The sequence below is a fragment of the Amblyomma mixtum genome, chromosome 4, assembly GCF_055824585.1.
Source record: "Amblyomma mixtum isolate Tamu chromosome 4, ASM5582458v1, whole genome shotgun sequence".
Taxonomy (NCBI): Eukaryota; Metazoa; Arthropoda; class Arachnida; order Ixodida; family Ixodidae; genus Amblyomma; species Amblyomma mixtum.
The window spans coordinates 135,413,197-135,679,616 of NC_143015.1; the positions used below are offsets into that span (position 1 = coordinate 135,413,197).

Sequence of the window (266,420 nt, forward strand, 5' to 3'; positions counted from 1 at the left end):
TAGGAGCATGTGCGGTGTTCTCTGCAAGCGTCTCCTTCGCGAAGCAGCCTCGCAGACTCCAAAGCACTGCTGCTCTTCGTCGAAAGCAAGTTCTACTCTGGTTTCAAAACGGCTGAAAAGCAAAGAACGCGACGGCCCGCATTGGCGGACGTCTCGGATGACGGACGAGTCCACTATAACGAGGGGAGTTTAGCTAAACAGCTAGGAGCGGGTTGCGGCTATCAGGGAGGTAAAAACTATAGAGGGCACTTAAGCATATCTTTTATTTTATTTACTTTTTGTTTCTACTATTTATTTATTTATTTATTCCTTCCTAATGACGCGCCTATTCATTAGCTTACAGTCGTTAAGCAATGCATATTTATTTATTTATTTTATTTTATTTTATTTATAAATACTGCGGTCTTGAACTACAAGACCATCGAGGGTGGGTACATGATTTGTGTAACACCCAAGGACAAAGAAAAGGAAATACAGCAGACAAGGCGTCACAGCAACGAAATTAGTACATCACACTGTACTGTATCAATTCACAACCTCAGAATATATATACTGCAGTCATAGAGCCAAGCATATAATTCAGTAAATCTAAACAAATTACTCATCAACCGAACATTCAAAATTTCTTCACTTGTTGCAGCATCTCCTCAAAATGGGACAAATTATTCTCTTAGACTATATGACCAGCAAGGTTGTTCCATTCGGTAATGGTTCTCGGAAAATAGGAATATTTGTAGCAGTTCGTTCTTGTGGATAAAGGTTTTACGGAAAGAGAATGTCTCAGGCGTGTTGCATAACCACTAGAGTAACTAACAATTTTCGAGATGTCAATGTTGTATTGCCCATGAATTAACTGGAAAATGAATTTCAAACGACAGATACGGTTTCTATCAGTAACGGATGGTAAGCCACTCTTTTTAATAAGATTAGTGATAGAGGTGCGGCCATAGGAATTATAAATAAATCTTACTGCTTTCTTTTGAATCCTTTCTAATTTGTTAATGTTAATCTTGGTATATGGGTCCCAGATCATTACGGCATATTCTAAGATTGGCCGCACAATAGTGTTATACGCAAGGAAACGTGTTTCAGGAGTAGCGAACCGTAGTGCACGCCTCAAGAAGAATATTTTGCGCAGAGCATTTGCCGAGATGATATCAATATGTTTGTTCCAGGAAAGATTATTGGAAATCCATAGGCCGAGATATTTGTAGCATATTACCTCTGAGAGTGCACTATCGGAAGTACCATACTGGTAGAGAAGAGGATTCCTTTTAAGCGTTATTCTCATATATACTGTTTTATCAAAATTTATCACCATTTGCCACCTATCACACCAGCGCATTACTTTCTGAAAGTCATTATTTAGCCTTATTTGATCTTCACTTGAGTTAATTCGTTCATACAGGACACAATCCTAGTTAAGCACATCCTAGTAGAAATCAAGAGGAAGAAATGGGCTTGGGCAGGGCATGCGGTGCGAAGTCAAGACAATCGATGGTCGTTAAGGGTAACGGAGTGGATTCCAAATGACGGCAAGCGTAGCAGGGAGCGGCAGAAGGTTAGGTGGGTGGATGAAAGGACAGGGTTAATTGGAGAGACATGGGAGAGGTCTTTGCCCTGCAGTGGGCGTAGTGAGGCTGATGGTGATGATGATGATCCTATATGTTCACCATTGTTCCTTAAGATGCAACACTGTGTTCCGTCCTCTCTTGTCCTGTCTTTCGCGCTGTAACTATGAAAGGGGGGGGGGGGGGGGGGTGCTCGCCTCGCAACCTTGAAAGTAGTGGATTGAATTCCCCGCTCTATAGGAAGACATCCGACCAAGGATTTTGCCACCCTATGTACTATCTTGTGCCGTTGCCTAGCAACGCGAGTTGCTACCCCAGCTTACCCGAGTTACTCTGGTAAGCTCCGGTAGCAACTCTGCCGCAGTGGCTCATCGGTTATGGCGCTTGGCTGCTGGCCCGAAATACGCGGGTTCGATCCCAGCCGCGGCGGTCGAATTTCGATGGAGACGAAATTCTAGAGGCCCGTGTACTGTGCGATGCACGTTAAAGAACCCCAGGTTGTCGAAATTTCCGGAGCCCTCCACTACGGCGTCCCTCATAGCCTGAGTCGCTTTGGGACGTTAAACCCCAATAAACCAATAAACCTAAACCGGTAGCAACTCGGTTAAGTTCGGATGAGCGGCACGCCGGCTGCGCGAGAGCTTGTTCGGGAATAGCTATGTGGGCCGCGCAATTCTTAATGGTGGGCTGTGATGGAAACAGCCAAGCTGCCAGTGCAGCGGCGCATCTCTTAACCGCTGCGCCACTGCGCTGGTAGTGGTATATGAGGACTAGCCGCCATCTATGAATGTTTAGTAGAGAATAACCCAATTCATTCATTCATTCATTCATAAAATTTTTATTCCTATCAAAACGCTGATTGAACCCATAGCCAGAGGCTAGTGTGGGGTTCAGAAACAAAATACATCATGGCAATGACACAGCACTTGCGCAAAAAGAAAAGCACAGAATCACGGCGAAAGACCAAAATACAGCATACAATGAGGAGGAAATAAAATAATGTGCGTTTTACAGCAGAATGAATACAAATCTGTCATGAACAACACGGTACAACAAACACAAACCGAAAACGACTGTCACATAGGTCAAATAAGGCTCATAAAGTATGTTCTTAGTGTTTTATTTCTTTCATGGGACTGTTTTATTTCTGGAGGTAAAGCGTTCCAAACCTTGGCTGCTGAAAACTGCACCAATCTTTCGCTGTAGATGTTATTATTCGGTGGCAGATTAAAGTTACTCTGTGTGAGGTTTCTGTGCATATATGTACATTAACTCACTAAAGATATCGCATCACACCCTTAAGGTGGAGCTTAAAACAGAAAAATGAACACCTGCCTTCGCACGCCTACTCGGTTTAATTAGACCTCTACCTATTATTTTCTTCGATCCACGGTGACGTCATCTGAGATTTTTTGGGGACCACTTTTGCGGTCAACAAATACACCGCGAGCGTTCCGTTACTGATGGGCCTTATAATGCGTTCGCATTAAAACGCGGGAAGAAAAAATTGCGTCCAACCTCTGCACCGCCATCAAGGTACTGGCAACAATGTTTGCACTGAAGTGGGTTTAAAGTTCGTGTCCCGTTTTCTGGAGCTAAAATATATTCGGAGAATTAGCGCAGACTGGGGCCGCCATATTCCCCCCGTCGATGTCGTTCCGGACGTTGCAAATATGCTGTATTTTCCAACGTTAGTTGTTCTTGTATTATTAATCTACCGTTCCCGCGCAGTTTACCTATTAGTACAGGGAGCTTGCATATAAAGTTTGATATCAACATGTTCTCGGTAGCTAGCACTTTCCGATAAAAATATCTGGCGCCGCTGTTGGGAAGCCCCGGGGAAGGAAAAGGAGTGGATGGACTATGGGGGTTTAACGTCCCAAAGCAACTCACGCTACGAGAGACGCCGTAGTGGAGGGCTCCGGAAATTTCGACCACCTGGGGTTCTTTAACGTGCACTGACATCGCACAGTACACGGCCCTCTAGAATTTCGCCCCCATCGAAATTCGACCGCCGCGGCCGGGATCAAACCCGCGTCTTTCGGGTCAGCAGCCGATCGCCATAACCACTGAGCCACCGCTCAGTGAAGTAAAAAGAAGGAAAGGGGGGTTGGGAATACACGACTTCCAGGCAGCGTCCAACAACTTATCGACTGCCATTTTGTGCCGTGTTGCGGAAAAAATAAGAAGGCAATTTTTTCATAAAACATTTTTCGATGTCCCTGGTGCTGTCCCTGGTGCTTCCAGTTCGTTCGAGGCTTTCGAGTTGGTCTTTATGAAATTCGAGCTAGGTATACAAAATGGACCAAATGCTATTTTGCTGATTGGCGACATACGTATTTCTCAAATTTCAGGAGCGTTAACAAATTTTTGATATAGGATTTTAAATGTTGGCACAGCATCTCGCATAATGTCGAGGTAACTATTTTTTTCTTACATTCCTTCAAAATTTGAGCAATCAATGGTGAATAATTAAGCCCATAGTGCTACTTCGATGTGCCAAAATCAATCAGTAATTTATAAGTCCACGGAGTCGACCCAAGCGTACCCCATGTTTCATTTTTCGTCCACTCTTCAAACCCGCACCACACCACAAAAAAAAATGACCGTGACGTCATAAGCCGCAGTGAAGCAATGGAGAATATCTTCAATAACACGAAACAAAACCAGGCGCCGATTATTGCTTCGTACAGCTAGTCCTTTTTGCTTGTTTGCCTTGTTTAGTTTTGACTTCAGAAGAGTGACTGAGTGTCTACGCGTTACTTGAAGGACTGTCGTGGTAATGTCTCCCACCGGACTTCTCCAATCCGCGGTGGTGTCGTGACTTTTTCTTCTCTACGGGAACTCCCGACGCGCCCTCCTGGACTATTTCCTTCGGTTTTCTCATTGACAACACCGCCGATAAATGACCAGCAGTCATTACTGGCATGATTAATGGAAACGGCGTTGTTCTGGGAATAACGCCGCCGGAGGTCTGCGGTGGTAAGGCGCATAAATAAAGATCACGACCCCTGCCATCCGAGAGTGCATAGAGTCTCGGCGTCGCCGTTCAAGGATGTTGTCTCGCGCAATTTCCGTTTCCCAGAGAGCCTTTCGCGGAAACCCAGACGAAAGTGGTTTTGGAAGTCTGTGCAGGATGGTTTTCATCGTATCCTCCGCGCTGTTCATTCGTCGTTGTCCGCAACTAAATCTGCTGTGTACAGGTGTATACACTAAGCTAGAAAAAAAAAACAAAGACGCTACAAGGGTTATATTCGTTTTACATGCGTGAACGACAAGAATACTTTCCAGACGAATTATAAGGACTAAAGGTGATACAAAGGTTATACCCCACATACATATGTGAAGGCCAAAAAATTCAGGGGGGCACTTTGTTGACCTAAAGTGCGGTGAGGCGGAAGCCTTTAGCGCGGTGTTGCTACTTGTGTCGCTGATGTGTGGTTAAGATGTTCATTAAGTGCACAATTGTTTGCGAATCTTAAAAGCTGGAGACGCTGGAGGGCGTTTGGGAGGCATCCGTCTAATCCGACGCCTTTCTGCAAACACTCTCAAGCGTCTTAGACAAGGAAAACTAGATATGCGTTGGCAGGAAGCAGAGTAGCCATTAGCCAGCTCGGCTGCGGAACGGAAGTATGGTGGTTCGAGTCCCATCGTACACAAAGATTTTTTTTTTTCTGATTTGACTAGAAAAAGCGTGACACCTCTGTCGACAACCTTCTGCCGACAACGATGAGGCATTACAGGCTTTCGTCTTTAAAGTGCTTTCCGCTCAAGTTAGAAAGGACTAAAGGTGGTAAAAGGGTTATGCCCCTCTTACATGTGTGAAGGGCAAAAATGTTTTCCGCTCAAGCTAGAAAGGACCAAATGTACAGGAAGGGTTATACCCCATATTACATGCATGAAAGGCAAAATGTTTTTCGCTCAAGCTAGGAAGGATTAAAGGTATTTGCTCCACAAGTTTTTCCATAGCACTCTGAATCAAACACCTTACATTTCTCATCCGACCCGCATATCTCACCGCACTGCACACCCGTTTGAGATCGACCGGCCTCTATCGCGCTCTGCAACTTTTTCAGGTCCCTTTTTTCCCCGCACCATTGTTGACTGGAATGCCCTCCCCGCCGATGTTGCCGCCATCATGTGCCCATCTTCATTCTTATCCGCTGTAACCACTTGTATCATACTGCAATGACATGTATTTATTATTGTTGAATATAATAACCCACCCCTTATGTAATACCGCCTGAAGGGGGTCTTTAAGGTGAATAAAGTGAAGTGAAGAAGTGAAATGTTACAAGGGTTATACCCCTCTCACATGTGTGAACGGCAGAATTCCTTCTGCGCACATATTCGAACGGTATAATTCCTTGTAGCACTTTATGTAGCTTCTATGTCATACTAGTCTCAGTGGGCAACCCCGAAGGAACAGCGCAGAGGATCTGATCGAAACCATTCCGCACCAACAAGATTTGCGCGAAGGGTGATGGTAAGCAGACACCACGCGGTACAAAATTCCTTAAATGCGACGCCGAAATCCTCTTGCATGTGTGCGGCAAGGATTATTCCCGCACACATGCTAGTCGGTTTTACTTGTCAATATTGCTGCATGTTTCCGCTTTGATGATTTTTTTTTGTAGTTCCGTTTTCGTCTTCAAAAGCTATGCTCAAAACCTATTTCCATTCGCAAGACAGCGCCAGTCCCATCCGCTTCTTTCTTTTTGTTCCATCTTACTTGCGTTGCTGTAACCAGTATAAACACCACCGAGCCAGTATGGAGAATATAAAGCTGAACTCAACTTGTAAACAAATTTAGATTCCCTACTATCAATACAAAAAAGAGCAATACGCGCTATCGGTAACTTGGAGCTGTCCTCTAGTTGTGCGCCCTACTATAAATCGTATGGAATACTCCAAATGCCTCAGTTCTACAAATACAGACTAAGCCTGGAAGTTTACCGCCAATACCGGTTGGATAAATCTACCCTTGAAACAAAATACAGGCAAAAAAGAAGTGTGTACGATTTAAGGAAGAACATCATAGTCCATCCCCGAGCTCGAACAAACTATGCACATCAAAAATTAAGCTGTCAGATAGCAGATTTATTAAACAGCTATCCCGTCATTCATGACCTATTAACCGAAAATCTTTCATTAAACAGGTTTAAGAAAACACTGAAGGGATTATTCTTAAAGGAACACTAGTGTGTCCTGTTTTCATGTTTTTCTTCTTGTTTTCAATTTTTTCATGTGCTTCAAGTTCGATAGTCTACATGTATTTCATATGTGGAAGTGTTTTGTTAACATGCATTGCTAGTAGAAGTTCTGCACTTATTCTTGTATTCCGTTCCTGTACATATTCTTGCACTGTAAAAAAAATATAATAAGGGGGTGGGGGGATACAGTTTCATCTAAGATGTTTCTCTGCATGTAAACACTGTTGTAAACTCTGCATGAGTGTCAAACCGCTGCTTGCCGCAGGGTGGCGTGACCTCGTCAGGCACTTTTTCGCCTTTTGTCACGTCCTTCAAGACAATAGTTTTGTATTGTTGTCTTGAATAAAATTGACTGATTGAAAAAAAAAACAGCAGCGCACTCAAGGCGCGCAATGGAAAGGACAGATGAAGGCATCCGTAAGACTAGGCTAACAACTATGCTTTTGATAAGCATTACATATATACCCTTGCTACAGCCCTTATAAAAACGGTCTATAGACAGCCGATAGACTTCTTATTGACTCTGTTGCCTACCTGTAGATATTGCTTTATGTCTATTCATAGTCTACAGAGTGTCTACAGACAAAAGTCTACTAAATGTGTATGGCCATAAATCAATAGATTGTCTATAGACTGTTTATGGTATTTGTATTGCCTATAGACTTTTGTCTATAGAGAGTCTACAGAGTTTATAGACAGAAGTCTATAGACACTCTATAGACTGTCTAAAACTTTTTTTGTAAGGCATTCTTCCCCGGTTACTCTATGCACGCTAAGATCTGAGCGAGAACAAGGGCTATTCTTCGCTCAAGTAAATAGAAGGCACGCTCCCGCACTCGTCTCCGACATTTGACATTTCACACGCTTCTTGTGTTTCTTTTGTCATTTCTTTCCCTGGAGTCGCGCAAAACAGTCGTCTGCTCTTCAAACACGGGACTGCATCCGTAGTTCCTTTTAGCCCGCCGAGACAATTCTTTCGTGCCAGAAAAGAAATAGCAGAAGCATGAGAAATCCAATGCTCAGAGATAATTGCGAGAGCTTGCCTTCTATTTACCTGAGAGATGAGGAGCTGAGATTGTCGCACGTGTCACGGGTTGCTAGGGTATTAAAAGGGTGGACAGCTAGGCTAGTCGGTCAACTTTTTTTTTTCTTTTTACACTGTAGCGGAGCTAAAGCAAGGAAAATGAAGAGAATTTGTTAATGCGGTATCGCTAAGGGTCCCGGAAAAATCCTGATGGAAGTAAGGAATCATTAAAATTCACGAACAAGTCAAAGAATGTCGGGATTGACGCCAAATTTCTCAGGGAGCTTCCTGAAAACAAAAGAAAATAATTGAGCTGAAACAAAAAAAAAACGGGGTAAGTTTAGATTTTGGTGGGAACCGAATCCAGGACCTTCGGATTGCGAGACGGGCACGCTACCTGGTTGGTTCAAGAGCATTATATAGCTCTGACGCTTCAGCAAAAAGCGTCCGCAAATTTTGTCCGCACGACTACGTCGTTCTCTGAAGATAAGCGTGTGAAAGTATCATTATTACAAGTAGTGTGTGATAAAATGTTACCGTGGGAAAAATTTGGTTGGTGAGGTTTAATTATTTAATTAAATAAACGCGAAAAAAACGCAAAAAATGCACTTAGACGCCAAAATAGCCATGCACGTCGATATAGTACATGGACGTCAGAACAGCTACGGACGTCGATATAGTATGTGGACGTTTTGCTTCCGCATTGCTCCAGTGCGGGTCACTGCAGTAACCTCAAATTTTTTTTTTCAGTGAAGTAAAAGTATAAATCAAATGAAACAGCAAAAAAAAGTCAAACGACGCGAGATATCTTTGGTGGCGGAAGTCACTAACAACATAATGCTGGTGGCCATCTCTTTAAGGGGACCCTTTTATTGACCGACCAAAGAGCAACTTGTTGGGACTAATCATCTAGTTTGGATTCGAATTCAAGGGGCGAATCAGAGTCCGTTGTTCGTTAGCCGTGTGTACAGGAGGTAATGGTGTAAAGCGCTGCTGAAGGCTTGCGCGGTCTTGAGGCGACATGTGCTGCTGTTCACCAAGGCGGAAATACTAAGGTACTCCCGGCGGCCGCAAACACCCACGAGAGGAAAAGCAATGCGTCGCGCACCCGGTCCCTCCTTTGAAGCTAATTGGAAGCACCAGAACGGCCGCAGCGGGGCAGACCACAAAGCTAAGCTGACGACGACAAACCCAGCTCATCAGTGCGGCGTTTCTTTAATGAACCGCAGACGACAGCCGGGGACAAAAAAGGCTTTTCGCGCCCCTTGGGTCAGCGCACACTGCATTACTCCATCTTGCTCTCCTTGCATGAATCGGAGGTAGTCTTGGCCGTTCGTTTAGAAAAGAGCAACCTTACGCTACGCAGCAAAATACGAGAGCCCGCTTCGCGACACTGGACAGAAAACAAGCGCTGTTTTTTCTTTCTCACAATTTGCCCGCCTAGGCACTTTCTGCTTTCGAGCTAGAACTCCGGCTCCTTGAAGCGTCGTATTTTAATGCGACAGCGCTAGAGGTCACTTCAGGAGCGAAGTCCGCCGTCCGAAGTCGCGCAATTCGATTGGTCGAGAGATGTCACGCGACCTTGTGACGTCACCATAACCTGCCCTCACGAGCCACCCTCATTGCTCGAGAGAGGTCACTTGACCTTGTGACGTCATCACAACCTGCCAACAGTGGCAGGTGGCAACCTGGCCTCCGGATTGTGAGCAACCTGTCCACTGTGGCATGTGGCAATTCAGTTGAGGGCAGGTGACATGGATGAAGATACAGAAGAAGACTTCTCGAAAGGAATGGGTGTATATTAAGTGCTTAAGTTCAACAAAGAAAGTAAAAAAAGTCGAAATTAAAAATTTTATAAAATGTGATATATGAAAATGTCACCACCGTCACAGCCTAGCGGATACCAGCAGCTGCAACTAGCAGTCCTAGCATGGTGGTTGATGGACCGAAAATCGCAAAGAAACTGGCAAAAACACAGAAAAGTTACAGAAGAAGCAACCCCTTCAATAAATTGCTAAATTGGTAAATTGGGTTTTTGAGGAAAGGAAATGGCGCAGTATCTGTCTCACATATCTCGGCGGACACCTGAACCGCGCCGTAAGGGAAGGGACGAAGGTGGGAGTGAAAGAAGAAAGAGAGAAAGAGGTGCCGTAGTGGAGGTCTCCGGAATAATTTCTACCACCTGGGGATCTTTAACGTGCACTGACATCGCAGTAACACGAATGGGTGAGGTGAGCGTCAGAGAAAAAGAAATACGTACTACATAAGCGCTGCACAAAAAGCAAATACATATGTCGCGCAGTTCTTCTCCATGTCCTTGTCCCCCTGTATTCCAGAAGGGCGGTGAAGGGTGAAGTGACCGTCTCGGGGTGTCCGTCGTAGCGCAGGCTTGCCCGAGGCCACGGAGCACGTGACGGGACTGGCTCCGCCCCGCGCCTGCTACTCGACCAGCTGCAGCGGAGCCGAGACCCCCGTCGACTACGCCCACACCCCGGCCGGGCTGGGGTCCCCGAGGCACGACCCCAAGCCCATCACGCGCACGCTCAGCTACCTGGACCTGGCCGCGCCGGGAGCGGCGCCGCAGGCCCCCGCTGCCGCCGCTGTCCAGGGTAATGAGAATAATAATAGTATTGCCTCTATTTCTCATCACAAGGATGATCTTAATGCTGCCGCCCCCGCGCGGTAACTACGCAGATGCAGAAGCCGCCGTCTTGGCCTAGTTGCTTGCACTGCTCTGGTAACAGAGTTAGTTTTGTGTTAATTTTGTCCCTGAAAACATAATTACTAATAATAACGTCACACGTTTTTCTTTGTCGAACAATTTATTGTTGCCAAAAGTACGAACTAATTATGGAAAGCAAACTACATCGTTCTTTGCCATCACCACTTGGAATAATTTGCTCCCTTCACTGAAATCCCCCAATGTCATTGTACAAATTCAAAAAAAATGTTAAAACACCACTTGTTTGAATCTTGAGGTGTTTAATAACGTTGTTCTGTTTGCTATCACTATGTAACATTCTTTTGCTGTATACTTCTTTCCTTTTTGTCTGTTTATTTGCCTTTCTTTTTTTTCTTTCTTTTTACCTCCGATTGTTGTGCATGCGCCGATTTATGTACTCTGTTCATGTAGCCATAGGAGGCCCTATTTGCAGTTTCGACTTTTGGGCCTCCTGATGTAGTAGTAGTAGTAGTAAAAGGCTTTTAATCGACCATAATTTATAGGCCGAGCATGTCGACCGCTTGGGTGAGAAGAAGCCGCTGTTCTTCTTCCCCTTCAGCGCCCAGCCAGTCGAGCCAGGTGGTGATGGATAGAGAGGGTGGGGGGAAGGAACCCGACTGCTGGGCAGCCGGGCAATAGAAGAGGCAATGGGCCAGGTCCGCATAGATACAGGGGCAGTTGGGACAGGAAGGGTCCGATCGATAGCGATAGAGGAAGAGGCGGGACGGGGTGATAACTGCATTCATCTGAATGTGCTGAAGAAGGCGAGACTCCGGCACCAATATATATATATATATGTGGGGTATATGTATATATACCCCACAACCATGCACTGTAGTGAAACTATGAAATAAACTTGATTTTAAACTTTATTCGAAACAGGTTCATTTGAATTTGAGTTTATACGTGCAGTGTGCAAGGTAAAGATTCAGGAGGCGTGACAAAAATTGGAGGGGACACTTCAGTTCCGTCTTAAGGGTATGACAAGATAGCGCAATGGCTTAATTCCCGTGTATGCAGAAGTTAACTCTCTACTTAACATTCATAGATCCCTAGGGGTCCTCATACCCCTCCTGGCACAGTGGTGCAGCGTTTAAGCGATGCGCCACTGCCCTGCGATGGCAGGTGCTCCCAGCGATAGGCCTCGTGCTGCCCAGGTCGCTCTTCCCGAGCGACCAATCATTAACTTAACTGCCACCTACCACGATAGGCAGCTTGCGCACTATCCGATGGGCAGGTTGCAATGACGCCACAAGGTCACGTGACCAAGGTTGCCCACCTGCCTCCTAGGTTACTTCTATGGGCCCCACCTGCCAGAGTCACGCTCGTGATTCTTCGCTCATAACGCCGACACCGACAACGCCGACAACAGACTTTCTGGGGAACGGGGACTTTACACGCTATCGCGTTAGAGCCTTCACAAGGTCAGCTTGACGGAGTCGCGCACGACCGGTATGGCGCCTGTGCAACACGAGCAGACTTGAGTGTCTATGCAACGTGACGTCATGCCGAAGATGAAGCGGGGAATGGACAGAAGCAGTGAAGGTCTGCGCTGCATAGGCTTGAAATTTTGTCATCGGCGTCAGCCGGGTGTCACGCTCCGTCCCGTTGTTTGCGATTGTGCCGCACATACAACAAGAGCAAACGTCTAGTGCTGCTTCCGCCGCATACCCTTAGAAAAATGTCCTATAGGCTTCTTATAGACTCCATTGCCTTCCTATAGATATTTCTTTTTGTCTATTCGCAGTCTACAGACAAAAGCCTACCAAAAGTGTATGGCCATAAATCTATAGATTATCTATAGAGTGTCTAAAGCATTTCCCTGCCGAAAAAAGTGGTATGATGCAATAAACTCATAGAGTTGGTCATACAAATATCATAGAGTTATACAAATCATAGAAAATTATCATACAAATGACATACATTTCTGTAAAGTCATTTAGTCATCATAGAGATGTCGTAGAATATCATACAAATTGTATGATATTTTATAATGAAGCCTCTATGAGGTTATTAGATTACAGAACTTTTTTTCAGCAGGGTTGTATTGCCTATAGACTGTTGTCTAGGATTTGTATATAAAGAGTCTATAGATTTCATAGACAGAAGTCTACAGAGAGTCTACAGACTGTTCTCTAAGATTTATATATAAAGAGTCTATAGACTGTCTAAAAAACTTTTGTAAGGAATAGAGCCGTGCGGTCGATGCGCAGGCAGACCCGAGCTTCCGGCAAGCACGGGCAGCAGCGTGTTGACCTTGGCGAGGACGTGGGCGCACGACTTGTCTTCCAAGAAGAAGGCGGCGGACGCCGTGGAGTCCGGCGCCTCCTCCTCCGCCTCGACCTCGTCGCCGTCTCCGGTCTGCACGCCGGCCAAGGTCTCCATCGTGGTGGAGCTCGAGCTGATGAGCGACAAGCCTCTGCTCTTGAGACCCGTGAGTGGCACGGCCCTGCATGGTTACGTTAGCTTTGGTTACGAAGAAAGGAAAACCCCAGCAACTGCCTCACTTCGGACTGAGGCGAAATGCAAGAACGCTCCTGAGCTACGCGATGTAAGAGGACGTTAAAGAAAACAACGTGGTCGAAATTAATCCGGGGCCCTCCACTATGCAGTTCCTCGTAATGCGCCACGTTACTTTGGCAACAGACAAAGAATCATCGTTCCTTGTCTCTCTTAACGCGATATCGTTAGAAGCCTCATCGTTATGAAACTGTGTCGTCGGAAGCTAAATTCTTTGATTGGCGGGAGTGAATTGTTACGCCACCAGACCGAAGCATTCCTATTGGCTAACTGGCTAAAGGGAAGTGATGTCACAAGACCAGATTATTCCCATTGGCTGAAGAGAAGTGACGCCACCAAATGGAGCACGACGTCATCAGACCGGAAATGACGTCACTTTTCGTAAAGGTATCAGCTGCATTGCCGACGCTTAATGCAATTAGCTGCCCCTGTGAATTTTAAGACGAAAGCCTTTAGTGCCTCATCGTTGTCGACAGGAGGTTGTCAGCAGAGATGTCACGCTTTTCGGTTGGTCGAAATGGTTATGACGTCAGAGCGCGCGGATTCGAAGCAATGAGGTCCCCCACGGATGCTTGACGCCCCCTTCTGGAGCAGACGACAACTAATAAAAAATAGTTGTCGTCCGCTCCGACAGGGGGCGCAAGGCGTCCGTGGGTGACCGCATTACATACCTCATTACTGCGAACACAAGCAGCGCGCCAGGAAAGGCTTTCGCCATGCAGCACTTTAGAGAGCCAAAGTGCCCCCTGTATTTTTTTTCGTGTTCTCTCTTTTGTGCCAACATTTCTTAGCTATTCCGAACCAACACGCTCAGCAGCATGCCTTACTGAAAATCTCCTTAGCCATCCCAGTAACCAATCTGACCCTTAGAGACCCTGAGGCGCTGGAGAAACACAGGAGCTCGTTTCACCAACCAACGATACAGCGAAGCGCTTTTCAGCGACAGGCTATTCACACAGTGGCCGGTGTCAGGCCTTTCGCGTCCGGAGATGATTGCCGATGCGCAGCGTGACGTGCGCGCATCGACCGGACCCTTCCGGCGTGCGTCCTGGCGGGCTGAAAAGAGCCTGTCCGATACATTGTCGCGCGGGTCAAAGGCGCCGACGCGTGGTCGGTCGAAACGCGGATCTATAAGAGCTCCCGGCGGAGCCCCGCGATGACAGGAAGTAAAGTGGAAAGGGTGAGAGAAAGGGCAGCTGACACAACGGCAGGTGCACGAAGATGCGGCGACGCGCTCTCTTCATCCGCGTGTCACGTCAATGCCGGAGGCGAAACTTGCATCAGGCGCCGTCCTAACGGCGCGGCGATAGAGTGGCGCCCTTCGGGATGCTCTCCAGAAATACGTGAGGACGTAATTAATCAGTCTATCAATCAAGTTTATTGCATCGATACGCGGTAGAGGATACAAGGTGGAAAAGCTGTGATGAGCTTTACAAAAGCTTCTGGGCCGCATGTGAAAAAAAAAGACGTAAAAGCTTTTGCCACTTTGATCGTTTATTGTTCACCACCTGTGATGAACGTCAACTGATCAGAAAGAACAATGAAATATCCCTTAAGAAAAACAATGGACAATAAAAAATTGTAGGGGACACACAAGCTCCGCCTCAAGGGTATGATGCCATAGCGTCAATGTGTTAACGCCCATACATGCAGAATTGGTCAATCTCTGATTTACAGATCCCTTGGACTACTCATACCACTCCTGGCATCATCATCATCATCTGCCTGACTACGCCCACTGCAGGGCAAAGGTCTCTCCCATGTCTCTCCAATTAACCCTGTCCTTTGCCATTTGCCCCCCCGTATCCCCGCAAACTTCTTAATCTCATCCGCCCACCTAACTTTCTGCCGCCCCCTGCTACGTTTGCCTTCTCTTGGAATCCACTCCGTTACCCTTAAGGACCAGCGGTTATCTTGCCTTCGTATTACATGCCCTGCCCAAGCCCATTTCATTCTCTTCATTTCAACTAGGATATCATTAACGCGCGTTTTTTCCCTCACCCACTGCGCCCGCTTCCGATCTCTTAACGTTACACCTATCATTTTTCTCTCCATAGCTCGCTGTGTTGTCCTTAACTTAAGCTGAACCCTCTTTGTAAGCCTCTACGTTTCTGCCCCATAGGTGAGTACCGGTAGGATACAGCTGTTGTTGCAATGGTTCAGCGATGCGCCACTGCCCTGCGGTGGCAGATGCTGCCACCGGTGGGGATTGCAGGAACTAAGTTGTTCTTACCGGGCAACCTCTCGCAACCAATCAATAGTTTAACCGCCACCTGCAACTGTGGGCAGTTTGCTCACTATCCGGTGGGCAGGCTGTGATGACGTCACAAGGTCACGTGACCTAGGTGACCCACCTGCCTCCTAGGTTGCTTCTCTGGGGATTTGTTAGTGGGTTTTGTGCTCACGGACAACGACGTCGACGACGACGCCAGATTTTCTGCGACGCGAGCTCCTTAACGTTATCGCGAAGCATACACACGACATTTAAGTATACAGCAAACTTGTACACATAGTAAACATATTACTATGATCTTTTGAACTTACTATTGGAATTCGATAACAGTCACAAGGCTTCGTTTTTGGGGTTGAATTATGAGGCCAAGCCAATTTCTGCAAGAATATTTGTAACTACTAACTACTTAACATATGTCAATAGATTCCACTGAATTCCTCGCATTTGGTAACACGCAGACGCCGCAAAAATCGATCAAAATGTTGGTATGGGCGAGTCGGTGCCTCATTTTGAATAAAAGTATACGCAGCGCAAAAAACATGGACAGAATAGAAGACACAAACAACAGGACTGGCGCTGAACCTGTCCGCGCCAGTACTGTTGTTTGTGTCTTCTACTCTGTCCTTGTTTTGCGCTGCGTATACTTAAGATGAGCCGCAGAAATGTCTGCGTGGGTTCAAAGATCAAAAGAATTCCTCACATAGTATTCTGAACTGAACTCACACAGCAGCGATGTCATTAAAATTCACTGAATACCACTACTAAAGATCAATACTTGCACCGAAAATCGGACCTCCAAAGATGGTGCAAAGTTAAGAGCGTAAGCAGGCAGAGCGCAAGTCCACTTACGCACGATAGGTCCGCGTCCCCAACTAGCGGCAGTTGAGTAGCGTGCCCTGCTTTTGTCGGTCACGCAACGTGTTCCAGCGGCACGCTAGCTCCTGTTGAGGGCGCAGAGTTCAGCTGACCGGAAGTGGAGCAACCGGAAGCTGGCGAGTAATATAGAGCATGGCGGAGTTGGACAGCAGAGGAAGGCGCTTTATCAGGTGCCAGCAACACGCGATAAAAAGCTCGGAGCCGAATACTGCCACCTCTGAAGGCGTCCTTCTATATACGAGTTTCACCGACCAAGAAAGAGGTACGGTTGCAGTACAGCCGTAAATAACTGTTTCTTAACTTGCCGTTAACTTTCACCTTAAACTGCAGTCGTCAAGATAAATAGATGGCATTGGAAAGCGTGCTCGACATCAGGCCACATTCCCAGCAGATATAGTCCAGAGTTTGACGGAATACCGTCTAGCGAGGAGCGAACATAGTGGAAATAACAAACATACACTCGCCAACAAATTCTTCAAAAGGAAACACAACGTTTCAGGGCCCGTACGGGTCCCTTGATCACATGGAGCGCTGCATGGAACGACAGTGGCTTATATACGGTTAAAATTTCCTAGTGAGCGATTGTAGATTTTTGGCAGATTACCACGTGCTCTGTTAAGAGCATGTTTTGTGCTATGTACAGGGTCGTCCACTCTTAGTTAGAATGCGCTAGCGCATGGCCGCACTCTTCATAGGGCCACCGCGTGCGACCCAGTCGCTCATCGCAGCAAAGTGGCGCAGGGGAAGGTGTACCTGGACGCGGTGCTTTGCGTCATCTGCCACTTCGCTTCGATGCGCAGCCGTTTCGGACGCAGTGACCCTCCAGAGAGCACGGCCGTGCGCTAGCGCATTCTAACTAAGAGTGGACGACCCTGTACATGGAATGATTCCAAAAGGAGGCGCGATGATAAGTTGTTCTCTGTGGTAATGATAGATGCTTCTTCCCAATCAATGGGGTGTACTGTTGATGCGTTGTGTTCCACCAAAGCATTAGATGTAGAGCGGCCGTTCATGACGCCATTCTGATGCACTTTGAGCCTTCGTCTGAAATTTCCAGTTTCGCCAATGTAGGTAGCGTCACAGCTTCGTATCTTGTACACCACACCAGGGTATCTTGAGCGATCTAGGTGGTCCTTAACTCGGACCAGCTGCTTGCCGTTTCAACGTCGTGTTTCCTTTTGAAGAATTTGTTGGAGAGTGCATGTTTGTTATTTCCATCACAGCAGATATTAGCCGCAAAGAAATTCGCAGAATAAAACCAACTCTTTTCTATAGCTCTCATAGACAACAAAAAGGCATTTGATTTAGTCGACGCGTCAGCCGTTATGCAGGCATTGCGTAATCAGGGGGTAGAAGAGCCGTGTGCAAAAGTACTGGAAGACATTTTTAGGGACTGGCACATGTAAGACAATATTTTTCCGCAAGAAAAGTGGTAGAACATCAACCAGGAATCACGTCAGATAAGTGTCACAATCTCTAGGCTCCTACTAACCATGAGTTTACGAGAGGTATTTATGAGGTTGCATTGGGAACAGCTAGGGGTGAAAGTTCATGCAGAACAGCTTTGGAACCTCCGATTTGCTGATGACGTCGCCACACAGAGTAACACAGGTGTAGAATCGCAGCAAGGTGCAGTGACGTCAAGACAGTTTTATATTCGCGGGTATTTGAGGCTAGGCTATACTACATTGACAGCAGTCACATCGAGACGGTGTCACGGCATACTCTTCGGTCTTGACGCCATGATTTCAATATGGCGGCAAAAAAAATGAGTTCCATATTCGTATACAATGTCCTCAGCGTAAATTGACATTTTCCTATTTCAAAAGAACAATAACATTGCCACAAAGAGCAGAGCAATCCATTTTTGCAAAAAAAACAAAACAATTTCTATGGAGTTGTCGTCAGTGTATCAACAAGACTGAAGTGATGCTCGATCTGACGCGTATAATCGAGTGAAGCATTATAACGTTGGCTTTATTTACAGCTTTGATTTACTGGCGTAATAAAAGGTTATGTGGACCTTTATGGTCCTTACGTGCTTTGAATTCGAAAGCATCCTTTAGCTTAAGGACCTTTACACTAAAAGCCGTGACCATTAAGACCTTTGGCCTAAGGGCATTTTCCCGGATGGCATTTATCCTGAAGGCCTTCAGCTTAAAGGCTTTTACCGCAAAGGCCATTGACCTAAACACCTTGAACCCAAAGGCATTTGCCTTGAAGGCATTTACAGTGAAGACCTTCACCCTAAAGGTCATTGACTTAAAGGCCTTTACATTACCAATCTTATTAATGACCATCATCATAATTTAGTAATGTCCTTTATCATTCCAAAATTATCACTATCTTTACTACTGTCTCGTCTAATGTCTTAGCTTCATTGCCTGTGATCAACCAGTAAACTATCTTATGGACTACAGCTGACAGCATGCAAGACCATGGTGACGTCATGAGGTTTTGGTACCACTTTTGTTACTCAACGCCGCCGGATTTTGTTACAGATGAGCCATATGTTTTCGCATAAATACAGTAAGCATCCTGCGGGCCATGAACTGTTGTTGCCAACTTTTTTTTTTAAGCTGTATCCTGCTGCACTACTTTTTCTTTGGCAGGAAAAGTTGACTTGTGCTGGCAACATTTCCCTTCCAAGGTCTGGGCGTGAGGTCCATATGGGCGGGCCTGGGGTTCGGTTCAGCAATTACCTCCACTTCACCATCCGGGATAAATAGTATGTGTGCCAAGGGGGGGGGGGGGGGGGGGGGGGCAAAGTCTGGTTATCTCTTCAATGGCCGCAACTTCAGAGGCTTCTACTGGGAACCACTTCCCTTAGAGATATGCACCAAGACGTATTCTTTATCGGATTAAACTCCGCAGTGCTTCCGAAAGTGTGCCGGTTTCTCACTGCTAAACAGGGAGGATTCGAAGTCCAAAGTCACGCCTTCATTAAACTCTTCCTTTCTGCATTCATTCCCAACTCCGAGCGATACCCTCGACCCCTTTTGCATGCAAACGAAGCGCCTGCGGTCCAGCGATAAACATCTGTTCGCTCCGAAAGTCGAAGACATCAAGTAATTATCCCAGGCAGTCGCAGAACACTCTCACCAGGCGGCGTTGCTGGGGCGCTCTCTGGCGGCCACGTTCGACGGCGGACTGTTATCGGTCAGCATTAATGGGCGAGCGCGAACTCTGTATGTTAATAAACAAAGCCGTTTTCGTTAAGCCTTTTTTTTTCTTTTCCGAGAGAAAGTCGTGCTGAATACATTGCGTCCTGCAAGTGCAACAGGCAGAAATTCAAAGAAAAGTGAATAACTATACTGTACAATGAAGTTAAACTAGGGGTGTGCGAATATCAAATTCTTCGAATACGAATCGAATACGAATACTTGGCTCCGAATATCGAATCGAATATCGAATAATCAAGGATAGACGCATTTAACCACTACAAAACCTTTTTTTGAGCACCCAAGAACATTACAGGTCAACTATCAGTGATGAAATGAGCACAAAAGGTGTGTGTGGCTGCACGAAAAGTATCAAAGTCTCGAACATTGTTTTTAGAAGAGTGGAAATATCATAGAAGATGGCTGGTACACGGCATTGATCAAAGCTAGCTTGCCATAGGCACAAAAACGCGTTGCTGGGATGAACATAAAGGGTTGTCGTGGAAAACCGGCTGCTCCACATGGTCAGGCAGAAGTAGTTTCCTTCTAGCTGAAACGACTTCTCCAGCCACAGAAAATGCGCTCTCAATTGGCACTGAACTGGCTCGCATTGCGAGGTATTTCGTGCACAGCTCTGACTATACCAGCTTCGCAGGTATAGCCACAAAGAAGCTCACCAGCGCAGTCAGCTACGGCATGGCCCTTGGAGGAAGGAATGCGCATTGCTCTGGGCGCCGCCTTGTTGTTATGTCTGTCAATAGGGCTTGCGGACCGAAATGAACGCCGGTGCTCACAATGAATATTCGGCTTGATACGAATATTCGCGTCGGGTCGAATATTCGAGACAACACGAATACTTGGATTTCGAATCGAATTCGAATACTAAAAATGTAATATTCGAATTATATTCGAAAATTTCGAATATTCGCACACCCCTAAGTTAAACATATCGCGACACTGCTTAAATGCTGTCTGAGCGCCTATGCATGTGTGTTTTAATTAAGAAGGCTTTTCCCTGCAAAAAAAAATGCCCAGGCTTAGCTTGGTTAAGCCAAGAATGCGTTGCATATTGCGCGGTTTTTTTGCGCGAGGTATTGCTTGGCGGCACTCGATTTTCTCAGCAGCTTTTCCTCCGTGACGTATGGATGGATGGATGGATGGATAGGAGCGCCCCCTTTGAAACGGGGCGGTGGCAACCGCCACCATCAGCCGTCCTTTTTTGTTTTTTTTTTCCTTTTTTTAAGTGGTTTGGTGACGACACAAAACCACGTGACGTCACGTCACGTGGTTTGGTGGCTGCCCGGCCGCGCCCAAGGGCTGAACTGAGTGATTGCAATATGCTACGCATAAAAGAAAATGTTTTACAGTAGCCTCCGCTTTAGTTAAGACCTTAGCTGTGTTTTTCAAAAATGTCATTCTGAGTTCAAGGCGGCGTTAAAATGCAGTTGTATACCATCTATAGGCGAACGTTTCCTGCAGAGTACAAGCCAATACTACTACTAATAATAATAATAATAATAATAATAATAATAATAATAATAATCTCAAACAGCATTTCCTAACTATTCTTTGCCGGGTCATCGCCTCATTTGCAAACGTCGCCAAGCTTTAAAAAAAACGCAGTAGATAACACTGGGTCATGGTCAGCGGAGTCCTGTATTTCTGCGCTGGCCAATCACAACAGTAAACGAAATCAGCTTCTTTATGTTTGACTATGTTTGACTATGTAATGTTTAACAGACAGGGAGACACGGTCTCGCCAATGCTATTCCCCGCCTGTTTACAGGCGGTATTTGGAGGCCTTGATTGAGAACAAGGGGGAATGAAAGATAGTGGAGAATACCTTAGTAAGCTGCGATTCGCTGATATTGCTTTGCTAAGTCACTCAGGAGATTACCTGCAGAACATGATCAATGAGTTAGACAGGCAGAGCAGTACTGTGGGTCTAAAAATTAATATGCCGAAAACCGAAGTAATATTCAACAGTATTGGAAGGGAACAGCAGTTTACACTAGGTAGCGAGGTGCTGAAGGTAGTAAGGGAATACGTCTACTTAAGGCAGATATAGTGACCACAGATCCGAATCACGAGAGCGCAGTAACTAGAAGAACAAGATATTGTTCACAGCGCAACAAGAACGGGAAAAAACGAAAGACGAAAGAGTAACACAAACAAGCGCTGACTATCAACTAGTTTTTATTGAAGAACACAAGGGGTATATATATAAACACTTATCAAGCACAGATACGTTTTCTGGAAGGCACGTGGGAGTTCAGATACCTCAACTCCCTCTCTGATAAGGCAATCGAAGGGCTGCTGATACATAGACTGCCTTTCTGGTGAATATAAAAGGCCTCCATTACCTCTCGTGTGACCTTATCGCCGTGTCGGAACAGGATGCGCGTGTTCTTATAATCCGGTACGCATTTGCATTCCTTGCACAGAAACGTAGACTGCCCAAGGGGGTCAACTCTTGCCCTCCTTTCAGCATGAGCTTTCGTATGCTCGCATTGGCAGTTCCTGCAATGGGCGCCTGTGTGGGAAAGGGGTTCATTTTTTCTCGTATTTTCATGCTCCTTTCACGTGCCTTCCAGAAAACGTATCTGTGCTTGATAAGTGTTTCTATATATACCCCTTGTGTTCTTCAATAAAAACTAGTTGATAGTCAGCTCTTGTTTGTGTTACTCTTTCGTCTTTCGTTTTTTCCCGTTTTTGTTGCGTTGTGAACAATATCATGAATACGTACCAACTCGCCCAAATTTCTGCCTTGCAGAAGAACAAGAATAGGGTGGAGCGAATTTGGCAGGTTCTCTCAGATCATGAATGGCAGTTTACCAATATCCTTCAAGGGAAAAGTATATAACAGCTGTATCTCACCTTTTTTTATTTATTGCGTTCGACGTACAAAAGCTACTCAGGCTATGAGGGATGCCGTAGTGGAGGGCTCCGGAAATTTTGACCACCTGGGGTTCTTTAACGCGCACTGACATCGCACAGCACACGGGCTTCTAGATTTTCGCCTCCATCGAAATTCGGCCGCCGCGGCCGGGATCGAATCCGCGACTTTCGGGCGAGCAGCCGAGCGCCGTAAGCACTGTGCCACTGCGACGGGGTATCTCACTTATGGGGCAGAAACGTGGAGGTTGACAAAAAGGGTTCAACTAAAGACAGCGCAGCGAGCTACAGAAAGAAAAACGATAGGTTTACGTAACGTTAAGAGACTAGAAAAGGGCATAGTGGGTCAGGGATGAAACACGGGTTAATGACATTAGTCGAAATCAAGAGGAAGTAAGGGTAACGGTCCGGGTTCAAAAGGAAAGCAAGCGTAGCAGGGGGTGGCAGATAGTTAGGTGGGCGGATGCGATTAAGAAGTTTGCGGGGATAGGGTGGCCACAGCTGGCTCAGGACAGGGTTAACTGGAGAGATACATGGAGAGGCCATTTTCTGCAGTAGTCAGACTCATGATGATGGCGCTAAATCGTCCGCCATTTTGTTTTTTCAACCGCAGCTGCCCACTGGCGCCGACAACCCGGCTACGGGGCTTGAGCCCTCGACATCCGAGGGTGCCGCCGCCCTCAAGCGGAGTAGTCCCCTCCACCGCAGCGACCTCCAGCCGCCCTGCGTCGAGACGCACAGTACTGCTTCCACCGCAGTCGGGTACGCCGCAGGTTGCCTTAGCCTACTGTTCTTTTAGCGTAATGGGTTGGTTCCCATATATGCAGGTCATCCTCTGCTTCACAATCATAGATCCCTGGGAGCCCTCGTACCATACCACATCTGGCGCAGTGCGTGGTTTGGTTCTTGAGGAAAGGAAATGGCGCAGTATCTGCCTCACATATCTCGGGGGACACCTGAACCGCGCCGTAAGAGAAGGGAGGAAGGTGGGAGTGAAAGAAGAAAGAGGTGCCGTAGCGGAGGTCTCCGGAATAATTTCGACCACCTGGGGACCTTTTACGTGCACTGACATCGCACAGCACACGGGCGCCCTTTGCGTTTCGCCTCCATCGAAACGCAGTGGTGCAGCGGTTAAGCGATGCGCCACTGCCATGCAATGACAGGTGCTGCCACCAGTGGCAGGTTGCGATTACGGCGCAAGGTCGCGTGACTTATGCGGCCCACCTGACCCTTAGGTTGCTTCTCTAGGGACATTGTGGATTTTTCGCTCACAATCAATGACGCCAACGCCTACACCGGATCTGCTGCGACAAGACGCACTTTGGTTTGGGGCTAGTCGATTCATAGCTGTAGTTGATGACAGGACGGCGCGAAAGGAACAAGCACGAGATAGGCACAAGAACACCTGTCCTGTTGTGTTCTTGTGCCTTTCTCGTGCTTGTTCCTTTCGCGACGTCCTGACATCAATTACTGCGACACGGGCTCCTTAACTCTGTCGCGTTATAAATGCCTTCGCGAAGCGCTTTGGGCTACTTCGCAGTGCGTCTTGGAGAAAGGTCGATCCGCTACCCTGCCGGTGGCCCGGAATCGTTCAGAAGATGCCGGCTGCCTTCGAAGAGACTCGAAAAGCAGCGAACCTCCTCGGCAACGGCGAAAACGCACCCTGTCGATACTCCGAGCTGGATGGAGCAGTCAGCTCTGTCCGAACTATAATCAGATTAATGGACATATTTTCACACAAAGCCGTAGCTTACATCTACACAGTCTAATGTCGATGCTGCGGAATCGTGGGAACATCGCCGTTGTTGAGCGGGGTCGGCGCAAAACGAACGCGCCACCTTGGCTCCATGCTCGCGCCACGTCGGCAGGTTTCGCGGGAAAATTAAAAATACTCTCTTGCAAGGGCGACGAAAAAAACCGAATCCGAGATTAAGAAACTTTTTTTTTTCGAAAAAACTGGATAGCGTTACTTGTCCAGAGGCGGTCCGGATCGCGCAGAATGGCCATTTCGCGTCATTGTCCAAATGGAGCGATTTCAATAGGCGCAGCCCTTATACAAATGATCTATACACAGTCCAGACTTTTTTATATTCTCTACTGCCTTCATATAGATTTCTTTTTGTCTATTCATAGTCTATTGCCTGTCTATAGACGAAAGTCTACTAAAAGAGTATGGCCATAAATCTATAGACTGTCTAGAGCATTTATATTGCCTGTAGACTGTTCTCTAGAATTTATCTACAGAGTTTATAGACTTTATCCACAGATGTCTACATGTCTAAAAAAATTTTGTAAGGGAGGGTAGAGTTAAGAGCATTGCAAGTCAGCGCTTTGTGTGCTGTCTTTGTTTATCATCTACCGTCCTGGTTTTCTTGTGCAGTTTTACGAGGTTTACAGACATGCAACGATCGTTCTTCCAGAAAGTACCGCAAGTTCCGATACAATGTATGCCTGCAGGCTATACATGTTTAGAAGTTAAAATTTTGGGCTTTGCGGGCAATGTATAGTCCCTGACTGCACAGCATTTTCTTCTCCAATATCTCCCATAATAGCAAGAAACGCCCGACGGGATTCTAAGCACAGGACGCAAATAATCTAGTCACAAAAAATGAGCCAAAATTGAGCCCTGCGGACTACGTAGTGAGTGCAAAATGTATACCAAAAATCTCGGTACTTTCTATAAGCAGCCATGAGCATTTCTTTCTGTAGTCATATTTAGGGAAACCCCCAAGGTCGAGCAGATCCTGTCCTCCATTTTAACAATTCGTACTCGTTTCACTATGTTAGCCATCTGGGTCAGCTTGGTCAATACAGCAACCGCTCAGGACTGGTGGTGTTCCCATGTTCGATCCCTGGCCTAGAACAGATTTTCAACTGCGAAGCTTCTGAATAATCTGCATTGCTTTCCACTACAGCCATGTAGCTGTGCTCCAGTGTGTTCTAATGAGCAATTATTCCCTATTTGAATCTTTCTCCAACCATGAACGCCTTCCAAACTCTTAACTTGTGCTGCTATGTAATCTCGCAGGTGCCTGTCCCAAACAACCGCTCCTGCTGGGAGAAGTGCCTCAGCAGTCAAAGGCAGCATGCCAACTGAAGAGGAGAAGGCAGCCAAATGAGAACACCTTCCAGCAGGCCAGCAATGCTACTATGCCGTGTGCAACCTGTAAGGACCCCTCCAAGGCAGCACCTCCTTCACCACGGGATCCTGACTTGCGAAAGGGTCGCACATCATTCCATTTTGCTGAATATGGTAGCACCTGAAGTGAATGTTGAATATGGTAGCACTTCAAGTGAATTCATGTGTAACCCACTTATGGATCATTAAGGGTAATCAAGCATGTGCAGTCAGAGTATTAAGATCTGCCACCTGCCATCATGGACGAACAGACTATATTGAAGAAAAACGGGCACACAAAATGGGACAAAAAAAAAAAAGCGACACACAAAGTACTCTCTGTGTCGCTCTTTTCTTCATCCCGTTTTGTGTACTGGTTTTTCTTCAATATGAGTCTATACAGACTAGCCTAGCTCACCACTGTTCTACAACACATAGACGAGGTGCGCACTGATGCCATTAGTTCGAGAAAGCCTTGGGGGAAAAAAAGCAACAAAGAATTTCAGTAATACTGGCACAAACCTCTTTTTGCTCTACAGTACAGCTAATGATTAAATTTAAAGCCACAGGGACAGCTTTGGCCAAACAGCGCCGTGACACAAAGTATTTTTGTTACACAAGGTGGGGTCAGAGACCCATTTCCCAAGCATTCCACTCCAGATAATCTGAACATCAGGCCAAAGGAAAGCTTGTACCCACTGTATCACCAGTGATCATCTAGCGGCACTGAATTTTCCACCATAAAAGCTACACTCGCATTACGAAGCAACTGTAGTGTATGGTGCTGGATTAATTTTCACCACAGAGCTTTAACGAGTAGTAGTTTCTTAACTAAGGGGTGTTCTTGCACTATAGTTGAAATCTAACAGCTACAGCTGATAAACCATTGCTTGGCAGCAAACACTGCAGCCACTAGGAAACTTTAGTACAAGGTAGCTGGGCTCAGAAGTGTGCCTCATTAGTCAGATCTTGAAACAGCAAATGATGCATTCTATAACCAAGTCGCACAAGGTCATACCGAGCAAAAAAAAAAAACGCTGCCCAACTGGTTTGACACAGGGTTAGGCACATCACAGCTGACGTGTCTACAACTGTAGTTTGGGTCTCACGACCACACCACGTTTAGTTAACTGACATTTTCTTTGTCCCTATTTCTCAAAATCAACAAAGAAACATCAGTCTGAAGCGTTATTTTGTGCCTCTCCATTCATTGCAGCATGCTAAATCCTTAGCCTGTAAGCAAACCTAAGTAAACCTACAGCACCTCTTTCTTCTTTCACTCCTACCTTCCTCCCTTCCCTTACGGGCCACGATATGTGAGACAGATACTGCGCCATTTCCTTTCCTCAAAAACCAATTTACCAATTTTTAACCAACTGAGTGTACTCTTTATATGCAGACACAGGTGACAACTGTCAGTGAACAGTGTGGCGAGTTTGGGCATAACAATACTACAAGCATGCTACCTACAACACTCAGGAACACGTGAAGCTTTCAGTGTCACATGAACCTTGAAAAAAAAAAAAACGCTTCCGATACTAAACAATTCACTAATAAATTGAAAAAGATAACAGCACAGATCTTGAACAATGTGCGAGTAGAATCGGCACCCATCATAAAATATTTAGGTTTGCATTTAGCAGCAGACCTCTCATGGAACAGGCACATCGATAGTTATTAACAAAGCTTCCAAAACACTCGGCTTCCTCAGACGTAACCTGCGTTTAGCTAATCCAGGCACAAAGCTATTAGCATACACTACATTAGTTCGCTCGAAATTGGATTACACCTCTTTGATCTGGAACCCCCATCAAGCATACCTAGTAACAAAATTGGAGTCCCTGCAAAATAAAGCCGCCCGGTTCATATCGAAGAACTACTCTCGATCAGCGAGTGTAACTGAAATAAAAAAAGCTCTAAATTTACCTCTTCTCGAAAAACGGAGAATGGTTTCCATACTGTCATTTTTCTACAAATTATATCACAGTCATTCTTCCTTTGCTTCGTACCATATCAAGCCGGCTCGTCGGATATTCCCACGCATTGATCACCAACTGAAAGTAGAACCCATTTTTGCTAGAACTAATCTCTTCTTTCATTCGCCTCTCCTCATCGCCATCCGTCAATGGAATCTACTCCCTGGCACCATTGAGTCTGCCAATGATTACGAAGCGTTTGTAACCGCTCTAAAACGCCACTTCGAGCTGTAACCTTCATATTTTTGCATTCTTGTTGAAGCACTGCTTTGGAAGGAAACCTGAGTGTTCTTTGTCATGTGCCTTTATATTTTGAGTGTTTGATGCTTTTCGACAATGTGTTCCCGGCCAACGAATTTTGTACTCATCGGAAATTTTTTCTGTTGTTCCCCCCTATGTAATGCCCGCTCGGGCCTTTAGGGTATTTGAATAAATAAATAACGAAACTTTCCCCTTTACTGTTACACAGCTGTTAAAGCAATTAGTTTCATTGTGCTTCACATGCTTCGTGAAGTTCATGACATATTTTTGAGCCAGCAATTTCAACCTTTAGGCAGTAGCCAATACTAGCAACCCCACAGCCTCAACAGGTGTCAAGGGTTCTTGTGACAAATGCTAGCCTGATGATAACAGCAAAGCAGTAACCGAATGTTGCTGGTGGATACAACTGTGTTTCTTTAACTAGCACAGGAACGATCCATAACTATATCACTGACAAACCTCCAGTACTGGAGAGAGCGCAGCAAGATGATTTGGTGAGATGGGGCCAACTTCTGCAGACACCTGTTGTGTAGAAATTACTTTTAAACCAGTTTCTCAATCAATCTGCTTTGGTAGGAAAAGGAATACAGTCACTATAAAATTAACTTCAAGGGACTAGGGATTTTTCTCCGAATTTTCAGAACTATATCTTAACATTACTCAAGACAAATTATGCCTTGCTTCACGAATACCTATATATAGCTCTGTGAAAATATCCAGTCTTCTGGAACCCCTCCTCTGTGCAAACGTAGCAATTCACATTAGGACAAAATAAAATGTGGATGAAACGCATCAAGTCGTTAATCCTACCAGCAGTCTCCAGCTGCTTGTACGGTTGAAAAAAAAGATCAGTGCACTGGTTTCCCAATACAGTAAAACCTCACTAATTCAGACATCAACGGACTGGAAGAAATATTCCAGTTATCAAAAAATCAAATCAAACTATCAAATAGACCATTGCAATCCACAGGAAAAAAAAAAGCATAATATTCTAGCATAATAGTAAATACATTTGGCAAAAAAAACCAGCAATGGTTGTCTGCTTCAAAGTAAAAACTGTGCAGCAATGGCGAATGTTCACTGGAATCTTGCTCTACTGCATATGCGTTGTTGGGAATGTCAAAGAAGAATTGGCTCTAATAGTAAGGCCTTCAGAGGCCCCTTTCTTGGTGCAATGCTGCAACACTGGAGCTGCTATACAAGTGGCGGCATCCATGCAAGGAGGCTTTGCCGCGCTAACTATGAACAGCTCGTGACGACTGCGCACTTGAAGCGTACAGCAAGAACCACGCAGTCAAAAGCAAGAGGGACACACTATGAGATCGGAACAGCAAGACACCCTCTGAATAGTACAAGACAAGCAATCCGCAAACCAGCGCCCTAAACAGCATGTGTCCGGGCTTTTCTCGCTGATGTACAGCCAACAGCCGCCATCACCGCGGGCTGACAGCTAAGCTCAGAAAACTAAACTTTGTGGTGCCTGGAGCTCTCCAATCACAGTCACGTCTGCTGTTCTAAGCATGATCGCTTGCCGCACCGGTCAGGACATGCCACGGCTCCCTTTCGGGACTGCGTACGAGATGACCGGATGGAGAGACCAAATTTCCAACCGACGCAACACCACCAACCTGACATGTCCAATCTCTACCACAGCTGTTTCTTGTGCTGAGAACGTTGGCACAAGACAATAAGTTTGAATGAAGTGAAACTGCAGTACAAATTAAATAGCCGGCAACCAAAATTTTGAGTTTGTTTGAATTAACCAAAGTGTGAATTACAAGAGTTTGAAATATAGCAAGTGTATAGTAACAAACTCAAGTTATAAAGATAATAAAAGCCATTACAGCTATAAGCACACCCAAACAACCCCTCATCTCCTTTCCGCTGACACGTCATTATTACAGCAAAATATTACAAAATTGTTCCCATTTTGACACACCATGTGTCCATTCAACCCCACAAGAACATTCTTATTTCAATATCACTACACTTGACTTCATGCTAAAGTCATATATGCAGTCATGCAGTCATATATGACTGCACTAATGCCAGCTGCCAGAACCTTCAAACAGGGTGTTAGTCAACATACAGTCATGAGGAAGGAGCGATTTCATTCATTTCTTCCACTTCTGGCCCTGCCTTGTTTTGCACCTGCACCTCAGATAAACTGAAAAATTAAAATGGCAATACTGGCATGTCGAACACTACAAGCTGCAACCTAAAATAACTTGCTGCTCAGTCAGTTTGCTCTGTTCCACAACTTGTGAAGTGCTACAGACCTTATATGATCATCACCATCATCAGCCCGACTACGGCCACTGCAGGGCAAAAACCCCTCCCATATCTCGCCAATTAACCCTGTCCTGTGGCAGCCATGGCCACCTTATCCTCGTTAACTTCTTAACCTCATCCCACATAACTTTCTGCCGCCCCCTGCTACGTTTGCCTTCTCCTGAAATCCAGTCAGTTGTCCCTAACAACCACCTTTCCTTCAATGCCATGTGCAAGCCCATTTCTCTTGAAGTCGACTAGGGTGCCACAAAATAGTGCTTGTTCCCAGACCTACTCAACTCTCTTGCTGTCTCTTAACATTAAACCTATCGTTTTTCTTCCCATAGCTCTCTCCGTTGTCCTCAGTTTAAGCTGAACCTTTTTTTTGTTGGCCTCCGCGTTTCTGACCCATAGGCGAGTGCCAGTAAGATACAGCTGCTATATACTTTTCTCTTGAGGGATATTAATTATTTGCCATTCGTAATTCGATTGAATTGGTGTATTCATACCAGAGGTACACAGATATTGATAACAAATACACATGCACACAGGACCTTCACTACAAGGGAGTCATTTTCCAAACAGAAAAATCAGGAGAAGGATCCAAGGGCTTTGTTTTGCCTCCTGGCAAAACTTTCCCACAGTTTTAGCACTTAACCAATAAAAAGACTTTTGAGACACTTTACTGCACATTACAACGAAGGAAAACAGCAACAGTTGCCCTAGCCCGTGTTCTTCAATTTTTTTTTTAAATGCCAACAAAGGTAATGTCCAGACATGTTGCATGCATGCAAAGCTTAGCATTCCTCTCAAGCCACAGCTTCATAGCAGAGAGGTAGTTCAACTGCAGCATCATCAGTGTACCATAACTAGAAGTAGCAACAGTCTTCTGAGTTCTACAGTGTCCACTCTTTTACGCTGGTGCAATGTTTTGTAACAGTGTAATTTGAAACTGCTCATGCTATTGGTACCATACAAGTAAAAAAAAACAAATTCATGTACCAGTCTTGTTCCTGTGTTCCCTACAGAGAAAGCAGTAGTTGCTTTCATGTGTGCACTTCTGAAGAGTCATCCACAACGTGGCGCAAACTCTCAGCTTACAATGTGTACATGCTTCAAAACAGCAACATCACGCATAAACAATGTGCCAAGACCACTGCCTCATGACTAACTTCTCATGACTAAGGTGATGCCTTAGCTCTCTTAGCACAGTCGACTCTCACCCAAGAAGTATATATCCAAGGAACTGAAAGGTCCCGCGAAAAAAACAGCAAATTTCGATTCCCAGCCAGAGTGACACTTTTGCTTTTTTTTTTCTGAGCATAACTAGTCATGTTGGACAAACCCAACCAACAAACATCACAAATCCCCCCCCCCCCCCCCCCTGTCGTTTCTCATACAGCAATTGCTGTAATAATTAGGTCCCGGAAATTTAGGCATTTGCCTAAACATGCCTATAAATGCCTAAACGGGGGATTTTTGCACTTGCCTGCCTTTTTGTCATTTTTTAGGAAATACTACCTATTTAACCGCACTTTTTGCCTATAAATGCTTAAAGCCGGCACTTCTGTCCTCTGTGCCGTTTTTCAATTTTGAGACATCTGTCTAAGTGCGGTGAAAGGCGCGTGCCGATGCACGCACAAAAGGCGCGGATCTCGCCGAACGTGTTTCTCGAATTGTAGCTTGATCGTAGTGTTTATCTCGAAGTGTAGCAAAAGACGAGTTTGGAAGGAGACCTGACATACATTAGTGCAAACTTCTCAACATTGACGGAAAGGATGACAAAGTTGGAAAAGGCTGGACTCGCAATAGATGAATCGTTGAAGGCAGTGGCAGAAGTACCAGCAGCACTTCGGGGACTGGAAGGAGAGGGCGCTACTGCTTCTACGAAGATGCAACAATTGGTAGAAAAAAATAGATGCCGAGAAACAATTTCCCAAATCAGAGACTTTCTTCGCGGAGACGATACGGGCACATCACCTGAAGGCCTAAGCCTTTTAGGTTCGCGCCACTAAGTTCATGCGATGTCCAAAGAAGCCTTTTAAGGTACAAAACTATGCTTAGCGAAAATGAAGGAGCTTGACGCTCGAAAACCTGAGAATGCGCTTTATTGCTTAAGTTGAGGACTCCGTACGCTCCATGCTTGCCTTATAAATCTTGTACTTCTGAATAAAGAGTATTATTCAAAGCGCCTATTTTTGCTTTATAGAGCCTATTTCAATATTTTTTAGAGCCTAGATGCCTGCCTATTTCGGGGTTATTTAGTGCCTAAGTTTCCGGGCCCTAGTAATAATAAACGCACACAGCTGAGCCGAGGAGGACACCAAGGCAGATGGTCCACCTGAACTGTATTCTTGTAATTTAGTCCTACATGAAGGAGACACCACTTCAAATCTTGCCAGCAAAGCAGCCGTTTGCTACCTGCTCATCCCACTTGTCGATCTGCAGGGAGAAGAGAAGCAAGAATTAACTTCTGGTCTCCTTTCCAAACCAAGATCAAGACAGATGGATACGCTGCGCTCGGCAAAACAATACAACATTATTCGGCAGTGCGTTTCAAGCACATACACAACGCATTCATCGCCGCTCTCACTAGCACACACAAACACTAATGCTCGCACTACGTACTACCACCGTCACCACTTCTACTTACTGCTTAACCCTTTCAGGCACTATGTATACACTTGAGCACAGCCTTTGTCAAAAGTATAGAGCCCAAAGCATTTGCTTTCAGACATTGTTGCTGTGTGGCTCATTACACAATGCCAGCATTTCAAATCTCTCGAAGGCAGGAGTAACTCTTGCCCTAGCCCCTCCCAAAGTTGCGGCTTAAAGCCTTTCCCTTTTCTTTACTTTCGAAAAGGGTTGTATATGGTGGATTCACAACTTTTTCTGCGTGTGTACCACAACTAGGAGTGTTTTCATCATAACACGAATTCAGCACTGTTCATTATCACCGGCCCCGCCGCAGTGGCACAGCGGTTATGATGCTCGGCTGCTGACCCGAAAGACGCGGGTTCGATCCCGGCCGCGGCGGTTGAATTTCTTTGGAGGAGAAATTCTAGAGGCCCGTGTACTGTGCGATGTCAGTGCACGTTAAAGAACCCCAGGTGGTCGAAATTTCCGGAGCCCTCCACTACGGCGTCTCTCATAGCCTGAGTCACTTTGGGACGTTAAACCGCAATAAACCAATAAACCATGTTCATTATCACCAATGGCAGGCATCTTTTTATGCCAACTGGCAACCACACTAACATTTTTCAGAACAGTGAGCTTCGAATGTTTTTTTGACATAACTTTGTAGACAGATTTTCACTTTTTTTTTTGCACTTCTAGCGTTAAGTGCATCGTCAAAAAAAAAAAGTGACCCCCCCCCCACCCCGATTTTTAAAGTACCTATCTACCTGGCCAATCCTGATGTTCTAGTGTTATGATTTCCAACCACTGTGACACTTTGACATGTAATATATGCATTTAAAAACTTTGTAGAACTAAGCTTACCAGCCTAGCACACTGATCAACGGAAGCTGTTATACCATTGATTTAGCCCTGTAGTCCTGCATTTGGCCGTGGAATCTAGTCATACCTCAAAAATAACGAACATGGATATGACAAATTATTGCCCATATCGAACTCCCCCTAAATTTTTTAGACAAACACATGTAATTTCCTTATATATTGAAAGCAGTTGGCTGTCAAACGAATATACCGAACTCCATAGTGTCCGGGGTGGTCACTGGATGGCAGGCTTCGCCGCAGTACTCAAGTGTGTGGCAGTGGTGCGGCAAACGCTCGCGCATTTATTTCACCCTAGTGTGCTAAACCACGGCGTCAAAAGCACCACAGCGAATACAGAGGGTTGGTAGCCTCGCATTTGGAAGGCATTCACATCTCTCACGCCCATCGACGGCGCCCCGAAATCAGTGGCGCGGACGGCTGCAGCCTTGCAATAACCATCCTACACTCATGTCGGCTGTCATGCAGGTGGCGAAAACATCGATAGCTGCCGCTCTAACGTACTGCTTTGCACACGACACAGCTGTGATGCAGGAAAGCCACCCCAACTGGCACTTCACTCCCGGCTGTTGCAAGTTTTCTCCTTTTTTCGTGGTGCTATGCAGGAAAACCAACTTAACTGACACTCGGCTTTTAGCCGACCCTGGAATCTATATGAGCGCCTTCGAAGCAGCGAGTTGCCGCCCCTTGAGTGTTTGTGAAGAAATTTTATATTATGAATTTCGGCTATACCAAACTATTTTATGATTTGTTACCTGTGCACCATAACAGGGTTTGACTCTCGCACCTTCCCTTTCCCTCCTTTACCCTCTAAGCATGAAGATTGGTACTACCACTCTTAGAAGATTAGAAGCAAATAAAGGTGTAATTCAATGAAAAAAGTCACACCCTTTATTTCAGCTGATTTTATACACTCCAGCCAGCCAGAATCCATGAACATCAACTAGACAAATTTATTCTAGCCAGTGCAAAAGGCACTGCCATCATTGCTATAGAAAGGCTTATTAATCTAGCAGGTGAAGACTGGTGCAGTAACGATAAATGGCCCCAACCTGAAGTCAAATCCACAATTCAATAAATAAGCTGAAGCTAGAAGAGCACGCAAGTACATCGTGCGCCAAACACAAGCCAAACAAAGTGCACGCAGGATATAAGGCTTGAAAGATAAACAAGCCAGGTTATCTCCAATATAAGTGCATGCCTTACTGCTGACAGCACTCTCTGGCCAGTCACTTAAAAGTGACAATCGACAATGTAGTCACACACACAAAGTGTAACAAACAACCTGCAGTGCGTAAGTGGGAAAGAATGAAACAAAGGGGGAAGGTCACATCCAAGCCCCCAGCCTCGGATCATCTTGTAAGTCACAAATACATTTATGTGGCATGGCCATGCAAGAAAAAAGCGGAGTCAATTTAGGTTTGACTTTAGGTCACACGGTAACAGGCTTAAAACAGCCCACTTTTTTCATTCGACCCTGGCATTACAGATTCCGCTTGTCACTTTAAGCTTGTGGCCAGTGTTTCACTCAGACACCACACCCAGCAGCTTGGCAGGGTCGTATTGGAAATTCCCACATTTCCGACCTGAATGTAACACGAGTAAAATTTTTCCACTTGCATTGCAACTAAATTGATATTATTGAATCGCTAAATAAATCTTCTTTTTCTGTTCAACGTCAACAAAAGTGACCTTAGCATTTGCAATCGTGGTCATTCTACACAGTGGGTTAAACTCGCATCCAAACACACATATACAAGGGTGAATTCAACATCACACTTGCCTAAAACCTACACGAGTGCCACTTCGCCCCACGAAGCACAATAAGCACAACTTACTGCAACAAATCTTGTAAAATCAACTGAACTAGTACGGGAGTTTGGAAATGTTAGCATGCAAACCCTGTATGCTGGGGGTGGTATAATGAGACGTTTTCAACAGAAATGCCACAGCCTACTTCTAGCCCAAGGGCAAAGGTAGTTCAAACCAAGGGCAGTTGCCCATGTGGATACGTCTAAAAGACTGTGAGTACCAAAATCTTTGAAGAAAGAAAATTTACTCGCCATATATTGGCCTCCCCACCCTTGTGAAAGTATCACTGGCTCTCTCTCAGCATCTCTCTAAATTCGACCGACACTGAAACATGACAACTCTGGTCGCAGCACTTCCTAAACCCAAAAAAATGAAGGTCAGCACCCATTTTTGCAATGAACTTATTTTCTTTTGTTCACAGGTCACCTTCAAAAGCTGCTCCATAACCACAGCAAAGTGGCCACATATACTCTCTGAAGTCAGCTTTTTCACAAAAACCCACAATACCATTAACGATGGCTGCTCTGCCCCCTAAAACAATCGATCCTGAGTGCTACTAGTAAAGATCGGCATCAGTTGTGCTTAGTATGTCCTGAATAAAAACCTTCTATGACGAATTTTTATGGCACAGGGGCAGCTTTGGAAAAAGAGCACCATGCCACAAGGTATTTTGCTCTACCCCAGTCGGGGTCAAAGACCCATTTTTCAAGCATTTTAGCATACAGAAGAATGCGACCGCCACAGCTGGGATCAAGCCAGCACCTTTTGGGTCAACAGCCGAGTACCATAACCAGTGAGCCACTGCGACGGCTAGTAAAGATATAGTGTGTGTGTCAGTATATTAACTTTATGCCTCGTGCTATGATCCACTGCAGTGGTTTCAAATACGAACTCAGTTACCACAACTTCCTTCATAGTATACTCAGTGGCTTAGTGCTGAATGTATTGAGGCTACTGTGTTTTCCCCCCAGCAGCGGTTCCCTAGTGGTTTGCACATCCGCCTCATTTGTGGGAGGTGCGGGTCTTGATCCCAAGTGCCGCTAGGTAATCAACGATTTTCAAATGCTTGGACCCCCCCTTGCATAGACAAATATGTCTTGTGCCATGGCACTATTCCATCAAGCTGCCCTTACACCAATAAAATTATATTATACTGTGCTTTCCAATCAAGCAGAACATGTCTCACCCAGGCATTTGGGCAGAGTGCCTTGTAGATCCGTTTGAAGTACTGGCACGGCTCGTAGCCTTGCCCTTTGACCTTTTCGCAGCGGTGGAAGTCGACGTAGTTCTGCCAGCAGTTCCTGACGCACAAGACCACAGAATGGCATTGCAAAAACAAACTCAACAGAACAAAACAGCACGTTCCAAGCACAACAACAAAATGTTAACTGCTAACCGCTAATGATTACCGATAACCGCGAAGCGCTATCGATTAACCGCTAACCAAAATGGCAGCGAAAAAAAATCGAAGCCAATAACCAGCAAGACACTAAAGAACTTATACGAAGTTAAGTTAGTCATATTTGCAACTAATTTAAACCGATTTCTCATGTAACTATGAATGAATAAACGCTGCCAAGTTTTCACATTATAAATATGAGACCTGCAGCGTCACAGACCTTCACAGCCGCAAATTATGAAGAGCACGCAGAATTCCTCCCAAAACACCTTCGTTTCGGAATTCCTCTTGCAGTCAGCGACAATCCACAATGCTGATATGCGATGGTCGCCTCGCTTCAGCGGTTAATTGAAAACAGACGGCCAACAGCAAAACTAACGCGAATCAGAGCGCAAAGATAATGCAGCAGAATCCAGCAGCGCAGTTCGGCGTTTCACATCAACAAGGAACTACAGTGAAGCCATCCAGAACACGAAGTCGTTGCACGGTCTTCACAGCGATTATCATTGTGCGATCTGAATTTCACGGCGATCAAAGTAGAAATGCAACGGTCACTACAAGAACGCTCAATCGACAAACTAACCTCGTCTGGTTGGTGTTCGGGAACCTGGGGTCAAACGGAACGGTCTTGAGCTCAAATTTTTCAGCCATGCCGACACCGGGCGTCCTGCAAAAGGGCAGACGTCGCTTGAGTCACATTCTTGACCTTCACAGCGCACGACTCATTCACATTAAAACAGTAAAATGAAGACATTCTCGCTGCAATGTTACGCTTATATTAATCGCGTCTAGAAATGCAGCAAGCACAACTGCGACCCACGACGAAACTCCCCTCGACTTGCTGAAGCCTAACCCGGCGCCAGTCGCCTTCGAAATTTCTTAGGACGACGATGCGCAAATAAATCGAAATACTCGCTTATAAATATAGGCACCAGTTATGATTATAGGTCTCCAAAAGACGAACAAATTGCAGTAGAACCGCTTACCCTTGAAAGGTCGAACGAGAGGCAACAACTCTACAAACTCCTCCTCGAGTCAGTTACGGATTGGATAGGCTCCGGTCTCCGGCTGCTTCGAACGGCTTCGGCTTTCGCACGCGAGCAAATCAGCAGATATCGCTGAATTTGGCGCAAAATGGCAAACTTTACAAAAAGTGTAGTCGTAAATGTGCAAAATTCAATTAGAGAAATTAAAATTCAAATCATTTTAAATATTTTTGTGCACATTATGGCTTTAAAGAGATGAATAGTAATTTTTTCCAAAACTGCTGTTACCGCGGAGTGGCCAGCCAAGCGCGGGCAAGGTTCAAAAGCGAAACAGTAACCACTGCGTCAAACGGCGTCGCAGAGATAGCCGCGCGGCGCGATAAAGCTCCTCGCAGGCGCCAGTCGGCTAGCAAACCTAGGCGCGATTTCATAAAGCGCTCGAGTTTTATCGTCCAAGTCACGCATCGCAGTAACCCGCAGGACGGAGCTACGATGCGATCCGTGCTCCTAACCACCACACTGGCGTGCGCCTTTGGCGCACTCTGTGAGTACACATTTTCTCTCTCTCACGGAGCTGTGTCGTTTTAGTTTTCGCACGTTGTTAATTGGTTCGTCAAGCGGTTCGTTAAGCTAATGGACCTAGAATGGAGGCGTTGCTATGCGGTCACGTAGTTGTACGATTTCCTGTGCCGAGCTCGCAGGTGCAAGAAATGTGAAACTTGCAAGGTGTACCCGATACTTTAGAAAATTGTACATAGATCGCAGTTTTCTGAGTTTGTCTGTTTAGTAAAAAAAGGCCTTAATATCAGTCGCTTCTTTCCAGGTTCGGTACAAACCTGGATTTTCAAGACATAGTTCCATAATTCAAGTTTTTCTCTCTCTCTCTCTTTTTTTCTCGGCCTATTCTTGAGAGTGAAAACAATGTGCCGTTAGCTTTCATTTTGGTGCAGGACGTAAAATGTTCTGATATTTGCTTCATATTTTTAAAGAGTGTATAAATGCCGGGAAGCAAGAACTTGCTTACATATTTTACTTATTATTTTACTTACTGATTATACAAACGTTTATCATCTACATCAAAGTTGCTATTTCAAACGAATAACATTATTCTGGCAGCACGTCGTTAGCGTGGGTAGCGCTTAATACACTTACCCTGAAGTGAGGCCATGTCATGCATCGAAAATAAGCAAGTTAGAATGGTTTAAAAGTCACCGTCATTACTTAAAAACATCACTTAGAACAGGCTCGAGATATCCGTTAGTTTCGAAGTGGCACATTCAACTTTTTTCGTTGTTTTGCATGGCACATCTGACTGAAGTCGCCTTTTTTAATGCTAATCTGGCTTGTCCGTATGAGTGTGAAACCTGCTTGGGGCATGAAAAATTAAAACTCAACTGTCAACATCCGCAAAAAAAAAAGGCCCAGTTTATACCATTCTCACCAGTTTTTGCAGTCGACCATCTACATTACGTACGAAACAAGTCAAGTCACTCAAACCAAGGAAATCATAAGAGAATTACGCTGTTTTGTGGTTATGACGAGGAGAATGATAAATTAGTAACACAATCCTATTAGGTGATATTTCGAAGGAAACTACAACTTTTCACTTTTTGTAAAATTACATCTTATCTAACGTAAAACTCACTTGATATGCTTCGTTAATGAGCACAATCATAAAAGAAAACAGCAGCATTCCTTAATGATTTGCTCTCAATGAGCCCCACACATCCTCTATTATAATTGATACGGTAAAAAAAAAAATTAAACGGACATTAAGTGAAACGTCAGATTAGATGGCAGGGTCACGAGCCAAAGCAGTGACAATATTTTGCGCTTTGGAAGTCTGCATTTTCTAACGCAATCAACCTACATCATTGCATTCCAATATACAGTATATGTATGACGCAATCCAACACTCATCGAAACCAAGGAGCATAAAGGATGTTTTTTTTAGTTGTATTTTTCATGAATTAAAGATTAATTGAGTGATTATTTTAACGATAATTGATTAGAAAGCAGTAGAAAACAGAGGACCTCAGAATTTCGCGTTCGGTGCTCTAGCAACTCAGTTGCGGCGACGGCAGTCCAATCTTCTGCTTTCGGGGCTAGTTGTGTGTACTGCCACCTAACCTTGAGAGTGTTCACCAGCGCCACCCTCGTCCATAGCGGCGGACGTGGTAAGTCCTGTATTACCGCCTCTGTTACCCTGTATTACCAAAATATGAGTCACAAAATTACGAGAAAGCAAGTAACGTGCTGTAGGAAGTCAAAATCCAAAGGAGGCGGTGTCAAATAAAACATTAAAGTACAATCAGTGAGTGAGAAAAGTGCACACTGATACAGAATCTCTCATGAATCATCGCATTATACACTCAGTGCCTTCGAACACATATACATGGCAGATAAGTCTAGCGCCAGGTCGAAACAAAGCTATCGTGATGTCTGCACGTCTGTGCAAGGCATTCAAGGAAAGATCTGTAGATGCGGAACAATAAAAAAAAGTTGTTGTTCTGCGAACAGAAGCACGCCGTCTAGGACGACAACAGATATCCTGTGTAGTCTTTCAATGAGAAGTCAGGTGGTACTTTTGTTTCAACACCTGCTGGGCTATTGTGCCGTGAAACACGTGAAAGGCGAAGAGCATACGATGGGAACACTGTGAAAGGGAAATGCGCAATTATCGCCGTTTAAAGACAATAACCCCACTTAACAATGAGTCACAAGCACGTACACTTTTCTGTTCTGCCGCCGCGGTGGCTCAGTGGTTATGGTGCTCGGCTGCTGACCCAAAAGACGCGGGTTCGATCCCGGTCGCGGCGGCTAGAATTTCTTTGGAGGAGAAATTCTCAGAGGCCCGTGTACTGTGCGATGTCAGTGCACGTTAAAGAACCAGGCAGTCGAAATTTCCGGAGCCCTTCACTACGGCGTCTCTCATAGCCTAAGTCGCTTTGGGACGTTAAACCCCATAAACAAACAAACACAAACAAACTTTTCTGTTCTGTTTTTTTTTCTAAGCAACTTTCTATATCTAGGTATATGATCGCGCTAATATATTTTCAAATTTGATACAGTGTGAGCTAAGCGTTGCTTTTTATATTGCACGAACCAACCTGTACAACATGAAGGCAGTTAGCGCAATACCCGTCCCGTCTCGTAAGCAAAGGTGAATTCTTGTTCGGAATTGCGCATGTCGTGTGAGCATGCCGTGCGGGAACTCTCTGCTCCGGGATTTTCAAAAGAATGTTTAGATAGCCGAGTTACCAGAATATCTTATCTCTGTCAGTGAAGAAAACAGAACGTGCCATCAGATAAGTACTGCTTGCATCTGATAAATCGAGTAAACATCATCATGAGCGCTTGTGTGAACATTGTACGAGGTTAACTAAGAGAACAAAACTGAAGTACAAAAGAATAGAAATTGGTCGTTTTTAAGATAAGATAAGATAAGATAAGAATTTATTGAGTACAAATCGGTTACATAAATTCAGTATACAGGCGAGGGTCCCAAACGGGACCCCCGGTAGATTAATACTAACTTGATTAAAAAACAAGCAGCATTACAGACAGGTACAATTAGCAGTAAGAACAATGGTATTTTAAATAAGTAACATTTATATAATGAGAATGAAATAGATTAGCAGGGCAAAAACAAACAAACAAGCAAAACCAGAATAACAACCCACTATAAATAATATTGAACAAAAATACAGCGTTGTGAAAAGACATATAAAGAAACAATTGAGAATACAAGGATACAGTTGTCAAGAAACAAAAAAAAACACAAAGTAGAAATTTCTAGCAAATAATTAAGTACAAGAATTTTCTAAAGGGAATAGAAGCAGTTCACCCCACATTTTGCTGCAAAAGAAAACTTTTTAAATACGATTCAAAAGAAAAACTATCAGCTATTTCATGTAATCGTTGAAGCGCAGTAACCGAAGACAATCAGGCAAACTTCTTTCCTTACAAAAGCTTGCACTGGAGTTTCACAGATTCCAGAAAGACAGCCAAGAGAGGAAATTCAATCAGCCCCCGGGCGTCCTAAGTACGTAGGCGCTGGATCGGGGGTGGATCGATTTTTCAGCAATGTTTGTTTTTGATTAATTGTTGTTAAAGTGGGTGGATGTTCTGTTTGGCTCTCCACTAGCACGTGTATCGCCGTCTCTATGCAGATCATCTCCGTTCGGATACACTTAAGCCTTGATAAGCCTCCCAGTGCAGCTGCATCCCTTTCAAGTGGATAGCAGCGACTCGGGGGTCTATCAGATTTTATGTAAATTAAATTTTGCTTGCTTGTGTGAAGTGGCCCGGAATCGTCAACTGGGCGATAATAACTATAATAACAATATTAATAACAATACACTAATACTGTTATTGTTGCTACCACCAATACTAGTAGCTACAGCCAATACTAGTACTGATACTACTAATACTGCCACTATTAATTACACTAGTGCCACTAATACCACACAGAAACTGTTCACTAATACCACAACGATTGTAACATAATCGATACCCTGTCGCAAATAATGTCGGAAAGGACAGGCGAAATTGCGCACGAACAGATAGCGAGGCAGGTGTCTTCATTTTACTCATTTCCCGTACTTTACGGTTGCTCCATGCACTACGGTAAACGAACAGCGGCTTTTCCCCTGTGTCTGCTCACACGTATGTGTCCTTGTTCCGCAGTGTCATCCAGCCAGCATGGATACCAGGCGGAGGCGGCCTCCGAGATCCGGGAGGCATGGAGCTACGTCAAGGTGCGCGAGAACGCGTACATGTTCTGGTGGCTCATGTTCGCCGACCTCCCCGAAACCCAGTACAAGTCCGCACCGCTCATCGTCTGGCTGCAGGTATGGCTGGCGCGCTCTTTCTCCTTCACGACAACTAGTCAGTGCGAAGTTAGTTAAGTTCGCTTTTATTCCTTAAAGGCTCCGATTCAAACGGGTGTTCATAAGTGGTGGAAATAGAGCTGAATATAGGAAAACAAACGGCGATGATTATTTAGCATTGCAGATGATCAGTTACGCAATCTTTAAAAGCAGACGATGAAGCGATGGCGACATTGTCATAGGGTCCCTTACAAAAATGGATGTCGAGTTTCTTTTGAACATGTATGGAGAGCCTAATGATTCTAAAGGATCTCTATAGAAACTCGCTGTCTATCGAGTCAGCTCATTAAGTAGTCTATTTACTTTTTAACGAGACCTAACTATAAAATTTTGCTCTGTACGCAGTCAACAGAGATTCTTTAGAATTGGTTCTATAAGAGTTCATAATGAGTCAAATTTTATAGAATTTCTTTCGTGCCTTCACTATATGAACTCGCTCCGTTCGCAGTCAAAACAAATTCAATAGAATTTCCTCCGTAAGACTTTATAATGAGTCGAATTTTATAGATCGTGTTTTGTGCCTTCGCTATATGAACTCGCTCCGTTCACAGTCAAAACAAATTCAATAGAATTTCCTCAGTAAGACATCATAATGAGCCAAATTTTATAGAACTTCTTTCGTGCCTTCACTATATGAAGTCGCACCGTTCGCGTTCAAAACAAATTCAATAGAATTTCCTCCGTAAGACTTTATAATGAGTCGAATTTTATAGATCTTGTTTTGTGCCTTCGCTATATGAACTCGCTCCTTTCGCAGTCAAAACAAATTAAATAGAATTTCCTCCGTAAGACTTTATAATGAGTCGAATTTTATAGATCTTGTTTTGTGCCTTCGCTATATGAACTCGATCCTTTCGTAGTCAAAACAAATTAAATAGAATTTCCTCCGTAAGACTTTATAATGAGTCCAATTTTACAGAGCTTGTTTTGTGCCTTCGCTATACGAACTCGCTTCGTTGGCAGTCAAAATAACTTCTATAGAAATGGCTCGGTATCGCTTCAAAATGAGTGAAATTTTTTAGAGCTTGTTTCGTGCCTTCGCTAAATGAATTCGTTCCTTTCGCAGTCAAAACAGAATCTGTTGCATTCTCTTCGTAAGACTTCTTAAGCCAAATTTTATAGATATTGTTCGCAGTTTTCACTATATCAATTCGCTCTAAAAGGCGGTAAAACTTTAAATCAAACTGCACATCAGCAAGCTAGAAATAATTCAACGCAAGCATATAACATTAAATTTTAGAAAGGCACCTCTGAATCGACGACCGATCTCAAGAAAAATTTGGCAGAACACAGCGGCAATGTATTCGTTTGCTTTCTTGAGTAAAAAAACAACCTCACCGCCGTTACGATCACTTGAAATCTCCAGACACTGGATCAACAAAGCGTACAAATACCTGTAACGAATATTTTCTTCCTCATTGAAAGACAAAATACGATCAGCTCTCACTACTGACTAATGAGCATGAATAGGAGTAGCCTTGTACATCGTTGTCATTGCATTCGCCTTTTTTCGAGTTCTTGTTGATTTGTGTCTGCACCAGTTGTTTCCTTTTTTTTTGGCGAAAAAATGGGCCTTCTTCCCGTAGCGTCCTGTCTATAGCATAAACGCTGCGCACGTACTCTACCACGAGCAATGTTTGCCGACCAAGCACACGACGCACTGTGCGACAGTAATTCGGTGCAGTATTAGCAGAACCTCTCCAAAACTTCGTAAGTCACCTTTCCAGCATCGCAAAAACACTTTTACCGTGGCGTTGCGGCTCGCGAGGGTCGGGAGTTGGGTGCAGCACTGAGGCCTGGCAAAGCTGCGTTTCACCGTTCCGTCGCGACTGCAGCGTGGTGACGGTTCATTTGACGGCTTGACAGAGTTGCGCCTAATTCCTTTATCGCCGCAACAACACAAGGCAGAAGCGTGCACAAGAGGCACGCGACATTTTTCGGACAATATATTTCTCCAGCGCTGCACCCGATTTCTGCCACCCCCCCCCCCCCTCTTAAAAAAAAAATGACCTCAATGGTAAAGACCCCTTCCGCTGTAAAGAGAGGCTGACTTCGCGAGTTTTGCAAAAGAGTAAACCTGTAGTTGAGACGGGCAGCCGCTACAGTAAACAGGCCCATTATTAAGATTATGTTCCTAACGTGCTTTTTTTTATCTTCGCTAGTATCTGTAGACATAAATTAATAAATATTGTTTGTTTTAAGCGCTTCCCACATTTTGCAACAGACCAGCTATCAGGCCTACAATTCAACTTCACTGTGTGACGAAAATTCCTTTACCATGCTGGAATGGCCCCACCTTGAGTATTTAGTCGTTAGGTGCGTATTAACTCTATGTTAGGGTGCAATGCTGGCTTTTCTAGTCCGAGCAGATGTGCGCGCGCTTCATGCGGACGCCTACCGCGCAGTCTGATAGTCGATCCTCGCCTCAAGGACGCTGAACCAGGCGTTGCCTTCTCAAGGGAGGGAGATGCGTCTAGAACCACGTTGGTAGAAATGCCAGCACTTCTAATTATAAGTCCTGCCACACACAATGAATTTCGCACCACAGAGTTACCGGCTCCCAAGGAAACAGAAACCGAAACTCCGACCACGAGCAGCGGCAAAAAATAAAAAAAAAAGTCACACCGAAGCCAATCCAGTCCAATCCCAAAGTCGTCAGCAGCGGCGCCATGTTCCTTTTGTTGCCGGCCGGCCGGGTGGCGTTTCGGGCGTAGTTTTTTTTTGTTGCTGTTGCGCCTTGTGTGGTGTTTTCGTGCTGTGGTTTTCGAATGTGCTACAAAACTGGTGCGTGACCTGCGCGCTTCGAAAGACCTTCTGAAGCACCTGAAGTTCTTCTCAAGATATTGGACGTCGTATTGCGCGCTGCACCACGCCGTGACAATGCCGGCATCAACGTGGAAGAACGAACGACCTTGTGTGATTGCTTACGAATGTGAGTACAGTTCTTGAAATTATCTGCCAAAATGTTGTACTGGGGTGCGTGAAGTGCTGTAAATGCTGCTGGGTGTTGTCTGACAACTTCTTCGGAGTGCAGTAGAAGTTTGAGTTCGATGCAACGGCTTCCGCAAGTGCGCTGTTTGCACGTGACCGCGAACCTGTCACACAGCCACGGAAACCGTCGCTTCGCGCCTATAACTTCCTCTCCGCAGCGACGAAGTTGTGACATGGAGTACAGTTGCATGTTTTTACTCTCATGATATCGTTGTGCTCATTATTGCGATGATTGGGACCAACGAGCGGAAAGCACTGTGTTGGAACGACGTATGCTTCTCAGTGGCAGTAGTTCCCGGCGTTTAGTTTTTTCGTGCTTGTATGTGTGCGTGTGTACAGGGTATAATTCCAAGCTGAACAAAACATGGTCTGCCGAGTCCACGTTACAAATGCTCACAGTACTCAGGCCGTTCAGTGCCTAGAAGTGGAATGACGATGTAGCTACAACCGACTAGAGTTGCGCACGTCAAATGCAAGAGGAATGTTGCGGATGAGTTTCGCCGCGAAAATAACTTTTGGTAATCTCTTTCCGGCGTTATTCGCTCATAGAGAGTGTTTGTGGGCACTGGCTTTGGTTTTTTTTTCTTTTTTGGCATTTCAAGCATACTTCGACTGGTGCAAAAATGAATTGCACACTTACGGCTGTACCATCGCAAACTGCCCATGATGTTTTCGACTATGCTTTGAAATAATTTTATTTCGAAGGAATTTATGGTGACGCATGCGGTTTCTCCAGAGTTTATCAAAGAGAGAAGTACTGAGACTTGGATTTGGCCGAGATGTTCCCACTTGCACCGTAGTGTCATGCCGTAAAAAGCTTATTATTTTATATTGTGTTTTGTTATGTCTGTGGTATTGGTGCTGATTCATTTGCCTGGCTGTAATCTCACTGCTTTTCTGCAGCAACTGGAATATAGCTTTATTGATCTCGCTACCAGAGTGCTAGAGATATCGTGTTTTTAATTTATGTAACTGAATGGAGTCATTTATATGGATGCAATGGATTATACTGGCTAGCAGTTTAAAATAGTTATGTGACATTGTTAACGCACTTAATATCTTTCTACAGCTATTTCAGCAGTGTCAATCCAGCATTAGTGGAGCAGGGAAGTGAAAAGTTTTCTAAATGCAGCAGGATCAGAATCCATCCCTTTGCTTAACGAGGGGGTCGTCGGCATCACCATCTTGTCAGATGTTTAGTGAGTGCAATTACTGTGAGTAGCCATTCCCAGAGACTCAGATGTAGACGCTTTGTGCTGCCTATGAGCTACTGAGGTTGAGTTACAGCTGTTCTCAGTTTTCACTGCACCTAATTTACTTACTGCAATTAATCAGTCACTTGTAAAACACAGAAGACAGGTGAATTAGTTCTCTAAAAAAAGTGATTGTGATTGTCACTGCATTATAGTGGCAATAAATATGTATTAGATGAATACTGTTACAGGCTAATGTAATAGTTATTCATTCTTATGAAATGTTCTAGTCTGGCAGCAGTATCAGTCACAGCTGGGTGGTGTTTATAGTTCTTTTCGAAGTGTACATGCCATTTATTTTGAAATCATACTTTCTGTATTGTGCTGTTAGTACTCTTCAAAGCTAGATCACTAGAGTACTACTGCTTGTAGATTCTGATCTGATTGATGCTTTTGTTTGCATTAGTGTGAAAGCAGTTGTGTGCTAGGTCTCACTGACTGATTTTTTTTCTTTGGCCTATACGCAGACATCTGGGTACTTCAGACTGGCAAGCATGGGTGGTGCCTACCTGACACCTCCTCGTCTCTACACAGACAACAATGATGCACCTAATAATCTACCGGCCATGTCACATCATTGGCTTACTGCAAGTGATCAGCACAGTTTATGAATGGACATGCTGGTATCTATGCAATTGAATTATTGTACTGTGGGATATGCACAATGAAGATCACATCCAAAGAATAGATGGAAGTGCCGATATGAACCAACAGTGCCTCCTTTTGACCAATTTTTATTTTCAGAATAATGCACTCAATTAAAAGATATGAATTCTAAACTAAATATGTCTATACCAGCATAGTTAGGAAGTCAGATCTTGTATCAAGCATTTGCATATTTTAAATGTGTGCTTTGAGTTGGTTGTTAATATCCCAGCACATTTATCCTCCTTACTATTTACTACAAAGGAATGAAATAGATTGGTTTTCGAAATATTTGTTTTGTTTCTCCTCTAAACCGAATACAGCTTTTCTTCTCATTTTTCTTTTTGTTCAGTTCACTTGATTACTGCAGCATATCATAGCTTTCTTTAGCAGTGAATTTTGCAGCCTGCTTATGATGGTCTCTTAGATTGTTGGGCAAGCTGACCATTGTGAATCCAGGCAACACTTAAACTCAGCTCAGGAAAGCATATGCATAAGTATAGCAGCAGTTGAGTGAAGGGGGCTGTAACAGATGACATTCACAGCTTATGTTGTCACCTAACAAGGATTATTGAGCAGCCAACTGTCAAGCATCCTATTCTGGCCGCCCTGTATTCCCTATGGTTGTATCAATTTGTAGATGTGAAGCAATGTAGGAAAACACAAGTTACATATATGTAATGAAAAAAAACAGTTCTTTTGTTGGCACAGTCAGAGATTTGATGTACAGCTTTTTTGTGGTTAATAGCGAGTAGTGCAAACCAGTCTGAATTAAAATGCCAACAAAGGCGCGTCCTTGTAGCAAACGGTAATATGCAGGATGGCTATCTGGTTCATTATTGCTCAGTATCAGACATAAAGTACTCCTTGAAAGTTGCATCCTCATGGGACGATTTTTAGTCATGTAGAGTAGAAATGAATAATGTACTTTGTTTTGTCATTCTTGTACTTTGCGTCTTGCTTGAATTAAGAATTTATTCCTGCTCAAAGGAGTACAGACACCTAACTTTTGGGTGCATGTTTTCTGCTTTGTAATGATTCGTAAGGCATGGATTATTATGTGGTATTCTAGTATGCCCGCTAAATAATTTACAGTTCAATTTCTTTCTCATGCTGTTTCGGTTTCAAGAGCCGAACGATCACTGTGACATCAAAGTGTGCTTACAGGTCTAGGAGACATGAAGAAACTGATATAATCACTGCTTTGTCCTTTTAATTTGCTACAGTGCTAAAGCCAAGCAGCCTCAACAGCCGGAATGACAACAAATGAAGAAGCAGCAATTTGCTGTTTTTTCATGCCTCATGTGACCTATAAGGGCACGTTAACGTTACATTCGTTGTTCGGATGTTGAAACCGTAACAGCATGAGAGAAAAATTCAATTATAAATTATTTATAGTTTGCAGCTGAATACCACCCGGTGATCCATGCGTAGTAGTGTCTTCCACATTACTGTGGAGAAGAAAGCATGCCACCAAAATTAGGTGCGTGTACTGTTTTAACAAGAGGCAGTTTAATTCTGGAAAGTAGATCTCACGTGTCCTCTTCAAAACAATTGTGACTCCATCATGTTCACTCTGCTGTGCACGCAATCCTTGGGACAGCTGTAAATGATATCCTTTCAGAATACTACATAAGGTATACAGTGCTTTCTAACTTTTAATTCTCACAGAATGAACATGCAGCTAGCCTTTTGCTGTGGCTCCGACTAGCATTGTGTACCTTATGTAGGGCATAAGTGAATAAAATTAAGGCAGGCATATACTCAGAGCTGTTGAAGGCAGAAGGCTAGGCAGTATTTGTTTGAGTAGCTACTCCACTGTTTTTTCGTGAAAACATACTCTCTTTGAGGTGTGATCTTCGTTGCACATGTGGCGCAGAAAATGAATCTAAAATTACTTGATTGTCTCAAAATAAAATGTGCTCGTACTGTTCGTGTGCCATGTCTCCTATCAGTTTCATCATAAATGCTGCTAATTACTAAGGCTCGCCAGGAGCTGCAAACGTTCAATTCCATAAGCTGCTGTAAAAGTTGCTAAGTGAAATAAAGTTAGTTGATTGTATGTCGTGTGCTGTTGCTCTGTATGTTTTTTTGCATGCTTACAGCAATCAGTGGTTACATCATGTATGTTACATTGTACATGCTGGGCTTCTATAGGAATGTGGTGGCCAATTAGTTATTGGAACTCATTACTCAGATCTTATACAGTGTCAAAAGCATCACATTGCAATGAAATAAATGCATTCCAATGGATTTACGTAAAATTCATATAACTAGTTTCAAAAGAAAGTTGTTACAGTATTTCTTTTAAAGGATGTTAGCCGTGTTCCTATAACAATGCGGTGGCCAATTAGTTATTGAAACACTGTACCCAAATTCTATACAAATTCAAAAGCAGCACATTACAATGAAATGAGTACACTCAAAAGAATTTCTAAACAATTTCTCAAGGAGTTTCTAAAGCAAGTCATTACAGAATTTCTTTTAAAGGACATTAGCCACATTTCTATAGCAATGCGGTGGCCAATTAGTTATTGAAACACTGTAGCCAAATTCTATACAGATTCAAAAGCAGCACATTACAATGAAATGAGTGCGCTCAAAAGGGTTTCTAAAGAGACTCCTCAAGGAGTTTCTAAAGCAACTCATTACAGTTTTTCTTTTAAAGGACGTTAGCCGTGTTCCTATAACAATGCGGTGGCCAATTAGTTATTGAAACTCTGGACAAAAATTCCATACAGATCTAAAAGAAACTCATTACATTTTAATGAGTAAATTTGAAAGACTTTCTAAAGAATCACAAAAGCAATTTTTGTAAGGGGTAGGCCGTTCCATTCTGCATCGTCTCGAAAAAAGAAAGAAGCAGAAAACATAGTAGTATGTAATGGCGGGAGCGCAACTTGAAGTGGATGACTGGCGAGTGAGATATGCACGCTAAGAGTGTGATACACGGTGCATGATTCAGAGGACTAAAAAAAAAAACTTGAGATAATGGACGAGGCTTGCAATGCGGCGACGAAAGGAGAGGGGTGGAAGTCCATATTTTTATTTCGAGGATGAAGCACTCACGTGGTACGAATATGCGGAATGTATTGATCGGGCGGCACGATTTTGAACAACTTCCAATGCAGTGATTCGATGCGCTTGATATGTGGGCTCCAGACGGCAGATGCATATTCCTATTTGGGCTTTATAAGTGATTTTTCCGCGAGCAATTTTACATGTGATAGAGCGAGTAGGAGGTGGCGCTTAAGAAAACCTAGAGTTTTGTTCGATGCTGAAATTATGTTAGTTATAAGAGCACACCATGATAAATTGGAAGACAGGTAGATATTTAGTGGTAGATATTTATTGGTAGACACTGGTAGATATTTATATGATTGTATACGAGCACATCTGGTCCGCTGCAAATGCTATGTCACATGCGACTGTGTGATACAACGCAACGGAGAGACGCGACATACCCAGCAATTCTGGAAAAAAGTTCTGAACGGAAAACCGTTAATGAACTCAATTTTTTCATACAATGTAATATTTCACTATAACAATCAATATATCCGCAGAACACCCGACAGCAGTGTTGTATTTTTTTGTCTATTAACATTTTTGCTATCGACAAGAGCGTTCACCCTTGGTTTCCAACGGCAGTCTTAACTGTTCGATGCGATCGATAGAAACAGATTAAAATAAATATTTTGCTGCACATCAGAAGAATGGTTAAGGCGCTCGTCTACTGAGCCGCTGTACCCTGGTTCGAACCGTACCGCGGTAACCCCGTTTCTATGGAGGCGAAACAAAAAGCGCTCGTGTGCTGTGCGATGTCAGTGCCCGTTAAAGATCCCCAGGTGGCCGAAATTATCCCGGAGCCCTCCACTACGGCGCCTCTTTCTCTCTTTCTTCTTTTACTCCCACCTTCTTCCCTTCCCTTACGGCGCGGTTCAGGTGTCCACCGAGATATGTGAGGCAGTTACTGCGCCATTTTCTTTACTCAAAAATCAATTTTCAATTCTTTTTTCAGAAGTGTGGACCTTCAATATTTTCATAACAGTGTGTGAAAATTTTTCAATTTTCACAATTTCTGTCTGAGCTGCTGCGGTGGTTCAGTGGTTACGGCGCTCGGCTGCTGACCCAAAACACGCGGGTTCGATCCCGGCCGCGCCGGCCGAATTTCGATGGAGGCGAAATTCTAGAGGCCGGTGTACTGTGCGATGTCAGTGCACGTTAAAGAACCCCCAGGTGGTCGAAATTTCCGGAGCCCTTCACTACGGCGTCCCTCATAGCCTGAGTCGCTTTGGGACGTTAAAACCCATAAACCTAAACCAAACCGCAACTTTTGTCCGAAAACGTTGAACAAAGATGCGTGCGATACAAGCCGTGAGACCAAACAAGTGCCTTTGCCTATCTTCACGTCATGTTGTTATCAAGAAGCGTGAAGGTTCTTGGCTGGTCGTTTCTCCGATATCGATGAGCTGCGGCATTCTTGCGTGCGCGTTGCTTTTCGTTTACACAGTCATCCTTGTATTGTATTAAGTCCATTCACTTAGATTCGCAGTGTACTAAACGCATGACTCATGATGTTCCTCGCGTCCTCGATATACCAACCACCTCTTGCGTGAGCATATTGCTGCGCGCATGTGAAATTTCCCGTCTCTCGCAGAAGTTCGTGTGGTTTTGAGCTTTATCGCTTGGTCTGACGCAAGCAGATCGTCATCACGTACAATGAACAGGCCGCTTTACGGGGTGCCTCACCTAAGACTTTACACAATTTTTAAAAATCTGCTTATTGAGCTGGAAGAGCGCCTTTTCGGCATATTATTGTCAGCGGTAGTATTTGAAAGTGAGAATTTTCTGACCGCAATTGGCAATGCAATAATCTGATTATGCTGTTCTCAGTGTTGGTTCTGCGTCTCGTGTGTAATCAGAATGCTGTTGTCTTTATGGGAAGTTCTGAACATTTTTCTGTGACTTTTTTTTCTTCTTCTGTTTTGTTCTATTTTGCTGTATTTAATTTTGTTGTTAATGCACTTACCCGCCCCCCCCCCTCCCCCTACAATTATGCCTCTCAGAGCGCTGCAGGTACCTTGAATAAATATATAAATAAATAAATACATCGGAATACAGCTAATATGGGCTAACTAGCAGGCCGGGTAACTAACATTGAATAGCCACCTTTTAACTATTACAGTTAGGCTCCTTAATTAGTGATAGAATAATTAAAGAGCCTAATGGTGATAGTTAAAAAATTAACTATTCAGTATTAGTTGACCGGCCTGTTAGCAAGCACTTCTCAGCTATATTCCGACGTATTACACCGCTGACAATGCTATGCCGAAAAAAGCGCTTTTCTAACTGAAAAATCGTGTTTTTAAAAAATAGTACAAAGTCTTAGATTAGCCACCCTTATATACACGACCATTTAGTGATCTGTTCTTGATGGGAATATTGTTTACAATGTTAGTGGCGATGCAGAATTACAGACATACAGTTAAAGATTCCTATGCTGCTGCTATTAAAGAAAAACTTAGAAAGACACTTAAGACCCGCCTTAAGGTTATGACGCAGTAGTGTTGCTGGGTCCTTTCAGCAGCCTGGGATCTTCTTTGCGTATCACTTCGCACGTATAGTGGAATACATCGATAATGGCAAGGTTCCACAACAAGACGTCCCGTCAGCTTGTTGTGTGCGATTTTCAATGACGAACTGAAATTACAAATCCTCGTTTCCTTAATATTGGGGTACTGAACTTGTATAATAGTAGACAAGATCTTTTCGCGACGCGTTTCGTTCAGTTGGCGGTCCGTTTCTCTGTCGTTTGTGTTCACATGTTCTCCGCTCTGCATGTTTGGAGGAGTCCTAAGCAGCTCATTGAAGTGTAGCAAGGGGTGTGAAGTGCACCGGCCTACAGAACTTTTAACCACGTGACCGTGATATACGACAGCGAGGACCACTTAAGACGGCCCTGGGTCCGGTTAAATGGGTCAGCTATATATACGCACTGCAGCTACTCAGCTAAGACGTCCGTGTGATGTGCGAAGTCATCATCATCATCATCAGCCTGACTACACCCACTGCAGGGCAAAGGCCTCGCCCATGTCTCTCCAATTAACCCTGTCCTTTGTCAGTTGCCGCCACTGTATCCCCGCAAACTTCTTAATCTCATCCGCCCACCTAACTTTCTGCCGTCCCCTGCTACGTTTGCTTTCTCTTGGAAGTCAGCATGTCAAAGAACCCCAGGTGGTCTAAATTAATCCGGGGTCCTCTTTCTCTCTTCCTTCTTTTGCTCCAACCTTCCCCCCTTCCCTCATGGGGTGGTTGAGGTGTCCACTGAGATATGTGAGACATTTATTGCCCGATTTTCTTTCCTCAAAAATAAAAAAAAACAATTTTGAATGACAAAGCACTGCACGCGGATTCTTCTGTATTTCTCGGGCGTCGTAATGCGGTCGCCACAAACGGCATTCGAACCCGCGACCTCGTGCTCAGCTGCCCACCGCCACAGCTGCTGAGCCAACGCGGCGGTTTCTGTGCAGTATACAGAGCACATCTTCGTTTGTATAAGATGTCCCTTATTTTTCTTCAGTGATGAGAAAATCGCTCGCCAAAAATTACGGCCTGGTTGCTCGCGTTGCTATGCTAAATTCGCTTCTTTCTTTTCGCTCTCTTATCGCAACGGCCTCTGTCGACTCCGCAGCGACGCACGCCGGAGCCCCGATATCACTCGGTGAGGGATATCGTGTTTCCTCCGAGGCTTCGGCCTTATCGCGCTTTCAGCAGGGTTAGCCTAGAGATACGTCTGTTTGTTTACGTAAAACACGACCGCAAACGCACAAGCACACCCCCATTATGACGCACCTCGTTTCGAACCATCCTTAGGACGCCAGAGAATGGTTAACCTCTTCCTATGAGTGGCGGGCCGGTTTCCAAATAGTAAAACAGAAATAGTCGCGCGGTATGCGAGACTGCCAAACGGTGACTATATCCACAAAAGCCTTTTGTAGTTCGGGCTGGTAGCAACTGACGTTGGTGTGCACATACAAAAACGGTATAACAGGCTTGAAAGAAAGGCACATGCGTTAGCATTGAAACTTAAGCCGCCATTGCCGGGTCCAGCACTACTCATTCCACTGAAGTTTAGGTTTGGTTTACGGGGTTTAACGTCCCAAAGCGACTCAGGCTATGAGAGACGCCGTAGTGGAGGGCTCCGGAAATTTCGACCGCCTGGGGTTCTTTAACGTGCACTGACATCGCACAGTATACACGGGCCTCTGGAATTTCGCCTCCATCGAAATTCGACCTCCGCGGCCGGGTTCGAACCCGCGTCTTTCGGGCCAGCAGCCGAGCACCATAACTACTGAGCCACCGCGGCAGCTCCACTGAAGTTTAGGGTACACTCTAAGCAGAAGCGAGTAAAAAGGAGGGAGTAAGGTATCCTCTCGCATACTCCCTTTTAAAAAAAACGAGCGCTCTAGAAGACAGCTTGCACCTTTTTACTCCCATAAAGGCGCATTAGGGGTTAGATTGTACACGTAGCATAAAACGCTTTCGAAAGTAAACACGTGACAGCCGCCAGCCGCCGTAGCTGAGTGGAAGATGAGTGTATACGCGACATTCGGAGACCGTGGGTGGTGGGTTTGAATCCTACAGCCGGGTATTTTCTACCGCTTCCAGCCAAATTACCTCGTATCTCAAATAATCACACAATTTCCTCCCGGCGCGCAAGCTTAGTGGCTTTATCGCTCGGCTGCTGAGCTTAAGGTCAATTAATGAATCAAATCCGACTCACGGCCGCCCGAAATGTCTTACTTTGTGACGTCAAATCGCGTTAGAGAACTCCAGGTGGTGCACTCTAAAAAAAAAGGTAGTTGAGGTTACTACATTTTGGGGTAGTAACGACTGTCACATATATGACTACCTAGGTAGTAACTGTACGTAGTAACTGCAAGGTAGTAACATTTACTACCTCTCAGTAACTGTACGTAGTAACTGCGGGGTAGTAACATTTACTACCTCTCGAGAGAAAACACCTTAAGAAATAATCTAATGACTTTTGACATTAGAATCTTATGCATATAAGATAGTAATAGTGCAAAATAAGAGCCAAAATATAAAAAAAAAACTAGAGCAAAAAAAAAATTTGCCTGCTTTCAGGATGATTCGAACCGCCGACCTTTGACTTTCCATCCTCAAGTTGTTCCTAACCTGTTTCTATCCTACCACGCTAACCACTACGCCACGCCACCATTTTTTTTTCTTTCATGGTATTTATTTACATGGTTTTGTATACAAAGCATATATATACATATGTGTGTGTGTATATACACATACAAAAACAACTATTTACAGAGCACCTAGGTAGGCGCTACGTGGCAGAAACATAATAGTAACATATTATAACTAAAAGGCCGGTAAAGATATACAGCGCATCAGGAGAGGAAACCAATCCGGTACAAAGTCCAAGTTTTTGTAAATGTCCGTTACCTGCAGCAACATTCGGCTAAAGTGAATTCGGGGCGAAACAACAGGTTCAACGTTGCGATCTTGCATGCGCGTTTTCCAGAGACTATGAAGTCCAATCAGAAGAATCATATCATAAGGATTCGAGTCAGGTTGGGAAACAACAAGGTAGCGCACACTGTAGGAATTTAGGAGAAAATCTTTCTGTAGCGTCCTTTGCAACACATCCCAAAACAAAATCGCGTCTTTGCAGTCTATAAAACAATGTTCAATTGTTTCAGGCACATTGCACAAGCGACAGTTGACAGAAGACACAAAAATGTTTTTCCTATCGAGCCACGTCTTGACAGGTAGAGTTTCAGTGTGTAATTTATAGAAAAAATGTTTTGGTGCAAGGAGAAATTGGCATTTTACGAACTCGCTTTAAAACATCATGACCCATGAGCCCAACGTATACGGAACGATACAGTGGGGGCGGGAAGAGCATGGATATCAAATCCCTGTACAGATTTTTGCGCGAAACAGAATATAAGTACTCATTTGAAAACCGAACTGTCAAAAAACGCACGGAGGCATAAACTTCCTGCATAAAGCCTAGTAAACGGGGTCGTTCAGTAAAATTGGAAGAAACTACTAAGTTCGGAAGTAGAGTCATGAAGTTAACCTGCAAGAATGCTCTAATAATCGGAAAGGAACAAGCACGAAAAAAGAAGAAACGGGCAACCAACTGCCTCACATACAGGTGCTCTAGGCCCAGGCCTCCTGCACAAACAGGCCTGAAAAGGTTATCACGCCGCATGGGCTCAAATTTGGAGGACCAAATAAACGTCGCAAATATACGATGGAAACGCTGTATGTAATGTCTGGCGCAGTGAAGGACCTGGAGTACGTAATAAATCCTTGTTGCCAGAAAGGTGAGGGCTCGACCAAAAATTGAGAGGCGATGCGGTACAAACGTCTGAGCATAACGCTCAACAGCCGGAACTCGCTCTCTCCAGTAATGGGCACTGGATTTGTAGGCATGAAGTGTTTTGCGTAACAGTAATATCCATGGGTTCCCTATTTTGGGTAATGAAGTCAAATTGCTGGCATATGCTGACGACCTTGCATTTTTCTGCATTGACAAGCCCAGCATTGATGATGTGTTGTCCACAATAGATCAATTCGGCATCGTTTCTGGTGCTCAAATGATACGCCACGCCACCATACATTAAGTAGACAACTTATGTGCCGTGATATGTGCAGCCACAGTTGTTTCTTGTTCTTTTCATTGCGTGTAAATGTAGCAGCAGCATCTACATTCTCGCACGGGACAACAATGTTGTTGAGAAGGACCTTTCAGTGGCTGATGGCCAATGACATAAGGAAATCTTCTGTGTTAACGAAAAAGAGTCTCTGCTGAGTTTTTATTGTCGAAAGACATGAATACCCGACTTCGTGGTGACTTTCTAATGTGTCACAAGGAGTGCATGAACATGACATCAGAAACTCAACGCCCATTTTTGTGCATCTTGTAGTAAACCAGAAGGAAAAATGAGCACAAGTCAGGCACAATAGCTTGGGGTTGGTGAAAAAGTGCAATTAAGAAATCAAACTAAAGAATGGAACACATACGCGCTGCGTATATTGTATTGAAAACAAATAACAGCACTGGCAATTTTGTTAGATTTGCTGCCAATTAGGGAACCCTTTTCATTATATAAAAACATGGGGCATTGAGTAGCAATGTCACCGGGAATGTTAGTATACCTACATGTGCATATTCCGATCATCCATTTCCAGATCAAGGTAGTAATGAATACTACCAGGGTTATAATGAGGTAGTACAAGTGTAGTAACTGCCAAAAAACGTAGTAACAGCAGAAGTTACTACCTTGTTATACTTAATTTTCTTTCGAGGTAGTAACAAGGTCGTAGAAACATAGTACATAGGTAGTAAGGGTTAAAAAAAGGTTGTAACAGCAGCCGTTACTACGTTTTCACTACCTTTTTTTCTAAGAGTGTGGGAATTAATCCGGTGTCCCCCACTGCGGTGTGGCTCACAACCAATGTGCGGCTTCCGGATGCTAAATGCCACATGTCATACCATACCATGCTCATAGCTCCCGGGCACACAACAGCCCATACCCAACTCATGACGTGACCGGCCTTTCTGGGATGAAATGCTTGGAGGAGGGATGGGGGAGGGAGTGGGTCGTGCAGACCATGGAGGAAGGAAAGAACTCAGAAGAGGCGGTTACGTCACAACCCGCCGCGGTGGCTCAGTGGTAAGGCGCTCGTCTACCGAGCCGGAGTACCCGGGTTCGAACCCGACCGCGGCGGCCGCGTTTCGATGGAGGCGAAACGCAAGAGGCGCCCGTGTGCTGTGCGATGTCAGTGCACGTTAAAGATCCCCAGGTGGTCGAAATTATTCCGGAGACCTCCACTACGGCACCTCTTTCTCTCTTTCTTCTTTCACTCCCACCTTCCTCCCTTCCCTTACGGCGCGGTTCAGGTGTCCGCCGAGATATGTGAGACAGTTACTGCGCCATTTCCTTTCCTCAAAAACCAATTTACATATTTTACATTTTTTTTACGTCACATTTTTGAAGCCGCTCCCCCCCGCTCTCTCCCCCCCCACCCCACCTTGGCCGCCGCCTAGGCGCCCTTGCGCATGCGCAGCAGAAGACAACATAGCAGACGACACCGCTGCACGCAGCGTTACCATTGCCTGCGCCGTCGGCCAAAGACTCCCAGCACTCCTTGCGAAAGCACGTGACTTCTGGCACACTTTTTGGCGTGCAGCTCGGATAGAGAGGGGCTCTCCTGAGCTTTCATTCCTCCATGGTGCAAACCAAACACGGTCAGACCATGTGGCTGCTCCACCAAGCTTCATTTCGTCATTAAAGTTGAATCATCATCATCATCGTCATATTACTACAGCGCCGCCATCTACCTATACAGGGTGTTTCACCTAAGACTTTCTGCAATTTTTAAAAATAAGCTATTTGAATTAGATGCGCGCTCTTTCTGGCATAGCATTGTCAGTGGTGTAGTACATCATAATGCAGCTAAGACGTGCTAACTAGCAGGCTTGTTAACCAATATTTAATAGTTAACTTTTAAACTATTACCGTTGGGCTCCTTATTTATTGAGAGGCATGTAGCCCAACGTAAGTAATGTCCATATCCGTTTTTAGAATTTCGAGAACGCGATTATCCTCGGCGCTGTGGCCCAACAAATTTTGGCTATTTCGACGAGTTAGGTTCACTGGAGAGGTTGCTTTGCCTGCAAGCTTCTCAAACCGCATGTATTTTGGCGCGATGAAGGCGAAATTGGTCGGGCCACAGCGCCGAGGATAATCGCGTTCTGGAAATTATAAAAACGGATATGGACATTACTTACGGTGGGCTGCATGCCTCGCAATAATTAAGGAGCCCAACGGTAATAGTTTAAAAGTTAACTATTAAATATTGGTTAACAAGCCTGCTAGTTAGCACGTCTTAGCTGCATTATGATGTACTACACCACTGACAATGCTATGCCAGAAAAAGCGCGCATCTAATTCAAATAGCTTATTTTTTAAAATTGCAGAAAGTCTTAGGTGAAACACCCTGTATAGCAAGTCATATGCAGTACATCTATGGCTGTGCAAGAACAGAAATGCAAAAACAATGGACTTCCACGATATTACACGCTAGTGTGCTAGAAATTAACGTTAACGCTGAGGCTTGTCGTTCCAGACATGCCTGTGGTGATGGGGAAGACACGATGGTATCATTTTTTTCTTCCTTCCTTCGGCACTGTGTAAATAGGACCCTTCCCCTCCCTCCTTTCAATAATAGCCAACAAATATGACCGTGTGTTGATCAGCGGCTCAGTACCCGACCTCCGGCAGTACTCCACGCGTGAAATCACCACTGAGAAAAACAAAACTCGTTAACTACGCAAACGCTAACCAAACAGGTTCGCCCATGAATATAAGCAATCTTATTTGCGCCAAGCACGTAGTTAGGCGACGAAAACTGCACGCACTGTAGCGCTTAATACGGCTTGAAAAGTTTCCGAAGTAAACCAACTACGGTTTTCGCTTTACGGTAATTGAATACGCCTTCGTGCTAGATCACCCAGCTTGCGCGAACATTCCGCGGACTTTGTTCTTTGCATCGTCGGCTACCTCCATCAATTTCCAGCACCGCTCTACAGCTCATACTGAGCGCTATAGTACTTTTTTTTTCTTTCAGTACTGCAAACCTTGCACAAGTCCAAGCAGGGTAGGCAAAAGATAAACAAAGCAATACAAACGAAGTTAATAAAATATCTAACTATCAAAGCGCAGCGAGAGGCAATAAATAATCATTCCAGTCGGGTAGAGTGCGAGGAGAAAGTGAAAATTTCAATAAATCTGTTCGTGCAAAATACGGCGTCAGCGAATTTGAATGATGGCCGCGAGCGTGTCTCGACGTTAAAGGAGACAGACAGGGAAATGGGTTAATTGCTAGATACCGATTCTAAAACAAGAAAAGAAACTGGTTTGGTTTGGTTTATTGCGGGTTTAACGTCCCAAAGCGACTAAGGCTATGAGAGACGCCGTAGTGGAGGGCTCCGGAAATTTCGACCACCTGGGGTTCTTTAACGTGCACTGACAGCGCACAGTGCACGGACCTCTAGAATTTCTCCTCTAAAGAAATTCAACCGCCGCGGCTAGGATCGAACCCGGCCACTGCAAACGTAATTTTTTCCTTCGATGTTCGAGACATTGAATGTCATTAGCCTGCATTATTTCAGAGGCTGAGCCATACGATGAAAATTTTGAGCAAACAAACCTTACAGCTTTCCTTTGTACCTTTTCGAGATGCGTAATATAGGGGATGTTTAGGGGAATGCCCGAAGGTTGAGTAGATTTCTAATAAGCGAGTTTGGTTTATTAGGGTTTAACGTCCCAAAGCGGCTCAGGCTACGAGGGACGCCGTAGTGAAGGGCTCCGGAAATTTCGACCACCTGGGGTTCTTTAACGTGCACTGACATCGCACAGCATACGGGCCTCTAGAATTTCGCCTCCATAGAAATTCAGCAGCGGCGGCCGGGATCGAACCTGCGTCTTTCGGGCCAGCAGCCGAGCGCCATAACCACTGAGCCACCGCGGCGGGGTCTGTAATAAGCGAGTAATTACTCGTTGGAATCCACCCAAGCTCAGCCACACGATCACAAAGGAAAGCTATTTTGCAACTGCGCCCAAAGTGCGACGGAATGGAGCTGCCTCCACGTGCATGATACCTCCCACCTCAGCTGTCCGATCACAATGGTGGGAGTGGTGGGACTCGAGTCTCGCCACAGCTGTTATGCCTTTGGTTTATTTTTTTTTTTCCTTTTTCCTGGCTCTGATAGCGGGCGTTCAATGAAATTGCACCGTGCACGGTCAAGGGTGAGGGCGATATTGTTGCCTCATCCCACCGCTTATCTGTCAGAGCACTGTCACCCGCCATTGTTCGGGAATCTAACACGGAGGAGTGGCGTAGAGCGCATTTAGCGGACGCGACGGAGATTAAGACGACAGTCTTGCCGGTGATTTCGGAGGCCTTTGACATCGTTTATCGGTCAAGAGAGTTGTCGCCTCCTTGCTAGTGAGTGTGTAAATCCTCCTACTAACTCCTTCCTGGTTTCTTTGGAGGAGAAATTCTAGAGGCCCGTGTACTGTGCGATATCAGTGCACGTTAAGAACCCCGGGTGGTCGAAATTTCCGGAGCCCTTCACTACGGCGTCTCTCATAGCCTGAGTCGCTTTGGGACGTTAAACCCCATAAACCAAACCAAACCATCTATGCTGCTCTGACTTTTCCCTCAGACTGATATACCTCACATATACTATACATAGCAACCCTTATCCCCACACCCCGAGTATCGACACTGGACATGACCTTCCGATATCCGCCGCGGTGACTCAGTGGCTTTGGCGTTCGGCTGCTGATCCCAAGGTCACGGAGTCGAATCCCGGCCGCGGCGGCCGCATTTCAGTGGAGGTGATATGCAAAAACGGTCATGAGCTGGGCAATGTCGGCGTACGTTAAAGAGCTCCATGTGGTCTGAAGTAATCCGGAGCCCTCCACTACGGCGTCTTTGTTAACCCTTCGGAGCGTTAAAAACACGTCAGAAAACAACGTCCTGCATCTGCACCTTGCAAGCAGGCCAACAGAACAGGTTCTCACTCCTAACCTGGTTGCACATAGATCCCAGCTAGCAGAAAGAATTTGAGTGGACTTAAACAAGTCCCACATATTTATGTGTTCCCGATATATTGATGGAGAAAACATGTGGGACAACGTTCCAGATAAATTTTAGAAAGTTGATCGAAATATATCCTATAACTGGCATATACAGAACACTGTTGGTGACATTTTTTTTATTCATTCGACGTCCTGACATATGGCACATCTTGGGTTTCACACACGTATATCGGGAACACCGTTCTGTCTATAATTCTGAGGATTACTATGTGGAACTGCATCCTACTCTCTGACAGAACTGCGTTCGTCTCAGTTGGGATGGTCTGGACGTTGCGTGCCAGTCTGCAACAACAGTGGGAATGCCTTCGGGAATAAGGCTGAAAGCCGTTTTGTTTTCACTGCTTATGATCATTTTTGCTCGCATTTCGTGTACAATCTCCAAAAAATCACAGGACATTTATGAGTGCGTAACGCAAATGCTTGTGCGTTACACTTGTAATATACCGAAATAACCTCAGCGATGACGCGAGAGCAAGCGCAGCTATAGGCTGCGTTGCACACTTGATTTCCAGTAAAGCGCTCTTTTTCATTCAAATGCTCTTGCATTCGTCATTCCATAACTTGGGGATATCAAAGAAAGGAACATGCGGGGACACAACATAGCGCTGCTATGTCCCGTTCGTCGCGCAGTAGTTATGGAGTACCGTCACCAACTCGCCCAGCAACTAGACTGATCCAGGAAATAAGCATATGTGCACGCAAGCGTGAGAGAAATCAGACGGAGCCTTTCACTCCGTTCTCTTTCAAAATCCGTAGCGTTGCAAAAAAAAGAAAGCAGCAGACGGGACCAAGAAGAGAAGACACAGACACAGCGCCTGTGTTTGTGTCTTCTCTTCTTGGTCCCGTCTGCTGCTCTCTTTTTACACAGAGAATGTACCAACTAGCCCGGCTTATTCCTATCTTGGATTTACCTTGTCGAGCTTTCGTCATCCTGCCTCTGAACCTGTTTGTTTTCTTATACATTATGCGAACACTCTTAGGTATGTTCATTGTGGGTGGTAAAGCGATGTGTCGCACCAAGACCTTTCTCCAGGCTGCCACCCATGACCATATGTCACGCTTGAAATTATTTATTTATTTATATTTATATAGAATACCCCTAAAGGCCCTCGAGAGGGTATTACATAGGGGGGGGGGGGGCACAGGCAATTGAACAGAATAAAACAAAACCACGAATATAAAACAAACAACAAAAACACAAATAAGACACTTTGCATGACATAAGTAAGCAAAAGAATCAAAACAAAAGCACAAATAAGACACTTTGCATGACATAAGTAAGCAAAAGAATGGCAGCGCGGCAAAGAACGAAGATTACTGCAGTATTTAAATTATGCAAACAGAACACTAATGCAATGAATCTTTTTAGTAACAAACCCTGCAAAAAAGGAAGCCATGAAATAAAATAACAATGTATGCGAAGAGAAGAGTTAAGCAGTAGTTATTGAAGATGCGTTTAAAATATTTATCAGGATCAGTGGTGGTTGCGGTGGTTATCATTGTACTGCTAGCACTGCTTCATCACTAAAGCCGAACACATTTCTATTTCACAGCCTCCTCTGTAGAAATCACAAAACATGGTCTCTAAAGCATTGCAGATGTAATTCAATCTCTGCCGTGACTGTTCTTTTGCTGTGTCGTCACATTCTATAAGCCGCCGACGTTATGCAGTAGCCCACGGCAACACGCACGGGTATATTCTAACTAATGCTAACCAACAAATGCTTCCTCTAACGCGACGCTCATCACTCAGCGCCGTGTCATACTCCCTGCGTCGCCACCGCCTCGTGTTGCAGGGAAGTTCGTCGTCAGGCACCACTTTGGTCTACACAGAGGCGCCTGTTGTTGGTTATGCTTCGAGCACTTTTCACAGAAGCACCAGATCTCCCCGCCCCCCACTGCAGAAGCCTTTGTATAGAATATTTATAGACATATAAGACCCTTTCGACACGGCGAATGGCCTCCAAAACAGGAAGCGCTCATATCCAATGGCCCCAGCCAGCTCGCCGTCGGCATGAATTATTGATCGGGACACACGATAGGACGCTGAGGTTGTCGGTTGACCTAACTCCCTTCGGCCGGGAACTGGATCCCTGTAAATGCGGGGACGAACAAAACCCCAAAAGCGGTTTCAGGCTGGACTGCGGATCATGTTTGCCGCATTTTATGCGGCATGTTAAGTAGCATTTTCGACGTAAAGTCGCTTTCAGTAAAATGGCATAGCGGCACAGCGATTATTAAGTTACGTGTTTGAAGCAGATAAATTTTCGTCTCCCTATCCAGGCGTACGCAGAGTTTAAATAAAGGCCGTTAGTATAAGCTGTCATTCAAAAACCGAGAGTAATAGATCGTTAATCGAATCCCCGTCTACACGAGCGTCATCGTATCGTCAGCCAAACTGAGTTCACCACACGGCAAACGCCTCACCCCTTGTTTTGCCATCACGCGTATACCAGTCCCGAGAATTCCCTAATCGCTCGAATCCTTAATCCTTAAACCTGCTATATCCACATCTCTAAACCTGCGTACTTATGGTGGTAAATGCACAGTATGGCAGGTTGTTCTCTTCATTTTCTCCGTTTTCCGTACCTTATATTGGCCACTTATCCACCGGGCCATGGGGATCCGTGGGTCCGACAACACACACACACAAAACGCATAGGCGTAGCTGTTACAGCTTGAAGATAGAGAACTGACTGCATAGCGACAAGCAAATAAGGTGGTCTTTTATAACCAAAACATCAGCTGCTGGTCAGCGCCTCTGCCGTCTGCTCGTAGTGTCAGTCTGTTGCCCTTAGAAAGTTGCCCTCTTAGGGCCCAGCCTTGAATAAGAAATGAATATGTCTCTTTTAAAGCTTAAGGAAACTGCAGCACTCACTTTTAAAATGCTGCGGTTTGTTCGAACTATCTACTTTTTTTTAGCGATTTAAGGGCGTGCAATTTCAATTTGCAAGTGCACTTCCTCCAGTAAGTAAGCATGAGGTGAAAAGGTAAGCGTTCATCAAATCGCTTTAAACGAACTCTTTCTTGTAATGCTTAAAGAAAGATGTCGCTACACGCTTACACCTACGAATACAAGGAACCCAGATTCGGCAGGCATGTCACGCGAGGTCTCTGAGCATCATCCTTGACTCACGCGACATTGTTTCCGGGAGTCGCCTGCAAGTTTATACTGATGGCTCTGTGAGCAGGCATGGGCAGACGGATTTGTAGAGCATGACTTGATATACCTTCGGCTGGGCGTATTTAAAGAGTAGTGCCATCAACTACGTCTGAATAGTTGGCCATTGCAAAGTTGCTTGAACGCCTGTCTTTTTGGACACCACAGTGTGTCGCCATTCTGTCTAACTCTACAGTAGAGCGCCTGCAATGAGGGGCTCATGGTGCATTCCATCTTCACGTTACTGCTTGCAAGAGTATTCGTGCAAGCAATTATATGAAAATATTGCCTACAGAGGAACCGTGATGATGTTACGTAACTCTCAACATCTCTGCACCCGTAGCAGATGGTATATCAGCCAGTTCGTTGACTGTTCGAGCAAGGAATTCCTCCATGGTCTCAGTAAGTCAGGTCCCGTCGGAGATCGCTGCGTCTATGTGATAGATGGCCTTGGTTCTCTGACCAGTTTTTTGAGACCTCCGACATCTCCTTCTTATACACATAACCATTCATCATCTTGCTTCATCCTCTTTCATCATCTTCTCTATATTCTCCGGTACGATCCCCTAACACATGGTGTGAACTCCATCTGCGCGAAGCCGAGCTAGCAGACGGCAGGTAGAGGGCAAGCAGACGGCAAGAAGCACGGCGTCAGTGGACGTAGTGAAAACAAAAGCAGCAACGGCAGTGGCGTGTGATCGTGGCCGCGGATTAAGGCGTCCGAGCGGGCCAGTAATGGAGTCACGTCGTCAGCGCAGGCTCAGCCCACACGGATTACCTGGAAAGCCGCACTCATGCCGTCGCTGCGGCAAGCGAGAGGAGAGGAGAGAGAGAAAACACGAGAGGGTTGTTTCAAGCACGCGTCGACTCGGCGCCTGAAAGAAAAACACACGACGCCATGGCAGCAGCGTTGATTGCGCGATCAGCGTGGCTCTAAGGGACGCTTGGCACAGCGGGTTAAGCCTGGCCCGCATGGAGCGTTTTTTACCCGCGAAATCGCGTCGCGCGCCCAACGCCCGCGCCGGCGTCGACGAATTCACTCCCGCATGGTCAGCAGCCGAGCGGCGCGCGCTACGGGCGACGTTGACAAGATGGTTGCGCCCTGCTCGCCCACTTCGGAATAAATACATGTCACCGCTGGATTCTTCGACGTGATAGCTCGCTCAGATGGTAGCGGTTCGCTTTTACTTCGCACAGCTCGCCCACGCGTAGAGGTATAAGCGATAACTAGCCTTTGTTTTTCAGATAATTTCGCGATTTTCAAGCTCTTAGGCCTAACTGTGTTTACCTCGCAAGAACGACACCTGGTGAAGCAGTTGTCTAGCTTTTATTCACTTGCTACATTTTCATCTATTAGCAGTTTTTCTACTTGGAACGAAAAAAGGCTCGCAATGCACCCATCGTAGTTATCAGCAATTACGGATAAAAAAATTCTTCAACACAGCGTTTATGTGCTTTGGCGTCTTGTCACTAGATGGCGCTATGGACGGCGCGGCCAGCTAAAAGCGACTCCTCCGAGAGACAACACGCTGCTCGGCCGTTTCGGCCGAGAAACCCGAAGCCCAAGCCTCGGTACTATAGTGAACTAGAACTCGGTACCCTCGGTGTGTCAAACGCCCGTGTTTCCGGATAATAACTATGCTTTCCGGGAAGCACGACGCAGTTTTGGTGGTCAAGCTACAGTGCCAGAGAGAGCTCGCAAGCGCGTCTCTCTCGACCGGCGTGGCTCCGCCCAGAGTCACGTGACGCCCGTTCCGGCTCTCATTGGCCCTCTGTCGCTGCCCTCTCCTGGCGTCGGCGCGGCGTCGACGTTTTTATCTGTTTCGACAGAACCCGACGATTTGGCAAAAACGTCCTCTCCGGCGGCAAAAAAACGCTCCGGTGCCGTCGACGCCGACGAATCGCCCGGAAAAACGCTCCATGCGGGCCACGCTTTACACTGTTCCAAGAACGTTGTGGTGGATGCAGTGTACATTTGTTGAAATAGAGAGGGAGAACAGCACACGGGAGGGATAGAGAGAGGGAGAGATTCGCTGCTCAGATTAATGCGAAAGGAAAACAATAAAAAAGGGTGGTTGCTAGAGGGTTCTCGGAAAGTTCTATTAAGTGATCCTTGGAAGTTGTTGCTATCTTCGGAGTAAAAGTGTTCGAGGCCTCCCAAAGGTTAAATGAGCAAAGGTTGAACGCTTAGACAGTGGAGGAACCGCGTGCCACTTACGAACTTTAACTGTCGGTTTATTTGAGTGCTTCCTTTGTCAACGGATCTTCTTCGTATGAGGACTGTGGCGAAACACGAACGATTCGTGGGGACTGTTCGGACAATTCAGAGTTGCCTAGCTAATTTATGTACTTAGAATATAAATGAGAAACTGCGCAAGAGCAATATTCTATAATTATTGTACATGTAATAAAGGTAGTTAATGCATTAGATTTATACAATTCCTAGAATAATGGGTTCAAGCAATCAGCTATTTCTGTATCGCGATATGCTAAGTAATCAGGATAAGTGACTTTGTTTAGAAATCAGCGAATGCATTTTTATTGACACATAAGTGATGAATATGAATATGATGAGGACAATACTGCCGTTTATATAACAAAGCCGGCGTAAAGACATAAGGGAGGATGTCATACAATTCACTGGAACAGAAGTCGAATCGACATTTGAGCTAGTTGTTATAGCGCCGTATGAGCAGCAGAAGTAGTAATTGTAGTAATTGTAGCAGTAGTAATTGTAGCAGTATAGTCTCAGTAGTAGCAGTATATAGTGTTCGTTACTAGTAGCAGTACGTTGTTGCTGCTATTTCAGCACGTCTGTTGCAACAGGAAAGTGAATCACCCCATCATTCCATGACCACCCACTGCCCAATCAAAATTGGTCATCCAGGGTCACGTGGTTCAACTCTGTGGCCAATCAGAATGGGCTCATCTGATCACGTTATCCACGCGGGCACAGCAGTGGGAGCCTTTGTGAAGCACTTCTTGGCCAAGCGCGAAGGCGACAATACGAGGAGTTTTCCTTTTTATTTGCAGACCGGAGCTTTCGAACACCCTATGGTACTTATTGTTTCATTTCATTTATTTGTCCCTTAAAGGCCCGAAGGCATTACATAAGGGGGGGCGTACATACAGGTTGGAGGGTAGTGGCAGAGAACACAAAAAAAGAAAGGGGGGAAAATACACGGGGTACAAAAAGAGTACAATAATATACAAACTAAAAGCAAGAAATAAACATACAAAAAGAGAACAAGGAACAGTTGGCACTTCGGTGCCGCAGTATGAATGATGTTTATGAGAAGTTATTAGCCAGTTTCTCGCGGAAAAGGTGACGATCGGAGCATGTTATTATGTTGTCGGGAAGGCCATTCCAGAGCACTATGGCGTCGGGAAAAAATGAACTGCTCATTGCGGAGGTACGGGTTTTAATGCGTGCGATTGGGTTACTGTGGTTTAGGCGGGATGACGTACGTGGGGGTGGCTGGAGCAACAAATGTCTTGGTGAGCGATAAAAGAAAGAGTGAAAGACGCATAGACGGGAAATAACACGGCGAGTTGCTAGCGTTTGAAGGCCGAGGGATCGTTTTAGTAATGTTACGCTGGCGTTTCTTGAGTACTGCGATGTAATGAAACGGGCGGCGCGATTTTGAATGGCCTCAAGGTCTGAGATGAGATACGATTGTGATGGATGCCAGACAGATGACGCGTGCTCCAATTTTGGACGTACGAATGTTATGTATGCCAACTTTTTTACTAGGTGATGCAGATTTTAGATTGCGCCGGAGAAAACCAAGTGTGCGTGATGCTTTGGAACAGATGGTCTGAATGTGTGTGGTCCATGACAGTGATGATGTGATGTGTACTCCTAGGTATTTATAAGATGATGTTCTGGTGACGGCGACCGATTTTATGTTGTAAGTGCTATCAATAACTGTGTTTTTGCGGGAGAATGATATGGATTGGCATTTATTTAGATTAAGAGGCATGTGCCATTTGTCACACCACGCTGAGATAGTGGTTAGATCCTGTTGAAGAGCGGGAATGGCGCTAGCGCCGTGGATGGGGATTATGCGCCCTGATAAGCAGACAGCATCTGACCACTTCTTTGCTCCTTATTCGCAGGGTGGTCCCGGTGCCTCATCGACGGGATTCGGCAACTTCGCCGAGATCGGCCCTCAGGACATCCATTTGCAGCCCAGGAACCACAGCTGGGTACGTGCAATATAATAAGCATTCCAAAAGGAGCTGTCAGTGCGAAAGCCCTTCTATCCGCACTCGCCGGGTTTCAGCAGTGTGTGTCTGCGTATGCGTGTGAGGCCTCCGAGTAGCAAATGAAACTGGCTCACTGAGTTAGAGGACACCTCAATCGCGCTGTGAATAGGCGGTGGCGTCCAGCTACAAATTCAGGCAGTCAAGCGCCTTTACTTTTTTAAAACCAGCGGAAAGGAAAGAAAGTGCGTATAACTGGCTCCCTGGTCAATGGACGCCTTAATCACGTTTATAGGTACGTGGGGCGACGAGAGAGAGAGAGATGTGGGCTGCAAGCGTGAGCGCTGACAACAGTGAGCGAACTCTCGCGATCAACCATTAGCTGCCACCTGCCAGGGTGGCAAGGTGGGTGGGGACTTTAATGCAGATATAAAGACAAACAGGAAAATCTTACCACTTATGCGGGAGGTCACCCCGTTCCTCTCGCTCGTAACGCCTCCCACGGGTGTGACAACCTCGCGAAATACTTGCGCAGACCTCGTCTTAGAGAATCAGGCATTGGTGCAGCAAGTCGAGCATATTTCCATCTATTTCTCCGACCACATAGTTTCCTTCCTGACAATCAATAACTGTTAGTGGAGTGCTCCTTGAAGAAGGAATATGTGCAAAAATAACTTGTCTGTAATTGTACTTACATGTCTTGCTCGAATTCTTTGCCTCAATTTATCGAAAAGCTGAAACAGCTGATGAGCTGCGCTCAAATTTCGCATTAGGAAGTAACGTAATCTTCGGCAATTTTTTTTTCTCTCTGGCTGGTTGATGTATACCTAGTGCAAATGGGACAAGATGTGAAGGTGCAACAGGCAGAGCTATCACATTTTCCCTCCGTAATAATAAAGGAAAGTTTGGGAGTAGTTTCCCTTCTACGGAGACGGCCAATGATGGTATCGAACTTAATGTTCACTGGCGGCGTGCGCAGGTCCGCTTCGCCAACCTGCTGTTCGTGGACAACCCGGTGGGCACGGGCTACAGCTACGTGAGCAACGAGACCGCCTTCGCCGCCAACAACTCGCAGATCGCCGCCGACCTCGTGACCATGATCTCATTCTTCCTCACCAAGATGCCCGAGTTCCAGGCGAGTATATTCTCCCATCTCGTGGACGAGGGAGCCTGCACGAAGTTATCGCGGTCACTCCGGTGCACGTCGAGACGAGTTTGTGCCGCGCACAATAAGCCCAACCTTTAAGAAGGAAAATGATGACACCGAATGAGTAGGCGGCGTGAGTTGTACACATGCTGTATACATGTCGGTCACTCTCCTCATCTTGCAGACAGTGTTGCAGACGGCAAGAAAGGCATCTATGGCAGCACTGACTCGTAATCGTCTGCTTGCGAGTCCGTGTTTCTTGCCGCGGTATTTGTTCAAAGGTTTCTCCTCTTGTACACCCTACATGTCAAACTGGCACAAAACATGTCAAACTTGCACCGTATAAGGCTTTGGTGCGGGCTCGTCTGGAATATGCTTGCTGTTTATGGGACCCATTTGCGGCCAAGAACATTTCCAAATTAGAAAGAGTGCAGAGGACAGCGGCCCGTTTCATTTGCAATCGATACAAACGAACAGATAGTGTAGCAGCTATGATCAATTCTATTGGCCTAAAATCACTTCAGACAAGGCGCACTAAAGCAAAGTTGAAATTTTTGTACCTACTATATAATAATCTGACTAAAATAAACACCCATGATTATATTACTCCTGTTTCACGAGCAAGTACGCGTTATAACCCTGGAAAAATGCTGCAAGAATTTCGTGCATACTCTAACACAGTTAAACACTCATTTTTTTTTTTTTTTCAAATCAATTGCAGAGTGGCATGAATTGCCGCAGTGTGTAGTGAACAGCCCAAATGTAGAAACGTTTGTTGATAATTTGAGAGCCTTTTGTATGTGAAACCCTTGTCTTTTTGGTTTCTTTCTTCCCATCATCGTTTGCTCTTGCATGAAGTTCGTGCACATCTTGTTTTTTTTTTATTTGTATCTGTGCACATGCCCGTGCTCATGCCTGCTTGGAGTTGAGCGACTCTGCAGTATTAAATAAATAAATAAATAAATAAATAAAATAAATACGAATAAGCCTATGGGGAGTAAAAATGGAGTACACTGTCCTCTAGCGCACTTTCAGGTACCGGAGTAGATTTTAATCACTATACTCCGTTTCATACATCAGGTGCAACGCTGTTAAAGCTAGCGCTCTTTTTTGCGCAGCCTGCGTCCGTGACAGAAAATAGTGCGTTGCTTGTGGTGAGCGAAAAATAACAAATGCATTGCCGACAGGCTTCGTGGGTAATACATTTGTCATCAGCGTGACAAAAAACGATGATATTGCGAGCGAATCGGTCGAGATCTGTGATTTTGTATTTTGCGTGTGTCGTCTTTTTCCATTTCACGTTTTCGCTGTCCCCGCTGGCCGCCGTGTTTACTCTTTCTGTCCGCCTCCCTTTTACTTTTGAGAAAATGGCGTCCAGCTCAGCGGCGTGACGACAATTTGGACCAATCTGAAACGCGGACAAATACGCCTTGCTCGTCGGTAAATTGGTTTTTGAGGAAAGGAAATGTATCTGTCATATCTCGATGGACACCTAAACCTCACCGTAACGGGAAGGGAGGAAGATGGAGCGACGCGTTAGACCGCACGGCCACAAAACAGCGCGGAGGGATACACCTCTCTTTATTTTTTTCTGCGGACTACTTCCGTAGCCTTCACCGCGTTGCACATGATGTATGAAACGGAGTATAAATATACGGAACGCTTACTCTTCGCAACGCAGGTGTATTCTCACTGCGCGACATAGTAACTTGACGCAGTAAACAATGGGAAGTGGCTTATAAACGAGGCATCGTAAGTCTTGATGTTAGTAAATAGAGTAGGTTGAAACATCGGTCAAAATCTCTGCAGATCGGTTAAAATCTCTGCAACTCCTATAACTTCGCATGTTTTGAAGAGGGAATTCGTTTCTCTTATCAATCTTAAGAACTCCGTATTTTTAGTGATGGAAATATACCCCAAGGCCTGGCCAGCGTACCCTGCCCCATAAAGGAAGCGTATTAGAGGATAACTTACTCTCGTTTTATTCCTTTTTGTTTGGAGTGTAGAGTGTAGTTTTCCACCCGATATCTCCACCTGTCCTGGGCTGTCGCTCAAACTCAGCAAGACAGCAAGGAGATGACACGTGAGACCGGATTAACCTACAGTTCGAAGAGGGGGCGATACTGGTCCCATGAAGTATACCTAATCGAGGGGAATTGATCTGAATGCATTAGACATGCATCGCTACCGTTTAGATTTGTTAATCAATCCGGCCTCACCGTGTCACCTGCTAGTCGTCCCGCCCGCCCGCTCAGCTAAAGCTGACTAGCTCGTCCTGCACCTCGAGCCTCCTGCCTTGCGACCATGGGGGATTCTTCAGAGGTGAAATGTTTGGCACCTTAGTTGTACAAAGACTCTTAGACAACATCGTGGCTACAAGAGTCGACTGTCATCAAGGCTTACAAGGCACTGTTTTGTTTTTTACGAGAGAGACTGCCTTGATTGACAGATTCTGTCTTTGTCTCTCGTTCCTTCTCTCTTCCCTCTTTAATCCCCTCATTCCCTTCCCCAGTACAGGGTAGCCAACCGGAATACCTTTCTGGTTAGCATCCCTGCCTTTCCCCCCTCTCTGTATCTATCTATCTTAGAGAACATAATAATTTGTGCTTATCTCTCTATCTCTATTTGACCTTTGCAGAACGTGCCGCTGTACATCTTCAGCGAGTCGTACGGTGGCAAGATGGCCGCCGAGTTCGCCCTCGCCCTCTACAAGGTAAGAAAGTAAACTGTCCTTACCGCGGGTGTGTGGTAGGGGACGGCTTATTTCCTTTTTACTCTTTTCTGTTCAGGGTGTAGATTGGGCTCAGAGGGTAGCGGAGGCCTACCCAGCCTAGGACCTCTATCCCTCCACCACTGCCCCCTTCCCTTTTGGGATAAACAAAGTTGTCACTCCCATTCCTCACACTGTGGCTCCCAACCGCAGCGGGAAAATTTTACAGTGCCTCTCCTTTCTTCGTAACTTCCTTTTACTCTTCTAAACGGAGTTCGACTGCTAAGCTCGAGAACGAAGCATCAAGTCCTGGCTACAGTGGCCGCGTTTCGATGGAGGCGAGATGGAAAAGGCGTCAGTGTGCTGTGTGTGATGAGAGGGCTCAGGAGAAAGTTTAGAATTATGGGGGAAAAAAAAAGTTTTTTTTACCCCCCCCCCCCCCCCCCCGAGTGGTGGAAAGAGAAACAAAAACAAGACATGGTCTTCAGCGCTCGCAAATGAGGTATTGAACAGTTATTCCAGTGAACATCGAAACTGTAATGGACGGCTGGATCGGAAAATACAAACTGAAAAGTGAGCTTCATTTAGTATTGTCCGAGTTCTAAAAAAAAATTAGGGTGCAGCCATGGCGTCACGCTTACCTGTCAGTTGATAAGGAATCGGCCTAAACGACTAACGTTGAGCTGTTAGTACTGCATGAGAACGCAGCTAAATGTGGCGAAAATTGTAAAAGTGACTTTTTTAATCAACTACTATTTTCTCGCTAGCACATATCTCTGCCTGTCAACTTTTCATCCTCAAGAGAAAAATCAGGTTTTAGTCGTTTTCTGTCCTCAAAAATATAATGGCACTTGTTTTTTCTCATTTCTAAAAAAAAAGCTCATATTCAATAAATGCGAAGTGTGGTAAGGTACAGAAACAAAGAGCGATTACACCTAAATATATTCCTGCATTGTAATGCGTACAAACATCACATAAGATTTTTTTATATATTTTAAAAGATTTGTTCTAGTGTTTGCTACAGCACTTCATCACAGACATCCGCCTAGACTAGCCCTCTAAGCATGTGCAATTGATGCCAGCTCGAAGGCTTCAAACCAGTATCGAAGATTAGCAACAAATAAGCTGGCTTACAAGTGTGGGCTTACAAGAAATGGGCTTTGGCAGGGCATGTAATGCGAAGGCAAGATAACCGCTGGTCCTTAAGGGTAACGGAGTGGATTCCAAGAGAAGGCAAGCGTAGCAAGGGGTGGCAGAAAGATAGGTGGGCGGATGAGATTAGAAAGTTTGCGGGGATACGGTGGGCGCAGCTGGCAAAGGACAAGGTTAATTGGAGAGACACGAGAGAGGCCTTTGCCCTGCAGTGGGAGTAGTCAGGCTGATGATGATGATCATGAAAAGTGCGCATTGTTTGTGTCGGTGTCTTAACGGTCATCTTCGCTCAGGTGCAATAAGCTTAACAGACGTTTCTATAATGCGCACTGAAAGGCTTTTCTGTCAGCTCCCTCTTTTTCCTTGGCAGAGTCAGCTTACTGCAACATACTCTCTAATTTCACAACTTCAATAGATGGGCTTCCGGAGAGGCAGTAACCAGACGAGATCTTTAAAATACCGTCGTGTATACAGACTGAACAAATGACTGTCTGGCGGCCATTTTTCGCACCTTTCAGTGCATCAGGACATTTCAATAATAAAGGAAACAATGCATTCTTTCGATCAGGGATAATGAGCAAACTAAGAGAGATAGATATGATTACAGCTTGACAAGCCCTTCCCCCCTCTCCACCCCCCCCCCCCTCCCTGCCCCCGCCTCTCGTCTGCCCAAAGAAAACATCTCGTCTCAAAGTATTAAAAAGCTGGAGGCGAGCAAATTTTGACAAAAAAAAAACAGCCAAAAAACAATTCCCCCAACGAAACCAGCCCGAGCTTATGTCGAGGATGAGAGGGGGAGGGGGAAAGAAGAGACGGGAAACCAATGTTTTCGCTGACGCGTACAAACCCCGCAGAAGACAACTCCGTGCGCGCCCTTGCAAATTTCTCCTGCCCCGCGCATATCCATCATGCTTTCCATTTCAGTGCACAGGCCGCGGACCCGCGACCTCGGTTCACTGTTTTGGGGATTTTGTTTTGCATTTATGTCTGACGCTCTGCCTGTTGACGACGACTGCGACTCTGCGAAAAGGGCGCTGGAATAAATGCACGCCCGGAAGGCGTTACCGAAAATAGACGCGTGCAGAACAATGGCGGAGCCGTGTCGTGGACCCCGTGTGCTCAGTCACGACCACACCTCGGCGACACTGCGCACTGAAACGCTCGGGTGGATCTGCGTGTATTGGCTGTTCAGACGTAACTTAAAAAGCGGATTCTTTTATGCATTTTCTTTTATTGTCGCTCGCTCCTGTATAGGAGGTTCTACGGGGTGTTTCAACTAGGACTTTCGACAATTTTTAAAAATAGGCTATCTGATTTAGAAGAGCGCCTTCTTCAACATAGCATTGTCAGCAGTGTAGTACGTCAGAATTCAGCTAAGACGTTCTAACTAGCTGGATGGTTAAGTAATATTAAATAGTTAACTTTTTGACTATGTGGGGGTTCTTACTAGCTACGCTCTTTAATTATTGAGAAGCGTGTAACACACCGGAATAAATATCCCCTTAAAAAAAGTTTTATACAGTCTATAGAGTGTCTATAGACTTCTGTCTATAAAGTCTATAGACTGTCTATAGACAAAACTCCATAGGCAATACAAATGCCATAGACAGTCTATACACAATCTGTGGATTTTGGCCATACACTTTTAGTAGACTTTTGTCTATAGAGAGTCTATAGACTATGAATAGACAAAAAGCCATATCTATAGCAAGTCAACAGAGTCAATAAGAAGTCTATAGACTTTCTATAGATCATTTTTAAAAGGCAGTTTTTAGAATTTCGAAAATGCTGTTACCCTCGGCGCTGTGGCTCAGCATATTTTGGCTATATCGACGAGTTACGTGCACTGGAGAGGTTGCTTTGCCTGCAAGCTTCTCGAAAACGAATGTATTTTGGCGCTATGGCGCCAAAATTTATTGGGCTACAGCCCCGAGGCTAACAGAGTTAACGAAATTCTAAAAACTGATATGGATATTGCTTACGGGGGCCTGCTCGCCTTTCAATAATAAAGAGCCTAAGGGTTATAGTTGAGTTAATAGCTATTCAAATTTATTTAACCATCCTGCTAGTTAGCACGTCTTAGCTGTATTCTGATATACTACATCGCCGACAGTGCTATGCCGAAGACAGCGCTCTTCTAACTCAGAAAGCCTATTTTTAAAATTTGTGGAAAGTCTTATAGGCGAAACAGCCTGCATAAACACCGGCGTGCCGTTGTTACGCATTACCCACGTTCTGCGTGGCGCTGACATTTAAAAACACCCTCCTCGTTAGATTAGAGACGCCACATCCTTCCTGCTTTGTTTCTCCTACCCTCCACCCCCTTTATCCTTCTGCGTACATATTTTTCGTCCGCCGGAGTAAAGCTCGGTTGCTACAATCATGTAGTATATATGCTTCACTTTTCCGTCTTATTGTTTCTTGTTGGCTGTCAATTCCATTGATATCATACGAAGTATTAGCGGAAAGTATTTGAAGAGATCTTTTAAAGCGAAAGCCTTTAACGGCTCATACTGTTGTCCGTTAACAAAGCGTGTCACACGCGTTTAACTCTGGAACTGAAAAAGATAGAAAACTGCTTGCTTCAGATAGAGGAGGAAAAAATGAACCTAGAAGCCAAGTTTTATGACTGCAGATTTATTAGTTATTTAATTATAGGCAAAAATGTCGAAATTGCTTCGAAATAACGCCGACGTTGATATAGCCACAAGAACAATGTGACGTCACATCCACCAAAAGTCGTCACGGCATAGTGAAAATTGTCACAGAATGGTCAGAAAAACGTCGGCTTTGTGTCAAATTAGATGGAAAAATGTGCAATTAATTGTAATTAACACTTAAGATCCCCGAAAATTGTATAATTTGGCTATCGATATAGCCACGGGAACGATGTGACGTCACATCCACCGAAAGTCGTCATGGCACAGTGTTCTTGGCTTTCGCCTATCAACACTATAGTTGCCAAAGTGTCCTCTCAATTTTTATCTTCATATCCTGTGGCTGGAGTTTGGCTTCGGTGGGAATCTATAACTTCGGGCGCATGAGTCATCAGTCTCACTTTCGGCTGCTAGTTCTGCAGTGCGATGCGGCTTCGCATTCAGAACGGCAGATCAACTCGATCAGCGAATGTGCATCACGTTCTGCATCAAGATTCCGCGTTCGTTCTCGGAATGTACTCTCATAATTTGTAAAGCTTCCGAGGATGACCTTTCATCCAGAAATGACAGGGGCCGATGCGATCTTCCCTCACATAATTATACTTGCTCATGGAGGGTGCGGAGTCTGTTCTTCTTTTCCCTTAAATCTTCGTATGACCGCTAGCCTTCCTCGGTACTAGATTTCAGCCGTGGAAATTTACCGTATACAGTGTACCTCTCTCCCCCCTATCATTTCTTACTGCCCCCTCCCCTCTTTCATTTCATTTCTATGCTCCGTTTCATACATAGCAGGCAACGCTGCGGAGGTTGCTGAAGTAGTGCGTCCGCGAAACTATATCACTCCGCCACGTATCACTCGCTCTTCTCTGAACTCCGGTCATTGTTTGGACGGATACAAAGAGCGGTATAAAACGATGTAGTAGAATTGAAAATGACGGTCGAAGCCGCGAGGCGCTCAGTGTTCGGGCTCTCTGGCCATAATTTTCACGGAGTGTGAACTACTTTTTGGGCGAGGATTTAGTAGAAGCGATTCGCCCTACCAACCGCGTATCATAACGCCACGTGTACTTTTTGCTTCTCGAAATCTCGACGAGTAGCAGGACGAAAATGTAGCAAGAGGTAAAAAGAAGTTACGAGGTGCCAGTCACGGCACTTAATATTTGTCGCTACGAAATATGCTTGAGTTCGCTCTGGTTGTATGGCAAACTACTTTTTGCGTGCGGACTTAGCCTGCGCGAACAGGTGCGCTAGCTTTGGCAGCGTTGCCTGCTATGTATCTATCCTTTTATTTCCGCTGTCCCAGCTCAGGGCCGTCCCGTAGAGATGGCAGATGCCGGGCCTAGCAAAAAACCTTTTCCTTTCTTTTATTAATATGTTTATTAAAACCACCACTACTGCTACTACCAGAGAACAGGGAAAGCACAGGCCATTCTCGCAGAGGTAGCCAATGAGAAACGAAAGACGGGGTATAGATACCAAATTTTTGCTTGCATGTTTCTTCTCTGTAGCGATGTGTTAGACATTGGTGCACAGCCTTTGTCAAAAGTTTAGATTGGTTTATTGGTTTATTGGGGTTTAACATCCCGAAGCAACTCAGGCTATGAGGGACGCCGTAGGGAAGGACTCCGGAAATTTCGACCACCTGGGGTTCTTTAACGTGCACTGACATCGCACAAAACACGGGGCTCTAGAATTTCGCCTCCATAGAAATTCGACCGCCGCAACCGGGATCGAACCCGCGTCTTTCGGGTCAGCAGCCGAACGCCGTAACTACTGAGCCACCGCGGCGGCGCATGTAGCCATGTAGTGGGGCTTCTGTAGCATTTGTAGAAGTCCTACGCGCTGGATGCGACAGGACCAGAAATCTTGTTACCTTCAGATTTTCATAACTATGTATGCATTACAAGGCACATGGTGTGGCTCAGATGTAAACCCCCCGGGGTCTAAACTTTTGAGAAAGGGTGTACATGGATCACCGCGTGGTATTTCCCCACGACCTCCCAATAATTTCTAACTGAATTTATTCTCTCATGCTATTTCGGTTTCAGCAACCGAAGAATGACTATGTCAAAGGCTGGTTTAGATCACGTGAGGCATAGAAAAATTGCGGTACAGTTGCCGATGTGTAGTTTTATTTCACTACAGTGCTTAAGCCAGCCTGCTTCAAGAGCCGGAATGAAACCAAACGTCTTGTCAGAGATTATATTAGTTTTGTAGCGAAAGCTACATTGGCCACGAACTTGCGATTTCGCTGTGGCGGTGCTCCGAGGAGGCACAGAGACCGACCTTGAGCCGTTGCCTAGCAACCGCCGCAGCTGGCGGACGCCGCGCGCTCGCCGCGCCATCTGGCATGACGTCACACCGCGCACCTCACCGCCGTTTGGTATGACGTCACACCGCTTGCCTCGTCATTGCGCTCACTTTCGCTACATATATCCTGGCATGGCCGAGCTAAGCCACTGCCAATTTTTTTAATATCTCACGTCACCTTTCTATCTTTTATTATTGATTTATTAGACACCTGCATCGCATTACGGCATTACAGCAAGGGGCAGGGGGTTACAAAACGTGATAAGGAATTCAAAACAATGCACATAAGGAAGATCATCAACTTCCACACAACTTGTGATACAATCAAAGCGTGGAAGAAAATATCACTGCTGTTAAGAAACAACTTCGGGCGGTAATGTGTTCCATTTGCAGGCCGTCCGTACAAAAAAAAAAGAATAATGAAATGGGCTACAGTGAAAAGAATCCATCTAAAAACGGCGCACAGAAAAACAGGCAGAACACAGGGAGAACGGACAGGACAAGAGCGCACTATAGCAACTGAAGCTTGGTTGAAAAACACTTCTCACTCGGTAAGCATGCGCCAGGAAATTCAGCACGTGTGAACAAGATAAAAACCCAAATAAAAACATGACGTTGCTGTACAAACGGACTAAACAAAGATAAAATTTTTTTTTAAAAAATACGTAAGACAAGAATAAAGACAAAAACCTAAACACCCCGGGATGACCGAAGCACCTAAACAGCACATGCGAAATGCGAAACCTGCATGAAAACGCTGCCACTCCTGCTAACAGTTAAAAATTTTTTATCTTTGTTTAGTCCGTTTGTACAGCAACGTCATGTTTTTATTTGGGTTTTTATCTTGTTCACACGTGCTGAATTTCCTGGCGCATGCTTACCGAGTGAGAAGTGTTTTTCAACCAAGCTTCAGTTGCTATAGTGCGCTCTTGTCCTGTCCGTTCTCCCTGTGTTCTGCCTGTTTTTCTGTGCGCCGTTTTTAGATGGATCGATACCAACTAGCCCAACTTTCTGCTTTAGTGAAAAGAATACTCTGATTTTTTTGTTCGTGGTCCCTTCTTCGAGAAACATAGAAACTTACCTTTGACGCCATAGCACTTGTTCAGTTGTTGAAACCAAAACAGGATAAGAGCAGAAATTCAATTAGAAATTATTTTCAGGTCGTAGGAGAATAGTACGTAGTGGTCCATGTATGCCAATGTCTAACACATCATTACATAGAAGGAAACATACGGAAGTAAATTTAGGCGTCTACACTCCTTTTAATTGGCTTAGCCTACGATGCAAGCTAATCTCTTCCAAAAAGTCCGAGCTCTCGCCCTTTACCACACAGAGCGCCAGAAGCGAACCAGAAAAAAAAACGTATTTAAGCCTAACTCAGGAATTTGCCGCGTGCGCTCAGCTGGTGGGGAGAGAGAGAGAGAGAGAGATAGAGAAGGTGGGTATATCGGGAGAAAAAAAAAAGCGGAACAAGCACTCCCAACCTTTTGGCATTCTTCCACACAAGTGCGCCGCGAAGCTTTGTTGGTTGTTTTTTGATATTTTGTTTATCGACTCCGGCACGTGGCTTTATCATTTCGGTGCGCGCGAAAAGCGTCTGGAGCAGCCTGGAATCGTCGTAGTCACGCGCGGCGTGTACGGTGCTCTATATAGCACGTTGGCGCTGTACATGGCTCAGGCTCATTATCTCGAAAGTCTGCCTACGTCGTCGACCCTTTCAGGTGCGCCGCTTGTTAGTTCGCTTCAAAAGGAAACATAATTATCCGCCTATATAGCATACCCGGGCCCCATGAAAGCGAATTCGTTATTTTCCCCGACTCAAAACACCAACGAGTAGTTCTTTAGAGCCATGTACGCACAAAATTTCGCACAAAGTGCAGCAGTGGCTTGTAACACTGAAAGGCCGTTGATTTTGCTGTAATGTTTTTTTCGAGAGAGAGAGAGAGAGAAAAGGACGGAAAGGCAGGGAGGTTAACCAGGCGATGCCCAGTTGGCTACCCTACACTTGGGGAGGGGAACAAAGGGGAAAAAAGGAAAATTTCATGCATATCCTAGGAGCCTGTGAGTGGCTTGAATAAATAAATAGATTCTTGCAATTTGTGTGGAAGATGCGCATGACGTTCGAAATTGAAAGCAAATAATGTTGCTGGTGACAAAATCTCTCTACATGAAAATGTTGGACGACGTATCCCTTATAAAAATATCTGTAGACAGTCTATAGACTTCTTATTGACTCTATTGACTTCCTATAGATATAGCTTTTGTGTCTATTCATAGTCTATAGACTGTCTACAGACAAAAGTCTACTAAAAGTGTATGGCCATAAATCTATAGGGATTGTCTATAGACTGTCTATGGCACTTGTATTGCTTATAGACTGTTCTTTAGGATTTGTCTATAGACAGTCTATAGACTTTATAAACAGAAGTCCATAGACATATATTCTATAAACTGTCTAAAACTTTTTTTGCTAAGCGCACTGTTTCGTGAAATATTATTTGCTGTATTCACTAGATATCACAAAAAAAAACACCTCGTTTGCGAAAAGGAGAATGCTTAGTACGCCTGAAACAAAAAGAATCGCTTCCCTAGGTTTTGTACACTCAGAAAATTTATAGATTTCGCACTGTACACAATTGTGTACATAGCGCCTTCAAGTGTTCAAGTGAATACAGCGGAGAGAGTAATGGCTGCTCTGCCCTTCGACGGCCGCCACGTGTACTTGCTGCTATCACCGCCGCCGAGGTTTTTGCCGGCACAAGTTCGCATAGATAATTTTTTTTAAGTGTTCTGCTGTCTTCTAGCCAGGAAGGGCACTTTTATTTTGCTTTCTTTTTAGAGCCCTTTCTAACATACGTCTTCTAGACAGCCAGACTGTCATCACCTCCATGCGACAGTACTGAAATTCATAGCTTCAGACAAGAGCTGACAGAACTTAAAAAAACAGCAATTGCTAACACTGGGCCGCGGTCCGCGGCGTCCTGTATTACTCCGCTGGCCAATCGCAACAGTAAACGAAATCAGCTTATTAATGTTTGACTATATTAAACAACCCATGCATAAAAATTTTAGACCACACAATTTTTTTCTTGTCATAAGCTTCTTCTTCACGTAACAAGAAGCGTTTAGGCAGCGGACTACTTTTTCGTCGTGGAGGAATTCTGTGCGCGATGGCTGAATGTGGGCGGAGCTTCACTGCACACTTAAGTTGTATTCGACTATAATGCTTCCTTTTTCTACAGTACTCACGAATAATGGCAGAAAGCAGACGCCCTCCATTTCCTTATGGGGCTACTTTTGTTTTTCCTGTTGAAGAAGCATAGCTTGTTGGGCCAGGTGGTGCATGTTACAAAGGAATAGAAAAACCAGCAAACCAGCACACCAGCAAACCAGCACGGCGTTCGCCGTGTGAACGCGTCCTGTATTGCTGGTTTTTTTATTCCCTTGTTTTTTCAACTTCCACAAATTTAATTGAAACTCTAACAGTTCGTTGTTCACAGTCTGCTGACCTTTTGTGCGAAAATTCGCAGCCGGGAGGCGTTTTGTTGCAGTGAAAATTAACTTTAAAATTTTCATTTCATGGCCTCAGCCTGTGCGATTTCTGTGGGCAACCTTGCGTGTGTGACGTCAGAGTTTGCGCGCTCGTAGATATTAAGGCGAAAGCCTTTAATGGCTGATTCTACCGTCCATCCGGCGTCACATCCAGCGCCTGGGGTGACTCATCGACGAACGCAGCTGCCAAAAGGTGACGTCATCTTCGTCGACAGGTGGAGCTGTCGGCGCGGCGGCGTCGAGCGCTGCTCCGTCGTCAGTCGGTGTGCGACAGCTAGTGGAGGAGGATGGCTCCCAAGCGGTGCAGGCGTAACAAATATAGGCAGTCACTGTCAGACGAAGTAGCGCGACAAAGACTTTCGCTTAGCTCACTTTAGGCTGCCAAAGTGCCCCCATTTTTTTCGCCCAGCGTTTGATGAATTACAAAACTGAGAGCTTGTTTTTGGTCACTTCAAACAAAAAAAATTATCCCAGCTGTCTTTTACAGTCTCCAGTTTATCCAATCGACACCCACACGATATGTTTTGTGACAGTACCAGTGAGGTTATTGTTTGGTATTTCGGAAAGCATTTTTTTTTTTGCTGTGCCCGAGAGACCGAGCTTGAGGAGTATATGGTGATCAACTCAGAATGTGAAAGAAAATTCCAGAGTCCTCCTTTATTAAATAATGGTGTCATTGCAACTCAGGCGCATGCCAGCGGAAAGGTGTCGTGCAAGCTTGCCGGCGTGGCCTTGGGAGACGGCTGGCTGTCTCCGCTGGACTCCACGTCAACCTGGGGACAGTATCTGTACACCATGGTGAGTAGGCAGAACAGTAAAGTCCACAACATCTTCCGTAGTGTGAGCTCGTGTAGCCGTATTCATGCTCAGAGTGTACAGTACGGTGCACACTTAAAAGGAACACTTCAAGTAACCACGATATGACGCGCTCGGCGCACATGTGTTGCAGAAAGGTTGGCCTGTTGGACTTCATATCAAAATTAAGATTTATTCAGTGCTGAAATACGTATTAGGTGTTCATTTCAAGTGTAGACTGTACTCTGCTAAAGCAGTGAACAGGTATAGGCACGGACAAAATGTTAGGTGGCTTCATCGCCAAGAACACTACTGCCGTAGTGCATGAAAGCTGGGCATACTAATAGTCCTCTATGCTTAGAGAGAACGAACGGGCCTTTTTCAGACCCTCAGATACTGATGGGTTGAAATCTTTGCGTGGATTGCCAGAGATTATGTTCCGAGCATCATCGCGAAATCCGCACCGCGGAAGTCGTATTTTTCATGAGAGTTAGTTATGGGTGAAGTGTCGCAGGAAGCGTAGAACATGCGATCAAATGGACGCATCAGTTTGTGCAACTAGGAGGAGGCCAAAATGGTGCGGAATAAGTACTCATACTGAAAACTGCGCAAAAAACGAAGACACAGAACGAGAAGGCACGACACGGGCGCAGTGTCGTGCCTTCTCGTTCTGTGTCCTCGTTTTTTGCGCAGTTTTCAGTATGAATTCCTACCAACTAGCCCAGTTTACCGTTCGGAATAAGTACGCTTGATGCTCAGCAGAGGAGCGCAGCTGTAGGGCACCAGTGAGGAGACCTTCATTAAAACTTCCTGTTGGGCGAGTTGGTAGTTCATCTTGATGTAGAAGGGTTTATAGTGCAAAGACATGGACAAGAGAGCGCTTGTGGGTGTGTTTCGTCTCTCTTGTCCGTGTCTTTGTTTGCGCTATAAACCCTTCTACATCAGAAGGCCTTCAACCCTCCGTAGATGTAATACGCCCATTCATCCGGGTGACCATGTTTTGCCGAAAATTCTAAGTTTGCAATCAAAAATAAAAAGCCGCTGTACAACCAAGCCTCTGCGGTGTTCGCGGCATTGAATGGAAAACGACTGGCTCGTCGCATGTACTGCGCAGTCTTTCCTGGACAAGTCCAACCTGCTGACACTGAACAAAGTGGTGAGCGAGATCCGCCAGGCGCTCGTCGCCAAGCAGGGAGCCAAGGCCACTGAGCTCTGGGCGTCGGCCGAGGACCTCGTCGAACAGGTGAGGCAGTTCCAGAGCTATTTACAGCACGAGTGTATGCTTCTCGAGGTCGTGGGTTTGTGGCCTTACAGGAAAGCCGTCACTGGCTCATTCCAGAGCAAGCGGGGATTCACAAGAATGGCTCGAATTAAATTTAAACGGCTCGAATTAAATTTCTTCGTCGTTTGTATTTTTCAAAGCTAGGCATAGAACCCCAGGATTACATAACTAAACAGACTTCTAAGAAATCTCGTCATAAGCATAAACACTACATTGAACCCACTTTTGCCCGCACGAATGCGTATAAGTATTCATTTTTTCTAGGGGTGTGCGAATATCAAATTTTTCGAATACGAATCGAATACGAATACTTGGCTCCGAATATCGAATCGAATATCGAATAATCAATGACAGACGCATTTAACCACTACAAAACATTTATTTGAACACCCAAGAACTTCGCAGTTCAACTATCAGTGATGTAATGAGCACAAAAGGTGTGTGTGGCTGCACAAAAAGTATCAGTCTCGAACACTGTTCTTAGACGAGTGGAAATATCAGAGAAGATGGCTAGCACACAGCATTGATCAAGGCTAGCTTGCCATAAACACAAAGCGCGTTGCTGGGATGAACATAAAAGGTTGTCGTGAAGGAAAACCGGCTGCTCCACATGGTCAAGTAGACGTAGTTCCCTTCTAGCTGAAACGACTTCTCCAGCCACAGAAAATGCCCTCTCATTGGCACTGAACTGCCTCGTATTGCGAGGTATTTCGTGCACAGGTCTGACTATACCAGTTTCGCAGGTATAGACCTCTTGCATTGCCCAGGGGGCGCTGCGAAAATGGTGCTAAAGAGCGCCCTCTGCCCTCGGCTGGGTAGTACCGGGCTCTGGCGTCTGCTTCGGAAAGCACGTTGGTAGTATGGACCCGCGACTTTCGCTTGTGCTGTGCCATGGCCTACAGCGAATATCGCGCGCCGAAGATTTTTTCAGGGCTGGTACGCTGTGTAAAGGGAAGAAATTATGCAACGCCAAGTACGTGTACTCTGTTCAAGAAATAAGCGGCGAAGTTTCAGCGCGGTGTCATTCGCAAGTGAAGAGAGTCGCGTACGAAGCTGAACTGCACGCTTCGAGATTCAAGCGCACCAACGCGATGAAATACTTGCAATATTTGAATTCGCAGCAGCGCTAAACAGACATGTATACGCGACTGCTCGAGCGCACGACGGTACACGCCGCGCCAGCAGCGGTCTTTCAGCATGCCACGAAATGGTGGGCCTCCTGCAGTTTTGTTGACTGCATCTCGCTGAACAAGTAGTCATGCCTGTTTTGTAGTAGCCGCCGCCTGTTCCTTCAGCAAATGCTAACATGATGCAATGCATATATGAGCTCGCAGCCGAATAACGCTGCAGCGCGAGCTCGTGCGCTACGCGCTTGATGTCGTTTTCTTGATGTAGCTTTTCATCCTTAAAACGACATCGCTCGAACACGTTCGCTGCTATCAGTGATGCCGCGCTGCCACATACGTGCTGGTTTGAGGTCGACAATGTGCACATTTCACTCTCGACGCTGGGCTGCTCGTAGTGCGTAGCGAATTCGCACCTAATCAACCCGCCCATTTTTGGTACGTCATTTGCACGCACCTGGACACCTCACCACGTTGCACCGGTCGAATTGTCAATTGTCTCAGTGGCCGGGTCTAGTCGTGAATCACCAGCCACGCCTGCTGATATGCCGATTTGCCTTAATAGTGATTTTCTGAAGTGAGATGTTGACATGACATATGAAATATGCCATGCATTTTTTTTGCGCTCTTTGCTGTGTTGTGCATTCCCTTGATATGATCTCTGAATTATGCTGTTCGTTTCTCACTTGTCTTGCTCTGTTGCGCATTCCCTACTGTTTGGTGATTGTCATGGTACACTTTTTGCTGCTTTGCTGCTTGCTTGGTCCAACTGCCTATGTAGGGATGTACTAGACAAGTTGTGTTGTAGAATGCAAAAATTCTCATTCTACGCCTGCATATGCGGCTGCTCGCTACGTATACATTTTTTGAGAGCGGTAAGCGCCAAAAGAAGACGAACACAAGGAGGATGAGGCCGGCTGTAGACCGCCGCCGGGAAGATTGTAGGTACACATGCGGGATGACTGGCCGAATTGTTTTTCTCGCTACCCACAAAGTGGCGACTGCATATCCTGGTGTTCGGCACAGCATCCCACGGCTTGCCGTCCGGACTGCATGTGCAAAAAGAACGAATTTCAGCAACACGGATAACCAAACAAACATCAAGGCAGGCGAAGCAGCCAGCACAACGCGAAGGTTCGCGTACTCAGTGCGTCGAACTGTAGCTATCCAGCGCGCCCGGCGCTCCGCTTCGTGCGACCTTGAAGGAAAACGGTGGAATTTGATACTGGGATTCAGACCTTCTTGCTCGTGGCAGCCCACGACGCAGCAGTAACGGCGGTGACGCTTTTTCGAGACTGAGCGAGGTCTCTCGGGCGGATCGGCGTCGCCGATTCCTTCTGCTGCCTGCATTTCGTCCTAAGGCACACGGAGCGTCGGTTTTCTAAATGCTAAGCCACGGCCAGGCCGCGGCGTGGTTGGTCAAAAGTGACGAGCCTTGTCGCACTCACAACAGTGCAAAAAAACGTGCGAATCGACGCGAAACGCAGGCTAGAAAGGTGCGCCGCCACAGCCAGGGCTCACTACTGACCCAACCAGGTACTACCCAGCCAACTTTTCCTTGCCGCCACCAGGCGCCGCCACGTTACCTCAAACTCCAGCGCAAGAGGCCTATAAAAGAAGCTCACCAGTGCAGTCAGCTACTGCATGGCCCAACGTTAAGCATTGCTCTGGGCGCCGCCATGTTGTTATGTCTCTGTGGATAGGACTTGCGGACCGAAATGAACGCCGGTGCTCGCAATAGAATATTCGGCTAGATACGAATATTCGCGTCGTGTCGAATATCGAAACAACACGAATACTTGGATTTCGAATCGAACACGAATACTAAAAATATAATATTCGAATTATATTCGAAAATTTCGAATATTCGCACACCCCTAATTTTTTCCGAATAAGATTAATGATTGGAACGCACTTCCTCATGATTCTCCTTTGCTTGCCTCCCCTGAGTAATTTCAACCGTCGGTTGGCGCTGCCTGTGAAGCGATATGTTGTTGACACTGCGTGTTGCTTCTTTCCTCCTGTGCCTATTCAGCGTCATATAAGTGTTGGTCGTCTTTTTTAGTACTTGTTTCATATGTTTTTTCTTTTTCTTTTTTAAGGTCGAAGTTTTGCACTTTTGTTTTTTTGTACTGTGCCTCTCCTGCTTGGACCATATTTGGTCCGCAGTATGTGATAAAAAAAAAATGGCCTTGACGGAAACCATTCTGGTCGGGATGAAAAAAAGCTGACGGATGATAGGAAAGTTGCAACCTGAGAATGAATAATATGCTCCAGGGCGTACGTGCGTGTGCGATTAAGAAAAAAAGTTTTTCAGAAGTCAGATTTAACGGCAGGAATGTTTTTCTCAAATATACGAGTGCCATGATATGTATGCCAATTGTTTCCAGCTCTTGTTCACGTACAGTTCTTGTTCAATCTGCGGCAAAGTTTCGTTTATTTTATTTGCCACCTAGTAAAGATCATTCAGATGGGAGCAAGGCTAAAAGAAGAGGCCGCAGAAAAGCTCGACGGGCCTACAGCCCCTAGAGTAATTGCAGCGACTCCGGAAGTCGGAATATTCCGAGTGCAGGGTGCAAGTCTGCAGAGGAATTATTTATTTATACATCCGCTGTTTTTCCGACGTTCGTTTGCTCCGCTACGCGTCCCGCTTAATTCCGCCATATCACGCAGACGTTTCTGCAAAAACCAATGATAACTTTGCCATTTCTGTGACACCACCTCCAATTTCTGCGCGCAACACTGCGTTTGTGGCATCACAAACGTTACCAGGGCGTAGGTACCAGCTGCCCGCTTACTGAAAGAGATTTCAGACAATTCATGCGCATAGAGTAGTCTCTCTCACTCGCCATTGTAACCATACAACGTGTCTGCTAGAGTTTTACTAGTATTGTTTGCGACTTATATGTGTTATTCACCAACGTCACAGCACCCGCCATAAGGTCATTTCATTAAGAAATTGCAGCCAAAAGCCAGTCAGTCCCCTCGTACATCCAGGAAGCGGCTTCTAAAGCTGATAGGCTCGTTCTTTTCTCTCAACTATGGGGCTCTTGTGCAGTTGACGAACGGCATCGACTGGTACAACATTCTGCAGCCGCAGTCCGACCAAGTGGCCGCTCTGAATAAGGAGTCGCCGCCGCTAGGTAAGTACTACCACGGCCGCTTGATGCAAAGCGCAAAGCGCTTTGCGCTTTGTATCTAGCGGCCGTGGTACTACACACGCGTGGAGCTTGTACACTCTGAACACGAATGCGCCTGTATGCTAGTAAAAAGGGAGTTTATAAAACGTAGTGCGCTAGAAGACAGCTTGCTGCCTTTTTACTCTTTAATCTGTTTAGAATGCGCCTGGCCCGGCCCCCCCCCCCCTCCCTCTCCATCACGCCCCCCTCGGCTCGATACAACAAATTATCAACGTGCCTGACTGTTACTAAGGGGAAAGTAAAGAGCTTTCGCGTATCGGAGACATAGCGGGTACCTACTGCGTATGCGCTACGAGGGCGGGCACCCGCAACATTGCGCATGCCCAACAGGCACCCATGTGGTGTATAAGTCTGCACTGCACGTCACTAAGAGTGGAAAGCTAGGCTTTGTTGGTTTGTAAGTGTATTAGACATGTTTATAGTGTAAACAAAAAAAAAAGACACGGACATGGGGGCAGTGCCTACTCCACTTTTCTGTGTGTTCACAGATATAGCAGTCTTGTCCACGGCTTCGATCTCGCCATTGGCACTAACCACCAGACTGTGCTAATTAAGAAGTTATGCAAGCGTGTTTTCGTCAATCAACCTAATTCGAGTGATTTTAAGTAACTGACGTCTGCCGTAGCTGCCATTTAGTTCCTGAAAAGATTTTATATTTATAGCTCCCGTATTTAAGAATTTCTGAAATTGTTCGCTGAAACACCCGGCATACATGCTGCGCAGCCAAAAAAAAACTGAATATCGGCAAACAGCACTCGGGTATGTATTACTTGTTTTAGTGTAATGTCTTGCACGTTCTTGTCGCGTCAATCGAAGCACGAACGAAGTGGCTCGATTTCGTGTACCGTATCGTTAAGCTGAGAGCGCACAGTGTGGACATAGATAAAAGAGAACACGTGGATGCGCATTCGAAAACCCGTCTTTACCGATTTTGCGAATGCTACAAGACTCATTCTTCAAAGACGAAACTGCTTTGAAAAATCCGAAGATTCAGACTCTGAAAGTAATGGGACTCTGAAAGTAATCGTCTCGAGGTGTTCCTATCATACTGAATGGGACTGTAAACTTACTTTGTTGTTCACACGAACCCTTCAGGTCACTTGCAGTAGCCGTGAGAACGAATAGGTTGTCAAGGACGATTTTGGTTATGTCCTGTAAGCGTGGTTTTTAAAGCCCGATTGCTGAGACAAACGGAAGCTTGTACTACGCACGACGCGATTGAGCGCAGAAAACGCGCTCCTTTTCTTTCGTCCATCACACAGACCGCGCCTACGTCCGCCATGTGGCCCGTTTCTACAACGGCACCCTAGCGGAGCTCATGAACGGACCAATCAAGGAGAAGCTCGGCAGCATTCCCAAGAACGTCACCTGGGGAGGTGAGGCAATGCCTTCTGAAAGCTTTCTAGGAGGTAATGTGGGGAGTTACTAGCGGGGGATAAACTCATACTTTGTACTCCCTTAAGCGACCGACACTTTTCGTAGTCCGAAACGTCACAAGGGCTGTGTAATGACAGCGCGTTGCTAAGCTTTCGCACACGCCAAGCACCGTGTGTAGAAACACCTATGGCGAAAGATGAATGTCTCATCGAGCCCAGACTAGAATCGTATTTCGTGTGAAGTCATTGTAACTCCAGCTTTTATTAGAACTTCTTGTTTAATACCACTCAAATTCCGATCTTTGCAAGTCTGCTTCCTTTGCTAAAAAGGCGAAATTCTGTTCCCAGTTTCGTAAACCAATGCAAAGTGAAAATACGCCGCCGCGGTGGCTCAGTGGCTATGGTGCTCGGCTGCTGGCCCGAAAGACGCGGGTTCGATCCCGGCCGCGGCGGCTGAATTTCTTTGGAGGAGAAATTCGAGGCCCGTGTACTGTGCGATGTCAGTGCACGTTAAAGAACCCCAGGTGGTCGAAATTTCCGGAGCCCTCCACTACGGCGTCTCTCATAGCCTTAGTCGCTTTGGGACGTTAAACCCCATAAACCAACCAACCAAAGTGAAAATGTGATCTTCATATGCCTCTCAGAAAAGTGGCCTTAATTAGGCTCGACAAAAGCCGAAATGGCTGTAGGACCCAACGGCTGCTGAGCACGTGGCTGTTTCGGCAAATAAAGAAAAAACTGCTCATAAAGTAACACGTTTGTACACATCTACACAGCTATACTATACCATACTGACCTGCACTAAATCCGGCATAGTATGAAGTTTAAAACGTTCCTAAAAATGTTTTGTTTTGAATGCTTTCTTCGATAACGGACCCATATATTGGTTTGATACTGACAGTGTTAACCGATGGCTGGTCGTGACCCGCTAAATACTCTCAGTCCATGAGCATGCCCAAGGCTGTTTAAGGATAACTAAGACTTCAGTAAGCCGCGGCCGCGAGCCAAGAGAATTTTCTGGTTTATGGAACTTTGACGTCCCAAAGCGGCTCAGGCTACGATGGACGCCGTAGTGAAGTGCTCCGGATATTTCGATCGCCTGGGGTTCTTCAACGTGCGCTGAAATCGCACAATGCACGGGCCTCTACAATTTCACCTCCATAGAAATGCAACCGCCGCAGCCGGGATCGAACCAGCGTTTTTCGAGTCAGCAGCGGAGCACCATAACCACTGAGCCGCTGCGGCGGCGCCCCAATAGAGAAGTTTAGCATCGAGATTACCGCCAGCACTACCACGAACCGCGAGCAGCGCCAATGCGCACACATAATGGCACCAGGTTCCGGCATCCGTCCCGTCAACTGCGCATCCCAGACAACACCGAACGTCCTGAGGACGTCCTCAAATGGTCAAAACGTCCTCACCCGGAAGAGGACATTCTGAGTACTTTTTAAGTGCATCACGGCAAAATGTCCTCATGAGGATGTCCTTAGTTTGTACTTCGCGGAACGACTCGAGGACGAAAATTGCTCAAATGTCCCACAAACGTCCTATCGCAGGAGAATATTGTTACGTGGCAGGAGGCGTTCACGCCACGAAGAACACTGGTGCACTCACGCTGAACAGAACACAAGCACAGGGCGCACCGGATGCCAAAACACAGGCCACCGTCCAGGATTCGGAGCCCGAGCACGCGCCAAGCGCCCTCTCACTTCGTCGGCCTCATCTTCTCTGAGTCGACCCGTAGCAATATTGTGGCGTTGAACTGAGATAAAAGCAGCTTTATCTCTCGCACTCGGCTTTCGTTTCGTAAAGACTGCAGGTTTATTAAGGCGGAAGCCTTTAATGCCTCATCGTTGTAAGCAGCAGTTGTCGACAGAGGATGTCACGCTTTTCAGTTGGTCGAAACGGTCGTCACGTCACAGTGCGCGAATTTCAATCGGGGCCAATTGTACTTTGGCTACTAACCATGCAACCAATTAAAGGGGTCGTATAGTGATGCTCCAAGTAAGTTTGAGTTTAGTTAATTGCTTACTTAACCAATTAGTCTAAATAACCTTTCTAGTCCGACCAGATAAATAAATAAAACCAAGTAAGAAATTTGCCGAGCTTGGGAATCGAACCCCGGTCTCCGGAGTGCGAGTCGAGCACGCTACCACTCCGCCATGCCAGCACGATGGTTTGGAATGAACAAAGGTGCGTCTAGTGAATACGGTGTCTTCGTTCACTCCCATCTTCCTCCCTTCCCGTTACGGTGAGGTTAAGGTGTCCACTGAGATATGAGAGACAGATACATTTCCTTTCCTCAGAAACCAATTTACCGCGAGCAAGGCGTAATTGTCCGCGTTTCAGATTGGTCCAAATTGTCGCGACGTCACCGCGCGCGAATTTTGACGGGTGTCCACCGAAATATGTGAGACAGTTACTGCGCAACTTCCTTTCCTCAAATACAATTTTCGACGTGTCTACTGAGATATGTGAGACAGTTAATGCGTAATTTCCTTTCCTCAAATACAATTTTCATTTTCTTCACTACGGCCCCTCTTTCTTCTTTCACTCCACTTCCTCCATTCCTGTACGGTGCGGCTCAGGTGTCCACCGAGATGACAGAGAATTACAGCCCCATTTCCTTTCCTCAAAAAGCGTTGCGTTCAAAGGGCAACGCATCGCGCCGAACGGGTGGTGGCGTTCCTTGGACTCCGTGGCAGCGCTAGAACACGCTGTCGCGTTCCACTCCTAAAGGCGAAGCTTAAGCGTCATTAATTGGCAGTTAATTAATGCACCAACAAAATGTGCAGTGAATAATCACGTAGCAGAATGCAGCACTCAGGCTTTCGCCTTTCAGCACTTTAGCCGCTAAAGTTCCTCGTAATTTTTAAAAGATACTTGTGTACAATAGAGATGTAGTGTAGAAAACCATTGTGACTGAAAATATTATGTGCCTTCAGGAGATATCTTAAGTTATTTTGGTTTTCAAACCTGGTCTTATGTACTGCATGCTTCTGATGGGGTTGGAGTGTTCAGATTTTCAGGCAATTTGTCGGATTGGCTTTTCCACTGAGGCGGTAGAGCTCAACTCCGGAGAGAGTTATATAGTCATTGCTGTAGGAAAATATTACATGGAGTGTAATCTGTAACTGCCGACAAATATGGTGAACGAACCAGTCACCTGTTGAGTATGGCGAACTTTTGCAAAGATTTGTTTGCTAAAATGCAAGACAAAAGAAGCAGGAAGAAAGCTGTTTCACAAACCCCTGTGCACACTGCCTACAATAATTAAGAAAACAGTGACCCACATTCCCTGGGCTGCATCATCATCTGATGTCCTGAAAACAGACTGAGAAAGTCCTCCAGAGGAAATCTGACGATGTCCTGGGGACATACTGAGGCCGGACAGGAGGACTACTTGACATTTTGAGGATACATATACATACATACAAGTTTTATTCTCCACAAAGAAGTGGAAGGAGGCGGAGGGAAAAGCCGTACATTTGCGGCTTGAAAATCCTCCGCCCCCTTACAGTGTATACAGCAGCAGAGTGGGGCAATAAACAGTCGAACAATAAACAGTCGAACAATAAACAGTCAAACAATAAACAGTCGAACATAAACAATTGAACATAAGGATAGATCTGTGCGTTCATTCACACAAAAAAAGAAAAGTATGAGTAGCAAAATATTTGTACATATTTGGAAGAGACATATTGGATACATCAGCGGCTTCTTTTTCTGCAGCATTCAATAATCGCGGAAGATTATACCGGAGTGTTTGTTGTCCATAGGCAGTGCGACATTTTGGAATTTTCCATCGTTCTGGAGTTCTGGTGCTGTAGGTGGGATAATTGGGCCTTAATTCTGCCATTTCAGTAAAAACTGTACTCTTTCGTTGGACGCTTAAACAGTACTGCCTGCATAATTTGTATTCCTATATATTTCTTACTTTTAATAAATTAAGCGAAGCAAAGATATGTGAAGGAGGTGCTGTGTATTCAACGTTTTCAATTATTCGTACTATTTTTTTCTGTAGCCTTTCAAGCTTCAACAGATTAGTTTTCGTTGCTGTTCCCCAAACTAAATGAGAGTAGTTTAGAAGAGGATGTCCTCAGGACAACACAATGTCCTAAAAAATTAATCCTCAGGACGTCCTTAGGATGTAGTTGTGTTGTCTGGGAATGCACGAGATAATTAGCCGTCCTAAGGTTCTTTTTTTTTTGTCGTTTGTCCACATTGTCACAGACAACCAGAGCTGGCTGTGCTCATAGCATGTCCAGTCAATGTCCGTTTTCTTTTTTTACTTCCAGCTAAAACTTTTCCCGCCGAGTACCGGTGTCATAGACAACTCCTGTAATGCAGAGAGCTCTTGTACTGTAGAAAAAAGCAAGAACTAAAATACAGGTACCCCCGCCACAATTCGGTCTCGCAAGTACAAGCGCTATGAGAAAATAACCAAAAACACCGCGATTCTCACAGGCTGACAAACGTGCATGAAGGTCGCGCGTTTTATCGATATTGATATATAGAAGTTTTTGTTTTGAAACCGTTGGTGCACTTTCAACGCACGAGAAAGATCGAAAAGAGACAACCTGAATGGTGGAAGCCAATTAAAACATATACTTGACGGTGCAACAGGCGGTCAGCTGAGTTTATGTTTTGGTGCTTCGCGGCTATGCGCTTTAACTTTTGAGTTTTTTACTTGAAGTTGAAGTTTTTCAACTCGAAATGAAAATATGTCAGCAATAAATGCACCTTTCGCCGCTGGGAAAGTGACAACAAAGCCACGAAATGCCGAACTCCTGGTAGAGTTGTCCTCAATGCCCCTTTAATCTCGTCTGCCCACCTAACTTCCTGCCGCCCCTGCTACGCTTGCCTTCTCTAGGAATTGAATCCTTTACAATATTTCGCTCTCGTGATACGGATCTGCGGTCACTACCTGCTCTAAGTAGACGTATTCCCTTGCCACTTCCAGCGCGTCGCTGCCAATCGTAAGCTGCTGTTCCCTTCCGAGACTGCTGAATATTACTTTAGTTTTCCGCACATTAATTCTTAGACCCACCGTTCTGCTTTGCCTGTCTAAATTATTCCATTAATGACATTTGTTTGGTTTGATTTGGTTTATGGAGTTTGAAATCCCGAAGGCTATGGCTACGAGACGCCAAAGTAGGGGGCTGCAGATTTCGACCACCCGGGGTTCTTTAGCGTGCACTGACATCGCACAGTACAGAGGTCTCTAGAATATCGCCTCCATCGAAATTCTACCGCCGCGGTCGAGGTCGAACCCCCGTCTTTCGAATCAGCACCAGAGCACCTTAACGATTGAGCCACCGCGGCGGCTCATGAATGACTTAGCAACCGTAGTAACCATACATGTCGTAATTGCCACAACACAGCCTGTACCGCGCACGAGTACACTTCCGCCCTCCACTCGTTCGCTAGTCTGCTGCACGCCACTCCACGGTAGTCTCCGCTTTCTTTAGCACGACCAAAAGCAAAGGACTGGTGTTGCCCTCTAGCGAAAATACTAAAAAATAGGTTTCTCTGTTCTTTCCTTCACCTGCAGGCGGCGATAGCAGCCCGGAGCCAAAGCGCCATACATACCCTGAACTACAAAGTATAGTACAAAAAATTCAGGGGGCACTTTGTTGACCTAAAGTGCGGTGAGGCGAAAGCCTTAAGCGTGGTGTTGCTGCTTGTGTCACTGATGTGTGGTGGTGGTGGTGAAAACTTTTAATTACTGAAATAGAGTTTGGGAGCCACAGAGTGGCCCCGCTACATGGTCGGCGTCCCTAGTCCGGGACACCGCATGACAATGCCCCGTCTCTAGCCCGTTTCACCAGAGCCTTTTGGGACTCAAGCGAGGAGCAGTTGAGAAGGGCCGTCTCCCATGCCTCTCTGGAAGGGGTAGGGGAAGGGGGGAGGTGGGGATTTTGAGTACATGCCCACACCATGTGGAAAATATCACAGGTCTCCCCACAGTGTGGGCATCGCCCATCCGTGTTAGGATCGTAATGCTTTAAGATTGCAGGGCAGTGTAGAGTACCTGTCTGCAGGCGCCTTCAAGTTCGCTCCTCCGTCTTACTCAGCCCCTTTGCAGGGGCCGGGAAAAGGCGGTGGATGTCGCTATAATGCGTTATAATTTCCTTGAATCGCAGCAGCGGCTGGTTAGTCTCCGAGCCAGAAGAGCTGGGATGAGGAGCCCGCTGAGTAAGCGCTCGGGCAGCCGCGTCAGCGGCCTCATTACCTCGTAAGCTCTGGTGGCCAGGAGCCCAAATGATTCTTTTGGGTGTTGGATCAGTGGCAGTCCGTCTTAGAATGCAAGCAGCTAAGGGGGAGATCTCCCCTGCCAAGTAATGATCACATGCTTTTCGGGAGTCCGTAATGATGATTCTCGAATTGGCGTGGGCGGCAGCAAGCGCTATCGCTACTTCCTCGGCTCGCATTGAATTCGGGGCTCGAAAAGAGAGTCCATCAACGTGCATTTCCTGGTGAACGACAGCGGCCGTGTAAAATCCCGTGGGCGATGGGCCTGCTACGTCTACATAATATACACCGGGTCGGGAGCCGTGTTGTCTCTCAAGAGCCCGAGCCCGCGCTTGTCGCCTGTTTACGTGCATGTCGGTGTCCATGTTACGGGGGAGCGGGGAGACCCAGAGCATATGGCGCCACAGTACTGGGATACGCTCCGCCTCCTCTGGAGTGCAGTCGTGTTGGATGTGTAAGCGGTTTAGATGTTAAGCTTCGCCTCTAAGAGGGGGTTGCAGCCTTCGGGCTACGGCCGCTTATCTGTTTTTTCAGCCAGCGTCCGCTTCGGCGGGCGCGGTTGTAGCGACGCAAGTCTTTACTCTCTGTTTTTCTCTTTCTTCTTATCTTTCAACTCTCTTCTTTCTGCAAGTGGCAGCAGTGGTGGCTCGGCTTGAGCCAGTCGGCAGGTAGGCCCCGTGCACTTTCCTTTTCGTCCTTCTCTCAGTCGCAACCAACCAGCCAACCAACCAATCAACCCACCTCTAAGAGCGGAACGCGACAGCGTCTTGCAACGCTTCCAGGGAGTCCATAGATCGCCATCGCCCGTTCGCTTCTACGCCTTGCTCGTCGCTAAATTGGTTTTCGAGGAAAGGAAATGTATCTGGCTCTCATATCTCGGTGGGCACCTAAACCTCGCCGTAACGGGAAGAGAGGAAGATGTGAGTGAACGAAGACACCGTATTCACTAGACGCGCCTTTGTTCATTCCAAAACATCGAGTTGGCATGGCGGTTGCCAGGAAATGAAGAAAAAAAAAAGAGCTGGCATGGCGGAGTGGTAGCGTGCTCGTCTCGCACTTCGGAGACCGGGGTTCGATTCCCGAGCTCGACGAATTTCCTTCTCGGTTTTATTCATTTATCTGGTCTGACTAGAAAGGTTAATTGGGTAATTAAGCAATGAACTAAACTCATTCCCACTTACTTGGAGCATCACTATACGATCCCTTTAATTGGTTGCATGGTTCCTAGCCAAAGTATACATAAATTGGCCCCGTTTGAAATTCGCCCACTGTGACGCCACGACCGTTTCAACCAATTGAAAGGCGTCACATTTCTGCCGACAACTGCTGCTTACAACGATGAGGCATTAAAGGCTTCCGCCTTAAAACAAAGCTAAACTTTGAAAGCATTGCGCAACAGAACGATGGGGGCAGCGCTGGATATTCCGTGCGACAACAGAACTTGTCAGGCTAGTGGGTTCATTACAGATGCGAAGAAAGAAGTGCGCGAACGAGACACGAACGGCGAAGCGGCAATCCCCACACAAACGTCTGTGTGCGTCTTCGCTGTCCGTGTCTCGATATCGGAATTATATTTCACAGTGCGACAAAACTAGCGACTCGTACTCTGCATTAGTTAGTTAATGCTCAACTAAAAAAATAGAGAGTGAGTGAAAGCGAAATCTACGACTCCTCTATCTGCTCCACCTAGAAGAAGCAACACCTCAGAGCACGACTTCTCATCCGAGGAAAGGACCTCCCTCATGGACTCTCACATGTCACATAATCACACACAGGGCCCACTTTTGAACGTCAGCTGACTGGAAAACATTTCACAACACCGAACTTGTTTTGTTTTTTTTTCTCCACAAGGGTAGACTAGATGAGGGTGTTCTTTTGCATGGCTTTAAAACAGCGTCAGGGAGAATAGCGAACGTCGTGTGTGTGCAGTTATCTGTCAGTCTTCTACTTTCCCGAGAAACCGACGAAGCCATTTGCCTTGAATAAAACGCCACACACTTTAATGTGGCAACACATTGCAAAAAAGGGGTCTAAGCTGCACGCTCATACCTTCGTGTATCCTTGATACACTTGGAAGGTACGGAGGTTTTTTTTTTCTTTTTTCTGCGGTACAGTTCTGATCTACTACGACACCGAGCGCCGCAAAAAGAAAAAAAAAGGTTCCTTTACCAATGGTGTGCCACCCGTCATGCACACCCGCCTATGAGCCGCGGGAGCTGCACGCGGTAGTGAGCGAATACCGCTGCGCGGAGGGGCCCTCCAGGGGTGTACGTGCTACGGCACATCTGTACAACCTCTCCCAGGTTTGTCTGCGAACACATCGCATTCCTCGAGTCCTGGAGTCTTTCTGCAGCTGAGGTGTCTGCAAGATGAGTTGTGCTCCGACTGTGGGGTTCCACCACTTCAGTCGTTCCTTGCCCACACGTTCGACGGGATTTTGAGGCACAGGCTACCTTTCCCACGCGGTGCACCCCTGAAAGGCCGAGCGCTATGGCCGGGGGACCCGCCCGTTCCCATTGGTTTGACCGGCTGGGTAGACCGGCGGCCACGGGGATCGAACCCTCGACCTTCCGAAGCCGAGGCGAGCGCTCAAACACATGGCCACGGCTGCGGTAGCGTCCAATACGCCTCCATGCGCCTTTTGTAGCTACGTTTCCGCCCGACAGGACAGGTGGCACTGATTGCATTGCTTAAAACCAAATCGCCCTGTGCGAGTTTCTTTTACTATTTCGCAGTTTCAAACTAAAACCAGTTGCACTGGGAGTCTATATGTTGCGCCGCCCGGGCGGCGGCGTTTTCATCACCCTCTCCTTCCCACTGCTCTCTGCGCATCGTTCGGAGAGAGGCGCGTCGTCTGCTTCTCGCGGTGATGCGGCCTCAAATGGCTACACTGTTCTAGACAGGAGCACTAATAGTTCTAATAGTTTAAAATAGTCGTGCATGCGAATTATCACGGCTGCATGTCTCATGACGTAGTGGTTGCGTCGTCGAGTCAGTTGATACGGCATGCATCGCAAACGTCTTTGAAGGTATCAAATGCCAGCACGGAGTGCGTGGCTTGCAGCACAGTCAGCGCACAGTCAGCCTCGAACCGCCAGTCCGAATGTTAGTGTGTCGCTTAGCCGATCAGCTTAGCGACAGCCAAGGCATATCGAAATCCAATGCGAATCAGCAGCTAACACACGGGTGCATTTTACTTTTCGCCAGGGTCAAAACGTGACCGCTACAGATAAACGTATGCGACACAGCCATTCGCACTACTCTTATAACAGCGCCAAGTCCACAGGCAGTACCGATTATTTATTTTCCAAAGCTTCTGCTATGCACCGCGCCGTGCTAGAAGGGAGTCCGTAAAGAAATGCAAATGAAAAGAAAAATGCGTGCGCCGAGAAGCGGGGAATATGAATTTGAGTAGACGTTCGTCACTGTTGTTATGTTGCAAAGTCGTATGTCATGCGATCCCGCAATTGTGTGCATTGGCGGCTCGCCTACAAGGTACGCACAATGCTAAAACTCACAGTTGTGTGTGAAACCGGCGTCACGCTGTGCAACAGCAAGCAAGCTCAACATGCCACGAGCACAACTGCAGCGAAAGTTCTCCGACTCGCAGGTCAATCCGGTGAAGTCTTCAAGGCGCTGAAAGCAGACTTCATGCTGCCGGCCGTAGACGCAGGTGAGAGGCCCTACTTGCCGCTACTACATGGCTCATTCGCATACTAAAGTTCTGTACTGCGCTAGTATTTACGTGTTCCGTGGCCTACAACTCGGGTGCAAACATGCACGCAACATTGCTGGCACTCATGTTCCACAAAACTGGATATTTCAGTAGGTTAACTTTAGACCTCGACAAGACAGAAGCCTCTACAGAAACTGTCATCTAGATGCACATAAATGATGTTAAATGGTCTCCCAATGAGACGTTTTCCATGCCTTCTCTTGGATCACTGTACGCGGTTAGCACAGGAGCCAGTAGCTTTATCCTGGGAGAGGACTTCACCCTGCTATGGACTGATGATAAAGATGGAAAATAATGCCACCATGAAGGGTAATATTTTTCTTTTTCATTTACCCAAATGTGCCCACACACACAGTCGATCGGCTCCTGAACGAAACCGACATCAAAGTGGCCGTGTACAGCGGTCAGCTGGACCTTATCGTCGACGCACTGGGTGAGTGCAGGCTATCTATGCATGTCCTGCTCTGCAGCTCTAGTCTACTACAAACTGTGTAGCAGCACTTGCGAAAAAAAAGCTATAAAACTGCAAAACAGGAATAAGATGGCTATTTGCGCTCCTAAGAGTGACAATTTTATACCCGGTAAAGAGAGGTCCCAGTCACTTTAGTCCTCCACCAACGGTGTATAACACCCAAAAGGGCATAAAACTGCGCATACCTCTCAAGGAGCCCGCAGAGTCTCGCAATTCGCTCCATGCTTCTTTTAGATGAATACGGTGCCACGGTGCCAGTAGCAGTATATTTTGCTTTAAAACTATGCACGCATGCACACAGCCAAAAGGGCAGCGTCTGTTTCGCGTCCGGCGGCAATTTTATGACCACGAGCCAACCAACCAGAAAATGTGATGCCACAGTCGCTCAAACAGCAAAATCTACTCCCATTCTCTTCATACAGACGTGGGAAACTCCTCCGATTGCAATTCGGGTTAACCTCCTACACGTTGGAGTCGCAGCGCATGCAACCGCTCACTTTTAAAGGACAACTCCACGACCCTGTTATCGACCACTCTTCGTGTGCAACATAAGCTAACATGCGCGTAACACGAACGCAGGTACACTACAGTGGATGGAGCAGCTCAAGTGGCCGGGCATGAAGGATTTCCAGGCGGCGACCAAGGCGCCCATGGTTGTCCATGGGGAGACGGCCGGATACCACAAAGCCTTCAAGAACCTCTCGCTCTACTGGGTCCTGAAGGCAGGTCACATGGTACGTAGGGAGACCGATGGATAAGCCGTATATGCGATCGATGGCGAAAGCACTTCATTATTAGCAAAGCTTAAAAACCAGAGGTATGTGTGAAGCCTCAAGCTCAGACGAAGCGCCAGCTGGCGGAGGCCTTGCAGGTGCTCCGCTGCTGACAAGACCTTGCATACAGCTGCCCTTGAGGCGGTGCGCTTCCAAACGTGCTACTCGGTTTAACTGCGTGGAAACGGTACCAATTTTTTAGCCTCGGGTAAAACTACCGCCGCCTTCATTACGGTTCAAGTTTTTTTCCAACGGGACGGGAAACCACTTACCTACCATCGGGTGGAACAAAGCGGCAGTTTTTTTTTCTGCCCCTTCGCTCGAATCTGTGTACCAGACATGTTCCGCATACGAGCTAGAACCATCGCTCAGCTTCACCAATGCGAGGGATAGACAAATTCGCTAGCTGTATCGTGGCAAATGCTCGAGTTTCCCGATAGGGTACACCTTTGTCAAACCGCCCCAAACGACATACACGCAGTCTTGCACTCGTTTTTTCTGCTGTGTAAATTCATTCCAGTTTTCCCGCCTAAATGACAGAGGTCAGCAAGGCAATACATTTTGGACATTTAGTACTCTTCAGGCTGCAGTGTGGACAAGAAGTTCCCTTAAACCATGGCTTCACGCCAGACAGCAGTGTTTGGTTTATTGGGGTTTAACGTCCCAAAGCTATGAGGGACGCTGTAGTGGAGGGCTCCGGAAATTTCGACCACCTGGGGTTCTTTAACGTGCACTGACATCGCACAGTACACGGGGCCTCTAGAATTTCGCCTTCATCGAAATTCGGCCGCTGCGGCCGGGATCGAACCTGCGTCTTTCGGGTCAGCAGCGAGCGCCGTAACCACTGAGCCACCGCGGCGGTGTCCAGACAGCAGTGTCTGCTCGCATACCAATGACCAGGTGGCAGCAGCGTGAAATTGTGTCTAAGCACATAAATGGCATGGACACTAACCAAAGGCAGGAGGGCACCAGGCTAGAGCTCGCCTTGCATGCCGACACTGTTGCATCAGTCTGCAGGTAGCTTTTATTTATGTCCAGCATATCAAAGGCTCGCTGTTGACATTACATACCACACTTCCCTGCAGGTTCCAGCTGATGCACCTATAGCAGCGCAGGCGATGGCTCACCACATCACCACTGGACAATGGTGACACAAGCTGGAAAGGCACATCACTCAAGCGCACGCACTGCAGCGAGCACATCAATGAAAACAGCCACACCACAACAGAAAAGAACACGGCTTCTTTATTTTCGCCGCCAATGCATCGTCTAGCCCACCGGCCTCCAAACACACAACAAGCAGAGACAGTGCTCTGGTCACTGATACAGACATCCAATAAAAGAAGACACGTCTTCAGAGAGGAGACGGCCCCAGTGGCTCCATCATGGATTCTTTCTTTGACGGCGGCGTCATCTTGCAATGCCACTATGAAAGCTGTCGCACAGGTGTACAGAAGCATGCGCAGGCGCAACACGGCTTTGGCAGTGACAAAGACTACACGCAACCAGAAAAAAACAGGAGGCCTTTGTTGTCATAATGTTGCACATTCAGTGTCCTTGTGTGCCTAAAGAGTTTGCTCGAACTAGCAAGTTCTATGAGTGTCAAAGAACTCTGGGAGCAGCGACATATATTAAAGGGTAGAGATACATGATAGCAATGAATGACAGAGTTTCAAAGAGAGTTACTGCTTCACAAAATTTGGTGAGTAAAAAGCATGTCCCTTAAGTGTCACAATGGTGGGAAGCTAGCAATGACAATCGTTGGGTCGTCAGCAGATGGACTCAAACAAAAGCCTCTTGTTGATGCAAATGAATGGAAATATACACATCCCCTTCTTGCAATGCTTTCCCTCAACCAACGTGTTAGAAACCGAAATAGTTAAGCATGACTCGCCACAGAATTTCTCGTCGCTAATAATGTGGTGACAAGCATGTGCTGACCACAACAGACTCATCTTTTTCAAAAGGCAGGACCGTAGTGCAAGATACTCCAAGACAGAGGATAACCACCAAATCTCGATGAAGCAGTCGGATATATTTATGCAATACACATTTAGTCTTGTTCGAGACTTTCCAAATAAGGTCCTTGAAGAATTTGATGAGCACAAACTTTGCACTGCATCTCAAAGGACAGTTAGTAATGAATAGACCAAAATATCAGGGAAGGTACCCAGGCACACTGCAAATTTTGCCCTTTTGCAAGACCTAGTCCCACAGATGCAACGAAAACAACGTGAATAAACAGCAGCACACGGTTCATGGTACGTTGAAGCATCGAGCTACCTCGGAGAACCCGACCAGACCCTTCACCAAACCCTCAGACTCTTTGCTGAGCAACCAAAACACTCGGTAATTCATCCAAACAACTACCTCACACACAAGCCTGCAGAAAGCATGAACAATTTTAAAATTTTAACTTCGCTGGTCACGCAAAAAAAACAGCTCGAGTACACTCCGCACAATAACCGGGTGAAAAGCTAGGCAACAGCTCATCTAGTGGCGGCCTAGAACACATCCTCTGATCATTTCTATCTTCCTTCACCTTTTTAAATGCCCACTGAATTGTTTAATCACATGAAAGAATGGGATGCGGACGAAAAAAAAAAGGTACCAATCTACATCGACACAGGCTCTGCTAGGCTCCTTTGCCAGATTATAAGTGGTGTCAGGTTACGATGCCCACACAAACACGGCATTGCAGTTCCAGTGGAAACGCACTTCCCGCATGCATTACCCCGAACTATCATCAAATGCACGCACCAGCTTGAAGGTCCCACGCACCTCTCCTACAAACCAGCCTGCAACCCTTCTGAAGACTGAAATTGTGTGGCGAGTCAGTCAGGCACCCCCCTCCGTACACACCACCACTCAGAGAGAAAATGCGAGAAGAGGTAAAAAAAGAGGGGGGACCGCCTTTCGCCAAACCCCAGAGCCCACGAGAGGGGAGGGGTTGGGGACCCCCTCCCTCCCCCCAGAAACAGGAGTGGGGGGGTGGAGGTCCAACAGCGGCGCACACTCCCAGACAAGAGGAGAGCCACTGTGAAAGGTGGCACAGCACCCCGTCGTAGAGAGAGGTCAACCACTTGCCTCCTCCTGGGTGCGGGCTGTGTGCGATTGCTCTCAACTCAACGGGAGGAATGACGGAGGTCGACGGTCTCCCCCACAGTGGGCCTCTCCCTCTCCCAGCCTAAGGAGGGGGTGGGGAAGGAGCCAATGGGCAGAGAGAGAGAGAGACAGACAACCGCGCGTCGGTGACGCTAACCGCTCCGGCACCACGCCCTCTCGGCACCTTCTGTTTCCCGATCGCGCATGACGCAGTTGCAGACGTCTCGAGGCTTGCTAACCTCTTCCAATACACCTCGATATGAGATGCCTTAACAATTTCTTAGCACTAAACCTCAAAACATGCTTCTACTTCAGCAATGTCCATTTCTTGAAAGCCTGATGCTACGATTACAAGGCGAATGGCCCTTTGTGAGTGGCTGAAGTATTATGGAAATGGGCAGTCTCCGAAAGCAAAGCTCTTCAGCTCACGACCCCCAATTCTTTCAACCAGGACTACTCCAAATGTTCCTTCTCGCTTCCGAAATTAATGCAGCTCCGCAAACAGCTTCTTTCTCGACAAGAAACCTGCCAAGACTTGCACTATTGGCAATGTAAACAAGAGCAAAAAAAAAACGATTTCAACTACAGCATTAGCAGCTACAAGAAAAGGTTTCTGAACCGTAGTAGCACTTGACTCGGTGCTCACTTTGAAAAGCATGAAGATAACAATAAACGGCTCACCCAGTACCCCTCCCCCAAATGATGACGGACGGCCTTAAAATGGTCAGCCTAGCAAAAGTGTGCACGTACTTACGCCTTTAGAAGCGTCACCGGAGCGAGGTCAAAAGGCAGCCATTTATTAGGCACAGCAGCTTCAACTGTTCTGAGTGCACCCTTCCCACACTGACAGCAAAAACAAGAAAACTCATGATCATGACACGAAGCACAAGCGAACAACACCAAGAGCCATGACACAGGATCAAAAAATAAAGAGAGTATGCTTTCTTCTAGCTCACTTTCAGATGAGGTCTCCACAAGTGCGACGCAACTGGGGCGCAAAAAAAAGTAAAAATAAAAATAAAAATGTGTACGCACACACACGGAGACACAGAGAGGAGGGACTCCCTTTGCACAAACCTTAGGCCCCAATCTTCCGGTGGACGACGACGACGACGGTGATGGATCACAACAGCCACAGCAGAGAGCAGTCACCGCACAGCGTCCCCGACGCACACACACAAATCTCGCGCAAGATGGAGGAGGGGAGGATTTGTTTTCGCCTACCTTGACGGCACGCGGAACAGAATCATCCTACCTTGTCAGCACAAGCTCGGGAAAAGCGTCGACGCAGCTCCCGCCTCCTCCTCCGCCTCCGCAAATCCACCGCACACACGGTGCGCCGCGTCGCTACAGTAACTATCCGCTGTGTGCACGAACTGTTGTGTTTCAAACTAGCAACAAAAACACTTGCCTTCGTCAAGACTTACTGTGTTGCGAGCGCCCGCGCAGACACTTGGCGACGGCCAGACACAAAGTTTACAACAGCAAGCGGAAGAATCCGCACGGGAAGAGACAGAGACAGCGGGAGAGAGAAGAAAGAAGGCATCAGTGAAGGGGGAGGAGGCCTCGTGAAGTCGTCGCCGTCGGAAGGTGTCGCCGGAGTCGGAATTCGCCGCAACAAACCTTGACGGCCGCGGAGCCCCTCCCGTGCCTCCCCCTCGCCCCCAGGACGTTGGGGGGAGGGGGCGTGCTATCTGTTGTCGGCCACTTATCTGCGGCGGTGATGTCACAGGGGTGAGTAGTGTGGAGAGAAGGCCTAGAATGGCCGGGGCATCATGGGGGGCGTCACGCCTGCCTGCGGTGGGTACGGCATGGGCGGGGCGCCAGCGTGACGGTACGGCACCGGGGGTACACCGGGAGGGATGCCAGGAGCCATGCCTGTCGACAGAGCAGGAGGAGAACCGATGTACGACATTCTAAGAGCGTTAGCTCTTACTCATCACGTTTCGAGATCCCGTGGGGTCTGCTACCACCCTGAGATCACAGCGCCATCTGCGGCAGCAACTACTCATTATGTTTTGAGATTCCGTGGGGTCTGCTACCACCCTGAGATCACAGCGCCATCTGCGGCAGCAACTACTCATTATGTTTTGAGATTCCGTGGGGTCTGCTACCACCCTGAGATCACAGCGCCATCTGCGGCAGCAACTACTCATTATGTTTTGAGATTCCGTGGGGTCTGCTACCACCCCGAGATCACAGCGCCATCTGCGGCAGCAACTACTCATTATGTTTCGAGATTCTGTGGGGTCTGCTACCACCCTGAGATCACAGCGCCATCTGCGGCAGCAACTAGAAAACAGCACATCTTGCAAGTGACTTCACTGCTGGCTTCCCACTCAACAGAGCAGAGAGAGAAAAAAACAAAGAACCTGCCCCAGTGAAAACGATTGGTTTATGGGGGTTTAACGTCCCAAAGCGACTCACGCTATGAGGGACGCCGTAGTGGAGGGCTCCGGAAATTTGGACGCCCCCCAGTCAGCAACCAACAGTGAGAAACTTCTTTCACACACTTCACTGTTCCAAAGCTGCCAAGTTCTTTGCTCAACGCAAGCAAAGCAGTTTTTCCAGGCGCTCTTCAAACAGAAATGAACTTCTCACACTATCCACCCAACAGTGACGAAGTTCTTTCAAGGGTTCTCCAGCCTAAAACAGAAGTTCCCTAAAAGTCTGTACTCAATGGCAAAGAAGTTCTGCCCTTGGAAATCAGATTATCAGGGTGCCCACTAAGTAATGACAAAGTGCTTACACCAGCTGCCCGTTCTACAATGCAAGGCAACAAATTTCTGCTAAATCTCTACCCTTTCTGTATCAAAAAAAAAAATCCTACCAGTGTTGTTCATTCAGCGGCAGGAGTTCACCTGAAAGCTCTTGCCCAACGGTTTAGAAATAAAAAAGAACGATCTCTGAACACAACAAAATAATATTCCTAACAAATTCAAGGGAAATAAAGAAAAAACAGAGAACTTTAATTTAGAGAAATGGCAAGAGCTGCACTGTACCCACCATTTCTACCCACACCTCATGAGAGTTCGGGGAAAAAAAAAATTTGACATCCCTTGTGGGCTTTCCCTTACCAATCACCATGCATTACTACCTTCGACTGATACAGAATAAATGTATCTTAGTGCCCCACTAAATGATGACCCATCTGACAATACGACAGGCCGTTCGCACACTAGAGTCCGACATCAGCTTTAGGGGGGACACTGGTCTTTGAGACCAAAAAATGACCAAAAAAACGATTTTCAAAAAATGACATTTGTGGAACTTACAGCTATCATTTTCCAACTGTACCACTTTTTTCCTTCAAGAAGTCATCATTTTGACCATAATATTAAACTCAGATCATCGTGTGGGATGAATTTATGCAGGCGCTGACAATTTAATGGCATGAAAATTTTGGACATCTGGCTGTCTTAGTATGTCGATATCTCAACATCTAGGACAGATGGAGATGTCATATTGTTTGCTAAGGGAAGCTGAAGGCACAGTGTGTGCAATATTCGAAGCAGATTTGTTCACTCACACTTCAAAAATTTATAATTTCGCAAAGTTTACCGATGCACTACATTTACACCTTGAACACTGATGTTCCGAGTGCTGTAAAATTACTAATGAGGGTAAAACGGAAAAACTGCTTTGATTATTGCACTCTTTACTCACCATACTATGCAGCCGTGGATTAAAAATGATTTTTTATTGAGCAGTTTCTTTTGCACCGAGGTACTAATGAATGACTAATTAAAATTAATTATCTTGGGAACCAACTAATTTATGAGAAAGATAATTGCATTGTTGAAATGAGTATAAAAAACTGAGCACGATAGTACAGTTTCATTAGGATTGGGCTAAAAATAAGGAAAATAGGTCTAAGACCAGTGTCCCCCCTTTACTGCACCCACAAACCGCCCACTATAAGCACTCTTTCTCTCACCAGGGGGCATGGGCACTGGCGGTCGGAGAGCTCCGTTGACAGTTGGAGCCGCCGAAACGGAAGTCGGCGCAGCAGCGGGAGGCGCAGCAGGCTTTGCCACAACACCCTGCTGGCTGGTCTCGGCTGACTGATACTGGGGCAGTCGCAACCGCCTCTCCTCCTGCAGAGCACAACGAAGAAGCACAGGCAGCCAGTGAGAGCAAAGACAAGCAGCACAGCTTACGACTCTCAGCAACAGGGCTGAAACCGGGAGAAGGGAGCAACCGCTTTCGTTTTTACAGCAAGAGCTGGTAAGGCCACGCTTCCCACTGATGCGGCGTCGTTGGCGTCGTAACATGCCAGCTGACTGGTCAGAGTCAGACTGGCGTCTGACCAGTCAGCTATGTAATACCCCAGTCAAGCGGGCAAGTTAAGTGCACTTAAGGGGGGACGACCCTGGTCTTGAAAAAAAAATTTTTATTAATGAAGTTAGTTATGAAATTTTCAGGCCACATGTATTTTTGTGCGCTGATTCTAGATATGTCATTTAATTTTGTGTAAAACAATTCCTTGAGCACTTGTGCAATTTTTATGAAAGTATTTTGGGAAAAGTTTTGCAGAAACTTTGCTGCAGGAAACTTGCTGAAATGCATGCCATTGGGTTCTCTTGATACCAAGGAATGCAATAAGGGTAAAATTATCATCCTGGCTATCACAGAACTTGAGTTATAGAGTTTTGAAGTTGTTGCTTCAGAAATGAGAAGAAAAGTGTGTATTCCTGTTTCTGAAGTGGCAGCTTCAGTACCCTATAACTCAGGTTCTATGATAGCCAGGATGATAATTTTACCCTTATTGCATTCCTTGGTGTAAAGAGAACCCAATGGCATGTATTTCAGCAAGTTTCCTGCAGCAAATTTTCTTCAAAACTTTCCCAAAATACTTGCATAAAAATTGCACAAGTGCTCAAGGAATTGATTTACACGAAATTAAATGACATATCTAAAATCAGCACACAAAAATACATGTGGCCTGGAAATTTAATAACTGTGACTTCATTAATAAAATTTTTTTTTCAAAGTCCAGGGTCCCCCTTTAAGGAAAGTGTACTTCGCTGTAAGTACACTTTGGCGCATCTAAACAACGCAAGTGGAGTGTCACGCGCGGAAGAGTGCACTCCGCTGAGAGTGCGTTCACGGACCACACTTTGCTGGTCGAGTGCGTAGCCTCGACGCCAGCGGTTCCAATGGTACAAAATTTATAGTGCATAAAAAGTATACTTACAACTTCATTTTATGTGCTATAACACTGTTTTCAGAAAAAAAGTTCCTTGGTTATAGCTACAAGCGAAGCAACAAAACAAGTAAACGTGATCAGATGCAACATTGCTGCCCACCGCCATCTTGTTTGTTGTCGAAATTCTGTATCGTCTTGGCTAGTCTTCGCTCTTCATCTATTTTCATTTTTTTCATCGCTAAAAACTGTTGAATCTCGTTTTATTTGCGCTATCACGTTAAGCAATCAAATATTATGAGTCTTTTTTTCTTTTCCATCGTCCTGTTCAGAAATTCCACTCATTTTCTGTCGCCATTTTTTTATTACTAAGAGTGCACTTTGCTTTCCCATTTATCACTGCGTAGCCCAAAGTGTCACTCGGGATGCCGAAGCGCACTCCCCGTTATTCATCTAGATATAGTAATGAATCTAGATATAGTAATGAAATTTTCAGGCCACGTGTATTTTTGTGTGCTGATTTTAGATATGTCATTTAATTTCGTGTAAAACAATTCCTTGAGCACTTGTGCAATTTTTATGCAAGTCTATGGAGAGAGCATATAAGAAAATTTGCTGCAGGAAACTCGCTGAAATGCCTGCCATTGGGTTCTCTTGACACCAAGGAATGCAATAAGGGTAAAATCATTATCCTGCCTGTCATAGAACTTGAGTAATAGGGTACTGAAGCTGCCACTTCAGAAACAGGAATACACACTTCTCTTCTCATTTCTGAAGCGACAACTTCAAAACTCTACAACCCAAGTTCTATGAGAGCCAGGATGATAATTTCACCCTTATTGCATTCCTTGGTGTCAAGAGAACCCAATGGCATGCATTTCAGCGAGTTTCCTGCATCAAAGTTTCTGCAAAACTCTTCCCAAAATACTTGCATAAAAATTGCACAAGTGCTCAAGGAATTATTTTACATGAAATTAAATGACATATCCAGAATCAGCGCACAAAACTACATGTGGCCTGGAAATTTAATAACTGTGGCTTCATTAATAAAAATTTTTTTTCCAAGACCAGGGTCCCCCCTTAACTTGGCCGCTTGACAGGGGTATAACAGTCATAAGCTTCGTGCCTGATAGTCTGCCAGCTACCACTTGTCGCTAAGGCAAACAAGGGACTTGCAGGAAGTGACCTGATGACACAGCATGTCAATCGATGCAAGCGACACACAACATTCAATGCAGTACAAGGCAGCAGAACATGACAGCAGAAAAGAAGGGGGGCAAAAGAGCGCCAATCTAAACGACATCTGTTTTCAGGACAGGCTCAGAGCCAATCCTGTGTGTCCACGTAAATCATGGGTTGCCCTTCACTGAATAGCACAGGCTAGAGCAGAATGTCTTCGTATCAGAAGAGCTACGAAAATAAACACACACAGTGCAGTTCGTTACAACTGATCTGTGGCTAAACGGCCTGAAACCAGTGACCTCCTACTCAGCATCATAAGAAAGTCTGCCACAAACAGGCTTCTAGTAAAACTCTGAAGAGCATTAAACCCAAAGGTAGCTTCCTTGGTTACTGCAGGTTTTGCTAGTAACACTGCGCTCAAACTAGACGAAACAACTTAGTCCCAGTAAGGTGAAACAAGCAGCAAAGAAAAAAACAGAAAAAAAATGGGCAGTCACTACTCAAGGATTTCACTCTTTCAGTCAACGAAATAACAAATCAGCCTCTACTGGTGATATGTCTGGTGGCACACCTTGTTTCACTGTCTCAGAAAGAGCACAAAATTTCCTTGGACCTGCACAATGATAAGCCCAACGTGAACACGACAAACAATGCTGCTCAAAGCTCAGTACTATGCAGTGTCTGATTTTCTTACCCTGCCAGACACTACTTACTTCACAACGCAAAGCCAAATAACCGCGCAAAACTCCAAACACTGCGCACAGCCTTGTTGCAGGCCACAAATGGTGAAACTGACCAGAGAGACGTCTTCTTCCGGATGGACGATCTTGCTGGATGCACCGGCGGGGATGATGAGGGAGGGCTTCTTGATGTCTGGCGGGGCCGACACCACTGCTTTGCTGGCGGGCGGAGTGCTTGCAGAGGGAGGCTCTGCCCAATCCACGAAAACACCCCGACGTCAGACACACACACACACACACATACGCGGCAACGACGCAAAGCTTTCAAATAAGGGAGTAATTACTCATTGGCATCCACCCGAGCGCAGCCATACGGCTACAAAGGAAAGCTATACAGCTCTCTCAGAAACTTCGTACTTAAAGAAAAATTCGTCCTGGTCCGGGGTTCGAACCCGGGACCACCGCTTCACCGGAGCAGTCGCTCTAACAACTGAGCTCAGTTAGCCCGGTTAGCTCAGTTGGTAGAGCGACTGCTCCAGTGAAGCGGTGGTCCCGGGTTAGAACTCCGGACCAGGATGAATTTTTCTTTAACTACGAAGTTTCTGAGAAAGCTGTATAGCTTTCCTTTGTAGCCGTATGGCTGCGCTCGGGTGGATGCCAATGAGTAATTACTCCCTTATTACAAATTTACTCCACCTTGGGGGATTCCCCTAAACATTTGACCAAAGCTTTCAAATGAGTTCTTGACATCACACGCACTACCGTTCACTCTTTCTGAAACCACCTAGACGCTACAACAGCAAGCATTGAAGACCTTTTACGTGGTGGAGATGTAGTAGCGTAGACGCGTGCCACACTGCCGGATGCCTTGAACATACTCAACAACCTGGTGCGTAAAAAAAAAAAAAAAACAAAGGCACCCTACGCTCACCTGTGCTAGACGATGGTGTGGATGACCCGGGGGTGCTTGGAGAAGACGTGCTGTAGGCGGGGAAGGTGGGCTTGGCGGAAGCTGCCGTCGTCGTGACCACCGCCTGGATGGAGCAGAGATGGACCAAGGGCCAGATGGACTGATCAGAAAGTCTCCTCTCCATAACCTCCAGTCACTACACAACTGCCACGCATCACCAGCTGTTGCTGTCAGTGATGTCATTAGCAGGACAAACTGCTGACCCCTTTGGCATAGAGTTTCTTACTATTACCTAGAGGGAAAGCTGGCAGCCCGTCTATGGGAGTTTGCATGGCGACCCCTCAAGACCACTTCAGCCACCATGGGCGCTCAAAGCATCATGGGGCGGTGAGCTACTTGTTGCGGAACTGCAACTTTTGGCCAAAAAATAATAGAAAAAATAAAGCTGTTTGATAACTACAAACGTCCTAACATTCAATATCTTGTCTAATGATTGCAACAAACGAGCAGAAAAGCATTTAAGTGCGAAGTTTGACCAAAATAAGAGACGACTCGCTCTCCTATTGGCCTAGTAATGAACACTATAAAAACTAATATTTCGTAATTAACAGGCGCACTTTTAAAAGTAAATATGTTTTCAAAAAAAATGTTTTTGCTTAAACACTATAACAGGTTTTTAATGGCATTCCGGAAAAGTGAAACCTTTTATTGGCGTCGTGTGTCGTCGCGTTTTCACTACTATGGGTTTTGCCCACTGCGTTCGCGCGAAAGTCGTCTGCGCACACACGGACAGCGTTTTTGGAATAAAGAATCTTAGTAATTACACTCCGTGTTCCCGAAAAACTACGACTGTTCCGCAACAAGTAGCTCACCGCCCCATGATGCTTTGGGCGCCCATGGTGGCTGAAGTGCAGCGCCGCCAGCTTTCCCTCTAGGTAATAGTAAGAAACTCTATGCCCTTTGGTCAGTCCATTTCAATCCTGTATGCTGACCTCCACTCCATTGTCCTTTCGTATGGCAGTGACCCAGTCACTCCATAACAGATTGTGGGTCCGTTCTGTGCAACACGTCTCCCACGCAAGTCCATTCGTTTGAGGTCTAAATTTTCAGCTCGGGCTCAGTAGCCAAGCCCAAACCACAGAGCCACCACGTGGGTCGTAAATCACGACTGATGGCACAAGTGAGTCAATGGGTCCCATTACACCCCTAATCACGCCCTTTTTTAATACTCTTTCTTCCACATTCATTTTACACATACAGCTAACAGCTTGTGTCACAATATGTGAACCGCCGTTGAGTTATTCTTCCTCTGTAAGTGGCTGTTGTCTTGCTTAAGGCAAGGAAACGAGCTACTAATTTGCCATACTGGTCCACATTCACTGTACTGAGATGGAAACTTGGGCAAGTTGGTATACATGCATACTGCGTACAACAGTGCAACCGCCTTGTCCTTGGTTTTTCCGTGTTTCAACCAGTTGTGCTGCTCCACCCAATGCAGTCTAGCCCGTTTATAACGAAGCCACTTAGAGCGAAATAGCGGTTATAACGAAGGGATTTCAATTTCCCATTCCCATTTTTGCATTTTCAATACATTTTGGGTCCGGTTCTAACGAAGTAAATAAGAGCGTGTCAGCGGATATAACGAAGATATTTAATACCAACCGAAAAATAATCTGCCAATCAACACAATTTTGCATCCTTGAGGCGGTTTTTTCCACGAAAATAAGAGCAAAATTCGGCTGACGGTGTCCTTTCATGGCGTAGTCTGCCAGGGTTGCCGTTGGTGGCTACTTTGCGCCAAATTGGCTACTTTTCGACCCCGTCTGGCGGTGAAAATTTCATGGTGGCTCCTTGGCTACTTTGAACTTGTATTTTGGCGCATTTACTAGCCATTTTTTTGCAATTGTTATATACAATAGTAAGCAAGAACAAAGAAGAACAATTATTTCCAAGGACGTTGCGCGGTGCGCGGCATCTGGAGAAAATAACGCTAATTCAAGTGCACGGCGAAGCAAAAGGCCGCGCGGACGCTGCACTCCATCTGGAGAAAATAACGCTAATCTAGAGTACTTTCTCCGTTAGGATCATGCATCCGAAACCATGCGTTTAGGTGCAGCCGTGTGAACGGCATGCCACCAGGAGAGGAACGAGCAGCACGGTACCGGCGAAATAACACTTGTGTACCGCAAGGCGACAAAGCTCCTGTTTTTGTGCCTTCGGCTTGCCGACACCGGCGTCTACCATGGGATAAGACGCAAGAGCAAAGCGCACGTTTCGAGAAGAATGGAAAAAGGCCGAGCAAGTGGCCCAAAATTCCGTGTTCTTTATTTACTGTGTTTTTGTGTTGATTCAAAATGATATTATTTATTATTGTTCATTAATAAAAGTGGCTTATAATAATGGTTCTTTTCTACTTGGCTACAAATTTGGCGCCAAGATCAGGTGGCGTGGCTACTTTTGGCTACTTTTAGCTTCAGTTCTGGCTCTTTTTGAAAAATTCCCAACGGCAACCCTGTCGTCTGCTCTCCTGCGGAGCGAAAGGTTGCTTCACTGCATCACATGGCACGCTGGTCTCGTGTTGCGCCGTCCTTGAACGGCGTCACGGCGTAGAGCGGTAGAGCACGCCGCGCAGGGGAAAAATGTAAAAAAGAACAGAGACGATTTTTTTTTTCCGATGACGTCGCAGAGAGCGGCCGTCTTGGCCAATCGCGGTTCTCTATTTCTCCCAGGCACTCGCGAAACGTGTTCAGGGGACGCTGGACGACTTCTTTCGGCGGCAATAAATCGGTACGCCGATGTTTGCATTTTTTTTCCGTAGTCCGCATATTACGAAATAGCGGATATAGCGAAGTGATTTCTGATTCCCGCCGACTTCGTTATAACCGGGCTAGACTGTATGCATCCACATTCACTCCCAGGCTTCTTTCTGAGGCACTCTCACAGCACAGCCGTCTTTCACAAGATCCCAGCCATTCCTCCCGCACACCTGCCAGTTACGACCTCGCTCACCTGTGCGGCGGGGAAGAGTGGCTTGGCGGGTGCCTGTGCGGCCACGGGCGGCTGGGCCACAGGTGGCGCCGGCTGTGGCGGCATCAGCCCACCCATCATGGGCATCGGAGCACCCGGCATGCTGCACACAAAGGCACAACACACGACTCAGGAGAGAGAAAACACACATCAGATCAACAACGGACACGAAAAAAGGCCGCCCTCGTCTGAAAGACGTTGAAGCAACTAGCGTTAGCTGTTGGACCGTGACGTCATCATTGGCACGCGGCAGGTGGTTGTTTCTACTATGCTATTGCAGATGGTGCTACAAGTCTCAATGCAAGATGTGCTGTTTTCTAGTTGCTGCCACAGATGGCGCTGTGATCTCAGGGTGGTAGCAGATCCCACGGAATCTCAAAACGTGATGAGTAGTTGCTGCCGCAGATGGCGCTGTGATCTCAGGGTGGTAGCAGACCCCACGGAATCTCGAAACGTGGTGAGTAAGCGCTAGCACTCTTAGAAGCAGCCACACTAACAGCAAAGTCTGACAATGGCAAAAACTTTCTTTTTTTTGCTCCCAATTCCCTCCACACACAATGTTTGTATTCCTCTGCAGTCGTGTCCACTCCACCGCCTTCATAACAGTGCCAAGACAGATAGATGTACAAAGCTTTCCACAAGTGCGAAGGTCACTTGGAACGAGTCTAACTATTTGCAGTAAAACCATAATGATACGATCATGACCGATGCGACCTCCCAAGATTCCCCGGCCAGAGTGCAGTGAGTACAATGTGCCATCTTTGTCGTACTTCAGCTACTACCGCCGTACTGCCGAAGGAGTACTTGTTGTGCTCGCTCATTGCAAAGCGTGCCGAGTGGCAAAAAGAAGCGAACCGCATGGAGATGGCATACAAAGGCAGCATCAGCTTGTTTACATCCGACAGTCTGTGGAGCTGTCATTTTGGTCACTGAATAAAACATTTTTTGGTGCACAAGTCAATGTAGTCTGAAATTTAACCCTTTGAAGGTTTTTGCCGTATATGTACGGCGGCGGTTTTCTGTCCCGCAAGGTCTTTGCCGTACGGGTACGGTTTCGATCTTCCGTTTGAAATTTTGCGCCAAAAGAGCAATGCGTGCTCACTGGGGGGTGCTGCCACCTCTTAGGAATTACAAGAAGTGTTTGAATTTTGTGCTGCCTTCTTACGGAGATAAGCAGAACTTGTGTCTAGCTTTAGCGCGGCGGCACAGACTGCGGCAACACCCCTTTTGTAGTTTTGGTTTCGCCGCGTGATCGCAACGGAGTCGCGCGAAACGTGTGTTCTCTTTTTGGGCACTCTCTTGCAGAGGCGGCGGAAGTTGATTTCTATCTTTATTGGCGCTGCTCTTAGCTTGCTTATCACCGTTGCTATTCTATTCTATTGAACATTTTCCAGTTGTGAGTGATGCTGTCACCAAAGCAGTGTTCCTAATTTTTTTTTTACTATTTATTCTCGATTATACACATTTTGCAGATTCAAGATCCGCAATAAAGTAATTTGACCACCTGGGAAAGTTTTGTTCTAAATAATTCGACCCTCAAAGGGTTAATACTTAAACCAAAATGATTTTCGTCGTTTATTTTGAGCATTTAAACTTTTTTTTTCTTCAATCAACGTATGTTGAGTGCAAGGCTGTTCTCAGCGACCCTTGAGATTCGAATGGTCATTCGTGAAACCTTCAGGGAGTTGAATGTTTGCTGAAAACTGCCGTATGGCAGCGGCCAATCCCCACCAAGTTCGATGACAACTGACTTGATGGGCATTGCAATTCCCGTGTAACAGAGGTATAAGATTTGTTTTAGCAAGTTCCTACTGAGCCTAACCACGCTTTGGTTGTTCTGTCCTGCTTCTGGAAATCTATCAGGAAACACCAAAACAAGCTTTTCAAACAGGAGTTGAAAAGCAATTTTAGAGCACACCAAAAAGAAGCCAGGGACTTACCCGTGAGTCATGAATGGTGGGGCCATTCCTGAAAGGAAAAAAAACAAAAAAAAAAACAAATTTGGATACTAACCAAAGCATACATTGGAGCCCACTGTGTGCATCCTTTTGTGACCAGAGATCAGTGTTTTCCTAGCAACTTGTTAATCTCTCAATTATGTCGGTAAGTCAATGATTTATGAAGCCCTGCTTAAGGAGGGACCCTGGTCTTGGAAAAAAAAATTTTATTAATGAAGTCACAGTTATGAAATTTTCAGGCCACATGTATTTTTGTGCGCTGATCCTAGATATGTCATTTAATTTCATGTAAAACAATTCCTTGAGCAGTTATGCACTTTTTCTGCAAGTATTTTGCGGAGAGTTTTGAAGAAAATTTGCTGAAGGAAATTCGCTGAAGTACATGCCATTGGGTTCACCTGACACCAAGGAATACAATAAGGGTAAAATTATAATCCTCGCTCTCATAGAACTTGAGGAATAGGGTACTGAAGCTGCCACTTCAGAAACAGGAATACACACTTTCCTTCTCATTTCTGAAGCGACAACTTCAAAACTCTATAACTCAGGTTCTATGATAGGCAGGAAGACAATTTTACCCTTACTGTATTCCTTGGTATCAAGAGAACCCAATGGCATACATTTCAGTGAGTTTCCCGCAGCAAGTTTTCTTCAAAACTCTCCGCAAAATACTAGCATAAAAAGTGAATAAGTGCTCAATTAATTGTTTTACATGGAATTAAATATCTAGAATCGGCACACAAAAATACATATTCCCTGAAGATTTCGTAACTGTGACTTCATTAATAAAAATTTTTTTTTTCAAGACCAGTGTCCCCCCTTAGGGCGCGTTCACACTACACCAAAGTTCCGGCGAGCGAAGCGGATTCGGCCAGATTCGGCCGCTTTTGACGCCGACGAAGGCGGAAAGCGGCGCGGAGAGGGTGATCGGTGCGGGACCGATTTTTCCGCCTTCGCCGCGGAAGTGACGACGGGCCGTTGACGTCATGTCCGGACAAATTCTAGCATGGCGGCAAGCATGGCAGCGGGCCGGGCTAGCGCTTTCTCGGTGGAGATGCTACTAGACGCTATAAAGGAACACCCAATCCTTTACGACAAGCGGCAGCTGAACTTTAAAGACGTGTCACATAAGGAGGAGCTCTGGGAAAAGATCGGCAAAGAACTGGGAGTGAGCGGTAGGTACAATTGCTTTTATATCTTGCTTCACACCGATACACGCGAGAATCGTTTTTTTTTTTTTTTCGGATGCCAGTGTAGTACGTTTCGCGTTGTTCTCGTTATGCTGTGAACTTTTATCCCTTGCATGCGGACCTTGCGCGATCGTGTACGACGCATGCTCATGCCGCTGTTGAGAACTCTGTTTTCGAGTGCCAGTAGAGTATACGTTTTGGCGTATGCAGTATACGTTTCGCGTGGTCTACCCGTTTTGAGCATACGGGAAGGATGGTTGTTTTCGCACCGCTGCTAGCTTTTATACCACGCATTCGGACTCGCGCGATCGTACGACGCATGCATTACGCACTGAAAAACCGGCGCACATATTTTGCTTATGCCGCTGTTTGCATCTATCGCATGCACGCACAGCTCGTGTGAGCACGCGCGACGTACTTTCGTTACTTTGCTTGTGCCACTGCCAGCTCCTGTCCCATGCAGGTTCAGCTCGTACGAATATCTTGAAGTGTATATCATCACGGTAGCAGCGCTGGGCGTTGCGTGACAAGCTCTGGGGCGGACCGTGAGCGCAATGCATTTTTAGCGATTTATTTCGTGTCGCGAAAGTCGAATCCCAAATATTGTTGAAAAGTGAAGCCAAGGATCTTGATGTAGCTCCGCCGGGGGATCCTCTCAATAATCAGTTTGATTCCTGTACCAGCTTGGTTGTGTGCGCTTACGAGCGTACGTGTACCTTCATAACACCGAGGAAAATGTGAGCGGCCAGTTACCACATCTGAACTGTACAAAAATACAAATACAAAATGCCTTTATTTAAACATCATGTGATGCTAGGAGGCGCACCCAAAAAAGAACAACGCGAAACGTACTACACTGGCATCAAAAAAAAAAAAAAACGATTCTCGCGTGTATCGGCGTGAAGCAAGATATAAAAGCAATTGTACGTACCGCTCACTCCCAGTTCTTTGCCGATCTTTTCCCAGAGCTCCTCCTTATGTGCCACGTCTTTAACCAATGGAGTAATTAACTTTTTATTCCCTGCAGTTAGCATGCATGTTTGTATTGAGATAGTGACATGTGATGAATATTCAATTGTGCACAATTTTAGTAACGCGCGCGTGTCCTGTGATACGCACATCTAAATTTGAGTTTAACTTCATGTTAGATGGACCAGCTTAATTTATGTGAAACAGGCAGCTTCCTTTCATCTCGTTTAGTGGAACTGGTTGGTTTTAAGCGGAACAGATGTGATTTATAGTTCCACGCCGGTTATGTGGAAACCAATTACAGTCAGTTCTTCGAAGGTTTAGAGATGAAACTTGGTTCCTGCTCGTGGGAGGTAAAGCTCATAAAAAATTCTCCTAATTACCTTGTAGGAAAGGACCAAGCAAAGGAGTTTCAATTTTCCTTTGGGCCTACAGATGTCGTTTCGTAGATACATGGGGTCATATTCTCGAAAGGCGCACTAATGAAATAAATGCCAACACTTCATTTCTATAAACATTCTTTTATAAAATCTCCAGTATTCGCGCTCGTATTCAGAAAAAAGACACGAGATTACGTAAGGCGATACCCGTAGATCAGCGCCTGGCGCAGGTTATCAGGTGTGGTAGAAATTTTATATTGCTCTTACGAGCGCACCCACCACCGCTTCCGCCGCGAAGCTGGTCTTTCTTCTGCCTTTCGCAACTCTTCCAGCATAGCCATTACAGAGTTGCAGAGAAGAATCGAAACAATCTCCTCCTCCTCTGAAATGCTCGCCATTCTGCGATAAAACGGCGCAAGACAGTGTGCAGCCGAACAACCAGCGACAAAAGCGCGCGAATTGTCTGCGGGGCTCACGCGCGCTCTCGCTTCGTTCGCGAATTCCCGATACCGGAAAAGAAACTGCCATGAGGTCTCGCTGCTTTCGTGAAAAAGCGAGAAGCAGCCGCAGTTCCGCGTCGGATCCGCCGTCGCGGGTGGGGTAATGAGAACAGCCCCTTTTTTTCCAGCGAAGCGAATCCGCTTCGCTCGCCGGAACTTTGGTGTAGTGTGAACGCACCCTTAATCCTGCCACATAGTGAAGGTGATCCTAACTGCTGCCTCAGTTCAAAAACTCCTGATCATTCCAACATTTTACGTAGGTCAGACCATTAGGTCACTGAGAGGAATCCTCATCACCATCATATTCAATGAAATGTTTGTAAATATGCAGGCCCCCAATTTTGTCAAAAAAAACTGGAAAATAATAACATTCCTTCTCAACAGACAGAGCAATACTAATCTGTTGTGGAGTACACATCTCATAATTCAACAGGCAGTTGAAAGAAACACAATGCATGTTATTATGACCATGCCACAGAGTCCCTTGAGAAGGTGCAAAATTAAGAAAACATCACAAGATATGCCGCACAAACCACGCAAATAAAATGAATCAAACTACCGTATTTACTCGCATAATAGGCGCACCCCTAGTTTGGGCGCGAAAAATCAGATTTTTTTATTTCCGCGCATAAAAGGCGCACCCCCAACTTGGCACTGTGATCAATACTGTATTTACACGATTGCAAGCCGACACCTCGCCACCCCCCGCTCCCCAATCTTTATTTTAACAAAGTTTTTGCTGAACTGACTACTAGTCCTGCTGCGGACCCACAGCACGTACAACGACATAGCGTGGAACAGCCGCACACAGTTTTCAGGGATGCTCACTTTAAATGTCTGTTTGGAAAGCTTCATCTCCAGCCGGAAACGTTCCCGACTTAGGCCCACGAAAACCTCGGCGCTTGGAGTCGCGTACGAAAATTTAGGGACGCCACAGTCACAACTGCCGCACTTCTCGGCCATGTCGTATTTTCCGACCTGCCGCACACTAGTCGTGTTCGAGAGCAAACTCCCTGCCGTGTAGCTGTTAAGGTGCTTGGCCGTCGAGCTAAAACAGCAACGCTCAACGGCAAAGCCTTAAACCACGATGAACTATCCCGCTACCGCAGACCCCGGCACTTGACAGCAACAAAAAAAAAACGAGCTGAAGATCCTGATGGCGATATAGATAGCGAAAGCTCGCGGCGGAGGAAAACGTTGACGATGATGATAAGCTCTACCTCGGGCGCCCTCCGTGGGTGGCGTCTAGAAGCTCCTGTGTGCGTGTGTGGCCTCCACGATCAAGCGCCCGTTGCCCGCAGCCGGAGCCGATCGCAGAGGCCTCGACGCGTGCATTCCGAAGGCTATTCCCGCGTGGGTCGTGGAAAGTTTCGGTGCGGCCCTTATACGGATCTTTTTTTTTTAAATATTTTCTTCGGGAAAACGGGGTGCGGCCCTTATGCGGTGTGTTCAATTTTGAGAGTCAAAAAATTTCCGGAAATTTTACCCAGCATAATAGGCGCACCCCGAACTTTGAGCCGGATTTTCTGGAAAAAAAGTGCGTCTATTATGCGAGTAAATACGGTAACATGTGCTGGATTCCTGTCTCTGCTGCTACCTGAATTTGGCATAGCAAAACATGTTCATTCAGTCGTTAGTTGCACCAACGTGTGGCTTGTGCACAATAACCCGAGAGCTTCCAAAATTTTTACTCGTTTTATTACAACATCTGTGACTTTCGGGAAATGCTAAAGAATCCTTGTGTTTACCTGCGCCCACTACACGCATGTACAGTTGACAACCGAAAATTCGGACCCGATTTTTAGGACATGCTTGATTATTCGGACTCCTTCACAGCACTGCAACATGGCCTGCAGAGCCAATATATAAGTGCATCTGAAATTTAGCATGCATCGCAATGACATCCCCAATTTTTTTAATGTTTTTGCTGTCTCTAGAGAGTCCGAAAAATCGCTTGCCGACTGTAACCGAGACGCACAGCCTCTTGTCAAACAACCCTTGCCAACAAGACAAACATTCATGCAAGTCCCACAGGAAAAAACAGAAACAGCAAGCATTTACGAAAAGTTAATGTTTTCAGCTGAAATCTACCCGGATAAACCCAAAAGTGGTGAGAAGTCGCCGCAGCCAACCCACTGAAAAGGGCCCCCAAAGTTTCGAACCCAGTGTAATCCCACGTGCATGCCAGTTGTTAAAGGTGCAGTGAAGAGGAATCTGAACTCGTCTTTTTGCCACGGGAACTCAATCTACACGTTCCGAGCATTCTTAGAAACTGCGACTTATTGCCCTGTGTGACCAATTTCCCCAATTAAATTGTATTAACGTCCGGCTCCCGCCTTTTTTTTTAATTCTCCCCGTACGGTGGGCGGAGTTGACCAACGCGTGGAGTGCCTTTCAGCCAGCTCCGTGGAGGCTTTGCTTTCACTTTTACTCTGTCTTTTAGGTTTCCGTGAATAAATAGTTTCATTAGCAGATAACATAGCCGCAAAACAAGCCCGCAGAAATAAAAATACGCGCGGACTATTTGCTTTCGCATATTACTATGTATTACTCCGCTGATGGCAGAGCGGCAAGCCTCCATGGAGCTGGCTGAAAGGCACTCCACGCGTTGGTTGACTCCACCCACCGTACGGAGAGAATTAAAAAAAAAAAGAAAGGCGGCAGCTGGACGTTAATCGAATTTAATTAGGGAAATCGACCACACAGGGCAATAAGTCAAAGTTTCCAAGAATGCTCGAAACGTGTAGATTGAGTTCCCGCGGCAAAAAGACGAGTTCAGATTCCTCTTCACTGCACCTTTAAAACTGATTTGGGCTCTGAATTGGCAAAGCGCTCGTCAAAAACTGCCCTCTAGCCATTCAAGCACAGCTGGTTCATGCACTAAAGAGCCATGCAAGAAAGTTGGACGTTCATGCAAGAAAGTCACTTCAGAGCAGTGGAGGAAACCACAGACCAAAGGGGCTTGGTGGAACCCAAAGTTCAGAAGCAGGGACGTGAACAAAGGAACAAAAGAAAAAAAGGGGGAAAACGTGTCACGAACGGTTGTTTTGCAGCCACCCACCCATGGGCGCCATTGGGTGGGGCGCCATGGATGCCATGGGGTGGGGTGGCATCCCAGGGGGCGCGAAGGGGGGCATGCCGGGCATCATGACGGGGTGCATGGGTGGAGCCCCCATGTGGGGCTGCATCATGGCCATCCCCATGGGGGCCGCCGCCAGGGCTGGATTGAGCTGGGCGGCCGCCAGTGCCGCCGCCTGCTGGGCCTGGAGCACAGACTGCTGGGCACTCGTCGCCTGCACACACACACACAGGAATCAGGAGACAGCGGAGAGAACAAGTTCTTCTGAAGACATCTCATGCTCGATCTGCTGTAACTTGGGTCACATCAATGCAGTGTTCGAGAAAAACGACCTACAGCCTTGCCAACAGTAACAGTGGGTGAACTGTCCCGCACACTGAGCTGTACTCTACCACCGTACCATCTCCTCAAAACCTCTTGAAGATGCGCGCTTTTTACGGTACACACTACGCAAAAGAAGCAACGTACGTGTCCCAACAACCTCTTAGCATCCTGATCATCATCTGCTGTATGCAGTACTGTCCTCCAAGACATCACTTTTATACTTGGCATGACACTGTTTTGGTTCCACCATTCAGCACCACTTCGAGTGCCTCAAGTACAAACCAGACCAATTGTGAAGAGCACCAGCTCTTGCTCATCACGTTACAAGATTTCGTGGGGTCTGCTACCACCCTGAGATCACAGCGCCATCTGTGGCAGCAACTAGAAAACGGCACATCCCGCATTGAGACTTGTAGCACCACCTACAATAAAATTGTAGAAACGTCCCCCTGCAAGTGGAATGTTTGTGTGTTTATTACATTGCAGAAATAAACACACAAATTTGTATTCCAATTGATGTACCTCCCTTTAACCCTTTCACTGTCAGGTTTCTTTACTCACAGCTGCACACACCCTGCCGGGTCTTTTTTTTGCATGTAGTTTCCTGGAAATTTTTTGCTACTAACGCACTGAAATGCACTGCAGGGCATGTAGACATGTTTATTCAGGATAATCTTATAGATATTAGTTGTACTGAATCTAATCTTCCAGCACCAATCGTGCCTGTCGCATTTCCTCTTCTTACGCGGATTTTTCGATGGAAGGGGGACTTCATCGCTGACATCACTCGACAAGGCACTTAGGTGGGCTCCTTCCTCGTTCTCACTATCATTGGACTCCGAATTCACAAGCAGTTTTGAATTTCTTCGTCCGTCAGAGCGCGGACGTGTGGCACATTGCCTCACATGGCTCCTGCGCGTAAACCAAAACGAAGCGACTCGGATGTGGAAACATGTGCGCTATCTGTTGTGTAAAATTTACCCTACAAGATCTACGAGTTAATAGCGTCTCTCCATAGATGGCGCTACATGTTTGCATCATTTTTTTTTTTACACGAGCATTATTGGGAGCGGCAGGGGGTGAATTAAAGAGCCAAAACGAGTTAACTCGGGAGAGGCAGGGGGTGTGCATATGTGGTACCCCGAGTTATCTCGGGAGTGGCGGTGAAAGGGTTAATCTCATTCATATCAATTCTAGCAAACCAAACAGCTAACGCTCGTTACTTCGTCTTCCAGACTGTAGCGGCCTTTCTTTTTTTTTAGCCCTGCTATGCAATTCACCGTCGTCTTCTGTGAAGTGGAACCTCCCTCCCAAGCATTTCACAGAGTTCAACAAAGACTGGAGTGTGCGACCGGTGCTCACCTGCGGCGGGGGCTGTTTGGCAGGCCGTTCATTGTCCTGCTCGTCTCCCGAGCCTCCGCCTCCGCGGTCCTGCCTCTGGCGCTCGTGCTCGCGGAGGTCCTCCTCGGGGATGCCCTCCATGCCGTAGATCTCAATGTCCACGCTGTTCTTGTTGGGCAGGGCATTGGGCACTTTGTCGATGGTCTCCTTGTGCACCTGGCCGGGCCAGAGTAATCCCTCCCAAAAGTCAATCTTCACGCAGTCTTGACAGTTTAGTGTGATGACAGCGGAAAGCGCACCGGAAATTTGCGCAAAGAAGACAAGTATAGACAGCACACGTGGGCCTCAGAAATAAAGACGAATTACACAGCACTTGCATTACATTGCGAACGTGCAAACTAAGAGAGATCAGGCCATGCTACTGTTTGATTTCAGTGCCGAAGTGAAGCTTACTGCATTCATGCAAATTTAAGCACTTTATTGTGTGAAAGCACGAGAGCCAATGGGTCTCTGAAGCCTCGACCTTTGACCCTTAGGCCCAAACTCTGAAAGCTTCCTTTCCTTCGAAGTCTTCCTAACCTTACGTGAGGCCGCCTTTCCGCGAATGTTCGATGGAGGAAGCCAGCTTACTCTGAAAGCTCCCCTCGCCTCTCCTCAAGTAAGGAACGCATGCCGCGTGTCTGGGTTTGAGGGTTCCTTCACATCGGCCAATAGGACGCCGAGTAGGAAGTTGCATTCCCACGGCGACAACAAACATGGCGGCGCCCTTCGAAGCTGGGCCCCTCGATTCGGACTGAATTCGTCGTCGTTACTGCGTTTTTCAGTGCGTTCGCTGGCCATAAATGGGCCATCGGTCTTTCGCTTCCTCTCATCTCGCCTCTAAGGAAAGTATGAGTGATAAATTTGCCTTATTTTTCTATTTAGATTGGCAATTCAGCCGCTTTTAGGCTTAAGCCATCGGTTTGTTGACAGAAATGGTTTCCGTCTTAACAACCAGATGGCGCCACTAGGCTGAGCTAAGCGGAAAACTCGTCCACCTGATGCAAATGGAATAGCCACATAAACTTCAATCGTCATGTCATTGCGTCGCTGTTTGCATAAGCTGAATTAAAAGTGGAAATTAGAGAAACGCTGTAACGTCCCGCAAAATACCTGCGTTTAGCGCACGTAAGCATGCACACGCTTATGGTACATAGACAGCGTCGATTTATGCTATTTGCTAGCCATATCTCTCACGCCACGAGCGGCAACGTGGTGGCCGGGAGGTCGGCGGCGGCGGATTTCGCTCGCTGTCGCCGCCAAATACCGAAGTGTGACAGAGCCGCACTGGTGCGGAATCTGAACGCAAATTCTTCCCCTGAGTGCACTTCCACTGGATTCACTGCGTCGCGAAGCGACCTGGCTGTTGGAGGATACAGGTACACTTCATCGAATGCGTATTCACAAGCACGGTTAAAAAACTGCGTGTAGTCGCCCGCGTAGCGGTCAGTCCACGCTGCCATTTTCTCCCGCCTGCTCAACTGCGCTCACGCCGGGCTCGCGTCCTTGCGCCGCGTCTCGCCACCCGCGTGAGTGTGCGGAGTCACTTGTGGCAGCAGTGAGGTGAAGCGCTCCTCCAGGGCCAGGAGCGACGTAAGGACGCATGAAGGCAGCTGGCAGCTGCCTCAACTGTGAGGAGGCACCAAGGACGACCTTACTTAGGGCTCCTCAGTAAGGAAGCTTTCAGATTGACATGAGGGCACCTCACTGCAATGAAGGCTTCCTTACTGAGGTAAGGAAGCTTTCAGAGTTTGGGGGTTAACCTTTGAGATGAAATGACTTGGACACAGTGTGGCTTGGGGAAGGTCATATGGTACGAAAGTTTGAAAGAAATTTCATGGAGGACAATGCAAGGCAATGTCTAGGCAAAAGTCAAGCGAATTCAAAGGACAAGTTAAGGCAATGCTTAGGCAATAGTCGAGCTCATTCAAAACCAAGCGGTTTCGCACGTCATACTCAGTTTAACGGCCTTAAAACTCTTTTCTCACTTCCTTCCCTGAGTGTAAGTCTGAAACTACAATAGAACATTAATAATCGAGCATCTCCAGCAAGGGCAGTTCAGATTTCATTTTCGTGAAACACAGCTGGAGAAATATGAGGAGGGAGTGTGTGCTAGTTGCACACTGATTCAGTACTTAGCGATAAAACTCAAAAGATACTGCCTCCAAGCTACACACAACCCGCAATGACCATTATGGAGAACAAGCAGTCCTGCATAGCAAAGCAAGAGTAACCCCATGCAGTCAAGTTGCTTCTGCGATGGCTACAGACGACGCCTTCAGGCAAAATGTGAGATACCACAAAACAGTACCCGGACTTCTGCACAGTTTTGAATGGATTCAGCATTCAGAAGCTGCACAGGACAAATACACCACAAGAACTAAACAACGAAGCCAGCAAATGAGGCACTTCATTTGGTGTCATCATTCGTGATGTTTGTTGGTGCCTGCAGTAACTACCTACTAGGCACTGAATACACTTGGACTACAGATACCTAACTTTAGTTGCCTGTTTTCTTTCAAACGATGCACTGGACATTAGAATACATGGATTCACCTGTGACCGCTCAATTATTTATAACTCAATTTCTTATAGTTTCGATTTCAGTTTCATCAACCGAATGATGGCTGCGATGTGTAGCTGACCTTAAGGTCACTTGCAGCACAAAAAAACCTGCAACATAAAAATGCTGATAAGTGGTTTCAATTCCCTACACTTAAACCAACCACCTTCAAGAGCTGCAATGACAATAAGCGATGTATCACCATTTACATTGCGGTTTATTTAGTCTCTCAGGCGACCAAAAGGCCAACTACACGTATTAGCCAACGTTTGGTTGATGAAACTTAAAGGTGCACTGAAGAGGATTCTGAACATGTCTTTTTGCCTCGGGAACTCGATCCACATGTTCCTAGCATTCTTAGAAACAATGACTTATTGCCCTGTGTGGCCGATTTCCCCAATTAAAACGAATTAACGTCCGGCTCCTGCCTTTTCTTTTAAATTCTGCCTCGTACGGTGGGCGGAGTCGACCAACGCGTGGAGCGCCTTTCGCCCAGTCCCGTGGAGGCTTTGCTTCCGCTTTATTTTGTTTTTTAGGTTTCCATGAATAAATAGTTTCATTCGCAGATAATATAGCCGCAAAATAAGCGCGAACAAATAAAAATACGCACGGACTATTTGCTACTACGGACTACTACGTATTACTCCGCCGACGGCAGAGCGGCAAGCCGCCACGGGACTGGGTGAAAGGCACTCCCCGCGTTGGTAGACTCCGCCCACCGTACGGGGGAGAATTAAAAAAAAAAAGGCGGGAGCCGGACGTTAATTCGTTTTAATTGGGGAAATCGGCCACACAGGGCAGTAAGTCGCAGTTTCTAAGAAAGCTCGGAACGTGTAGATCGAGTTCCCGCGCCAAAAAGACAAGTCCAGATTCCTCTTCAGTGCACCTTTAACTTGAAACAGAGCCAAGAAGAAATTCAGCTATAAATTATTTCGGAGTCGCAGGCAAATATCGCACTGTGATCCATGTATATTAATTACTGTCTAACGCATTATTTGAAAGAAGAAAACACTCAAGAAAAAAATTTGGTCTGTACAGTCCTTTAAAGCACCAAACAGCTCCCTTTCATAAGCTCTCCTAGCTCTATATGCAGTCTGCACACACACACACCTGCATGCAGTGGATGGCCAGGCCGGGACCCGTGTAGAGCTTCTTGTGGCAGATGTGGCACTTGAAGTGCTTCGCCTTCTGGTGCTGGATCAGGATCTTCTCATCATCAAACTCACGGTTGCAGTACCTAGGGGCACTCAGTCAAGGAACACACACTTCCTGACCACAGGGACACAATGGTAAGCATACACTTGTCTCTGCCGCCGCGGTGGCTCAGCGGTTATCATAGAGTTTCTTGCTATTACCTAGACGGAAAGCTGGCGGCGCTGCACCTCAGCCACCATGGACGCCCAAAGCATCATGGGGCGGTGAGCTACTTGTTGCGGCACAGTCGTAGTTTTTCGGGAACACGGAGTGGCACTACTGAGACGTTTCATTCCGAAAACGCTGTTCGTGTGTGCGCAGACGACCTTCCCGCGAACGCAGTGTGCAAAACTCATAGTAGTGAAAACGCGACGACACACGACGCCAATAAAAGGTTTCACTTTTCCGGAATGCCATTAAAAACCTGTTATAGTGTTTAAGCAAAAACATTTTTTTTGAAAACATATTTACTTTTAAAAGTGCGCCTGTTAATTACGAAATATTAGTTTTTATAGTGTTCATTACTAGGCCAATAGGAGAGCGAGTCGTCTCTTATTTTGGGCAAACTTTGCACTTAAATGCTTTTCTGCTCGCTTGTTGCAATCATTAGACAAGATATTGAATGTTAGGACGTTTGTAGTTATCAAACAGCTTTAATTTTTCATTATTTTTTGGCCAAAAGTTGCAGTTCCGCAACAAGTACCTCACCGCCCCATGATGCTTTGAGCGCCCATGGTGGCTGAAGTGGTCTCGAGGGGTCGCCATGCAAACTCCCATAGACGGGCTGCCAGCTTTCCCTCTAGGTAATAGTAAGAAACTCTATGGTGGTTATGGTGCTCGGCTGCTGACCCGAAAGACGCGGGTTCGATCCCGGCCGCGGCGGTTGAATTTCTCTGGAGGAGAAATTCTAGAGGCCCGTGTGCTGTGCGATGTCAGTGCACGTTAAAGAACCCCAGATGGTCGAAATTTCCGGAGCCCTCCACTACGGCGTCCCTCATAGCCTGAGTCACTTTGGGACGTTAAACCCCACAAAACCAACCAAACCATATACACTTGTCTCTGTGTGTGTGCACTGTACAGGTGCCGTCAAAAGTAAATGGAAGGCAATATTAACGAAAAAATTCAACCATTGCCCACTCAATTCATGCATCCTTGAATATCGCGTGTTGCGGAAATAAACGCGCCCCGTAAAATGCGTCTTTCAGCTAAACGGGCTCATTGTTCGAGCTCAAATTTCGCATAGAAATGGCATTTGGTCGGCAGAATTGTTTAATACCACGTTTGCTTGGGGTACTTACCTGATTCGAACAGAATAAGTCGGATATTCACATCGCCTGCGGCGACGACGAAGGAAATTAAGCCGCTCTGTCAGGTATCGCACCGGTGGCGCCATCTCGTTTGTTGGTCGTGAACAATCAGCAATGGAGCGAGGTTCGGGGGGTTTGAAGACGCTCTTTCAACTGGTTTTTAAATGCTCACAGAAAACTTAGCTTGGAACTAAGTTTTCTGTGAGCATTAAAAAACCTTGGAACTTGGAGCTTGGAACTAAGTTTTCTGTGAGCATTAAAAAACCAGTTGAATGAGCGTCTTCAAACCCCCCGAACCTCGCTTCATTGCTGATTGTTCACGACCAACAAACGAGATGGCGCCACCGGTGCGATACCTGACAGAGCGGCTTAATTTCCTTCGTCGTCGCCGCAGGCGATGTGAATATCCGACTTATTCTGTTCGAATCAGGTAAGTACCCCAAGCAAACGTGGTATTAAACAATTCTGCCGACCAAATGCCATTTCTATGCGAAATTTGAGCTCGAACAATGAGCCCGTTTAGCTGAAAGACGCATTTTACGGGGCGCGTTTATTTCCGCAACAGTCGATACGTATGTGCAGACTAATTGTGATTGTGCGAATTACACTCTGCACTAACAAACATGGACCATTATGCTTTGGATTTAAAGAAATTAAATTTTTTTGACAAAGTCGCCTTCCATTTACTTTTGACGGCGACTGCACGTGCCTGACACTGCACAAACTAGCCCCCCCTGCCCAATGTGCTAGACATTCGTAGCACAATGGGCAATGCAGCACAGCGCTATCATTAGAAACCCTTGTGATATTGCCTATCACAGTAAACAGATGAAGGCATGAAATGTCTGCCAAAGATAAGCTCGTACCATCTAGCTCGTACCAAAAGGAAACTGGTGCATTTCTGTAAGAGTTCTCGGAGCTCCACTCCTCCACAGTCCAGCTGTCTGAAGCGTGAAAAGTCCTTGAATGGGTCGATGAGAACTGGCCCATTGCAGGTACTCAAAACCAGCATATATGTGAATAGCAATCCGATCAAAAAGAATAAAGGCTGCATGTTTGATGAGTGTACCCAGAATAATGAAAATTTCGCTCCTCCTGTAGCCTAGCTAACAGAACTAACCACAGAACCATAAAAAGCACTGAGAAACTGCACCGAGTTACTGCAACACCATTTGCAAACTCTTTTTTTGTAACGGATCAATCACAGACTTGCTGCAACCTTTCAAATACACTTCCTCCCTTATGACACACCCCTAATGAAACACATCAGCCAGCAAATCACATTTTCTTCTCTTTTTTCTCGTAAATGCAGCCATTTCTGTCACCATGCATCAATTTATGGAATACCACTTGTAAACCAAAACTTTTCTTGAAACTGTGCAAATACGAAATTCATCCACAGCAAATAAAACTACTGTTGGCATGCAATGACACCAGATAACCCTAAACTCACGCTGCAAGACACGAAATCTTATCAGCATCACTGTTCACCAGAAACTGTGTCAACAAGCACAGTTCCTCGATGTACTACGAACGCAAATTACCGCCCGAGAACAGGCTGGTGACGTTAATACGCTGGATGTTTGGAGCGAAAGCTGTCTTCCCGGTGAGTGTTAATTACCTAAACAATGCGCGTTTCAATTCACAGCGTACACAAACGCGGCAGACGGGCACAGCATGGCATTACGTCTGCATGCATAGTGTAGCATTATTCGGTTACAGCCGACTGCTGGCAGGCGATATGTCCACCAAACACAAGACCTCAACACAACGGACCCGGCCCTCGCACTACAAAGCTTCCAGAAGCCAGTTTCTACAAATCTGAGAAGAAAAAAAAAAAAAGCTCCACAAAGCTTTCAGACGCCAGTTCATGTAACACTGATAAGACAAGGAAACCCTACGACATTCCCAACTGCGAGGACTGTAGTAAGTGACGTAAGATATCGCACAATATGAGGAGCAGGCGACGATCATGGAATGACGCCGCGACTTCCCACGGTCACAAAGGAGAACACCTGGTCCCTTAGATACGCAATTCGCAGCTACTGATGAGTCCGCAAGCTGTACTTCACAGCATGTTTGAATTATTTTCATCACGCTTGCAACAAGCATTCCCGCGCGCACACACAGACACAGAGGTTGAGCGTAACTGCAAGGTCGCGCAGACGTCACGCGTGAGCGAATATCGGGCTCCAGGCGCAAGATTACGCAAATACACTTGTCAAGGATACCAGCACCAGGGCTTTGCGGGCTTCTTCTTCTTGCGACCCATGTTTTTCGAAGGAAAAACGACTTTTCGACGCGAGATCTCACACCAAGCCTCAAGCAAATATGGCGACTACCGCGAGTCTCGCAATGGTTAAAGAGTCGAGCCGCAGTTTCGAATATACATTAGGCCTTAAAATTTAAATGCCTATTGTTTGTCTGAAACATCAAAAATATTTTACACTGTACTAAATAAGTTAGCTTAGTTTACTTTAAATTAGGTATTTCGCACTATTCTGCCTTGCTTAAGGTGGGTTTTTTGTTTGCTATATTTTTTGTTTTAGTTGGGAGAGGATTGACGTCATGGTATTTTAGTTTTGGTTTCGCCGCGCGAGTCGCGACTTGATCTTCGAGGTCAGCCGGTTCGGCGGCGGCGTTGCGTGAGAGGTTGTAGACACGGCCCTGAGGACTGTTGCGTACGCGTGTCGTCGTGACGGTGCTAGCGGCGGAAACGGGTGGTTTTTTTTTCCCTCGGAGACAGAAACCGTGACAGTCTTATTATCTAAAACAATGGTGTGAGGACGCGCCCTCTGGTACCACTGCATGGTAGCGTTTCTCTAGGACGTGTGCGACGTTTCGGCACATCGATACGACGCGTCGGGAAAAGTTCGATATGCGCGCAGAGCGCTTGTTTTGACAGGAGCGATTGCGAGCTGTTCGTCAGGAGATCCGGCCGCTGCCTCTGTAAGTATGCTTTGCGCTGACGGTTCAGACTTTTTAATTGCGCTCTGCTTGGTTTCGCAAGGAAGAGGAAAATTCTCGGAAGTCAGAGTTTCCTTTTAGCTCTGAATCACTGACCCATTTTGCTGTCGCTTAGTGCTTATGTGGAGCTAGCTTCGGCCGGGGTGTCTTTACACATCCTCTGGACTAGTCGTCAATTGTCTTTATACTATCTGAGGCAAGTATACATATGCATTGCATGCGCTTCTAAAGCACAATATTTAATTCGTCATACTTGTCTAGATGCGCTCGAGCGGCGCGTTCTGTGGTGCATTAATGACGATTTCGCTGCCCAGCTGGCAAGCGCCCGGTAGCTTTTAAAAGCATGAGGATTTAAGATCTGTCAGTGGGAATTTGTGCATGCACGTCTTGTCTCGATCAAGCCCTATGGCGCAAGCTTGTACACCCGACGTTAGAAAGTGCTTCTTTTTCCCCACGTAATATATTTTAATTGCTTAATTGACTATATATATGTGATTAAATTTCTGCCTAAATGGTCTTTTAATTGCACATATATGTGCAATGCATGCATCGACTATATAGCATATGCATGTCAAATTTCACTCTAATATATTTTTGTATACGTATCAGTGCAACCAGTCAGGATTTTCATCTGTGCGGGTGTTTATTAGGGAAAATTAAAGCCTGAACTTCTAATGTGAATTAGAACCACCAGTAGCTGACAGCTGCTGAATGTGGTTGTCAGCTGCTGGTTTTGTCAGCTGCTGAATGTGGTTCTCAACAGCGCACTGAGAGAATTTATTTTTGAGCCATGCATGCAGTGCGGCAAATGATAATTAATGCGCATTAACTAAGCATCTTGCCAGTGTAAAGCATGAAACCACACACATAAAAAGGTCATTTGCATTTACAGTTTTGCACTGCCTTTTGCATGGTGTTCAAAATACAAGGGACGGGACATCTGGTAGACGGTTTGGATTGGTTTGGTTTATGGGGTTTAACGTCCCAAAGCGACTAAAGCTATGAGAGACGCCGTAGTGGAGGGCTCCGGAAATTTCGACCACCGGGGGTTCTTTAACGTGCACTGACATCGCACAGTACACGGGCCTCTAGAATTTCTCCTCCAAAGAAATTCAACCACCGCGGCCGGGATCGAACCCACGTCTTTCGGGTCAGCAGCCGAGCACCATAACCACTGAGCCACCGCGGCGGCCTCTGGTAGACGCACTCGGGATTTTATTCTCATTGCTTTCCATATTAACTGGGCAAAAAGACATGGGTCCCAATGGGTTCCGTGCTTTTTTTACCGTATTCATTGTGTAAACAGCGAATTTCCATACTAGTGAGGCTTAGATACATTGCATAAGCTTAATCCTGAGAAAAATTGTCTTTAATTCGAGGCGTCTATAATAATGGGTATCGTATTAATGGGGCATGGTTGTACAATGCTCTTTGTTTTTGTAATTTGGTCATTAAAGAATTTGGGGAACAAAAAATGAGGCAGCATTTTTTGGAGTAAAAATTCTGGCATAAATCAGCGTTTTTAATTTTTGTTCAGAAGTGCTGCTGTACTCGGGATGTTTCAAGCTATCATAGAATGGAGATGCATTGAAAGTATATGGACACTTTTTGCAGCGTATATGTCGAGTATATATAGATGCTCACCAACTCGCATATTATTTCTTTTTCTGATTTCTTTTTATACTCTGATTATGTCGTGAATTTGTCATTTTTATTCTTATAAGTTAACTAGATCTCGGTATGCACAGCTGGCATTATAAGTGGATTACATATAGCAGCTAGGGGGCGGCAGGGATTCAGGCATGCGGATGAGATTAGGAAATTTGTGGAGATAATTAAGTTGGCTCCAGCTGGCGTGTGGATAGGTTTAATTGGAGACCAATGGGAGAGGTATTTAACTGCCCTGCAGGGAACACAGTTAGGATATTGATGATGACACTTGACAGAACCATAGGCTATCAATTGGCGGTGCTTGGGACAGTGATACCAGTTTTGTTCTATGGTCTGACAGCTGGCGTTTTACTCCAGCCAATGGTGACGACTATTTACTTTTAATGGAATGAGCTAAAGATGAGTTAAAGAGCATGGCAAAGGGTTGAATCTCAGAAAACTGTGGTGATCTCCCTGAAATTAATTCGGTTTAGTTGATAGCGTTGCCTCATTGCTACTGTTTGCAGCACTTTGGACAGATGGTTTTGGGTGGAAATCTGGTTTAACTCACTCTTTCCATTATTTAATTGCTCAGGGAGCAGAAATCGAGATGAATTTCACAAGAAAACAAATGGCTGTCATGCCTGAGCTGCAGGTAATATAAAGCATTCTCAGTGACAAGATTAAGCATTTTTACCGATGATTGCCAAGCTGTTATTGGGATTCGAAATGGAGTGAAAAAGTTGACTATTGTCCAAAACTTTGGAATGTCATTTGATTGTTTTAGAGCAGAGGAAGGTATGCGGTGAGGAAAGAAAAGGCACACTAGCAGTCTGGTACTCAAGTAACCAAGATCAGCATTGTGAGGAGGAGGAGTTTACGTAGAGAGGAAAGACACATGCATCCTGCTGTGCAGTCTTGCTCATCAGTGCAGTATGGACTCTCACTGAGTGTTCAGAACATACACACATAGGAAACTCACTTTGAGGAACTTGGTAAACACGATGTCATACATGTGTTTACCAACGCATGTATGAAAATTCAGCCGTCACCAGCACATTAATTAACAACTTGGGGAGGAATCCACAAATTTTTCTTGTAATAACTGAGTGATTACTCATTGACATCTACTCGAGTGCAGCCATACGGCTACAAAGGAAAGCTATTGACCAAAAACATTTGACCAAATTTTTCATGTGTGCATATCTGTTATAAAGGTTCTCAAATTTGGTTCCGTAAAACTTTGTGGTCCTTGTATTGCACTCTGCAGCTTCCTCGAGCACCTAAATTCATGCGTGCCGCTACGTCCATATTTTCTTTACCCAGTTTAATTGGGGCTGATGACACTGTAATTTATCATAGCAGACTATATCGTCGTACAGCCAGTCAATGAATTTCGGCTTTTAATGTGTCTGTGTGCTAACCTTTTCAGCACTGTGTAAACCATTGTGGTTTCCCAAGGCTAAGACTGGTGAAAATCTTTCCCAGCCTAACTAGTTTATGGAACAATTTCCAGCTGGTTCCAGTTGGAACCAAGTGGAACCCAGATGGTTCCAACTGGAACCCACTGGAAATTGTTCCATAAACCAGTTGGGCTGGAAAAGATTTTCGCCAGGAAAACCCCAGGCCTAAAGTGCAGCCAATGTCTTTCAGACACGGTGACCAAATCGGATGCCGCACGAGGTCAGAGTACGTGGTTTCTCGGAGCTCAGCGAGGGCCTAGCGCTTGACTTTGTGGAGCCTGTGCCGGGAGAGCTGACGTGCACCTCCTGTGGAGATCTGGTTGGCATCCTGTGGCTGTCGCCATCGTGCGAGCATCGTTTCTGCACCCACTGCCTCGAGGTGCTCCTGGGGCAGGCCAGCAAGTCTGCCTGTCCGGTGGACCAAGCGGAGATCTTTCGCGGACAGGTCAGAAACAGTTCTTCTGCCACAGGGAACACAGCTACATTTTAACCATTACTTAATTGTTAGTTTGTTTTTTGTTATCAAATTTGCCTCACGAGCTCCAAGGACTGAAGCATATTACATGACAAGGGGATTACATAAATGGGTTGACAGCGGAAGCACGCTTAACCCTTTCAGGCGCCATTTTTTTTTTTGACTGAAATCAATTATTTTTTCACCTAAGTAGTATATTCAGGCCTCAAGAAAGGGAGTTTGTTAGTTTTCGAACGTGAAAGACCAGCCGGTAAGTTTTTACAACGATGTGGAGAATTCCGTACAAAGTGTCAGATTTGTTACAAATAATAACATCGAAATGTTCTCGTGTGTCAGGTAAACACCCTAGGGATCGTGGAATCGCTTTGTGTTTCGCGGATTCACACTGCACTCGAAATTGAGCGAAAACAATGGATGTTTTCACTCGCGGCAAAAATCTGTCTGCACAAAAACGGCGGACAAAGTGCTACCTAGCTCACTCTTATGTGAAATATTATTTACTGCATTCACTACATGGTACAAAGGAGCAACTTATTTGCGACAAGAATGGTGCTCAATTTGACTGAAATAATGAAATCCCTGTCAAGCGCTCCAGTTTCTCAGAAAAAGCTGTAAGTTTGACACTTACATAATTGTGTACAAAGCGCCTGAAAGGGATAAGCATTATGTAATGCTTATTGACTATTGGCATAGGCCACGAAAAAATAGAAACACAATTATACAATAATTATTGAGACACTGGCAACTAGAAAAATTGGCTGTTATATTTCTTCAGTACGGGTAGCTGAATCACAGATGTTCTCAGTGTGCTATTCTAGTGAACAGCCTGTGGAAAAGCGGATGAATTTAGGACAACAGATCAGCCGGGAAGGCATCTGAAGCTGAAAGGGTTGTTCAGACAGCATGAGATGTGGCAAGATTGTGTGAAAAACAGAGCTGAATGATTGGCACTGTAGGCTGTATTGTGAAATGGGCAGGGAGAAATTAATCTGTCATTGCAAAATAAGAAGAGAGAGCGATGATTTGTGTTTCACTTGAATATTTTTGTGTGCTTACAGTTATAAGAAGCAGACAAACTATTGCTTGGACATGAAATAGAAAGCTTGTTCCTTGTTCATATCGCTTCTTCATAATGATCTTGCCTTTGCAATGCAGTGAAATCTCGTCATTTCAAACTTGCCTAATTCAAACTTCCTGCTTGTTCAAACCAATACCTTGATCTTATGAACAGTGAGTGTATTAAAAACACTCCCCTTACTACAAACTCAGCGTAATTTAAACAAATTTGTGGTCCATTTCGAATTCAAGTTATCAAATGTCAACTGTGTGTGTAACGTGGCCCACGGCATGGACCTTCTTCACCTCCAGCTTGTTGAGGACACATCTGTTCAAGACAAGGCATCTCAGTTTCAAGTTTGGTGCTCAAACCGTAACCAGGGCTGTACTGTGACTCCCCGCGTCTGCGACCTTAGGGTAAGTAATGAGGCATTGAACAATAAGGATCATAATACTTTATTCTGATTGTCATTAAATTTAGGAAAAGAAAGTGAGAATAAGCTATTGTCGCTTGATGAGGTTCCCACCTTCTATATAATATGATGATATATATACATGAAGCTGTGTATCTATATGTATACTAATTTATTTATTCTACTTAAAGGGGCTCTGAACCACCCTCTGAGGAGAATAGGTAAACTCGCTCAATCACTATACGTTCCCTCGTTGTGAGCACCTGAGCCAAATAATACACTTCTACACGCAACAGAGAACCCGCAATCGCGCGCGAAAGTTGGCGAGTTCTTTCTGGCAACTTCTTCCAGCTCGCGCCCTCCTCCGTTGCATGCTTCTGCGCAACTCTGTTAAGAGATAGCTACTGGTTAGATTCTTTCATACATCACACAGCTACCATGACCGCAACCAGTCAGCAGCGTCGCTCTGACAGGTCGTGAAGCTCCGCAGCCCGAAGAATTCCCATGCAGGTCGGCGGTGGGATGGCGGAGGAGCGTCGACCTTGCAGCGTGCAATAAGTGACAAGCGGAGAGGGAAAGGGGTGAAGACGCTGAAATTCAAGTTTTGACTACAGGTCTTACATGTATCTAGGAGTTCACCTTCCATCAGACTTAACCTGGAACTATCACATTAACTTGATTCTAGCAGCTGCTAACCGTTCTCTTGGCCTTTTAAAACGTAACCTTCGACATGCTCCTGCGCATGTGCGTACACTTGCTTATATATTACATTAATTCGACCTAAAATTGAGTACGCTTCCGCCATATGGGACCCAGTTCAAGCCTACATCAAAGATAACATAGAATCCCTGCAAAACCGTGCTGCTCGTTTCATTTATTCTGACTACTCACGTTTTACTAGCGTCACGGCTTTAAAAGCTCGTGCTGGACTTGACAGCCTTTCCCATCGTTGTAAACTGGCCTGGTTAACTCTTTTTCACAAAATTTACCATCATCCGTTGCTTCACGACGATTTCTTTCACTTACCCTCAGCAGTGTTTCCACGGCGAGACCATCCTTTCAAAATCAAACGCATCACATGTCGCACTTATGCTAAATCATTCATACCCAAAACCATTACTGATTGGAACCGGCTGCCTTACACAATCGCAACTGAAACGAATGCGACATCATTTCATGAACTTTTAAAAAATCAAAGCGATGTGTAGTTTTCTTCTAGTTCTGTTCTGCTCACCGCAATGTGTTCGAGTTTTGCTTTTCGTTCTGTTTATTCCGTTGTTTTTATCTTTGTGTTTTCTTTTCTTGTTTTTTTTATTTTGTTTATTTTGTGCCTTGTTGTTCCGCCACATTTCAATTCTTGCTGACTACCAGTTATTGCTCTTTTCTTGCTTCTTTTTTTTTTGCCGTGTTACTCATGTTAAATGTTCCTTCCATGTATTCAAGTTGAAATTTTTACCACCCCCTATGTAATACCCTCGTGAAGAGGGCCTTTAGGGGTATCTTGAAATAAATAAATAAATAAATAAATAACTCAGCGTCTGCAAAATTCGTTTCAAAAATTTTAAAGGCAGGTATTCAAGAAGCACCATCCTTTAACATTGCAGGAATTTATTTATTTATTTATTTATTTATTTCAGAATACTGCAGGCAACTGCTTGGCCCAAGCAGGAGTGAACTTACATTGTTACATAACCAAAAGAATAAAATTATTCAATATTAGCAGCACACGGATACCAAAAAAATAAAACCAAAAGAATAAACTAGCGCACGGATACCAAAAGAATAAAACCAAAAGAATAAACTTATACAATATTAGCAGCACACGGATACAAAACATACATATAAGCAATATTAGCAGGTAAGTAGATGATTTAACGCATCAGAAAAATTTTGCGAGGAAGAAACAGATTCCGGTAACGAATTCCAATCTTGCACTGTTCTAGGGAAAAAACTGTATTTAAAACTTAGTTTTGGCGAAAAGGGGAGTAAGTGAATGTTCATGAGCGTTCCGAGTCCTTCTCACTAGAGGACGCTTAATGCACTCCGGAAGCTTCAGTTTATTTTTACCTGTTAAACTATTAAACAAGGATACCAATCTATTAATCTTTCGGCGGATTTCTAGTGTAGGAATGTTATTTGACATCATTAACTGCGAGGGAGAGCCTTCCCTTTTGTATTTTCCGTATATAAACCTAACCGCTTTCCTATTGACTTTTTCAAGGACCATTATGTCGTTTTTCGTGTACGGGTCCTGCACTTTTATTGAGAGCCCCTTTCAGAGCCTTTTTTTAATGAACACGATTGTATCCCAGAAGTGCATGTCAGTTTTCAGGGTTAGAAGCTTGTTCAAGTTCTGGCCGCTACACCAGTCTGTACGGCAGAATGGGACAGGTTAGTCTGAAAGGGTGGCTCTGGGTGCTGAGGCAGTGGTAAAAAAAGTGGCTTGAACAAACAAATAAATTTTAAAATAAAGCAGAAAACATAAAGCTCATTTTCTTTTCTTTCTCCCTCTGTGCTTTTGTGGTATTCATCGTCAGAATCACCTCAGGCAGTGCAGTCAAGGCACGATGTCTTCAGCTCCCCCAGCTGATGATGCCAGTGGCAATTCCTCGGCTGCCGATGAAACTTCAAACACTGCCGGTGGCAGCGGCGATTCTGATGGCAGTCCGAGATGCTGGATGGCAGAGTTTGGCTGCGACTTTCAGGTCAGTATAACCAAATGCACAGACCTCGTATTCTATTGCCTCTGCCTTTCCTGCCTTTCCCCCTTACTCTGCGTTTCCTTCATTGTATTCCTCTCTCCCAATTTCCCAGTTGATTCCAGTTGGATACCAGTTGGATGCAACTGAAATTCAGCTGGGAGCCAACTGGAAACAACTGGAATCAACTGGGAAATTGTTCCTTAGACCATTTTGACCAGTTACGATTTTCGCCTCTGAATTCGTCACAGTGCTAACAAATATATTTAAACCTAAATTGTACCTTCTTTACTCCCGTAATAGATGCACTCATTACTTTCCAGTGAGCACTAAAACTTCCTTGTACGTCCTGGGGATGTTTGGGACATCCTCTGGACGTCTACTCGCATTTCAGTGCCCATTGGGTTGTTTGTCGAAATATAATTTTTTCTTTACTCCTATAATAGATGCACGCATTACTTTCCAATGAGCACTAAAACTTCTTTGTACATACTGGGGACGTTTGGGATGTCCTGTGTACATCCACTTGCATTTTAGTGCCCATTGGGTTGTTGTTCAAAATATAATTTTTTGATAATATAAATTTTCGTGAATCTATTGTGTCAGATCTTCAAGTAAATGAGGTATACATGGTCTGTTCTGAAAGTAGTAGGACTGGTTTTTTCCTGGGCGAACGGGCGGACGAGAGGTGGTCTGCGCGTGCAGGATCGTTGAAGGGGATATTCGGAATGCTGGGGAAAATCGGCAGTCGGCTCTCGGCCGTTGAAGAGAGGAGGTCGCTTGTACTGTGAACCCCTGTCGAAACGTCTCGTCACGCAGAATCGTCGAGCGTTTACTGGATCAGCGATACGCGATCAAATTTTGAGTAAATCTTGGTAAAACGGGCAAAGAGACTCACAACATGATTAAGGAGGCCTACGGTGACGCTTCCATGGGTAGATCAGGTGTGTTTGATAGGCACAAGCTTTTCCGAGAAGGTAAGGAAAGAGTGGAGGAAGATGACCGCTTCGACCAGCAAGACCAACGAAAATGTGTAGCGAGTGAAACATTTACTTAACAGTGATCATAGAATGAGTATCAGAATGATTGCTGATGACTTGAGCATTCCTCAAACCCAAGTTTTTGGGATCGTGACAGAAAACTTATCCATGAGGAAAGCATGCGCGAAGTTGGTACTGGGAGTGTTGTCAGAGGAGGAAAAGGCCAACCGGTAGGATCTTCATCATGTGAATGAGGACCCCGATTTTTTGTCCAGCACAAGGCGGCAACGCTGTCTCAGCCCCCCTACAGCCTCGACTTGTCTCTGTCAGACTTTTTTCTATTCCCGAGAATAAAATCGACGCTCGAGGGGAAGCATCACGGATCGGTAGAGGTGGTTCAACAGGCCGTGACGAGGGAGCTAAACAGCATTCCGGTCCAGGCGTTCCTGGAGGCATACGAAAACTGTAAAACTCATTGGCTGCAGTGTGTAGGTGCGGAAGGGTGCTTACCTTGAAAAATTGTAATCGTTTGTACTATTCTCTTGAATAAATTTTGTTTAAAAAAAATGAGTCCTACTACTTTCAGAACAGACCATGTATCTGCAAAGTTCTGACAAAGAGGGACAAATGGCATTAACGCGGAATATTTATGTAAGCAGAAGTATTCACTCAAGCCCCCTCCTCCCCCCCTCCCCCCCAAAAAAATTAATCTCATTGCTTTTATGTAGCACGAATTGTTCTCATTTTTGTATGCATTGAGTAAAATTCGGTTTAACCCATCAAACGTTTGTGACCACACACAGGTGATTCTGTTTCAGAAATGTAAAGGCTACAAGCAACAAAATGCCTGAAGAGCATCTTTACTTGCCCTTAGACTTGCCTTCTCAACTTATAAACAACTATTTTGATGCACGGCCAACGTTATAAATACATGTGCATGCATGAACTTTGAAATTACTACTTATAACCAAAGTCGATTGAAAGATAACTAAGTCAGTTTCTGGTGCTTGCCTGAATGATTCATGCATTGCTAGGCTGTGCTTTAAGGACATGTGGAAAATAAATTCCTCTTTCCCAATGTAGGGCTGTGCTTCGGAGCTGGAAGCTCATGAAAATGACTGGCAGCAACACAGGCGGCTTATTGTGACGCGTCTTGCTGAGTACAGACGCAACTTGGAGGTGAGTGCTTGTGGTTGTCTGTGCATTCTTGCATCTGCTATTCTTGAAGGTTATTTTAGCTAGTCAAATATAGTTGCTTTAATGAATTTGGCTCTCAATAATTTCAAACCTGCTTTATTCAAAATGAAGCTTTGTACCTGTCAAATGTATTCAAAAGGCTCTCCCTGATTCAAAGTCTACCTAATTTGAACAAATTTTAAAAGCGTCAGCTCTTACTGATCACGTTTCGATATTTCGTGGGGTCTGCTACCACCCTGAGATCACAGCGCCATCTGTGGCAGCAACTAGAAAACAGCACATTTCGCATCTCATTCATATCAATTCTAGTAAACCAAACAGCTAACGCTTGTTACTTCAACGTCTTCCAGATGGTGGCAGCCTTTTTTTGGATTCTCTTTGAGTCCAAAATGTCAAGGGTCTACTGCATGTAAAGAAATTATGTTATAGTAGAAACATTTTGTATGAACTGATTTTGGTGAAACTTGCCCAGAATGCAGAACTGGCTGTGATAGTTTTTAGTGCAAGAAAGATTTCTTTAGCGTTAACATATTCACTCTCTACAACCATTTTCTATGCATGTGTTTCATGGGTATAATATTTTACGACAGGAAATATTTTACGCCTGGAATGAAGCTTGCTTGTGGTTTACCAAGCCCTCGGTGCTGTAAAAGCTGGATAATGCGTGATGTTGCCCGTGCAGGACATCCAAGGTGAACGAGACATGCTCCGTAACCAGCTGAATGAGGTCAATGCCTCCCTGAAGGGACTGAACCTTGGATTTGAGCATCACTGTGGCCAGACTGCGGTAAGTCTGCCCATCAATCTCATAACTTGTCACGTTTCACTGTGACTTGGCCTGCCTTTGAATGGGAGAGTACATGCATAAGTATTCTGTTACACCTGTTAACTGAACTCTGAGAACCCATTGATTCATGTTTGGCTGCTACAGTTTCTGCATGATGTTTTTAGGTCACTCTTTTGAACCAAGCGGTAGTAGTGTACGATTTTGGCAAGAATGTTAATCCAGTTCTTTGGCACCAATGCAGAGAAAGAATGGTAATTCACAAAAGACAATTAACTATTGTGAATTTATTAAGTATTATGATGAGCTGGCTTTGTGACGGAGCTGCTGCCCTTCTGCGTGGTCTTCAATGACCGTGTTTCGATCAAACAAACAAGCACAGGAATTAATAAACAAATAATGTGCATGATGAAATCTGTATGAGAATTAAGGCAGGAAAGCTTGGAAACTTCTTGTTTCAAATTTTGTTATTCACGTTAAGCAGTGACAGTCAGGATTGTGCGTTTTCCAAACTTCATTCGCGAGACCTAATGGTTGTGCTGACAGGATATAGTACTAACCAGAATCAGTAAGCATATAACCATTCAATACAACAGGAAAAATCTTTCCCAATGACTGCACATTCTGTCATGCAGGGAATGCAGAATGAATTCAGACACCGAATGCAGCAGATGGAGCAGCGAATGGCACAACTGGAGTCTCAGGGAATGATACCACAGCATCTGGTAAGAAGAATGGGGGGGGGGGGGGGAGATTTCTTCCGTGGTTTACTGAATGAATGATGATGATTGTGGTGTTCCATTAGTAATGGCCGATCAATGAAAGTTCGGGTCAAAGAAGTTTCATTTCCATAGTTATTGATTGTTTCAAATACTCTTTAAAAAATTCAGTAACTTTCCTTCCTGTTGAAAACATAAGCCAACTCTGGGAAAGCATGGACTGATATGTACTGTAGTTTTCTGTTTGTTGCGGGGAAGTGCTATTTTGTCAGTGTTTCTAGTTAGTAGGAGTTCAGAATGAATTTCTGGGAAAAGGCAACGTTGTTTAAAGGCAACAAAGACTTCTCTCTTTGTTCTAGTTCTGACACAAACCTGGCTCTGACATCCTGCTATAGTATTTTTTGTCTCATCTCTTTGCCTGTATGTGCAGCTAATAAAACAAGCATATTTTTATGCAATCTGTAATTCTAAATTATTGTTTTTCATGTTCTGTCTCCTTCAGAGTTCAGCACCTGGCACTCTTAGACCGAGTGCCCCATCAAACTTTGAAAGCATTGCCTTTTCTAACCAGGTAAGAACTTGGTATTAATTGTCTTTTAAATGCCTTTCGCTGCGACTCTTTGATGTGTGAGCAAGAAATTTCATGTGGAACTGCAGGTATTTATGTGCGGGTAAGTCTTGATCCGAGTTCTAACCATATCAAGGAGGCAACAGGTTGGTAAGGCTGTTGCCAAACTAAGTAAACTTGACATAGACGTTTAGTTGCATGTAGCTGATGTAGAGTGTACTGAAATATGATGAATTTTTAATAAGCAGGTTCATGAGGCTGAACCTCACTAAATCAAGAAGGTTATTTGGGTCCCTGTTGTAATCGCTGATCCCAATTGCTTTGTTTTCATTGTAAGCACAAGTTTTTCCAGTACGGAGTTAATAAACTTCCATGTCATCCTTCCTGTCTGTCATTTACACTTGCATATCTGGCTGTCACCACCACATGACGTTATGAATGTTAAAAAACACAAACTTTAAAACAATTTTCACATTTAGTAAGCATGTTTGTGGGCCAATTTTAAAAATAAGAGCACCTGTGTTTGCTCGGAAGAGGGCTAAACATGCTGGGAACCAAATGAAATCCAGCTAAGACTAATTCTAGCTTCCTCATGTCCCAGTTGTGTTTTGGCCTGCTCCAATTGGTGTACGCCTCTGCTCACTGAAATGAAAACTGCAATCGATCTCGCACAGATGGGCATGTTTCTTTCAAGCTGTCTTGACATCCTTTTGCCCAACGCATGGCCACCTATGCGCGAAAGGATTAGAGAGCTGTCGCACAACTTAGCAAATGAAAAACAAACATGGCGGTGGCCTGAGGTAAGTGAGAGGTGGCCGTTTGCCGTGGGATGCAGCATGCTTGCAAGGCGTCAGTTGGCCAGGCTGCAACCTCAATACTAATAAGGTTTTGGTTAGTTTGACCACTAAAGGGATGAACCCAGTGGGCATTACAACTCCCTTGGATGTCCTGCGGATGTCTGCAGGATGTTCAAGAGAGGTTCAGTGCCTATCGGGAATGGAGGTGTTCGGTGTCATTAAACACTGCCTCAATACTAATGTGGTTTTGGTTAGTTTGACCACTAAAGAGATGAACCTGTTGGGCATTGAAACTCCCTTGGACGTTCTCCGGATGTCTGCAGGACGTTCAAGAGAGGTTCAGTGTCCATTAGGAACGGAGGTGTTCGGCGTCATTAAACACTGCACTCGCACGATTGCATTAACTTTGGTAGGTGGGTGTATTCATCACTTGTGTCATGGACTGTGTTCTGCACTGTTCGAAGCACGTGTGTGGTGTGTTATGAGGAAGAAAGGGAATTCTTAGTCACGCGTTTTGTGTACGTCTGAATTTGTCGTAGTGGTGGTGGCAGGCCTATAAACTATCTCCTGAGGAATGGGGCATGTCTGTGGTGGAGAGGGGTGTGTGTGAAAATTCACTAATTCTCGTCCGAATATTGTGCCTTGGTTTTGCTGGGTACATTTTGCTCTGGCTCATTTCTGGATTGATGAAATAACCGAGCACAGTATCTCAGCTGTTTGGACATAACCTAGAGAGAGTAAAGGGCCCTGGGACAGAAATTTTAAATAACCTACTTAAGCTGCAGCTTCTCTACTCAACAAATTAGTATAGTGTGACATCAGCGCACGTCTCAAGTCAAAAGCAAGTGTGATTTAGTTTCAGGTTTGTGGATGTATACTGCGAGACGGAAGTTTTGGTTTCCTGAACTACCTGAGTTCTGTGATGGTTGTCTTTCAGATGTCAATGGCCCCCACAGAAGCATCGATGTCTTCTATGGCTCCGCCCGGCCTGTCGGCAAGCAACGTGAGAATATTCATGCCTCAAGCATTGCTTGTAAAGCATGCACTGACTGCACCTTCAAAGTTTGGCGTGACAGTGATAATACACTATCTCCTTTATTAAAACTGTCCCATAGAACAAATTGATATCGAGGGACTAGTAGGTGTTGGAGGAGAATAATTCTAAAATATCAGAAAATCTAAGTTTGTCGGTTCTTTTCTAAGTTTTTTTGCATGATTCCAAATGAAATCATTGAGAGTTAGGGGGGTGTGAAATACTTAGTTTTTATGGCTTTGAAAAGGTAATTAAATATCAACTGCTTTAAAACTATGCTAGTCTCTGCTGGAGTAGAGGGTGCCACAGTTCTTACCAAGAACACATGAGAATGACATGACACAGCCTGTACCTCTGTTGTTAATTATTCATTGTATGCAGGCCACTGTGCGGTCCTATGTAAGTGGAATTCTTGAGTTGATTGAAGACAAGCACTGGTTCTTTCGAGAGGTGCTCTGTAAGAGGCAGGGCAATCATGCTGCCAGTACCCAGGTCTCGAGCCTTGTGCTCACGGTATCAACATACTGCACTAACAAAAAATTTGTAATGCGAAAATATCAAAGATTGAGTCGATGCAGAAGCATTTAAAGTATTCGTACTGCGAAGGTGCTTCTTACAGTGTGGGTTCATATTCATGATTTCTGCCCTGTTCAGCAGTATCATGCTGATTCCACAATAAGGATTTTTCTGTGATGACTTTTTTTCGTCGTACAGCACTAACTGTTGGGCGAAGTGGTCTTACAGTAGTTCTTCTCTCTTCTTTCGTAGTTCTTTCTAGCTCAATTCAAGAACTGGTGGCCTCTAAATTTGGTTCCAAGTGGAATCACTGGGCCTTCAAGGGTTAAGGGCTTTGTACTACCAGAATTCCAATTAACCAGAACGTTTAATTAACCGGATATATGGGAAGACCCTGTCATTTAATTCCTCTGCATTAGAGCAATAAAACTCTGGAATGATCTTCCTGACAGCATAATCTCTTTCATTGATCCTGGTGAGTTTAAAAAATATCTATGTATACATTTATTGCCATAGTGATGTTCGAAATGTACGACAGTTTCATTTGTACTTGACATTGTTTTCCCATTTACCACTTCTGTTGCCCCTGGTTGCTTTTTTTTTTCTCATGTTCGTGTTTCGCTTTTTTTTTCTATTTTCGTGTCTGATGTTATTTTAACTCCGTTTTGTATAAATTTCTTGTTCCTTTCTTGTATTTGACTTGTACCGCGTTCTTGCACCAATATTACGGTTTTTTCCATCTGTATATACCTTTTTTCGATTTGCCCCCCTCACCCAATGCTCTTCGGGGCCTGTGAGGTACTAATAAATAAATAAATAAATAGCATTTGAGTTATGATGTTCATGGTAGTTACATTCTTGCCCTGTGCATGCCTTGACTAAGTAACTACTTTTGCTAAAAAATTGAAAGCTGGGCCATTGGGTATTCGTGCATATTATAGGACTGTAATGAGTAGGCAGAAGACGTGGGAAGATTTCTCTGTCTATTATTGTGTCACAGCAGTCAAGTCATCCTCGAGCTCATGAAGGACTTGTGATACAGCCGCAGTTATTGTCAAATTTGCCGTCACTTAATTCTCTGGAGTATTAAGGCGGAAGCCTTTTATGGCTCATACTTGCGGCCAAGGTCACATCCGGTGTAATGCTGTCTTCCACGAATAACGCGGCAACTAATCAGGATAGAAGAAAACAAATGATAGCATCAGACAGAGGGGGCAAAATTTAACCCCGTTGCCAAGTTTGATGACTGTACAATGATTAGTAATTTAATTATAGCCAATTATAGCTAAAAGAAAAACAAATAAAGCTACGAAATGCGTCGATATAGCATGGATGTTGATACAGTGACGGGAACGGTGTGACATCACGTCTACCGGAAATCGTCACAGCATAATGAAAATTATCACAGAATGGGTGGAGAAACGCTGGATTTGTGTCAAATTAGATTACAGAATGGGCAGAGAAACGCTGGATGTGTCAAATTAGATTGAAAAATGTGTAATTAAGCATAATTAGTACTTAAGATCACCGAAAGATCTATAATTTGGGTAAAAATTGCTCAAAAACAAGGAAAAGTGGATGATGACGTCATATCAGACGAAAGGATCCGCCGCCAAGCAACAACTGCCGACGCGCTGCGCATGCTCAGTGTGACGTCACCGCTTGCTCTCGCCACACTGTTCTCTGTTGTGAAATTAATTAAAGCACGGCAAATTCAAATCAGTGCAGTGAGTCGCAAACGGCTTTCGCCTTCCCGCACTTAAGGGGGGACACTGGTCTTAAAAAAAAAAAAAATTTATTAATGAAGTCACAGTTACAAAATCTTCAGGGAATATGTATTTTTGTGTGCTGATTCTAAATATGTCATTTAATTTCATGTAAAACAATTCCTTGAGCACTTATGCACTTTTTATGCTAGTATTTTGCGGAGAGTTTTGAAGAAAATTTGCTGCAGGAAACTCGCTGAAATGTATGCCATTGGGTTCTCCTGACACCAAGGAATACAATAAGGGTAAAATTGTCTTCCTGCCTATCATAGAATTTAAGCTATAGAGCTTTGAAGTTGTCGCTTCAGAAATGAGAGGGAAAGTGTGTATTCCTGCTTCTGAAGTGGCAGCTTCAGTACCCTGTTACTCAAGTTCTATGAGAGCCAGGATGATAATTTCACCCTTATTGTATTCCTTGGTGTCAAGAGAACCCAATAGCGTATATTCCAGCGAGTTTCCTGCAGCAAATTTTCTTCAAAACTCTTCCCAGAATACTTGCATAAAAAGTGCATAAGTGCTCAAGGAATTGTTCTACACGAAATTAAATGGCATACCTAGAATAAGCGCACAAAAATACATGTGCCCTGAAAATTTCATAACTATGACTAAATTAATAAAATTTTCTTTTCAAGACCAGTGTCCCCCCTTAAGAGATACCTAAGTGCCTCCAATAGATTTTTTTACCACTAAATATAACAAAGGTGCAGTTAAATTGAAATTTCGTCATGCCTTTGACGCTACTGCAACTATGTCCAACTGACAAGACTTTATGACAACCAAGGCATGAACGAAGTCGGCCCAACCTCACCTTCTCTTCCCGACACGCAACAGGACGAAGTGGTGACCCGTCCGGACGGCCAGTTCCGGTGGCTACTCAAGGAGTACTCGCGCAGCAGGCGCCACCAGCGCCATGGCACCCACCGCTATGCCTCCAGCCCCATCTTCTGCACGGGGGTACCGGGCTACCGACTCCAGCTGCGGGTCCACCTGAACGGCATGGGCCAGAGCCGCAAGGGCCGCTTCATGGCCGTCCAGCTGGTCCTGCTCCGGGGTCCCAATGACTCCGAACTGCCCTGGCCATTTCGACACAGGGCAAGTGAAGGCCTCCTGTTTACAACCTGCGGAGGATGTCACAAATACGTAGGAGGTGCATTTGCCTATATGCCACTAGGCTTGAAGAGGGGTTGATGTCTTCCATTGTCAGCCATGATAGTCAGACGCCTCTCCCAAGATGTTGTGGTCATTGCCTGCATAAAGTGATGTCACATGACCGATTGCCCCACACCTTTGTCGTATGTCATCAGATTGCTAGTAGCGATGACATGACCTTGTTGTTGCCAGAGACGACTAGCTTGGTATTAGTCTTCTCATCAAATGACGCATGGTCCAATGGCCCTTGGTCATATGGCCCATTTGTCAACATCTCTCTCCCTATGCGCACTAAAACTTGTATCATATGATGTGAATGCCCCTAACATTTTTTATTTACACTATATGTTTTGGAATTCTAAAAGGTAAGGGTGTGAGGATATTCTAAATTTTTGAATAGTGAATCGAATATACTCTCCTATTCGATTCACTGAACAGATCAAATAGTGCATTTTCAAAATTATTCGAACCAAATTGAATACATTCTGAAGCTTTCGAACAGTTTTCAAAAAAATACTTTGAGATCACTGCGGCGACCAAAGCAAAACGTCCACATACTACATCGATACCTGCTGCGGTAGCTCAGTGGTTAAGGCGCTTGGCTACCGAGAGCCAGAGTACCCGGGTTCGAACCCGGACCTCGGTGGCTGTGTGATGTCAGTGCATGTTAAAGATCCCCAGGTGGTCAAAATTATTCTGGAGAACTCCACTACGGCACTTTTCTTTCTTTCTTCTTTCTCTCCCACCTTCATCCCTTCCCTTACAGTGCAGTCCCCCCCCCCCCCCCCCCCCCCCACCCCCCTTGGAGATATATGAGCAAATACTGTGCCATTTCCTTTCCTCAAAAACCAATTTTTCACTATATCGATGTCCATAGCCATTTTGACATCTATGTGTATTTTTAATGTTTTTTCGTGTTTAATTAATGAATTAAAAATTTTTTCCATGCCAACATTTTATCACACACTATCTGTCACAATCACATTTTCACACATTTATCTTCAGAAAACGATGTAATCATGCGGACACTTTTTGCTTATGTGACAGAGTTATATAATGCTCTTGCATTAATAACTGGCATGGTGTTCATATAGGGCATCCTATAGTTTTTTGTGGCTGTTGCTTAAAAAAAGCAGTCCTCTCCAATGCCGCTCAGCATACTGCGACGATTTGTCTGCGTTCAAAGGAACATCAGCACCACAGTCGATATGTGTGGTGGCATTCATAACACTGCTACGTACAGCTTTCAAAATTATGCAGCACAGCTTGGTTCAGCCAGGTTTCGCAAAACCCTGCTGTCATGGCCGATGTTGAAGGTCATGGCCCATACCGCTCGTTCCTCTTATCGACCGAAATGTGCCTCCAGTTTGTTCACTGCCATCGTCTGTAGCAAAAACTGGAGGGAGGAGTTCCGCCTTAAGGTTATGACGTAATAGCATTAGTCACTCACATTTTTGTAAACCCTACCTGATTATGATGTACTGTTCGCAAACGATAAACTTCATGACAATGACCGTAGCTGCCAGCACATCTACAATGCAAAAGCCTTCATTACTCAATTACTCCCTTGTCACTCTGGTGAATGTTTCATGAACCATGTTAATTATTCAGCGTATTTCTCATTGTGTGTGCGTATAGACGTTTTCGTGACCTGTGTGTTAGCAGACAGATCCTTGCTGAAACTCTCCGTATGCAGGTCACGGTGACCCTGGTGAACCAAACTGGCCCACAGCACATCAGCTACACCATAAACGACCCCAGCTTCCCGCGGCCCCAGGGCGACCACACCGTGCCTTACGTCTGGCAGGAGTTTGTCGCTATCAGCGACCTCGAAGCCAGCCCCGGCTTGGCTTGGAACGACAGCCTGCTGTTCGAGCTCGCCGTGACTGCGCCCTCACCACCACCGCCAGGGATGTACCCGCCTCTGTGAACATCTTTACGCTACAACAGCATTGGTTTTAAGCTTGTTTTTAAGCATACTCTTTCGATTCCATAGCTTGCAAACTCCTTCAGACAAATACGGGTGACTGCAGGCAATTTATTACGGTTTCTGAAAATTTGTTTCTTTACTTTGAGCTCATGGTGATTGTCTTTGATATGTACCAACACCTGTGAGCAAACTTGTTTTTAAGCTAAATAAACATCTACTTTTGAGCTGGGCCTTCAGTGCTTTTTGGAAACAAATACAGAGCATGTATTTATTCCATGTTGGTCGATTAAAGGGACACTGAGGAGAAATTGAAGTTGACTTGCATTGACAGAATACCAGCTCCTGATTACAAAAACGCCATTCATACTGACAACAAAGCTCCTGTAACATAGAAAAGAGCAAGAACCAAAATACAGGTATCGCCGCCACAGGCCAAACTCGCAAGTTCAAGCTTCATGGCGTCATAGGACAAAACAGTGTTGCTAGAACCAATAGTTCTAGCAACACTAGGACACGAGAAGCTACGAATCACTGAGGCGCAGCAAATGCATGCGCAAATCTCCTTGACGTCGCCAGATGGCGCCACGTACCCGATAGCTACGCGTGCTCCTGCAGCATCGGGACCAATCAGCGCTTGCTCTCAGCGGTATGGGGGCTCCCGGTATTCCACTAACGGTAACAAGGTACACGGTATGCTAAAGGCGTCTATTCGCGAGAACTTCGTTGACGACTTCGAGAACGGGATCCATTGTAACGCTGGCAAAACGCCAGTGCAAATGTAAACGAAGCGACGGCCGCAATAGCCGATAGATGCCTTCAACGTGCGGCCGGTGGTAGCTTTCTTTTCGGCTGCTGCTGGGCTGCACTGCTGGCCGCCAGAAATCACGGAGTCTGCGTTACGTCATGTTCACGTCATGTTTCACGTAACTTAGTTCTGTGTCGTTATAGGAGAATCCCAAGTTTGAATCAGAGCGGCGGGAAAAACTATTTCAACTTCGAATCCAAATTTCTTAGAAATAAATGCATCTTTCGCTGCCGGCCAAGTGGCAACAAAGCCATGACATGCCGAACTATCGGATTTTGCTATAAAAAAAATATTAATAGAGCTCTCCTCAGTGTCCCTTTAAACTACTTAGCAGCAGTAACGCTGTCGTAGGAGCCAGAATTGATCGTGGAAGCACTGTCACAAAAGAAATCAGTCCTTTCCCCACAAAAAAAAAAAATTACAAAACGCAGAATACGAATCTATCAATATCTACAAAACGGTGAATGTAGCTTTGTCAATGTTTTGCCTGCAATAGGGAAAATCCTACTGCAGGCTTATTGGTAAGCCATTGCTCTCATAGGTCTCCTTTCAAAGGGTTTCGATTTCTTAAGAACTTATTCAATAACGAATACATCCACAACTGACTGTCAGGTACACTGCATATCATACCCATAAACACAGACTAACAAACTGCCATACTGGCAAGGTTGGTGTCACTGTAATAGTGTTTTGTTTGACACATTTGAAATGAACTTAAGGGGGAAGCCTGGTCTTGAAAAGAAAATTTTATTAATCTAGTTATAGTCATGAAATTTTCAGGGCACATGTATTCTTGTGCACTGATTCTAGATGTGTCATTTTAATTTCATGTAAAACAATTCCTTGAGCACTTATGCAATTTTTATGCAAGTATTTTGCAAAGAGTCTTGAAGAAAATTTGCTGCGGGAAATTCGCTGAAATGTATGCCATTGGGTTCTCGATACCAATGAATGCAATAAGGGTAAAATTATCATCCTGGCTATCATAGAACTTGAGTTATAGGGTACTGAAGCTGCCACTTCAGGAACAGGAATACACACTTTTCTTCTCATTTCTGAAGAGACAACTTAAAAACTCTAGAACCTAAGTTCCATGATAGGTAGGAAGACCATTTTACCCTTACTGCATTCCTTGGTGTCAAGAGAACCCAATGGCATACATTTCAGCAAGTTTCCCGCAAGAAATTTCTTTCAAAGCTCTTCACAAAATACATGCATAAGAATTATATGTGCTCAAGGAATAGTTTTACATGAAATTAAATGCCATATTTAGAATCTGCACACAAAAATACATATTCCCTGAAGGTTTCTTAACTGTGACTTCATTATTAATTTTTTTTTTTTCCAATACGAGGCTCCCCCCTTAAAAAGCATGCCCACACATTGGTAGAAGTCAATAAGTTTTCAGTGCATGAACATCCTTGTTTAGAAGTACATTTTTACACCATCATGATAGAAAAGACCAGCTTAGTTTTGAAGCTTCGGTATTGCAATTACACTACTTGGGTCATGTAAAGTAATTTGTTCATGTAAGCATTTATTAAAGCTTGGACATTGTGTAGCATCTCCCAGGTACCCATAGGTGGCAGCCAATGCTTCAGCTGCCAGCCAGAGTGGATCGGTGGCAGTGTGTTTGGTGGGCTGAAGCAAGCTTGTAAAACAGTGTGCCGCTAAAGTCTGCCTCAAAACTGGCTGCAAATCACAAATGCTGAGCAACACTTCATATTCAGCCATTTCTATGTCTACTGCAGCAACAAGGCCGATCTGTCAGTCAACGCAACCTTATTTTGGAGTCGGATTCAGCAAGGCTCCTAAAGGCGGATTGCCTGCTCGACTTCAGCAATTCTGCCCCACAGAGTTCAGCCGAGTGCTCTAGGTTGTGGGCGATCTCCATGAGGATTGTCCTGTGTCAGCCAAACCTCACCTGTCACACCTGTTTACTTTACCTTACCCTTGGTGTCCACTACATTTCAACAGACCATCCATTACTTGTCCTCCACATTACATGTACTGCCCCAAGAAATTTCTGCCAGGTTATAAACTAGTTTCTCTCGTTAATGATGCTCTCACTATCCCAATTATGAACTTCCCACAGCTAGCTGCACTTTATTTGTAACTGTATTAGTCTCCGGTGGGTAACAAATCTGCCTCTTCTGAAAGGAGCGTACATCGATCGCAGTCTGGTTGCTTGGATTTTTCGTTTCTCTTTTTATCTTCCGCAGTGTAGACTTGCACTGCAGATCTGCAGCCCCCACATCCTTCTGTGCTTTTTTCTTATCACCAACCATTATTATTCACACAAAGCATATAGCAGCAGACAGAAGACTAAGAAAAATTAGGCGTGGTTTAGCTCTGGCTAAGCCTGGTCAGTTGAGTTAGCTGCGATGCTTTTTGAGCCGTGCACCGCATTCTGTCGTCTCTCGAGCACTCTTTCCAGCTTGGTCCCGTTGCCGTTGCTTCTCTTTAGCACTCTTCATAACGACAAGATTCCACCGAGGCGAAGCACACATACCCTCACGCAGAGCAACCTCCTCACCCTCTATTTCTGCGGAGAGCACGCATCTGACGGGAGCGAGCGACTACGCGCGCGGCAGCAGCGCCGACGACGGCGACGCCACCTGGTGGAGCTCAGCTGAAACTGTTGCTAGGCAACAGCTGTTCAAGGCCATTCGTGCTACGCAACGAGGCGAAAACCTGGCGTAGTGTTGCTAAAGCAACAACGACAAAAAAACTACAGAATGTTTACTACCTTCGAATCTGAGCGAAAGCATGGATCGTGCTTCATAGAAGACGACGGTGAGCAGGCAGTGCCGTGGGACGGAGCAGATGAGGTTGATGAAGACAAGCTCTCCAATGCACACGGCGAGAGCGTGGTAGAGTTTAACACGAGGCTTGCTGGCTGCAGAACGGTGGGGCTAAAAATCAACATGCAGAAAACCAAAGTAGTAATCAACAGTCTAGCAAGAGAACAGAAGTTCGCAATGGATGGCGCGGTGCTGGAAGTAGTAAGAGAATATGTCTACTTAGGGCAGGTAGTGACCGCAGATCCGGATCATGAGAGGGAAATAACTAGAAGAATAAGAATGGGGTGGAGCGCATATGGCAGGTTCTCTCAGATCATGAATGGTAGCTTACCAATATCCCTGAAGAGAAAAGTATACAACAGCTGTATCTTACCGGTACTCACCTAATGGGGCAGAAACGTGGAGGCTAACAAAGAGGGTTCAGCTTAAGTTAAGAACAACGCAGCAAGCTATGGAAAGAATAATGATAGGTGTAACATTAAGAGATCGAACGCAGGCGGAGTGGGTGAGAGAATAAACGCGGGTTAATTACATCCTAGTTGAAATCAAGAGGAAGAAGTGGGCTTGGGCAGGGCATGTAATGCGAAGGCAAGATAACCGCTGGTCTTTAAAGTTAACGGAGTGAATTCCAAGAGAAAGCAAGCATAGCAGGGCGCGGCAGAAAGTTAGATGGGCGGATGAGATTAAGGAATTTGCGGGAATACAGTGGCCGCAACTGGTGAAGCACAGGGTTAATTGGAGAGACATGGGAGAGGCCTTTGCCCTGCAGCGGGCGTAGTCAGGCTGATGATGTGTTGGCTGCGGCGATAGCCTAGCGGTCTCGCTGAGCCGCCCCGCTGAGCGGCCCTTGAAGGAGATCTGTTCCCGCACTCGACTCCCAGTCATGGATATTGATTCAATTTCATTGTTTGACCTCTAACTCAGCTGAAGGTCAAATTTACACGGTCCGCGATTTAAGCCCAAGGTCCCGTAGTGGAACTTTCGCTTCAAAATTACTGCTATTGTGCTCGAGAACCAGTGTACTGTCCGAAGAAAAAGACCGACAAAAAGTGGCGACTTATGAAAATTTTATTTGTTTTTCCTTTTCTGACAGCAGGCAGCACTTGCTCTGTGCAAGTTTCGACACATGATAGTAAATGCCCAGCAGACCACGATTGTGCGCGCAACCACGACCACTTTGGCAGACAACACTCTCTCTCTCTCTCTCGTTAGCACTGCACAAACAGACCGTTTTACCACAAAAATGGGCCAGCGAGCAAGTTGACCACGCTCTCTGACAAGTCTTCGTACTCCACTTCCAGACAACGAAGAAAACTGCAATGTCAAACGACTCCCAAATGCACCGTCCACAGTTTGCAAGGTAAAAAACGTGGCAGAAATAAATACGTAGTGGGCCCGTCGTACAGAGTTGCACACACAAAGCAGGGAGGCACATATGCCCGCAACAAAAGATGCTGCTTTATATTAATTTTTTTTTTTGCTCTTGAGACCTTCAGAAATAAACCGTACGTCCAGTAGAACCATTGCACTAAACCTCCCTTCATCAGAGCACTCTAGTGGTCCCTTAAATAATAAAAAATAAAGAACGAGCTAAGGAAAAAAAAAACAGTACAATGTTGAGAGTGCGGCGCCCATGGTTTAGGAGCAGGGATAGAAATGGCGCAGACAATTCTTTTTCGTCTAGCAAAGCCACAACCTGCGCGGAGACGCTCCTGATGAGTTTTTTTTGTTTTTGAACAAGGGGGGATCGAAAGCACCCATTAAACATAGATGGCGCTTCGGTGGTGAAAAAGCCCGGTTTTCCTCCCCAGCGGAGGCGGCGTGGAAGGCAGACAACACGTCGGAGAGAGACAGTCTGAACCAATGAGGACACTCGTTTGCCATTTTTGTACGTTCAGACGACGATGACAACAGAGATCAGGGGGCAGCAGTAGAAGGGCAACTAGATAAACAAAACAAAACAAAAACTATTGAGAAAACCGTATGAGGTGGAGGGGAAAAAAAAAAAATGAGAATGTGGCAGAATTAACAAGTTGGAAGAACTACAACGCCGCATTTGAAATGAATGGAAGAACGAGTGATGCAGGAGGAACATCAGCGAGAAAAAAATTAAATGGGGGGAAAAAAAATACAAGGTGGGGTAGGTAATGCGGGGGGGGGGGGGGGGGGGGGGGGGCACACTTGGCAGACAACTTAAAGCTCGTCTCGCAGCTTCTCATCGTCCTTATCTTCATCCTCTTCCTCCTCCTCTTCAACCTGCAAGAAACATGTTCATTTCAATGCACAGTACATTGCCACACATTACTAGTAGTAATAGAACGCTGTGGATGTACTTCCATGTTTTCAAGGCTGGTAAGGAAGGCAGTGTCAAGCAAACCTAACCGTCGTATTTGCTCACGCAATTTGTGAACTTTTCTCTCATATTAAGGCTTCAAAAAGAGGGTTTCAAATTACGTGAGTATTTTGCAAACGCCTCCTAAAACACAAAAACCCCTCTAGATAGGCTACGACTATGCAATATATACTGTAAATTGGCACCTATACGTCGAACTCCTTACTTAAAGGTAACGGGAGTGGATTCCAAGATAAGGCAAATGTAGCAGCGGGCGGCAGAAAGTTAGGTGGGCGGATGAGATTAAGAAGTTTGCGGGGATACGGTAGCCGCTACTGGCGAAGGACAGGGTTAATTGGAGAGAGGCCTTTGCCCTGCAGTGGGAGTAGTCAGGCTGATGATGATGATGGATGACGTCGAATTCGCCAACTCTCACACCTTGTTGGTCCCCCCAAAATTGTTGGCTCCAAATATAGGACCCCCCCCTCCACTCGCTAACACAGAGGTAAGTGCAACTAAGCTGCGCTCAGACTGAACATGGCAGCTACAAGTGCACACAAAACAAGAGGTTAGCTGACCGAAGAGTAGCTGCGTTAGTTTGTTCCCCCACAGCAACGCTTTTGCAATTCTGGTGCTCGTAACTGACGTGCAGCATTCACCACGCCAATGCCTCAGCCAATGCCCGGAACTTAAGGAGGGACACTGGTCTTGAAAAAACAATTTTTATTAACGAAGTCGCAGTTAAGAAATCTTCAGGTAATATGTATTTTTGTGTGCCGATTCTTAATATGTCATTTAATTTCATGTAAAACAATTCCTTGAGCACTTGTGCACTTTTTATGCTAGTATTTTGCGGAGAGTTTTGGAGAAAATTTGCTGCGGGAAACTCGCTGAAATGTATGCCATTGGGTTCTCTTGACACCAAGGAATACAATAAGGGTGAAAATGTCTTCCTGCCTATCATAGAACTTCAGTTATAGAGTTTTGAAGTTGTCGCTTCAGAAATGAGAAGGAAAGTGTGAATTCCTGTTTCTGAAGTGGCAGCTTCAGTACCCTATTACTCAAGTTCTATGATAGGCAGGAAGACAATTTTACCCTTATTGTATTCCTTGGTGTCAAGAGAACCCAATGGCATACATTTCAGCGAGTTTCCTGCAGCAAATTTTCTTCAAAACTCTCTGCAAAATACTTGCATAAAACGTGCATAAGTGCTCAAGGAATTCTTCTACATGAAATTAAACGACATATCTAGAATCAGTGCACAAAAATACATGTTCCCTGAAAATTTCATAACTATGACAAAATTAATAAAATTTTCTTTTCAAGACCAGTGTCCCCCCTTAACACCACAAAAGTTCGGCCCCAAGGAGCAGAGAGCTAGAAAGCCCGAGCCCTCTATTTGTGCAGCTGCTATCCATCACGGGAACAAGACACAAAAATGGGCGCTCATTTCAGGGTCTGAAGGGGAGAGAGAACTGCTGCTCGGCACAGGGGAAAGGGAAGAAGGCACCATGCAGGAAGGAAGGAAGAAGGATGACAGGTGCACACAGCAGTCTGAGCACACAGAGTTGTTGAATGTGCGAATATTTGCACATCTTGCTAAGTGCTGCTCATACTTGACAGAAAGTGCCTGCAATGCTGCACTATCCCTGGCTGCACGAGGGCAGCTGCGGGGAGGAGATGGAATCATACCTGTTCGGGAGGCGCCTGTCCGTACTCTCCGTTGGTGTCGATGAACTTGGACAGTCCCTCCAGCGTCCGCTCGCCGTTGTACTGCACAGCCTGGTGAAAAAAAAAGAAAAAGAGCATACTTAAGTAAATGAAAAGAATGATGAACACACCGGGGCAAAGTGGCAAAACGCATGGCTGATAGACACCCGCAGACCAGCCAGAGACAGTAACAACAAATGGGCACTTCGAAGGAACTTTTGGGCAACCACTTTACAGTATGCAGAGAGTTAAACCACATTAAAGCGATTATGGAAAGCTTGTTGTTATATTCTGCTGATACACTCAAAAACTGCAATGGCAAGCTCCTCGCTGTGGAAGTTCCTCTGTAGTGCACAGGTGCAAAGGGGAGAAGCATCCAAAATTAAACAGCACTAACATACAAGCAGCCTGTTTCTGGGGGACGCAACATGAACAGAAACGCAGCTGCTGCTTTTCAGTGCCTAAAGGCAAGGGGAAGAAGCATCTGAAAACTACAACAACGCTCCAACATTCGAGCGGCCATGTCGGGGAGCCCTTGAGGTGGCTTTCCCACAGTGTATAACTGAAAGGAGGTGAAGCATCCAAAGGCTACGACGAAGGAAACCCGCCACTTTCGCCACTGATGCATAGGATGTGATGGATAGGATGGATAGACCTGCTCACATTTTGGGCCAAAGATGGTAATTCATTTTTTGAAGTGAAAGCGTAAATTCAGAAGTGCACCATTCCAGTAGTTCCATTTTTCGAAATTAAGCAGTTTAGATCATACGTTTTCCTGGATAATACATTTTTTCCTGCCATTTAAAAAACAAAGGTTTTACTGTACCTTCTTCAATGTAATGCAAGGGATGGCAATGCAACGAGAGACCAGGTATAGAAATGTTCTAATGACATCGAGTGCTGTAGTTAGTCAAAGGCATAACTAATGCGCATAAAAGCTTGTTCAAGGCATGGAATGGTGCTTGCTTCAAACAAGCCACAAGCTCTCAATGGGAAAATCAGGCTGAATTAAGCTAGTCTGCAGCTTTAAAATGAGCCAAAGTATGCATCAAAGCACTTCATCCTGTTCGTATCCATGGCTAAACCTAAAGCATCCCAGATAAGCAGCGCTCTTCCTCCACGATTGGTTGATTAAAATCCCATCCCATGCTTGTGCAGCAAAGCTACAAGAGGGCCTTTGCAAGAGGGCCTTTAGCGAATGGCATCACGTCAAAGGCCTTTCGGGTAACCTCCACTCACCTCGTTGGTCTCCTTGCGGTACAGCCTGATGGTGGGGTAGCTGCCAACCTTGGTGTGCTCCAGCTCGTTGGCCGTGGCGTCCATCTTGACGATGAGGATGTCGCTGCGGTCCTTGTACTTCTCGGCGAGCTCGTCGTAGATGGGCGCCAGCTGCTTGCAGTGTCCGCACCACGGGGCGTAGAACTCCACGAGCACGTCCTTGGTCTTGTCGAAGACGACCTCGTCGAAGTTCTTCTGCACGACCACCTTGACAGCGTGCTTGTCCCAGTCCTCGGGCAGATCCTGGGAGAGCAGGCTCTGCTTGATCTTGCCGTCCAGGACGCCCTGCACGAAGGCCTTGATGTCGTCGGTCTTGAGCGAGTTGGTCTCGGGCTTGAAGCGCGTCATGTCGCCCTCGAGCTTGATGAACCGCATGGCGGGCGCCTCTTCCTTCTTGAGGCCGAAGAACTCCAGGATGCGCTCGTGGTCCTCGTCGTCGATGTCGATGGTCACAAACAGGACCTGGGAATGGGAACGGAGCAATTCGTAAGGAAGGACCAGTTTCAGAGCTCCACAATGCAGCAAAGAGCAATTAGGACAAAACCTCCCAACTTTCGGTGCAAGCTCAATCAGAATGAAGAGCACATGCAAGCAAGCTCCCCCATATGTCAAGAGTTGGGGAATTGGTAGAAGAGGAAAATATTACATGATCATTGCATGAGCAGTGACTGTTTCTTCCTTAAGTGTTCGTGGTTTAGCACTGCAGTTGTTTCTCAACAAATTAAGCAACTTAAGGGGGGACCCTGGTCTTCAAAAAAAAATTTTTATTAATGAAGTCACAGTTATGAAATTTTCAGGCCACATGTATTTTTGTGCGCTGATTCTAGATATGTCATTTAATTTCGTGTAAAACAATTCCTTGAGCACTTGTGCAATTTTTATGCAAGTATTTTGGGAAAAGTTTTGCAGAAAATTTGCTGCAGGAAACTCGCTGAAATGCATGTCATTGGGTTCTCTCGACACCAAGGAATGCAATAAGGGTGAAATTATCATCCTGGCTATCATAGAACTTGAGTTATAGAGTTCTGAAGTTGTCGCTTCAGAAATGAGAAGAAAAGTGTATTCTTGTTTGTGAAGTGGCAGCTTCAGTACCTTATTACTCAAGTTCTATGAGAGCCAGGATGATAATTTTACCCTTATTGCATTCCTTGGTGTCAAGAGAGCCCAATGGCATGCATTTCAGCGAGTTTCCTGCAGCAAATTTTCTTATATGCTCTCTCCAAAAGACTTGCATAAAAATTGCACAAGTGCTCAAGGAATTGTTTTACACAAAATTAAATGACATATCTAAAATCAGCACACAAAAATACGTGGCCTGAAAATTTCATTACTATAACTAAATTAATAAAATTTTCTTTTCGAGACCAGGGTCCCCCCTTAAACAAAGCAAGAAATCAACAGCAGTGATGAAAAGGCTTACCTTGTGCTTGAACTCCTTGGCGGCTTCCCTGAAGTCATCCAGCAGCTGCTTGAAGTCGGCGCTCTTCTTACTGATGAAAAGCAGGTTGTGCTGACGGATCTGGCCGCTGAAGACGTTCTGGGCACTCTGGAAATGCATTCAAAGGAGGGCTGTCAACTAAGGAGTATTCGAAGCCCACCTCAAGGATTTACAGGAAAGGCCAGCAAAAGAACTTAAAATTTTTGAAGAGTAATGTACAGCATCCGACGACCAAATGGCCACTGCTTGAACAGACACTGCCGTGCTCTCTTACAATATTGGATGTAGAAATGGATGCCATTTCCAAACTTCAGTACGTAAGTCAAATGCAAATCAACTCCCAAAGGCTTTCTTCATTACACTGCCTAAGTGCGAGCGGGGGCCCGTATTAAACAGCTCTCTAATATGGAAGAACGTTCATACTATGCATGCCAATGCTCTGCTAAGATTGTAGTGTGAAGGTTCCACTACAGAGGATACTGTTTCCTATTAAGACCACTGCATGCCAATGCTCTGCTAAGATTGTAGTGTGAAGGTTCCACTACAGAGGATACTGTTTCCTATTAAGACCACTGCATGCCAATGCTCTGCTAAGATTGTAGTGTGAAGGTTCCACTACAGAGGATACTGTTTCCTATTAAGACCACTGCATGCCAATGCTCTGCTAAGATTGTAGTGTGAAGGTTCCACTACAGAGGATACTGTTTCCTATCAAGACCACCGACTTATCACTATGACAGTTCCCGCATACTTATTCTTGCCATTACAAGACGCCAATAGGTGCCCTATATCCGGATGTTAACACGGCAACAATGCCTACCTTTATACCTGACCGAAAGACCCGACATTACCGTTATCAAGAGATACAGCCGAGCGCCTGATCCATATCAACCATGAATGCTCAAGTCAAAGCTAGGCAAAAAGATTTACAAGTTCAATAAATTTAGGAGTGCAGTAAGACTAATCTACCGCTTTACTCAGTGAATTCATTGACTTTACAACCCTACTCGTAAAAGCTCTAAAAGATCCAACAAGGTCAAATGGGGTTATCTGTGATGGCAGGCTTTGCTAGCAAGTTCACAAAGCGAGCTTTCAGGGGGGCTTGACATAACACACTGAGGCAGCATACTGGTATAAAGATACTCACTTCGTGTGTGAATTCAACAACCAGTGGCAGGCTGTTCAGCTGAACAAAGTTCTGCACATTCTCAGCGGTGACCTCCTTGTCCAGGGTGTTCTTGCCCTCGTCAAACTGAAGAGAAGAAAAAGAAAGAAAAAAGAAAGGCCTACTTGATTAGCATTTATGCTTATCAAGATAGCATGTGATCATGTGATAGTCAGCGTAGCCTTAAAGGGACTATGCAACGAACGAAAAGTCGCTTGTAAATGTTTAGGCAGACTTAGGCAGCCAAAAATCAATAAGACCTGTCACTGCAGAAAATGCAAATTGCATGCACATAATGCTCATTATTATTCAGGAGGCCTTGAAGTTTTTTCAAATGGGGTAATGAAATCCTAACTGGCAGGCTAGCTGTCAATAAACCACTGTGCATGCATTATCAGGTGCCCCAGCGACAAGCAGAGATGTGGTTCCCATAATGTGATGTGTGGTCCCCATAATGTGATGTGTGGTCCCCATAATGTGATGTGTGGTCCCCATAATGTGATGTGTGGTCCCCATAATGTGATGTGTGGTCCCCATAATGTGATGTGTGGTCCCCATAATGTGATGTGTGGTCCCCATAATGTGATGTGTGGTCCCCATAATGTGATGTGTGGTCCCCATAATGTGATGTGTGGTTCCCATAATGTGATATGTGGTTCCCATAATGTGATATGTGGTTCCCATAATGTGATATGTGGCTGAAATGCAAGGGCTTTAGGTAATGCTATATCCTGTGCACATACAGAGTGTGTCATCCGTCAGTGACCAGCAGAATACATTAACTATCAAAACACTTCCGACATTACGTAACAAGTGGCAGCACAAGCAAATAAAGGCAAATCGAGCAAAGTATACAAAAATGACAGCAAATGAAGCAAGGTGCAGTAATGACCTTCTTGAACAGCATCACTCCATCCTTGTTGGCACCCAGCTCCTTGTAGATGGCGTCATCCGAAGTGATGGCGAAGATGTGGCGGTCGACGGCGTCTGCAGCCTTCAAGAACTGCTGCGCCTCCTCGCTGCTGTGGTCCTTGAAGAATCCGACAATGGCCACCTCTGCGCTGTCCACGAACGCCTTGGCTTCATCGACGGTGCTCAGCGTCTGGGCAGCTGGTCCGGTTTTCTTCTTGAGCCAGCGGATCATCTCTTCTGCAGTGCGGCCGCCCTTGTACTCCAGGGGCTGGCCGTCGCGGAAGAACTTCAGTGTGGGGTAGCCGTGGATCTCGTGCTGCTCAGCCAGCTTGCTCTCGACGGTGGCGTCCACCTTGGCCAGCTTGATCTCGGAGCCTTCCTCCTCGAGCATCTTGGCGGCCTTGGCATAGTCGGGGGCCATAGCCCTGCAGTGTCCACACCAGGGCGAGTCTGAAAGACACATTACGGAGTTAAAATGGCACCAACAGAAAACCTTCAAGTCCAGATACTTGCGACATTCACTCAGCATTCATTCATTAATTTTAAATCCTCAAAGGCCTCATGCTGAGACGTCACACGAGGGAGTGGGCATCAACTTTAAGGCCACAACAAACAGACACTTTAGAATATTTGCCAGAAACAAACACAAAAGTTTCATTTCAGGGGACACATTGTATGACCCTACACTGTCAATCTTAACCACTGCTTTGTGGTGGGCACAACAGATGGCAGCACCCGCACTTTTAAACAAGACAAAATTTTCAAATTCACAACAAACCTGTACGTACGTTGACACCTTCTCGATTCCTGAAAGTATTTATACCAAACATGAAAAGTTTGAGGACAGTGCCAGCCACCAAAGTGCAGCCCCTCAAGGCACGAACGTTACCACTAAGAAAGTTTGTGCAACACTTGATGGCTCTAACAATCAACAAGGTGCTATATCAAAACTTCGCCTGAAATGGCTTGTGTGAAACACTCGCGCATACACCTACTGGGCGTTTGCTACCATTCATGATCATCAGCTTTGCCCGCCCGATCCCCTAAAGATGCATATGGCTAAAAACTGTTATTACCATTTGCTGGAGCAAAACCTGCAGTATAAGCAATAATCCCCTAACAACGCTCTACGAGTTGCGAGACAACTTTTACAACATAACAAAATGCAATGACAGCCAGAGCACATTATGGATTACCATTAAACAAACATGATGCAACAACGTGAATGTGCTACGTGCTCACAACGCAAGGGCCTGGTAAAGCCTGGTAAATTGGTATTGCAGGAACAGCAGGGCATACATCACGTCAAATTTATTAATGCGTTTACGGAGTTTGTTCACACGTTTTGAACTCTGATCAAATCATTCGTAGAGCGCCGTTAGGAAAAGAAAGGCGCCTCTCTAACGGACTAAAATGTCTCGTCACGCGCCATCAAGGTCATTAAATCCCGGCAGAAAAAAGTCAGCAAGGGAAAGGATGACACGCGGACACCCGTTTTCCTAGTCCCACGTCATTCACTACTCTCGCAGCGGCAACTAGTTTTTTCTGTTTTTGGTTCTTTGCGGTGGCACGATATTACGCGGGCACGGTCAGTCCGTGTCAAGAACGTGATAAGGTGCCGCAACTTTCACAGCAGCCGGCTAATCTCTCACGTAGGCGTGTGCGTTTCAATGACAAAACCCGCTCGGTCAGCCCTTTCTCGTCCTAACATAGTGGCCGGCAAAAGGGCCGTGCCGGCGATAAAGTAGCCACGGCTTGACCGGCGAGAAAAAAAAAAGAAAAAAGTAATACCGCGAGCTGACTCTGCCGCCACGCGTGGCCGGTGGTAGGCCGGTCAACGCACTGCGAAGTCTGCGCTCCGCAGCAAGACCGGCTCAAAGTCTAGGTGGTGGTGCCCCAACTCGTCGGACATTGTAGAGAGCCGGCGGCAACAGGCCCAGCTAGACTACACCGCAGCTCTAAAAACGGCACAGCCGTCGATGCGCAACCGACGTGGATCACTTGACGAAGGCCAGGCGGCCAGGCCAATCGCCGGCCGTGGGAACTTCTTCCTCCCTGCGATGAACGATGTTCCAAAACCGTTGACATCGCCTACGCCGACTGCATCTTTCCGAATGCGCAGCTGAACTACTGTACCGCTTCCGTATGGTGTCGCGCCTGGCACTACCAGGAAAACAGCAAAATCACACAGATGCGCTTCATCTGGCATACTCACAGAACTTGACAAACACATTCTTGTACTCCTTGATGCCTTGGTCGAAATTGGTCTCCTTAAAGATGAGAACGTTGTCTTCCGTCTCGTAGTCCGCGCAACTGATGGCCGCTACGCAGCACAGTAAAGCGAGAAACCTTAAAGAAATCATGCTGTAGTCTTTGGGAAGCGTTAACACTACAGATGCTCGGACTACGGGACAATGCACACACCACCTCCCCACACGAGTGACAACAGCCACGCTATGAACGTGGCAGGACCGAATCGGCGTCACGGCGCATGCTCAATTTATGGGAGTCGCCATACTCGTGTTGAAGCGCCATTGGCTTAGCGCTGTCACGTGACGTAATGGTGGTGCAATAAATTTACAAAATGTTTAAAAGAAATTTTTTTTGTGATTGACAAAAGGTACGCAGTGCTTTGGGCAGTCTTTGCGCATGCCGCTTCTGAACAATTAAATGTACTGACGTGCTTTATTACACATGCTACATGGCATATTTTGTTCATGCTGCGGACCGCGGGTAAGCCGCGCGCGCGCTTCTCGGTTTCGTTTTGAATGTGTCCTTTTTTACAATGTTCAGCTAGTCAGCAGTTGCGTATTTTAAAAGTTTATGTTTACACTCATACTTTCAAAACAAATAAGCTACATTTAACTTATAATAATGTGTAAACTTTAAAATATTTTATGCCTTGTAGTGACTTAATTTATTTAGCAGAAGGACTGTTTTTAGTAATACGAAAATGAGTAAGTTCACTCTGTAGAATAATTAGGGTATACGGCACGATCTCCGCGTCCGGCCAACGTTTCTAGATAAAGACAGTTGGAAAACTCTCTCCGGGTATGCGGCCCCTTTCTGTCGCCGATTTCATCTCAAAGAGATGCGAGCGCCATCTCTTGGGTGGTGGGAGTACCGCGTTGTTTTCCATGGCCTCCGTGACCAGCTAAAGCATCGGTACTTTAACACCGCGCTTGATCTCAGAGGCCACGATTTCTCTTCACCGCCGCGGCGCCCATTTACTGCGCTTGGTCACTGTTTGCTGTGCGAATGATTAACGTTAGTTCGCGCCTCGCATCGTCTGCGCCGGGGGCGGCTGCTTCTAGCCGCGCTCATCTACGAATTGCGAAGTCCGCGTGCGCTCCACGTCTGGGGTACGTGAGGGCAGGATGCTCGAGGTTGAGCTTTTGGGCGGTAAATATCGGAAAAAACCGGAAGCCCTTCTTTCTGCGGTTTAGAGAAACATGACGTACCGCTTGCCTCTTCGTAGTTTATATTGATAATATTCCTCGGGCGGGTAATATTCCTTAAATACGTTGTTTTTTTTTAACGGACGCGAGCAATCTCCTTCCGACGCTCCTCAAGCTGGCAGTAGCAGACGACGCGCTCATCCTAAAGCGACCGCAGCGCCACCGCCTAGACGGCGATCGCGTGGGGCCGCTCTGCTCTTTGGCTCGCCGGCGAAGTTTCCCAACTGTCTTTATCTAGAAACGTTGCGTCCGGCTACGGCGGCGGCGGAGCGTTTGTTTTTTTCGCTGCGTGCGTGGTTTTCCGGCCGAACATGCTTCTCGTGTGCACGTTATCGCCGACTCGCTATTGACCTCGACTAAACTTTCTGAAAGTATGCAAGATGACGAGATTGTGGTGTCGGAAGTCCACGTCGACTCCGACAACATCGTCAAGAGTTCGGACGACCCGTTGCTTGATTTGGTGCCAGAAGCCCTCAAGAGCCGGCTACGAGGTAGTCAAATAGCGTGCTCACGATCGTCGGATAAAAAGAAAGAGAGACATGTTTCTTAATAACAGTCCTGTTTTGTGTGCGAGACAATAGAAAGCTGCGCAATGACATATTACACTGGTTACGCGAATTTAGCCCGTGATTTCGCACACTCTTGCGAGAGCGGTCAGCGTTCTCACAAATTTCCATATCATGCTGGGTTCTGAACACCAAACCATCTCCTCAGTGTGTCTTCCATTGTTAACATATGGTGAGGCTTCCTCGGGGTTATCTGTCTAAAGACCTTCGTTCTCTAGTTTCATGTGGGGGCAGGAGCTTAAAAACGGCTTCAAAACACCTTCACTTTTTTAGCATCGATCGTGCTTCAAAATAAATTCAACCATATTCGCCACTCAGCTTGATGACTGTCTCAGATAATTCAGTAAGCAGCGTAGCGCAAGACGTGTCTAAAAGCGATAATAGCTGCAGAGGCCATGCTGGCATAGTTTTAGCGTTAACGTGCAATTCTCGCTACGGTTGCCCCCTTACAAGCGGGTCGCTCCGTAACTAAAGTGCCGAACCAGCAGTAGTTGAAAGCGACTGCCACGTGTCGGTGGCATTGCTTTGCTCCGACTAAAACAGGTGCATCAGGTCTATTTCGGGAGAGAATGCAAAAACATTTCAAAGTCACCAGTCTGGTTGTGTTCAACTAAAAGAAAAAAATACAGAGGAGAGGCCTTGGAATGCAGGATGAAAGCTACATAGGGAAAAACGAGAGTTAACGGTACCCTGGTGGAAATTTAAAACTAGACGGGTACGTGGGATGGGAAATGTGATGAACAGGTCACTGGCAGTTTGTTAGTGGTACTGGCCATTGGCTAGCATTTTGAATGAGTAAGAAATTGGACGGACAAATGCGAAGTTTGCCAGGATAGACTGACTGTGGCTAGCACGGGGGTATGGGAGAATGCTTGGAGAGCAGCGGGAGGCGGCTTTGACCTACAGCGAACGTAGTTTGGCTGCCTGTGATGATTTTAAACTACCCTGCTTACTGGAAATTCAGTTGCTCATGGCACTTCACAGCTGTGCGTCGATAGGTTGCTGCATTTGTGAATGGAAAGAACAGACGGACAAAAAATGCATGTTGATAATTTTGACTGAGATGGACAACTGGGCTAGTTGGTGCCCCTGATGAAGGTTGTATTACACTTCATTTCTCTGTCCATGTTGTTTACTAAGTCATCTTCAAGCTTATAATTTGCATGGATTGTTGAAAATGGTCCTGTTCACAATAAAACTATATGACAGCAGAAACAACACTGCTTTTACAGTTGCTTTAGGTGAAGCTGCATCACTATGCTTCCATGCTGCTTACATCTTTTCATTGTTCATAGAAGCCGCCGCGGTGGCTGAGTGGTTATGGTGCTCGACTGCTGACCCGAAAGACACGGGTTCGATCCCGGCCGCGGTGGTTGAATTTCTATGGAGGCGAAATTCTAGAGGCCCGTGTACTGTGCGATGTCAGTGCACGTTAAAGAACCCCAGGTGGTCGAAATTTCCGGAGCCCTCCACTACAGCGTCTCTCATAGCCTCAGTCGCTTTGGGACGTTAAACCCCATAAACCAAACCAAACCATTGTTCATGGATGTCTTTATTAAACAAAAAGATGAAAATGAAATACCTTTGGCATGCTGGAACATGTTTTACAAGCTCAGTGTACAGAGAAAGAAAGTAACTGTGTTGTGCTCCAAAAGCGCTTGAAATTGTTGTAGTGTGACTACATTAAGTTTCATGCAGCTTTCTGCAGTTTTGGCCAGTTAGTGAAAAGTGTGCTTGTAGTCTTGTGGTTGTCTAGAAATTAACTTCAGAGGTGCCCTTATGTTACGGGATGAGGTTTTACTGCAATAAGGCTTGTTTATGATGTTTTGAGTAGGACTAACAACCTCTTTAAGAGTAGTAGAATGGTTACAACGCGAACAAAGACTGGAGTGCTACCAAGAGATGGGGAGATGAGACGGGCAAATTCAGGCTTGGAGACAGTGTGTGTATTCAAAGAATGTAAACAAAAGGTACAGGCGCGTACAAAAGTAAACAGAGCACGCAATTGTCTTCGAATATTTTTCACGCGTCACCTAATTGAAATTTCCAGCAGTGGTACGCGCATGCTGGTAGCGGAGGTTAATGGGCTTTCTTGTAGACAAACAACGCTTCTTCATTACCGATGGAAAAAGCGTGATTGCACTTCGAACGCAATGACGTGCTCCGTTTACTTATGGCCGCGCCTGTACATTAACCTCAGAAATCAAAATGTGGTGCACAGTAACTAGCAGGAAAGGAACCAGAAAAACGTTTCTTTGCTATGTTTGGAAGTGTCAGGCCTTTGTAGATAATTTTTCTTTGCAGAATTGCTACCAAATGGTGGTTGATGCATGTGAAACAGATAGCTGTAACTGGAAACAATGGGTATTGCTGTCATTTCTTCGCCTCAGCCAAGGGTAAAAAAAAATCCGAGTTTTCCTTTTCTTCACAAAGTGTCAGTGCACGGGGTAAAGGGAGCAACAGACACGTCTCACATCTGCTCTGTCCTCTCTCGCTGTTTGGTTTGACGGCGAGATGGTTTTTAACGCACACATATAGCAGCTGCTTACATGGAACACAGTTCTTTTGACTGTGGCGGCAAGCGGCAGCTGGTACGTTCGTTTTCAAGTGTGCAGCAGCTACGGTTGCTCGCATGACCCTTTGGGAAGTGCAACTTGTTTATATTTTCCTGCCCGACTAGAAGTTGTCGTGCTGAGCGAACTTGTCACAGCTGTGACAGTGTATGTATGGAGCAGCTCCTTTTTTGTTTTTTGAGTTCAGCCGTGCTCTTCCTTGAGGGTTTTGTCTGAGCACACGGCGGTAGGGCTGATAGAGTAGCATTCACCGTGCATACCCGCGCATACGATAAAGGAAAAATAGGTAACACGCAAGAAAAAAAAGAAAGAGAATTCCACAGACTGATTAACGTGTAACTTTCCGTCTTCCTTTTTGCCTCTTTCCGCGCCCATTCATTTAATTTATGTCCTTTAGTATACGCTGTTCTATGATTTGCTTCCACAGAGAAGTGTTTACACAGGTAGCTAATTCCCTGCGGTAGTGAGTCGCGAAACATCTCATTAAATTATTTCCCTCTTTGCGCTTTTATAAAAGAGTTGTGTTGGGTTGGGTTCTGGTCGGTCATATGTTTAGGGGAATCGCCCAAGGTGGAGTAGATTTCATATTAGGGAGCAAGTTACTCATTGGGATCCACTTAAGTGCAGCCATATAGCTACAGAGGTAAGCTATACAGCTGCTACAGAAACTTCGCAATTAAAGAAAAATTTGTCATGGTCCGAGGTTCGAATCCAGGACCACCGCTTTATCGGACCAGGCACTCTACCAATTAAGCTAACCGGACGGCTAATATATGGTAGGGCGAGAGCGAATTGATCAATAGCTCGAAGTGGGGACAGTGTTAGTCTCGTGCTCGGCAAGCGGACCCAGCTGCTTTCAGTCCTCCGTCCCAGTCTCAATAAACCCTGGGCGTAACAATATGTTTAGGGAAATCCTCCGAGACTGAGTAGATTTGTAATAAGGGAGTAATTGCTCATTTCCGTCCACCCAAGCGCAGCCATACGGCTACAAAGGAAAGCTTTTCTTTTTTTTAAGAATTTCATTATTTTTTGGGGGTCTGACATTTTTGTCAGCTTAGTAGTAGCTTTCCTGTGTCATGGCCATTAAACAAATACTAAAGAAAAAAATCAGCTGCTACAGAAATGGTTTTCGTTCGGAATAAGTATACAGCGAGGGCAGCGTCGTGTAAGACAATTTGTAATTCAAGCAAAATGAAGGTCATCTTTAACCGATGATACAGACATTTGCAGGCTTTCCTGTTTTCAGCTAAGGATTAGCGACGGTTCCAATCCAAGTACTTAAACTGTGTCTGTAGTTGCTTACACGTTGCCTTCTGCGAGTGATCGACTTCTATGGATTTTGTTGAATTTGCTTAAAAGCCACTGTTATCTGAAATGTCACCCCTTATTGTTTGAACGGCCTTGACAGCAACACATGTTCATACTTCGCATAAATAACATTTTTGTGGAAGGTCTTTAGGCTGCGAAAAATTCTGGAAATTCCTTGGATTCTGAATTTCTGTATGTCTTTGCAGCGTGCGTCTTTTTTTTTTTTACCGCGCTGCTTGTTGCAAGAAATCTAGCCCTAGCTACAAAAGCTTGGGTGAAGCACACTTCTTTTGTCCACACACGTGTTCAGCAATGGGAAAACGAAACAGTACAGTGACAATCAGAATAAAAGGAAAGGCTTTTTCTCGCGAAAGATCTGTGACACAAGCAGCTGATGACGTAAATATGCTAAGAACATGTTATTATATTTGCCACATGTATAAGAATCGTCTGTGTTTTCTGTTTTCAGTCTTCGCTTTGCTTGCGTCAGTATATTCCGGTCATCGTAGCATTCTGGTATTGGTCAGAAGGTTTATTTTTTTCCCGGAAGCTTTGGGGAAGGAGCTGGGGCTGCATAGATATTTCAAGCTTGTAACTCTATTGTGTGGCAGCTGTATTATGTCGGCAGAATCGGTGGAGACATTATCCGTACATGTCTTTAAATAGTGCTGCATAGCACCAGAAAAGACTTTAGTTCTTTTTGTGTAGTGCTTTATGCCGGCACCTATGGTGCAAGCATTGCTATGAAGGCAGGTCAGCATAGTACCTGTGCTTGGTAACTCAGCATCCCGGTACCGGCGCCCCCAACTGCCTGATACGCTGCTTACCGGCACTAGTTATCAGTAGTTATTGTCATCGTCAGCTGGGCTTTTACTTTACTTCCTATTTCAAAAATGTCTCGCAGTATTTGCCAGTTTTCTTTGTCCTGCACTGGCCACAACCGCTGTATTCTTTTGAATTTCATAACCTAGTAGCTACACCCGCCTTTTTTCCACTCATGACGACACCTGCCTCCCTAAGAGACCATCAGTTGTCTTTTCTCCAGATGACATAACCTTGTCAGGTGCACTCCAGTTTCATAATTTCAGTTTGAATTCATCGACTCGCGTTTGTTCTGTGATCGATGATACTAGCTTTCTGTCCGTTCACAGTATTGAAAATTGCAGTTGTGGTTTAGTTGACTGCGATTGATAATCGACTGTGATTGGACATCATGTTGAAAACCAAAATGGATCACACATTCAGAGATGCACGTTGTGAGAGAGAGACTTCAATGAATAAAGGAGAGGTCAGCCCGGCTATATCCACGTTGTGGTGCATTAAAAAAACGAAGCAGTGATCTAAGCTAGCCCATCATGTCCCAGGTTTCGCGTCGCGGTTGTTGAGAGCAGTGTGTCTTGGCACAGATACCACTAAACTACCGTACGAAGACGTGTCAAAAGATACCGTACGAAGACGTGTCACTGCGGAAGTACAAGTGCTATTAGCATCTAATGTGACCCTTTTGATAATTGCCTGAGTGGGACTGATTTTTGTGACAAATTTGTGACAAATCGCTTCTTCGACTATCCCTGTTTTGCGGCCGATAGCGTTGATGAAGTCATTGTACATGCATATTCGATTCCTTTGAGCGCTTGTTAAGCCACGAGTGGTCTCATTTCGCATGTATTGCATTGCCACACTCGTTCCGGTAGGAAGAGGCTTCCGACTGCAGGCTACGTCATCTTTGCGCCAACTCGAGGGGGTTCGGGCGCCTGTTCTATTGTTGCTCGACATGATGGATGGGCCACTCTGCGCCCGTTTTCTAGTAGCCAGCTTTTCTTTTTGCAGATGGCTGTTTCATGTAACAGTGCAGCTGATATCATTGCTCGGGGCCTGCCATTCCTCTTCGTACACGTAGCCCTAGTTCTGGGCATATGCGGATGCCGTGCAACATCGCGATTGTGGGGCTCTGGTCTGAAACCTCAGTGAACGTAGTAATTGTCTGAGGACACATATGGATGGCACAGTTGCCTTCTCTGCGAAGTATAGTAATGTTTATGTTATAAGGGAGTAATTACTCATTGTCGTCCACCCGAGCGCAGCCATAGGGCTACAAAGGAAGGCTATACAGCTTTCTCAGAAACTTTGTAGTTAAAGAAAAATTCGTTTTGGTCCTGGTATGGCTGCGCTCGGGGGGACGACAATGAATAATTGCTCCCTTATTTCAAATCTACTCCACCTTGGGGGGTTGCCCTAAAAATTGGACTAATGTTTATGTTGTTGGTTGTTAATCGCAAGAATTTTCTTAAGATGTCTATACGTGTGTTCACTGTTTGCTACGATTACTGCAGTCAATAAAGCTATTACTCAGTATCCGGTTCGGTCAGTAATAGCAGTGACAACTTGCTGTACTACAGGGCTACAATTTACTACTGCTAATCTTCGTATTAGTTTTGCCAGATATATTAAAGAACTAAGGACACGGAATTTTTTGGGTGAGCTTTTTTTTTTCCTTAGGAATGCTGCGTGAAACATCAGTATACAGAGCTCACCATGTGGTATTTGCCTGCACCGGCTAAATAATTTGATTCAGTTTTTCTCTCGGTTTGTTTCTTTGAGACAATGTTGAGTTTACGTGAAGCATATGAAAACTGCGATAAAAACTCTACTTTATCATTTAATGTGTATTCCAGCTCTTATGCCAACCTGCCCCAGAAGTTGAAATAACATCAAATGAACAAACAAGTATTTCACTGCAATTTTTGTACGCCTCCCGTGACCTCACCATTGTCTCAACTCATCAGTGATATCATAGTGATCATTTGACAGTTGGAACGGAAACGACTAGAGAGAAAAACTTGTATTATATATTATTTACTGGACTAGGATAGATACTACATGGCGATCCATGTTTATCAATGTCTTGTGCATCATTTCAGAGAAAGAACATGCAACCAAATTTTTACATTCCTCGCCTTTAATTCTTAATTTGCTCTCTTAACAGGGGCATTTCTGTTATGATTTGACGCACTTACCAAATGGTCGGATCATTATCCTTCCATTTTCAATGCTTACTTCACGGAAGTACACGTGCTGTTAGCATCTAATGTGACCTTTTCGATAATTGCCTAGGGGGGGGCCGACGCACGAGACGTATTAAGGCAGGATCTGATTTTTGTGACAAATCGCTTCTTCGGCTATCCCATTTTTGTGATCGATAGTGGTGACAACATCGTTGCACATGCATATTCAATTCCGTGGTGCGCTTCTTAAGTCGATGTGCGAGCCCTTTAGTTAAAACTGACATTTTGGAGCCAAGAACATCGAGCGTATTAAAAAGCTTTCCTAATTCAAACCGTGCATAATGTGAGCATGATTTCGGTTCCCTTCGAGTTTTGAATTATGGAAAGCCGAATGTATAAATAGCTAATGTTGGTGCTGAACTGCTAGTGGCATGTTTTGAGCACGTTTGTAGAAAGAGCATTAAGGGGGACGAGGGTCTTAAAACTTACGTTTTTATTTGTGGTTAGAATCTCATAAAATTTTGCACACAGATGCGTTTTTCTCTTCTGATTTCAAAAATGTAGTCATAATTGAGCTGGTGGTCTTAAATTAAAAGTTATCTTAAATTCTAGAGGGTAATTTGGTAATTTCTTACACAGCTTTAATAAACTTTCTCACTGCATTTTGTTGCTTTTAATTACATGAATTGATAGCCAGAAAATTCCCTTACCCGATGACATTCTTACTTTTCTTGTTTAGGCCACATATAAATAGCAATTTACAATTAGCTTAACGAGTTGCAGTGTAAAATACTGGGACCTTTTACTCTCGACATAGTACGTCAGGATGTCATGCCACAAAGAACAAAGAATGTCATAGGGTGTGGGAACTCTCTGGCTATCAATTCATGTAAATAAAAGCAACAAAATGCAATGAGAAAGTTCATTAAAGCTGCGTAAGAAATTACCTAATTACATTCTAGACTTTGTAAGATTTAAGATCATCAGCTCAATTATGATTACATATTTGAAATGAGAAGAGCAAAACGCATCTTAGTGCATAATTTTATGAGATTCTAGCCATAAATAAAAAAGTTAGTTTTAAGACCCTCGTCCCCCCTTAAGTTTTCAGCTGGAGTGCTGGCTAGGCAGACTGTAAATTTATTCAGTAAAGTGAACTGTACTGCCAGTTTATTGGTGGCTGACACTGAAGAAACCAGCAGAAACAAGACACAAGGCAAGAAGATAGGGACGGGCCTTCTTGGGAAATTGCATTACATTTGCATTACAGGATTTGCCTTTACATGTATGCAAATGAGCTTGCATGCCATGGTTTCTTAACAACAGCAACATTGATCGGGGAAATTCGAAAGATGTGCACAAGTTTCTCGAGGTGTATCTGATAAAAGAAGCGCACGCAGATCTGTGTAAGTGAATCTTCAGTGTCAACCATCTAGGAAAAAGCAAAACTTAGCCACATAACGCAACTTTTTTTTTTTTCGAAAATGGTACCAAAATGGTAATTTATTACTTGTGCTGTCATCTGTTGGCAAACCAAAAAAATGCATTGCATGAGCCCTAAACTGGACACAGTGTGCCAGAAAACACATGACAGTCTGGAGTCATCATGAGCCAGAAATGACAGTCTGCTTATGACAAGCCTGGCTCGTCCAAGTCCACTATAGCGTTAGAAAGACAGTTTGATGTATAAAATATTTTATCTTTAGTAACTAGTAGTTACAGATGCCTCATACGCATTGACAAAAAATGCATTTAATTCTGATGGGAGTGCCGCAAATAAATTAGTCCAAATAAAGTATGGTGGCAGTCTCTATGCTTCTATTGTTCTGTGTCTTGTTCTTGCTGCTGTCTTCTTTGTTAAAAAATGATTGAAAGATATGCTGTTTATAGTGGCTAGTAAAAATACAGAAAGTATAGTGTGGCTCGGTTGCTGTTTTTGACTTGATGAAGTGGCCACACAAAAGCAGAGATGTGCACCAGAAAATACACTGAACCGAGTTTGTTGCTATGCAAATGGGGATAAAGTATCTTTCTTCACGTTTTTACGGCAACATTCTCTTGTAGCTGTTGCTTGGATGGCTTTATTTTTTATTTTCATAGGTAATTTTGCAATACAACAATGTTTCAGTGGCGCAGTCACGACTGCATGTGAAGTTGGACACCCACGTGGAGATGGCTAATCTAGGGTGCTTGGCCTTGGATGAAGATGGGGACCTCGATGTGACACGGATCCGAAGCAGCACCGAAGTATTGTTGGGTGAGGGCATTGACCTCGCACTACTGGCAGCATTCTGAGCTGCCATCGTGCTTCAGACATTCCTCATCATCATCAGCCTGACTACACCCACTGCAGGGCAAAGGCCTCTCTCTCCCATGTCTCTCCAATTAACCCTGTCCTTTGCCAGTTGCAGCCACCGTATCCCCGCAAACTTCTTAATCTCATCCGCCCACCTAACTTTCTGCCGCCCCCTGCTACGCTTGCCTTCTCTTAGAATCCACTCCATTACAGCTAAGGACCAGCGGTTATCTTGCCTTCGCATTACATGCCCTGCCCAAGCCCATTTCTTCCTCTTGATTTCCAATAGGATGTCATTAACGAGCATTTGTTCCCTCACCCACTCCGCCCACTTCCGATCTCTTAACGTTACACCTATCATTTTCCTTTCCATAGCTCGCTGCGTTGTCCTTAACTTAAGCTGAACCCTCTTCGTTAGCCTCCACGTTTCTGCCCCATAGGTGAGTACCGGTAAGATACAGCTGTTGTATACTTTTCTCAAACATTAAAGTGATACAGACACAAATTCTTTGCGTGTCCATTTCTTTGCCTTGAAAGGGGCCTATGGGCCTAGTAATCATGAAAATGAGCTCAAAACAATAGTGTAGAGTGTAAATAATTAATAACAAATGATTTCGTGCGAGCAATTTCGGAGCCAGCTCAGAAGTGTACCTTGACATCACAGTCGACCGGCGAAGCTAAACTGCCACAATAATTGGAGCAGGTGCATCTTGATGTCACCTGATGTGAGTGGAAATTTCGAGCAGCTCTTCGGACAACATTCAAAATCATTTGGAATTATTTTCCACTTAATGCCTGCAACCGAAACTTGCTAGAAGCCTACGCTCATGGAGCAAATCATGTCATTTGTTCGCGTTCGAAATTTTGTGCTGTACCCTTTAATGTGAGCTACACTTCATCTCATGCGTGAAAATCAAATCACTATTCTTGCTTAAAATCCAGGCTGGAGTCTCCTTTTAACCTTTGTAGACTTCTGACGCACGCACAGTGTGACTCACTGTTGTGATCTGCTTCACAAGTGCATCTGTTGAAAGGGAGTTCTGCTCTGTCAAATGTGTAGAACTGCAGCAGCATTGTGGAGTCAACAATATGGAACGTGGCTTCCAGTGTGTTGGCTTAGCTGGGCATTAGTCACGTACGCGGTCCGAAGTCTGAGAATGAGCACATTCGAAAGCCCACCCGAAATCATGTCGACGTCGCTTTCGAGCAAAGTCGATAGAATGTCACTGAAGTGTTGTCAAGAGTGCTTATTCGTGCATTGCACAGGTGCTAATTTGTTGTCAGCCCTAAGTTCCTCTGTGGTCGTGGTGGCAACGGCAATCTCTCTAATTGGTATAGGGCTGTACTATGATCCTTTTTGTGTGGCTTGTTGGTGCTTCTGATGAGGTCTATCTTCACAAAGCATCTCCTTTTCCATTATGAACTAGGTAAGAGTACACTCTTATCAGTTGAACTGTTCTCACAAAAGGCTCAGGTTTTAAGAACCTTTAGGTGGAAATAAATTGAGCAAAAGAAAACAGGCATTTCACAAAGGCAAAATGATGCCATGAAAGCAGCTGTTCTGAGTGTCAAGCTTCGTATTCTTTTTTTTTCTTTTTTCTAGAATAAGATGGAAGGGGTCAAGTTGTGATTGACACAGCTGAAACTGTTTCTTTACTCTTGCCATTGTTAAACTACATTTGACGATATTTTGAAAAGAAACCATGGGCAGAAGCCATCTGACAATAGGTCACACCTTCCAGGAATTGATGACTTTTAACAGCGTCGTACCTCTACAAGTCGCCAGATTACGAAACAACGAACACTGTACCCGTTCACAGACGTGCAAGCATGACGTGTGGATGCGTCATTTCTTTGCTGTGCCTGTTCAGCAGCCTTTGCCAACAGCTGCTCCAAAGGGGTGTGTGTATCAATTAAACAATATGTTGAAATGAAGGATGCTTTATTGATTAGATGGGTGTGTGCAACACGTATGTCATTAGATCACTGTATACGCTGCAAAGAAACAGTACATTCCATTGTGGTGTCTAATCAAGGTAACAAATGCAAATAGGTGCAGCAGGAAAACAGTATGTAAGTGTCACTGGACACCACATGTTATTCCTGCAGGCATTTCGATGGTCGCACTTACGCTGATTAGTTCCCATGTTTGTGAGAGCTAGGCATTTGCCGTTCCGAGCCTGCTGAACTGATTGTTGCATCGAACGATGCGAGGCCTCGGCAGGTGTTCTTTGACACTCTGTCCACTTCCCTCTCGCTTCGAACAGTAGGCAGGCTTCTTTCGATTGTGTTTTGTTTGGTTCGTTTGGCTGTTTTGTATTTTTTTCTGTCTGCACACGTGTGGCACATCGGCACAGCTGTGCTTTGTCCAGACTGTTTCTACACACGTCGGGAAAAGGCACATGCCTGACGGAAGGAGAGGCCAGTGAACTGGATTCCTTTCTCAGAGCTTAGGATTGGCACTATTTTCTGTTGAGTGTCTGATGTTATCATTGGATATCATCATCATCAAACATTTTGTCAGATGTCTTTGCAGAAATTGTCATGGTGGCATCTAAAATTCTCTGTTGGGCTTAATGGGTTTCTTTAGGTTTGCTGAGACACATTATCAGATAGCATCATGCATCTTTAGATGTGGTATCAGACTTTTTTGCTACAAAGTGTCTTGGTCATGTGTCATGATGGCACATGATCTCATAGGCTTAAAGGACTATAGATACCTAATGTTATTGTATGTTTTATTTTTTAAAGTTATGCATTACACATTAAAATACATGGATCACAGCATGGTATTCGCCTATGACTGCCAAATAATTTATAATCGAATTTCTCCTCTCATGCTGTTTCAGGTTTGATTTCATCAAGCGAGCAATGGCTCTGAGGTGTAGTTGAACTTCAGGTTACATGAGGCACGGAAAAACTGCAATATAAATGGTGACACATAGTTTTTTAACTCACTGCAGCACTTAAACCAGCATGCTTCAAGAGCTAGAATTTCAACAACTTTTTTTCATGCCTCACATGACCTAAAGTTCAACTACACGTCATAGCGATTATTCGGCTGGTGAAACCGAAACCAAAACAGTGTCAAGAAGAAATTCAGTTATAAATTATTTAGTGGTCATAGGCAAATACGATGGGGTGCTCCATGTATACAAATGTCAAACGCTTTGTTCGAAACACAGGCTAAAGTTTGGTGTCTATAGTCCTTTAATGGCATTCCACAGCCTCAACGAGACACATTGTCAACAGGTAGCATGATCGCAAATTTTGTCAAATGTTTTAAAAAAAAATTTTCATGATGGCATGTGAGCGTCTTTGCTGGACTTGATGAGTTTCGCTAGCCTAACCTACTCATTCTTGTTGGCTCGAATTCACTGAGGCTCACGTGACATTGACAAGTCCAGACACACTTGTGTAACCAACTGTCGAAAATTCTAACTCGGAGGAGACTGAAATGACCGATTCTGATTTCTTATATTGCTCATGTTTAACATGTGTGAAGGAAAGGTGCCAGCAAATGTCATGGAAGTTGACATGGTCGTATGTCTGTGGGCTCTGAGGAAAATCTGATCATTATTGTTACTTCATTTCCATCCTGTACTTGCCATGTGGCCACCTGTAACAAAGAAATGAGATGCCCTTTTTTAAAAGTTTTTTTACTGTATGCATTACTTTCAGATTCAACAGTAATTTTTTTACTGGTTGCATTATTTTCAGATTTCACTTGCTGTTGCACTACCTAAAGTTCACCTTACAACATGTTTCTAGCTGCATCCTATTAATGAAGAATGTATCTTTTTTTAAGTACAATGTTTTTTTATTTATACACCGTTTATTTCTAGGCTTATGTCACAACAATAGTAGTGCCAGGGTCGTTCAATACTGGTTTCGTTTTATTTTTCAGATCACTGCCCTGCCACCACACTGCCAACTGTTGGACTGCAGGTAATAATAATAATAATAATAATTTATGCACAGGTCTATTTAAGGGCGGTAGCAAAAATGAGGTTCGCCTCAGTCATCAGAGTGGCTTGTTGCGTAAAACCCAATAGGAAGGAAGTTTCAGTTGTGAAGGGGAGGAAGTGGTTGTGTATGTACCACATAACTAAGAGTAACCAGAAAATTGCATGTTAAATAAGCTTTCAGTGGTGAATAACCAGGAAATTTGACGTTAAACTATTAAGTGTTCAGTGGTGAGCAGTTGAGGTTAAGTGTCATTGGGTGTCAGGGCAGCGTGTAGCTTGGATCATAGTTGGATGCATAGTTAACATGTTGCAAAAGCTGGTAGACCTTCATGTGGCTGTTGAAAAGGCAGAGTCAAATTGACACACAGTTAACCTGAACGTAAATAATTTCAGTGGGTTTGCTGATTAGGTGATCAACTCTGTCTTACAGGTTTGGAAGGCTGCTCTGGTGATGTCGGACTTCCTCCTTCACAATGGGAGAGAACTCCTTTGCGGAAAGGGAGTTGTCGAGCTGGGCAGCGGCGTTGGACTGTGCGGTGTCGTGGCGGCTGCTTTTGCTGATTTTGTCCTCTGCACTGGTGTGTATGTGCGATCTTGCAGTTTTTAGCTCAGTGCACTTAACTGCACAACTCTTAGCACATCAAAATTTCACCCCCCCCCCCCCCCCCAATAAAAAAAAAGAAAGTTAAAGGGAGTCTAGTTATCTGAACAGGCACATTTGTCCTAGTACAGCATTGAAATAAATATTTGCTTGCCTTTTCTTATTCAGTTAATTCATTTTTTTGTAATACTTTCATAAGGTATACAATGTTTTGAAAACAGAAATTAATTTTATAGAGTATGATTATTAGGACAGATATTGCAACAGTAGTTTGTGCACCTGAGAGGCATCAAGGGGCAATCCTCGATCCTGTGTAACTTATTTTTCCTTCGCTTTTGCTTCAGCATGTCCCAACCTTGCACTGATGGTAGTGAAAAGGAATGATTTTGATGGCCCTGGGAGTGAAATTTTCCCTGGCTGAGCAGAATAAAAATATGGCAAATATTCTGCCATCTTCAGCGGGACGGGTGAGCATGATGTGGAAGATTGGCTCACATATTACGAACAGATGAGCCTCTAGAACAAATGGGACGATGAGACAAAACTGAGTAACATTATTTTTTATCTTACCATTGTGGCTAACATGTGGAATCAGAACCACTTGGCCTCCATTCAAGATGGACTTCTCAGAAGTGTTTGGTTGCCTGGCTGTCAAGAAACTGCGCCAAATGGCACTTGAGCAAACGGTTGCAGTAGACCAGTGAGAGCTTGACCACTCTCATCAAAGATGTCGTCAACTTTAGAAAACTCGTGAATCTGCACATGTCGGCAGCTGACAAGATGAAAAGTTGAAGGGTATCGACGAAGGAGCCTTTCAGATGCTGTTGGCGCATGACTTGAGCATCATTGCTGCAGTTGGCCCACTTTTTCAGAGCTTCAAGGAGCTATGCAAGCAGAGGGAGCTAATTCATCAACACCCAAAGCAGGTTGAGTGCTTGCTGAGCTGACACCTGCAGCTGACAACTCCTCGCTGTGCAGCAAGTCAAAGAAAAGTAAAGCCACCAATTGCTCGACTCTCAGTGTGCGCGACCAGTGCTCAGTACATCAAGCCAGTGCAGTGTGCACCGCTCGAGTCGTGATCAAGGACTTCCTCTGCACGATTGAGTTCATCGTTCCGCCTTCCTGTTCTCGTGCTGTTATTATCTTGAGCTGGGATTTCCTGTCGCGCCATGCCGTTATTATTGATAGTGCTCAAGCTGAAGTCGGGTTCTCTGCTCTGCCCGATCTTTTGCCGGATGCTGCTCCTTCTGTTCCATTAGTTAAAGCCCTCGTCTTGCTGTGGATGCTTGCCTTCCTCCGTACTCGTCCATCTTTGTGCATCTCTTGCGACCCTCTTAGTGATGGCACTGTCCTCTTAACATCGGCCCATACTTTTCTGCGACACAAGTGTCTTCCACTGCCATACTCCGTATTTGCTGCATGTATCCACTGGCCTCTCCGTACTGCTGGTCTCTAACCCATTTCTCTCCTCTTCCACTTTGCGCCTTGGAAAATGTCTTGGCATCAAACCTATCAAGTCTGTTCTCATCTGCAAGAAGACTGATGGTACGCCGCAGCTTGTTATGACAGTGCTCAGTGCACCTTCTTCTGCGTCTGAACGCTCCTCTAACAAAGAGTTCCTTCGCTCCATCGACTCCAGTCTTACTCAGTGACAGAGAATCTTGCTTGGTGTTATGAAAGCTCCGCTTATCATGTGCAACATAATTCACTGAACCAGCTTGGCCTATCATTTGCAGACCAATGGTCTCATCGAGTGATTTAACCGCACCCTCGAGGTTCTAAGCGCATCGCTTTCGACTAGTCGAATTGAGATCTCATCCTCCTGTATGCCACTTACACTTACAATAAGGGTATGCTGTCCGCTACTCTCTGCTTCTCTTTTTTTCTTTCTTCTTTACGCCTGTCAGCCCTCTGCCACAATAGACACAATTTTTCCCTGCCAACTTGACGGAGCCGAGTATACCCGTTTCTGAAGCCGTGCAACACATAGAAGACTGTCACCAAATTACCCGCTCAGTCATGACTGAATCCCAGTATCGCCACGACAACAATCGTGCTACACCACACTTCACCTCTGACACTCTTGTGTAGTTGTGTGTGGATGCTATCAAGTACTCCAGGTCTGTCCTCGAAATTTCTTGCCAAGTATCGTGGACCCTATTGCGTCCTGAAGCACACATCTCCCGCAAACTATGTTGTTAAGTCCCTCACGTCGTCTCCCGATCTCTGTGAACGCAAAACTGTTCATGTCCAGTGCCTCGGGCCATACTATGACCCCGCCATCTTGCTGTCGCCATAAGTCGCCAGGGTGGCTCTTGTACGGGGGCAATTGTAAAAACAAAGATGGAAATTCGTTCAGCAGCATAGCTATCCCCGAGGGCAGTTGTAAAAACAAAGATGAAAAATTGTTCAGCGGCACTGCTATCCCTGCACGTCTGTATGCTCGACCTGCCTGACCTCAGGCTGTCTTCGGTGCTGTTCCTCTCGCCCGAGTTCTTTTTATTTCAGACAGTGCTTTTCTTTGTTCAGGCTCACATCTGTTGTGTAATCTCAGAAGAAAAAGATGTGACACGCTTCGTAGCATCTATGTACTGTAACACCTCGCAGATGCCTGGGAAGAGGTCTTGTACCTGTGTCGCAGAAACCTTGAGCAAAACCAAGCCTTCTACGATGCGCTGAATGTGAAACCGGGTTCAGCAAGGGTCAGGTGTCTGGACTGGAAACGTGGGCTTCCCGAGAGGCAGACTGCAACGGGCTGCTCCGGGTGGTCTGTGGAAGATGTTGAAGACTTTCGGAAAGCAGATGTCTTCTTGGCTGCTGATGGTACATTTTTTCTTTTGATCTCAGTATTATTTGCCTGGAATGTCAGCATGCAGAAAGAGTGGGCTAAAAGAATGGCACTCTTTTCTTTGACCATACAGAGGTTTGGGTTTGTGTTTTGCAGACAGTGAATTCCACATATTTTAATATAATATGTTGCCACTCTCATGACAGGTCCTGATAGTGGTAGATAAACTCCACACTTCAGAGTTAGCAGCAGATTGGCACTTTGTGATATGCCTATTGCATCAGTGTGAAAGGACAGGAACAATACTTTTTGCTCTGTGTTTTTTTGTAGGGGCCGTGAAACAGTATTTACAAAGACTAGGAAATGTACACAGGCGATCGGTATTCCATCACTCATCACACCACCGAAAAAATGTTTTAGCCAGCTTCATTAATTTCTAACATATAGGCAATTAAACATGATGCTCCTCGTCTCCCCGTCAACTCATATTCACCAACGTGCCAGAAAAAAAAATTAAGAAAACAGGTCAGGACAGCATCCTGCCCTACCGACGCTGCTTGGGCACGCCCAGTGAGAAGGCTCGTCCAGATTCCCCACTCCATATCAGAGATGGGTGGCTTAGAATGCATGATAAGGTATTGCCCAAATGCGACCAGCAATTTTAAATAATTTTTTGTAAATTATAGGGTCCACGCACAACTTCTAAATTTGGCTCGATGACTTGCAAAGACCACCTCTACAGATTTGCTGCATTCATTAGAACATGGCCATCAAAATCATTTCAGGGGCCCTTTAAGACACAGGGCTAAGTATTGTTGCACTTGTTTCTGGCTCATTATGCATTTTTCTTTTATCTTGATATTTAATTGTGATCCATTTCAGTTTGTAGTTTGTTAAAACTGTGTATCAAAATGCAAAGTCCATGTCAGGCTTTCGCTCTTTTTATCATTTGTTCTGGTTGTCCTTAGTTCTCTACCAGGAAAGGGACAAACAGAAGAAATCAAGATAGCCTTATCCTTATGCACACAGATGATTTGCACTACTGATAAGGTAAATTTTGTTTGTTAATAATGACCCTTCCAATGCTGCAAACAAAAAACAAATATGGCTGCATAGAGTAGGAGTAGGCAACGCAAACAGCACTTTGCAACGTTTTAAACCATGTCATCTTGTTCACTGTCATGTGCACAGGATTTGAAACCTTCGAGGTCCAGAACACATGGCTCGATCAACTTAAGTTTTTTTTTTATTGCTGATCCTTTCGCGGTCACTTGCAGTGGGCGATCATCTGTTTTGGTTGCAGTGGTGTACGATGACCACTTGACTGACTGCCTCTTCGAGCTCCTTCTCAAGGCCGTAACCAGGGCGGAACAGGCGGTCTGCATTGCTCTTGAAAAGAGGTTAGGCTTAATTTCCAGCATTTTATTAATGGAGCAGTGCGCAGAGAAGACTATAAGTGATCATTCAAGCTCCGTTTATTGTTTGCACCTTTTATAAACCTTCCAACTCAGTTTTTTTAGCTGATTCAAGCCAAATTACTAAATGTGCAACATGTTGCAAGTGATGTATAGTGTGATCTATAGTGTGATTGAAACAGGTGTAAAGCTTGACACCTGGAGTCCATACTAAGAAGTTATTTTATATTTTTTTTATATTTGATGATCAGACCCTTTAAGTGCTTGTGCTGACATTACAGCGCTTAAAGTTCATGCAAATTAAATTGGATTGAGTTAAGCACAGCCAAACTGTCCACCACGTTATCAAAGCACGTGTAGCAAAAGTTGGCTGAAAACATTAAACTAGAACACGTCTTAATCCCGTGTAAAATTCATTTCTATCAGTTTTTAACGAGCCGGTGAAGCTAAACAAAGAATCCGGTACTTTTTATCCAATTGTCTGTACTAATACCCGCATCTTTTAAAATGGAAGTCAGCCGATTAATACTCGAAATGACTTTTTCCTTCTGTATAGGCCAGCCGAGAGCAATTATTGGTATTTAATTATGCCATGTCACAACATAGGGTCACACTGACAGTTGAGGAACTTGGAGTGAAGCAACCGTTTTTCCCCGAAAATTATTTGCTATCTGTGGTTATCTAATTACAGCACTGTCAGATATAATTGTACGCTCAAGCAGTCTGGTTTGTGTGTATGTATGGCGCGAGTCTTCAGCAGTCACTTTCTTCCAGGGTGAACTTCACGCTCGAAGACCTCGATGCAGTTAGCCCGTCACATATCCACTTTACACGGTGGCTGGAGAGACTACGCAGTCACGGCTGGTTAGTAAACAGCTTGGACCTTTCAGACATACCCCAGTACTTCAGCGGCTACAGCAGGGACTCTTATCTGGTGAGTTATCTCTTATCTGATGAATATCATCTCCTCTGTTAGAACATAGTTTGAGATTGTTCTTACTGCTCTCTTGATAAGTAACTTTGGATTCTCAGTACTGCCTTTCTTCCACAATAATAATTTTTTTTTTAAACTTAAAGGGACAGTGAGGAAAGCTTTATTAATATTTTTTTTAAAGCAAAATCCGATAGTTTGGCATTTCATGGTTTTGTTGCCACTTGGCCGGCTGCGAAAGATGCATTTATTTCTAAGAAATTTGGATTCGAAGTTGAAAAAGTTTTTCCCGCCACTCTGATTCAAACTTGGGATTCTCTTATGACGACACAGGACTAAGTGACGTGACACATGACGTGCACGTGACGTAACGCAGACTCCGTGATTTATGACGGCCAGCAGTGCGGCCTGGCAGCAGCCGAAAAGAAAGCTACCGCCGGCCGCACGTTGAAGGCATCTATTGGCTATTGCGGCCGTCGCTTCGTTTACGTTTGCACCGGCATTTTGCCAGCGTTACGATGGATCCCGTTCTCGAAGTCATCAACGAAGTTCTCGCAAATAGACAGCTTTAGCATACCGTGTACCTTGTTACAGTTAGCGGAATACCGGGAGCCCGCCTACCGCTGGTGAGCAGGCGATGATTTGCCCAATGCTGCAGGCGCGCGCGTAGCTGCCGGGTACGTGGCGCCATCTGGTGACGTCAAGAAGATTAGCGCACGCATTGGCTGCGCCTCAGTGATTCGTGGCTTCTTGTGTTCTAGTGTTTCTAGAACCATTGGTTCTAGCAACACTGTTCTGTCCTATGACGTCATCACGCTTGTACTTGCGAGTTTGGCCTGTGGCGGCGATACCTGTATTTTGGTTCTTGCTCTTTTCCACGTTACAAGAGCTTTGTTGTCAGTATGAGTGGCGTTTTTGTAATCAGGAGCTGGTATACTGTCGATACAAGCCAACTTCAATTTCTCCTCAGTGTCCCTTTAAGCACTTGCTCCAGTGATTGTAAAGTGAGGACTAAGAGTTACTGGAGCTGCAGGGATTTAGTGGCTTTACATTAGTTCTTTTTCTGCAAATGCAAGAAGCAAATGAGCTTGAATGCCTTCTATTTTTCTTCTGCCTTCAGTGTTATAGCCCATCAGTGTGAGTAAAAGGAATCATAACAGTAATGTTTGCCGACAATTGTGCGCTTTCCTGCTTGAAGGAAAGCATGGTTAGGCTTAGAGCTGTCATCTTGTTCTCAGTTCTGTAAAAATCTGTAGTCATTTTGCCAATGCCGTAAGTTTTTTACCTGCTTGTCCCTCCTTGCAGGAGCTGTGGCAGCTGAGGCCAAGCTGACTGGCAAGATAGGACACAAGCCCATTATGAGGCACTCCAGCGAGTTCGAACATGCGTAGCCCTGCAAAGCACAGCTGCTCAAAGCACCAAGCTGGCCTTGGTGTGGACCTTTGTGTGCTGTTTGAATATTGTAAATAAATTCTAATTTATGCATTTTTCTTTATGGGACATAAAAGACGGCAGTGAGGGGTGTTCCCTCTCTTGTCCAGAAGGCATGACTCTCCACATGGATGAGCGAACCATTGAGGCACTGATGGTGTGGCGGGATTCCTTGCTTATCTTCATATCAGTGTTATCTGATAATACCTTGTGTGGCTCTCTTGAAACAGAAAGGGTACGTGAAAGCCATTTTGTTCATAAGCTTCTACCCATCCGTCCATATACTCTGGCCTCATTCCTCGCTTTACATTTGCGTTCTTTTGTTTTACATGCCATTACATCTGGGTAAGTACGGTAGTAAAGGTGAAGTTATAGTAGAGCAATCCATGTTGGCATTAGTCTTGTCCACAGCCACTCGTTATTTCCATCAATATTATTATCCTAAATCACAAACGCTAGATTTTCTAGACAAGTATTATGGCCAGCTTCAATGTATTATTGGATACGCCTTACCTGTAGTAAATCGATGTCTTTGTACATGGTACGAAGTGGGATTCAGCACCAAGAGACACATTGTTGTACTAAACAAATGGGTTAGGACACATTTAATGCACTACGTGAAGAACCAAAGGAGTGAACACGCCGTTCTCACGTTGCACAGAGCACATATCTTGAACACACACACGCAGGTGACACATGGTTCCAACACTTGTGAAGGTCCGTGCTCAACAACAACAAAAAAAAATGCAATCTGGTGACGGCCTCTATGTAGTCCACTCATCACAGGCCTAAAGATGAAGCTGCCAGCCATTTCCTGAGAGGACGCGTCTCCATTTGATGTGCGCCTGGTCTCGACAGTGTCTGCAGAGTCATTTTGCAATTGTCTCGCAGCCCTAGGTCTTGTGGAGGCTTAGGTGCGCCAAACTGGACAGCAAGTCTTGTACATCGTTGTCCACCTACGGGTAAAGAGAATTTTCATGCAGGATGCATTTAAGGGCTGCCGCCTGAGGTTTCCTGTTCAAAGAGAAAGCTTAACCTTAAAGGTGCACTGAAGAGGAATCTGAACACGTCTTTTTGCCGCGGGAACTCGATCTACACGTTCCGAGCATTCTTAGAAACTGCGACTTATTGCCCTGTGTGGCCGATTTCCCAAATTAAATCGAATTAACGTCCGGCTCCCGCCCTTTTTTTTTAATTCTCCCTCGTACGGTGGGCGGTGTCGACCGACGCGTGGAGTGCGTTTCACCCAGTCCCGTGGCGGCTTGCCGCTCTGCCATCGGCGGAGTAATACGTAGTAGTCCGTAGTTAGCAAATAGTCCGCGCGTATTTTTATTTCTGCAGACTTATTTTGCGGCTATATTATCTGCGAATGAAACTATTTATTCACGGAAACCTAAAAAACAAAATAAAGCGAAAGCAGAGCCTCCACGGGGCTGGCTGAAAGGCACTCCACGCGTTGGTCGACTCCGCCCACCGTACGAGGGAGAATTAAAAAAAAAAAGGCGGGAGCCGGACGTTAATTCGATTTAATTAGGGAAATCGGCCATACAGGGCAATAAGTTGCAGTTTCTAAGAATGCTAGGAACGTGTAGATCGAGTTCCCGCGGCAAAAAGACATGTTCAGAATCCTCTTCAGTGCACCTTTAAGCATATGATGCAACCGCATATTAATAATGGGTTCATGCCTATATATATATATATATATTTTTTTTTTTGATACCTCAAAGGCCCCTGGTATGGGGCATTACATGAGGTAGGTTAAGTTAAGTTATAGGTTAAGTTCATAGATCCTTGGGAGTCCTCATACCACTCCTGGTACAGTGGTGCAGTGGTTAAGCGACCAATCATTAATTGCCACCTGTCACGGTGGTCAGATTGTCATGACACCACAAGGTCACATGACCTAGGTGGCCCAACTGAGTTGCCGGAGCAGCCGGAGCGACCGGCTCCGAGGCTTCAAACGGTCGCCGATGCCAGCGCTGGACTATTTTTTCCAACATGGGGATACTAACGTTCTCGCGTTAAAACAAATGCCAATCTTCCACAGCAGATCTACTTCGATCTGCAAGATTCCAGCAGAGAATTTTCATGCAAGACTTCTCTTTTTTAAAAAATTTGTAATTAAAAACGATAATGCTGCGTCAAACCTTTTTTTTTTCTTTTCTTGCCAGAACTATGGCAGCATTACTGAATCCATGCTGGACCCTATGACTTGCATAATGACAATGACAATTCATGACGACAGGGATAGAGTTCTTGCACAAAGTAACGAAGCCACAGGAATATGACAGCATTCTAATCTCTCACTTAAGGAGGGATGAGGGTCTTGAAAACTTGTTTTTTATTTTTCGACATAACTTGTTGAAACTTAGCACACAGGCGTGTCATAGACTGCTGATTTCAAATATGTATTTAGATTTCAAACATCTCACCTGGAAGAAAATTTATCTCAAAATAACATTCAAATTAGGCAATTTCTTACGGGCCTTTATAGTAATTTTATCAGTTAAAGAATGATTTTTTAAGAATAAGTAGACATTTGCAAAGGCCCAAAGCACATCCTAAAGCTTTCTTTTTTCCTTTAAACATGATATATGAGCAATTAGGCAAAGTGTGGGCTAATTACTGCCACGTCATTTTTTCTTTCCAACTTTGTTGTTCATTTATGATCAACAAAATTAGTTTGTAGACATTCTGTTAGCTTTAGGCTGTGCTTTGGACCTTTGCAAATGTCTGCTTATTCTTTAAAAATGTTTATTTAACTGATAAATTACTAAAAAGGCCCATAAGAAATGACCTAATTAGGATATTTTATTTTGCCATATATTTCCTTCCAGCTGAGATATTTGAAATCTAAATGCATATTCGAAATCAGCATTCAATGATACACCCAGATGCTAAGTTTCAGAAAGATATGTTAACAAATAAAAAAGAGTTTTCAAGACCCTCATCCCCCCTTAATGTGCCTAAAACAAACCTGAACTCTTAATTTCATTGCCACACAGCACTCAAAAGGTCTGTCAGCTGGCCTGGCTCCAAAGCATCATCACGCAATTTTAACGAGATGACTAACAATCAGGATGTGGCCAACTTGAACAAACTAGGCAGCAACGCATTTTTACATGGGCCTTTTCTGCTCATCTCACAAATAGCCGTTAACGAATTAACAGCAACAAAAATTAAATACTCGCACAAGACAAACCCCCGGAGTTTGTCAAAGCATCGCAACCCCTTGTCAATCATGCTGGGTAGACGTGTCACTCAGCCCACCACAGAGCACCGAGCCTAAGCACTCAACCTCATCGAAGCATTTGTGAATTTAAAGGTCAAGTACGAAGCAAAGAATATGAGTTCTCAAGCGCTGCTGTCACACAAGTGTGATGATTAACGAGCTAAAGACATGACCAAATGTCAAGATATACGCTGAAAAAAAAATTTTTTAAAAAATTTTTATTAATGAAGTCACAGTTATGAAATTTCCAGGCCACATGTAGTTTTGTGCGCTGATTCTGGATATGTCATTTAATTTCGTGTAAAACAATTCCTTGAGCACTTGCGCAATTTTTATGCAAGTATTTTGGGAAAAGTTTTGCAGAAAATTTGCTGCAGGAAACTCGCTGAAATCCATGCCATTGGGTTCTCTTGACACCAAGGAATGCAATGAGGGTAAAATTATCATCCTGGCTATCATAGAACTTGAGTTATAGAGTTTTGAAGTTGTCGCTTCAGAAATGAGAAGAAAAGTGTGTACGTATTCCTGTTTGTGAAGCAGCAGCTTCAGTACCCTGTAACTCAAGTTCTATGATAGCCAGGAGGATAATTTTGCACTTATTGCATTCCTTGGTGTCAAGAGAGCCCAATGGCATGCATATCAGCGAGTTTCCTGCAGCAAATTTTCTTATATGCTCTCTCCAAAAGACTTGCATAAAAATCGCACAAGTGCTCAAGGAATTGTTTTACACAAAATTAAATGACATATCCAAAATCAGCACACAAAAATACATGTGGCCTGAAAATTTCATTACTACATCTAGATTAATAAAATTATTTTTTCAAGACCAGGGTCCCCCCTTAAAGCCCCTAGTTTCCCGTGATTGCGTGATAAATCTCGAATTTCAGCCTTTTTCGTGGAATAGCGTATTAACAGTCACATTCTCTCTCTTTTTTTTGGCGACGAATTCAATCAAACGCTGTGGCTCTGGCAGCACTGAGCTTTCATGGGAAGAGTCGCGTACTGGCACCTGCCGAAAGCAATATTACCGCATTTGCACGAATATATTTCTCCCTTTAAAGCGTCTCCTTCGGACAGCAACTTGATCCATATTTCGAAGCGCAATTTTTTCCCGCTTTCAGATACAGCGAGCTCACAAACCAGACTTATGAGTTGCTTGAAACAGCCAAGTTCTTGATAACATTGGGATGTCAAGGTGAATTGCATGGCATGCACTCGCGAGAAAGAGTTGGTACAAACGTGGAAAGAAGACGCTGTGGCTGTTGAGAAAGAAGGGAAGGCAGCGAAAGAGCTGTGAGGAGTAGCAAAGGGAAACAAAAAAAACTGCCTGGCGGTTTAGCATTGCTAAGCACGAAATATTGTGCGAAAGCACAGTTTTTTGCAGATGGACACCACTGACATGTACCTGAAAGCGTGACTGAGGTGTCCACAGACCCAGGGAGCCAGCTATGCGCCATTTCAACTCTTTCATCGTCAATGCCAATTTGCCCAAAGTACGCCGGCGGCCTACACTACAGTGCTGCGTTTCTGCAGCAATGTTGTGAACGTGTACTAGAGCTGTGCACGGGCTCGGGCCGGCCCGAAAGCCCGTACCCGGCCCGGCCCGCGGGCCGGGCTCGGGCCTTACGGAAGTCTATTCACCCGGGCCCGGGCCGGGCTCGGGCCACGGTATATTTGTCTCGGACGGGCCGGCCGAGCTTGGCGATCGCGATTGCTCCTGCGTGGCTCCAGCTGCCCTACTGTTGCAAGGTTCGAAACTAATCTCCACATGAGTGGTCACACGAGCCCAAATGACACTGCACAAAGGAAGGTGAGGTGTATCGAATCGAAGGCACTCGCAAAAGTACCCTCCGCCACGCGTTGACGGGGGCCGGGTGGGAGGGGTGTGGGGGAGGTCATTATCACATGTACGGGACAACAGGATTCTCGCTCGTGTGGCAACAACGACGTGTTGTGACCATTATCTTCTTGCTTGCCATGGATACCTGCGTAGGCGCATAGATTAGTTGCCGTCACGTGAATGCACGGAGGTCGCGCGACTCGATTCGTCACGGAGGACAGCGAAATCAGGCATCAAACATGTCGCTGGCGACTCATTGGGGCCGCTCCCTCCGTGACGATTCGAGTGCCTCCGCGAGTCACCAGAGTGAATTAGCCTTTAGTCAAAAGTTTAGAGCTCTGCGGGTTTCCGGGTAGTAAGGTTCCTGTAGTATTCTAGACCATGAGAGCCGAGCATTTTAAAAACATTGAAATAAAGTGATTTTCCTTAAATTATCTCTTTCTGTTTCATCGTCACTTCAATTTCACTTTTGCAGGTCGGGCTGGGCCCGGGCCGGGCCTTAACTCAGGCCGGGCCCGGGCGGGCTTAGGTTTCTTCAGTGTCGGGCCGGGCCGGGCCTCCGTCAGTAGTGTAGGGCTCGGGCCGGGCGCGGGCTGAAATTTGCGGCCCGTGCACAGCTCTAACAAATACTGCTCTAGTGTCGTGCTTCAGCCACAACATTGTCCACGCCAGTGGATGCAGCGCACATCTCTCTGCCAATACCGCCACATAGCCCAAAGCGTGAATATTAGTTTCACATTAGTATTAGTTGATGAAGACGATGCGCAATGCAGAGCACGGGAGAGTGTTGCAGTTTAACAGAAGGCGTGATCGGCTGCAACGACAGCCTAGTGCTTTTGTGCAGTGGCCAGCGAAGCTGATCTGTTCGCACCGCTAGGGATTTGAATCCCAGTCACGGCAATATTTATTTTATTTTTTTTTATGGTTTGCCCAAGGCCACCTCAAGGTCAAGCTTCACACAAACTGGTGAGCCGGTTTGACCTCATGAAGCTACCTTATCTTATCAAATCTTCTAATCTTGCGTCCAAACCTGACTTCCAGCCATCCCATGCTTCGCATCTGGTCTCCTGTAATCGGCCTCACTAGATCACTGCCAGGTTCAGTTTCCGATGTCTGGATCCAGGGATTCTTAGCCTCGGAGTTGACCACGCTCGAGAGGTCAAAGGGCAACCACTGACCTCCTGCCTCGTCTGATGCAAGCGTAGCCTGGTGGAGAAGGTGCCCAGCAGGTCGCTCTCCGCCGACTTCCCACTCCGCTGCAGGTACACCTGCAGCATCTCGATGACCTGCGACGGTTAACAAGGAACCAGAATGGCACTCAGTGAGCACATCACTCGCCATCATCATCATCGACCTGGCTACACCCACTGCAGCACAACGTCCCCTGCCGATGACCTCCAATCAACTCTGTCCTGTGCCAGTTGCGACCACCTTATCTGTGCAAACTTCCAAATCTCGGGTCTCCCCGATTTGGCTACGGTGGAACACACACACTTGATTTGTTAGTGCAGCCAATGCCGTCTGGACTTTGACACTCAGTCTGACGTTGTGTTGCATGAATTCTTCTGCACTAGCCTCTCGATGAGCTTTCTTGTGTAAGTGGTGCAAGGCGCTTGCCGTGTTCGATAGCAGACAAGTAGCAAACGGTTCCACGGAGAGTTGATCGAGGACGGCATTGAAACGGACGCATTTTCCAAGCTAGACAACCACGGTGCTGTTGTTTGTTTTTAAATGCGTGGTTGATTGCAACTTTTGTGCCGACTTACTGCAACTTTCCTTTTTGCCTAGGCGGCCTCTGCATCGGCAATCAGCACATGGCTTCATCAGCCGCACCTCCGCTTAGAGCAGCGACTGGTTTTGAGGTCGCCAGTCAGCCACCGGCTTTGCTGTTACTCGGTCCACATCTTTCCCTGCCAGTCAGCCTCTGACAGCCACTTCATCGCCACCATACACCGACAGTGAACATGAGTTATGGAGTTAATATAGTCAATTGAAGCTCAATTAGTTATCAGGCAACTCTTAAGCTGTAATTGGCGGACAACCAGTGAATCTTCGGGTAGAACTCTTGCTCAACAGTCTGACTTCAAAAGCTAGGCTATGCAAAGTCGAAGCATTTCATTGCTACCTCTCCAAAAGCACCCGCTGATTCGGTGATGCCCCCCGCCACTTTGTGCAATGCAACAAAAAGGGCAGTGTCAAATTCATCGCTTCAGAATTGCAAAGTTTCATGACTGATCTCAAGAGGTGCACCACTTCGAACAAATGCATAGCGTTCAACACAACTAGCACAACCCCGTGCACATGTCAAACCACGCGACAAACCACGGACGACCAACACCTGGCCCCTGCAGATGGAACGTTTTTGCAGTTTTGCACTTAATCTGACTGTTGTACCGAGAGCGCTAGTGTCAGGCTACATTTGCATCGCAAGAACTGGCGCTGCGCCGACACGGCACTTTTGTGCACTAGAGCAGAAGGTGCAGACGTATTGAGGAGAACCCTCATCTGCCCATCCGACTGTCTGCCACCATTGGTACGTTCACCTTCCATTGGAATCCACTCTGATGAAAATAAAAGACCATCGGTTCTCTCCTTTCACATTACATGCACCGGCTATGTTCACTTCCTCTTGCTGATGAGCTAGGATATCTTGCTTGTTCCCTAACCCATTACATTACATTACATGCACATTACACATAACCATTACACATTACACCTTAACACATTCCATGCACTGGCAATGTTCGCTTCCTCTTGCTGATGAGCTAGGATATCTTGCTTGTTCCCTAACCCATTACATTACACTACATGCACATTACACATTACCATTACACCTTAACACATTACATGCACTGGCTATGTTCACTTCCTCTTGCTGATGAGCTTGGATATTTTGCTTGTTCCCTAACCCATTACATTAAATGCACATTACACATTACCATTACACATTACACCTTAACACATTACATGCACTGGCTATGTTCACTTCCTCTCGCTGACGAGTTAGGACATCATGCTTGTTTCCTAACCCATCCTCCTCTCTTCCAATGCCTTAGCATCTTGAAGTACTCTGTGCTTATGAAAACTGTTTACCTTCATGACTTCCTGCCTGACGTTCTCCGAAGACTTGGACAGGTCCACCTTGATGAGACGTAGCTTGGACTGGGCTAGGTGCAGTGGCGTGCGGCCGGAGTTGTCCAGCGAGTTCACATCGGTGCCTGCAAAAACAAATGGATGTGTCCAGAGACAAACTGGGAACATTTACTACAAAAAAGTGAAGTGCGTGGGGCAGGTTGCGAGCCATACGAGTCAACTTGTATGCTATACAGTAAACTCTGCTATAGTCAGCGAGGGCTGCAAGTTGGGGGTCCTACTTACACGAGGTAATATACTGTAACTGCAGATTGGGGCCCTTCGATATCAGTGTGAAACTCAGCAACCTTCCTCGTTCAGGCAACAGCCCTTGGCCTTTTAACTATTCATTTCAAAGCAGGTCCCAGGCCGTCTTGAGATTTCAATCCACGTTTAAGGGGGGAGCCTGGTCTTGAAAAAGAAAATTTTATTAATCTAGCCATAGTTATGAAATTTCCATGGCACATGTATTTTTGTGCACTGATTCTAGATATGTCATTTAATTTCATGTAAAACAATTCTTTGAGCACTTATGCAATTTTTATGCAAGTATTCTGGGAAGAGTTTTGAAGAAAATTTGCTGTGGGAAACTCATTGAACTGTATGCCATTTGGTTCTCTTGACACGAAGGAATGCAATAAGGGTAAAATTGTCTTCCTGCCTATCATAGAACTTAAGATAGAGTTTTGAAGTTGTCGCTTCAGAAATGACAACAAAAGTGTGCATTCCTGTTTCTGAAGCGACAACTTCAGTACCCTATAACTCAGGTTCTATGATAGCCAGGATGATAATTTTACCGTTATTGCATTCCTTGGTATCAACAGAACCCAATGGCATACAGTTCAATGAGTTTCCCACAGCAAATTCTCTTCAAAACTCTTCCCAGAATACTTGCATAAAAATTGCATAAGTGCTCAAGGAATTGTTTTACATGAAATTAAATGACATATCTAGAATCGGCGCACAAAAATACTACATGTGCCCTGAAAATTTCATAACTACGGCTAGATTAATAAAATTTTCTTTTCAAGACCAGGCTCCCCCCTTAAGCTGTCTCAACAAACGATAAAGTCCCTTTAGCTTGTGTACTGAGCTCTCTCTGGGCCCAGCCTGTCTACCCTCTGGCATGTAGCGAAAACAGGTCGCCAATGTTGCTGCTGGATTTCCACACACTGTGTCTACCAGACCTGGAGAACACTTCCACCCTGCACAAATTTCCTTCCGCATAAATTCCCTCCCCATCCGTGGAGGATCCAGTTTTGCACCTAGCATTTCAACTTGATCGCACTCACCGGCTTTCAGTAACTCCGTGATCACCTCCGTGTGACTCGTGCAAACCGCTGAAACGGAGAAACGGTTGGCACAGTCAGCCACACGATTATAGTTACTGCCTTGGTTAAGTCCACCGCAGAACAAAGGCTACCCCCAGTGACCTCCAGTAACCCCTTCCATGCACCAACCATGTCTTAACCAATTAACCTCATCGCTTTACCCGACTATGTTTCCCATCACATGGTACTCACACTGACCACTAGTTACTAATCAATTATGTATCCTACCCATGCATGTATTTTCCCAATAATTTCGGATATCAACAGCTTGATCTTTTTTTTACCTAATCCACAACGTCCTCTTTTGGTCACATAAGGGGGATGCAGTTTTGAAATCACTAAATATGGCCAAAAAAATTGATTTTTTGAAAATTGCTATATCTGCTTGCATACCTCGTTTTCCTGCTGTCTCTAAGTTACACTGCTGAAATCAACTGGGAAGTACTCTAAAAAATATTGTTTTGTGAACTGTGGCGGCTCTGTATTGCGAAGAAATGCTTAAACAATTTGAATTTTTTTTCTGTTACGGTTTTCCGTCTAGATACTCACCTTTTCATAAGATTTCTTCACCACCGTTTTATCCATTTTGACCTCGTTTTTTTTCTTGCACTAGGTCAGGACATTCTTTGTGTTTCAAACATGCAAATTTTAAACTTCCTGCGTGAAATGTTCTTCTCACTCTCGATGTGTCACCGGACACTGAGCCGCCATGGCGAACAGAATGCGATCATGGAAAAAAAGAAATAAAAAAAAAACACTGGAAAAGGGAAGCCCCATGCAAGTTCTCACCAAGATGCAGAGGAGTGTTGCCCACAACATCCCTCTGGTTTGGATCAGCGCCATGCTCCAGCAGCATTTTAACTGCACAGGTAAAAGTGCAGTAAAAAAATATAAGCGAGTAAGAGAGTTTCCACTCCACTTCAGTCGCAGCTCTTCAACCACACCAGCCACCAGAAAAAACTTGGTGCACTAATTCATTTAAATTTGGGGATCGACATACTGTTGCGCCACCCCGTGGCAGTAAAATGAACTGCATGAGAGCACTTTTCAGGAAACAAAGACATGCCACCACTGACAGCAGACAGCTCGGAAGTGGTGCCGTGCCTGATGTCTTTGGTAGCCTCTGAAAGCTGGCTCATGAGAGGGAAATAACTAGAAGAATAAGAATGGGGTGGAGCACGTATGGCAGGTTCTCTCGGGTCATGAATGGTAGCTTACCAATATCCCTGAAGAGAAAAGTATACAACAGCTGTATCCTACCGGTACTCACCTATGGGGCAGAAACATGGAGGCTAACAAAGAGGGTTCAGCTTAAGTTAAGGACAACGCAGCGAGCTATAGAAGGGAAAATGATACGTGTAACGTTAAGAGATCGGAAGAGGGCGGAGTGGGTGAGAGAACAAACGCGGGTTAATGACATCTTAGTTGAAATCAAGAGGAAGAAATGGGCTTGGGCAGGGCATGTAATGCGAAGGCAAGATAACCACTGGTCCTTAAGGGTAACGGAGTGGATTCCAAGAGAAAGCAAACGTAGCAGGGGACGGCAGAAAGTTAGGTGGGCGGATGAGATTAAGAAGTTTGCGGGGATACAGTGGCGGCAACTGACAAGGGACAGGGTTAATTGGAGAGACATGGGAGAGGCCTTTGCCCTGCAGTGGGTGTAGTCAGGCTGATGATGATGAAAGCTGGCTGCAAGAGGTGCCCAGTTTCTTGTACTAGAGTCTTGTGACTGGTGTGACCGAAGTAATCCAAACGATCATTGTGTTATAATTTGCTTCAGTAATCGACAATATTTATAACACAAATAGGCTTACTACCACAAGAATTTTCAAGTAAAAAATCTTGACCCACAATCTGAAGAGCACTAGTTTTCAAACATACTAAAATGGACAAGAAATCTGTCTTTGGAACCTAGTTCTTTATAAAGTCTTACACATGAACAATGAAAGAGTAACAGGTTACCTCTAGCACTTTTCAGTTTTCTATTCACCAGTAATTCTCTACTTTGCTTGCCACAAAATACACATGCCGCAGTTGTATCAGTGTGGAAACTGTAATGCTGTTCCAATCACGTCCTAGTTCATGCTCTATTTTCCTGCCAGCCCTGTTCAGCCCTGTTCAGAAAAACTGTCACAATATACGAAATATGCAACTAACCTGACCAACGTGACAAGGGTAAGACAAAGAGTCTCTCAACACTGAGTATTACTAAATGAGAGATCGAGCGAATACACAAAAGAAAAAAAACACGAATACCGTATTTTCCGGTGTATAAGACACACCTGCCATATATGCAGGCTGTCATTGAAAAAGTTGGTATATAAGACGCACCCGTGTATAAGACGCACCCCAATTTACCCAGTCAGGCTAGTGAGGCTTAATTAAACATGCTTGTGTGACCATCGTGAAATGCACCGTACCTGTGAGTTCTTAAGCAACGCTGAGTGATCGATAAGACAACACTCATGCCATACCCGCCCATGTCTTAGCAAAAAAAAAATACGAAAGAACTCTCCTTATGTCCATAAGAACATTTTATTGTTACTTAAAACCTTCAAAGTCTTCATCTTCACATGCGCTATCAAAAAGTTTGCCCCTTTCTGGAGGCAATGCAGCTGAAACATTCTCTTCGCACAACGTGCGTACTACGTACACAGAGCAAACAAAGTTGCAAAGGGAGACTAAAAAAAAATGCCGGCTTGTCTTGGCTTGTCTTGACAATGGCGAGAAGCGCGATTGTCGCCATCTTTTGGCATTTCACATTACTTTTGCTTGGGGCCTCCGAAACAGCCGTATGTTTATGATCCCGCAAGTCATCATCCCCGCTGTTTCATGATAAAGTTCACCTAAAAAAGTCGCGCATGGCGGTTCCCGTATTATAGCCGTTTACAACCACGTTATTGGTAGCAATATTTTTCCGGTGAAAAAAGCTTGAACATGAACCTGAGTAATTTCTAAACTCGCAAAAAAAAAAAGCCGAAAAATTCGAATATAAGACGCACCCTTGTATAGGACGCACCAGCAAGATTTTTGAAAAAAAGCCGCGTCTTATACACCGGAAAATACGGTAGATGAGTAAGCAAATAAAGAGGTGCACCAATCAGCGAATGAATGAAACAACGAAACTATACAAGGATGGATTGGATGGGTGAATGAGTGAACCAAGGCATGAACAAACAAATGGATGAATCATTAAGGGGGGATGAGGGTCTTGAAAACTTGTTTTTTATTTTTCGACATAACTTGTTCAAACTTAGCACACAGGTGTTTCATAGAATGCTGATTTCAAATATGCATTTAGATTTCAAACATCTCACCTGGAAGAAAATTTACCGCAAAATAACATTCAAATTAGGTAATTTCTTGCGGGCCTTTATAGTAATTTTATCAGTTAAAGAATGATTTTTTAAGAATAAGCAGACATTTGCAAAGGCCCAAAGCACATCCTGAAGCTTTCTTTTTTCCTTTAAACATGATATATGAGCAATTAGGCCAAGTGTGGGCTAATTAACGCCAGGTCATTTTTTTTTTCCAACTTTGTTGTTTATTTATGATCAACAAAATTAGTTTGTAGACATTCTGTTAGCTTTAGGATCTGCTTAGGGCCTTTGCAAATGTCTGCTTATTCTTTAAAAATGTTTATTTAACTGATGAATTACTAAAAAAGCCCGTAAGAAATGACCTAATTAGGATATTTTATTTTGCCATATATTTCCTTCCAGCTGAGATATTTGAAATCTAAATGCATATTCGAAATCAGCATTCAATGATACACCCAGGTGCTAAGTTTCAGAAAGATATGTTAACAAATAAAAAAAAACGTTTTCAAGACCCTCATCCCCCCTTAAATCAACTGAGGTAATGAACAAATAAACCAACAAACATCACAACAATGGTTCGAACCCCAAGCCTCCTTATCCCTGGAAGTGAATTTCAGACACTCACGTATAGTCAGGTGACCCTTGCAAGCAGAGAAATGGAGGGCTGTCCTGCGGTGCTCGTCAGCGGCACACGGGTTAACACCTCTCTCCAGCAGCTTTCGCACTGGGATCGGGACCGGAGTCGGAATCAGCAAAACATTTTATAAATACCCTAAATTAAGGGGGGACACTGGTCTTGAAAAAAAAATTTTTATTAATGAAGTCACAGTTACGAAATCTTCAGGGAATATGTATTTTTGTGTGCCGATTCTAAATGTGTTATTTAATTTCATGCAATTCAATTCCTTGAGCACTTATGCACTTTTTATGCTAGTATTTTGCGGAGAGTTTTGAAGAAAATTTGCTGCGGGAAACTCGCTGAAATGCATGCCATTGGGTTCTCTTGACACCAAGGAATACAACAAGGGTAGAATTATCTTCCTGCGTATCATAGAACTTAAGTTATAGAGTTTCGAAGTTCTCGCTTTAGAAATGATAAGGAAAATGTGTATTCTTGTTTCTGAAGTGGCAGCTTCAGTGCCCTATTACTCAAGTTCTCTGAGAGCCAGGATGATAATTTCGCCCTTATTGCATTCCTTGGTGTCAAGGGAACCCAATGGCATACATTTCAGGAAGTTTCCTGCAGCAAATTTTCTTCAAAACTCTCCGCAAAATACTTGCATAAAAAGTGCATAAGTGCTCAAGGAATTGTTTTACATGAAATTAAATGACATATCTAGAATCAACGCACAAAAATACATGTGCCCTGATAATTTGATAACTATGACTAAATTAAGAAAATTTTCTTTTCAAGACCAGGGTCCCCCCTTAACAGTACCGCCGAACAATGCAACAATGCCAAAGGCACACAGCAAGGGACACAACGCGTGGAGTGTAATGCAGTAGCTCTATCTATGCCCTCAAAATAAACCGGGAGATCTTGCCACGCAAACTGACAGGGAGAGACAAAACAGACGACGGTACCTTTCTGCTCTGGGGTGAAATTGGAGTGCAACTGATGGGTATAAAAAAGGCAACAGAAGCAGGGTATACCGAGAAGTCCCTGGGGTACGGGAATGCACTGCCCTCAGACTGTGGGACTCAAGAACTGAAAGCCGACCAGAAGCTCACACTGACCCAATGGTTCCAAGCCCAGCTTGTAACGATTCGCTCGGACAAACAGACTTACCGTAGTGCTACTCATAAGTCCACCAGTTCTCCACCCTAATTCCAAAGGCCCCCGCATGACTCCTTAGTCATTCACAATAGTACCCCACTGCTTGCCCTTGTTATGATGAAGCCCCATCACACCCCCACCTATTTGAGCTTCTCGCCTAATAAAAACCGGGCTCTGAAATGATCTCGGGCTTTGCCTGAATTAGCAGACGACAGAATAAAATGCGTCACTCACCCAGGGGAATCTGATTTGTGATCGAAGCTATACGCAGCTTGCGTTCACCTGAAAAGAAGAAAATAGAGAGAAAGCTCATTAATAAAAACTGCACAGCCTCAATCAACTGCAGTTTTACTGAACAGCAAAAGCAGTACACTGTGACTAGAGAGCAGTTAGGTAGTGAGATTTCCCTACTGCATTGTTTAAAAAAGTACATGATCCCTTTCTGTTTTCATTTTTTCCCAGAACGTAACTGCCAACACCTTTTCTGTTCTAAAGCCCGAACATGCCAGAAGGGCCCCTCTAACTATTCTTCAACAGGGTTTCAACTTCATTCTTCAACTTGCGCAGCGGAGGGCTGCATTAAAATTGTGCGGTCAGCTGCGATTTTTGACCAAGGAGTGGGTCAACTGTGCCAATGCTCACGCAGGCAATGTGTGGACTATGGGCTGCTGGAAAACGAACAAGGCTGGAAAACGAATAAACGGTGCTCCTTCAACTGCCCAATGAGCACTTGAACTCCCTTGTACGTCCTGTAGACGTCCTAAACGTCCTGTAGACGTCCTAAACGTCCACAGAACGTCTATGAGAGTTTTAATGTTCATTGGGTGCTCCTCTAATTCTAAATTACAGCACCATGGCACTCTACACAGGCTTAACTTGGGGTGACCACTACGACCACCCACACAGGATCGTGACACAGAGGATACCAACAAACCGAGACCAAAATGCACAGCAATCAACAATGAACGCTCCCACAAATTCGTCTCACTACCGCCAGCGATGCTGAAAAACATTTGATGCACTGTATCTCAGAGCTAGTCAAGCCATCCATAGCTTGATAACAAAAGCGAATGCAACAATCTACTGAAGCCTTTGAGACAACAGTTTTTAGCCATTTTTTACATTCTCCACATCTCCAAAGAGGCAGCGCAGTTTAGGAAGTGTGCTATCCTTCTGTGTGGGTGCTCAGGCACGCCAGGTGCGGCGACGCGTAATTCTAATTACTGACGATGGAACTGATTCATTTTCAAATTGATAGCCTGCTTTTTACACATAGACATCAATGCAGCATGAACGAACCAAGTCACGGTTTGAATTATCCAAAAATTCAAATAAACGAGGCTCAAATTAACAACCGTTCACTGTGCTCAGCCACAAGGTCTTGTCTACAATTTGACCCCACAGAGGCATTGTAATACAACAATAGAAATAAAAAAGAAGGCAGCTTCAATGTCCCCCTGTAGCAAACTCTTCTCCCCACAGCTGAATATCGACAACAAAATTTGGTGCCGTAAATGAGGTCACGAAAACACGACATAGATGTGTCAGACGTCCGTCCGATATAACGCTTGTTACTACAGTATTATTATAATCATCATCCATCTCTGTCAATACCCTAAAGGCCCCACGGTGCACTACAGGAGAGGTGGATTACGCAGGAAATTAACTGTTCAATTAAACAAAGCAAATAAACATTAAAAATAATAGATGCTTTTTTTCATTAAACTCTCAAGGGGGAACGTTAGAGCTCTAAAGAGGCTCGATTGTTCCTCCTTGCATCGCGTAAACTGACAGATGGCTGTGACGAGTTGAGAAGGCAATACTTAAACATAAATGAGCAAACATGCTTATGACTAATGACGAATTTGAAAAGAAAAATTAATAAAAAAGAGGAACTGCTTGAATTCACCTTAATATTGTACATAACGGTTATGGTTTATGAGGGTTTAACGTCCCAAAGCGACTAAGGCTATGAGAGACGCCGCAGTGAAGGGCTCCGGAAATTTAGACCACCTGGGGTTCTTTAACGTGCACTGACATCGCACAGCACACGGGCCTCTAGAATTTCTCCTCCAAAGAAATTCTGGCCGCCGCGGCCGGGATCGAAACCGCGTCTTTTGGGTCAGCAGCCGAGCACCATAACCACTGAGCCACCGCGGCGGCATTTAGGGCATAACGCACTCCACACTACAGTCAACTCTAACAAGATAGAAAATCAGTTTGAATTATGTGGGGTCCCAATTAACAGGAGCCTCTTTAGTACACATAGCGCTTGTGGGAGCAAACTTCCATTTAAACTAAACCAGCAGCTATAATTAAGAAAGTCCAAATTAATGAGAGTCCAGTGCAAGAGTCACTTAAATCCAACACATTTCTGACACTCACTGATGAGGTCCCTGTAGGTCGCCCGGCGGCCATACACGTGGCGCCATCTGAGGGCGCGCCTGTGGTGCGTACGCATCTTGCCCAGCCAGGCATGGGGCGAGGGTTCATCGCCCTCTGTGGAGTGCTCGTGCAGCGAGGCCGATGACTCCATGGCCATGGCATCCAGGCACTGCACCGACAGGGGCTGCACGTTGCGGAAGAACGGAGACGCCGGCTCGGCTCCGTCTTCCTCCTGAGGGTCGGCCGATTCCTGCAAAGCCATGCCACAGGCTCAACATTCGCCACCTGCAGTACTTTTTACAGCAACAGCTGTTAAAGGCACATTCCATGGTTCTGCAGCATCGGCGTAACACAGCATCACACTGGTTAGTACACAGTGACGTCACTCATGATGTCACTTCAACATGCCGTAGCAACACACGGTACAATACACTGACTCGCCTGCATGGAGCTACGTCACACATGACATCACTACGACACACCACGCTGAGAGATCCAAACACAGTGATGTCATGTGCTCTGTACCAGAGAAGACAAATAGTAACGAATAAACAATAATGTTATATTTACCACAGCATAAGGCTATCACTGCATCTCGCATTACATAATGGTAACCGTTTGTGAGCTCTTGTTGTTCATTCTTAGACACCTGGGTAGGTAAGAGGCTGACGAAAGGGTTTGGTTTTATAGGTTTCAAGATCCCACAACGACTCAGGCTACGAGGGATGCTGCAGAGGAGGACTAAGGATAATTTCAACCACCTGGGGTTCTTTAACGTGCATTGACACTGCACAGTACATGGGCCTGTAGCATTTCACTTCCATAGAAATGCGACTGCCACGGCCGGGATCGAACCCACGTCTTTCAAATCAGAAGACGAGATAAGGCTTGAAATGATTAATTATTAATGATTAAATCGAGGATAGTGCAGCGGGCTGTGGAAAGGAGAATGGTAAGTGTAACGTTAAGAGACAGGAAAAAAGAACAGCAGGTAAAGGAAGAAAACACAAGTTAGTGATGTCGTAGGTGAAATCAAACAGAAGAAATGGTCATGTGCAGAGCACATAATTCACAGAGAAGATAACCGATGGTCCCTTAGGGTGGATTCCAAGACGAGAAAAAAGTAGCACAGGATGGCAAAGTGTCAGGTCGGAGGATGAGATCAGGAAGTTTGCAGGGATAGCAAGACACTGCAGCTCGCATAGGGCACAGCTAATAGTAGATCAGTTGGAAAGCCCTTTGTCCTAAACCGGACTTAGTTACGCTAGTGATGGTGATGATGGGAACATAGACTGAACACTTGATAAACACTCCGATTTCGACAACCCCCAAGGTGATTTACACCATTTCCATCCCACTAAGGAGGCACATTCAGACGTGAAACTATCAACAGACCACAGCTGACCATGCACGCCTGCAGCTTATCCAATGTGGCTGACTGACACAATGGAACAGTGCGCTTGAAGTGGCTGCCAGCAGCCACTATGTCACGACTGAAAAAGAGACTGCATCGGCCTAGAAATATCAGAGCCTTCTTCAAGGCTTGGCTACAGTCACTTGCATCCGTACGAATGGACTTAATTTCCAACAATATGCATGCTTGGGATAGTTGGTGCATTTGCCAACATTAGAACAAGAAAACAGTTAAAAACAGACAACGCTATAAACTTACAACTGAAACACATGTGGAAGGTATTTACAGCACAGCACTAACCTAAAAAATGACAATAAAACCTTTAACATCTCTAACTGAAAGATGACTACACATCAAAGTAAACATTATTACAATTTTTTTTTTTTTCAGGCTTGTGTCAAGCTATAAATACCTTTCACGTTTGTTTCAACAACGTAGTTGCAAGTTCACCTCCTTGTCTGTCTGACATTAAATCCGACACGTCTGTACAAAAGGACCCTGCGCTGTTTCCGTGCTCCGACATTTTCATGTTCCATCGTTTTGGGGTGATGAAGACACCCAAACATGAGTAAAAGAAGCAATGAATATAAACAGCCATGTGTGTATTTTTTCATCCCTCCCTGCTGGTATCCTTGCTATAAGTATACGTGCTCGGTATAAGCACTGCCGTCGCTGATCCAATTCCCAGGCCTGACCATGTCACCGAGCATTACACAAAAAGGAATGCTCTCTCCTCTTTGACCTCATATATCATTTTCTGTATGGTAATACGCAGTGTTAAGAATTACTGCCTTCCGTACGTCCTCGCACATTTGACCTATCTCCTAAGTGACGTTAACACCAGGCAAGCACTTCAGGAGCGGTGGATAATGGCACTACTGGTTCAGATTGTTTGAACCAAATGACTAAAGCAGGTTATGACGAGCGGATAAAAATTAGGCAAATAAACAAGTTAGACGGTTATTGTGGGTTTTTTGCGCAAAAGACACGACACAGAAGAAATGCTTAGGCACCAACTAGCCTGCAAAAACATACTCGCAAGTTAGACGGTTATTTTTTGCAAGTTTCCTCCTAGATATTGCTAGGACAATTAACTAGGGCAGGGTTACATTATTATCTAAGCCTGCGTTTTGCGCTTATCAGTGACAAAATAAACGTGTTCAAACGTTGTTATCGCCAGCTGTGATTGCGAGGATAAAACAATGACGGGCTAAACCCAGTATTGAGCACAGGTAGCACGAATGGGACAAAAGCAATGGAAAAGCTGGTCGAGAACAAAACCGGTTTACTAGTTAAAGCCACGCGTTACGCTTAGTTAACCCCGGCTCATACGCGCGGATCATATCGCTCGAATCTCGGACAAAATGAAGGCGCGATGGTGATTTTACATAACCACTCCCTAGGAACCACATAACGCGCAGATACGCGCGCGCAGCTAGACAGCGCGAAGCGCAATACCATTGCGAATGAAACTCTCAAAAAAGAGAACTCTGAAAGTGTTGTGGAATATCTTACGTGGTCCGCGTTCAACCTCGGTGGAGAGCCGACCGACATCGACGTGCTTCCGTTACTTTCGCTCCCTGTGTCGATTCCCGAGTCAGTGCCCGACATTTTGGGGTCCGCCTTGGAGCAACTTCCAATGGTCCTCACTGACGAGTTCGTGAGATATTACACGCCGCACAGGACCATACGCCGGGAGAGGGTCGCGGCAATGCGCGAAGGCAACCACGAAAGTACCGTTTTCTTGACAACGACTTCGCCCGAACAGCGCAACTTACGATACAAGAGGCGACAGGCACGCGACAAGGTACCACATACGAGCGCAAAGCATACAAACAACAACGGTAGAATGAAGCGCGTTGCTTTGATTGGAAAAAGAGATGGACGTAAAAGTCATTTGCGCCATGCGTTACGCCAGAGAGCCGTAAACAGCTGTTTAGTAAACACTTAAGCAAAAACAATTGCTGAGTAAAAAATAAGTAAGTACATATGTTAGGTGTTATAGTTATGCTAGTTGTTAAACAAACTTTCTTGGGTTGGTTACAGTTGCAGTGTCAAATAGTGTCAATAATCGAGCACACTTTCTGCATAACTTGCACATGGGAGGATGATACTACCTTATGACGCCCAAAGGCGTGAAGGCACACAACGCAAGAGTAATGAACAGTGAAATGCCAAGAGCATTTGTAACAGCAATTACAGGTATTTTTTTCTTGACCTGAGGCATTGACGCTAGTTCAAAGCAGCAAATTAGTGATTTCGTGGTCTACTGTGTATGGTAAGTTAGAGTGCGTTAGAGAGCCTACATGTCCGTAGGCGCGCAACAGGTTGAGCGCTGCCATCTTTGAACGGTCGTTGAAAAGTGCAGAGACCGTGGTTTGATATGAGCTTAACTAGTACATATCAACTGTGGTTTATCTCACTGAAGTTTAGCCTTTTGTTTTATTGCTTTTCTCTAGAAAAAAAAAAGTAAGTCATCTGTCGTCTAAGAACGAATGCTCAAAGTATCCAGGGCTCTCACCAGAGGACTCTATAGTAGATTTATCTCGCCATGTGCTGTGGCTGGAGGCACTGGCCATATGGAGCATTCTATCGGTGGACGTTGCTGACGTGCAGGACCGTTAGTTGCGTTACAGCATAAATAATTTCGAAAGAAATGACAATGTGATATTTCAACGAAGAACCGGTGAGTAACAGCTTGTCTCCGCTTAGAGCACGCACCAGTCAGCCTGATTAGCGCACGGGGAGCGAGCAGCCGAAATTTGGACCAGAGTAGGTGCTGCCATCCGGTTAAGCGGTACGAAACTAGCACCCCACAGCTGACCGGCTGCCTGGCCTTGCAATCAACGGCATTTCACCGGTGCTGCCGTCTAATCGCCGTATCGTTTGATAAAGGTGTGAGCTGGCTATGATCCATGAGCGGAATTGGGATCGTACAAGATTACTGAAGCAAGCCGCGTCACCTGCGAAGCACAGATACGCAAATTGGCAACGCTGGTCTAAACACGCGGTGGTCGGGAGCGATTGCTAGCGAATTAATGAATGAATGAATGCTCTAGTATTTTGCGAGCATGCTGAATGCAAGGATCGCTTTTAGCACTCACTGACACACCGTAATACCGAAAACATCACTTCGATGTGGTTAAATAACTATACACCGAGCCCAGGATACCACCGCAGTCGTGGCCTAGTGGTTTGGGCGTCCGCTTCGGCTGCGGGAGGTGGTTGGTTCGAAACCCACCGCCGGACACCCACCGGTAAAAATGGGTACAAGCCACCCCCGGCCCGGCGCCCGGCTTCTTCAGGGGTGTGCGCTTGGAAGAGGCTCCGTAAACCCCGCTGCGCCCCTTCGGGGGCAACCTAGTTTCGAGCACTCAGCCTGCAAAGGTGGTTCGTGTTTCACTGCAAAGTGAGGAGTTCCGACTCAAAACTCGTACGCTCTAACCAGCGTGTCTCAAGACAACTGGTGTCTCAAGACAAACACTGTAAGCGATCCTTCGTTTCGAAGAGAAAACTTCAGAGTATCACAGCTGACTAGACATGGCGGTTTTTCCGGCTGTCTGACTTGCGAGAAAAAAAAAAAAACCTGGGTGTGGCCGTAACAGTGGCGGGGGTTGCGGTCAGGTCGCCCGCGGAGCTTCTTTTATTGCCTCAATTTTTTTTTTTTTTTTTGCTGTATGCAGCGCATTTAATCTTCCCAAATACTGTCAAATGTGCCGTTCGCATGGAGGTCACGCGTAAGCGCGGATTAGTAGCGCTAGCATTCGCGGAATGTCTTCTAGGATGTTATTAATGTAAAGCACAGTGGGGCTGAGCTAGTTCGCTCTGTAACCGGTCGTAAACCAGGTCATTGATTGTACCCCTGTTCATGAGCATGATTAGCAAAATTTAAGCAGACTACACACACTTTTAATGCAGTTGCTCACTCCTGTGTGTACGTACATCCTACAAAACTGGCCGTTTTAATTTATACTCTATATGCATTAATGACACACCTTTGAACAGTGCAAAACAAAAATATCAAAAATTAAATTTAATATTTCTAAACTTTAAATAAATAACAAGGCAAACCCAGAGTATTGCTCACCCACTAAAAAAAAAAGTCCCTGCTATATATATAGCCAACTTATTGCTGCTACACGGTGAGAAAAATACCCATACAGCCCAAAATCACGAAGCAAGTTGGTGGTTTGAACCTATATCGGATAGGAAACCAAGGTTTTATAATGGGAGCCTCGGGCCCCTTGTCCAGTTTGAGGTTGCAATACTTGGGCCCTGCCGAGAGTTCCAGTCGCTCCTAGCTTTAGGCTCCATTCTTGCATTTTCAAAAATTTAGCATACACTTCGTGATTTCTTTTTACGAGGTTTTCTCTGCCTCTGGTAAATTTTTAATGCCAGTAGCACGAGACATTAGTTATAAACATTCTAACTTGTTACACAGATATTGTGTATACGATTGTTCTGCTAGCGTTAAATATTTACTCATAATATTTATGTAACTGAGCATATAATGTTGAACTTATGTCCTAAATGCTTATGTAATGTTCTAATTATAACTAAAATAACAACTGCACTAGTCCCAGAGGTACCTGCAGCAGTATATAATGTTCCTCAGCTAACAGAATTTAGCAATATAAACCTGTTTGCCAGAAAATGCATACACATTGCCAAAATTTCATTAGAAAACTTCACCTGTTCCCAGTTCACCACTAACACTTAGTGGGCAACCTTCATGACTGGATACACATCCATGGCAGCACTTAGAATTTCAGCCTATATGCTGTTAACGGTTAATCTTCTTGGAAATAACTTCTTCACAACTACAGAGCATCGATTCTCATGTCCTGCGCTAATGATTTGCATACAAACTGGCCATATTGCGATGTGCACACCACACTGGTGAGGGATTTTTGGAACGCGGCGTGTCGACAGTGGTGCGTCGGACATCGGAGCGCCGTGCGTGCCAGCCCCGCGTTGCGCGTGTGCGCGTGCGAGTGGTGTGCGCGAGGCAGGCACGAGGAGCGTAGAGCTACGTGTCAGGAAACCGAGGTGTAAAGGAAGACACCGTAACACAAGTCTAGTCGTCCAAGCGTGGAAGTGGCAGCGGTCGGACGTTGGGTTCGAGCTGCCAAAGACTTCCCTTGGATCATCGACGCAAGACCATTAAGCCTCATTCAAGCGTGGAGGTGGCAGCCGTCAGACTTCGAGTCTGTGCTGCCGTGGACCTCCCTCCTTAAATCAACGACGCAGGCCTACTACGATCGCCACTTTGCTGCCACGGCTTCCTGTGATAGGGTGCACAAGCCTACGGTGTTTGAGGAACGCCGTCGACTGAACCTGGCAACAGTTTTCCTGCTGCAGCTGCTCAGTTCTTGGGGGCGGCTGACAGGAGTTCGTCAGCGTCTCCCGTATGCAGCTCCGTTCCTCATCTCCTGGCTCTCTACCACCGCCTCCCTGAACGCAACGCCAGCGACGCATCGCAACTCGCCAACCCGAGTCTTTGCTACCTGCAAAGCATGGGGCGCTGGTGGGGCACCACCTGGGGCGCTGTGTATCCGGTGAACTCTCTCCTTTTTATCTGTTGTGTTTTACGCGTGCCTAGTGTGTGTTTTCCTTAGTGTTTTCGTTTCTTTCATTGGTTCCTTTCCTTTAAAATATAAACACGGCTTCGTTTTGTTTTGTTTAATTCGTTTCTTTTCTTTCTTCGAACCTCCACGCGAAAGCTTTCCCCTTCAGCAGTTGGGGACGCGTCCACCCGATGCGCGACACATATATATATATATATATATATATATATATATATATATATATATATATATATATATATATATATATATATTTGTCTCTATTTCAAAAGCAAAATATTTAACAATGTAAACCGTGCTTCTTCGTATACTTTCTAACAACCCAATTCCCCAACAAACTGCCTTAGCCTCCCTTTCTAAATAAACAGCTCATTCATTCATTTCTAAACATAAAACCTGCAGTAACGACTGCATCTGCGCTTTTCTCTTATTACGCATTCAGTCTGCGACCACTAATGGCACAGACTCGATCGCCTTTAGCCTCAGCTGACTCCAGTTTCCTGTAAGCTCGTGTAAGGGTCAGGCCCTAGCTTAATATAAATAGGTTTGCCCACTCACATTTCTTACAAACTTTGCCTATTTGCGGATGCCTGCTTAATATATTGTGAAATAAGTGCTAATACTGATGTGCTGTTAATTCATATTCACCTTAATATTATTAATGAGCGGTGCGGCCTGATCTCGGTGACCAGAACCGACAACGCACTTCCTCACCAGAACAGGATTTGGCCACCCTGGTGTAGAACTTGGCCACAACATGAACAAACCAATTAATTAACCCTCGGCCCTCAGTCCCCAGCGGCTGCGGAGCAACTGACCAAGCCTATGCTCAGACCTGTGACGCAGTGGAAGGTGCTAAGAATCTCTGGCTCCAAGGGGAGCGGATGAGATTAAGGAGTTTAAGGGGATAGGGTGGCCGCAGTTTGCACAGGACAGGGTTGATTAGAGATATATGGAAGAGGCCTTCGCCCTGCAGTGGGCGTAACCAGGCTGATGATGATGACGTCTGAGATGGTATCCTGTACTAAACAGATGCGTCCTACTGATCTGCTTAATATCTGTAACATCATAGAAACACCTGCGTTTACACATTGAAGGACTCTAACATTACCGATAAATATTTCATGGACATCACGCATTGATCATACGCTGGGATATATTTGCAGGAATTTTTCACTCGCACCATCATCTCTTAGCTTTGTTTTTTTTTTTTTTTTTTTGGGGGGGGGGGTTCAACCACTGCTATGTACATTTCATTTTTCCTTAACCACAGCTAAAAGGTAAACATCTGAATTACAACACTTGCCGAAACTTGCAGAGATTGGAATAATTTGGCCGCATCACTAGCAAGCATATCTGGCGCTGACAGCTTTAAAGCAGCATTACAAAGCTTTGTTCAATAATTTATTGCACATTGCATTTTGTGTACCTTTATTCCGTGCTTTTCCCTTTGAACTTGCTGTGAATGTTTTTTGTGCGGTGTGTTGTATACTTTTTTATGTTTACGTTATTTACTGTCCTTTGTCTTTGCCCCCCCCCCTCCCTTTTTTCCCCACCCTTTCCCATTGGCTGAAACGACGCCACGCCCCAGGCTATAGCCAGTAACGAAGAGCGAACCGGGGACTTCGCCTAATGTAGGGGGGGGGGGTGAGGGGGGGGGGGTAAAAATGCCATGGAATCGGTTGCAGGTTCGCTAGTTTGTATCGGCCCAGGTGTTACTGATTTTGTTTATAATCACTTCCTTCTCCGGTACTCTGCAAGAGAAAGCCCGGACAGGAGACGGGAGGCGAGTTTGGGGGGAGGGTGGGAGTACTGCCAACAGCCTTCCAGTCCGACTAAAAAAGAAACATCAAGGGGCTTCTTTTGTTGTTAGTCACCCCTGCCCTGACTACGGCGACGCGTACACGGGGGGAAGACGCCGTCAGAATGAGCGGCTGTCTACAGCCCCGACAAAGCAACAACTGCATGCACGCTTCCGCTGCGTGTGCGCTAGGCGCGGTTCTGACTGGTAGCGCCCAATCTCGGTACTGCATGAGTGAAATGGCGAGTGGAATAACTTTCGTTTGCATGCTCCGATTTCAATAATTCTTTTGGCCCTCTGAAACGCATGATGAATCTATTTCATGATATTAACCGGTACTGAGGAAATCATCGCGGTGCTCCTTAACCAAGAGGCGGCGCTGCCATTTACCGTTTGCCATCAATTGAGGTAGTACCTTATATGCTAGTAGCCGAGTTTAGCTTATACAATCTTATGTTTTTTTTTCTTTATTTCCTGGCCTACCATCTTATATGTGCCATTGACCTGAAACATTACATCACGTGCAGTGTTACTTTTTTTTGGCCGAATGGTAATGTATATTTGTTCCTACAATTCCGTTTTTCCTAAATTAAGTTAGTGAAACGTTACAAATAAATACTGGAATAACCGTGTCCTAACCTCAATTAAACATGCAAACAACATAAACGCAACTTTCTCTGAAATGGTAAAGTAACCTTGAAAGAGCATGCCCTCTTGTATGTGTTTGTGTACGTGTTTGTGTATGTGTCTGTGTGTGGTTCATGCGGCTCAGGCGAGGACGGTTGAAAGACACCCCCGAACGGCATGCCGGGAGTCGGGCCCGGCAGTCGGCGCCTGGAAGATGGCGAAGGGCCGAAGACACTGCAGACGGCAGCTTACGGGGATGTCGCGGGTGTGTGTGGGCGCGTGGGCCAAGTGTTGCCTTTCCTACGGGGCCAGAGAGACGGCTGACATCCGAGACGAGATGTACGGTGGCGCCGCCTGGGAGGGGTGTCATCTGATCGGAACGTGGTCTGCGCTGGGGAGCGGCGGACGACTGCGGGACGACCGCCGGGTTGTGATTCCTTCGCAAGGAATTTTTAATTTGTGGCTTTTGAAAAAAATGCCGCAGTAGCTACCACATCTTGGTGGACACCTCAATCGCGCCGTAGGGAAGGATAAAGTAGAGAGTGAGAGAAGAAAGGAAAAAGGGCTGCCTTTCTGGAGGGCTCCGGAATAATTTCAACCACTTGGGATCTTTAGCGTGCACTGACATCACATAGCGCACCTTTTGCGTTTCGCCTCTATCGAAACGCGGCCGCCGCGGTCGCATTCTAACCCAGGTACTCCGGCTTATAGTAGGATACAGCTTAAAAAAAACAGCTGTTGCTAACAATGGGCCGCGGTCCGCGGCGTCCTGTATTACTCCGCTGGCCAATCGCAACTGTAAACGAAATCATCTTTTTAATGTTTGACTATCCATGACAATCCATGTATCAAAATTCAAGAGCTCATAATTTTTTGCTTGTGATAAAACTTCTTGTTTACGTAAGAAGAAACGTTTAAGCAGTGGACTAAGTTTTCATCGTGGAGGAATTCTGTGCGCGGAGGCTGATTGTGGGCGGAGCTTTACAGCAGACAAGTTGTATCCGAGCGCCCCAACTAGTACACTCTACCCCAACCAACTGAGCCACCGCGGCGGGTGCAAGGAATGGGAGGAACAACGGAAGGCACATAAGATCTCGATGGAGAGGAGGACCCTGATCGGAGGCGATGACAGAAGGACGCAAGGAAAGACGGGAAATTGGACTGGGACGCCGAGCAGAGAGCCATGGCGAGAAGCCGTACTGTAATGGTGTGAATAAACGCTGGTGTAACCTGCATGTTTGTGGTGGTTCGGCTTGGTCGGGAGGAGCGAGGAAAAATTGGAAGGAACCTGTTTAACTGAGGGCGACACCTGAAGAATACATTGCACCACAGTTAACCAATGCATGCAGCTCACTTCCGAACGGACACCATGGGGATTCTGAAGAATAAAGGAAAAAGGAATTCAGACATTATGAAGCATAGAGCACTATGGAACTACAATAGGTATGAGGTGGTTAGAGGAGTATGGAAGGGAATCATGGTACCGGGCCTCACATTTGGAAATGCAGTCCTGTGCATGAAATCAGAAGTACAGTCAGGGCTAGAGGTCAGACAAAGAAGTGTGGGAAGGCTAGCCTTGGGAGCCCATGGGAACACTCCGAATGAGGGAGTCCAGGGAGATATGGGTTGGGCGTCGTTCGAGGTTCGGGAGGCCATCAGCAAACTGATATATGATCAGAGACTAACTCAAATGGAGGAAACAAGGTGGGCAAAAAAGGTGTACAAGTATCTGTACATGAAAAGTATTAACACAAAATGGACTAATAGAACCCGAAAGCTAAGAATGAAGTATTTACGGGTGAGGGATGGGACGCAACAAAATACTAAGGTGAAAGCGGAGGTAAAGGAGACGGAAAGAAAGAATGCAGGAAAAATCTGCGCTAGGCATATATAGGACACGAAAACAGGACATCAAAAAAGAGCGATCATTCGATAATTCGCGGGGCAGTTCACTGCTTTTTGAGGCTAGGACAGGGACTCTGAGAACAAAAACGTATAGGTCCAAATTTGAAGAAGTGGATATTTTGTGCTCTGCTTGTAAAACGGAAACGGAGACCATAGAGCACTTGGTTCTGAGGTGCGCAGAACTCCGCCCAGCCCTCCCGCGCGCTTACTCACCGGGCGTCGCCTCATCCGCAGCCTGATCCGGAATTCAATTTCAATCCGGCCATCACCTTTAAAGAGATCACCTCTCTTTATCAAAATTTTCATGGTCTCTATCCCCCTCCCTGTAAAGGCCTCACCAGGGTGGAGGAGCGCTGGCTTCTCCGCCTCTATACCAATACTGTACTGTGCCCGGCAGTACTTAAGCACTTCAATTCTTCTTTCTCGGGCGCGTGCCCACACTGTGAGGAGGAGTTTTCGGACACCTAGCACATGGTGTGGGCATGCCCTTCCAATCCTGCCTACCCACCCCACCTCCACCCCACTCGAGAGGACTGGGAAGCTGCCCTGCGCGGCTGCTCCGAACTCCATGCCCAACAGGCATTGGTAGCTAGAGCCCGGGCCGCTGCGGAAGCTACAGGGATCCCGGACTAGGGATCCCTCCTAGTGTTTGTAAGGGGCGGGCCCTTCCGGCTCGCCCCATCGACCTCTCACTGTAAATAGGAATAAAAGTTTTCCTCCTCCTCCTCCTCCTCCTCCCTCCCTCCCAGAGGGGGCAGCAACGGCCATGGAGATAGCGCTGGGATTTACTGGGGAGGACGGGCGAGTGGATGGGAAAAGCGTGACATTGACGAAGGGGAGGTTGGAGGATTGGTGGCGGAAATCAAGGGAGGGGTGAACTTTGAGGGGAAAGGGATAGACAGATTAGACACTGTAAGAGCGAAAGGGAAAGAAAGGGAAAATAAAAATAAATCAACAATGGGGGAAGTATAGGCTAGGTGGCGAAAGCTACCGCCCGGTACAAAGGGTAAAGCCATTATCATCCATCCATCCATCCAGCCATTTTTGAAGGGTGTCCCCTAAGGTTTGTAACTAATAATTGGGTTCTACATGCCATTATGGCAGCTAACTTAAGTACATCGAACTTAACTGTAAGAACAGCGGAAAGATGTCGGACACAATGCTTCAAGTAAAAATAACTATAATTTTGGTTCATGACTACATTACAACTTTCCAATGTAATATATATATATATATATATATATATATATATATATATATATATATATATGAGAGAAGCCAACAGCCACAGAAACCAAGGAGCACAGGGGATTTTTTTAATTTTTTTTTTGTGGTATTGATCAAGTAAGAATATTACTGAATATGTTGTCGCTTAAAGCTAATTGATTAGAAAAGCAGAAGAAAAAACAACCACATGCCGCCGGTGGGATCCGAACCCACGACCTCCGAATTACGCGTCCGGTGCTCTACCTCTGAGCTACGGCGACGGCTGTCAAACCTTCTGCTTTCGGGGGTATTTTATGTTCAGCAACTCTCTGTCGCACCGGAAAAACCACCTCAGTCGCGTTCCCCGGCGCTTCTCTGCCTTTGCTCGCGCGCTCTCCTCCGTGCGTTGTCAGGAACGGGGGCCACACTACCCACCGCTGGAACCAGTGTTAAAGATGGGGCTTCTATCCCACCGCTGGAACCAGAGTTGAAGACGGAGGGGTCCTGGAGATGACTAACTCGTTTAGCCTCGCAGGTACCGGCTCCGAATGACGATGTCGGACTGCGCTATCGAGGAAACTGTACAGAAGGGTTTATTCTACATATTTACAGATGAGAATCGAATGCGAATGCTATGCAATGCAATGCTCCGATCACACAACAACATCCCGTTAAATACGGTTCGCGTTCCCTAGATCCCTGACTGGGGAACTTGGTTCGAATAACGTTGTCCAATCGGATGGGCCATTGATGACGCTGGCGGTACCACCCCCGGCACGGGGCGGTGCTGAAGCTCTCGCTCTCTCACAGCTCGGGGGATGAGAAGGGGAAGACAGTCATCAAACACAGATGCGTCACCTTGACCACTGCCGCAAGTGTTCTGTGCGTTGCCTCCGTGGGAAAGCAGAATCCCGCAGTCTCCTCGCAGGTGGTTGAACCTTCTCGAACTCCCCCGCCGGATGGCCGAAGCACGAGACTCCTTCGACACAGCGTCTTTCAATTAGCAGCCTCGCTCAGCGTGACCTTGCGTAGCATCATCCAGTCCGGTGACCCGAAGGTCGACTCGGCCAACGTATACCGGTGCTTCTGCCGTGCTGCTGCTGCTGTCACAAGTTCTCGCCGCATCTTTGCCTAACGACGACACTCGTCTGACAGTAATTTCTCCCAGGCCCGTGGGAGACAGCGTCCTTCGATCGGTTAGGAGGTTCGGTGATTTGGAGTGCAACAGCCCTGGCCGTCGTCGTCTATGCTTCTGCCGCCGGCGCCAGGCCTCGTCATATCCCTTGCTTTGCGATGAGTCACACCCGGCTTCCAGGACCACGTTGTCCACTCTTAACAGCGTGTGCACAACCGCGGAAACCGGAGACACCTTGCGCTGTCGTAGCTACTGGCGGTTTTGCAGAATATCGGACGAACTATGATCGTGCGCGGCGGCTGAGGTGCAGCCTTGCTCGATTCTGACTCGGACGACCAGCCGCCACCGCAGAGAAACCGCGCTGGATGATCGACTGGCTGAGAAGGGAGCCTGAGAAAGGCGTTTTCGAAAACTTCATGCGAAAGAATTAAACACGGACTACATGCGTCTACTTTCTGTGCCCTGTGTCTACTTCTACACATTTTGTGTTTTGCGCTGCTGTTCCACAATGCATTATCAACCCGGCCGGTCACTACAAATCACGCCACAATCTCGGCAGATTCATCGAGTTTGTTCCGTGCTCTGAGAGTACTAAAAAAAAGATATAATTATACGCATCATTCTTGCAATCAAATCGGAACCCAGTAAAGTTATTGTGATTGCTATCTCAAAGAAAAAAATGCAGCACTGCTTTCTTCTTCATCTCAAGTTCAAAAATAGCAGGACAGGTAACTGGTAACTCGCGCTCACCTGTGAAATGTTTGCGGGAGCAACTGGCACACTCGTCTGCTGTCGCGGCTGCTGCTCGAGTGGTCCTATCTCGCGCACAACCCCGTCAAGAAACTGCTAGTGCTCGCGGCCGCGGTAGGCTCTACACACGGCACGAGACATTCCTTAGGCTCCCTACAAAGCCGCATTCGTCACTGCTCACAAGAATGCGACGGGGAACGGAGGAAATGTGTTTCTCCACGGCGGTGGCATCCGCCAGCCGGTGGTGGCCACGGCAGCCTCCACGTCTGCATGCGCCCGCCTGCAAGACGCCGTACGCGGCAGATACCATTGCGACGAAAAAAAACCACGACCTTCCGAAAAAAATGCTCATGTTTGCACTTTGAAAACGACGTTTCCAAGCACGAAAGGCACAAAAGCGGTGAATCACCGCAAAGTGCTTGGTTTGGTTCGTGCGGTGTCGACAGGAAATTCGCCCGGCTGGCGAACAGCGCCAACCGGGTCCACGAACGCTGTTTGTTTGTTGTTCCGGTTCCCGGAAGCTGTCATACCGAGGGAACACCCCAGCAACCTGTCTCGTTTCCCTGCCGTTCGTGCAGTGTGACAAGAAGTTGTGGGACGAGTTGGTTGGGCGACTTGTTGACGGCTCGTTTGCGAACATGTTTGGTTCATGTCGTTGTTGTGTTTCCGCAGTGTGAATCGGGCTTAATCCCAGCTTCTGAACTCGATACAGCTCGTTTAGCTGCTTCGGCTTCTCGTCGTTTCCGCAGTCGTTCTTCTCGTTGTTCTTCCGTTTCCTGGGCACGTTCTAACCTCTCTTTTTGTGTCGAAAAGGGGCACGCATCTCCATGTCCCTGGTGCTAGCTGGCTCCCCCTCTCGAGTCGAGGGAAAGAATTTCAAGCCGTGAAGAAAAGGGGTTGGGGGGCGCTGAAAGGACGAATTAAACCGCGAAGAAAACTTCGGGGAACGCGAGGCTGTGAAGAAAAGAGTCCCCGAGAGCCCCGTGGTCCTCCGATTGTTGTCAACCGGACCACCGGACCCCGCTCCCGACGCGTGCGCCAGCGCCCGTTCGGGCTTGCACTGCAGGCAGTCGAGGCTGGAGATCGAAGCGCAGCTAACCAAAAAAATTACCGACGATTACGTTACTTCCTAATGCGAAATTTGAGCGCAGCAAATAAGCTGTTTCACCTTTTCGATAGATTGAGGCAAAGGAATCGAGCAACACATGTATGCGCTATCACAGAAATTTTTTTTTATTTTTCACACGTATTCCTTTAACAAAGACTCCACTAACAGTTCTTGACAGTCATGAAGGAAGCTTTGTGGTCGGAGAAATAGAGTGATATATGTTCGAATTGGTACACCAATGCTTGATTCTCAAAGACGAGATCTATACAAGTGCCTCGCGAGGTTGTCACAGCCGTGGGACGCGTTACGAGCGAGAGGAACGGGATGTTCTCCCGCATAAGTGTTAGGAAATTGCTGTTTGTCTTTATGTCAACATTAAAGTCCCCCACTACTAACATCGGTCTGGATCGATGGACGGTTAATGCGAGTTGCAGGAAGTGCACGACGTCTTTCGTGAGTGCGGTAGGGGCGAAGTAGGCAGCTACTACCAGCAAGCCGTTGGGCAACTTTGCGGCGCACAGTTCGCCAACTCCATGTGACGTGCCAAACATTTCGACTGGTATTGCAGAGAGACCTGTGCGCAAGTAGATAGCGACTCCCGCCGCTCTGTTGTGGTCTCTGCGAGCACCACAGCAGTATAGGAAATCTATGATTTCGAGAGGCTCTTCGGGATCCATCCAGGTTTCAGCAAAGCAAAGTACAGAGGAATGGCGCACAATGTGATCGTGGTGTACGTCCTTGGCATGTGCGGCAAGGGAGCGTACGTTAAGAATGTGGTTGTGAATGATGAATCAATTGCTGCCAGCGAATGACGCGTCCATTGGCTGTCTGCGTGTGTTACTGATGTGTGGTTAACATGTTAAGCTTCGCCTGTAAGAGTGGAACGCGACAGCGTCTTGCAACGCTGCCAGGGAGTCCACAGAACGCCATCGCCAATTCGGCTGTACGCCTTGCTGGACGGTAAATTTATTTTTTGAGGAAAGGAAATGTTCTCTCGCATATCTGGGTGGACACCTGCACCTCGCCGTAAGGGAAAGGGGGAAGATGGGAGTGAACGAAGACGCCGTATTAGCTAGACGCGCCTTTGTTCATTCCAAACCATTCAGCTGGCATTACGGAGTGGCTAGCGTGCTCGTATCGCACTCCGGAGACCCTGGTTCGATTCCCCAACTCGACCAATTTCGTTCTCGGTTTTATTGATTTATGCGGTCTAACTAGAAAGGTTAATTAGGCTATTTCATATTTATATTATTGTATTTCTATCCATCGTGTTCTGTCATTAACCTGTCAATTGTTGGAACTGTCTAGGATGTTCGACACAACGTATATGAAACGAGCAACGTCTTACTGAGTGGGGAAGTGCGTGGTGGTGGAGGGAACGCGGCTTCGTACTTATCTGTTTTTTTTTTCAGCAGCGTCTCCTTCCGCGGACGCTGTTGCCGCTGCGGCGCGCGTCTTTCTTTTCTTTTCTTCTGACCTCTTCATTCTCCTGTATATTAATTAGGCTAATTGATTAATTAAGCAATTAACTAAACTCACTCCAACTTAGCTGCAGCATCACTATACGATCCCTTTGATTGGTTGCATGGTTACTAGCCAAAGTACAATTGGCCCCATTTGAAATTCGCGCACTGTGACGTCACGAGCATTTCGACCAATTGAAAAGCGAGACATTGGGGGCGGAGCTGGTTACGAGGCCGACGCCGACGCCGACGACGACGCGAAACCCAGGAACGGACGCCAAAGAGCTGCGCTCTAAAAAAAAAAATTCAGGGGGCACTTTGTGGTGGTGGTGAAAAACTTTAATATGCAAAGAGAGTTTGAGGGTCAAAAAACACTGCTGCATGGTGGGTATCCAGTCCGGGACACCGCACGACGAGGCCCCGTCTCGCCCCCGCTTTACTACTGCCTAGGCGAAAGCGTTTTCCGCACCACCTTGTCTGCCTCTGTGACACTGGTGACGTTACTATTGGATGACGTCCCACATAATTAGGTACTAATTACTAAGTAATTACAAATTACTGATTAATAGCTAGTTACTTATTAATGACTAAGTACTAGTTAACTGCTTATTGATGACACTTAAGCTTCGCCTTTAGGAGTGGAACGCGACAGCGTGTTGTAGCGCTGCCAGGAAGTCCACAGAACGGAACGCCACCACCCGTTCGGCGCGATGCCTTGCCCTTTGAACGCAACGCTTTTTGAGGAAAGGAGATGGAGCAGTAATTCTCTGTCATCTCGGTGGACACCTGAACCGCACCGTGCAGGAAGTGAGGAAGTGGGAGTGAAAGAAGAAAGAGAAAGAGGGCCGTAATGAAGAAAATGAAAATTGTATTTGAGGAAAGGAAATTACGCAGTAACTGTCTCAAATATCTCGGTGGACACCCGTCAAAAGCGTGGCACCTCTGCTGACAGCCCTCTGTCGCCAACGATGAGGTATTAAAGGAAAAGCAACAAGGTGAGCAGGGAGGCGAGTGCGCGGCCATGCACCTGTACCTCTCGTGCGACGTGTGAGGTGCCTGCTCACACGCGAGCACGTGACTATGACGTTCGTGCAGCCCTTGCTTCGTCATGGCCATGCTTGGCCCCCCTAGACCAAAGTCAAGGTGGTGTTGCCTAGACGTGCACAGCACTCTCCGTAAAGGCGGACCAAAGTTCGTGGTAGGAAGGTGGTCTTTGAAGAACGAAATGGCGCAGTAACTGCCCCACTTCTCGGTGGACACCTCAACCGCGCCATAAGAGAATAGACAGAGGAGGCAGGGAAAAAAAGAAAGTGAGAAAGAAATGCCGTAGTGCAGGATTCCGGAATAATTTCGACCACATGGGGATCTTTATTGTGCAGTATGCCTTCGGTGTTGCCGGGAAGAATGTGGGAGAGAATATGCCACCGCCACCCTCTCCAATTGTGAGTATGCGGCCACCTGTGAGACAACGTTTACATGTGGGTGCGTGAGTGGCTGTACGAAGAAAAAGGAAATGCATGGGTCTGTCGACTGCACATCCATGTCGGGCCATTATATCACTACCTCGTGCGAATACAGTAGGACAGTTTTGAGATCTCAGGAGGTGAAATAAAATTGACTCGCGCCGACGGCGCCGAATCGGCGACGACGGTTGAGGCAAAAGCCATATCAGTGGGGTGTAATGTGAGAAACGCGGATTGCTCAGCGATAGCAGTAACGCTTTTACGCACTCTAGGGCGCGAAATCGGCTACCTCTTTCTGAAGCAGCCGTCGTCGTCGCTTTGGTTGACGCGTTTGCTGCGACACATGTCTTTTGTTTCCTTTCACTCTTTCACATCTTTCAATTCCCTCAGCACGAGACAGTGGAGCCAGTCGACAGGCCCGCGTACTTCGTTCTTCATTTTTCCTTCTATCGTAGCAGCACACACGAGCAATGAAGGAAAGGTGATGTAGCAAAATGAGCTGGGCACTTAACCGTACCGTGTGAAGGAAGGGATAAAGGAAGGGGTTCCGTCTGTCTGTCTGTCTGTCTGTCTGTCTGTCTGTCTGTCTGTCTGTCTGTCTGTCTGTCTGTCCGTCCGTCCGTCCGTCCGTCCGTCCGTCCGTCCGTCCGTCCGTCCGTCCGTCCGTCCGTCCGTCCGTCCGTCCGTCCGTCCGTCCGTCCGTCCGTCCGTCCGTCCGTCCGTCCGTCCGTCCGTCCGTCCGTCCGTCCGTCCGTCCGTCCGTCCGTCCGTCCGTCCGTCCGTCCGTCCGTCCGTCCGTCCGTCCGTCCGTCCGTCCGTCCGTCCGTCCGTCCGTCCGTCCGTCCGTCCGTCCGTCCGTCCGTCCGTCCGTCCGTCCGTCCGTCCGTCCGTCCGTCCGTCCGTCCGTCCGTCCGTCCGTCCGTCCGTCCGTCCGTCCGTCCGTCCGTCCGTCCGTGTCGCTGTCGTAGAGTTCATCCTGCGTGTCTTTTTTCTTCATCCTGTGTATTTTGCGCTGAAAAAAAAATGGCCTGGCTTAGCATATGGTTATGCCTAGGATGCGAAGCATACCGCCGGCGGAGGCTGCGCGTCCGCAAGCGAGCGCACGAGTTGAGCCCCAGCTTTCACAGCTGTTGTGACGTCATATCACGTGGCGCGCCGATGTAGGTCAAGTGGTAGCTACGCGGCCGCGCGCGGCGCAGCAAGTAATAGCTCGGTTGTGCGGCTAGTATGCTTCGCATAAAAATGCATTCTGTGAATGTAAAGTAGAGAATGACCAATTCTGCATATATGGGCAGAACACCGGAACCGAGGATACAACTGCAGTGCTATCGCACCTGATTTGCATTTGGCTTAACTGCGCCAGCGCCGCTGACTGCGCAAATCGACCTTAGTTCTTTTTTTACAAATTGACGTTTACATAGCTTTCCCTGAATTTCGCGATTTACGCAAAAAAAAGGAAAATGTTCCTCGAAACTGACAGTGCACATTGCTGGTGGAAGATAGACTGGTGGTGGTGGTGGAACTAGGAAATATTTTGGGGAGGGGATACTGATCCTGACGTATGTTGGCCAGTTAGTGGCATGACTTTTGGGGACCAGGGGAAGGGAAGGGGTAGGGGAATGTGGGGGCAGGGAAAGGGAGGGGACTGGCCCCTCACGCCTCTAAAAGGCGGGAAGGAGGATGGGAGAAGGGGAACGTTTGTTGCCTTTTCCCTTTCCCACTTCTTCCCGTCAGGGCCAAAAACTGATCCCAGCGCCCCTACCACCCCTCTTCGGTCCATCGCCCGGCTTCCTCAGGCCACGGCCGGTCCTGCACAGGGGTGCGCGCTTGGGACAGGCTCTCCTAACCCCGCCGCTGCCCTTGGGAAGCAAAACCCGTTTCGAACTACTGCGCAATGCTGCAGTTGCAGGAAAAAAAAAACATTGCTCCTGTGGTGGTGCACGAAATGCTACCGGGATAACAAAAGGAATCCTTGGTGTGGACTTAGTGGTGGGGATTAGCACATTTAAAGCCGTTCGCGATGCACGCGGCATCCTTATATTATACCACGTGCTTTAGAAGCATAGTCGACGGCGCAACCAAAGTGTCAAAGCACATGCAGACGAGGTAATTCGCCTGCACGAACCTTTTATAAACTGTATTCGGAATGTTCATGCGGCGAGGTCCAGTTGAAGGTCCGAAAACCCCTTGCGAGATGGCGCATATCCTGTTCACACGAATCCTTGCTTCTTTGTGTACAGCAAATGCCTTCTAAGAATTTCTTCTTCCGATGCCGTTGACACGACGCCTGCCACTGCGAGGCGCAGTACGGTATAACGCACGAAACTTGCATAGCCGTACCTCCACCCTCAAATTTTGCGCGAATGCTCAAGCAAGTGACTTGCAAATTAGTCACGTTTACAGCCACGCTAACTCCGCGGGTGGCTTCGCGGCCGCGACGCCGTGTAATGCATGCAACGCGACTAATGAATGTCTCTGTCGCTGTGGCTTAGGGCAAAGCCGCGCATGCGCAGACAGCGGTGAAAGTGAGATCACGCAAGTGATCCTTCGCGCACAGAATTCCTCCACGACGAAAAAGTAGTCCGCTGGTTAAACGCTTCTCTTTACGTTAACAAGAAGCTTATGACAAGAAAAAAATTATGACCTCTAGAATTTTTATTCACGAATTGTTTGATATAGTGAAACATTAAAAACCTGATTTCGTTTACAGTTGCGATTGGCCAGCGGAGTAATACAAGACGCCGCGGACCGCGGCCCAGCGTTAGCAACTGCTGTTTTTTTAAGTTGTATCCTACTATAGGAACCATATAGCGTTATCGTAAGCAGGAACAAAATGTGCCATTTGAATTTTATGATGCTAAAGCCGAAGCTCTCTTATATTTTAACTGCTCTCTCTAGTGTCTTTAAGACAAAAACTTTCAGTTCAATATGCGCTACTTTTTTAGGTCACTTTAACAAAAAAAAAACACAACACAGCTAGATCTAAATAGAAATCATAAGAGGGCCGCAGTGTAGTTGCAAAAAGTTTTCTGCATGTTTATATGTGCGCTTTAAGCGGATACAGCCAATATGTACGATGCAGTGTCCTTGACGCATCCAACCAAGAAGAGGTAACTGACAGGCGCCAGTCGGTGACAAGAGCCAGCCCAGTCAAAAAAAACCATTGGAACCAATTGGACATTCCATTTGGAACTAAATGGACATTCCCATTGCTTCCAATTAGACTTCCCAATTGGTTCCAGTTGTGTTTTTAGCCCCCGACCAATTGGATCCAACTGGACTAGCCAATTGGACCCATTAGGCCAGGCAGTTGTTTCACCCAGAAAATATTCACAAAATATGTTACGTTCATTGAGAAAGGTAGCTAAATGTTTGAATAATATGCTCTAGGATCTTGGATAAATATTTCTACAACTTAACACATTGTAATGTGCAAAAACAAAAACTCATTTATCAGGACTGCAGGAAGACACTCTGCCTAGTGCCAATCAACATTTTTCTACGGAATTGAAATTAACATGCTTTTATGGAAATCAACCTCAACAGACACGCATGCATCACACTCAAGCAACACTGCACATTCAGGCACTATATACATTAGCTCAATATGTACATCCAGAGAACACACTTCTGCTCCAACTTATATACCCAATTTTTTAGGCTCTCATGCTGGGGCCAGTGACGCTTGCCCACTGAGCGCAGTTAATTAATTTAATTTCAGCTCCAGTGGTGGTGTAGGTGATGAGTACAATTTATTAGGCTAAGCTGCTGATAGCTCTTATTGTAAGTACCATTATTAGTTCTACCTTTTTCGTCAAACATGCAAACATTCATTGGATAAATTGGGTGCAGTTGGGCGGACCAATTGGATGCAATGGGTAAGACCAATTGGGCTCACCAATTGGAAACCCAAATGGTCCAATTGGACCATCCAATTGGAACACCATTCCAATTGGAACCAATTGGAAACCCAAATGGTCCAATTGGACAGTCCATTTGGACCATCCAATTGGAACACCATTCCAATTGGAACCAATTGGAAACTGAACTTGTCCAATTGGAACCCATTGGAAATCCAATTGGTTCCAATGATTTTTTTTTTGACCGGGAGAGCCACCTGAGCACGGCAAGAAAGCAAACCAAACGAAGTTGTAGCGTTCGTTAGGACAGGTGCTTCCATCTATCGAGGAAGCAGAAAACTACCTCCGCAGGTACCTTGGGTGCGCAGGAGCTGTCATGGTTACACGACACGAAGGAAGGTATGCATGAATGAACGCATGCGGCGTTTAGTGAGAAGTTCAGCGCGAAACGAGTCCGCAGCGGTCGCAGAACGCCTCATTAGCAATAACCCAGCTTCATTGTGGTTAAATAACCATGGGAAGCGCCTGGGGCATTCACCGCAGTCGTGGCCTAGAGGCTTGGTCGTCCGCCTCGGCTGCGGGAGGTGGTTGGTTCGAAACCCACCGCCGGACACCCACCGGTAAAAATGGGTACAAGCCACCCCCGGCCCGGCGCCCGGCTTCTTCAGGGGTGTGCGCTTGGAAGAGGCTCCGCAAACCCCGCTGTGTCCTTTCGGGGGCAAAACCAGTTTCGAACACCATCAGCCTGCAAAGGTGGTTCGTGATTCAGTTCAGACTTTACAGGTTCAACGGAGTTTGGAGAGTTCGATGAAGTTTAAACGAGTTCGCTCTAACGTGAGCACAGTGGCACTGCGCCAACTTGAGAAATTGAAAAGCTGCGCCTTACAGAAAAAAACAAACCTGGGTGTGGCCGCGACAGTGGCGGGGGTCGCGGTCAAGGTCGCCCGCGGAGCTTCTTTTTGTTTGTTTTTTTAATTTTGTTTTGTTGGAGCATTTCCTTTTATTATGTGTGCTTCTTTGGCACTGCAACCCGTCTTGTTCAGCGCTGAAAATTGCTTCTGCCATTCACTACTACAGAGAGAGAATTATAGTTCACGAGGGCCACCGCGGTGGCTCAGTGGCTATGGTGCTCGGCTGCTGTCCCGAAAGACGCGGGTTCGATCCCGGCCGTGGCGGTTGAATTTCTTTGGAGGAGAAATTCGAGGCCCGTGTACTGTGCGATGTCAGTGCACGTTAAAGAACCCCAGGTGGTCGAAATTTCCGGAGCCCTCCACTACGGCGTCTCTCATAGCCTTAGTCGCTTTGGGACGTTAAATCCCATAAACCAAACCACTAACCTATAGTTCAGGAGGGAAGGTAAATTTTCCTGGCGAATGCTGTTTACCGTGCGTATCGCCGCAGCAGGAGATGGGGATCAAAAGCAGAGAAGCGAACGAAATCACTTGTATAGATTTCAACACCTTCTCAGGGAAGAGGCGGGAGCGCGTAGCAATATGCAGCATGATGCAGTGATCTAGCCGGCGACGCCTGTCGTACCGTTAATGAGGATCAACTGGGTATGTCGGACGGCAATTCGATTTAAAAACAAAACGGAAACAGGGTGGAGCTGGATTTTGAATGAAGCCGCGGGTGATAGACCGCGCGCTGCTTGAAATTTCGATCGCCACTGTGATCTATACAGCATAGTACTTCTAGCACCGTGGCCGTAGTAGAGCGAAACATTCCCCAACTTTTTGTGAGTGTGAAACAATGTTGAGTTTTGTGTAACAGCATATGCCAGAAAGTCCAAAAGTCGCGTACCGTGTGTGCATGTTGTAGTGTCCATCTTTGCCGCGAAAACCTATAAACGTTCCCGTCTCAACCGCTGTCTCGTTTGCAGTGAAACTGCGGGCAGAGCTTTGGAATTGTAACGTTTGTCTCCTAGTAAGTTTGACAACGGTTACTTGGTTCAGCCACGCATGATGAAAGCCGAGACCGTATGCGCCGAGATTCAGAAACCAAGTAGACTGGTAGCGCCATCTGTGGCCTGCAGCATTAAGCACTACGACGTGAGCGTGACCGCCGCGATCTGCTCCGGCGGCTGCCGATCGCGGAGGCCACGACGTGAGAGAGACCAAAGCGAGTGTTGCAATGTGCGCACGTCCTTCGAAGGCGCTACCGCTGCCCATCGGCGGCACTGGCGCCGGTGGCTTTCAGTTCGCTGATCCCGCCGCAGACGATTATGGGTTTACATCATGCGCTCTGTGCTCATTTTCATTACAAATGAGCCAGCGGTCGAGGCAGCAAAAAAATTTTAAGTTCCGCATTTATCTGTCTGGGTTGAAAACATTCTCCTGCACAAACTACTGGCCCAACTGGGCTCAACCGCCAACCACAATGATAGTGAATTTTCGATAAATAATTGAAGAAGGAACTTGATTGGGTTGTCTGGAATCGACGAAAAAACTGCAGTCTGCTGCAGCAGAATTTTTGCCGCGGCGATCGATGGTTGGACGGAAGACAGTTCCCTTTGAAACGGGGTGGTGGCATTTCCCACCATTCTCGGCTTTTTTCTTTATTTTTATTTAACTGTGTTTTAAACTGTTATTAAAATTCGCGATTTTCTTTCAATACGGTTTCCTACACTTCTCACCTATATGCCAACTCTCTGCTTTTCAGCCAACAATCCGACCGCTTCTTGCTAACATCCACCACAGATTTATTTACATGGCCATTGTTATCTAAACCCTAGAGCCTCAGAGAGTGACTGTGTCTGCATCGACATCCGGATGGATACCATCACATATTAGTCTGAAAAATTGTTTCTGCAAATCTACCGCACACAACACATATCATCTTCGTTAAATTTCCTTTTGTAGCTGCGCGTTCTAATGACACACTTATCTTGAAAGAGTAGGGCGTACTTCCTCTTGCGTTATCATTTTCCTTTTCCAGTGTCGATATAGTCTTTTCCACTGAATTAATCCAATTTTAACCTTCCGCGTTTTCCTGTCGTTTCTTTCTTCGTCCTCGTGTCCGACATACTTAATGGAATTGGTTTCCTAGTTCTTTTCCGACATTATTGTGAGTCGACGCTCTTTCTGTATATATGTATTTAAACACCTTAATTAGCTGTCCACCTGTTATCGTCCAATTTCTTCAGGCGTTCTATACCTTCCAGTGCTTTGAACGATGCCCAGCCCATATCCCCCTGTACTGCATTGTGGCTTTAGGTGCCCACGGCAAACCTGACTTCCAACAACTCTCTGATTTACTTCTTATCTTAACCGAACTGAATTCTACCCTTAAGCACAGAACCCCATTCCCGAAATTAAGCCCCGATGCCCTTTATGTTGCCCTTTTGTCGTAAGTGCTTTTCCGTGCATAACTGCACTTCGTGTAATCATATTCCAAGATATTTTCCCGGGAGCCGTTGCTTAACGACATTTCCGCCTAATCTGTGCGCCAAATGATAACCTCGATTACTTCCTTGTAGCCTTCTTTCCATATTTATCCCGTAAACCATGAATAGCAGCGGTGATAAAGGCAAGGAGGATATATGGGGGATATATAAAACTTGCTGGAGTGGAAGCCGCCTATACGCGCCTATGCGGGAGAGTGAAGCCTTGGCGGCCATCTTGCCAGTGGCAAAAAGCAGCAGTGCGCAACCGCGCTCGTGCTTCTTCGCGCTGCCTATGAAGTTGCTCGCGTTTACAAAACAATGAAAGCAAGCGGTTGGGGTTGTAAACGTTTATTTTTCATCCATAAGCAGCCAACTGGCATGTAGAAAGCAGTTAACCTGAACAAATATTAAGGAAAAAAAGCTTAATAATCAGACACACAGTAAAAATAATGGTGAGAGGCAACCTACTGGTGATTGAAGATAATCACCCTTGACAGAACTGGTCTGACTTTATTCTTGATCAATTCCCGATTTCGTTCCTTTGTCATGTGGTGTATCCTCACTTTCACGTACTCTTCAGCGATTTTTTTGCACAAATTGTAGATATGATTGTCAAGCGGATCGAAGTCAGGGATGTGCTCCTCCAGTTTCTGGAACCACTTTTTCTCTGAGGACACACCCAGGACTTCCAAGACAAGGTGTTTTGCCCTTGCCAGCACCGTTGTAATGGCATCACATTCAGCCTGCAGCCGTTCACTTGAAAAGGCAGATGCAAACACGTGCGAGCCTTCCTCGGACAGGAGTTTTCGTTCTCTGATTTCTTTTATGATTTCTTGTGCTGTCTCATTTCTCTTCGCAAACCTTCGCTTCGTTTGCTGCAACATCTTAATTTTCTTCTTCAACTGTGTTATCTCTTCTTCAGAGGCACTGACTTTGTCCTTGTACCATTGTTTGCTCGGCGAAAACGCAGTTGATGGCTCTTCAGGCATTTCGCAGTCTTGATGCTTGCGCTCTGAACGCTTCTTTTTACCTGAAATGGACACCACATATTTTTGTTCAGTCTCAAGTAAGAGAAAAGTGTAGCTGCGAAAGCAAATGGGTTTCATTTCTTACGATGAACTTAGTGCTTCATAAGACGATTTTACAGAAGGGTGAAGGGCGCTTCCATATTACCACGCAATCACAATAACTGTTACCACGCAATAACAATAACTTCTTTTCAACAACGAAGCAAAAAAAATAGCGCGCACGGCACTCCTTTTTTCCACGAACACAATTTTTCAGCACGATACTAAAAAAAATACCACTAGCGACAAGAAGCTCAGACGTTTCCTTCCATTTGCTTCCATCCACTATCCGACAAGAACCTTCGTCGAATCTCGACTTCGGCAGCCGTATTAATGCCACGAACACTTCTCACGTGAGAAAGGCGAATAATTATGCCTAGCGTGTCATGGTTTAACATTCTTCAGTAATACTCACGGGCTTCTGTAGGTACTGCGGAAAAGCAGGAAACACAGAAGGCACACTTCTCGCGCGCAGCCGCGTCGTCTGTCCGGTGCTGTCAAAGCACTCGGGCGCGAAGTGTACGGAGCACAGGCGATCTCCATCTTTTGCATGCCATCTTTCACGGCGAACGGCCCGCTCCCACAGGCTCCGCAGCTCGGGATATTTTGGAAACCTGCCAGTAATTTAGGCACTATTATTTGTTGCACACATCTACCACATCAGTTTGCGCCGCTCGACAACGCGCGCGTAGGGCTCAATTGAACACGTTTTCGTGTACTTACAGGTGGAATGTGAGGCCACAACCCTTATTCAGCCTGTTTGCACATCCGTAGGCAACGCAAGAGGCAACCATTATCAAACCGTTGGTGTTTGCATGCCCGTCGCGTCAGCTTGCACTCAAACAGCGCGCCAAAGCAGCAGCGCGAGCCGGCGTCAAGCGCGCTTTCTGCCACTGGCAAGATGGCGGCGGCCGGCTTCACTAGACAAGCGCCCCCTCCACTCCAGCAAGTTTTATATATCCTCCTTGGATAAAGGACAACCTGCGAGTGGAGCAGAGACTGCGCCATCTGGGGAACTGCGAACAGAGACTTTGGTTGCATCGCAATTTGACAGATGGCGCAGCCTCTGAAATCGACTGCTCCGCTCTCCGCGACAAAAATTCTGCTGCAGCCGACTGCACTTTTTCGCCGATTCCGGACAATCCAGGCAAGTTCTAATGTTAACTTATTTATAAAAAAACGCAGATTATTATAATATACCATGTCGCCGGTGTCTGAGTCCACATATCCTGTAGTTTGAGCAGAATTTTTTTACAACCCGGACGGATAAATGCGGAACACGCGGTATGTGAAAAACGTGATCATTGCGGCAATACATTATTAATACGGCACACAAACGCACACAGCTGATGACTTATCGGCGTTGTGGTCGTTAGACGAGGTGTTCACTGAAAAGTGAGACAGTGAGCATGGCGTTTAAGGCATTTCTTCAGTTCCGTCTCGCAAATACGACAACGCATGTAAACACGCGCGCAACTTTTGAAGCAGTTAGCGCCTCTGCCTGCAGATGGCGTAAAGATCTTCCAATGTCATTGCACGTGAAATGCAAAATTATAGTAATTAAATCTCGCACAGTGGGTTTTGCAAGCGTTTAGTACTACGTCGCTTGTTTCTATGGTGATTCTACGCAACAAAAGCAGCGCCATCTGTCTTGTCGGTCGAAAACGTAGCTATATAAGGCGCATAGAAGCCGTGCTACGTCACCGCAGCCGTGGCCTCGTGCTTGAGTGCTCGCCTCGGCTACGGGAGGTCGGGGGTTCGATTCCCCCGGCCGCCGGTCCACCCAGCCGGTCAATCCAATGGGAACAAGCGGTCCCCCGGCCTAGCGCTCGGCTCTTCAGGGGTGCACCGCGTGGGAAAGGTAGCCTGCGCCGCAAAATTCCCGTCAAATGTGGGCAAAAAAAACTCCAGCGGTGAAAGCCCGCCACAAAACTCGCGCCTTGTGCCAGTTACAAAACCTACGTGACGTTCTCGCAACGTACTACTTCAAGCCTCAGGAGAGACGTGCGACAGCACTCTCCAGAACTTCGAAGCCCTCGAGAGATGTGCCCCTGGCATTCTCCTCCACTACCCCCTTAGAGCGTCGCGCAGCGGTATTTGCTCACTACCGTTGCGTCTGGCTCACACTCATGGCAGGTGTGCATGACGGGTGGCACACCAGAAGGCACCTTTTTTTTTTTCTTTTTTCTAATTGCGGCGAACAGTGTCAGGTGCGTGGAAGTAAAAAAAAAAATCGCTTCAGTACCTTCTAAGCTTCGCAAGGTTGTATGAAGACGTGCGTGCAGCTTCGGGCATATTTAGTATTGCCACATTCAAGAGAGTGGCGTTTTCTTCACGGCAAATGACTTCGTGATACCAACGCCATACCCGACAAAGTGACGCAATTTAGTAGTTTTCAATAAACAGGAAGGAAGAATTAACCACGGGCAGACAAATACATAATAATATATGTTCGCCGTTGTCCCCTACGCTGTTTTAAAATTTTTGAGCAAATGGCGCAGTAATTGTCTCACTTCTCAGAGGACACCCGAACTAGTAAAAGTTCGAAGCGAGAAAGAGGTGCCGTAGTGGAGGAAGGAACTGCCCCGTATACGTGCCATCTTTATTTCAGGCCAACCAACCAAACAACTAAATAAATTTATTCTTTAAAACAGCGCAAAAGACAGGGACAGTTTGCCGCCTTCGCGCATCTTGCCTTATGTATATATACATGTATTTTCCATGAATGTTTAGTTGTAAGTCACCGCTGTGTGTGTCTTTTCTATCTGTGTCCCTGTCTTTTGCGCTGTTTTAAAGAATCATGGTTCACCAACTAGCCTGCACGTCTACCCTTGTAAACTAAATAAACCCCATATCTCATGGAGGGAAGAAACGCAGTCGGCGTTCACAAGTGTTTTCCACTCAGCTGGTGTTGCCGTGAGTGGACATTGCGTGAGATTATGTGATTTATTTGAGAGCCGATGTGTTTCTTGTGACAGAAGTCGTGATGTCAGCTGTTGCGTCTTCGGGACGGAGCAGGTTGAGAAGTCTGCGAGGTCTCTTTCTCTCTCTATTTTAGCTGAGCGGGCCATCGCGGTGGCTCAGGTTATGGTGCTCGGCTGCTGACCCGAAAAACGCGGGTTCGATCTCGGCCGCGGCGGTTGAATTTCGATGGAGGCGAAAATCTAGGAGCCCGTATATTGTGCGATGTCAGTGCACGTTAAAGAACCTCAGGTGGTCGAAATTTCCGGAGCCCTTCACTACGGCGTCTCTCATAGCCTGAATCGCTTTGGGACGTTAAACCCCATAAAACCAAAACCAAACTATTTCAGTTGAGCATTATTATTGCAATATTGATGTTGTCCTGCGTTTCCCTCGTCGTTTTGGTGCGTTTTTTTTATATAAGTGCTTTCAAGTTTCAGTCGGTTCCTAGTTCAAGGTATGTAGCAGTCAACATTGCAATAAGAGGACTTAACTGCACGATTGGTCCTTTACGTGTGCAAAATTCACTGAAACTTGAGAAGTCCGTTCGGACAGACGAACCAGCGCAAAGCATCTCACTGTCGACAGCAATGCCACGCCGCATAATTTGCGTTACCTCTCTGGCACTCCGATGCGCACGCCTCTCCCCTTTAGCCACCATAGCGCACGTATGCGCATGGTAGGAAGCAGTCGAAAAGGCCATTGTAACACTCAGAAGGTGAGTATACGAGATGCATGCGCTCGCCCTCATTTCAGGTTTGAATCTCGGTCAGTTAAAGCATTGAGGGCCTTTATCGGTCAGTGGATTGGTGTTGCCCTCTAGCGGTAGGACTGTAAAACAGGCTTCTCTGAGTTCTTTTTTTGACCTGCAGAAGGCGATAGCAGCCAGGAGACAGTAGTGCTCCATACAGGGGCCCGATTCTCGATATTCACATTCGCCTGTCGGCGCCATATTGCCTCTCTGATTGGCTGTCAGAAGTGTCAATCGCCGTCAATGGGCGTGTCAATCAGGGTCGGTTACACGAGCACTTTTCGCGGTGACGTCGATTTGACGTGGCATTGAAAATGCATTTTCGTAGCGCTATTCTTGGTGCCCGGCTGGTACATATATGTGATTGTGAAGGGAAAAGAAGCTACAAGTGGTCCGCGCGAGAGCACTTGCGCTCGACTTGCCAATTTGGAGAAAATAGCTGCACACCGGAAATGGCAACTTCCTAAAATCTGATTGGTTGGAACAATATCACGTAAATCACATGATAGGCACACATGTTGGAGTGATGTCAGAATGACGTTTCATCACGTTTACGTTGTGCCGCCATTGCAAAAAATGGCTGAAATTCGCCGCCATCATTTCGCCCGGCGAAAGGTACCCGAATCATGCAAATGAGTTAGTGAAATGTTGATTTATACGGCGTTACGTAGCCGCACTTTAACGGGTATTTATTTCAAGACAAAACTAAGCTCACAAAAGTCTTGTTTTGATTGTACAATGTAATGGTATGGCGTTATAAGAGCACATCTGAAATAAGCAACCCTTGAGAGCGTTAATAGTGAAGGCTTAAGCGTACAGCCGCATGGGGGCGTTAATTGCTCTCCCGTTGCAAACCCTTCGCTCGCAGTGAGAAATCATCCCTCCGTGCGGTTAGCGAAGCGCGGAAATTGCTGGAATGGCGATGCCGGCGCTGCGATTTGCTGCTCCTTGCATTCATTCGTCGTTTGTTAAACCCTAGAAGTGGGAAAGGTGAGCGACTTTCGAGGTCACCGCGATGCTTTCGAGTTGTCTCTGACTAGACAGCTCGTCTGTGCAATCACCTGACGAGGCATATGGTGTGGTGGCTATGCAAGGATGCATTCATTGCGGCGAGAGGCAGTGCCGAACTGTCGAGCTCTGAGGGGCGATCGCCAGCTGTGAAACGTGGCAGAACGGATGGGCTTTGCGCGCGTGATGAGCGGATGACACGACAGGTGTTCGCACGGCCGAGCAACAAACTCCAGGGATGTGTCGGGCTTCTCGACGAGACATCCGTGTGTGTGTGTAGCGTCATTCTCATTCCTTTTGCATGCATGCTGCGAATCCGAAATTTTTATTCGGCATTTCGCGTTGCTTTTTTCATCATACTGTTTTCAGTTTTTGCACACGGCTCAAGTTGAGAAAACAAAGTCTAGCATGCTAGTACGTTGGTCGATTGCTTTGTTTTTGGTGTTGATGAATGTGATAGGCAGCATAGGTGAAATCAGGTGGAAGGCGTCGTTTCCTTAAGTTTGGAAAAAAAATTGCGTGAAACTCTAAAAGAATACTATACCCTGGCTTAAGCATTATTAGTGAAGCACACAAAAGTAATTTTGCTATTCAAGGTAATATTTTCATAACAGTGTTACATCATCAGTTACACAGCAGTCATGTGGAAATGACCGTAGGAGGGTGAAAAAAATCATCTCTCTTAGGGCGCACGAAAAACAAACATGTATGACTCTTGTACATTTTATTTACAGGTGTGTTGTTCCTGCCGGTGAAGGTTCCAGCTCACTCGAAGTCTGTGCGTGATCCATCCATGACCCGTTTGTGTGCAATCTCTCTTCATGTGCTGCCCGCATGGAAATCGTCAAATTGGTGAGCACGCGCTTAGTGTGTTGGGGCAAGCATTAAGGGATAACATGTTTGCCTTTAGTAAGATTGCGTACGGCTAATGATATCTGATTGCATTTATATATAGTTTATTCAGCAAGCAAGAACAGTGTAAATAGAACCACATATGAAAATAATGTAAATTAATCATGTCTGTACTTTTCAGGTGACAGTGGAGATAGGTGTGCATGACACGCAGTGTTGTTCTGTGGTTTTGAATTTCTCTCAGTGACCGCAATGTCAAGGTAGCCCCATTTCGATTGGTGCAAAATGCGAAAGCATGCATATACTAAAAAACTCAAGGTAGTCATAAACAGTTAAACATGTGCCCTTCCTTGCAGTGCATTCTGTAGCAGTTTTCTTGAGTATAAAAAGACTGTAGTAATTATTTCTGAGCATCAGTTTGGGAAATCTGCCATCAAGTACCTCTAGCTATATAGAAACAATTTGTTTTGATACTAATGATTGGTTTTGCAGTGAGCGTATTTCACATTTGTACGTAAAACTAGACTATTTTTGAACACAATGTCTAGCTCGTAGGGAGATTTCAGTGCACAGCATTGATTAGTGTGCAGGTGATGGTGTGCATCTTATGCAGATGTGGCAGACCACCCTCACCATGGGTCTCACGTGCTCTGGAGCCAGGATACCAGATTCATGTTTGGTCACTTCCCAGCTGGTCTGGTTACCAGCTGAGTGGCCATACCGGGCTCCTGAGGTGTCTGCAAAGGCCATGGTACAGCATGATCAAGAGTTCTCTGCGAAGGTCACCACAGCTTGCATTGTGCAACCTAACATATTCATCCACACTCAGCTGCAGGACCATGACACCACTGGCAAGTGGTGATAATAGCAGGAGCACCAGCATCTACAACAAGGAGGAGGACACAGCACCATTTGGATCTTGCCTGACAGACCGGAAGTGCATGATCAGCAGCTGCGTGCAGGAATTGCACTCACTGTCACGGTTTTCACGTGTAGCTATGCCACAAGTAATCAGTGTACATTTGCTTTGCTTCAAGTTTGATGGCATACCGCTAGGAAGCCGGTGAAGTCTTCATCATTTTGGTGTTCTTCATTAAACTGGACCATATTGGTGGTATCCATGACAGTAGAAATCAGTTTTGTCTGGTGCTGCAGTTTTTTGTGAGTCTGGAAGTGTCCCAAGTGTTTTCAGCCTACCGTCTGCCAACTTGCTGAGTGCGTGCTTCAACACATGCTTTGGTGATAGTGAAGAAGTGCCGTCCCTTCGTGTGGTGCCTCCCTATGTGTTCTGCTTGTACACAATGCACATTTTATTTGGTGCTTAAGTTCAGTGAAAGACAGGAAGCCACCAAAATGTTTTCCTTCTAGCACCAGGGTGTTCACTGCACATGCGTTCACCAGTGCTTTTCTGTTTGCTTTGGTGTTTGTTGAGAGCCAGCAGTCCACAACATCCTCAACATACAGCATGGTCGCTGTGTCTCTAGTCATTTACAACATCTGTTCTTCAGGGTGCAACATGCCTTGTGTGGCACTGTTTGTGTGATAAGATCACAACATGCTTTGTCTCATGGCATCTGGTTGCCTCTGTGTGCTTGCTTTCGACTGCCTCTTTCACATGCTGGAAGTAGCTATACAGCAGTGAACTATTTATCCTGAAGGAGAAGTCAGGTAATTGTTTCATGGTCATTTTCCCTGATGAAAATGCCAGGCCTGGCCAGTGTCTTCACATGTCTACCCATTCCCATCTTCTAGCTCAAATTTGTACCTGTGACGAAAACCTAGAATTTGTATATTAATTCAGTTGAAGGTAAATGGAGGTATAAATTATGCAGCTGGACGTAATTTGTGTTTCAATAATAAAGCTCCAAATGGCATTTTGTAGCTGGAAGGGCATGATCCGGTTCAATAATTCTACTGGAAATGGATCATAATAGTCGTAGTAGTAGTAATAAACTTTGTTGATCTTTCTGGGTTACTCAGGCGGTCTTCCCAGGTTTGGGATCTTTTTCTCTTTCCAGGATTTGTGGTCTGTGTTGTTTTTCTGTGCTGGGCCATCAACCTTGAATGCATGCATTGGAAGATCACTGCCCTCCTTTCCTCCCAGTGAAACTCTGTTAGATCCCATTTTCATTGACATGTTCCCTTGCGTTTTGCTTCATGCAAATTGGGGATGCTGTTTGGTCATTTTATGAAAAATGCGAGACAACCTGCTCACCCCCTGAACCCTTAGTGTGACTGGACCATATCAGTGTACGTGCTGCCATTTTTCTGTTTAGCAAAGGCAACTGCTAGCTACTTAAGTTTGCGAACTAGGCAACACTAATGTGCATGTATACCACTGTCAAACGGTTATGAAAGACAGGCCTGTCCCAAAAAAATTCTTATCTGTGTAGACGAGACACATTCGTCAATGTGTATTGTTGCACTAGGTAATGATTCGCAGTTAGGCTGCATAATGAATTCTAGGATGCATGAAGTTCAGTGATGGAAATAAATTATTTTGCCAATAATGGCTTCCACAAACTTTTCACTCTGCATGTAAAAGACACCTCACTTTTTTTTGAGCAAATTGCAACACCTAAGAGGCAATGCAACTTGTCTCGCTCCCCAAAAATGTAGGGGCACAATTAAGCTCAGCATTCATGGGTATCACATGACAGTGTTCATGGCTCCCTGCAGCGGTTTCTCTTCACACACACAGTCACTGTTCTACATTCATGTTCACACATTTATCACAGTTGCCTCAACACAGGTTCCCAATTCTTGTCTTTGAACTCTTCCACACTGCAGTTCACCTACGTAATGTTATTGTAATTAGTTTCTCACTAATTGGCACATCTTTAGTACACTGCAGTAATTACAATGCTAGGCTTCAAATTAAGCCAACAGCACCCGCGCATCACTCCCTCCCACTTTGTACCTCATTAAAGTCAATGTGCCTGCACGGCCTAGTTGGTAGCGTGCCTGGCTGGCGATCCAGGGGTCATGGGTTTCAAGGCAGACAGAAATTTATTAATTTTCTGTACGTAAAATCTATTATTTTATAAAGTGAAGTAGTTTCAGACGTGCTGACGTTTGATTCAGATTACAAATCCTCTTTTCAGTGACTTTCACTGCGGACATCCACGCGTGAAGCTTGTTTTTTGACACAATGCCGGCTGGATAACACTGGGTCTTCTGCAGAATCGCAGCCTCTCTCCTTGACAGTGGTGTGTGCAGGCTTTCCGTACCTTTCTTTTCTGGTTGCTCATGGCACCCAATAACTTCTTAGCACTAATTGCGATGCCATCACATACAATACAGCACTAATGATATTACTTGGTGGTAGTCAGAAAAAAAAAATTATTGTTATAGTGTGAAAAAAGAATAGCAGCCTGTTTCCACCTGACTTGGTTTGGTTTCATACTTCTGCTAGAACTTAAAGAGAAATTAGCCAGCAAAGCTGTACAAGACGGTAATTTTTCAGGGGGCTTAAATTTTATGCTCAGGCACTTGCAATGACTCCAATTTCATCAACATTTTGCAACCTGTTATATCATTATATTGGTGATGAATAGCTCCGGTTCATTAATTTAACACTCTCCTCGTGGAAACTCTGAGTCAAACTTGCTTACCATTTTTCAAGCTGCCTTAATCATGCTCAAAAAAACAATTTACCCTCCATGTGCACACACCACTAGGCATTTTAAGTGTTCTATTTTTTTTTTTCATGCAGTGGAGTGTAATACATACATAGAGGGGAGAAATCTCCAACCTGTCACTTATGCTCGAGCACCAGAGCGGATTTTAAACGCACCTATCGGGCTTGCCCAAACAAACCGAAACCTCCTTTCCAAGGGATGGAATCACAGGAGCGATGGGAGGCTGCTCTGCGCAGCTCACGGGCAGAGCTACAGCTTTGCATCATGGCCTGGGCCTTGAAGGTCACCGCAGCCAAACAGTTCCTCGTCACCTAGAGTGGCCTGAGGGCCGTCACCGACCTGTTCAACACCCCTTCACCCACCCTCACCTGATCCACTGAAGTGGGACTAATAAAGTTATTACGAACCAAGGGCTGTAATAGCCTTCCTGCCAACGCACTTCACCACGGTAATTTTGAACTGCTTCTTTGTACAAATAATCTAGGAGCTGTATGCAAGCTTGGTTCTCAGTACAGGTAGGCCCTTTGTTACTGGAATGTGGTACTCTATTGTTGCAGAGCAACTTCGATTAGTCCTCAGTGTCCTTTCAGACATTTGCCGACATTTCAGCACCTACATCTGGTATGGTGCCCTTCACTGAACTGTAGATGTCATATTTTGAGCGTACATAGAGGGTTGTCTATTTTAGTTCACAGTAAAGGAAAGTACTTTGAGAGTGAATGCATTTCATTGAGCATTACTCTCCTGCAGTGCACAATAGTGGCATCACAGGGTCTTTATTGCATCAGTGTATGGTGTAAATGTTGCCTAACGGCATTGTGATCCACCCCTCAAAGAGAACCAACAATGGCCCTGATATGTATGTGGTCAGGAGTTTGCACAGAGGGAAAGTCATGCACTTGCACATCAGGCTAGAAACATGACTGAGGCCTCTTGTAGATTGCTCGTGGAGTGCACATGGCTTGCCAAAGCCAATCCACATCATCCAGTGTTATCATGCTGCATTAATGGACCTTCTGCCAGAATACCACTGCTTGTCTGTGACGCTGCCTCCCTCAAATACTGTGGGCCATGTTAGCCTTGCATTTCTTGCCCCTTTGAGTGTTATCTTGCTGCTGTGCATGCTTGTGCTTTTCTTGTTGTGTTGCTGTTCTTCCTTCTTAACTCACCGTTGTTTTTATTCTCCTCCAGCTCCTTGACCTGACACCGAGGCATGTTCAGGCTTGATATGACATGTGAACTAGATAATACGCATGTATGTGCATCCTATGATAATAACTTGCATTCACGTTAAAGAACCCCAGGTGGCCGAAATTTCCGGAGCCCTTCACAACGGCGTCCCTCATAGCCTGAGTTGCTTTGGGACATTAAACCCCAATAAACCAAACCAATAACTTGCATGAAGCAAATAAAGCAAGTGTCTTGCACACTGCATTAGCTGTTTGTAATGTGGCATCACCCTCCACTTTCACTATCCTCTTCTATATTCGTCCCACTCCCCAATGTTGAGTAGCATACGTGAAGATATCTTTTTCCAGCCGACTTCACCTCTCTTGGCATCACACGTTGCCCTCTTACAAGGAATCTTGCTGCATTGCAAAGAGCTGCCTGGTGCTGCTGTAGATGCATTACTGTTATCCTACAGCAAAGGAATTGTAGGGATGGGCATGACAAATTTTGTTTCACCTCTCACATTTTGGTGCGTACTTGCATCACACGAGTGGTGTAGCTGTCTATATGCCCTTGGTAAGTGCTCATTGCTCATTGTTTTGCTCATTGTTAGACAGAATTAAAGAGATTGAGGGCCTTTTCAAACATTGAAATTAAATAGCATTATTGAGAGCCTTTTTTTATTTGAATGAAATAATGTACCTGCCACTCTACGCCATGCATTCGTGAGGTGCTTTTACATAAAGTCCGTGAAGTCTGCTTGCAGGCAGACTTAGTTAATGTTCACAAAGCAAAAGATGAGTTCCATGTCAACGCCAACACTGTGAAATACATGCTTCTGTTGACAGTGGACTTTTAGCTGTGTCTGTTTTTCTTTAAGTACTGGCGGGAAACAATATCTCCCTATTTTGCTTTCGCATTTGACGCTTTTGATAATAAGAAGTACGCGCTCATAGCGTTGCACTTGACGCGATTCGCAGTCGCGTTTCGTGCGCGGCCGCTTGCAAACGTAACCAAGGGTAGCGTTAAGTTCTATATGCACCTGAAGAAGTGACACGGTGAGGTAAAGCTTTCCAACGCCACTGACGCGTTGAGGTTACGATCGAGAGCCAGCCGTTTCTCCGCCAATTCCTCTCCCCGTGACCGTGATCGCATCTCGCAAGTACGGAGACGCGACACGCTGCGCGATGGCTTCGGGCAATAAGCGGTCGCTCTTATTTCCGTGACGACCGGCCACAGGGTCTTTAGCGTCGCATTCAGCACCATCACTCAGCTAATGTGGGCAGCGAGTACGCCGAGACCGCCGCCGCAACGCATTTCACCGTCCATCACTACGGCGCTACTGGCTACTGTGCTAACTCACCTTCGCGCCGCAACTCGGCGGTGTTTTTTGTACTTGGCGCCAAGTAGCAGACGACACTGTTTATCTTTTTGTCATACTTTTTTCTTTATTCTTCAATGTCGTCATTCTATTCTGCTGTTACGCATTTTCGCACCGCCCCGATTCACACGTCACGGGTACGCCCCGCTCATGGCGGATTGGCGAATATCGAGAATCGGGCCCCTGGTTTTAGTCCGTTTGAAACTGCGAAATAATACTAAAAAACTCGCACAGGGTGTTTTGATTTTACGCATTGCGATCGGTGCCACCTGTCCTGTCGGGCGGAAACGTATAGCTACAAAAGGCGCATGCAGGCGTATTGGTCGCTACCCCAGCCGTGGCCATGTGTTTGAGCGCTCGCCTCGGCTTCGGGAGGTCGGGGGTTCGATCCCCGCGGCCGCCGGTCCACCCAGCCGGTCAAACCAATGGGAACAGGCGGTCCCCCGGCCATAGCGCTCGGCCTTCCAGGGGTGCACCGCTTGGGAAAGGTAGCCTGTGCCTCAAAATCCCGTCGAACGTGTGGGCAAGGAACGACTGAAGTGGTGGAACCCCACAGTCGGAACTCAGCTTGCAGACACCTCAGCAGCAGGAAGACTCCAGGACTCGAGGAATACACACCTGGGAGAGGTTGTACAGATGTGCCGTAGCACGTACACCCCTGGAGGCCCCTTCCGCGGCTCATAGGCGGGTGTGCATGACGGGTGGCACACCATTGGTAAAGGCACCTTTTTTTTTTCTTTTTGCGGTGCTCGGTGACGTAGTAGATCAGACTATGCCGAACTGTACCGCAGAAAAGAAGAAGAAAAAAAAAAACCTCCGTAGCTTCCAAGTGTATCAAGGATACACGAAGGTATGAGCTTAGGCCCCTTTTTTGCAATGTCTTGCCACATTAAAGTGTGTGGCGTTTTATTCAAGGCAAATGGCTTCGTCGGTTTCTCGGGAAAGTAGAAGACTGACAGATAACTGCACACAAACGACGTTCGCCGTTCTCCCTGACACTGTTTTAAAGCCATGCAAAAGAGCTACATCACCCTCATCTAGTCTACCCTTGTGGAGAAAAAAAAAAAGAGTTCAGTGTTGTGAATTGTTTTCCAGCCAGCTGCCGTTCAAAAGTGGACCCTGTGTGTGATTATGTCCCTAGCAAAAAAACTGATAGAAATTTCTACAAGTCTCTTAAAAATATGTATAGGTCGTACAGGTCCTTCTATTAGTCTGATTTATATTCCTACCTGACCCATAGAACTCAGTACCAGACTGGTAGGGAGCAGATAGATCTCACTGTGCCATGTACAAGACCTGATAGGATGATGTATCAGTCTTTTACAGAAAACAGAGATCCTCATACAACATATAGAATTCCAACTGACACACTAATAAAGCCCGGTAGAATATTACAGAAGAGGGCAAATACGGGCTGCTTGGTACATGTTTCACGAATTGGAAAAGCGCTGGTGTAAATTCCTAGTCAAAGTTTGCTTATGTTTTGTGTCTTTCAGGAGTGCGGAGATATTTTGCATTTTTTTTCTCCACCTGTTCTGTGGTTGATGTTGATTGCTTTTTGTAGTTTGCTTATAGCAGTTTTCTTTTATTGCCTGCTACTCTGGGCTCAAGCTTTTACTGTTTAATGCGAAAGTATTATTCCTGTTTTAAATGTGATCACCCTTCTGCTATTCCTGTTGTGTTCTTGACGAGAAGGTATGTGTTCATTTACAGTGAATTTCTAGTCAGTGGCTCCTTTTGTTTGTTTTATGGTTTACAACTTGCAGGATATGCAGTGTTTTGAAATACTTTCTGTCACTCCTCCTGTTGGTGTGGTTGATTTTTATTGGGTTAATACTTTCTTCACAGCATTTTTTTTTGTTTCCTGCAGGACAAGGCAGGTGTGAATACGATGTGGGTTTCATTGTTATTCAATGTAAAAACCTTTGCTGTTTTAAATGTGATCAATTTATTAGTCGTTTTTGAACTGCTTGGTACATTAATTTTGTTGTGTAGATTTTTATTATGCATTCCTTCACAAATTGTTTGCTTCATCATTTGAATCATATGTACTGCCTTTTGTGATAATACAGAAAGATTGTTTTTTACTTATTTTCTTGGCTGCCGAGAAAGCTTGTTTCTCCTCGATGCACATACTACACCTATACAACACATATAGGTACTGATAGGCGCCATAGATCTGGTACACTAATACGAATACTCTAATACACTGATATACTTATATACGCAGAATAACGCTGATACATCCAGAATAGAACTAAAAGGAATTTTATCAGTGTATTAGTTGTATCGTTTCATAATGCAATAGACAGAACTGATAGGATTCTTAACAGGTTATCCTATCAGAATTTTCGCTAGGGGTGACATGTGAGAGTCGATTCGGTAGGTTTCCTCGGATGAGAAGTTGTGCTCTCAGCTGTTGCTTCTTCGAGGTGGAGCAGATAGAGAAGGCGTAGATTTCGTTTTCACTCCGGCTTTCTCTCTTTTTTTTAGTTGAACATTAATTCACTAACGCGTAGTACGACTCGCTGGTTTTGTCGCACCGTGAAGAATTCCGAGATGGATACACGGACAGCGAAGAGGCGAAGGGGCACACAGACGCATTTGTGTGCGGATTTGCCTCTCTGCCGTCTTCGCATCTGTAATGAACCCACTAGCCTGACAAGTTCTGTTGTCGCACAGTATATCCTGCGCTGCCCTCGTCGTTCTGTTGGGCAATGCTTTCAAAGTCAGCTTTCTTTTGTTGTTCAGGGCATGTATGGCGGTTGGGCTCCTAAAGCCCCTCAATGAAACAAAAGTAGCGAAAAGCTTTGGACTTTCCGACACTCCTCCTCTAATGGCACGCCGCCGGAGAATCGGGCCTCCCATTGGTCGAGGGGCCGTAGTCACGTGTTAGCGCGCGCTTTTTGGCTCCGCAGGAGTCGCGCTTCATTTTCTTTCTGTGCAACAGTTTTGGCGGGAAGCGTTTTTTTTTTTCACCTTTGACGGCGTCTACGTGTTGCGGCGATGCCGAGCTTCTGTTGCGCGTATAGATGCAACAGCCGAAGTGGCAGTGGCAAAAGATTTTTTGTAATTATTTCCAGAAAAAGCAACGCGGCTCGCCGAATGGTTTGGCAGCACAGGATCGGCCAGGCAAACTTCGATAATGTTGTGGATCCGCGTCTTTGTGAGATAAGTGGTCGTTTTTCAGTTGTCAGTCGTGTTTTTTCGGATGATTTGGTGAGAAGCGCCAGCGGCTGCAGTCTTTATTCGCACTAAATGCCGTTTGGCATGATTTTAAATACCGTATTTTCCGGTGTATAAGACGCACCCTTGTATAAGACGTAGGCTGTTATTGAAAAGTTGGTATATAAGACGCGCCCCAATTTACCCAGTTAGGCTAGTGATGATCAATTAAACACGCTTGCGCTGCCATCACGAAATTCACCGTACCTGTGAGAAATTCTTAAGCAACGCTAAGTGGACGAAAGAGGCAACACTCACGCCATTCCCGCCCACGTTTTAGAAATAAGAAAGAAAAACGAAAAACTCTCCCGTATGTTCATAAGAACATTTCAGTTCTACTTGAAACCTTGGAACTCTTAACCTTCGGATGCGCTATCAAAAAGTTCGCCCATTTCTGGAGGCAACGCGACAAACATTCTCTTCCCACTACGTACACGGAGCAAACAAAGTTGCTAAGGGTGTCTGAAAAAAGAACGCCGGCTTGTCCTGGCTTGTCTTGAGAATGGCAAGAAGCGTGATTGTCGTGATCTTTTGGCATTTCACACTACTTTTGCTTGGGGCCTCCGAAACGGTCGCGTGTTTGTGATCCCGGAAGTCATCATCCCCGCTGTTTCATGATAAAGTTCAACTAAAAAAAGTTGCGCGTGGCGGTCCTCGTATTGAATGATACGGTGTTACAACCGTATCATTGCTAGTGATATTTTTTCGGTAAAAAAAAGCTTGAAAATGAACCTGAGTAATTTCTGAACTCGCAAAAAAAACCCCCAAAAAATTCGCATATAAGACGCACCCGTGTACAGGACGCACCAGCAAGATTTTTGAAAAAAAGTCGCGTCTTATACACCGGAAAATACGGTAGATTCGTTCGCTAGCGGTTACGAAAGCCGTGCTGAAGTGCAGGTTTAATGTTGCTCGCATTGTGCGGCGTGTCGGCTTGGTTTCAGTCGGACTCGTTCGCATGTTGTTTGAGCCCCGCCGCTTACGTTGCTCGCTATGCAGGTTCAGGCTTGATGTTGCGGGCATTGCTTGCCGTATTTGTGTTGCTGCAGCTGTACTCCTGGGCTCACGAACTCGATACTAAAGGGGCGGTACTCGCGGTTTGAGCCTACGCTGCTCATGCTGCTCGCGGTGCAGGTCTAGTTTTCATGTTGAACGCATCGCTAGACGTATTTGTTTTGTTACAGTTGCATTCCTTCGCTCACGAACTCGACACCAAAGGTGTGGTACTTGCTGTTGAAGCTCCTGCTGCTCATGCTGCTTGCGATTAAGGTATAGCTTTTATGTTGCGCGCATTGCTGAACGTATTTTTCAAGCAGGGTTCTAAACCGAAATCGGGCGTTACTGTGCCTAGGCCGCCTAGGCACATTAACGCACCTGTCGCTTGAATACTCGATATCTGCGTGGATAATACTTGAGAATGCTGGCAAGGACCTCTGTAAAACATAGTTTCAGACATTTTAGGTTGAGGCCGTCGTCGCTGCCGCGAATTCCTGCGAAAATCACGCTGCGTGGAGCTATGTAACGTGGATAGGTGGTGTCAAATGAATCACTAACGCAGGGGCGCGCGCAATGATCCAGACCATTTCCAAAGTTCGACATTGGAAAAGCTCCTCATGGCATTTAATGCGGAGTGGTGACGTGTTAACACTTGTGTATTCTTTTTTTAGTTATGAAAGGTCACGCTGTATATTTTTTTTCGTGCCTTGTATCTCCCACGCCACAATCTCAATGCGGCCGAATCGGAGGCAGAAAATGCAACAAAAATCATGCGGGCGCGCGGTCCGCTGCGCACCAAAGCGCGAGCGACGAGAAAGCCACTCGTCGATTGATGGGCCGCGAACTCGCTCGCGCGCGCCACTTCCAACGTGTGCTCCGCAGTCAAAGCGATCGAAGAACAAGAAGTTTCTATAAAGCAATCCAACGTTGGTCTGGGCAGTTATTACAGTAACTGATTTTTCAATCTCTCATTTCATCATGCCATTTTGACCGAAGCCAAGTCACAAAACGCAACACAAAGTTCATTTGGGCGCGCGGTCTGCCGCGCGCCAAAAGGCGACGGTTGAGAGCGTCTGCTAGCTGCCACCGGCCTTGGTGCCGCCACCGTCGGCGCCCGGGAGAAGCCAAGAGAAGCAGCGCTGACATAGGAGGAGAAACTCTATGTAGGAGGAGGACGGGCTCAGGGCTGCTATCGCCATCTGCAGGTGAAGGAAAGAACTGAGAGAAATCTATTTTTTAGCATTTTCGCCAGAGGGCAGCACCAGTCCCTTGCCACGTCCGCTTTTGCGGCTTTTGTTGCTTTTGGTGGCATAGAGTTTCTTACTATTACCTAGAGGGAAAGGTGACAGCACGTCTATGGGAGTTTGCATGGCGACCCCTCGAGACATGGAGGAAGGAAAGAACTGCCTCGAGACCATGCCTCGAGACGTTGGTATATTAGCTCTATGCTCGAGACCACTTCAGCCCGCTCAAAGCATCATGGGGCGGTGAGCTACTTGTTGCGGAACTGCAACTTTTGGCCAAAAAATAATAGAAAAATAAAGCTGTCGATAACTACGAATGTCCTAATATTCAATATCTTGTCTAATGATTGCAACAAACGAGCAGAAAAACGTTTAAGTGCAAAGTTTGCCCAAAATAAGAGATGACTAGCTTTCCTATTGGCCAAGTGATGAACACTACAAAAACTAATATTTCGTAAATAACAAGCGCACTTTCAAAAGTAAATATGTTTTCAAAAAAATGTTGTTTAGATACTTTAAGAGGTTTTTTAATGGCATTTCGGAAGAGTAAAATCTTTTATTGGCGTCGTGGGTCGTCGCGTTTTCACTACTATGACTTTTGCACACTGCGTGCACGCGAAAGTCGTCTGCGCACAAACGAACAGCGTTTTTGGAATGAAACATCTTAGTAATGACACTCCGTGTTCCTGAAAAACTACAACTGTTCCGCAACAAGTAGCTCACCGCCCCATGATGCTTTGAACGTCCATGGTGGCTGAAGTGCAGCGCCGCCAGCTTTCCCTCTAGGTAATAGTAAGAAACTCTATGTTTGGTGGACCAAGAAAACCGTGCTAAAGAAAGCGGAGACTACCGTGGAGTGGCGTTCAGCAGGCTAGCGAACGAGCGGAGGGCGGAAGTTTACTCGTGCGCGGTATAGGCTGTGTTGTGGCAATTACGACATCTATGGTTACTACGTTTGTCATTCATGAGCCGCCGCGGTGGCTCAATGGTTATGGTGCTCTGGTGCTTACCCGAAAGACGCGGGTTCGACCTCGGCCGCGGCGGTAGAATTTCGATGGGGGCGATATTCTAGAGGCCTCTGTACTGTGCGATGTGAGTGCACGCTAAAGAACCCCGGGTGGTCGAAATCTGCAGCCCTCTACTATGGCGTCTATATACCCATATCCTTCGGGACTTCAAACTCCGTAAACCAAACCAAACCAAACAACTGCCATTCATGGAATGATTTAGACAGGCAAAGCAGAACGGTGGGTCTAAGAATTAATGTGCGGAAAACTAAAGTAATATTCAGCAGTCTCGGAAGGGAGCAGCAGCTTACGATTGGGAGCGACGCGCTGGAAGTGGCAAGGGAATACGTCTACTTAGAGCAGGTAGTGACCGCAGATCCGTATCACGAGAGCGAAATATTGTAACGAACTGGATTCCTAGAGAAGGCAAGCGTAGCAGGGGCGGCAGGAAGTTAGGTGGGCAGATGAGATTAAAGGGGCATTGAGGACAACTCTACCAACAGTTCGGCATTTCGTGGCTTTGTTGTTGCTGGCCCAGCGGCGAAAGGTAACTTTATGGCTGAGATATTTTCATTTCAAGTTGAAAAACTTCAACTTCAAGTCAAAAAGTAAACCGTGCGGGTACGCAAAGCGCATAGCCGCGAAGCACCAAAACAAACTCAGCTGACCGTCTGTTGCGCCGTCAAGTATATGTTTTAATTCGCTTCCAACATTCAGGTTGTCTCTTTCCATCTTCCTCGTGCGTTGAAAGTGCACCAATGGTTTCAAAACAAAAACTTCTATATATCAATATCGATTAAACGCGCGACCTTCATGCACGTTTGTCAGCCTGCGAGAACCGTGGTGTTTTTGGTTATTTGCTCATCGCGTTTGTACTTGCGAGACTGAATTGTGGCGGGGGTACCTGTATTTTAGTTCTTGCTTTTTTCTAGAGTACAAGAGCTCTCTACATTACAAGAGTTGTCTATGACACCGGTACTCGGAGGAAGGAAGGGAAAACTTTATTTACACTAATGGTTTTTGCTGCGGTTTGGGGGCATCTTCAGAGACGTCTTGGTTCTACCCCCAGGAGCCTTCTCTGTCGAAGTCGTCCGCCTCTAATCAGTGGTCGGTTGCTCTCAGTCCAGGGCTCCGCTGGCTCTTTCCCAAACCTATATACATATACTAAACAAAATGCACCCTACGATATACACGACCTTGTACCAGACCTTGTTGGTCTTCGCAGCGGTCGCTGGACAGCAGAGTCTCCCACTGCTCCGCACTCGGGTTTTGTATTTTGGGGACCACATCTATGTTTTGGCAGGCCCATGTGATGTGGTATAGTGTAGGTTTTTCGTCGCACCAGGGACATTTGTTCGTGTATATCGTAGGGTGCATTTCGTTTAGTATATGCAGGTTTGGGAAAGAGCCTGTTTGTAATTGTCTCCAAGTGACAGCTTCCTCTCTGCTGAGAGATTTGTGCGGTGGGGGATATCGCATTCTTCTGCCTCTATAGTTTTGTAGTATGGCCGAGTATTCCCTGGGTGCTGGCGCGAGTTCCTCGGTCTCGTCGGAAGCTCGGAAAGTAATGTATCCTCGAGCTATCCTGTCGGCCTCTCGGTTCCCTGCCACCCCCGTGTGCCCCGGTACCCACACAATTTTGTGTCGGATCTTGTCGTTTTGTTCTTCCCGGTTTTTAATTCTGTCACTCGCTGCGAGGAGTATACGGAGCGCGTGACGACCTATCCTGCCATTCATGTAATTTCGGCAGGCTGTTTGAGAGTCCGTAAGTATTGTTAGTGACCGCCCGGTTCTATAGCCCTCCGCCACCGCTAGAGCAACGGCTACTTCCTCGGACTCTGCAGCTGTGCAGCCTCGGAGAGACACGCTGGTCATTTCGCGTAAAGACGAATCGACCACCGCCGCTACAGCGATTTTGGTATCTCCTCCTCTCCAAGACGCGTCTGTATACACGGTCGTGGCTTGAGGAGCGTATGTTTTCTCGATTAATTCGGCCCTCGCTTCTCTTCTGCCTCGATGGAGGTTGGGATCCATGTTTTCTGGTATTGGCGCCACCTTGAGGGTCTTGCGAAGCTCGTCGGGGATCGTTGCCGTCCTCGACATTTCTCGCATCTGCTCGCGGTATCCGAGCCTCTGCAGGAGCGCTCTTCCTGTCGTTGTTTGCAACAGCCTGAGTTTTTGCGACTCAAGCTGCGCCTCTCGTAGCTCCTCAAAGGTGTTGTGTAATCCCAGGGCCATGAGTTTTTCTGTGGAGGGGAAATTTTTAGATGTAAGTAAAAAAAGGAAACTGACATTAACTGGACATGCTGTGAGCACAGCCAGCTTTGGAGGTCTGTGACAATGTAGACAAACGACAAAAAGAAAAACACCTTAGGACGGCTAAGTATCTCGTGCATTTGTTGCTGGCTGTTGTGCAATACAAATCGGCGCCCCTCTTATCACGATGAATGGGCCAGTCGTCCCGTCCTCGGCAAATTTTTACAAGTGGTCTCGTCACCTATCGGGGGAGAAAGGACCGGTCCAGGGCAAATAACGCTTTAAAATGCGGCCGATAGCTTACGTCGAAGGTCATATAGGCAGCGCACTGACCTGCGAGGTTCCATAAACTGCACACGAGCGAAGGCAGCATTCTGAATCCTCGTATTCCAGCTGACACGCTTAATCGCTGTAGCATTAAATAGGTGTTCGGAGACGAAGTAACGAAGTGAGCACAGTGTTTCACTGTTATTCAACAAAGCAGACACTGTAAATAAACAACAGGAACAAGGTACAGTACAACAGTACCACAGACCACACAGTACAAACAGGCTTGTGGGAGGTAAGAGCAAAGAACAGCGGCAAACAAATTTCTTGCGTCGCAGGACCAACCCACGTGGTACAACTGTCACTTTGGCCGCCGGAACTGTAGATGGCTCGAAAGGAGGGCAGAACAAAAGAAAATGACAACAATAAAGAATGTCATGACACAGGACAAAAGACGCACTATAGAACTTTTAAATGTGCCAGTCGTGCCAGCCACTTTCTGAATCTCCAGGATTGCTCCGAGGTTGCATTTTCTTGAAACGAGTCCTCTAAAGCCAAAGTTGTAAACTCAGCGAAGCGTATGCGGGCTGAGCTTTCGGTTAAACGGCATTCTTTCCACATTCCAACAGGAACAACTTCCTAACTGCCTAGTTCAGTTTGTGCGAGAATCGCTACCCAGGGCACTAGACAACGCAGGAAGAGTACACGAAAAGAAAAAAAAAACCAAACAACACAAAAGAAATAAAACAAAAACAAAGCGCTGGCGCGTCCAAATGGTTACAACACAAAAATTCAAGAAGAACGGTTAGTACACGGAGAGACGGCGAGTAAAAAAAGTGCACTGGAGAGGAACCAAGTCTTTCCAAAGGTCTCGGTCGCGTGGCGCTGCTCAAAGCACAGGAGAACGTGGATAAAAAAATACCTTGCGAAACGCAAACCCACAGGACTGGCTTGTCACAGCGTTTACGAGAAACCAGGCCCGTAAAGGATTTTCGCGGGGAATGCGAAAACAGGGTATAGTGTGTGCGAACAAGCCAGCATGAAACCCGGCCCGACTGGGAAGAAGACAGCCATGGCTCTAGCTTCGAGGCAGTGTGCAGTCGCGTCCTTCAGTTTAGCATCTGGATCTTGATCTTGCCCATGATCTTATCCGTCAACTCCTTGGTCTCGTTGGCGCTGGCATAGCAGATGAGCGTCTTGAGCCACTGCGGCTTCCATTTCGAGATGTTCTTCAGCCGACTGACGAATATGGGCCGCTCTGGGGCGACTTCGTCCGCCGCCTGCTGCGCATCCTCAGCACGTACCTGCGAAAAGGGAGAGGAGGAAGGAAAGGCGCGGTGACTGTCTTCGTTTCAAACCATACGGCACGCACGGTCCTCGGCCGCAGAGCTTTGTAATCTGGGCGCCACCTAATCGCTCGCAGGCTCTAACACCTACAGAGAGATGGTGTCGGCAACGCCCTAGTCAAAAAAGGGTGTATATGGTTTTTACGTTGATTTTGATGGTATGCACGGTACAACATCATTAGTATGCATGGTATGGTATGGTGTGGTATCCCCATTGAAAATGTTGGTTTGGTTGGTTTTATGGGGCTTAACGTCCCAAACGACTCAGGCTATGAGAGACTCCGTACACTGCAAACCGAAAAACACCCGGATAGGAGTAAATGGCTCATCGCGTAGCGCTCTCCCGAAAAGGGGTTATTATACTCCTCAGAATAGGAGTATATCGTCTACTCCTCTGCTTGAAGGGATACTTTCGGAGTGCTAGAAGGAGTAAAGTGTTACCGCTCTGCAGACGGGAGTTTATTTAGGAGTAAAGTTGTGATCACAAAGGAGTTAGCATGGCAATTAATAGAAGTATTATATACTCCTTTGCAGCTACTTTTATAGTACATTTCAGGAGTACGTGCCTGTTCCTTTTAAGTAGTTTTGACAGGAAATTTTTGGAGAAATTTTTCTTACTATAGGGCTACATTTATGATTCCCAGATGAGTATATTACTTCACTTGATGCGGAAGCCGATTTGAAATAAAGTATTCGTATGGAAGGCTCATTTTAGAGCTTGATATTCCAGGATAAATGCGTCGATGAATTTACAGTGATTTATTTCAAACAATATTTTATTGGGTACAAAACATTTGAGACATGTGTTCGGCAGCTTGCTTTCGACGGTTACAGAGAACCAACGTCTTGGCCCCTGTAGAAAAGAAGAGTGCCTTAACCCACGCTGTTTTTGGGTACATAATTTAAATACCCAAACGAATGAAAATAGAGATGCCACACTTGAAAGCAAGGAGGGAACCTTGAAATGCTTCGCTGTCAACATACAGGCTCCTTCTGAAAGAAAGATTAGAAAAACAAATGCATCAGTGGAATTGCACCTCTAAGCTTGAAGTATGACGTGCTTCAAGTGTAGAAGTCAACCGTTCAGAGTGCACTTTTCAATAAAGTAGGTATTATTGAAGTTTAAACGTTTTTCATGACAAAAGATTAGCTAGCAGAACATAGTAGGTAATCAACTAGCTAATACATACCTGTACCCTGTCGGATGACAGCGGCTAAACGCGGTTTTCAGGGAATCACAAATTCCAGAGAGCCGCTTTCGTAAACGTTAAGGCAATACGGCGAATGGGAAGCAGCATCGATAGGGAAAATTTTTTCCGCAAAGCATAAAACTGAAAAAAAAAATAAAATGGTCTTACCGAGGCACTTGCGCATTCGCGCTGCCTTTGGCTGCGTTCCTGCACCGAAAGAGGCCTCGAGATATAATTTTTTTTTTACTTGTCAGAGGTTCCTCATGCTTTTCAGGCACCATATCAGAACCAATTACTGAAATCAAAACATGCAAACAAAAGACAGCGCTTTGCATACACGCAGCGGAAGCTTACATGCAATTTCCTTGATGGGAGAGCCCGCAGCTACGCATTTTCAGGACGTCCTCATTCTGTGTATAGGCCAAAGGCAGGGCAAGGGTGACTGACATAGCAGGCATTGTTAGGAATAGAAAGCTACCACCAGACCCACCCTCCCGCCGCCACCTGTCTTCTGTTAAGCTTTGCCCTCACATTCGTGGCCAGAGTTCAAAAGAAAACATTCTAGACAGGTCTATCTGGCTGGGTAAGGAATATACTTTCGGGAAAGAACGCCAACCAGAAAAAAAAAAACATGTTTGGGAATCTTCTTGGTTCTTTCAGCAGGTGTGACTGCGAGTGAGTCACAGCTTGCCTTTTTTAAGCCTTCTGTTAGTCATCCGCCGGGTCACTGATCGTAGACAGTTGATGCAAGGATAGTTCCCTCGAAGTCAGTCTTGTCAACCCGCGCTTCCTTCCTTGTTCATTTGTTTGGCATCTGCTTTGTGCTGCTTCAGTTTTTCTAGGAAATGCTTGCTTTCGCCAATGTACTACGTCCAGCACGAGCAGGGGATCTCGTACACTGGCGTAAGCTTTATTCTTTTTCTTTCGCTGCCTTCCTGGGATCAGCAGTCTGAACCGGAACGCTTGCCTCCACGAGTTTCACATAATGGAATGTGTTCGGAAACTGCACGCGAAGTGGAAACTTCTTTTAACATTTTTCAAATGCGAAGAGCTTACAAGATACCACATTTTGGAACTAGACGCCTAACCATCCAGAAAAGGCAGCGTTCAGTATGGTTGAAACCTCATGTCCGCTGCCGAAAATCGCTGCAACGTTAAGATGCCACCAACTCGGAAAATGTAACAGTTTAGCTAATCTCCGTGAGCGCTAAGGCGTCGCCATGTCCTGTGCTATGACTGAAAAGAATAAAATCGCTTGCATTGTTTGCATAACAAGGCCCTCTTAAAACACAGGAAAGGAAGCAACCGATTAGGGCACGGTTCTCAGCACTGTTCGTAATAACGTGACAAAAATTCACAGACCCCAAGGCTGTGCATTTTCACCTGTCATTGCCTGTACAGCTTTTCCACATTCATGGGGCGTGAACGCATGAAGAAAATTTGGTCCCTAGAAGAACTGACCGTACTTCCAGCTGTACATGTTAGCGTAACAGCCACGACTGCAGTGCCACACTATTTTTTTCAGCCGCATGCAACAACAAATTTCTCAGATACTTACTCCATGCCTGCTGTGTGAGTTGGCTCCACCGGACCACAATGAAGCCTTTGCTGTTTTGCTGTTCTCGTTAAGCCTTTCATCTCGGCGCACCCGTGGTTCACAGCAAGTCTACGCACACTGAAAAGGGAGCGGCGTTAAGTGCATGCGCGTCTATGGCATCAAAGGAGAGTTTAATACTGCTTACCAGAACACACGACGATGGTAATCCGGTCTTTAGTATTCTTGCAATACAGCGAAAGAACGAGGGGCCGACGATGTCGAGAAAACTGGTGCGTCACACACACATCGCCATGTCGGCGCGGCGAAACGGCAGCAGCCAACACTTGTATGCTGCGTAGACAATGAATGACTAGCCGCTGCTTCTGCACATATTGCTGGCTTGAGTGAGACGTTCATTGCAGCACGTTGCTGCTAAGGTCGATGATGTCCAGTCTTATGTCACGACAAGAGCGCGCAAAGGAGCGGGTGGCAAACTGGCGGCTTCGGGGAGGTCGACGCGTCACACACCGCCATGTTGGCTCGGCTGAGCTCGGCTGGCTAAGCCTCTCGCAGACTGCCGTCGCAGGCGATGCAACACCAAGCGTTCTCCGAATACACTGGGGGCTTCACAGGCATGCACTGTCTGTGGCGCACCTTGGTGCGCGAGGTTGCGGCGATCCGGTGTCTTGTAACATGACAAACGTGCGTGAAGCAGCAAAAGCACAGGCGAGCAGGCAGCGACAACAGAGCCGGCGTCGTCACCTGCAAGTGCAGCGAACCGGCAGCTGCCTCTAGGCGGCGGGCAGACACTAAGGAGTGCATAAAGGGCCTGAAGGAGTATTGAAGCCGACATACTCCTTCTTGGAAAAGTAGTAAAATCATGTAAATGCTTTATTTTACTCCTCGATTTCGCGACGGCAGTAAAAAAGGAGGATTTCCTCTTTTTTACTACTTAAAGTCGATTGCGCAATTTTCAATAAGGAGTTTAAAAGCGGACACTAGCCATTTATATTCCTATTTGGGTTTATTTGTGTTTACAGTGTAGGGAAGGACTCCGGAAATTTCGACCACCTGAGGTTCTTTAACGTGCACTGACATCGCACAGTACACAGGCCTCTAGGGTATCGCCTCCATCGGTATTCGACCGCCGCGGCCGGGATCGAACCCGCGACTTTCGAGTCAGCAGCCGAGCACCATAACCACTGAGCCACCGCGGCGACATTTGTATAGAGTTGAATGGGTGAGCAAACAGAATTATGGCACGTATGCTTCGACATTACAGGATTCACCTCCCACAGCGACCCGGGCTGTGAGGGACGCCGTTGTGGGGGGCTCCGGATAATTTCGACCACCAGCGGTTTTTTAATGCGCACGGATATCGCACAGTACACGAGCCTCCAGCATTTCGCCTCAATCGAGATGCCACCGCCGTGGCCAGGTTCGACTCGCGAGGGGCCTGTCGGAACGTCGAACAAGGCTGCACTCCCTTCCTAGCCTATCGAATATACCAAAATTGCATACGGGATACGGACCCCGCACACCGTTACCTTATATGGGCCCCTGCTCATCAGGGGTTGGCAGGAAACGAGGCAGCAGACGCAGCCGCCCGCGCGCTCTCTCACCGGGCTGTTTTCTCCTCGCCATCCGAGCAGGAACCCGATTTTAACCCGGTCTATACATTCAAAGATATTACAACATAGTATCAAAATTGTCGTCACCTTTACCCTAGCCTATGTAAAGGCCTGAACAAGGCGGATGAGCGGCTCCTTCTCCGCCTTCTCACCAATACATTGCTTTGTCCGGCAGCGCTAAAACATTTTGACCCCTCCTTTAGCGGCAGCTGCCCACACTGTAATGCAGTGTCTTCTGACACCTATCACATGGTGCGGGCCTGCCCCTCCAACCCCGCTATTCCCCCCATCCCCCACCCAACCCGGGAGGACTGGGAGGCGACCCTGCTCGGCTGCAACGACTTACAGGCCCAACAAGCCTTAGTCGGGCGCTCCCGGGCGGCGGCCACCGCCACTGGGGTCCCATACTAGGGACCTCCACCTAGTGTTTGTAAGGATCGATCCCTTACGGGCTGATCCAAACATACCTCCTGTTCATTTTTAATAAATGTTTTCACCACCAACACATACCCAACACCAGCTAAATTACACCAGTGGTTCGCTACACTATACTCTCCGCAGTGCCCACACGGTGGAGAGGTAGCTAACCTCTACCATATTGCCACGTATCATTGTAGTGTTTGTTCGTTCACGCTCAAGGCTGCAGGAAATGGTTGTTATCACTTTTGTTCGTGGCGCGAGAAGCGACCAGGGGTGGTATTCTGCCGGTGTCGCCTTTTGCGACATGTCGCATATGGGCGGGGCCTAAAAAAGTGCTTACAGATGCTCGAAGAAACGGAAAAAGCCGCCGGCACTTTCGTCTGCGGTGCATTCATTCACTCCGAGAAGCGACAATTTACCACTGCTGATTCACTAGCAGCAGTAGTTTCGTATCTTTTATAGCAAGAATATTTGCCATCACATGACGTCTAATGTTCAAAAAAACATTTGCAAATTTAATATAAACTCGCTTTACTTCATTTAAGTCTATAAAACACCGCGAAAAAGCTCCAAATCTATTTTTCTTTCGTTCCGGACGGTTGTGCTAGGTTTCGGCTGCGTTTCGGGCAGTTGCAGACGGTAGCAGTGTAGCTGGAGGTGCCATTAGGCTTGCGCGCTCCAGAATCGAGAGCGTATCTAAAAAACTAGGCTGAATTGCAGCTTAAACTTTATCGTCGAAGCAAGGTAAGTCATAGCGAAAAGTAACAACACCAGTAGTTGCCGGTAAACATGCCGACCGGAATCGCAAGGACTGCTGAATTGGCTGAAGCGGGCGGCTCTCGCTTGAAAGGACGTCGCCATGTTTTTACGCCAAGGGCGCAAAAGCCGCAACTGCCGATTGCGTTCGTACGCTAACGGTAGCCCGTCGCCCGCGCGAATCGCTTCAGCGCATTCCGTTGTTCGACTAAGCGTAGTAAATTGGGGCGACGTCACGACGACGTAGCAGGAAGGCGGATCCGTGTTGTCACGCCGCCGTCACCGCGGCTCGAGCCAATCAGCGAAGTGCGACTGCGACATGTCGCAAAAGGCGACACCGGGAGAATACCACCCCAGACTAATCTCGATTGATCGCAGCCATGAAGGGCTGCATTTAGGTTTTTCTAGATTACTGTAGATGATCTTGTCCTGTTATCTGGAAGTTTCCTTGCCGCCTTTAAATTGAGCGATGCCGCGAGCGGCGGACATTCGTAGTTCGACGACCGCCGAGCACGCCTGTTGCTTACGCCGCCGCCGAGTGATTCAGTTCTTTTGAGGGCGCAAGTCAGCCCAAATAAAGAGCTTCGTTTGCAAGTATTTCTGGTGTCTTCCTGACCGCTGGACTGCCGTCACTACAACGTGACATCTGGTGGAGGTGCTGGGTGGCCTCCCATGTTCCGGACACCCCCTACAAGTCGAGACGCCAGCCCTTTGAGTCATCTACCGCAGGACCTGAGTCCAGTCCACCGCGCAAGCCGACGCCTGCAAGGGGACGCACCTGAGTTCGGGACCCTGCCGGACCCTACCCGGAAGCGAAAGCAAGTACCAACGTCCATCATGACCTTGCCCCAGACGACCACTCCAATCATTCTGCAGCAGCCCCGGGTGCCACCAACCTTCGACGCTTCGCCTGGCGCCGACCCCGAGGAATGGCTGGAGCAGTTCGACCGTGTGGCTGTCTTCAACAACTGGGACGACGCCATGAAATTTAGGTACGTCTTCTTCGCCCTGGAGGGACCAGCAAGAGTCTGGTTCGAGAATGAGGAAGCCAGCCTTGCCAACTGGGAAACCTTCAAGGAACAGCTTCTGAAGACCTTCACAAACGTCGTGCGAAAGGAGAGAGCCCAGCAGCTGCTACAGTCTCGCATACAACACCCAAACGAGACCGTTGCAGTGTATACTGAGGAGATGAAGCGTCTCTTCCGGCGTGCCGACATGAACATGAAGGAAGAAGAGAAGGTGAAGTTGCTTATGCGAGGAGTTAAAGAGCAACTATTTGCCGGCCTCGTTCGCAACCCATCGAAAACCGTCGCTGAATTCGTAGAAGAGGCATCCACAATGGAGAAAACTCTCGACGCCCGAGCCCGCCAGTATGACCGCCAGCAGCGCTTTTTGTCAGCAAGCTGCATGGACACCACTAACAATGATAACCTGCGGGAGGTTATACGTGAAGTTGTGCGAGAGGAGCTCCGACGGTTGCTGCCAACGGGAACGCAGCCGCAACTTTCATCGCTCACTGACGTCATCCGGGACGAGGTTCAACAGGCCTTGGGTGTGACGCCGACACCCACGCAGCCTCTGCAGCCCCCAGCCATGACTTACGCCGCAGCTGTGTGCGGTCCTGCACCTCGACGACGGGACCCAAGCCCCTATCACCCTCAGCCAGCTGCGTTGGACTGCCGCCCACTCGCCCCAACCCGCCCGTCCTACGAGCGACGCGCGCAGCCGAGGAAATGCGACGAGTGGAGAACTCCCGACCAGCGCCGCCCACTATGCTTCCACTGTGGCGAAGCCGGTCACGTCCTCTGGCACTGCCCATACAGAAGACTGGGCATCCGAGGGTTCTCTTACGACGCTCCACGACCCCGACCCGGCCAGCGACCAGCCGAAATCGAGGAGTTTTTACGTCGGGAAGAATACTCATCGCCGAGCCGCCTATCACGTTCCCCGTCGCCATCGTCCCCGCGCTTTGTTTCTCCTAGCCGAGGTTACGCCGTGCGTGGACGCTCCCCCAGCCCACGAAGGTTAAACTAAATAAAGCAGCCTCTGGAGGTGAGGTTGCTTCTAAGCGCAATGACAAAGATCCTCCATCGACGAGTACTCGAGACCATGCCTCAACTACGACGACAACACCGACGACGACAACACCGACGACGACAACACCGACGACGACAACGCCGACGACGACGACACCGACGACGACGCGGCCAGACTTGAAGCTTTTACCGCTGCCCAGTGAAGTAACGTCGCAGTACGCCCACCGCAGCCTCACTACTCGACGAAGCCGAGATCGGACACCGACGACAACGTACAATACCAGAACGCGAACAAGTGACCTTGAAGTTACGGTCGACGGTCACGCGGTTACTGCCTTGGTGGACACGGGAGCTGACTACTCTGTCATGAGTGGCCCACTCGCTGTCCGACTCAGGAAGGTGACAACAACCTGGGATGGCCCGCTGATCCGCACCGCAGGTGGCAACCTGATTACGCCGTCAGGACGCTGCACCGCGAGAGTTACTGTAAATGGGAGAACCTATGCGACAACCTTCCTGATCCTACAGCAATGCTCGAGAGACGTGATTTTGGGAATGGACTTCCTGAACGAACATCGGGCGATCATCGACCTTCGATCTAAGTCGATCAAGCTTTCCACGGAAAAAGCCATACCTGTTGCGACGAGCGCGACTCATCACGTTGCCTTAAACGTCCTCGATGAAGCATTGAGCGTGCCGCCCCGATCAAGTGTTCTCGTCGGCATAGGTACTGGAGACATCGAAAATGCCGAAGGTGTTATCGAGGGGAACACCCAGTTACTCCTGGATCGAGGATTGGGCGTCGCGAGGGGAGTCGCCGAAATCCGAAATGGCCGAGCCCAGGTGTTGCTAACCAACTTCACCGAAGAATACCGGCATCTAAACAAAGGTACGACGATCGCTTTCACCGACGAGCTGGCAGACATCAGAGACGTATTTGCCCTACCCGACCAACCTGCACAACTATCTGAACAAGGCCATCAACCCACGTTCGACATCAACCCAGCATTACCCCGGAGCAGACAAGACCAAATACGCAGTCTTCTTCAAAGGTACACCGATTGCTTCTCATCAGCATCGAATGTGCGACGAACCCGGCTTGCCAAGCACCGCATTGTCACAGACGAACACGCACGACCACCGCGACAGAGCCCCTACCGCGTATCGCCGTTAGAACGCCAAGCTATCCGCAAGCAAGTTGAGGAAATGCTTCGTGACGACGTCATCCAGCCATCGAGGAGCCCCTGGGCAGCACCGGTCGTCCTAGTGAAAAAGAAAGACGGCACCCTTCGCTTTTGCGTCGATTACCGCCGCCTGAACAACATTACGAAGAAGGATGTCTACCCCCTCCCCCGCATCGACGATACACTGGACCGGCTGTGCAACGCTAAGTACTTCTCATCGATGGACCTGAAGAGCGGCTACTGGCAAATTGAAGTCGACGAAAGAGATCGCGAGAAGACTGCGTTCATCACGCCAGACGGACTCTTCGAGTTCAAGGTGGTGCCATTCGGCCTCTGCTCTGCCCCAGCGACGTTCCAGCGAGTAATGGATACGGTGCTCGCAGGCTTGAAATGGCAGATTTGCCTAGTCTACTTGGATGACGTTGTTGTCTTCTCCTCAAGCTTTGAAGACCACCTCAGAAGGCTTCGGATAGTGCTGGAAACGATCAAGTCTTCAGGCCTGACACTGAAACGAGAGAAGTGCCACTTCGCTTACGAGGAGCTGCTGTTCCTTGGTCACGTCGTAAGCAAGGATGGAGTTCGCCCAGACCCCAAGAAGACGGCTGCGATCGCAGAGTTTCCACAGCCTAATGACAAGAAGGCTATACGCAGATTCCTTGGATTATGCGCTTATTACCGGCGATTCGTCAAGAACTTTTCGCGCATCGCTGAACCTTTGACCCAACTTACCAAGGCTGACGTGCCTTTTAAATGGGAAAGGCCGCAAGAGGAAGCTTTCAACGAACTGAAGCGGCGCTTACAGTCCCCTCCTGTGCTCGGGCACTTTGATGAAAACGCCGAAACCGAAGTTCATACCGATGCAAGCAGTGTGGGCTTAGGAGCGGTCCTCGTTCAGAAAAATGGCAGACAGGAGAAGGTTATCGCGTACGCTAGCCGTTCACTGTCGAAAGCCGAGGCCAACTACTCGACCACCGAGAAAGAATGTCTCGCCATTATTTGGGCCACGTCGAAATTGCGCCCCTACCTGTACGGACGACCATTCAAGGTTGTGAGCGATCACCATGCTCTGTGCTGGCTAGCCAATTTGAAAGATCCCTCCGGCCGCCTTGCTCGTTGGAGCCTGCGCCTTCAAGAATTCGACATAACTGTAGTCTACAAATCTGGCCGCAAGCATTCCGACGCAGACTTCTTGTCGCGAGCCCCCGTCGACGCAGCACCGGAAGAGGAAGACGACGACGCTTTTTTGGGACCGGTAAGCGCGAGCAGTTTCGCGCAGCAGCAGCGCTCGGATCCTGAGTTGCAAAGCCTGGTTGATTATCTGCAAGGCAAGACCGCATCGCCTCCCCGAGGGTTCAAGCGCCAACTGTCGTCCTTCGTCCTTCACAATAATGTCCTTCTGGAGAAGAACTTCGCGCCCAACAGGACAGTGCATCTTCTTGTCGTGCCCAAAAATCTCAGGCAAGAAATTATGCAGGCATGTCATGATGAGCCGACTGCAGGGCATCTCGGGATTGCTCGCACGTTGCACCGCATCCAGGAGAAGTACTATTGGCCGCGGCTAGCTACCGACGTTTCGCATTACGTGAAAACGTGCCGTGAGTGTCAACGACGCAAAACGCCTCCGATTAGACCAGCCGGACTCCTGAACCCCATACCACCGCCAACTAAGCCCTTTCAGCAAATCGGGATGGACCTACTCGGCCCCTTTCCTACTTCATCATCAGGTAACAAGTGGATCATCGTGGCCACCGACTACATGACCCGCTACGCCGAAGCAAAAGCGTTGCCTAGTGGTACCGCAACAGAAGTTGCAAAATTTTTTGTCGAACAAATTCTCCTCCGACACGGCGCACCCGAAGTACTCATCACAGACAGAGGAACAGCATTTACAGCGGAACTGACGCAAGCCATTTTAAAGTACAGCCAGACAAGTCATCAGAGGACAACTGCCTATCATCCGCAAACCAACGAACTCACAG

General features: G+C 46.0%; 8 protein-coding genes and 3 long non-coding RNA genes across 12 annotated transcripts; 5 read left to right on the forward strand and 6 right to left on the reverse strand.

The window, feature by feature from the left end:
* Positions 1 to 32,148: 32,148 nt before the first annotated feature.
* Positions 32,149 to 37,670, reverse strand: COX6B (Cytochrome c oxidase subunit 6B). The gene is made up of 4 exons (XM_089588064.1): positions 37,555 to 37,670; positions 37,152 to 37,235; positions 36,356 to 36,470; positions 32,149 to 32,283 (listed from the first exon to the last, which is right to left on the reverse strand). The coding sequence occupies exons 2-4, from the start codon at positions 37,217 to 37,219 to the stop codon at positions 32,230 to 32,232; spliced, it is 237 nt and encodes a 78-aa protein (XP_089444190.1). The 5' UTR covers positions 37,220 to 37,235; positions 37,555 to 37,670; the 3' UTR covers positions 32,149 to 32,229.
* A 221-nt stretch (positions 37,671 to 37,891) lies between these two features.
* On the forward strand, positions 37,892 to 103,342 carry LOC149348319 (retinoid-inducible serine carboxypeptidase-like). Its single transcript, XM_089588066.1, has 13 exons — positions 37,892 to 38,098; positions 42,244 to 42,407; positions 69,332 to 69,421; positions 70,398 to 70,553; positions 73,204 to 73,278; positions 83,634 to 83,744; positions 84,856 to 84,984; positions 89,206 to 89,290; positions 90,610 to 90,723; positions 100,589 to 100,651; positions 101,070 to 101,147; positions 101,766 to 101,920; positions 103,045 to 103,342. The coding sequence occupies exons 1-13, from the start codon at positions 38,047 to 38,049 to the stop codon at positions 103,108 to 103,110; spliced, it is 1,338 nt and encodes a 445-aa protein (XP_089444192.1). The 5' UTR covers positions 37,892 to 38,046; the 3' UTR covers positions 103,111 to 103,342.
* LOC149348320 (uncharacterized) lies at positions 44,963 to 49,397 on the forward strand. The gene is made up of 2 exons (XR_016292728.1): positions 44,963 to 45,378; positions 47,158 to 49,397. It is a non-coding gene; the product is annotated as an uncharacterized LOC149348320 (long non-coding RNA).
* On the reverse strand, positions 103,187 to 106,651 carry LOC149348321 (uncharacterized). Its single transcript, XR_016292729.1, has 2 exons — positions 105,047 to 106,651; positions 103,187 to 103,454 (listed from the first exon to the last, which is right to left on the reverse strand). It is a non-coding gene; the product is annotated as an uncharacterized LOC149348321 (long non-coding RNA).
* Positions 106,652 to 106,658: 7 nt separating this feature from the next.
* LOC149348322 (BUB3-interacting and GLEBS motif-containing protein ZNF207-like) lies at positions 106,659 to 133,201 on the reverse strand. The gene is made up of 10 exons (XM_089588067.1): positions 133,085 to 133,201; positions 129,463 to 129,589; positions 125,772 to 125,966; positions 124,047 to 124,299; positions 117,950 to 117,977; positions 115,992 to 116,112; positions 113,004 to 113,106; positions 112,189 to 112,322; positions 109,002 to 109,161; positions 106,659 to 106,942 (listed from the first exon to the last, which is right to left on the reverse strand). Exons 1-10 carry the CDS (start codon positions 133,123 to 133,125, stop codon positions 106,821 to 106,823), a joined length of 1,284 nt encoding a protein of 427 aa, XP_089444193.1. The 5' UTR covers positions 133,126 to 133,201; the 3' UTR covers positions 106,659 to 106,820.
* Positions 133,202 to 133,439: 238 nt separating this feature from the next.
* On the forward strand, positions 133,440 to 153,239 carry LOC149348323 (TNF receptor-associated factor 3-like). Of its 2 annotated transcripts, none has more exons than XM_089588068.1 (11): positions 133,440 to 133,802; positions 137,124 to 137,378; positions 138,777 to 138,881; positions 141,415 to 141,582; positions 143,640 to 143,735; positions 144,436 to 144,540; positions 145,173 to 145,262; positions 145,759 to 145,827; positions 147,559 to 147,624; positions 150,768 to 151,028; positions 152,782 to 153,239. In XM_089588068.1, the coding sequence occupies exons 2-11, from the start codon at positions 137,142 to 137,144 to the stop codon at positions 153,013 to 153,015; spliced, it is 1,431 nt and encodes a 476-aa protein (XP_089444194.1). In that variant the 5' UTR covers positions 133,440 to 133,802; positions 137,124 to 137,141; the 3' UTR covers positions 153,016 to 153,239. The 2 variants fall into 2 exon arrangements, with proteins under 2 accessions (XP_089444194.1, XP_089444195.1); XM_089588069.1 differs by having other exon boundaries at positions 145,173 to 145,246; positions 145,758 to 145,827.
* Positions 153,240 to 157,674: 4,435 nt separating this feature from the next.
* On the reverse strand, positions 157,675 to 167,949 carry Pdi (protein disulfide isomerase). Its single transcript, XM_089588070.1, has 7 exons — positions 167,675 to 167,949; positions 165,440 to 165,909; positions 164,530 to 164,634; positions 163,365 to 163,490; positions 161,906 to 162,406; positions 160,649 to 160,738; positions 157,675 to 158,880 (listed from the first exon to the last, which is right to left on the reverse strand). The coding sequence occupies exons 1-7, from the start codon at positions 167,820 to 167,822 to the stop codon at positions 158,818 to 158,820; spliced, it is 1,503 nt and encodes a 500-aa protein (XP_089444196.1). The 5' UTR covers positions 167,823 to 167,949; the 3' UTR covers positions 157,675 to 158,817.
* Positions 167,950 to 169,167: 1,218 nt separating this feature from the next.
* Positions 169,168 to 189,853, forward strand: LOC149348325 (methyltransferase-like protein 22). Its single transcript, XM_089585796.1, has 8 exons — positions 169,168 to 169,408; positions 178,498 to 178,626; positions 182,573 to 182,613; positions 183,064 to 183,211; positions 185,842 to 186,057; positions 187,326 to 187,422; positions 188,212 to 188,371; positions 189,674 to 189,853. Exons 1-8 carry the CDS (start codon positions 169,291 to 169,293, stop codon positions 189,698 to 189,700), a joined length of 936 nt encoding a protein of 311 aa, XP_089441922.1. The 5' UTR covers positions 169,168 to 169,290; the 3' UTR covers positions 189,701 to 189,853.
* A 536-nt stretch (positions 189,854 to 190,389) lies between these two features.
* On the reverse strand, positions 190,390 to 210,299 carry LOC149348326 (ankyrin repeat domain-containing protein 54-like). The gene is made up of 9 exons (XM_089588071.1): positions 209,746 to 210,299; positions 206,817 to 207,066; positions 204,666 to 204,713; positions 203,280 to 203,378; positions 200,124 to 200,195; positions 199,296 to 199,343; positions 197,965 to 198,089; positions 196,050 to 196,157; positions 190,390 to 190,755 (listed from the first exon to the last, which is right to left on the reverse strand). Exons 1-9 carry the CDS (start codon positions 209,839 to 209,841, stop codon positions 190,693 to 190,695), a joined length of 909 nt encoding a protein of 302 aa, XP_089444197.1. The 5' UTR covers positions 209,842 to 210,299; the 3' UTR covers positions 190,390 to 190,692.
* A 498-nt stretch (positions 210,300 to 210,797) lies between these two features.
* On the forward strand, positions 210,798 to 240,751 carry LOC149348327 (uncharacterized). Its single transcript, XR_016292730.1, has 3 exons — positions 210,798 to 210,916; positions 239,037 to 239,154; positions 239,768 to 240,751. It is a non-coding gene; the product is annotated as an uncharacterized LOC149348327 (long non-coding RNA).
* Positions 232,980 to 234,460, reverse strand: LOC149348328 (THAP domain-containing protein 2-like). Its single transcript, XM_089541726.1, has 3 exons — positions 234,306 to 234,460; positions 233,994 to 234,196; positions 232,980 to 233,545 (listed from the first exon to the last, which is right to left on the reverse strand). The coding sequence occupies exons 1-3, from the start codon at positions 234,374 to 234,376 to the stop codon at positions 232,980 to 232,982; spliced, it is 840 nt and encodes a 279-aa protein (XP_089397852.1). The 5' UTR covers positions 234,377 to 234,460.
* Positions 240,752 to 266,420: the final 25,669 nt, after the last annotated feature.

What these genes read in the sequence shown, in the direction of transcription:
- COX6B (XM_089588064.1), bottom strand. Translation starts at nt 37,219, where the DNA reads ATGGCTGAAAAATTTGAGCTCAAGACCGTTCCGTTTGACCCCAGGTTC. An exon ending in CCGAACACCAACCAGACGAG is followed by an intron (nt 36,471 to 37,151) that starts GTTAGTTTGTCG and finishes CTTGTGCGTCAG; the next exon opens with GAACTGCTGGCAGAACTACG. An exon ending in CACTCTGCCCAAATGCCTGG is followed by an intron (nt 32,284 to 36,355) that starts GTGAGACATGTT and finishes TTCTCCCTGCAG; the next exon opens with ATCGACAAGTGGGATGAGCA.
- LOC149348319 (XM_089588066.1), top strand. Translation starts at nt 38,047, where the DNA reads ATGCGATCCGTGCTCCTAACCACCACACTGGCGTGCGCCTTTGGCGCA. An exon ending in GACAGTATCTGTACACCATG is followed by an intron (nt 83,745 to 84,855) that starts GTGAGTAGGCAG and finishes TGTACTGCGCAG; the next exon opens with TCTTTCCTGGACAAGTCCAA. An exon ending in CCTTATCGTCGACGCACTGG is followed by an intron (nt 101,148 to 101,765) that starts GTGAGTGCAGGC and finishes ACACGAACGCAG; the next exon opens with GTACACTACAGTGGATGGAG.
- LOC149348322 (XM_089588067.1), bottom strand. Translation starts at nt 133,125, where the DNA reads ATGGGTCGCAAGAAGAAGAAGCCCGCAAAGCCCTGGTGCTG. An exon ending in TGGCCATCCACTGCATGCAG is followed by an intron (nt 125,967 to 129,462) that starts GTGTGTGTGTGT and finishes TGGCCCGGCCAG; the next exon opens with GTGCACAAGGAGACCATCGA. An exon ending in CACTCTTCCCCGCCGCACAG is followed by an intron (nt 113,107 to 115,991) that starts GTGAGCGAGGTC and finishes TGCTCCATCCAG; the next exon opens with GCGGTGGTCACGACGACGGC.
- LOC149348323 (XM_089588068.1), top strand. Translation starts at nt 137,142, where the DNA reads ATGCCGCACGAGGTCAGAGTACGTGGTTTCTCGGAGCTCAGCGAGGGC. An exon ending in GAATGATACCACAGCATCTG is followed by an intron (nt 145,263 to 145,758) that starts GTAAGAAGAATG and finishes TGTCTCCTTCAG; the next exon opens with AGTTCAGCACCTGGCACTCT. An exon ending in CCGGCCTGTCGGCAAGCAAC is followed by an intron (nt 147,625 to 150,767) that starts GTGAGAATATTC and finishes GACACGCAACAG; the next exon opens with GACGAAGTGGTGACCCGTCC.
- Pdi (XM_089588070.1), bottom strand. Translation starts at nt 167,822, where the DNA reads ATGATTTCTTTAAGGTTTCTCGCTTTACTGTGCTGCGTAGCGGCCATC. An exon ending in GAGTGATGCTGTTCAAGAAG is followed by an intron (nt 164,635 to 165,439) that starts GTCATTACTGCA and finishes TCTTCTCTTCAG; the next exon opens with TTTGACGAGGGCAAGAACAC. An exon ending in GACAGGCGCCTCCCGAACAG is followed by an intron (nt 158,881 to 160,648) that starts GTATGATTCCAT and finishes TGTTTCTTGCAG; the next exon opens with GTTGAAGAGGAGGAGGAAGA.
- LOC149348325 (XM_089585796.1), top strand. Translation starts at nt 169,291, where the DNA reads ATGCAAGATGACGAGATTGTGGTGTCGGAAGTCCACGTCGACTCCGAC. An exon ending in TGATTTTGTCCTCTGCACTG is followed by an intron (nt 183,212 to 185,841) that starts GTGTGTATGTGC and finishes AACACCTCGCAG; the next exon opens with ATGCCTGGGAAGAGGTCTTG. An exon ending in ACAGCAGGGACTCTTATCTG is followed by an intron (nt 188,372 to 189,673) that starts GTGAGTTATCTC and finishes CCCTCCTTGCAG; the next exon opens with GAGCTGTGGCAGCTGAGGCC.
- LOC149348326 (XM_089588071.1), bottom strand. Translation starts at nt 209,841, where the DNA reads ATGTCGGGCACTGACTCGGGAATCGACACAGGGAGCGAAAGTAACGGA. An exon ending in CGAGGTTGAACGCGGACCAC is followed by an intron (nt 207,067 to 209,745) that starts GTAAGATATTCC and finishes ATGGCTTTGCAG; the next exon opens with GAATCGGCCGACCCTCAGGA. An exon ending in TGCATCAGACGAGGCAGGAG is followed by an intron (nt 190,756 to 196,049) that starts GTCAGTGGTTGC and finishes CTTTACCCGTAG; the next exon opens with GTGGACAACGATGTACAAGA.
- LOC149348328 (XM_089541726.1), bottom strand. Translation starts at nt 234,376, where the DNA reads ATGGTTGCCTCTTGCGTTGCCTACGGATGTGCAAACAGGCTGAATAAG. An exon ending in TGTGGCCTCACATTCCACCT is followed by an intron (nt 234,197 to 234,305) that starts GTAAGTACACGA and finishes AATTACTGGCAG; the next exon opens with GTTTCCAAAATATCCCGAGC. An exon ending in GTACCTACAGAAGCCCGTGA is followed by an intron (nt 233,546 to 233,993) that starts GTATTACTGAAG and finishes TGTCCATTTCAG; the next exon opens with GTAAAAAGAAGCGTTCAGAG.